We start from the raw sequence: 234,965 nt of genomic DNA on the forward strand, positions 1-234,965 counted from the left end.
CGAGTCTACAATCCAGCATACATGCTTCCATTCCACTTTCACAAGTGTATGAAGCATACCCTACTAGTAGAACAGGAATCTCCAGATCTGAACATAAATTCCTGCTACCTGGGCTTTTTTATCAGCCATTCTGATCTGGAGTTTTAATTAAGTTGAGATCAGAATGAGTGGAACAACTGCCAGCAAGTTTAAAAAAAGTGGGATTAGGAAACCACTGGTAATATTTATGAAAGAATGGGCTTGTTCCCAAAAGCTCTCCTAAGCAAACAGATCCTAAGTATTTACTCTGCTAGAAAAAGGAATGGGGCCTTCAGAAGCAAAAACTTGTCCTAAACACGGTGCATGGCAATCCATACAGCACAACCGGCATTCCACTCAACAGTTAGTGTTTAGAGTAAACGAAAGGAAACGTTCCTTTACTGACTATCACCACGTAAACATGGGGACTAAACCAATCAGAAAACTCAAGCTATTCTTTTTCTGTGCATAGCTGGGATTTTTAGCTATTGTAAAAACCATTAGTGAGAGGGGAAAACATCACCTGTCAAAAGTAGTTTCTTCTCTTCCAAATGATAGCATTGGTATTTTTGTCCAAAATATTATGTTGAAAGGTCAGCAGACAAAAACGATGCATCCCTTTCATTAAGTCAAGAGTGCTATGACTAGCAGTGTTTTACAAATAATAGGTTTAACAGGAATGAAAGATTTCAGCTGGTTACCGGCATCTCATGAATGCTGATCGTGTACCTTGATATTGATCATATATTGAATAATGACACTCAAGTCAGAGTAGTTTCAACTCCACACTCACCCCATCTCTTCCCCCCCCCCAACACCTTTCCCATCCTTCAACTAGCAGTAGAGTTGACGAACAGTTTTACATTTATAAAATCAGTTTCTTAAAAAAAAAAATTTTAAAAAAGTGTAAAGCAATGCAAATCATGTAACTTTCACACCAGAAGGCTTAGTGAATTATGTTATAAACCTACTGCTGAGAATCCCACCATTTCTTTGGCAGAAGTCTGCTTCAAAGTGGGGACTAAACATTGGTCTGAAATGATCAGATGTACACATTATCTTTACTGATTGCTCAATTTGCTTACAACATTAAGACAGCAAATAAGCAAGCTTGTTGCCAGCTGCAAAAGCTATGACAAACATCTTTCTCTCCATATATGTGTCTCACACACAAATAATTTCAGATATCTAAATACGCTTCCATTAGCATAGCAAGTAGATTCAAAACTATCCAAAATATGAATCAAACGATTCATTCAGCTAGCTTGAATTGAGGCAGTGATTCAAGAACTGAAATAGCTATAAATATGGCTCAATACAGCAATAATGCATGGGTGGTTTTTGGGGGGGGGGCAATCCTTACTAGATGGGCAATGACTTGTTAAAAAGCTCTATGGACTCAGGCCCTAACTGCTGTAAGTGTTCAGTAGTTACCTTAAAGCCACACATTATTGGCTGAAGTGGTCAATTTTCCCCTGACAAAAAGCTACATCGTTCCTATGAAGCTATAAAACACAACTGCCATAAAGGAACAATTACTTTAGAAATCATTACACCTAAACTTCACATTCCCACAAACTAGTTGATCTATGAGGTTACAGCTGAAGAGGTTTTTCTTTTTACCTTTTCTTGAGTCCTCTTTTCTTTCAGTGCTAATATAAGTTTCCCAATTGCATTGAGAGGAAGCTCTGAGAAATAGGAGAAGTGATATTTATGCAATAGATTATCCATAATTAAAGTGAGCTAGACAATTCCTCTCTTTAGGGCACTGTTAAATAAGCTCCCCAGGCTGGAATTTGAAATGTGAATGCATCTTTTCTATCTTCTTGTAAAGAATAGTAGTCCTTAGTCTTGTGCACACCCTTTTCTGCAGTGCAACTGTTAACCAGAAGATCAAATGCAGTGTCTACAACAAATGACCAGTGTTAAAATGCCACAAGGACAGCATGAGCAGGGCAGTCACGCAGAATGCAAGTCACTTCTCCGGCAGTGATCTGACCATTCTATTTCTAGTAAGACTATTCTGCTGCAGCTATTAGATAGCTGGTGACTTTCCCATCCCCCTCACTACAGAAGTTAAATCTTAATTCCTTTTAAAGCTTGTTTAGCTCCAGTAAATAGTTGGCTGTTTCTAACATATCCCCTCCTCCCCATCAACTGCAAGGTCTGATTTTACTTTTGTTCCACAGAGAATCTTGTTATTTATCGGTCTCAAATCCACACGTGTTACTTTAGTCTCCATTTTCTAATATGGAACTGCTGGATGTCACAAATGCTGGTTATAATGCATAACAATTTAAGCTCATATAAAGCTTAGGCTGCAACTAGCACCTTCACTTTGAGTAATACTTGCAATCATATTTTCTTTCAAGTTACTGTATTCGCCTTCCTCCCAAACCCTTCAAATATATAAATTTGATCAGATGAGTAGCAGCATTCTTCTGGCTTTTATGGGAATGTCAAAAAACAGTGAAAGACTTTTCAGTTGAATATCTTAAATAGAATTCTCTGCTTTTAGAATTACAGAAGATTTCTGCTAGAAGTGACAAAATCCTTGTGATGCTGAAGGGAGGGGTTAGGTGCTAATTAAATCCTGCAGTCTTTACTCAGAACACTCCACAGTCAATGGGAATTTACTGGGCAAAATCCTTTTAGTCCTTATTCAAGTAAACTTTGATAATTCCTTGGGCTTCAAGTAAAGACGAGGATTTGGGCAGTAGCAATACAGCAACCAAGGACTAATTAACCAGAAATATTAGGCCTTCTGCACACTGAAGGACGGTTACAGAATATAAGAACTGATTTCTTTATTGTGTGAATCTCAGTAGAAATTGATCCATTTGACAGAAATATTTTGCTATTTCTATGGCTATGTCTACACCACCCCGTAAATCCAGGTCTGGGGGACTCTGCCTGTGGACTCAGTGTTTCCAAGCCCACACATGAGCATCCACACTGCATTGTAAACCTGGGCTTACAAATGCTGGACCCAGGTCTCACAAATCATGCTAGTGCATCCATACTGCACTACGCAGACCTTCTGACTTAGATCTGTGGCTTGATCGGCTTCCACACTGCAAAATGACAGCATTTGGACCACAGTCTGAGTGGGACTTGGGCTCAGACACCCCTCTAGGTGGATCATAGTACCTAGGTCCTGAGTGCTTGCTGATCTGAGTGAGGCAGATGTGTATATGGACAGCAGGGCCGGCGCTTCCATTTAGGCGACCTAGGCGGTTGCCTAGGGCACCAGGATTTGGGGGGGGGGCGGCATTTTGCTGCCGTTGGCGGCAATTCGGCAGCGGGGGGTCCTTCCACGCTCCGGGTCTTCGGCAGCAATTCTGCGGTGGGTCCTTCACTCGCTCTGGGACCCACCGCCGAAGTGCCCCGAAGACTGGGAGCGCGGAAGGACCCCCCCACCGCAGAATTGCCGACGACGACCGGGAGCGTGGCAGGACCCTTGCCTAGGGCACCAAAAACCCTGGCGCCGCTCCTGATGGACAGTAGAGGGATTTGGGCTCAAATCTGAGTCTGGGTGTACAATTCAACGTAGACATACCCTAGGCAGGCCTTCCTGGAAGGCCTTCTCTTTATTAGGTTATATAGTTAGATTTTTCTATTATTAGCATTGCCATAGCACCTAGAATCACCAGTCATGGACCAGGATCAAACTGTGCTAGCTACAGAATATTGTAGTTTGTTTTCAAGGTTAATCCAGCTATAGGCACAGACTCCATGGGTGGAACACCTACAGAAGAGAAAACAGTGGGTGCTCTGCACCCGTCAGCAGCCCCCCCACAATCAGCTCCTCCCTCTGCCCCCAGCACCTCCTGCCTGCCAGCGGCCCTGCCGATCAGCTCCTCCCCCTCCCTCCCAGTGCTTCTCTCACACAGTGGATCAGCTGTTCAGCAGCATGCAGGAGGCACTGGGGGAAGGGGGAGGAGTGAGGGTAGGGTGCGCTTAGAGGGATGGGGCGGAACAGAGCAGGGGCAGGAAGAGGTGGGGCAGAGTGGCAGTCAAGTACCCCCCAGCAACTCAAAAACTGTGCCTGTGAATCCAGCTCATAAGTGATTAGCTGTGGCATCCTTCTGCTCTAGGTGTGGAAACTCTGCACAAGCAGCCATTTTGTTATTTCATGTTTGGAATCCTGCCCATGGTGAATGCATTTTATGTTCCTAAATGACCGCTTGGCTGCTTATGCTTCAGCCCCTCTGTTTGGATGGCAATGGGCCCACTCAAGGGGATATTCCAGTTTCTCTTGCACAAAGATGCCAGCCAGAGAGGGGCATCCTGCACAACAGACCAAAGTGGGGGCATGAGATGTGAAGTCCCTCCAAGTCAAAAATGCTACTTCTCTTTATCAAAGATGTAGTCATTTGTGTGACTAGCCTGCCCACCTGAACGGCAAAGAAAAGGAAAACTGGATTAGTAATTACTTGAGGTTGCCAAATACACATGTGTTGCTCCAAACCCAGAGAAAATGTATTAATACTGGTATGTCAGAGCATAAGAATCATTGTTGTAGGTATTCTGCAATGGTAAGCCCATGACTCATACTCAGAGTAAGAATAATAAAGCCATCAACACAAGTGGTGCTCTCAGTCTGAGAATTAGGCACCCCCCAAGCTTGCTTCAACATTGCTCTTCCACAATGGGTGAAAACAGACTTTGCAAACAATGGTTCCACACCACCTCTTTACTGTCACCTAGCTCCAGTAAGAGCCAAAGGAGCAGTAGTATTATTGAATGGACAGAAATACATAGACTAATATACCATGATCCAGAACCAACAACTGCCTGTTTTCAAAGCCCTGAAATCCCTTAACAAGCCAATATGCTTTCCTCCAAGAGTGATGGGTCTCCTGTGTGTGGACTTGTTTCAGGACATGCCTACATTAATCCTTTGTAAGCCAGGTGTGCCAGTTTCGGTGTATGATACAGATGGGTATTTATTGAGCACAAGGGGAGTCATCTGCAGTAACCCAGATGGCTGGAGCTCTGAAAGCATAGGAAGCAGTGTCATCTTATTGCTGGATAGCCAGGATCACAGTTCTACAATTTTTCTTAATAGCCGCTTAGATACTTAAGCAACGTATAAAAGATGAAATTATGCAGTGTTTCTTAGCTTTCTTGGCAAGTACAATTCACATGAATAAACTAGTGATGCATATTTTTTTACTTTTTTTTTTTTTAACAAAAGGGAAAGCAAAGACAAGTTTTTAACATATATCACTGTCACAATGCATTAATGCAAGAGTTTTTGGTGAAAGGCTCTCTGTTCTCCTTTAGTATTTTTCCGGCAAACTAGATTAGGTCATCTGAAAACCAGTTACTTGTAGCTGTTCAATAAGATCTTTTCTCATTGTTATCCAGTGGCCTCAAGCCCCACAATATATTTAAAAGAAATTATAATAAACTTCCATTCAGCTTGACTAGGGGAGGGAGGATCAGCAGAAATCAGTGAGTTTATACTGAAATATTGATCCATTATTTGGTTCAGACAACAGCAAATAATGCAGAATAAACCCATCAGTCCCAGAATGGGCTGACATCCACTATCATCAAGAGTAACATTCTTCCATTTTGTTCAGCTAGCACAGTACAAGTCAAGGTCCAGACTGTGGAACTAGTTTCTCAACATTTAAAGAGAGCTGCAAGTTGAAGTTTATTATTGTCATTAAAATGTTTATATTGCAATAGCAGCCAGAGGCCCCAATCAGGATCAAGACCCCATTGTGGGAGGACAGGCACTTCTTTTTAGGGCCTTTCTAGAAATGTAAATAAAATAAATTGTAACTACAAACCTAGAGACACTGTCTCTACCACAGGGATCTTACAAGGTAAGGAAATGAGTAACATACGAAGATTCACTTCTGCCACAGTACCTATAGAACAATACTAGCAATGGTAGTGGGCTGTTCCTTGCTTTATCTTCTTCTCCTGCCCACCCTGTTTGTCTCATCCACACAATTCAGGTTGTAACAACCTAGATCGTAACTTTGGGACTAGAACTTTTTTTTTTTTTTTTAATTAAACTAAGGCTGCAGAATGCCTAGTGCAACAGACCCTGATCTTTGATTGGTTCTGTTAGGCACAACTATAGTGCAAACAACAAATAGTACAGGACACAACAGTCCCCAGACCTAGAGTGTAACAAGTATGGTTTGCAGATAATTTCCTCCTCATATATTGCTTTGATTAAAATGGCATGTGTTCTAGTACAGAATGTTAGTGTAGGGTTTAACATATTTCCTGTTCCTATCAGCATGATTTGTTTGAATCTGGTTAAACCGCAGTCTATTTCCTGTTTACTTTTGAAAGGTAAAAACTTCATCCTAAACTTATGGATATACTTAAAAGTGTAAATTAAAATTTACTTTTACTGAAAGACCGACATTACAATCACTGAAAAGCAACATCTGAGTTTTCAGAATGCTTCTTTATAAACTTTAAGGTCAGAAGGGACCATTATGATCATGTAGTCTGACTTACTGCTCATTGCAGGCTATAGAACCTCACCCACCCACTTCTGAAATAGACCCCTAACTTCTGGCTGAGTTACTGAAGTCCTCAAATGATGGTTTAAAGCAGGGGTCTCAAACTCAAATGACCACAAGGGCTCCATGAGGACTAGTGCATTGGCCACATCACTGACACCTACCCCTTGCTGCCCCCCGGCTCCGCCCCACTCCACCCCTTCCATGAAGTCCCGCCCCAGCCCCGCCCCTTCCTGCCCCTTCCCTGCGCCCATTCCAACCTCTTCCCCGAAGTCCTCACCCCAACTCTGCCCCCTCCCTGCCCCCAGGGGGTGCAGGAGGGGTGCGGGGTGTGATGGGAGCTGAGGGCAGGGAATTGGGGTGCGGCAGGGGGCTCAGGGCAGAGAGTTGGGGTGTGGGGTGCAGGAGGGGTAAGGGGTGCAGGAGGGGTGAGGGGGCTCAGGGCAAGGAGTTGGGGTGTGGGGTGCAGGAGGGGTGAGGGGGCTCAGGGCAGGGAGTTGGGGTGCAGGAGGGTGTGGGATGTGGCAGGGGGCTCCAGACAGGGGGTTGGGGTGCAGGGTGTGGGCTCCGGCCCAACACCGCTTACCTAGAGCGGCTCCGGGGTGGCAGCACCGCGCACCATGGCCAGGGCAGGCTGCCTGCCTGCCTGCCCTGGCCCCGCTCTGCTCCAGGAAGCGGCCGGAGTCCCAGCGGGTGGGGGGAGGAGAGGAACAGCACCATGTGCTGCTCTTGCTCCTCCAGGTACCTCCCCCAAAGCTCCCATTGGCTGCGGTTCCCCATTCTCAGCCAATGGGAGCTGCGGGGGGCAGTGCCTGGAAGCGAGAGCACAGAGCCCTCTACTCCCACCCCGCCCGGGGCTGCAGAGACATAGTTCCAGCCGCTTCAGGGAGCGGTGTGAGGCTCGCGGCGCCACAGGGTGGGCAGGGGGGCGCGTGGGCGGGGGGAGCTTGGCGGGCCGCACGAAAGAACCCCACATGCCGCGTGTTTGAGACCCCTGGTTTAAAGACTCCAGGCTACAGAGAATCCACCATTTACACGAATTTAAGCCTGCAAGTGACCTGTGCCCTATGCTGCAGAGGAAGGTGAAAAAACCCACAGGATCTCTGCCAATCTGATCCAGGGGAAAATTCCTTCCCAACCCCAAATATGGCCATCAGTTAGACCCTGAGCCTGTGGGCAAGACCCAAGAGACAGATACCTGGGAAAGAGTTTTCTGTAGTAACTCAGAGCCCTCCCCATCTAATGTTCCATCACCAGCCATTAGAAATATTTGCTACTAGCAGTCACAGATCAGTTACATGCCATTGTAGGCAGTCTCATCATACCATCCCCTCCATTGGCTTCAAGATTGAACTTGATAAGCGTATTAGCTTTTTGCCCCCACTGCTCCCCTTAGAAGGCTGTTCCAGAACTTCACTCCTCTGATGGTTAGAAACGTTCATCTAATTTCAAGCCTAAACGCTACGTGCACATACATATGTATGTCAGGGCACTCACCCGTGCCCTTCCAGAAATAACATGCACAGTATATGTATCTAATTGCAAATGGCTAGCATGATACTATTTGGCAGCACCACTGTCCCCATGACTACTATAGATACAGCGCTGCTACGAGATACCCAACTTTTCCTCCAAAGACAATCAAATTCACTATCCCAGGGGAACACGTTGACCAAGAGGAGTAGTTCAAGTGTAAGGGAGACTGAACTTTCCCAGGACTTGTCTATGAACTCACTCCTACAAGAGACAAGAATAACCACCAATGGGCCTCACTATTTTCAGAGCTAAACTCAAGACTCATTTTCTTCACACCTTCCCTCTTCCCTTTCCCCACAAGCTGGGAAGGAAGAGCTTGTTACTCTGTTTTAAAAATATCTGAGTGGTGTTCAAATACAATGGTGGGGGAGATCATGCAAGTTCCCAGATAAGTGAAGCGCTTTGTTATATTATGCACCGATATTCTAAATATTACCACCAGAAACAAACCCTTCTTTGTAGTCACCAAATAAATAAAAGTTTGACAGTTATCATAGCTTCCTTTGTTTTGTCGCTCACTTGTACATATGTCTTTAAATATGGCAGGTGAGGAGAGATTAAAGTCATTTGTCACTCATCTTCAGATTTTACTTTATGTTCTAGTCCTTTCCTATAAAAGCGTTAAACTATCTACAGCCTTGCTATGGCACGTAGAAGTAGTATTATGGCCACCATTGTTGTACACAGTAAAGGGCTGTCACTTGTATGTAATCAAGACGACCATTTCCCTTTTTACTGTTTCATAGTAGCTGGGAGTTCTGTGTCCCATTCTTTATCCACTATCTCCGGTTCTTTACTGTAGTATTGCTCTATAATCTGCAGCCTACATTTTATACTTGTATTAAGAGTCATCCCCCAGTGTATTGTTTAACATTTATCTAAATTAAAATCTCACTCTATTTAGATGTGCGTCTTATGCGAAGATCTTCAGATCAATTATTCTGTAGCTTCAGCCAAGCCACTACAAATCTGATCAATGTATAATTTATTTTATCCTCCAGATTAGCATTCCCATTAAACAATTAATTTGTTAATTAGCACCCATACCAAACCCTGTGGATCTCAGCTGATATTACTCTCCCCATTTTGATGGTTTACTGTTAATAAGTTATGCCTAGATTATGATCCAACCACTTCTGTATTCACATGACAGTATTCCGAACCGGAGATGTGTTTTTGTAGCTTTCCATTTTTAATGGCATGAAAAACCACACTAGAGCTAGATAGAAAAGACCGTGGATTTGCTTTTTGTTTACCAAACCTATAAAATAGGCCAAAGTCTATTAGTTTTTTCTGAAGAGGAATGAAAACATCTAATTATTTCCCTGAGAACAGGGTATCTGTATCTTCACATCCTGATAGAGCTGGGTCCTCTCTCCGCACACATGTGAAATTGACAGCTATCTTAGCTTTTATGCATCTCTAGGACAATCCCTCTTCCCCACGCTTCCAAACTCGGTCCTGTGTTGTTACAATGCCCATTTCTACCCAACTCAAACTTCTCAGCAAGTCATTGTTCCACCCAAGTCCTCAAGCCAGTCTGCCCTACACATGAAGTCAGACATACTGACTCAAAGTGCTGTAAACAGCCCATGGAAGGATGTCAGGGAAGAACATTGTTTGGGTGAGACCAGAGTGGAGACTTTTATCCCCCTTTTGCCCAACTCCCCAGCTACCAATCCCCTTCAAATTCCTACCCACCGCCTGCACAGTACCCTCCCAAAACTGGTGTGGTTCTTCACTGAGAGAGTCTGGTCACCCTACCCACAATTTTACAGCAGTTCTGACTTCAGTAGGAGATATTTGCATACAGTAGACAAAAAACTGGACCATTTGCCTTTAGCAGAGGCTCTACTTACCAAAGCAGGGAACGGGACCTGCAGAAAGCTAGACTACAGGGAGAACAATAGGAAACACAAGAGGTCAGATTTTCAAGGAGTTCAGCTCTCATTTAGGAACCAAAATAATAGGCCAGATTGTCAAAAGAACTCTGCATCATGGGCACAAATGGACAGATTTGTTGAAGTGTTTCAAGGCCTAAAAGTGTAAATAAGCACATAGTGGGATTTTCAAAAGCACCGAGGTGCCTAATACCCATCGAAATCACTGGGAGTTAGGCATCTGGGGACTTCGGAAGATCCCACTAGATGCTTATCTGCCTCTTTAGGCACCTAAATGCCTTTAAAAATCTGGCCCTAAGCTAATTTGATAGTCTGGCCATCAGTGTTACAGTGGGAGATACCAAGTGTGGAATACTTTTGAAAATCTGGCTCTGGTTGTTTAGTGCCTTAACAGGAGCTGGGCTTGTTTTCAAACCTAGCCCCTGCTGTGGCTATTGAGCTCTTGACTATTTGCTCCATGGCACAATAGCAGGAATACAGTGCTCCAAGAGATATATTTGAATGAAATGAAAAGCCTACAAGGGTTTCTGATCTGTAATCTGCAAGATTTATGTTGTTTTCCTTTGCTTTCGCCCCTTTCTTCAAAAGGGCAGACTTTAAAATTCACAAGAATAGAAATGTGACCTTCTAGCAGCCCTCAAGCTACCTTGCTTGTTTGAAGAAGGTCCCTGGCAAGTTTTCTCATAGCCTAGAAAGTTTTTGCCACTGGCCATCATTTGCTTCAAAAATGAAGCAAAGAACAAAAAATCACTAACCTCTTCTCCCATCTTCTCTTGCTCATCAACCTTACTTCCTCTCTTCCTTCTCCGAAGGAGAAGCCCCTTCAGATTTTCCCCTGAAACCATAGCCTTTGACAAGACTGCTAACACAGCAGAAGAGATGTTGCAATGCTGCCTTTATAAAAGGTCAGATTGGGCTAGTCTGACTGCCACTTAAAGGGACATAGCAGGACCTGTAGGTTAGGGAAAAGATTGCTAGACATCATTATTTTTTCCTTTTCTTTTTGGAAACCTTTAGGTTTGAGACAGCTTGAGATAAACAAACCAAGAAAAGAAATAATGTAAATCCACCAAAGAGACTTTATCCTGTGTTAGCCAGAGTGTGTTCAATTAATGATGGGATACATGGGAGCTAATTGGAAGCAAATGTGTAATTGGAAAGAGTGCATCTCATTAAGAGCCAGCTACCAAGGACCAGGTATTAAGGGCCTGATTTTCAGAAGGGCTGAGCACGCAAAAGTCCAGCTGAACAATAGTACCTGAGGGGGCTCAGCACCTCTGCAAATCAGGTGCTACTTGGTACATGATTTAGCCTTTTACACACCTACCTCTCAAGCTAATTTCCCTTCAGATCAGAGAAGGGGGAAAATCAGTAAGAAAACTTCATAAAGCAGTGAGGGGAAGCAGCATGCTAGTCCAGAGAGATAAACAGAAGAAAGGCTTTGCTAACAGGCCCCTGAATTTCATAATATTAATTGGGGAAAGTTTGACTAGAAGAGTGATGTTTTAAAGTACAGTACAGCTCAGAAAACTTATTGTGAAAAATGTTTCTCGCTCTTTTTATAAATCAAAAAAGGATTTTTCCAACTACCCACTGTTTAGTATCTATCTGCATATTAAGCTGTTCTTTCTCTCTTTTAGAGCACCTACAAAAATTACTCTGGGATTGGACATTCTATCTTAAAAAAGAAATAGCAGAAATACAAGGAGTTGAGGGATGGATGATCAGAGACATAGAAAGACTTCCATATGAAGAAAGATTAAAGGACTGGGAATGTTTAGTTTAGAGAGGAGTTGAATAATAAGGGAAAAGGAAAATGGCATACAAAATAGACAAGGGAAAATGTAGGCTCTTAATAAGCCACTTTCATAAAACAATAACAAAGGACTGGACATTTACATAGCTATTAAGAACATCCATGTTTTACATTAGCTAGGACACAATGTTTTATGTCAGGGATAGAAATCTTCATGCTTTAGGGCACAGGCCAACAGCCAACTGAGAGGATTAGAAAGAAACTTCATTTATGGGCAGCTATTTCACAATTGCCCATTCTGGGGTTTCTTCTTACTTTCTTTATATGTACATACATACAGTGCCTTGAATTCAAAGTGCTGGGGAAGGAAAACAGGAGGATACAGTCATCAAAGATAACACTATCCAATTTACAAAAGAAATAGGTGAATCAACATTTGATCGTATTTAAGTGAACAAAATAATGGTTTTTAAAAAGGCAAGAAAAGGGACATCATTTCATTAGATGTATCATTAAAAGAGTGGTTTTGAGATGAGATGTAACATGATGGAAAATTATAAAATGTAGAGGCAGGGAATCAGAGTTCCAAATAGTTGACTCTAGTGAAGACACCACAGTTAGAAAGAAAGACAGGAAATTTAATTATGGCAGGAAGACTGTGAGTCAATGAATGAAGGGGTTTTATATTAAAACAAAAAGAATCAGAGTACCACATCAGGGAGCAGATTCTAATGATACATCGTTAAACATTCTAAATATAGGCTGAATAATTCTTATAGCAGAGGGGTTAGTAATGCAATACAGAGCCTTACAACTTTAGGTCACTGGCTCAAATCCAGCTCCAGTAGGTGGTAACTGAAAGTCATTACCATCTGAAGTGCTGGGTGAAATAAGCCAGTGGTTTCAGTGCACATAACTCCACATCATGCTCAATTGACAGTAACTGGGACCTTTGTTCACAATCTCCACAGAGCAGCCAAGGACCAAATGTTCATACAGTGGATTATTTTCTTATTAAGAGAAGGTCCTTCCCCCAAAGCATTGACACACATTGACAGAACAGTGTGATGCATCTTGAACTATCTGTTCTGTGGGTAAAGGGCATCATTTGTCAGGGCAGTTAATCTGATACCTTTCATTGAGACTAAAATTCTCTTAGAAGGAAGGAAGAAAAGAAAGATTAAACACGGATTTTGGCAGGTATTCCTTTGCCAGTCATGAGGCATGTTGAATGAGCAGATTCCAATGGCAAAGTACTCCAGATTCTTTAACTTTTTTCAAACTATGAACCATCCCATAGTTTGACAAAAATCTGGTGACTGCTGGAATGTATGGACTTTTCCATTCTGACCTCCATCCTGCAAGGAGCTTTGCACAGACATGCCCCACTGTAGGATTGGGGCCCATATTTGTCCATAGAGAAGTCAAGAAAAATTCCTAAATGGAGGTTTTTCAATGGATCCCTAGCAAGATTTATGACAGGCTCGATTATACCATTATTCCCAGAATGTATGGAGCAGGCATGTGCACAAATTCCCAGACTTTGGGATGCCCCAATCATGTCTACTTAGAATCACAACCTTCAATCTTACAGCCCCTCCAGTAATCCTCAGCGGCGTATCTTTGTGAAATCTTAACAGGATCATGCAGGACCTATGAAATATTTGATAGTGTGTAATCAAATATGATGGAATTGTTGATGTTTCTATTAATGTTGTCCCAAGCTTCTAGAAAAGAGCTGTATAGGAAACTGTTCTCCTTTATCCACAATTATTCATATGGGTTTTTTAGCATTGTCTTTCCCATTTAATAGTTCAACTAATCGGCATAGTAGGCCAAAGTTTGTCCTCATCCACACCCAGTGAATGGAGGTAGCATTGTCCAGCTTTAAAAGCAAGATGGTGGGAGTCAAGAGACTTAAGGTCTATTCCTGACTCTGCCACTGACTTACTGTGTCACCTTAAGCAAGTCATTTAATCTTTCTGTATCTAATTTTCTTCATCTATAAAATGGGGATAATAATTATTAGCCACTCTGTGAAGAGGTTGAGAGTCTCCAATAAAAAAATGCTACCACAGTGTAACTATGTTATTATTGGAGCCATAGGTGTAGCTGAGGCAGAATTTGATCCACCATCTCTAAGTACGGTCAGTTGCTTTGAATGATTTCACTTTATTGTCTTCTCATGGAAACACAAAGCTCCTGGCTTGAAGATTCTAACATAAAGGAAGTTTAAGGAGTGGTATGATGGAGTGGCTGCCCCCTCTGGGTTGGAGAATCAAATTGTTTTTCCTTTTTTTCTTTTTTTTTTCAGTCATGGTGTCATAATAAGCCTTGGTAGCCAAAATTTTGATTAAATAAAAAAGGGCAGTAAATTGCATAATATCAGTAGAAATTATGTTGGAAGGAAATATCTTCAGAGAATAAATGAGAAGATTAATCACACAGTCAGTGCTCCTTATCATTGAGAACATAATCACCATTGTAATCTCCTGTTTCACTGGAGAAGGCCTTCTCTTGGCTGCCTCCCATTTATGATTAATATGTTACAATAAACATGCACAAATGCCTCAGTTAGAAACCTTTCATTTCTATAAACAACAGTGTTTGCATGGGAGAATACATTATGGTGTATGTTAATCAGAAAGTATTGTAATATGGATATGTTTGAAAAAAGATCAGTTTACAAGCCAGCTATTTCTGTGTTAATCAAGATATAAATGTAGTAGTTCATAAAAAATTGAGTAACTCCCAAGTCCACAGGGAGAATTAAAAAAACAACTATTGTTGTAGTGTTGAGATAAACCAATATTTCAAGGGCAACAACAGCATGTCTTAGTTGCTACCATAATATAGGGATTTTCTTATTGTTGCATTTTGATTTCCCAATATATCTGCAATCAGGGCTGGCTCCAGGTGCTTGGGGCGGCCACACCAGAGAGGGGTGGCACGTCCGGCTCTTCGGTGGCAATTCGGCAGTGGGTCCCTCACTCCTGCTTGGAGCGAAGGACCTCCTGCCGAAGTGCTGCAGATCACGATCGCGGCTTTTTTGTTTGTTTGTTTTTTGTTTTGCGGGGGGGGGGGGTGGCTGCTTGGGGCGGCAAAAACCCTGGAGCCGGCCCTGTCTGCAATGGGAATGGACATACTGTGGATTAAAATGTAGTGTTGTTATGCACTGGTCACAACTGTTTTGTGAAACTTGCCATAAACTAAATATTTCTCATCCCTTTTAGATTATGCTTTCACAGAAGCTTTTTAAAGACCCCCCTCCTTTGACCTAATTCTTCAGGGAGCTATAAATGATGGATGGACAGACAAGTCTGTATACTGTAAGAACTAGCATGATCCCTAGAACCAAAACTTTCCCCCCTACCACCTATTTCACTTACCTCCAGCAACAGCTTTCCTCTTCAGGGGCAGAATTCTCACTCCCCTATGCTTGCAAAGGGCCTCTTCAGAGGGTTGCTAGATGCCCACTCCCCCTTCTGATGCAGGAGGCAGATGCTAGGAGCACACAGTAATTCCTCTTTCTTTACAGTAATGGTAGAGAACAAGACCTCATTCCAAACTCACGCTGTCATTTCATTTTTAGAAGAGTCACTTTAAGGATTTCTGTGCCACAGAACAGCTGACTTGTTAAATGATCATCAGCTGTTATGATGTTTATTATTTTTTTTGAGGGTGAAGAATTAAACCTATCCTCATTATAGCATGTGAAAATTTAGGGTGTGCCGCTTGTAATAGCTCCCCAGAATCCAGCAGCACAGGATGCAGGGTGGTGGCAGGTTGGCAGGTTGTGGGGCATGTGAAGGGCCAGTATGTTCTGCTTCTGCTTAAAGCCTTTGCCAGCACACTAGTCTATCACTGGGGACACTCACAATGCCTGTGTATAGAACACGACTTTCCTCCTTCCATTTAATTTTCCAGGGCATTTCACTGAATGACTTTTCGCTTCCATTACCTTATGATTTACTACTATTCTTTTGCTTTTCATATCAGCCATTTCCAGAGTGCAGTAAACTAACCTCTTGCTCTGTTTTCTCAATGCAATTTTTCCTTATCATCTTCAGGGAGCTAAATCCATATCTTCTTCCTAAGCCTTTGAGTCTGTTTTAAATAGTAATCTTCAAGCTGACTTTTAAAAACCCCACACTGTATTCCCTGCTATCAAGACATGTTAGATTTTGTACATAAATGTACTAGCACAATCTTAATAATGATTTATTAATAGTACAGGAAAATAACACTTTCTTAATCTGTGAATTATTCCCTGGGTAGTTGGAAGATTTGAAACATCTGTATTTATTTTTACTATATCCTGTATTAAAGGAGTGAAAAGTCTGAGGTATAGTTTCTCTTGATGTTCACACACAACTCCCAGTAACAGGAATTGTATGAGCACATTAATGGGAAAATAAATGTCAAGGAATCCTGTTTTTAAAGTCCCTGTTTTAATGGTAACTACAATATTTGTGTATGGTTTATGTGATGCTGGCAGACCAGGTGCCAGTTCTTGCCAAGGCTTTAGGCCTCAGCTGAGTGTTGACAAATTCATTGCTGGAAACCAGTGTGTTTCACCTGTATGTTACTATGGTTAAGATGGGTATTGGACTTATAACAATGTATTTAGTGTTTAGACTTTACGGAATGCTGGTAAATTGCTGCCTGCATTGATCTCACTGATACTTTCTTTATCACATGCTATGAGGTAATATTTATGCTTTTGCTTTGGCTATGTCTAAATTACACCTTATATTGGTGTACCTTATGTCACTCAGGGGTGTGTCTAAACCACCCCCCTGAGCGACATAAGTTACACCAACATAAGTGCGGTGTGGACAGTGCTATGTTGGCAGGAGAGCTTTTCCCACCGACATAGCTACTGCCTCTTGCAGAGGTGGTTTTATTATGCTGACAGGAGAGCTCTCTCCCATTGGCATCACACATCTTCACCAGACATGTTGCGCTGTATGTGTAGACAAGCCCTTTGTAACTGTAAAAAAGTTTGCTCTGAAACTGTGAATCCAGTGCCCATCTCCTGCCCATCAAGAAGGCCTATCAAAACTAAATGGTCCATTGTGGGACATCTCAATGCAAAGACTTTGTTAATTGCCCCCTTACACTCATGAACAAGCTTTGTGCAAAAGGGCACAGTCCATTAGCTTGAATTCTGGAAGAAGGAAATAAAAATAGCTGACAAGAAAATTGTTCATCTTTTTTACTGTTTGGACTCTCACAGGGCTGGAGCTACGAAACAGAAGCAGAGATCCCCACAGTCAACCTGGGTTAGAACTAAAAGGCATTCAGAGCTGACGGATTTCTACACCTCTGTCACCTTTTCAAACCATAACTGTAACTCATTTGTGTATATATGCTTGCCTGTTTTAATCTTGTAATAATGCATTTTTTTATTAGTTAATAAATACTTAGATAGTTTACTATCTACAAGCATTGTCTTTGGTGTGAGATCTAAGGTACAAATTGATCTGGGGTAAGTGACTGGTCCTTTGGGACTGGGAGTAACCTAAATATTTTCTGATCTTTGGTGTATAGCAACCATCTATCACTAAGTCCTGCTTGCCTGGGTGGCAAGCTAGATTGGAATGCTCAGGGGGCCTGTCTGGCACTCCATGGTAAGACTGTTATAGTGTGTTAGGAGTTCACAATTGTTACTGGGTTGGTGAAATCTAATTACAGAACACACAACCAGTTTGGGGTCTCTGCCCTGCTTCTTGGAAGTCTGCTCTGAGGTTGGCACTTTCGGTCTTGAGCCACTCCAGACAGCATGATAGTTCAAACATTTGTATGGTCGTGGGTTGCTTGTATGTATTTTGAAAACAAATTTGTAATGGTGAACGTGCCAGGGTCCCAGCCCCAATCGTGAAAGTCCCTTCTCCACAGAAGTGATACAATGTGAACAGCTGCAAGTGCAGATCTCCCCACATCACTGCTCCCAAACCCTGCTTCTAAAGTGAGAGGATTCTTTAGTCTTGAGGCCCATTCAGTCTTCGGCTGTCAGGTGATGCCACTTGTGATGATGCTTGCAATTATGTGAACACTGGACTACTAGGAACTGGATTATATCACTATCAACTCGTTTCATAGAGGTCATGGTATTGCCATCACAAACTGAGAACTTCTGGCCACTATAAACCTAAGCTAGTTTCAAATCTGTGATGCAGAGAAATGGTCTTTTACCTACTGAAAGAGTTGGGCAATGAGTAGTTTGAGCCACACATCCTTGGCATGGAGTACAGAGAATCCCTATTTGGATTCTCAATTCCCCATTGTCTTCCCATCTCCCTGACAGAACAGTGCCCTGCAACCTACCCGCAAAGGTCAGGAAACGGACCAGTCCAGCTGACATAGAAACCTTGCAGGATGTTCTGGGATTGGTAGAGTAAATAGATACGTGCCTGTGCTATATTAATGTAATGGATACAGTGTAGCACTAACACTAAGAAGAATGTGAAAAAAGGCTTCTGAACCTTGGGGAATGGATTGTGCTGATTGTTGATGGGTTAATGAGCTTGAAAAATGGAACCATATGTTATGCTTTTACATCAGTAATTTAGATTTCTTATATCAAACAAGATTTTTTGTCTACTGCAGACATTCTGGCACAATTCCACGTTAAGTCGGATGTAAACATCTTTAGCAATGAACCAATGTCTAGAGATGCGCTACACTCATGGATACCAAGACACCTTCTCACAAAAGTCATAACATAACACCATTTCCTAGGGTAGCTATATATTCAAAATCAAAGAGTGGTTCACTTTGTGACAACATTTTTAAGGTCATGAAATATTCATACAGAAGACAAAGTAGCACTTTAAAATAATGCATGTTGGTGTCACTACTTCCGGCTTCTGACTTAAACAACGATGTGCATATTTCTCAGTGTGGAGAATTTCTTTCAGTGCCTTAATGTTCTGAATAAATCTATCACGAAACGCGGAACAAGAACAGCTTTGATCGTGTTTATACTCATTTGACTTTTCTCTATACTCCAAACATCATGCATCGCACTGAGCATTCATTACAGTGGTCTGTTTGTGTCTGGAAAACAGAGCAAACTCTACTTTATATAGCAATAGCTGCTGAACAAATATTGTGTGTGTGTGTGTGTGTGTGTGTGTAAATGCACACTAAAAGCAGAATCAAAAGCAATCAAAATGACATGGGAAGATGCTAAGACTGCAGCAGGAGACTGGGAAAGATGGAAGGCAGTAGTGAATGCTTCATATTCTGCATGGAAAAGAGATACACTCTCTCTCTCTCTCTCTCATATAAATACAAATATATATAAGCCCAATGATTTTGATTGATGAAATGAAAACCAGATATTCCTAAGACACTGGAAAATCCCATAAAATACCAGGACTTTAGTGGCTAAAACAAGGAGATACAGTAATTTTCAGAGCTATGATTCTGAAATTACATTTCTTCATAAACAGGGTGAAATCCTGCCTTTATTGACATCCATGGAAAGACTCTCATTGACTTCCATGGAGTCAGGATTTCCTACTCAGTCTTTATTTCAGACATTGCAACATTATTCTAGAGATTACCACTTTTGATGTCCATTTCTGATGGGATGGCAACAGCATCAGAAGGCATCAGGTGAGGATCTGGCCCCAGGAGAGCAGACAGGCTATTATAAGGACTAGTGCTTGGGTATCAAAATGACTGCATTAAGGGGCTGATCTTGCTCCCATTGAAGCAAAATGTCCATTGATTTAAATGACGGCAAGATGAGGCACAAATATCAGAGCTCCAGTCCTCACCTGAGAAGCACCTGGATTCTTCTGAACCCATTTAAATGTTCTATTTCTAGTTTAAAAGGCAAAATATTAAACTCTTTCTAGACAACAGAAGTACAGAATAGACAAGATGGACAAATTGGGTTCAATATATGAATGGAAAGTTCCTCTGAGAGCTTTATTATCTATTTATTAGTGCTGGAAAAAGAGGCTGACAAAAACAACTCAAAGGTCACAAATATCATGAAATATTAACTAGGATGCAGTAATCATCCAGGCTGGTCTTGAAACAGATTAGATATTATTTTGTTAGCCAGGGGCTTTTATCAGAAACAAAAGAGGTAAATGAGAACTCGTAGAATACGCCCATGGCTCAGGGTCAGATTCTAATATCCTCACTCATGTTGAATAGTACCTTACTCCACTGAAATCAATGGGACTGCTGATGGAGTAAGGTGGTAGTCAATATTCAAAAAGGAGTCAGAATCCAGCCCATAGTGATTTATTCATCAATAAGTTTCATTAGGAAAGCGAAAGGAAGGCAATAACCTACAGAATATGTGCAGCCGTAATAAATATTTTTAAAAAAACCTTTCTGAAAAAGAACATCCGTTTACAGAGAGAATGATCAAGAACAGATGAGAAAAAACTAACTATAAAAGGTCAAAGCATTGAAAGTCAATAGAACTTAGGTTCCTAAGTCACTGATGCATTTTTGAAACTACTCAACTGAAATTATTCAAAATGACCAGAAAGGCTCAAGGAAACTTTGTAGTACCAGGAAACAGAATGAGATCAAATACATGCAAAGGGGGATGTGGTATGATTATACTGGCCTTTCACCTCTGAAAATATGATTGATGGTCTTATCCTACTCCCCATTTGTGCATGTCAGAGAAAATGACCATGGTGTTAGGCACAGCTGGCTGTGTCTGTTCAGAAAAAGCCCAGAATTGGAGTAGAATGGCTATTGTAGGTCAGGAATTTGGGGCACATGCTCCCACGACTGGCACATTAAAAACCATAGGAACATACTATAAAACCTGCCTCTGACCTCTGAGCACAAGCCCAAACTTCCTACTTGGTATCATGTCATACCAACTTACAGCAGTAAAATGCTCCAAAGCAAGTGTCTCCAAAAAGCACAAATAGGGGGTGGTCTGTGGAAACATAGGAGGAGTCAGGAAAAACCCAAATTTGCTGCACACTGGTATGATTCTTTGGAAAAACAATACAACTTAATACAGAAAAGTTAGCAAGAATGATTGCTTCTCCGGGCAGCAGTTATTTGCTAACAAGAGAAATCCACGTCTTTGTGTGGTAAGTGGCTTGCCTGCTGGTTATCTGAGAAACTCTCTCTCTCTCTCCTCCTGGCATTACAGTCAAGGTCAGCTGTAGGGCTCTTGGGCCTGGTCTACACTACGACTTTAATTCGGATTTAGCTGCCTTAATTCGAATTAACGCTTGACCCGTCCACACAACAAAGCCATTTAATTCGAATTAAAGAGCCCTTTAATTCGATTTCTGTACTCCTCCTCGACGAGAGGAGTAGCGTCAAAATCGGTATTGTTAATCCGAATTAAGGTTAGTGTGGCCGCAATTCGATGTTATTGGCAATTCAATGTTATTGGCTACCCACAATGCAATGCTCTGGAAATCGATGCTACTACGGTAGCTTGGACGCACACCACCGAATTAATGGTGCCTAGTGTGGCGAAATACATTCGAATTTATAAAATCGGTTTCCTAAATTCGAATTAGATAAATTCGGATTAATCCCGTAGTGTAGACATACCCTTGGATGCAGTCCCTAGATTTGAATGTCTAAGTGGCTGGAAAGGGGCGGTGTCAGTGATGGGGCCTCATCCTGGAATTTTCTTTTCTGGTCTAACAAAATCCAAATGTGTTGACTTTTAGGCAAAACTGAAATGGCCATATCTTTTCCTGGGTTTGGCCTGAGGCAGGTGATTGTGGTGAGGAGGTGGATGCATTGTTTCTAATCCATGGACTATGTTCTGAGCACATTTCATACATGAACATTAATTAACCTAGCTGTCCTCTGAAAATAACCTGCTGTCTGACATTCTGAGGATCTTGTGGTGAACTCCTGCATGCCCCTGGTCTGAGCTTAAAAATATCTTTATGCTACAGCCAAAATAGCTTTGCCATGGAACTTCTCTGGATTTCTAAGCTCCGAGGGGCTACCTAGAAATAATGACATCGATTACTTCATTTCAGATTGCGAGGGGCTTAGCAAAGCTTGCTGCACAGGGCTGGGCACCACTAGCTCCTGCTCTAGATGCTGTCCCATTTACAGCAGCGCACTGCTCCTCATCATTCCCAAACAAGTCTACCCAGTATTTAGCAATCTTTAATGGCCACTGTTGGTTACTAGATTTTTTCCTGATGACTGGATGTTCACTTGCTCCAGCATAGTTATATGCTAGATTGTTGAGAGTCTTTGCCTTCTCTGCCCTTTCTCACTACATAAGGAAATGCATCCTGTATTGTCTCTCTGTGGAAATATGCATAGCACCTTCCTGGGCCATGCCTGGCTCACACTGGTGGTATTAGGCTAGTTCGGTGGCTGGGAATTGAAGTTCTGGGTTCGATTTATCGCGTCTGGTCTGGACGCGATAAGTCGATCCCGGAAGCGCTCGCCGTCGACTGCGGTACTCCAGCTCGGCGAGAGGAGTACCGCGGAGTCGACGGGGAGCCTGCCTGCCGCGTGTGGACCGCATCTGAACCGCGGTAAGTTCGAACTAAGGTATGTCGACTTCAGCTACGTTATTCACGTAGCTGAAGTTGCGTACCTTAGTTCGAATTTGGGGGGTAGTGTAGACCAGGCCTTAGTCTCTCACCAATTTATTCATAAATTTAAAAACAAAATGAAAAGTCTGCCCCTGGAAGGAAAATTCCATTCTATAAGACAAGTAAAAGAAAACAAAATTCATCTAGAAGGTATTTTATGGTGCAGGTAGGCCAAAGATTCTAATACGGCTAGAGAAAATTTAAGCCTCGTTCTCATATAAACTTGCACCAAAATAACTCAGGCTATGTCTACACTACAGCCTATGTTGACATAACTTATGTCTCTCAGGGGTGTGAATAAACCAACCCCCCTGAGCGACATAAGTTACACCGATCTAAGCGCCAGTGTGGACAGCGCTACATTGGCGGGAGAGCTTCTCCTGCAGACATAGTTACCGCCTCTCACAGAGGTGGTTTTTTTATGCCAACAGGAGACCTCTCGCCCGTTGGCATAGAGCATCTTCACCACACACGCTGCAGTGGCACAGTATAGTCAGCTCTCTAGTGTAGAGCTCTTCCGTCGGCTTAACTACCCACCTGCCCCCATGATATAAGTTATACCAACATAAATGGTAGAGTAGACATAGCCTCAATCAGTTGTAATTGACACATTTTGTTGCTTTGGTGGAAGTCTGTGTATTTCAGAATTAAAGTGTCCTACTTCAATTTAGCTGAAGTCACTAAAACACCAATATAAGCTAAATCAATGCAGGCACTCTTATACCAAAATAAGAATGTCCACTCACAGGATGGCACCAAAATAACAAGAAGTCTCAGTTACAACTGATTTAGATATTTCAGTGAACGTTTTTGTGTAGACCAGCCTTTAGGAAACATTGCAATAGAATAAATAAAAAGAGTATGAAATGCTGAAGATAGACGATGGCAGAGCGGTCTCAAAAAGGTTTTTCTATATATTTACAATTCATATTGAAACTCTTCAAAATCATGTTGGGGAAGAAAATAAAACAAAACAAAAACCCACGATCACCCCCCCCCCCACAATACAACTAAAATTAAAACATTTTTCTCTGTCAGTATAAGTGATGACTTGTCATGTGAAGTTTCCAGTGTCTGGGTAGTTTTAGGTGATAAGACACAGTTCTCATCCCCTCTTCTTTTCCTTTGCATGCATAAGCAAGAAAACGTTCTGTCAACATGACTTTCTGGAAATAAAACGAGACACGATCAAATGATTAGCAGTTAAGGACAGTTAAGAGTCCTTTGAATTTTAATAAAGCTTCAGTTCTAGCCTTATGAGACTGAGTTAAAGAGATATGCATACAGTGTAACCTTGATTTTCTGAAATTCAATTAACTAAAACTTCCTCTTCTCCAAAATGCGTTCTTGGCTCCCAATGTCTATTAATTACACCTAAAAATTCCCTCAATTATCAAAACATCGGTTACATGAAATTGTTCATTGGCTGGCATTATATTCTGATAATCAAGGTGATAATGTGTACTGCACAGCATTGAAATCAACATGTGTTTCGTCCAGGGCTGCCCAGAGGATTCAGGGGGCCTGGGGTCTTTGGCAGCGGGGGGCCCCCGCTCCTGAATTGCCACCGAAGACCCGGCGCTTCGGCGGCAGGTCCCGGGGCAGAAGGACCCCCGCCGCGGGTCTTCAGGGCACTTCGGCGGCGGGTCCCGGGGCGGAAGGACCCCCCGCCGCCGAAGACCCAGAGCGGAAGAAGCTCCGGGGGCCCGGGCCCCAGGAGAGTTTTCCGGGGCCCCCGGAGCAAGTGAAGGACCCCGCTCCAGGGTCCCCGAAAAACTCTGGTGGGGGCCCCTGCGGGGCCCGGGTCCTGGGGCAAATTGCCCCACTTGCCCCCCCCTCACTCTGGGCGGCCCTGGTTTCGTCTGTATAATAACTGCAGGAACAAGCCCTAAATGTAATGCAATTGTCCGGGCTATGAATAAAGAGAAAAAGAGTTTTGTTTTCATGATCAAGCAGCTCCTAATGATTACTTTAAATCAGCGGTTCTCAAACTGTGGGTCGGGACCCCAAAGTGGGTTGCGACCCCATTTTAATGGAGTTGCCAGGGCTGACTTAGACTTGCTGAGGCCTGAGGTCAAAGCCCGAGCCCCATCGCTCAGGGCCAAAGCCCAAGTCCCACCACCCGGGGTAAAAGCCAAAGCCTGAGGGCTTCAGCCCTGGGTGGCAGGGTTCAGGTTACAGACCCCCGTCTAGGGCAGAAGCCCTTGGGTTTCAGTTTTGGCCCCACCAGGCTTTGGAATTGCCCCGCCCAGGGCAGCGGAGCTCGGGTGGGCTTAGGCTTCAGTCCTGGCTGCTGGGGTCATGTAGTAATTTTTGTTGTCAGAAGTGGGTCACGGTGCAATGAAGTTTGAGAACCCCTGCTTTAAATTATTCCTCTCTCCTCACGAGAAGGTGTGGCCTAAACAATGATTATGTCAGCTTTGATGCCTTGGGCTAATTAGAAATTAAGTATGACAACTCATAAGGCTCCTTGTCCAACCCTAATTCCTACAAGGGCGCTTTGGGGTAGGATTTGTATGGCAGACATTGTTCTTGAGCACAGTGCTCACTGGAAGCAGGAGAAAAAGCACATCACATGCGATTTCCATCCAGGAAGAAGGCCTCTCAGACAAAAACTTAGGATGCTTGCCAAGCCACAGGCTAAGACACCCACATCTATTTTAGGCAAAGGTCTGTAGTCAAAGCAATATGGGGCAAGCTAAACAGGTTTACTCACTCAGTTTTAAATGCTTAAAAGAAAAAAAACAACAGCACAATGTTCCCTCTTGCAAGAACTGTTAATGTGTGAAAACTTCCCCCTGAGAAGTCAATTCCATATTGTGCTCCCTTCACCATTATATAGCTGTTTGGGATACAGTAACTCCTCACTTAATGTTGTAGTTATGTTCCTGAAAAATGCAATTTTAAGTGAAACAATGTTAAATGAATCCAATTGTCCCATAAGATTTAATGTAAATGTGGGGGTTAGGTTCCAAGGAAATTTTTTGGGGGCAGACAAAAGGCATTATACTGTATACTGTACAGTACTGTACTGTGGTTGGGAGGTGCCCCTGGCTTACCCCATACAGGCACAGCCCACTGCAGGCAAGGACGCTAGGAAGCACCTTTGCAGCAGCAGCAGCAGCGGCGGCGGCAGCTTCCCTGGAGAACAGGCTCAGATTTTGCCGGGAATGCTCCAGGCCCGCCTCTTCCTGTCCCCGCTCCACTCCAGGCCCACCTCTTCCCACCCCCACTCCACCTCCTCTCGGGAGCACATCACACCTCCCCCCCAAAGTCCTAAGCGCTGTTTGGTGGTGGGGGAAGCGCTGGGAGGGAGGGGGAGGAGGCGGAGAAGCGGAACTTGTGCAATGGTCCCTTGTAAAGTCGATGCTTTTCCACAGAATCTTACAAGCAGGCAGCCAAACAATGTTATAAGGGAGCATTGCACAACTTTAAACAAGCATGTTCCCTAATTGAGCAGGGATGTAACATTGAAACAACGTTAAGCTTATGCTCCAATACATCTGTTAGTCTTAAAGATGCCACAGGACTCTCTGTAACATTAAGTGGGACAATGTTAAATGTGGAGTTACTGTATTGGGATGGTGTCAGGGAAAACTTTTCTTCACTTATCTAGAAATAAATATAAAATCACTGCTGCTAAAATTTGTGGATGACGTAAAGCTTGGTGGAATGAGAAATAATGACGACAGGGCAGTCATACAGAGTGTTCTGGATTGCTTGGTAAGCTGGTCCCATTCAAACAAAATACATTTTAATACAGCCAAATGCAAAGTCACATAGCTAGGAACAAGGAATACAGGCCATACCTACAGAAGGGGCGGCGGAGGGAGGGGGATGGGCTATATCATGGAAAAGAGCAATTCTGTAAATGATCTAGGGGTCAAAGTGGATAAGCAATTCTGCTACAATAATATAAATAAAATAATAGCAACAACATGAGCTCCCAGTGTGATCCTGTTACAAACAGGGCTAAAGCAATCCTTGGATGTATAAATACGGAAGTAGGACTAGGGAAATGATTTTACCCCTCTGTACAGAGCATTGGTGAGACCAGTACTGGAATACTGCGTACAGTTCTGCTATCCACATTTTTAAACAGATGTTGAAAAACTGGAGAGGGTGCAGACATGAAACACAAAAATTAGTCTAGAGCTGGAGAAATTGCCTCACCGTGAGAGACTTAGAGAGCTCAATCTGTTTAGTTTATCAAAAAGAAGACTGAGACGTGAATTGATTATAGTGTATAAGTAACTTCCCAGGGAGAAAATACCAGATATTAAAGGGCTCTTTAATCTCCTGGAAAAAGGTATTACCAGAACCAGTGACTGGAAGCTGAAGCCAGACAAATTCAAATTAGAAATAAGGCACAAATTTTACCAGTAAGTGAAATCTTGTAATGGTGCAGAATAAACAAATAGTTAGCAAAGAATAGAGCAGACAGACATAGGGCTGGATTCTTGGCCTCGTTATGGCTGCTTAAGTAACCAGCTGAGAAGCCTCCTTGTGCAAGGGTATCTTACGGTGGCATACAACCAACATAGACACTTGACTGGAAGTGGGAGCATCAGCTCTGGAAGGAAGTCCTCAGCACCTGGCACGACTGGGACCTTTGTGTATTTGCCATTGCATTTGAGCCTTGGAGGGTTCAGAGCGATACTTCTGACCAACTGACTTTTCAGTCTCACCAAGTTACCCAATTAGTATCTTGTTAATGAAGACACATCTCATAGTTCTTTCACCCTGAATATTAGCTTTTCACTCCAGAGATACATTGCTACCTAAAATAGCCTTCTAAACAAAATCATGCACAATTGCACATTTGGAAATACAGTTTTTAAAGATTCTTTGTTCTGTACCATAACTAGAGATAGGATTATCAAGTCTTCCCTGATTTTGCTGAAGGTCTCGCTGATGGACCAGAGAACTGGAATAAGAGCTCCCACAGCCTTTAAATAAAGGAAGAGAGGGTGGCGAATCTTTAACAAAGACATCTTTTCAGCAAACTGTTTATTAGGCTCTTGTATTAAACAGGTGTTCAGAAAAAAAACACAATAGAAAATAGTATAGCAGTTTGACTAAAAAATCCTTCCTCTCTCAGCTGCTCAGATTTCACCTTGACACTTTTGATATCATAACCATAAAAGTTCTCCAGTTGTCCATAGAGTCTTCTATGAAAAACTCAATAGGCAAGACCTAAATTTCTAAGGCAAAATACAAGCAGAAACAATCCCCACTCCTTTAAAAAAACATTTCTTTATACATAATATAAAAGGGACAAAAACTCATTTTTTATTTAAAGATCATATTTATGAATAATTTAATACCCAAATGGGTCATTTTATAGTATAGTTACACCAAGTATTAGACCTATATTAATGGACTTTTGCATAATAAGCACAGCAGGGTGTGGTAGTATCCCACAGCATTACTGCGTTCTGGTGTGTTTATTGTTTAACCTTCACATCTTTGTAATTAGGAACATATGTGATGAAAATTCAAGCAAGCAACTCAAAATATATGGAAGGAAAATGCTAACCAAGTGCAAATGTGAGACCTGGGACAAAGAATTACAGGCACTGTACGCCACTTAACTAGGACATTCTTAAGCAGGACATCTCCCACAGTGCTAGTTTAGCATAATTGTACTTAATGATAATGAAACTGCTTAATAGGGGTATATTCATCCAGAGACACAACAAGTTAAGTGATGTTTAACAAGAGATTAAATAAATCTGAAATGCCAAACTCCAGTTTTTTCATGAAGAAATTTCTAAATAAAAAACCATAAGAAATAAAGATCAAATAAAGATGAACTGCAACAAATATAATTTTTATTACTGCATTTTTACTCTGTTCAGTATTTACTGTCATAACTCATTCTCTATCAGAATAGCTGTTTAATTGAATGAATTGGCTGTCCACCTGCTAAGAGGAGTCGACTGAATTAACATTCAGTTTGCCTAGGTTTAGTTAATTAGATGGTCTTGGTGTGGCGTTTCTGCAGTTCTCTCCATCAGAAAAGAGACATTTACATGCTGAAGAGCATAAGCTAAAGCAAAAGGTTAGAGAACATTGCAGACTTTATGCCTTCCCTACTGTAATTGATCGTACACTTTGTCTTCTTTCAAATTTCAATCAAACTTACGAGATCACTGGAAAAAGAACTCTCTCTCTCTCTCTCTCTCTCTCTCTCTCCGTGGTTTGTCCAAATTCATTAACTTTTTAATAATTACATTAAGCAGGTTTACAAGAAGGCGGTAAATACACTTTCTAAGGTCAAACATGTACAGGAAAAGAAATTTAAAATCCCAGAACCTTTCAGTAAAGAAGCAAGGTGCCTAGAACCGGGGACTGATTCTTTTTGGTTATACAGTGCCACTCAAAATCAAAACATAAATAGGGCACAAACCCAAATTCCATTTACCTACACAGGGCACCTTGAAGTTGCAAAAACACTGGAAAAGATGCCTATGGAGAAAAAATTAAGAGAGCAATAAATTAACTGTAGGAAAATAGCTGCCATAAGCGTAAATATCAATGCATAAGGGCAGCTTCTGGCAGCTTCTATGCAAATTTCCAAGGAATGAGAAAGCACAGGAAGCTGCTTAACCTCCCTTAGGCACTTGTGCAAGGACAGCCAACATTCTAGCTCTTGCACGAATGAATGTTGGGGGAGAAGAAGGACTGTTTGTGTGACCAGAAAATTGCAATCCCAAATGGTTGTGTAGGGGAGGATGTATGTCCAAGTCCCAGCCCCTTGGGGCAGCCTGGGGCTGGGAATGCAGGAGTACATTCTCCAGCTCTAAAAAGGAGGCAGAGGAGTTGCTCCTGACCATAGCTCTCCCTGCCGGTGCCCGTGGAGGTATTTTGCCTGCCTTAGAAGTCCTCCGCATTCCCCAGTGTAACTCAAATTCTCAAGGGTTAAAAACCACTACCCTTGTAGTTCTTGTCACTCTTAAAGTAGCAGAACTGTGCTGCCATTTCCGTTCTGGATACATCTAACGAACCTGTAACGACAAAGTAACTGAGATGGAACCCATTTACCATTATTAATGATTTTTATGTGCATAGAAGTAGCCAGCTGAAACTACATTTATTAATGCAGCTTTTGATTTGTGGGGGGTAGATGTCAGGCTGTGACACTCATTGAGAATGAGAAAAGAGCCACATGGCCATGAGGAAAAGGAAAAAGAAATGTCACCCAGTAGATCATTTTGTGCCTGTTTAAGTTGACAGATCTTTGACCTTTCTTCTCTCACCAGAGACTGCATTTTTCAGTTCTTAGAGGCTAAGCCATTCTTATGATGATGTGCAATCACTTTCTTCTCACGGGGATACACAAAACTTTATTTTCCCACCTTGTGATGGGAAGTACAGGTCTTTGATGTGCCCTGGAGGGGCCTGCAGCCCCACTACACCTCACCTAGTGGTATTCCTAGCGGAGTCCTTATAAAACCAGAGAATGGCTTTTTATTGTCTGTTAAATCCCAGCAGGAATTTTTAGAAGCAGATCAAGGAGGTGCTTCTTTCAGGGGAGAGGATGAGGTTACTTTGTTCCAGAGCTCCAAAACAGCTGGGGTACAGCATAGGATCTAGTCCGTGGGCTTGTATGAGTAACCTCTATGCCTTACTCTTCGCTTGTCTTTCCTTGTTCTGTCCTGTCTTCATTAGGCCCCATGTGTAGTGGGACTACTGACATGCACAGGGCTGGCTCTAGGCACCAGCAAAACAAGCAGGTGCTTGGGGCGGCACATTTGCAGGGGACGGCATTCGGGCCATCCTTTTTTTTTTTTTTATACTCACTTCCTCCTCTCTCACAACCCTTCAGAAGCGGAGCCACGGAGCAGCTGGGGATCCAGCATGGGAGCTGAGAACCCACGGGACCCTGGGAGCTGTAGTTCTTTGCCTAGCTCCCTGCCTATAGAGCCAGCCCTGGAGCAGGGAAAGAACTACATTTCCCAGCAATCCCTTGGCAGCTATCAACAGGAAAGGGAGGGGTAGGGAGTGAGGTAGCTGAGCCATGCTGCAGCTTGCTGTGAGTCGAAAGGGGTGGCACTGTGAATGGGGAACAAGTGTGCCCAAAGAGTAGGCTTTGGCCCAGATATCCCCTTCAGAAGACTTCCCCAGACTGGATTAGGGATACTGGTGTGACCTCACCTTGCAGCCCCCAAAGAAGGAATTGGGTGGACTAAATGGACAGTGCCCCTCTCTATCTGAAGCCTAGCAAGGGAGGTACGTGGATCCCACTAGAATTTAAAATGAAAAGTAAGGGAGGGGAGGCTCTGGACCTGGGGAGCTTTAGATACAGTACCAGGCACTTAGGAGGATTTCCACTTCTGAGCCATGGAAGAAGAAATTGACTTTTCCTTTCCAGATATAGCTAATATTCAGAAAGGGAATCTAGCACCTGCCTTCCAGATTTGAACACCCTCAAAATTCAGGAGTGTTCAAGCTCAATTCGGGCAGCTCTTACTTCATTTCTCCCAAATCAAATATACTGATCCACTGTAACTTGCTGTAGAAAAAGTAGGTTAAAATTGAGCAAGAAATGCTTCCCAGTGGTTTTTAGGACTGGAATTGCTATTTTCAACAGCCATTGCTTTTTTTTTTTTTTTTTAGTTTTAGTTGTTTAAAAGGAAGACAGTGATATTGCATTGGCAAATTCCCCATAGAAAGAAAGAGAGGAACAAAAGAATAATAAAGGCACCTCAACTTTTCCTCATTTATGTAGGACAGTCTTATAATATGCATCCAGATATCCTCCAATCACACAAGCTGAAAATTGTTCCTCTTTACTGCAGTTCTGTAACCATGTGGGAACCAAACCTGTCTGTGTTCTGTGCACATCCAAAATTCCTGCTGAATGACCCGCCCTGGGAGCGAGTTACCAGTGACCCAGGGCTGGGACAGCAGGAGGGTGCAGGTTGGGGGGAGAGCCCAGGGCTGGGGCTGCAGGGGGATGGGGGGGAGGGCACTGGTGGGGGGGAAAGGGGGGAGCCCAGCACTTGGGTGGCAGGGGGTGTGGGTGGTGGTGGGGAGAACCCAGGGCTGGGGCAGGAGGGGAGTGCGGGGGGGGAGACCAGGGCTGGGGTGGGGGAGACCAGGGCTGGGGTGGGGGGCAGCCAAAATTTTTTTTTGCTTGGGGCAGCAAAAAACCTAGAGCCGGCCCTGGATATGCATAAACTTAATCATCCTTAGACTATAAGATCTTTGGGTCAGGGACTGAATCGTATTTATGTCTGTAGAGTACATAGTGCATATAAATATCTCCATTTTAACCATGCCCCAGACCTCGCCTGCAAGGCCCTCGTGTCAAGCCCAAATCCCATCTAATTGATACAAGACAGACAGAGCTTATCTTCTCTGCTCTACACATCTTCCTGGACAGGAGCACTAGAGATTGAATCATTGCAATGCCTCCCCATCAGGGCAGTCTGCATTGCCTTCCCATCACTGCATCTTTACCAAAAAAGGAAAACCAATCACTTCTCACTCGTTGAAGAAACAATGTTGTGCAGCTCCATCACTTCTAAATTGACTAGCAGATGTTATAAACTACTAAGAGATGATTATCCAACATATTGCCTCAGTGGTATGGGGAAACTGCAAAATGAAAAGTAAATTGAAATTACTGCCTAAGAATAGAACCAGGTCACATCCAACATGTATAAAGCATCCACCTGTAACAAAATAATCCCCATAACAACTGCATGTGGAACACAAAGGACTGATTTGTCCTAAATTATACACCAGAATAGCTATGTTTAAATGTCCCAAATGCCATACAGCAGAAACATCAGCTTGCCCTGTAATGTGAGAATTACCTGCAATACAAAAAAATATGGAAACATATTAGCAGAATACGAAGAGAAAAGTATAATGTATCAGTTATGGAATCCTTAAAAGAAACTGCTTAGAAACCCTTAAAATATTGGCTTAAGCTCAATGTATAAACATGCAGAGTTGTCATGCGGATAGTTAATACGATGACTCTTGATTATTGGATTGAACAAGAAACATGGTGTTTATGCCTAAATGGAAAAAATAATCTATTAACTCTGACAAGGCCAGGTACTTGGCGTCCCCTTTTCGATGTCATGGACACTTATCCATTCCCAAATGCCCAGATTGTTCTCCCACTCAGATTTATATGGGTAAGCTCTCATTTTAATTGACACCTGCATTTGCCGATAACATGTTGTTCATTTTATATTTGTACTGAAATTCCAATTTAAACACAATTTGGGAATGTGTGTGGGGAGAGCCCACTGCCAGCACTTACTAGCTTCCGAACATGGGACTGAATTTAATGCTTGTGAAAGATGTCCTCTAACTTCAAAGTGTGTTTATGATCAGAGAGCTGACGGTATAAATAGTACTTTAGAACTACACATACATGCTCCCTGTGGGTTAAGTTTTCAAAAGCGTGTAGGCGAGTTTTTTGCCCAGGTACTTGATGTAATGGAACTCAGCTACATGATGATCCACTGATACATTATTTCATTTCCTCTTGTTTTTAAAAAAAATCTGTTGATTATTTACATGCTTTCTGGAAGGAATGTAGAAGCAGCAGCATTTTCCCTTCATATCTGATAGGAATGCCCAGAGGTGGCTGACTTCTGTGCAAGTCTTCTACTTTATCTTTGAGATGGGTGTATAAGATTGCCCCTCTACATTCTGGAGTCCCTACCTATGAAATGCTCTGGACTAATTTCACACTTCCTGAGAGCAATGAAGTGATATTTGGCCAAACACTGGAAAAAGAAAGAGACTCCTAATGATACTGCTTGGTTTAAATGGATATTAGGGGAGGGGGAACCCTCACAAATCAGAAAATAGATAACACAGTTTAGCTCTTTTCTAGAATATGAAGAAAACAACCCTCACACACCACCATTTGTGTTTTGCTAGCAGGAAACTATTAACTAGTTCTGCTTAGAATAGCATTGGTAGGTTACTGCTGTTTGAAATAAGCCTCTTGTGGGAAAAAGTTATGAATGATCCAAATGTTGCCATTACATGCAAAGTCACAACTCCTCTGCCTTTGGTTATTAAAAACCCTATTGCAGAGATAGTTATTGCATCTGTAGCAAACCTTTGTTTCTCTGTGAAGTTCAAAAAACAAATTGTTATTTCCATGGGTAATTTTATTTCCACGGGACACTCTCTTCTGATCCTTCTAAAGCTCTTCCTTCTTTTAAGCCAAAGTCATAGAAGCATTTTAACAGATAAAACATGAAAGCTTTCAGTAATTACATATATTCACACATATAAAGGGTCGACTAAGCAATTTGAATTGCTTAGTCAACGCTTTCATCTGTCTAAATTTGCCTGGACAATGAAAGTTGCCAAACCATTTTCCATTGAAAATGATAAATGGTCAGCTATGTCATAGCTCCTCCCACTCTCCTCCCATTTTGTGGGCATGGTTTATAAATGATACTGTATGTACATTTAGTACTATATAGCAATATCTGCTTACATATACTGTATTGCACATGCTAATTCCCAATGATTGGGAAGTTATACAATTTATAACTAATATTTTCTACAGTGAATTCATTTCTTGTGAAAGTTCTAGCTCAGCAGCCTTAGTAAACTGCATGCCTCTATTTATTCATAGCACACACATGGCATGGACAACCACAGTACAAGTTTCTTCAGATTTGTGTGTATCATGTTCTGGAAGGGCCACCTCTAAGACTGAAAAGATAACTTAGTCTCCATCCCTTCCATGCTTGAGACTACTAGGAGTAGTCTCAAGTAATGAGTAGTAATGAGTAGTAGTCTCAGTAATGAGGCAATTTTTATATAAATGGTGTGATAAATGAATGGGGGTGGGAGTGTAGCTCCCTTTTATGAACACCCAGCCAGCCAGTTAGCTATAAAATCCCTCTTAGTAGTTGTTCTCTACTTGCTTTACCTGTAAAGGGTTAAAAAGTCTCCCTGCATAGGTAAAAGGAAAGGAGTGGGCACCTGACCAAAAGAGCCAATGGGAAGGCTAAAACTTTTTAAAATAAGGAAAAAACTTCCCCTTTGTCTGTCTGTGTTACTCTCCTGGAGAGAAGGGACAGAGCAGCTATACTGTAAGAAGCTTGGGCCAGGTATGAAAAGTCATCAGATCATACCTAGAAACTACTCACTTGAAACCCCCAGATATGTAAGTAGATCGGGAAATGTCTAGGAAGACGCAATTGCGTTTATCTTGTTTATTTCTTTATGGCTTGTGGATCCCTCTGTGCTAACCCCAAATGTTTTTGTTTTGCTTGTAACTTTTAAGCTGGGCCTCAAGAAAGCTATTCTTGATTCTTAATTTTTGTATTTGCTCTTTTTAAATCTAACAATGGCCTAAGTTTTCAAATGTATTTTCTTTCTTTTTGTTTTTAATAAAATTAACCTTTTAAAGAACAGGATTGGATTTTGTGTCCTAAGAGGTCTGTGCACATGTTGTTTAATTAGCTGGTTTTCTTTATCAGCTCTTCCCTGGAGGGGGGGGGGTGAAAGGGCTTGAGGCTACCCCACTGGAAGGAATTCCCAATTGCGCCTTCCTGGGTTCTCAAAGGGGTTTTTGCACTTGGGTGGTGGCAGCATCTACCCATCCAAGGTCAGAGAAAAGCTGTAACCTTGGGAGTTTAATCCAAGCCTGGAGTGGCCAGTATTAATTTTTAGGGTCCTTGCGCCCCCCCCTTCTGAACTCAAAGTGCCAGAGTTAGGAATCAGCCTTGACAAATGGGTTCACTGCGATGCTGGCTTAGGATGTTTTCCAGTAGCTGGAAACTGGGTGCCTCTGCCTGTCTGCAAAGAGGAATCCAGCTTTAAAAGTATACTGAACATAAAAACGGCCATACTGGGTCAGACCAAAGGTCCATCTAGCCCAGTATCCTGTCTTCTGACAGTGGCCAATGCCAGGTGCCCCAGAGGGAATGAACCGAACATGTAATCATCAGGTGATCCATTCCCTGTTGCTCATTCCCAGCTTCTGGCAAACAGAGGTTAGGGACACCATCACTGTCCATCCCAGCTAATAGCCATTGCTGGACCTATCCTCCATGAACTGTGTTTATATATATATATATATTTACAGCTAAAATTAAAAAGTCCTCCCGGACTCCCAATGCAACGGATGCTAGAGCAACATCTCTGGCATGTGTTGTCAAGGAGCAGCATGTGCTCTCCTCACGGAGCCCAGCTGGGATGAAGAGGGGAACTTGCCCCAACACTGCTCCTCCCTGCCTCCTTTGGCACTGCTTGGCAGAAGCTATCCTTGCACTCTAGGAGCACAAGGACTGTGTGAGTCTGTATGTGTGATTGTGTCTGTGGCACAACAGAGGAGGGATTTTTGCAATCTTTCCCCCATTTGCAAATAGCCAGGCTTGAAGAACCCAGCGACAGACTCACTTTCATCCTCCTTGCACCTGGCTGGGGCTGTAACTCTTCATTACAAAAGGTACCTTTGTTAATTGTTCAAATCTGAGATAACTTGCAAAGTGGTTATTTCTAGTGTATTTTCACCATCAAGAAAACAATAGGACTTGTGAATTGAATGAACTCTCTTGCAAGAGGAGGTAAGCGGACAGTTCTTTTTAAAGGTTTACTACAGGTTGGGAAAGCAATGCTTACTCACTGAATTTATTTTTTTACCAGTGGTGCTGGAACAATTTTCATAGTGGGGGCGCTGAAGGCAGAAACCATGTATTTAGGTTGTTATTGCTACTTCAAGCCAGTACCCCTAGTTCCAGCACCTATGCTTTTTACAGAAAGAGGTACTTTGACATGTGATATTTTTCTAAGTCACTGTATTGACTTTACTGTGGGAGGATGCTACGGTAATTCAGAATCCAGCTCATTTCTATTGTTCAGTGCTTAAATCCTTAGCTGCATTTGTTCTGCTGCCCTCCAGTGTTTGTAACAGCAACCCATCTAACACAACACAGAGCTGCATTGGACTAGCTAACCCTTCCCGAGCCTGGCTAAATTACTGTGGGGAACGTTTTTAACTTAATAATTTTATTGGCTAAAGAGCTGACAATTATTATTTCACATTCATTGCTATCTGAGCACCTGAAATATTGTGGAGAAGTTCTGGTTTCCCTCTCCCAGCATTCAGCAGAGATAAATGGAAGGGACTACAAAGAAGGGCACTAAAACTGATACATGAATTGGAGGTTATACATTTGAGGATGGAAGCAGAAGGCCAGATGTTGCCCCACAAGGAGGCCTCTTTGCACCACTCCCATGGTGCAAAGGCTCTGTAAAGCTACCCTAAACAGGCAGCTGGGATCTCCATTAGTTACAGAGCTTGCACTCAGGATGTGTCATGGGACAGAACCTGATATTGTTAGATCCCTGCTCTAAATTACGACAGGCACCACCTAAGTTTCTGGCTACCTGAGGGAATCAGCCACCTTTACCACCTCCCCTTCTTGGGTTTTGGGCTAAGCAAGGCTTAGGCATATCTTAAGATCAGGCCCAGAATGTATGTAGTCTGGCGGGAGGGCAGGGGCAAGTCTGGTGGCTGGAGTGGGAGAACAGAACAGAGTCGAACCATGTCCTGTAAAGACTTTAATGGAAGGGTATTAGGGCCTGATCCTGCACACTCTCTCAGACAACCAATCTTTATGGAAATAGGACCATTGAAGTCAACAGGACATCTGACATGGGTAGAGACAACCTTGTGACTAAGAGTTTGCAGTGTCATATCCTTTATTTGTTTAAAAAAATCATCATGTAATAATAGCTGAAGCTAGGGAATTGTAGGCTGGACATTAAGAAACAAGTGGATCGAGGGAGGCAGGAACAAAAAAAAAAAAACCAAACCAAAACTCAAAGAAACAAGGGAGGTTTAAGGCACCAGACCTGGAAATGAAGTATTCAGGAGTCCTATACAAGGCAAAAGGCTGGACTAGATGAACCAAGTCATTTCTGGCTTCCACTATTTGTAATTAAAGCAAAATATAACAAGAAAGAAAAAGCCACTATGAAATCTGCTAAGGAAAAACAAACGAACAACAAAAAGTATCCCATCCTCAACAAAGGCCAAACAGGGATTCAAAAACAGAATGCCAAAAAGAAACCCAAGTAACTCAGCCAGATATTTATTCTGATTTAACGCTATACTTAGCCCAGGGGTCGGCAGCCTTTCAGAAGTGGTGTGCTGAGTCTTCATTTATTCACTGTAATTTAAGGTTTCGCGTGCCAGTAATACATTTTAACGTTTTTAGAAGGTCTCTTTCTATAAGTCTATAATATATAACTAAACTATTGTTGTAAAGTAAATAAGGTTTTTAAAATGTTTAAGAAGCTTCATTTAAAATTAAATTAAAATGCAGAGCCCCTCGGACCAGTGGCCAGGACCTGGGCAGTGTGAATGCCACTGAAAATCAGCTCGCGTGCCGCCTTTGGCACCCATGCCATAGGTTGCCTACCCCTGGCTTAGCCTGAAACTCTAGATACTTAAAAGATATGAATAATAGCACAAGCACAAAGAAAGTGAAGCTGCAGTTCCAGAACTAATTTCATAGCAACTTGAAGAAAGGATAGTCCTCTCAGAGCAATCAGAAACAGTTCAAACTTCAGAGTCTCTTGAAGCTGCAAACTAAGTCCTGGTCTACACTATGAGTTTAGGTCGAATTTAGCAGCGTTAGATCGATTTAACCCTGCACCCGTCCACACGACGAAGCCATTTTTGTCAACGTAAAGGGCTCTTAAAATCGATTTCTGTACTCCTCCCCGACGAGGGGATTAGCGCTGAAATCGACCCTGCTGGGTCAAATTTGGGGTAGTGTGGATGCAATTTGATGGTGTTGGCCTCCGGGAGCTATCCCAGAGTGCTCCATTGTGACCGCTCTGGACAGCACTCTCTACTCAAATGCACTGGCCAGGTAGACAGGAAAAGCCCCGGGAACTTTTGAATTTCATTTCCTGTTTGGCCAGGATGGCAAACTGATCAGCACAGGTGACCATGCAGAGCTCATCAGCATAGGTGACCATGGAGTCCCAGAATCGCAAAAGAGCTCCAGCATGGACTGAACGGGAGGTACTGCATCTGATCGCTGTATGGGGAGACGAATCTGTGCTATCAGAACTCCGTTCCAAAAGACAAAATGCCGGAATATTTGAAAAAAATCTCCAAGGGCATGAAGGACAGAGGTTATAACAGGGACCCGCAGCAGTGCCGCGTGAAGCCTACCAAAGAACCAGAGAGGAAAACGGCCGCTCCAGGTCAGAGCCCCAGACATGCTGCTTCTATGATGAGCTACATGCCATTCTAGGGGGTGCCCCTACAACTACCCCACCCCTGTGCTTCCCTCCTCTCCCACCCCTCCTGGGCTACCTTGGCAGTTATCCCCCCATTTGTGTGACAAATTAATAAAGAATGCATGAATTTGAAACAACAATGACTTTATTGCCTCTGCAAGCGGAGATCAAAGGGGGGAGGAGAGGGCGGTTGGCTTACAGGGAAGTAGAGTGAACCAAGGGGGCGGGTTTTCATCAAGGAGAAACAAACAACGTTCACACTGTAGCCTGGCCAGTCATGAAACTGGTTTTCAAAGCTTCTCTGATGCACAGCGCGCCCTGCTGTGCTCTTCTAACCACCCTGGTGTCTGGCTGTGCGTAATCAGCGGCCAGGCGATTTGCCTCAACCTCCCACCCTGCCATAAACGTTTCCCCCTTACTCTCACAGATATTGTGGAGCACACAGCAAGCAGTAATAACAATGGGAATATTGGTTTCGCTGAGGTCTAACCGAGTCAGTAAACTGCGCCAGCGAGCTTTTAAACGTCCAAAGGCACATTCTACCACCATTCTGCACTTGCTCAGCCTATAGTTGAACTGCTCCTTACTGTCCAGGCTTCATGAGCCATGGGAGCAAAGGGTAGGCTGGGGTAGGTGCGACCGCACGGTGCTGCCGACTAAGAGAGCAGCCTGAGGCAGAAGCCTCCAGCTGGCATGATATTCCAGGCAGGACTGAATCTCCATTAGACAATACTTAAAGAAGAGAATGACCTGGAGTCATTCCCATTTTTGTCCAGGCGCCCCCGACCAACCTCACTGAGGCCGGCCAGGAGCACCCATGTCTGCCCAGGCGCTCCCGACCAACCTAACCGAGGTCGGCCAGGAGCACCCACAGGACGACGACAACGGCTAGCAGTTGTATTGTACCATCTGCCGTCCGCAAGGCAAGGCAAGGGGATGCTGCTGTGTAGCACTGCAGTACCGCGTCTGCCAGCAGCACCCAGGAGATATACGGTGACAGTGCGCGGAGCGGGCTCCATGCTTGCCGTGGTATGTCCTCTGCACTGGTAACCCAGGAAAAAAGACGAGAAACGATTTTTTGCCATTGCTTTCACGATGGGAGGGAGGGGGGCCTGATGACAGAACCACCTGCAACAATGTTTTTGCCCCATCAGGCATTGGGACCTCAACCCAGAATTCCAATGGGCGGCGGAGACTGCGGGAACTGTGGGATAGCTACCACAGTGCAACGCTCCGAAAGTCGATGCTAGCCTCGGTACTGTGGATGCACACCGCCAACTTAATGCACTTAGTGGGGACACACACAATCGACTGTATCAAATCGATTTCTAAAAAAATCTACTTCTATTAAATCAAGCTAATTTCGTAGTGTTGACATACCCTAAGGGTACATCTACGTTACAGCTGGCTGTATGAATGGCAGTTCATGTAGATGTAACTGTACTAGCTAGCTGTACAGCTAGTGAAGATGCTGCAGCATGGGCTTCGGTATTGGCTGCACAAGCCCACCAGACCCCTGGGGTACATACTCACTTGGGTATATCTACATGAGCTGCAAATCAGACCCAGGGATGCAGTGTGTAGACACACTCTTTTGTGTCTGCTTTTAGGGTAAGAAAAGAAAAACCCAATGCCAACAGCTTTCCCAGTGACAGTATCCAAGAAGTTTCATTACTGAGACACAGGAGGCTGGATTATTTGGCTGCAAGATTTCCATGGTGCCAGTAAGAGATGTACTGTAGAAATTATGGGTTTGCTGCAGGAATTACTGAGTGAAGTTCTATACAGGAGGCCAGACTAGATGATCACAGGTGATTCTGGCCTTAAAAGTCTTAGAAGGTATTATGTTGTCATGTCTCAATAGACTATACAAGAATTTCATTGATTTTTTTAGCAAGTGGAAGTGGCAGGAATGAAATGCTGGTGACACTTCCCTAGACTGGGGAAGCAATAATTAAAGAGAGGTGAAATCCTTAATGCTTACCTTGGACCTAGCCTGTCTGCCATTAAAGCCAACCAGCATATTTCCACTGAATTTAGAGAGCACGGGATCAGGCATTTTATGGAAGGCAGTGGGGGTAGGAAAGCAGCCGGAGGAGAATAATGCAAAAGCAAAGGAATGCAATTTACTCAGCATTTAAAACAATAACCCAATGTGTGACTGGGAGCTCTGCAGAACAATAAAAATGTATTTTTCAGATGCATAAAGAATTGCAAGAGATATACACCATAACAATTCTAAAAGTCAACCGTTTTCAAGACAAAAGGTCAACACTTTAGTAAGTCTATAGAATCTTTCCGATGACCTAGATGTTTGGCTGCTACAGCAAACACCATCACCACTATTGCACATCTGCCTTTCTAGAGGATATTTCCTTGGAATGCTGATGAGACTACTGTAAGTGAGAATGCCTGGAAATGGGTTGAAAAGGTTCTCTAAACACGTCATCTCTGACCTGTGTACTATTACACAGAAAACTACCTGCGGACGTTACTAGATTAATTATAACTAGATTTAATAATGAGGGTTCCACCCAGAGTTCTACCCTGCTTATTCTCTCACTCCTTTGCTGTTTTACCCATATTGCAATTATTTTTAAAGTACATACTTGTAAACCTGAAACCCACACAGAGGCATGGTATGTTTCTGCTCTAATTTATGGCTTCTCTGTAATAAATAAAATGTTGTTTAATCATCTGCTCTAGGCATGCCTTAAAATCTGAAGAGCTTTCCCCTGAGTTTATATAGCTACAGTAGCCATGGCAGCTGTTCTTTTATTAGTTACTGCACAAGATGAAGCAGGTGGGGTGACTGGACTGTGTGGGAGGTGAAATTGCATGTAAATTTCTGCTTAAAAAAACCCGTTTATTGGCAGAAAGTTATGGAGACTAGGATCAAAATATGGGCTTCTATTTCAATATAACAAGTCAAGAAGCAGCATCCCCAAGGCAAACAGGCATCCCAGGTGACTAGCTCTCTCTTGCACTGGGTCTCCCAGGGATCCAATGGCAGACCATCAGCAGTTATCCTAGAGATGGGCCTGAACCAGCCCCTGTCCTCCCAAACCTGAACATCCATAAACTTTGGTGGTGTTGGGTTTGGAATTCAGACTTAGGTTTGGAGCCAAATTTTGTGGCTGGCCTCTATGATAGGCTGAACCAAGACTCCAGATTTGGACACTGAAACTTTTTTTGGGGGGGAGGGGGCGGGAAAGAGGGTGGTGTTTGAAGTTTGTATTCAAATGTTGCTGTTCTAAGTTTGCTTTGATGCATAGGATTTGAGGCAGTAAATCAGTTAAACTTGGCTACCTTACTGCTATCTCGTAGCCCTTCTCCAACCTGTGCTTATCCCTAAACAGCTCATACACCGATCTTCTGTCCAAGGGATTACCATTACTTTGGCTCAAGCTTTACAGCCACCAGCCAACGCCCATCTACCAGCATTGAGTCATGTATTTAGCAACACCTGCTACCTCAGGTTAACTGGTAACTAATTCATCTCTTTCTCTCTCCCACAGAATTTCAATCCTGGGTAATTCATTGAATCAGCATGCGCTCATGCATTTGACAAGGGATTTTTCATCCTTTTCCCAATACGACTTTCATAGTTAGGCACTAGAACAGTTTATACCACCTACCAGTAGTACTGACAGTAGAAGTGATTCCTTACTGAGACAGCGACTCATTCCATCCTAGTGAGAAAAATTGAGCCAAAACCACAGGAACTGGTGAATTATTCATGTTTTGGAAGGTTATAGAGCTTGTGGAAAGCATTCTCTAACCAAATTTTGAGGAGATGCCAGTAATTGAATTCATCCTTTCCAAATGCTAATTAGGAATACAGGAATTGAATGTTTGGTTCTCTGTTCACAGCAATACATTTCATGCTACATCTCTTCAAACAAGCATGGAACTTAAATTTTTAGATTTTGGCCTTCTGGGGAGCTATGAGGCATGGATTATTTCCAAATATAGCTGTCTGGTAAGGCTGGTAACACTAGGGCTAGGTCTACACTGGGGGGGGGGGGGGGCAATCGATTTAAGATACGCAAATTCAGCTACGCGAATTTCGACCTATTCGACTTACCCCGCTGTGAGGACGGCGGCAAATCGACCGCCACGGCTCCCCCGTCGACAGCACTTACTCCTCCTGACGAGGTGGGAGTACGCGCGTCGATTCGGGGATCGATTTATCCGTCTAGATGAGACGCGATAAATCGATCCCCGAGAGATCGATTTCTACCCGCCGATCCGGGCGGGTAGTGTAGACTAGCCCTAGAGCATATCATGACAACACTTCTCAGGGAGGGAGAGACAATATGGATAAGCACTGCTGTTCCTGGTAATGATTAGTAATGGTAAAGAACCACTGCCACCTAGAGGCTATGAAGCGCCATTTTCTCCTGTAATGAATGGAGAAAGTTGACTGTATGAAAGGCAACCAGTCTGTTTAAGCCAAGTTTCAGGTGGCTCCTTCTCCCTAAGTGAAGCTTATCAGTCCTAGTTCATTTAGCACAGAAGTGCTGTTTTTAGATAAAAACCCAGCCAAAATGTTTCTGTGCTATCCTGCAATATTCACTCGCAGATCAAGTGATGCATCCCTGAAGAGAACTATTTTGTTTATGTGCCTAGAATTAAACTGGGAGTCTAAATAACAATACCGTATAAAACAAGTCAAACATAAAATGTTCAGATGATTCTGCATGATACGCAAGCCTGAAGTCAGCTCTCTGGAGTCTGTCAGCCAGTCACAGGCATAAAGATCACTTCTCATGATCTCTAGTGAAGATAGGATGGGAGGGATGAAATACAGCTTAATCTTGGAGGCTAAAGAGAGTCTTCAACTAAGAGGGTCAGGAATCACACCTCTGCACACACCAACCAACACAGCTATACTATCAAAAATGTATAGTGTAGACATGGCCTGAGTCTCCCATTCTGCTGGAATAGAAAAAAAGGTTCATCATGATCAATGATGAGACAATATAAAGCTCAGTGGGGACAGAACTTAGATCTACTGCTCAGAAATCCAGGATCTCGATCACTTGAGCTAAATGAGAAAAAGGAATAAGTCTAAATGAATTTCTAGCAAACTGGAAAAGCTTGAGAGACTGCAGTGAATGTACTTCTTCTGAACGCTGAAGCATCTTTAGAAGCAAAGAAAAGATGGGGGTATAGCAGTTCCCAGTGAGGAGGCATCCTGACTCAAGAGAGCTTTTTCTGCCTTGTCATGGTACTTCTAAAGAGCAAAGAACTGTGCCATTGGTATGCATCAAAGAAACATTTCCCAAAGAAAGAGTCCTAGAATTACTTGCTGGCCAAGGCTGCAACTCTCTGGGGTTTCCTAGTATTTATATCCTAGAGCGTGTAGTGTCCTTGTATGACTTTAGTTGTTATATTGATAATACTATGACTATTCTTCTCTCTATTGTGGCTGAAAACATGGTTGAGGTGTTTCAGACCTACAACACCCAGGAAGAAGAGATTAATAAATATCGAATAAAGCCAGAAAGAGAACTAGTATGAAAAATACGTCTTTCACTATTATGTTAAACAGTTAAAATAAGGGAAAAAGGGGCAAAATGACCCTCTGAAAATTTGCTGTAGCTGTGTTGGTCCCAGAATACTAAAGAAGTAATATTGGAAGTTGGTTCAATAAATGACATTACCTCACCCACCTTGTCTCTCTGAAAATTTATCAGACATTTCATGCCAGGGAAACTGCACCCTTCTCCACATTCTGAAGCTGTAGATCTTATTTTCATTCAGATGTCAGACAATACAGGTTGTACAAGAGCTGTTCAAGGATGAAAAGAACAGAAATCATAAGAACAGCTATATTGGGTCACGCCAATGGTCCATCTAGCCCAGTATCCTGTCTTCCAAAAGTGGCCAATGCAAGTTGCTTCAGAGGGACAGAACAGAACAGGCAATCATCAAGTGATCTATCCCCTGTCATCCACTCCCACTTTCTAGCAAACAGAGGCTAGGGACACCCAGAGCATGGGGTTGCATCCCCGACCATCTTGGCTAATAGCCATTGATGGACCTATCCTCCATGAACGTAGCTAGTTCTTTTTGAACCCATTTATAGTTTTGGGCTACACAACATTCCCTGTCATTCAGCATCTGCTGGGTCTCCTGAGGAGACAGGAACACTCTAGGATAGAAGGCGCAGACTTGAAACGGTGGCATAAAGATGGTGATTTCAAAGCAGGTTCCAGAATCCAACATTTTGCTCCCAATTGCTTACCAAGCTTCTTTATTAAATACTTTACCCCTTATCCGGCACTTTCCATCCAAAGACCTTAAAAGCAAGCTACTAACTTTATTGAATTAGTCCTCCCGAGGCACCAGGTAGGTGAGTATCATTAACTCTATTTCACAGTTGGGGAAACTGATGTTAAGAGGAGAAATGACTTGCCCAAGGCCAGACAAGAAGTCAGGATCAGACCAGGGAATAGAATTTGGGAATCCTGGATCCTAATCCTGTTCTTTAACTACAAAAGGATATTTCTTTCAGACTATCATAATTTAATTGGTTTGGGAAAAGAATGATCTAGGGATATTAAATACTAAAAGATGATTAAATAGTTACCATGGTGATTTCAGTGTTCTAAACAGCATTATTTTCTTCTGATAGCCTACATGTACAAATTTGCATTTTCAAATAGGCTTCATGCATCTGATTTAATTGATAAGTACCTTTGTTTTCAAATACCAATAACTTCTCTGTAGATGGGACAGCCTATCAATTAAATATGTTAGTTATATAGAAACAAGACAATGGAGATTTTCTAAACAAGTATTAAATGCTCTCTCTCTTTTTTTAAAGACTATACAATGGGACAAACAAAATTCTGGCAGCTACTCTTCAGCTAGTGACGTTAAAAATTAAGAAATGAAGGTCATGCAGGCTACAGAACAATATCCATGCCACTTAACATTATTTACCTATATCTACTGTATTTCTAGGCCATTTGACACTTTGCTTTGTTTTAAAACAAAGCAGATTATTAAACCACTGGATTTACCACCCTCTAACTTCACAACAAGTACAAGCATCATCATTCCAGTTATGTTAAAATGTTTTCAGGGGCAAGGAAGGAACAAAAACTGAAGATTTGCCAGACAGGCCTATGTCCATCATCATTCCCTACGTAGTACTATCCCAATTCAGCTGTTTCCATTTCAAATACAACACGTTAAGCCATATGAGTATGAATAGTGACCTAAACAAGAAAACAGATTCATGACATTAGAGCAGGGGTGGGCAAACTTTTTGGCCCAAGGGCCACATCTGGGAATAGAAATGGTGGGCCATGAATGCTCACAAAGTTGGGGTTGGGGTGCAGGAGGGGGCAAGGGCTCTGGTTGGGGGTGCGGGCTCTGGGGTGGGGCCAGAAATGAGGAATTCAGGGTGCAGGAGAGGGCTCCGGGCTGGGGCGGGGGATTGGAGTGGGGGGGTGGGGTGAGGGCTCCGGCTGGGGGTGCAGGCTCTGGGGTGGGGCTGGGGATGAGGAGTTTGGGGTGTAGGAGGGTGCTCTGGGCTGTGAACGAAGGGTTCGGAGGGCGGGAGGGGGATCAGTGCCGGAGGCAGGGGGTTGGGGTGCGGGAAGGGGTGCAGGCTGCAGCTGGGGGTGCAGGCTCTGGGGTGGGGCTGGGGATGAGGGGTTTGGGGTGCAGGAGGGTGCTCTGGGCTGGGATCGAGGGGTTCGGAGGGCAGGAAGGGGATCAGGGCTGGGGCAGGGAGTTGGGGCACAGAGAGAGGCTCAGGGGTGCAGGCTCCGGGCGGTGCTTACCTCAAATGGCTCCCAGAAGCAGCAGCATGTCCCTTCTCCGGCTCCTACATGGCGGTGCAGCCAGGCGGCTCTGCATGCTGTCCCGTCCGCAGGCACCGCCCCTGCAGTTCCCATTGGCTGTGATTCCCGGACAATGGGTGATGCGGGGGCGATGCTTGGGGTGGGGGCAGCATGCAGAGCTGCCTGGCCGGAGGGGGGCCATGCCACAGCTTCCGGGAGCCGCGTGGAGCGGCCCCTGACCCTGCTCCCCGGCTGGAGCTCCAGAGCGGGGCAAGCCCCAGACTCCGCTCCCCAGCAGGAGTTCGAGGGCCGGATTAAAACGGCTGGTGGGCCAGATCTGGCCCGCGGGCCGTCGTTTGCCCACCCCTGCATTAGAGGCAAGAGAGATCAGAGCAGGAAGTTTGTATCTATTGGATCACACTTGATCTCAAAGCTGAAAATAGAACCCAAGAGACCTGGCTCCACATTCCCTGCTCTACCTATCAGACCATACCAAAACCTGGACTATAAATGGTAGTCCAGAGGACTGAGCACTATACCATGAAACCAACAGGCAGCTGAAGGAAGAATCCAACAAAAACAGAAAACAGTTTCCCTAATCCTATCCCAGGCTTCTTGCTGTTCACATTCGTTTTCAAACTAAAATGGTAACCAAGATCCCTTTCTATTTCATTCTAGGTTTAAGAAAATTCATCAAGAAGAGCCATGCCATGAAAGAAGAAAAGTATCAAGGAAGGAATTAATCCCATTTCTCAGTATTAAAAATATAGAATAGAGATTTTTACATTCAAAACAGTTCTTAAAAAGAAACAAGTCTCAGGACAATTCCCCAAAACAACCAAAAGCCACCTGAAGAGACTCTTCCTTATATCTCAAACGTATGAAAATAAATTCTCCTCTAAGCCTCACAGAGGAGTAAGTAGGACAAACCTACTGGAAATCCACCAGGACTCAAGTAAAAGCACAGGCCTCTCTACTAGATCATTTCTTCTCTAACATCTAAAGCTGGACATGGGGAGAAGGAAATGGGCTAGCTAATTCCCCATTTGGTTGACCTAGAAGAGCACAGATGCACCCATGACAGGCATTAAGGGATGCTGAAGATGCCTATCACCTCATCCTGATCCCAGTAACTTCAGCATCAACTGCAGGAGAGGAGAATGTGCTGTATTGCACCTCACTGCTGCAGCCCTTCCTCTTAAGTTGAAAGTAGAGGAGTTAAAAGCAAAAAAAGCCCAACAAAAATTGTGAGTTTCCTACAGGAAACATACCACCACTGCCTGCTCCTATAAAGATTTTTTTAGGGGTGTGGGGGGGGACCAACAGCCCTGTAACCACTAACAGGTCAGTCTCATCATATAGCCTGGCCTTGTTGATTATTCTGGCTTCTTTGTGAGGGAGCCAACCAATCAGCTTGTCTTCTGGAAGGCATAGTTCAAATGACTTAATTACATGCTGTCCAAGTATTTATGACTATACCCATCCACTCAAGAAAACAAGATACCCACATGTGACTAAATGCACCAATCAAAAGTTACAGTGTGGCAAATTAAACAATACTGGGAAAAGTTTTGAAAGTGATTTTTTGATAAAACAAACATTTCAAAATATTGACATGCTTTCCCAAAATATTTCTATTTTGAGAAAGAAAAATAAAAAGCCCCCCCCCTTTTTTTTTTTTGCTGAAAAAGCTTTGCATTCAAAACATTTTGACTAGCCTTACTTATAAATGGTGCTGTGGAGACCAGTTGCTGCTGCTTTTTTGTTCCTCATTGCAAAGACTGGCAGAAGCAGAAGGGGCACTCTGAGAGGGGAAAAAAGGAGCAAGAGAGAATTACAGAATCCTCAATCCCCAGAGAGATGGGAAATTTTGCTGACTGTTAAAGTCTCTTCATCCTGTCTTGCTGGGGACTGGGGAGAGGTATTGTTAGCGTTACAGTCCCTCCCAAGGCTGGTGGAAGGACATTGTTAGGTGCATTGTAATCTCTCTGCTCCATTCTCTCCCCCTAGGAGAAAGAGGAACAAGGACGTTGAAGGGTGTGTTACAGTCTCTCTCTGCAACATTGCCAATCCCACGTGTTCAAAAATCACTAGTCATGCTCCCGGTCATACACTTCCACATGGCAGGTGATAGGGTTGCTACTAGCAGGCCCAGCTCCTGTATCAGGTATAGACTGACTATAGAGCTTCTGTCTCACAGAGAGCTAGACACCAGATGAGTTCACTGTTGTACTGCTCTGGCAGCTCTGGGCTGAGGCGAGCTGAAATCAGGTATGTGACGCCTAATGGCCGAACAGTATCATACACTTTAGCATGACCTTATATCCCACCACTTCACACTTACGTTAGGCTCCAAAATAATGAGATTTAAAACAAAACAACAAACATGCTATAAGTGAAACAAATAACTTGGTGTCTCACTTTTAAGCCTTCAAGGGTCACCTTCCCCAGCTTGTCTCAGCTGCCCCCAGGGCCAGACCCCTTTTTGCAATGAAAGCTGAGAGCCTTCCCTCATCACAGGACTCCAGGAGCAGGGGCTTTCAGAACCACCCCACAGGGGGCCAGGGCAGGCGAGCTGGCAACACCCCCCCCCGGCTTTCCCAGGGGTTCGGTTCGGGGAAGGGGCTAATCCCGCCTCTAGAGGGGGGGTGTGGGGGGGTGTATGTCACGGGGCCGCCTGCTCTAGCTCGCCAGTCCCGCCCTCTCCCCGCCCCCGCGGGCTGGGCGTCCCGCGCGCCACAGGCTGGCCGGGGGCGGGGCTTTGGCTGGGGGCTGCAGCCTGGCAGGGTCCTTGTAGCCGGAGACCCCCACGCAGGCCTGAGGGGCGGTGACGGAGCTCAGCCGGATGTGAGCTCACAGCGCCGCTCCGCGCCGTCCTCTGTGTCATGGTTGCCGGTTCCGCGTAGCAGAGAGGTTCCCCAGAGGCGTCCCGGCCCCGGCTCCCTCCACCCCGCAGCCGGGGGCTCCCGGGTCCCCTCAGGCCCGGCGGGGGGCGGCCCCCGGGTGAGTGATGGGGAGGGGTCGGTTGGTGTTTTCGCGGGTTCCTGTTCCACTTACCGCTGGGGGGGGGGATGTGTGTCGGGGGGGCTGCAGCAGCAGCAGTGAAGGCAATAGTGGGGGTGGGGATGTTGCCACGGAGGGTAGGGAGTGTTGGGGAGGGAGATCAGGTGAGAGCAGGGCGAGGAGCTGGGTGGGGTGGGGATGCTGCCACGGGGGGGGGGTGTTGTGGAGGGGGTCCGATGGGAGCTGGGTGATGCAGAGCTGGGTGGGGTGGGGATGCTGCCACGGGGGGGGGGGTGTTGGGGAGGGGGTCAGGTGGGAGCTGGGTGATGGGGAGTTGGGTGGGGTGGGGATGCTGCTACGGTGGGTGTTGTGGAGGGGGTCCGATGGGAGCTGGGTGATGCAGAGCTGGTGGGGTGGGGATGCTGCCACGGGGAGGGGGGGGTGTTGGGGAGGGGGTCAGGTGGGAGCTGGGTGGGGTGGGGATGCTGCCAGAGGGGGTGGCATTGAGGAGGGGGCCAGATGAGAGCAGGGCGATGGGGAGATGGGTGGGGATGCTGCCAGAGCTGGGTCTGGTAGGCGCTGGCTGAGATGGGAGGCAGGGGGGTTGCTGCCAGAGGAGAGTATTGGGGAGTGGATCAGGTGAGACTTAGGTGGGGTGTCGCATGGGAGAGGAGTGTAGGTCATGCCTGATATGAGCACTGGGTGAGGGGGAGGAGGTGACTCTGGAAATCAAATCTAATAGAGACACTAAACCTTGTTTAGTCTGGCACACATTCCAGCCCTGCTTCTTCAGGCAGGATTGACCATGAATGTTCCAATGGGCTCCCTTTGTTCTCTCAGTCTTTGTGCCTGGCTTGTTGCAAATGTCCCAAAGGATGAAGCTTCCTTTTGTAGATTAATCTCTAATTCACTGACTGAGGGAGTAACTGTAGGATGTGGGTAGGAATGTTGATCCCTTTAGACCCTAGGGCTTTCCAGACACATCAGTGCAGTTGCCAGTATTGTCCCTGGAGAGTCTGGGCCACATTTGCTCCCGGAATAAGTGGTTTTTGACTTCAGTGGGAGATACACTTGCTCATGCCAGGGCAGAACTTGGTCCAGCATAGCTGTCAACCAAACTCTGGTTTCATTGCACAAGGAAAGGCCAAATCCTGGGCTCATCAAAGGGAGCAATGAGGGTGGAACTGTATTAAGTGTTTCTCAAAAATAATGGGAAACACACACAGAAAACATTTTTTAAACAAGTACAGTACTACAGGAGTATGAACTATGAATAAAAAGGCAAGGAACAGCTTTCAGTCCTAGGAGCTATTAAATAGTTGCCACATTCCACTCCAGAGCAGAAATGGCTGCATTTGTGTGTCATTTGAAATGATTTCTACATGTCTCTACCTTTTGTAAATAATATTTGGATACTTTGAGGTGAAAGACACTATAGAAATATAAGATAGTATCTGAATTGTTTTCTAGGTGCAGTTGTGAAGTGCTGACTCCTACAATAGGAGGTGCCATCATGGGGAATCAGCTGGCTGGCATTGCCCCGTCTCAGATCCTGTCTGTGGACAGCTATTTCTCAGACATCCATGACTTTGAATATGACAAAAGCCTGGGGAGTACTCGGTTTTTTAAAGTTGCTCGGGCCAAGCACAGGGAAGGCCTGGTGGTTGTGAAGGTATTTGCAATTCAGGATCCAACTTTACCACTAACTAGCTACAAGCAAGAGCTAGAGGAGTTGAAGATAAGGCTACACTCTGCACAGAACTGTCTTCCCTTTCAGAAGGCCACTTTGTCTGAAAAAGCAGCTATGCTCTTCAGACAGTATGTGCGGGACAACCTTTATGATCGAATCAGTACTAGGCCATTCCTAAATAACATTGAAAAGAGGTGGATAGCCTTCCAGATCTTGACTGCTGTGGACCAAGCACACAAGTCTGGAGTCCGTCATGGGGACATCAAAACTGAAAACGTTATGGTGACTAGCTGGAACTGGGTGCTTCTAACTGACTTTGCCAGTTTTAAACCAACTTATCTTCCTGAGGACAATCCTGCTGACTTCAATTATTTCTTTGACACGTCACGTAGAAGGACTTGTTATATTGCCCCTGAGCGCTTTGTTGATGGCAGTATGTTTTCTACAGAGTTGGAGAATATGAAAGATCCTTCAATGCCACTGGTAGACTTGGCAAACAGCAATCAGCGAACCAGAGGAGAATTGAAACGTGCAATGGATATCTTTTCTGCAGGTATTGGGGTGATCATCCGAGAACTATACGATTTATAGTTTTGCATCAACTGGGTAGGGATTTTTTATAAGAAGCTTAAAGAATTTAGGGAGATTGGGGGGAGGCGGGGGGAACAAAACAACCCCCCCAACTTTTTAGTGTTGACCCCAGAGCCTTCTAGTCACAGGATAAGTACTGTACAAAATCTATATATTTTTGTGCAATATAAAACCTTACAAAGGCACTCTGATACCATGGTGATGTATCTGAGCAGTGGAACTGCAAACTGCCACGCTAATGTGCTTCAACTATGGTCTCGAGAGACCACCTGGAAAGGTTTAGTCTCTGTTCATTTTTCTTTTTTTGCGTAACTAGGGATCTGAATTTAAAAATCTATGGCCCTAATCCTGCAGTGTGATCCACATGGGCAGATATCTGTGGAGCCCTATTGACTCTAGTGGGATTCTGCCCAAGTGGATTAAATTGCAGGATTGGTATTCAAGTCTTTGAAAAGAATACTTTTGTAGTTCTGTGTACGCAACATGACCTAATAATTGTGTTTATTTGGCAATCTTGGGTGGTTTCTGCCCCAATCTTAATGTTACTGCTCAAAATATCCTAAAACAAGTAAGGTTGTACGTCTATGCTGCAATTAGAGACCAGTGGCTGGCCTGACTCGGGCTCGCAGGTTTCAGGCTGCGGGATTATTTAACTCTGATGTAGGCATTCCAGCTCTGGCTGCAGCTCGAGCTGGGAGACCCTCCTATCTCAGAGGATCTTAGAGCCTGGTCCCAGCCCAAGCCTGGACATCTACACCACAATTAAACAGCCCGAGCCTGGTGAGCCCAAGTCTGCTGGCACAGGCCAGCCACTGGTGTCTAATTGCAGTGTAGACATACCCATAGTTGACAAACACTATCACTGAGCATCACCACAGAAGCAGAGGTCCTTCAGTCACTTCCTGAGGAGGGCTGGTTACTCTGTGCTTTCTTGGTTGGTTAGTTACTCTGCCACATGACAGTGATGTGGTTTCCTTTTCTGGTCTTGCTTCAAGCACCTGCCAGCTAAAAAATGCAAGTGCCTTATGTTGCTTAATGCTACCACCCTATGGCTGTTGAAATATATGAAATATACTTCAAAGACGTTGTACTCCTGAAATATAGGGATCATGTTTTAAAGCAACTGTGGGGGTTTTCTTGATACAGAGATATTAAACTTAAAATAGCTCTTTGGACACACTCTTTTATCCCTTTAGATTTTTGTATTCAGTTGAATTGTGTAAAACTTATTTTTGTTTTTGCATTGACAGCAAAGGAGGAGTACCTGTTTTGTAATGCTCAGACACCATATTTGATATTTTGCAGGCTGTGTAATAGCAGAGCTCTTCACAGAAGGTGTACCACTGTTTGACTTATCTCAGCTTTTGGCCTATAGAAATGGTCTTTTCTCCCCTGACCAAGTCCTGAACAAAATTGAAGATCGCAGTATCAGAGAACTGGTAAATAACACTGCATTCTGTAGAGCCCTCTTATTTCTTCTGCTTTTGGTTTTGACTGCTTTGGGGATAACTTATCATTCATTTCTAAACCTTGTAATCTTTTTCTCCCACTCTCCCTCCACCCCCTGCCTCTCTGCAGGTCACTCAGATGATCCACTGTGAGCCAGATAAACGTTTAGGAGCAGACGATTACTTAAAACAACAACGTAACAATGCATTTCCTGAAATATTTTACACCTTTCTCCAGCCTTACATGGCACAGTTTGCCAAGGAAACATTTCTATCCGCAGATGAGCGTATACTTGTCATACGTAAAGATCTGGACAACATTATTCATAATCTCTGTGGACATGATCGAACAGAGAAAGCAGAGGGAGAGACAAAAGAGAATGGGCTAGTTGTTCTAGTGTCTGTGATAACTTCCTGTTTACAGACTCTCAAATACTGTGATTCAAAACTGGCTGCTTTGGAACTGATTCTGCATTTAGCACCAAGATTAAGTGTGGAGATTCTGCTGGATCGTATTATGCCTTATCTATTACATTTCAGCAATGACTCTGTGCCTAGGGTGAGGGCAGAAGCTGTGAGGACACTGACTAAAGTTCTTGCTCTTGTCAAGGAGGTGCCACGCAATGATATCAATATTTACCCAGAATACATTTTGCCAGGCATAGCACATTTAGCCCAAGATGAAGCCACTATTGTCAGACTGGCATATGCTGGTAAGAGGGAAACATACCTTCAGTTTTTCTTGATCCCCACTTATATATTCTCCATTGTCTTGAAAGCTTTAGGCCACGTGCTGTCATGTGAAATGCTCAGGGAGATTAGAGGCTATAAAAATAAAAAAAAAATAGAGGATTTCAACTATCCCATATTGACTGGGTACATGTCACCTCAGGATGGGATGCCGAGATAAAGTTTCTTGACACCTTAAAAGACTGCTTTTTGGAGCAGCTAGTCCTGGAACCCACAAGAGGAGAGGCAATTCTTGATTTAGTCCTAAGTGGAGCACATGATCTGGTCCAAGAGGTGAATATAGCTGGACTGCTTGGTAATAGTGACCATAATATAATTAACATCTCTGTGGCAGGGAAAACACCACAGCAGCCTAACACGGTAGCATTTAATTTCAGAAAGGGGAGCTACACAAAAATGAGGAAGTTAAACAAAACTTAAAAAGTACAGTGCCAAAAGTGAAATCCCTGTAAGCTGCATGGAAACTTTTTAAAGATACCATAATAGAGGCTCAACTTTAAATGTATACCCCAAATTCAAAAACATAGTAAGAGAATAAAAAACGTGCCACTGTTGCTAACCAACAAAGTAAAAGAAGCAGTGAGAGGCAAAAAGGCATCCTTTAAAAAGGAAGTTAAATCCTAGTGAGGAAAATAGAAAGGAATATAAACTCCGGCAAGTGAAGTGTAAAAATATAATTAGGAAGGCCAAAAAAGAATTGGAAGAACAACTAGCCAAAGACTCAAAAAATAATAGCAAAAAATTCTTTAAGTATATTAGAAGCAGGAAGCCTAAACAACCAGTGGGGCCACTGGATGATGGAGGTACTAAAGGAGCACCCAAGGACGATAAGGCCATTGTGGAGAAACTAAATGAATTTTTTTGCTTCGGTCTTCACGGCTGATGACGTGAGGGAGATTCCCAAACCTGAGCCATTCTTTTTAAGTGACAGATCTGAGGAACTGGCCCAGATGCATTAGAGAAGGTTTTGGAACAAATTGATAAACTAAAGAGTAATAAGTCACCAGGTATTCACCCAAGAGTTCTGCAATTTCACATTTGAGTTCCTTCAGAACTACTAACTGGTTTGTAACCTATCATTTAAATCAGCTTCTCTACCAAATGACTGGAGGATAGCTATTGTGACACCAATTTTTAAAAAGGGCTCCAGAGATGAGCCTGGTAATTACAGGCCAGTAAGCCTGACTTCAGTACCAGGCAAGCTGGTTGAAATTCTAGTAAAGAACAGAATTGTCAGACACATAGATGAACATAATTTGTTGGGGAAGAGTCAACATGGTTTTTGTAAAGGGAAATCATGCCTCACCAAACTACTAGAATTATTTGAGGGGATCAACAAACGGGGACAAGGGGGATCCAGTGGATACAGTATACTTAGATTTTCAGAAAGCCTTTGAGAAGGTCTCTCACCATAGGCTCTTAAGTAAGCTGTCACGGGATGAAAGGGAAGGTTCTCTCATGGATTGATAACTGGTTAAAAGATAGGAAACAAAGGGTAGGAATAAATGGTCAGTTTTCAGACTGGAGAGTGGTAAATAGTGGTGTCCCCCAGGGGTCTGTAATGGGACCAGTACTGTTCAGTATATTCATAAATGATCTGGAAAAAGGGGTAAACAGTGACATGGCAAAATTTGCAGATGATACAAAACTATTCAAGATAGTTAAGTTCAAAGCAGACTGTGAAGAGCTACAAAGGGATCTCACAAAACTGAGTGACTAGGCAACAAAATGGCAATTCAATGTTGATAAATGCAAAGTAATGCACATTGAAAAACAATCCCAACTATACATATAAAATGATGGGATCTAAATGAGCTGTTACTGCACAAGAGAGAGATCTTGGCATCATTGAGGGGATGTTTTCAGAGAAGTATCCATAATGTGCAGAGGCAGTCAAAAAAGCTAATAGAATGTTGGGCATTATTAAGAAAGGGATAGATAATAAGACAGAAAATATCATATTGCTGCTATATAAATCCATGGTACGCCCACATCTTGAATCCGGCGTGCAGATGTGGTTGCCCCATCTCAAAAAAGATTATATTGGAATTGGGAAAGGTTCAAAAAAGGGCAACAAAATGATTAGGGGTATAGAACTGCTTCCATACGAGGATTGATTAATAAGACTGGGACTTTTCAGCTTGTAAAAGAGACGACTAAGGGGGGATATGATAGAGGTCTATAAAATAATGACTGGTGTGGAGAAAGTAAATAAGGAAGTGTTATTTACTCTCGCATAACAAGAACTAGGAGTCACCAAATGAAATGAATAGGCAGTAGGTTTAAAACAAACAAAAAATGAATAGGCAGTAGGTTTAAAACAAACAAAAAATATTTCTTCACAGAACGTAAAGTCAACCTGTGGAACTGTGCCAGAGGATTTTGTGAAGACCAAGACTATAACAGGTTTCAAAAAAGAACTAGATAAATTCACGGAGGATAGGTCCATCAATGGCTATTATCCAGGATGGGCAGAGATGGTGTCCCTAACTTCTGTTTGCCAGAAGCTGGGAATGGGCGACGGGATAGATCACTTGATGATTACCTGTTCTGTTCATTCCCTCTGGGGCACCTGGCATTGGTCACTGCCAGAAGACAGGATCCTGGGCAAGATGGACCTTTGGTCTGATCCAGTATGGCCGTTCTTATGTTCATAAATGAAGTTGCTGTTGATTTTAGTGGGAGTTTCATGCTTTTAAGTGTAAAAGTTTGTCAGTAGCACTATCAGTGCTCACTACTTTAGGTGAAATAACTTTTTGGTAGAAACTACTCTTTTATTTCAGTTGTACATGCAAAACCATATAATGTTTTCTAATAAAGCAGCTTGTAGAATGTTGCATATTGGTAATGTCAGTATTCCTTTGCCAGAGCTGGATTGAGGCCCTAGGAACACTACAGCACAGGGCTCCTTGTGGCAGGAGAGGCAAGGCCCCCCCAACCTCAGAGTGGCAACAAGGACCTTTGGAAGCACTAGAGGCAGCAACAGGGAACTCCTCTTTCCCCAGAGAGGCAGGAATGGTAACAAGGGAAGTTCTCAGTACTTACCCCAACAGTCAGGCTGTATCTGGGTGGGTGAGCAGGGCCTGCTGCACTCTTCTGCCATACCCAGGCTTTGTGGTCTTGTTTTTAAAGGTGAGTTAACTGTCAATTAACTCGAGTTAACCAACCTGATAGTAAATGCTAGTCTAGACATTCTACAAAGGTTTGCGTTTTACCCACAAACATTCATGTCCCTGAACAAATTTGTTGTGATGCAAGCACTTACTATCCTGTTGGTTAATTAGAATTAAATGCCATTAAATTCAATCAGGTTATTAATCATTAGCCTGAGGTTAGGTGACCTGTTGGGCTAGTCTATTAGCTTTTTGCTTCTGTAAAAATAGTTCTGCTTATGTTATCAATGAACCTGGTTTCGTTTTAACTTCTTCATTTCTTCTCCAACTTCTCAGATCACTAAAGTACCACACAGTTTGATTCACCTGGCAGTTTTACTGGAGCTACAATTGCAGGAATGTACCAGGTCACATTGTGTTGACAGAACATGTAGTATAGCATTTGCCCACAGTGCCTGGTTCTTGTCAGTAATAATAATTCTTTTCATCTGCAAGCACCAGATTTACACAGTTTAAAATGAAAAAAAAATTATGGTTGTAAATGTTTATCATTACAGAAAACATAGCACTGTTAGCAGAAACGGCTCTGAGATTTCTGGAATTAGTACAGCTGAAAAATCTGAACATGGAAAATGAGCCGACCAGTGAAGAAATGGATGAAGTATCACATCCCAGTGAAAACTATGACACAGGTAATGTAACTTATGTATGGGTTGCTTACTTATGGGTCAAAGCCTGTAGTGCTGAGTTCTTACATTTTTTTGTTGATTTCAATTCTGGGTGCTCATTATTAAGGCTAAGATTTTGTTATAGATATTTTTAGTAAAAATCACAGACAGGTCACGGGCAAAAAAAGAAAAATTCATGGAAGCTGTGACCTGTCTGTGACTTTACTAAAAATATCAGTGACAAAATGAGGATCTCTGGGGTCCCCACACTGCCACAAGCGGGGCAGCTGCGCAGGGGCTAGGAGCTGCCTGCAGCAGCTGGGGGCTGCGGGGCATCCCTGCTGACTGCAGCCCCAGGGTTCCCCCGCTGCCTGTGGGGCCAAGAGCTGTGGGGTGCCCCCGCCTCCCATGTCAGCCAGGAGCTTCGGCGGCCAGGAGCTGCGGGCAGGGTGGCAAGCTATATGGGCCCATGCTCCAACAATATTCAGGGCGCGGGGGCCCGGCTCCACTAATGTTCGGGGCCAGGTCTCTCCCCCACCCCTGCGTGCCTCCACTGAGTGTCCTTGCCTGCGCCCTGGGAAGTGGGTGGCTGCCCCCTGCAGCTCCACACTGCACTCTGCTCTGCTGGCTCCTGGCATCAGTTGCTGCTGCAGGGTCCTAGCGCCCTCCCCCTCCCCCCCCCCCAACCACTAGTGCTAGGGCAGGCTGACCCTGACCCTAATCCTGCCCTTCCGCCTCGGATGGACCCTCCACTAGCACAGGAGCTCCCCCACCCACAGTCACCGCTCCTGCCCCACGCTGGGCAAGGGCAGCCCCATTCCCCACCCCCAGTGAGTCTATAGTGAGGGGCAGCAGTGGGAGGATTCGCACACTTGATGGCAGTCCTGCCCCCGCATCCACCACAGAGGGAGGCGAGGGGGCTTCCTGGACCTGAGAGGGGTCCTAGGAGCATGTGCAGTGACAATGGTGCGAAGTGAGTGTGCTGCCGGAGGGGAGAGGGTTGGGGGGGGTTGCGTGCACCCCAAACTCCTCATCCGTGGCCCTACCCCACCCCAGAGCCCGCACCCCCAGCCAGAGCCCTCATCCCCCCCCTGCACTCCAACCCTCTGCCCTAGCCCTGAGCCCCCTCCTGCACCATGAACCCCTCATCCTTCACCCTACCCTTCTGCCCAAGCCCCTCCCACACCCCAAACCCTCATCCTCAGCCCCATCCCAGAGCCCTCACAGTTTTACATTATTTTAAAAGATATATATCGGCTTACAAGACAGGTGTGTGGGGGGGAGTGGGACTTGGACTCGTTCTGGGAGCTGCGGGGTTCACCCGGGGTGGTGGGGGATCCTGCAGCTCCCGACCACACAGGCTGAAGTCACGTAGGTCCCTGGAAGTCATGGATTCTGTGACTTCCGTGACCAAATCATAGCCTTACTCATTATCTCTTGGGGCTTGGCCCTGTATTATCAAGTTCCATCTAATAGTTAGGAAATTCTTTGTAAAATTACACTTTTATTTAAACCGTGGACTAGAAATACCCAAGCACATGACTTGGCAATGAATGGTTATAGTGGTTTACCATTTTAGAGCACTCTTTGTAGCTTGGGGATAATTGCTCACTTATTTAATGAAACCGGAAATCTCTGATTTCTTTCAATGCTGCTTATTTATCTCTATATTCCTAAAAGATAATCTGTCTAGATTGTTAAAAATACACAACCTCAACTCTGCCATCAGTTTAGGAAAGGTGAAGCTACTGACAAGCAAGTGAATTTTCAATTACTCTGTTGCCACAAAGCATTTTGTGTTCGCTGTTGAACCATTGACTCTAAGGCCTGGTCTACACTGGAGTGGGGGGGCTACTTTGGTCTAAGTTACACAACTTCAGCTACGAAAATAGTGTAGCTGAAGTTGACGTACTTAGAGCTACTTACCACGGTTTCTTCGCTGTGGTAGGTCAACTGCTGATGCTCCCCCGTCGACTCCGCCTACGCTTCTTGCTCTGGTGGAGTACTGGAGTCGATGGGAGAGTGCTTGGCGGTCGATATATCACGTCTTCACTAGACACGATAAATCGACCCCCTGCTGGATCAATCGCTCCAGAGGTAAGTGTAGACCTGCCCTAAGGGTATGTCTACACAGCAAAAAAAAAACCACGGCTGGCCCATGCCAGCCGACTTGGGCTTGCAGGGCTGTTTCATTGCCGTGTAGACTTCTGGGCTCAGGCTGGAGCCCAAGCTCTGAGACTCTTCCACCCCTCATGGTCCTAGAGTCTGGGCTTCAGCCTGAGTCTGGAAAACCACACAGCAATGAAACAGCCCCGCAGCCTGAGCCCCATGAGCCGGAGTCGGCTGACACAGGCCAACCGCGGGTTTTTTTTGTCTGTGTAGACATACTCTAATTGACTCATTTTGATGCTTTCCCACATCCTTATTTCAGCCATAAGTGCGATAAGTGGATCACCTCAATGGAAGCACAGACTAGACTGTTTGGGGTATGTTTTTATCCATATCAGTGAAATACGCTTCTATGGCTTCCCCAGTTCTATCAATTCAGAGCCTGAGTATGAATCCATTTATAAGCATGGCTTCAGAATCCTAGTCATTCTGTTGCATTACAGTCTTACCGAGTCAGCTGTACTTCAGAATTGCATATTATTTTAATTAATTTTATGGTGGCTGACAAATACACGTTTTGTTTCATGTTGACTCAATTTTCTATTGTGTGTCTCTTGCAGAGCTTCAGGCTTTGCATGAAATGGTCCAGCAAAAAGTTGTTACTCTGCTGAGTGACCCAGAAAACATTGTGAAACAGACGCTAATGGAAAATGGAATAACACGTCTCTGTGTCTTCTTTGGACGTCAAAAAGCCAATGATGTCCTCCTATCTCATATGATCACCTTCCTGAATGATAAGAATGACTGGCATCTTCGGGGAGCTTTCTTTGACAGCATAGTTGGTAGGTACTCGGTTTCTTGGCTGAAACATGCTTAGATGTAATCAGCTAATTGAATACACTGCTGCAGGTTCATACAGATTTTTACAGTCACAGAAGAGGGCTTCTCCTGTAGAGATTTTAGTAACTCTGACATAGAGGCAAGCAATTTAATGCTCATGCATGTCTTTTTATTTCTTCTTGGTAGCAGGATGGAGTGATTTAAATCAAGACCTTTTAAATCCCTTGATTAAAAAAATTGATTTAGGTGAGGTCGAGGCTGTGTAAAACTAATATGAAAATTTGTGCAGTTGCAACTTTAGATTAAAATTTATAATGAACTTAACTGTAAATGCTGTTTTGTTTCTTTTTAAAAAGTATCGTATTTGAATTACAGAAAACTGTTAGCTCCCTCCCCCAAAAAATTGGGTTAAGCAGATACAGAGCTTTATTTGCATGAATAATCCCATTCACTTCAATAGGATTATTCATGTGCTTAAATTTATGCATGTGCATAAGTGTTTGCAGCACCAGCGGGCTAAAATCGTATTTTTATTAAACTTTTCTGAGTGGCATAAAATCTCTCATTTCAAAACAAAATTGGTTCCTTGTTAACAGTTAAAAGTTATTTAGTCTTTCCGTACATTAACAAAGTTATTGCCAACTTTGTTATACACACAGGCCCAAATGTTCAAAAATAGGGACTGAAAGTTAGGTGCCTAGGTATGTGTTTAAGAGCCTAAGTAATTTTAAGGGCACAAGTTTCTTTGGCTTCCAACTGCAAACACTGATGGAGGAGAGTAGCCTGAAGTATGAAGCATTTCAGCTTTCTTGATTTGTGGAGGTTCAGTATGGCCCTGATGTTGCACCATTGAAGTTATTGTGAGTTTTGCCTTTGCCTTTTGCAAATATAGCATGAGCTTATCAGTTTTGTGTTTGAATTTGTGGTGTTCTGCCCCCGCCCCCACACAAATGATCAAATCACTTCCAGGAAGATGTGGACTGCCTTTGTATATAGTGTTTGTTACCCAGCTGTCTTAGCTTTTTGGGGGTGTTACCTTGCCCATTACAATAACACTTTATGGCTTTTAGGTGTTGCTGCTTATGTTGGCTGGCAAAGCTCATCAATTTTAAAACCTCTACTCCAGCAAGGTCTCAGTGATGCTGAAGAATTTGTCATTTTCAAGGCCCTCAATGCTCTTACCTGTATGTGCCAGTTAGGGCTGTTGCAGAAACCACACATCTATGAATTTGCTTGTGATATAGGTAAGTTTAAAAAAATGCTCAAAATATCTTGGTTTTTCTACAGAAAATCTTAATTCTGTAGTTTCACTGTTAGCTTAGTTATCCATTATATGACCCTACCTCAAATTTCTTTAGGTTCTGGTGGGAATTATTTTCCTAACTTTTAATAAGCTGTTGCTAATGCAATAACATGTTGCTTAGAATTCTAAAATAACCATTTTGATTAAACAAATAATCTGAAGTGGATATTAGGGTGTAAAATATCAATTAAAATCCAGATTCACTTGAATTAGAACTTTGTTTTTAATCAATACTTCCAGTAGAAGTGCTGCCAAAATTAAGGTCAGGACTCACTTTCTGCTTAAATAAATTTACCAACCTGAAACTTTAACTGTCAGTTTCAGATGATTAAATAAGAAATAACATGTTGGTTACAGCAAAGAACATTTATGTGAAACATTTAGTAAAAACTGGATTATACAAGGGAATAAACTGCCAAAGAAGGTTCTAGAATAATTTGAAATTTATAATTGTTAGATTTGCACAATCATTAGAAATGTTTAAGGCTGTAACTGAAATATTTGGGGAAACTTTAGAGAGGACTGTCTGCCCTGCCATGATTTAGGGGACTAGGTTACATGACTCAGAGGCTCATACTTCCCAAACAATTGTGGTGATGTTCCCCCATCTTATTTTTTAAGAGTGCATGCAGAATTTCCCCCAATTTTTTTTCATTTATTTTCCCTCTATTATTCTGGAGCTGACTCCCTTCTCGAGTCTGTCACCAGTGCTCTTCCAGCATAGGATGTTGGTCCTTAGTGAGTGCCTTGATCCTCAAAGCTATTTAGGACACCTAAGTTGAAATCAGAGGGAGTTAGGTGCCTTTGAGGATTTGGGCCCGAGTGCCTGTTCTGAAGCTCATTGACTTCAGGCCCCATCTGTGAAATCTTTGGTACTTTGGAGGAGGAGGGACTGAACTTGGGGAGGGAAAATGAGGATCCCCATCTGGCAAATACAGGACAGTCCTGTCTCTTCAATTTGAACAACAGATTTGAAATGATACATTTTAACTTTTTTTTTTTTTTTTCCCCCCCCCCAGCGCCCTTCCTATGCCATCCAAACCTTTGGATACGTTATGGGGCAGTAGGATTTATCACTGTGGTAGCACAGCACTTAAATATTGCTGATGTCTACTGCAAGCTAATGCCTTATCTCCATCCTTTTATCACTCAGCCGATAATACAGGTAATTGATCACATAATGACATGAATATATACTGTATGTTCATAAATTTAGATCTGTCTTTGCAATAATGTCTGTTTTAAAAAAAAAAAAAAAAAGTTTCATGTTCACTACATTGCCAGTCTATCAACATCTGCTACAAGAGGTCAGAAAATTGAACTGCTCCTAACTGAGCATCTGATTAGTTTCCTAATCTGAAAACTGAATTGAAGCTTTTAAAATTTTTAAAGGACAATATCACTTCAAACTTCATCCAAATAATAGAAGTTTTTACAACATCTAAGATCGATAGAATCATTTTTGAACAAAGCATTTCCTTGCAGTGTTTGCAGCCAAGTTACTGTAGCATTGTGCTAGTGCATAGGAACCTGAAAGTGATTATAAACTGGCCATAAAAACTGCTATGGGTAATTTTTTTTAAGACCAATGATTCATGTGCAAAAGGGCAAGCAAGGTCTATTGTGTGCATATAGCTATGTGCACTTGGGTCTCAGTCCAGTAAGACGCTGAGCATTCTGGCCCTGATCCAGAAAAGCATTAAAGTACATGCTTAACTTTTAAGTACAGTAGTAGTCCTGTTGACTTCAGCTAGCTAGTCATCAATGCACTTGGGACTTCAGTGGGACTACTCACATGCTTAAGTGCTGTGCTAGATCAGGGCCAGCGTAGTCAGCACCTTGCAGGATGAAGCAGTTGCAGATCATCCTGTTTGCAATAATTGCCTGCCCAAATGGTGTGCAGTGGCACACCTTTTTGCACAATACTGTAGGTTTCTTTTTGAATGCTTGCCCCAATTGTCTGAGCAAAGAGAAATCTGTAAGGAAGTTACGACTGTAAGGAAACTTATTGCTAAAATATTATTTTAAGCAATGCCTTTTTAAAGAAGTTTTATATTGTTGTGTATATCTTAAAATGAGAAGTATTCTGATTTATAATCTTTCACTTCCTGTTACATTATAATACATAGAAATAATATTTTATGCTGTAAAAGACATCTATGGCTCATGAAAGGGTAACTACAACAAATAATGGTATTAAGTAAGATTTAAATATATAAAAACACTTAATTCTTTTTAAAAGTAGTTTTTCTTTTAACCAGACAGACATTATCGCAACTTGTTCCTCCTTTGATAGCCAAAAGCTATTGGACAAGTCTTGTATTTCTACAGATATATGATGCATTCCTTGTTGATTGTTCCCTTTTTCTGAATTGCAGATAGATAAAGAAATAGTCCTGTTGAGTGTCCTTAAAGAGCCAGTAAGTCGGTCCATATTCGATTATGCTTTAAGATCAAAGGACATCGCAAGCCTTTTCAGACATCTTCATATGCGTCAGAAGAAAAGGAATGGCACTCACCCTGATTGTCCTCCCCCTGAGGATCCAGCCATAGCACAGCTGCTAAAGAAGCTACTTTCCCAAGTAATTATTATTCTTTATTTGTACTGCAGTAGTACACGCCAGTGAGGCTCTGGTGTGATAGGTTTTGTACAGACACACAGGTAGATACAGTCCCTGTCCCAAGGAGCTCACAATCCAAGGTTCTGATCATACCAAAAACTGCTCAAAAAGTCCCATTGATTTCAGTGCTTGAGTTTGCAGAATGAAGGCCTTGAGAAGGTAATGAGGCATTTTAAAAAAGGTCTGCCATAGAGAGAGAGAACTAGGCTAGGGTAAGAGGGAGCTATGGTGTTTAGAGGCTTGCATGTAAAAAAGGAGAAGGGAAAGAGCTTTACAAAGAGGACATAACCACTCCAAGGCCCCAGAGGTGTGCTCCTCCACCTGACCAGAGAGACGGCATGGGGTGAAGTAGGCTGGCTCTGCAGTACTGAATGGACAAGGAGTATAAAGTCCGTTTTTAAATCCCTTTCCTCCCAGCTGCGGGATACGGGCCCTTGAGCCCATTTCCTTTATTGTACCTCCAGGCAGATAATTGGGGAGGAGACTGGCTAATGATGGAGCACTGTAATCCTCCTTATGGAAATGGCTGGCCTTGAGAACCTCCCATCTACAGAGATGGAAACTGTAGAGAAGACTCAGCCTATGTCAGTTCTTTCCTAGTGTGCACTGACTTCAAATCCCTGGTGATAGGCCAACAAGCCAGATATATCAGTTAGTAGTTCTGTCCTTTAGCAGTTTTGTAACCCTTCTCCCTATCCAAACTTGTGTGCGGGTGTGTGTGTGTGTGTGTGTGTGTGTGTGTGGAGGGGTGGGGGGCGTAAAATACTGTCCTTACAATGTTGCAACTTCCCCAAAATGTGTTTGAAATGATAGAAGTCTGTCTTGAGTTCTCTCCCTTCATTAAGAACCAATAATGTATCCCACTTCTGTATCTCCATATCTTGATGGAAGTTCTGTTTAAAATTGTCTCCATGTGTTTTGTTGTAGGGTATGACTGAGGAGGAAGAAGACAAACTGTTAGCATTAAAGGACTTTATGTTAAAATCCAATAAAGCCAAGGCCAATATAGTGGACCAGAGCCACCTGCATGACAGCACTCAAAAAGGGGTTATTGACTTGGCAACTCTGGGAATAACTGGAAGACAAGTTGATCTTGTTAAAACAAAGCAGGAGCCTGATGACAAACGTGGTTGGTATAGTCTCATGTTTTATCTCTTTGTTTTATTTTCAGGAGGGTTGGGCAGTTGACTCTTGAACATATTCAGTAAACATTCTGAGTATTTCAGCTTAAACAATTGTTTGCAATAACACTGGACTCATAATGATAATAATAATAAAGCCAGCAAAACTTCACTAAACAGGGGGTGTCACTTGAAATGTCAGAAACTGGGGGACTGGCTGGCTCCAATGGATTAGTAATAGCCTGTGGAGTCTTTCACTTCTAACTAACTGGATTTAACTCTATACAACTCTGGGGCAGTAATGAGCAAAGGTTGTGTGACGTGAGATGGACTATCAGTAGTGTTTGTATTAAAAATAAATGGTGAGGTTTTCAGTGTCACAGATGACCTTTTTTTCATCACTTTTCTTCTCCCTACTCCCTCTACTGTCCCTTAGTGGGATGACCAGTTGTTTTCATTTTGAATATGTTGGCCACTTGTCTGAGGTGTTTTTAAAGGGTTGAACTGTGGGGAAAAGAGTTGTTTCTAGGAGTGTTTTTTGGTATGTCTGATCAAATGCTCTCTGCATCAACACTGTTCATCTCCCCCATCCAAAAACCTACTCCAACACCTTGCTGCCTTCTATTGCTTCCATTTCTTTCCCATTCTTCCGACTGTATCATGCCCCCATGTGTGTGCAACTCCTCCCTGATGCTGCAGCCTTCCCGCCACTTCTCCTATTTGTGTCTGTTTTTTACCTGGAACTCTGCTTACTACAAATCCCCCAAAGCTCACTACTCCAACTTGCCCTACAGCAAACACTTCAGCTCCCCTCTCTCACACACATGCCTGCATTTTTATTACACCTTGGGAATCTCAAGATTTCTGACTTTGACATTTAAAAGCACAATGCCTGTCAACTCCCTGTGGTATATTATAAAAAATATATAATATATTCATAAATTTGGGTGGGGGGAAACATAAGCACAAATTTTGGGTCCTGTGGAGTCAGTCATAGAGAGGGTTTACAAGTTATTATGCAGAGTCAATGCTTTTAATAAATTCTCTCCCTTAAACTGATTAATATTAGGCATCTTGCCTTTAGTTGTTATGCATTGGCTTAGTCTGGGTTTAATTTGCCCCATGTTTCTACTTCTTTTTTAGTTTTAAGTGACCCAAAAAGGAATTTTCAAAATAAATTTCTTAATTACATTCTTGAGCCATCAGGAGGTGGCTGCTACCTTGCTGGAAAATGATAGTATTTGATGCCAGCAGTAATCTGCCTAGTGTCATATGATAAACTAGTCCAGTGGTTCTCTACCTTTCCAGACTACTGTACTTCATTCAGGAGTCTGATTTGTCTTGCGTACCCCCTCACTTAAAAATTACAGTACTTGCTTACAAAATCAGACATAAGATTACAAAAGTATCACAGCACGCTATTATTGAAAAATTGCTTATTTTCTCATTTTTACCATATAATTATAAATAATATAAATATTGTATTTACATTTCAGTTTATAGTATATAGAGCAGTATAAACAAGTCATTGTCTGTATGAAATTTTAGTTTGTACTGACTTTGCTGGTGCTTTTTATGTAACTTGTTGTAAAACTAGGCAAATATCTAGATGATGTACTCCGTGGAAGACTTCTGTGTACCCCCAGGGGTGCACGTACCCCAGGTTAAGAACCACTGAACTAGTCTTTCTCCTGTGCCAATACTGGATTAACTTTCGTAGGAAGAACATCATTATTTATGACTTGATCCTACTTCCCTTCTACATTAAAAAAATTCCCTCTGATTTGTATGAGTTATATGAATGGGTCAGCTTTAGGATTAAGAATATGCAAATAGAATATTATGTTATTTCAATAAAGCTCTTCTAATGCTAAGTAGGAATTTTCCAGTTGTTACGTGTCTAAATCTCTCTCTCTTCTAACATCCCTACCAGCTGACTTTAAATAACCCAATAATGCATTTTTTCTTTGATTAATGTAATTCCATAATAAATCTGCATGTATTTATTGGGTTACACTTAGTGCTAAAGTCATGACCAATTTGAATGATTGTTGTAATGAATTAAATCTTATGTTAATTCTTTCTTTTTTGGTCTGTTTCTTATAGCTAGAAAAAATGTAAAACAAGAAGCAAATGTAAATGAAGAATGGAAAAGTATGTTTGGGTCTTTGGAACCTTCTAACATCTCCCAGCCAATACCTAAAGGGCAAAGTGCTGATCAAGAAGCAGCTCAGACTGGAAAACCTCTTCGTTCCGAGTCCGCTGCTGGCATCTGTGCCAATTTGTCATCCTCTCCACAGGTATTTCTGAAGACCTCACTTTTTTGCATTTTTTTTTAATCTAATCTGAATATGTAAATAGCAGCAAGCACTTTAATATCTACTCACTGAACATAGTGTTGGGACCAGTGTAAAGAGGGATTTTTTTTTTTTTTTTTTAGCCATTTTATGTAGTGTTTCTTTGTCCTTTTGGCTCTTTTGTTCAACAGAATATTGGGGCTTAAAGTTTAAAAAAATGGGAAAAAATAAGTTCTATGAACAGCATGATCCCACAAGTGAATCTCTAAGGGATGTGTTGGGGGAGACTAGCCAATGCATTAAATAAATTATGCTGAAAGTAAAGCTCTTGGAAACTCTTTGAGAATTCAAGAATTTAGGCCCTGTAATCTCCTTTTGGGTGTACCCCTTTTGTCTGTGACTTCAGTGGAATGCAGCAGTTACCATACCAGATCGTAGCAGTGGTCTGTCTACGGTACAGAATACTGTACCCAGTAGTGGTTAGTACCAGATGCAGAGGAAGGTGCAAGAAACCCTGCCGTAAACATGGATGGAATAACCTGTTCATAGGGAAAATTTTTCCCATCCCTCATTACAGATTGATTTGCATTCTGGAGCATGTGTTTGTAGGATTTCCAAAATTGGTATGGGTGTTAGGGGCTGCCTGGATGGATCACCTTGCAGGATTAGGGCCTTACTAACTAGCTGTGACATCAGTATTAATTCTGGAACTCTGATGGGAGTTTGTCAACATTTTTTGGTTTTATGTAAACAAATAATTGTTAGCTAATTTTGTCACTTTGTTGGCAATAGTGACTACAGGTATATTTGCAGTAACTGCTCCTACAACAGTTGCTTGAGGAAATATTAGTAAATATTTTCTTCACAAAAATGTGTACAGCGAATAGACAATTGTGTGCTGTGTTTTGAACAGCAATTTGTATTTAAAGTTGTTATGCAATTAAGACATCGACTCCACTCTCTATGGTGGCTTTGGAACCCTTTCATTAAATGTGGTTGCAGTTTGGCTTGTGGCGAATTGTGTGTCTGCATTCAGTTACTCACTTGTACAAATATTCAGTTCTTAATTTTGAATTTGTATGTTTACTCATCACTAACAGATTAAAGGATAAATGATTCTTCCATGCTCTTGTCAGCGTGACATGCTAACCACATGACTGATTTAGCTGTGAACATTTGTTTAAATTGTTTATGGCATACAGGCAACTGATGGAACAGTTGTCCAGACCAGGAAACCAACCATACAGGTTTTAAGCAGTACAGCTTCACCTTCCACGTACCAGTTACGCATCACTACTTGCAAAACTGAACTTCAGCAGTTAGTCCAACAGAAGCGAGAACAGTGCAATGCAGAAAGAATGGCCAAACAGATGATGGAGAATGCTGAATGGGAGAGCAAACCACCTCCTACAGGTAAAGATCAGGACTAAGGTGTCATTAGACCACAGGTAAAACCTCTTGGATCAAATTACATTCACCATAAGGGAAAATTTGAAATGCCAGGAACACAGGAAATTACTGGGTTAGGAAATCCTGCGATTTTAAGAAGCTGATCTGGACTGGTTCCTTCTTAATATTCCCACTGTCAAAACAGAACCTTTTCCCTAAAGGTCACCTAAAAAGCCTTATTTTTAAAACTTTTAAAAAGAGAAACCATTTTTATATTTCATGTCACTGGATGTGTAGACATGCAAATTATAAATGCTCATTTAAAATCAGTTTCTTCAGCTACCTGCCAAGACCTAGTCATCAGTTGTTCTCTTGCAATCACAGATGACCTTGCTAATACTTCAAGCAGTGCAGAGAATGCAGTTGTCCATCAGTGTAGTTGATTTGTCAGTAACTGTTGCTGAGAAAGAGATTGAACTCTGATAAAGCAAGCTTTTCAGTTCACCTTTAACATTGAGAACAAGGTCAGTTTAACACAGGGGTCGGCAACCTTTGGCACGCGGCTCGCCAGGGTAAGCACCCTGGTGGGCCGGGCCGGTTTGTTTACCTGCCGCGTCCGCAGGTTAGGCCGATCGCGGCTCCCGCTGGCCGCGGTTCGCAGTCCCAGGCCAATGGGGGTGGCGGGAAGTGGCGGCCAGCACATCCCGTGCCGCTTCCCGCCGCCCCCATTGGCCTGGGACTGCGAACCGCGGCCAGCGGGAGCCGCGATCGGCCGAACCTGCGGATGCGGCAGGTAAACAAACCGGCCCGGCCCACCAGGGTGCTTACCCTGGCGAGCCGCGTGCCAAAGGTTGCCGACCCCTGGTTTAGCATTTTGAGTGAGGCTATCTGTACTGAGGAGGCAGTTAGTTTTATTGTGGCATCTGATTTTTATTTCTAAAGGGCATCCTGTTGCATAAGGACACTGACTGACTGACACTGATGCAGCAGATAAAACAGTCATTTTAATTTTTAAATCTACAGTTCAGCACCATCTTGGAACTACTAAAATTTTAGTTTTGTTTCAGGTTAGACCCTGTGCTGTGGTGAGGTTCACAGTACAAAATGTGATTTTTTTTTTTTCAAAGCATGTTTACAATGGTAATCTCTCTGCTGGAGAAACCATGGCCAATTGACTGAATTTGTAAAATAAGTGGCCTTCCTGACTCTGCTAGTCTCCCTAATGACTCTACTATTTTAACATCATTTGGATATGTCCATTGCCATATTAGCGATAACACTTTATTTATTTGTGTAGTGTTAGTGACCAAAGGCCCCAATCCAGATCAGGGCTCCATTGTTCTAGGCAGTATATAAATGTATAGAAAGATACAGTCCTTGCCCAAGTAGTTGATTAGGTAATTTAACAATTTCACTCTACTTTTAGAAAGCTTTTATGTGTAAAATCTTCAGAAACTTAAACAACGGAGCTAAAATTTTACAACAATTTAAATATTATACTCAAGTTTGGGTAGAGGTATTGAGTTTTTTCCTCTTGTGCATTGTAAGTAAAGGATTTAACGTCTGCCCACTGTTCTTATATTGCTGTGTAAAATGGTAGCTGCAATGGTATTTTACCAAGAAATGAGCCATCAAATGATATTTAAAACTTGGTGATCTTGATTGGTATACACCTCTACCCCAATATAACACAAATTCGGATATAACGCGGTAAAGCAGTGCTCCGGGGGGGCAGGGTTGCGCACTCTGGTGGATCAAAGCAAGTTCGATTATAACGCGGTTTCACCTATAACGCGGTAAGATTTTTTTGGATCCTGCGGACAGCATTATATCAGGGTAGAGGTGTATAAATTGATTTCTCCTTTGAGAGAAATATTGTCTGCGCAGCCATATGTTTTTCATTTGAAGAGAATTGTGCGATCTGTGAAATGCGTAATGCATCCCATGACACAGCTGAGCTGTTCCTCTCAGAGATCAAGAGCACCAAACAACGTTCACATGTCAAATTTGTTGTTTGTTTCAAGGAAAGATTCACAACAAACATGTGTAAGAGGTTGATCCAGATACTTTTGGTTAGCTCTTTTTGAGAAGAAGCTAATATTTATGTGATGAATTGCATTCATTTAGGAAAAGAGTGCTTGAATTGAAGCTCTGATAACTCCCTCCCCCCCTTTTTTGAAGGATTTTACTGGGTTTCAGATGGCTTTAGAAGAGTTGTCATGCGTTTTATCAAATATCTAAATAGTGCAGAAAACCTAGTGTTAATACAACATTAAAGCTGCAAGATCAACCACTCTTAAGTCAGTTAGTCCCAGGAGTTCAGGTTGCTCAGGCTAAATTAACTGGGCCATGTTGCATATCCTATCTCTCTTATGGCATTCTGAGGACAGTTGCCAATTGCAGTATTGTAATTTGAATACTCTATACTTATTGCAAATCAGATTCTCTGCTGCCAACTGGAGAACAGGGGATTCGTGTTACAGTTGTGGATCAATAACTTTACAATATTCCTATGCTTTGACTGGCTCTGTGTAATGTTATTTAATGAATAGGTCACATCTCTGAAAGAAAATACTCCCCTTCCAGTCCTCCAAACTCTGGTAAATTTGCTTTATTGTAGAATCTGGGTTGCTTTAATTATACCCTTCCCCTGTAATTTGGCATATTGCTAAAACCTATTAGTAATAACTCTGAATCTGTGTTTTGTTTTTAAAAAGTCCCAGTTTAGTTTTTAGATATACTTCTCAGTTTTATGGAACCTGCTCTCACTTCCTGATTGCCAGCCACATTTGGGAGGGGCTAATAATGCTACATTAGGCAGGAGGAGATAGCAATAAGGACTCACACAGAGATGCTGTTGCTGATAATAAGGATTTCAGTTACTATGCCAGGTGCCTGTTACAAAGGAAAAGTAAATCCCTCCTGCTAGGTTCTAGCAATAATGAGGGGGGGGAGGGAGGGAGGGGAAGAGGGTGTGATTCTCTCAGCCCTCCATCCTGCTGAGTCCAGGCAGCAGGAACCCAGCCCACACATGACTGGAAGCAAGAGGGCAGGGTACTGCTCTTTCTAAGATCAGAGGCAGGAAGGATGCATTAACCTCTGATAGAAATAGGGTTGGGTTAGTCTCTTTAATGTGCTTTAAGCTACTGCTGCTAACAGTCAGTTTTCCCTTCTTCAAGCTTCCTGCTGGCAGCAGCCCCACCATCAATTTTAGAGTTGCCTGTAAGCAGCTGTCTTTTGTCTCTTTGCTTCCTTGCGAAGCATCCCCTCCCCACCGGGCTTGGGAGTATTTCACTTTGCTTTATTGGAGCAGGCTCTCAGCAGAACAGCTTAAGAGCCTTGTTGTCAGAAGTTGCTGCCATTTCCTCTATTCCACTGTGCCAAGTAATGAAAATGTGAGAATAGCACTCCACATTGCTGCTGTTCTAAATGCCAGTGGAGTAGTGTCAGTTTAGATCTCAGAGGTCTGAAAGCCCACAATCATTCATCGGTTTTAAACATAGCACCCATGAATTAAATGGGGAGGGGGGCAGTGGTTTGAGAGAAGAGGTTGTTGACCCACAAAATATTTTAAATCCCATCTATGTGCTTCTATTGTATGGAATCCCACACTAGGATCTTTTGGGTCCAGCATCACAGATCAGTCCCAATGACTATCTATTTGAATGTGTGTAAGATAAATAAAATAATGCTGCTCTTGCTTTTGGGTCTCCTAAAAACATTCTCTTTGGCACCAGTAAAGAGTGCCTAAATCTGGTGTGTCGATGTGCAGTCTGCCTAGTATCTTTTTAGTGTTGTGCCTGCAACCTCTCACAATTTATCACTTGGATGGGGATGGAAATTTTCATATTTCCTTTGTGTTAGGTTTTGGGGGTTGATTTCCTATTGCTGTTTCCATAGGATGGCGTCCTAAAGGGCTGTTAGTTGCTCACCTTCATGAACACAAGTCTGCAGTGAACCGTATTCGAGTCTCGGATGAACATTCCATTTTTGCCACATGCTCTAATGATGGCACGGTGAAAATCTGGAACAGTCAAAAAATGGAAGGAAAAACCACTACGACCAGGTAACTTACAATTCCCTGGAATATGTAGGATTTTTTTTTTTTTACCAAAAATATTTAAATACACTCTCAGAGTTAAGCTTGAACCACTCCTACAGTATACTGAAGATCTTAAATATTCAAATGGAACATGTAAGTGTGCAACTATAACATTTTATGCTTCATTTTCTAGGAATCTTTGTTCCCTTCTATCTAATTGAAACTACAAGGGGAATATTACATAGGCAAAGTAATTGCAAATCCTTCTGATGTATGGGTGAAATATATGCTGGTACTGATACCTTAAGATCACCTACATTTACAGCTAAATGAGCTTCATAGTTAACTGCCTCATTCCCTGATATGCACTTCAGGAAGTTTGTACTGTTGGTTGAAGAGAAAATGCATGGTACATAATTTATTGAAATGCATACCTTACAGAGAAAAGAAGTCCTATTAATACAAAAAAAAAGAAATGAAGTCAGTAAAGATGCACAGGACCATTATGATAATGAAATTAGAGTATGTATGTTCATAGACAGATTAAGATATTGTAAAAAAGCTACGTATATGTATGTAAGATTGTAGGGGTTTTATTATTCTGTACCTGTAGCACAGAATGATCGTGAAATTGAAGAGTATCATAATGCATATCACAAAGGGGGAGAATTAAGGTTATGCGGGCAACTTAGACTTTGAGATTTCCTGATTTTTGGAGCACTTAACTGTGCAACCTTAATATTGTCTTAATGCAGAGTTGTTGTTTTAAGGTGGTGGGAGAGGTGAAATTATATTAAATTGTTTTTTTGAGCTTGCTAAGACACTGGGCCACTACTTGAAACTGTTTCCTATCTCTTCCCCTCCCCCCCACCCCCCACCCCCTTAGATCAATTTTGACATATTCTCGGATTGGAGGAAGTGTCAAGACACTTACTTTTTGCCAAGGCTCACACTACCTGGCTGTAGCTTCAGATAATGGTGGGATCCAGCTTCTTGGGATTGAAGCATCAAAGCTTCCGAAATCTCCTAAAATTCATCCAATACAAAGCAGGTACATGTCAACAGTGTCTGTTTCATACTGGAGAATTCATGTACTATAAGGTACTAGCATGCACTTAACAGTAATCCCCTCCCTCTTGAGTAAAGAGTGCTTGAAAGGATGCACAGGTCAATGGTTCTAGTACAGGAGAAAGTTGGGAGATATGGGTTATATACCCAGCACTGTCACTAACATGCTTTTGATCATGAGTTCTTCACCAAACTTCCTATTCCTGTTTCCCTCTGTGCAAAATGGTAATGACATTTACTTTTCTCATAAAGTTGTTTCAGGTCTTCATGGAAGGAATATTGGAAAATATTACGATTTATAAAGCTTTTAAAGTTTTACATTGTGTTTGCAAATATATGCCATGTGGTTTTGCTGCAGACCTATAAGTGATTCTTCCAGGCTTTTACTTGGGTGCAGGGATGAATAGGGTGTGTAAACTGTGGAAGGGTGGGAGGTGATTTTGGCCTTTGCTACATCTCTGCCATATGAGAGAGTTTGTCTTAAATATTTAGTATTGCTTCATATTATTTATGATTCTGTTACTTCTGATCCTTAGATGAGGGGTGACTACAAGTCCCACATTAGGTTGCGTCTCCTAAATTCTAGCAGTCCAGGTTAAAAATTCACTGTTTGAATGTAGTTTTTTGTCCGATACGTAAACTCAACGTTGTGTCTCAAATGTCAACCTCTGAATTGGGATTAATTTAATAAATAAAATAACCCAAATGTGATCAATGTTCCATCTTTTATAAATTAGAGATTAATTTTCATCCTTGTATATATTGCAACTCTGTATGAAATACATGCTTATTTGCATACGCGCTAGATGACTATCAGTTATGCTGTCAGCACTGTAATAATACTGTACAAGAAACAAAGATATGTACAGCTCCTGCCCTCACAATCTGGACAAATATCAGACATGCTGGGAGACCCATAAGTCAGTGCTGTAGTTGTGGTTTTTAAAGATGTGCTGACAGCATTTTATTGGGCTGATTAAGATATGTAGGCCTTGCAGGAGAAGTGAATTTAGAGGAGAAATAGGGAAGATGTTCATTGCAGAAAGGTCAGGACTCAGGAGGCAGTGTGAATGAAAACATGAGGATGGCAGTAAAGCATCTTCAGTCTGGGGGAGTGTTAAAGAAACATTTAGAGGGATAATATTTGTCTTGTTTCTGATTTGCTTTATTTATCCAGGTTGCTAGACCAGAAGGATGATGGGTGTGTGGTAGATATGCATCACTTCAATTCGGGAGCACAGTCAGTGCTGGCTTATGCCACTGTGAATGGTTCCCTAGTTGGATGGGACCTGCGATCCACTAGTAATGCTTGGACATTAAAACATGATTTGAGGCTAGGTCTCATAACCTCATTTGCTGTGGACATACACCAGTGCTGGCTATGTATTGGTAAGTTTAATTATTATTCATTCTCATTGTATTGGTTAGACTTAGTGAAGTTCCTTTAAAATAACTATGTAATTAAAGCTATCCCTTATAGAGTGCATGGCTCCAGATACTCTTGCTTCCAAAAGGGGAAAGAGAACTTTTAAAGAGCAGATTTCTTTGAAGTAAGTATTCTATTGTATACCTAATCAAGACTGCAGTCCCTTTGCCTTAGGAACAGAAAGAGAGGCTATAGATTAAAAAACTGGTGCAACAGTCCCTCTGACAACAAATAAATCTCTCTCACCAGGTACAAGCAATGGTACCATGGCATGCTGGGACATGAGGTTCCAGTTACCCATCTCCAGCCATTGCCATCCTTCCAGGGCTCGTATCAGACGCCTGCTGATGCATCCCCTCTCTCAGTCATGGGTAATTGCAGGTAAAACAGATATCTTACTTACCACCTTATTGCTGAAGATTGTGATTAAGGCTTGTTCTTCACTTTCTGTTGCACTGAATGCTTGATTCTGCAGACTTGCTTCTGCTCAGCAGGTGAGGGTCACAGTTGGATTCTGCCTCTGTGCCTTGTAATGACTTAAAAAAAAATACAGTGTTATCCGCTGATGAAAACTCTAATCTCTAGACTTTGTGTTCCTGGATAGCCCAACTCTCAAGAGGTTACGAGCCCAGCACACTGCTTGCCACATATTGTTGCTTAGGGGGAATTTGCTTAAAAGACAGGAGGTGAAATCCTGACCCCATTAAAGACAGTGGGAGTTTTGCTATTGGCTTCATTGGGGTCAGGAGTTCTCCTAGATTAGGGAAGATTTTCAGAGGTATGAAGGATAGTTCAGTGTCCAAATCCCGTTGAACTAAACTCATTTGTGCCTTTGCAAATCTCCCAAGACACTTACTGCAAACACTTGCAGTTGTTTTATTCTTACATACACAGAATTGTAGTACTCTGCAATAATACTGCAAATATTTTAATAAGTAATGGTGCAGCAGCCCATTCCTGTAATGAGATTTTTTTTATGCTTAAAATATTGTGCAGTAACAGAGCATACAGGGTTGCAGTATAGTGAGAATAAAATTTAAAGTTTCTTTCACCCAGTGCAAATTAAAATATTTTTAAATTTGGGGTTCAGAGTTTAAGTAAACTTACTCCTTAAATGTCACCTATTTTATGTTAATGGATGATATCTGGATTCTAAACATCTCTTTGAAAGCCTTTCACTTGTGGGAAACATGCACAAACAGTGCAAGTCCTCCCCCCTGAGGGGGTACAGAAATAGCTAAGTTTGTCTTGGTGGACTCTGATCCAGCAAAGGATTCACTCATGTGCTTGCCTTTAAGTATGGGAGTAGATCCCTTGAATTTAAACAGAGGTATTCACATGCTTAAAGTAAAGTACGTCGTGAGTGCTTTGCTGGATCAGGGCCATAATAGTCTACAAGAATTTCTATAGACTTAGAATTCATCTGACAAGTGGAAGGGAAGGATGTGCTCTGAGTTCCCTAGCCAGAGTGCTGAACTGCCTCTGATACCTGTGTAGGCAAACCACCATTTACAGTCCCAGGAAGTAAGTGATACGATTATATGTTTTCAAGAGGATATAGGAAATAACGGAGAGTTTAAAACAAAACTACCTTAAAGTGAGGTTTAGGGTCCTTTTTAACCATAGTGGAGCCGCCACTGTAGAGATGAAAACAACAAAATATGTTCAGAACTTACTAATAGAGTGAGGCTGACATGTTCCCCAAGGAGAACAAGCCAAATGTGTTGTACACTTAGCCTCTGTCAATAGAAAGCCAAGTCATCTGGTTTAGTTGTAACTGTGTTGGTAATGTCTTTCCTGTAGCTGTTCAAGGCAATAATGAAGTCTCCATGTGGGATATGGAAACCGGAGACAGGCGCTTCACTTTGTGGGCCAGCAGCGCACCTCCTCTTTCAGAATTACAGGTCTGGCTTCCTTTTTCCTTTCCCATTACTGTGCTTTATAGTTTTCCTTAGAATTTCCTCAGCCTCCAAACAGCACTTCAGTATTTTTGCCTGTGTGTTTGGTTCCTGCCTTTGTTTCTGTAGTTTCTCAGCATGTGCTCAGCTTGGGCAACTTAAATCGTGTTTTGCTGTCAAATGAAATCAACTTTCAAAAAAAGGCTAGGATCCTGCAGAAACGAAAGATACAATATAAGGCAACTGCAGGCTCCAGGGAATTAATTGATTTCAATTGTCTGGATTTTTAGTTAAGGGTTTAGCTATTTCTTCCTTATTAAACTTCTTAGATTCAGTAGCTGGGATTGGACCCCTTTGTGTAGCTGTAGTGCGTTTGCGAAGTGACCTTGGCACCAGGGAATTGGACCAGGTAGTTTGGAGTAGGGTATGTGGCCGATTCCCCTTGCAGCTTCCTCTATTGTAGAGGAGGAGTTAATGATACTTAACTCACCCCCTGGTATGCTTGGTCACCCTATTTTTTCACAAAACAAACTAAGCAGCCATCTGTGCTGTGATTTAACTGTAAAGATCTTTCCCAAATTAGCAAATTCATAGTATTGTGTTTGGGTCTGTTCATAACTTAATGACCTTTAAATGTTATTCCTGTGATCACAATACCTCTGTTCTATTGCACTTTCCCTTTACAGAGTAAACCCACCACTGTTTAGCAGTTAGTATTAAATAGGGAAAATATACCTTCATATGGAGGAATACACATATGCTTTTTTCACTGTTCCTCATAAGTCAGAGGCACATCCATATCTAGCAGTGAGTGCAAAAGAAACAAAATAAAACCCTTCAAGTAAAAAATATCACTAAGCCCCCCAATAAATGTTAAACATTCATATTGCAATATACGCTGTTCTTGGTTAAATGACCTATCTCCCCTGAATAAAAATCCTAGGTTACCTTTGCTGTTGGGATCTGAAATACCCCTGTGTAATGATGTTTGCAGTGTTGTTGTAGCCATGTTGATCCCAGGATAATTTGAGCGACAAGGTGGTCCAATAAAAGATATTACTTCATCCACCTTGTATCTCCTGTGTAATTATAGCTTTTCATAACTGAGACTTTTGTGATTCAGTTAACTGGCAGTCTGTTGTGCTGGTTCCTGTAACCTTGGAACTGCCAGGACATCAAGGCTTTATGTGTGTATCTGTGCTTTTCAACTTACCCATTTTACCCAATTCTGTAAGAGATAATTACTCTAATTTTACTCAGCTGAGAACGTCTCTTTGGAAATGTCAGAGAATTTTTTGTCATCTCTCATTTGAAGTGTAGGAAGAGTTAGATTCTCTTGCATTGCTTTGTGAACAGGAACAAAAAGAGAAATGACTTTTACCTCTATATATTTAAGATTTGACCATTTACCAAGACACCAAAACACCACACTTCATGTTTGTCATGAAACAAAAGCCAACTTTTTACAAATAAGGTGCCTGTTTGTAATTGAGTCACTATTGTACAGGATGCCCGTCTTGTTTTGTGAAGCATGGCAACATAAATTAGTAATTTAGTATAAGAATGTTTTTGGAGATAGTAACATGTTTGCATCTTCCCCCATTAGCCTTCGCCTCACAGTGTTCATGGAATATACTGTAGTCCTGCAGATGGAAATCCCATTTTACTGACTGCAGGTTCAGACATGAAAATAAGGTAAAAATAGCCTGAGGAATCTCTTTAAAGATGTGATGGGTTTTAAAAAATCTAATGAACCAATCTGCAAATAGTAAAACCCCTACTACTAAAGCACCCCCGCATAGTGCAAGGTTAGACGTTTGTGCAATTGAATGTTAGCTTTTTCCATGGAGTCAAGAGATCTGTGCTCTCTGTTCTATTCCTCATTGCTGCTGCCTGTTATATCAGGCCAGTGTTTTTAACTTCCCACATCTCACTTTTCCCATCTGAAAACTGAAATAATTACCCACCTTTTGTAAAGCGCTTGATATGCTGTGCTGGAAGCAGCAGTTAGCGATGCCTTGTGAGCAAATGTGATATTAACTTTGATTTTCCATATTTATAATCTATAACTCTTCCGTTCAATGTTTCTGTAAAGTCTGGGCTAACTGAATTTTACCTTAAGGGCAAGAAGGCTCTTACACAATTGCATTGAGGTTTAAGCAGTGTTAAGCATTTATCATCATGTTTGTTTGGGTTTTTTGGGTTGTGTGTGTTTTGGTTTTGTTTGTTTTTTCCTCTCTCTCTTAGGTTTTGGGAAATGGCTTACCCTGAGAGATCGTACATTGTTGCAGGAAGTGCTACTTGCCCATCTGTATCCTACAACAGGAAGATAATTGAAGGCACAGAAGTGGTTCAGGTATCCTGTTCTGTTTTGTTTTTGTTTCTATGGCTCCTCCAGGCCAGAGTTCAAATTACACCAGTATGATGGTAGGGAAGCTTTCATTGCTGGCATCTGTGCCTTACCTCTTCTCTGGATCAAGGATTTCAGTCTCTCAGCAAGTTACATTTTAGAGGCAGTAATAATGTTTAAAAACAAAAAGTGCTTGCTTTTGACAAACAATGCCACCTGATAGTATTCAGTAGGGGGACCCTGATACCTTGGGATGACTTTTGTGATCCTGAAACTCAGAGATTTAACAATTTTGGCTTGTTAAGGAGGCATTTCCACTGCAGGCTGTTACCCAGTTAATGTGGGATTTGTCCTGTAGTTAGAAGTTGAGTACTGTATCAGTTATTTATGCAATGCTGTAAGTACACTATTTATTCCTTATGGGATAATTAAAAACAGTTGGAGCACAACTTAAACCATATCAGAAAAGTACAGGAATGTTTTCATTTCAGAATTCTGCTGCGATTAATATGTCCCTCAAAATGACCTCTGGCACTTGCAGCTTTACAAAACCATATTTAAATATCAGTAATGTTTTTTTATTGATTATTTAACTGAATAAATGCTATTTCAGAAACTTCTACTAAGGAGGCATTTTTACATATTTCCTTAATATGTAAAATCAGTTGCCAAGGGTGGGTGTTTTTTTTGGTAGAGTTTTCCCTTATGAAAAAGCCCTATACAATTAGGACAAAACTGGTTGGATTCTCTAGAGATTACTATAAAAATCTGTAGAATTTGAATATATCCTTTCTATAAAGTTTAACATAAATGATATCCCTGCTACAGAACTATTAGTTTAAACATTCTAGATGAACTAATCTTTTCTATAGGATTTTTCCATGAGGACAACTACACATACATTTTCTCTTTAGCTTTTTCTTTACTGAAGTTGTAATATTGAATTTGGCACACCAGTGTTGTTTCCCTAATCACTAATACAGAATTATGACTCCAGTGCAGACTCAAGAAGCTAGTCTTTGAATGAAAAGGGCTCTTACCTCCACCCTCTTCAGTAATAGGAGGAGAACTTCTGGCAAAAGACAACTGATGTTGATTTTTTTAATGGTCTTTCTAGTTTGCCAGAGTATGAAACATCATCTTTTAAATTTATGTAATTTTGGAGACTTGTTTCATTTTAATACTTCCACTCTCAAACAGGAAATTCAAAATAAGCAGAAGATGGGCCCCACAGATGAGACCCCTCGTCGCGGACCAGAGTCTCTACCAGTCGGACACCATGATATCATCACAGATATTGCTACTTTCCAGACTACTCAAGGGTTTATAGTAACTGCATCAAGAGATGGAATTGTTAAAGTGTGGAAGTAAAAGTTGCACTAATATTTAGTATGTATATATTTGTAACAAAGAATAGTATTATACTGATTTTGAAGAATATGAAGATGACCATACATCAATCACTATGGTTATTAAAGCTTGTTTAAAGGCCCCTTGAGTTATTTTATTACAGCTGCTTGGTTTCTGTAGCACTTTCTGAAAGTAACAAGCAGAAGCAGTTTATGAAGAAATTGTATTTAGCATCATGGTAACCATACTATTCTTCGGGAACCTGTAAGAAAATAGTTTGAAATCTTATGTTGCGGATTATAAACATAATGAAAGCTGCTGACCCCTACATAGACAGTATTTATGAAGTCTGACTTTTTTTACATTGAATCTGGAAGAAGAGTGAAAGAATTTGTTGCACTAATGTCCATGTATACTCTGATAAATATACAGTTAATACTAGAGAATAAACTCCATTTGAGCTTACTTGTACAGTAGCTTTTGTCTGCACTATCTATTGTCCCTTTACGTCTATGGTGTGCTGAACCTTGAAACTTGCCAGGCTTCTGCTTTACTGTGTCACACTTGCAGGCCAGTGTCATATTTATTTGAGCATGTTATATAAGAGAGGATTGAAAGCCCAATGGTATTGTGCAGGGGAAAAAAATACTTCTAAGCACTTCTTGCTACTCACCCCCACTCTCTCCTGCTCTAATGAATGTGTAAAGCACAGAATGAGTGATGCGTAATGTTTTCTTATTCCATTATACACTTCTTTTTCTTGCACAAAACAGATATATGATTTTTATATCCAGGCAGCAGGGAATTTTTGGTACATCATGAACAGACAATTTTGTCTCTTGCATGTAAGTAATGACTTGTAAAGGAACAAGGATCTCCCGTCATGATCACTGCATCGTGTCTTGTTCTTAACACAGAAGGTTTGATGGGAATAACACTGAGTATTAGTTTTAGCTATTATGATCACATGAAACAAGACACCATCTGAAGTTTCAGGCAGATAGTTTAATTGGTACCATGACATGTTACATAACCTGCATTAAAAAGCTCAGTATGATGCCAGCATAGTGATAGAAGGTACATTTTACAACTGTCCCCATACATTTAAAAACTATCTGTAACCTCTAATTGGTGAGAGACATTTAAAAACAAAATGTGAGGCAAGCATGGCAACTTCAAAATTAGAAGGGTGAAACCACTAAGCAGATCTGAAACCTGTATACAATGCAATATGTGCATGTGGCTCTCAGAAATAATGCATGGTATTTTGTACTGTAGCCCTAAATTATGTGTTTCATACTTTTATGAGAAGTTTTGTTGACTTCAACAGTGCTAGTCGGCAGGACATGAGGATCTGAATCTTGGCTCATCTAACAGATTTGTGTTGCCAGACAACACTGACACTTTCAGCAAATCTCTTTTCAATTCCTAATCTCAAGGTACTGTTATTTGTGCACACACTCACTCACTTGTACCTTTTTCCTACAAAAATGTAATTGTCAGGTGTCTTCTTAAAAGTCAGAAAAATAAAATATTTTCTTATACTACTCTCTAGACCCAAAAACTGGTCTAAATTGTGAACATTTTTATTTGAAAGAATTTGGGGTCTGAAGCTTTGAACAATGACTATCAGGCATGCTTACTACTGTGAAGAGTCACCTAGGCTGGGTCATATGAGTTTGAAAAATGGGACTTTTGTTCCTTGGAGTGCACTGATATTCAAAGCCTGATCCCACTAAAGCCAGTGGTTTATACCCCCAGAGACTTGAGTAGTAATTTTGTTTAAATTTTCCTTTTTGGAATAAAGAAACATACACAGAAAAAAATACATATAACCAATATCTCTTCTTTTCCACAATTGGCACATCATAATTCTAGGTTCAAGAGTTTACTCCATGAGTAATTAACTCTACAGTAATATAGGAAGGATAGATTGATGGGCTCATTAACTGCTCAAAGTACTTAACATACCAGTTAAAATGCAATGAGCTACTGTCCATTTTTACACATCTGTGTACTAACACTGAACTGAAGCTTTGCAAATGTACAACAAACCTGGATGTTGCAACATTTTTGGTGACTATTTGACATCATCAGTCTGAAACTTGGTATATTGTGGCATAAGAAACAATTTCATTTAGCCACTTTTTAATATTGAGACTGTAAAATTGAATAGGGTCCATGTAGCTATGAAGACAAGTATAGTTGTACAAGTTCTGTCCCATGAAACCTGCAATTCTGAATTTTGTTGTTCCAAATCAGAACAAGCAGTTGGAAATTCAAAAAGTCTGTTGGAATGGACTTTTTGAAACACACTGGCCAGACCATCAGGAGCCAGTCTGCTTGGTTTCCATTAAAACTTATAATGGAATAGAGATATTCCTGTAGAATGCTTCAATTCCATGAAATTAACATTTTCTGATGGAAAAAAAAATTACATTGGAAAGTATTTTTTACAAGCCCTATGCTTATGACTTTGGTGTTTTGTTTTAAGGCAGACAAGATGCTCTATGTTAAAGAGACACTGTTCTTTTAGAGTTCTCCTTGGTCTAAAAGAAGTAATTCAGTCACCAATTGCATAGTTACTCTATCTGGAAAACCACAGCAGTGACTAATAAGCCTTCTTCCTATCTTTACACAATGCAACTTCCACCTGTAAAAGGAGTATGGAAAGTAAAGTTTCACTGAAAAGAATTTGCACTGCAGTTTACTTATTGAAAGAGAAGAGTGTTACACACATTCATGACTCAGTTCTTGCCAGTCAACTCCAACAAAGCACAACTGACCTGGAGACTAGACAGTTCCTTAAGGGCCTGACCCTGTGAATTTCCAAGTGCCCTCACCTCCCACTGAAGTGAATGGGAGTTGAGCACATTCAGTACTATACAGGAGCAGACCCTATGTACATAAGGATAGATATATTCAAGTTTTTTAAAATACAGTCTTGTCTATTTTTAGCAGAATAAAATAATTCTGTATCTGACAGATCATGTTCACATTTCTTCCATGATTTCCACCAATAAACCATTGTAGGAGGCAGTGATGGGAATTTTTACAGGTCAGAACCATGCAGCATAGTTAGTTTCTTCAGCCCAGTGCCATATTTAACCATTTCATTGTTTAAAACGCTTTGGTTCCAGCCATCTATAAAACAAAGACAAAAAGGGCCTTCTCTTTAGGATGAGACTGTCCATACAGAGGATTGAAAAGGCTTGTTTTCAATACCGTTGCTTTTCTCTTTTTCCTATAAGCATTGTATTAAGGTAGAGTATAACTTTTCAAAACAGTGAGTGATGGCCAAATCCTGGCTCTTGCCACAGCCTGAGCACGTGCTATGGCGCCTCTCAAAAAGGGCCAGGATGGGAACAAGTCTCTAGCCAGCTGATGAAGCCAGTCTTTCCTCAGCCGGGAGGAGCGGCAAGATGGCCAGATGCAGTGGCTCTATTAGTGCCCTCACTTCTCCCTCAGACTGAGCCCAATCCCCCCAGTCCCCAAACTACATACACTGCTTCTGCAGTTGGCAGAAATGTGGAATTATGGGTAGGCTTTCCACCTCTGAGAACAAAACCAATGGACTAAATCCATCATGGGGATGGGGAGGAGGAGATGTCTGAGGATGTGAACAAGCGCTACACAACAAAGGAGTTTATAAAACTAATAAGATCAGAGAAAGATGATGCATGTGTGCTACATAGTAGAGATGCAGTTGCAAATGAGCATCCATTCAATCCCCATCACAACAGTACCTGACACTGCACTCCAGGGAAATCTCTACAGCTATTTTCAAAGGATATGCAAGGGCCATAAAGGAAACAAAAATATTTCAGAAACACGTCAATCAGAGCAGTGGATGCGCAGTACCTCTGAAAATTAGGTCACTTATTTATATGCTTAACTTCAGGCAGCCAAGTTTGAAAGTGGGAGCCTTAACCTCTTTGGGCTTCTGTTTCCCTATCCATTAATAGGAGATCACAGTCTTTGCTCCTGTAGAGCATTTTAGGCCCGCAGCCGAAACGTGCTGTGTAAGTGCTAAGCATTGTAGTTAAGGGAGCTGGAAAGCAGCTTTTCAATTTGCTTTTCAATTTGCTAGATATTTTACAAGAATATTTTTATTTCCACTTCTTCTAACTGCCATAATATTTATCCATGAGCCTTTGTATGCAGCTCCCTTCACAGCATTCTGAGAACAGAATGTGCTGATGACCAGTAAACTGTAGTGGCTGCAGATCCAACCAAAATCCTAATTGTGTTTATAATACATGATCCTAGGCATTCTTGCTTAGTATTATTTGAACACAATTGTGTTCACATCCTTAATATTAATTAATTCTGAAGGGTCACAACAGTTCAGGTGGACCAGGTCTTAAGATTTTACTGAGGGTGCTTGTTTCAGTGAGAATATTTGGGTTTGGGGTAAGAGGAGGCCATGGTAGAACCACATAAGAGGCTGTCCCACCTCATGTTGGGAAACAGTCACAGGAGGGCGACTAAGAGGATCATGTGTAGCTGAAGGTAGCTTAGAATGGGCCTGGAGCCATGAAACAGCTCTGTGCTTGGAGGCTAACTGACGGAGAAGGTGAGTGGCAACAGGAAATTCTGCCTGCTTGTGTAGGAGCCCTCTTCCTGTCATGCTGGTGCTGAATCAGTGAGTCTACAGAGGGCAGAAAAGAGGTTAGGTTGATGACAGGAAGAGGAGGAGGAGGAGACAGAGAAGAGCTGGTATATTTGGCTCCTTTCCCTCAGCTGAATTTTCTTAGAAGGTGTGAAGTCATCCATAGGGTTCCAAAGGTTAAACTGTCCACCCTGCTCAGTGAGGTTTAAGCAGACATCCCCCTTCCTTTCCTTACATCAGGCATAACTCACGTTATCTTTCCTTCCGTGTGTTTTGGCAGCATTCTCCATTGTGTCGGTAGTTACCAAGGATTGATGTGTATTGCTGGCAAAACCGTTGGTGTTTAGAGGACCATCGCTTACGTCATCCTGGAACATTAGTGTTGCATGCCCAGAATCAGCTATGGCATCACCTCCTGACCAATCGTCATCTATGATAGCTCTGGGGATAAAAGAACAGGAAACATTTTGGCCTGGCAGGAGGACTCAAAAATAGCTGGTATTAGCTAACTTCCTCTGTTTCAATGTCTGCCCTTTTCCTTAGGTTGAGTTAAGACTTGAACATCTCCGGGACAGAGGTATTCAGATTTCAATAAGGGCTCGTCTTCACCATTTGTAGCAAGCTGGGGTATGAATCTACCCTGCCTTGCAGTAGGTATCGGTGTAGACCCTGCTGCTGTGCACTAACAGTTCACTAGTGCACTTAGAGAGTAGTTGAAAGCACGCTAAGGAACTGTTAGTGTGCATCAGCAAGGTCTACACAGACAGTGAGCAGTGGGCTAGTGAAGGTCAGATTTACACCACAGCCTGCTGCAAACTAAACGTTCATGTGGACAAGCCCTAAGATCTGGAACAATACGTACCCCCAAAACAATCAACCACTGGTGTTGGGGCAGGTGGTGCTTTGCACAAATGAGCTCTGCAGGACAAGCAGAAATCAGGCAGGAGGAGAATTTTGTATCTGGTTTTAATTATAAGTTTTTAAAACTTTGTTGCAATTCTATACAGTTTTCAATGTTTTTTAAATGACCGATAATTTTGATGGCAGAACATGAAATTACTGCCCAACACAACTACTCACATGCATAAAGTGAAGCACATCTGTGAGCGTTTGCAGGTTCAGGGCCTTTGATAGGAATCTCTACCCAGGAGAACTAGGCGCTCTCATCAATTTGCCCATATGTAAAAACAAGTCATAATAAAATAAGTGTCTGGACTCACACATGTTGGCCCCTTAGTGCATATTCTGGTTTCTGAGAGCGAGCTCTGGTACAAATTCTCCTGAGCTCTACTGGTGGATATTTGTTGCTTGCACCTGTCAAGAAAACAAGACATAGTAACAAAATGTACCAACTCAATGCAAGAACTCAATGTGGTCTCCTCATTAAAAAAAGATATACTGGCACTAGAAAAGGTTCAGAAAAGGGCAACTAAAATGATTAGGGGTTTGGACCGGGTCCCATATGAGGAGAGATTAAAGAGGCTAGGACTCTTCAGCTTGGAAAAGAGGAGACTAAGGGGGGATATGATAGAGGTATATAAAATCATGAGTGATGTGGAGAAAGTGGATAAGGAAAAGTTATGTACTTATTCCCATAATACAAGAACTAGGGGTCACCAAATGAAATTAATAGGCAGCAGGTTTAAAACAAATACAAGGAAGTTCTTCTTCACGCAACACACAGTCAACTTGTGGAACTCCTTACCTGAGGAGGTTGTGAAGGCTAGGACTATAACAGCGTTTAAAAGAGAACTGGATAAATTCATGGTGGTGAAGTCCATTAATGGCTATTAGCCAGGATGGGTAAGGAATGGTGTCCCTAGCCTCTGTTTGTCAGAGGATGGAGATGGATGGCAGGAGTGAGATCACTTGATCATTGCCTGTTGGTCCACTCCCTCTGGGGAGCCTGGCATTGGCCACTGTCAGTAGACAGAATACTGGGCTAGATGGACCTTTGGTCTGACCCGGTATGGCCGTTCTTATGTTCATAAGAACGGCCATACCGGGTCAGACCAAAGGTCCATCTAGCCCAGTATCCCGTCTTCCAACAGTGGTCAATGCCAGGCTCCCCAGAGGGAATGAACAGAGCAGACAATCACCAAGTGATCCATTCCCTGCTGCCCACTCCCAGCCTCTGGCAAACAGAGGCTAAGGACACCATCCCTGCTCATCCTGGCTAATAGCCATTGATGGACCTATCCTCCATGGATTTATCTAGGCTTCAATGGGCAGAATCCTATTGATTTTGGTGAAAATCGGAAGGGGGAAAAATCTGAAAGGGGGGGGGGGAAACGTGTGTAGCCCCTGGCATCTGATTGTAGACCTAGCAGCTTCAAGCACCTCTGTAATTGTGTACAAATCAAAGAACTACTTGATGGCTGCCATTAATGCTTTCTATTATAACAACGCCACCCCCCCATCTCAGCTCTGCCCATCTTCCCAATACAGTTTTAAAATCCTGACGAGAGAGAGAGAGAGAAGTAAAATCAGAACAGCGGCATGGGGGCACATGCAGCCCCTGAGATGACAGCTCCTGGTATGAAGGAGGGGGATTGCAGGGAGTTTCTGAAATAGGAAATGGGATGGTGGCACATAGGGATTCTGTGTGGAGGGTGGAGGAATGCAAGAAGCTCCTGGTGTGGGTAATGTGCTTGGCCTACAGAAGTAACAAGTGTGCAACGCTCTAGCATGCTTAAGCTTTAAATGTAATGTTGGTACATTAAATTACAACATTTCTTATAGTTCACTGGTTCAATAAGAGAAGAGAACAGGCCTATTGGCAAACTCAGTTTAAATACCTTCTGTTTCTTTATGCATAGGCACCATTTTTTAGACATATTCACACCATAAGGCTATTACAAGCTATGATTAGTTTATAGTACATCTGTTCTCTCACCCTTGCAATTCAGCCCTTCTCAAAGGCTTACTTTTGCCTAGGGATCTAAAAATAATTCAAATGTGTCTATGTTAAGGTGAGGACTTCAGGATGATAGTCCAATTATGCTCTGTAGTCTCCTCCAGTATCATTCCATCAATGAGTCTGCAAGGGCTGCTGCGATGTGTAAGCAGCATAGATTGTACTAAATACATCCCCCATCTGCAGGTTCTTCTGATGTGTAGTCAAGTGATCCAAGAACACAACAACCTTTCTGACATTTCACTGTGTTGATCTACTACTAGGTCAGCATTTTTTCTGTTTATTGAATAAATGGAAGGCCCAGGGAACTGATAATAGGGTATCAAGCCCTCAGCCTAGGTCACTGGTCCAATCTGTGGCAGAAGCTAGAAGTGACCTAAAGTGTCATCTTAGGTGGTCTATGTGAAATAAGGTTGGTGGCCTTAGTTCAATTCCTAATAGAGAGATTTCCCATCATAAAACCTATTGACATCACCAGTGTTGATAGTCTTATTAGACAGCCCTAGGAACGAACAAGCATGGAACTGAACCACTCTTTCACCCCTTAAGTATTTAAGTTGATCCACTGAGGTACTTTGGAATGGGAAACTTGCATTGAAGTCTCCATGCTAAACACATTTGTGAATCTATGGAAGACTAATGTCCAAGGTTATCAACCTAACCTCTTTCATGAGTTGCTGGACATTCACTGAAGAACCATAAAACAGCATTAATATAATAACTTACGCCTGAGGAGATGCACAAATGGTTTCATAAACCTCACTACATATTCAAGTTCAGGCTTGTGAACTCTGCCCAGCTGAATCAAATGATGTTCCAGGGGAATACTAGCCAGCTCTTCCAATTCCATGTCGTTATATACATGTCCTAATGAAATTACAATCAGAGCATATCCTTGGCACTTGGCTCTCAGAGATGCCTCCTTTAATATGTCTTTGTCCCACTGACTTGTTTCTCCAGCAGATATAACAATGATAGCCTTGTGTTGTCTGGAGTGGGGTGCAGTTAAGAAAACATTATCAATTGTCCACTGTATGGCATGGCCAAGAGCAGCTGCTCCATTCAGCTGTCGAACAGATTCTTGGATATGTCTTTTCATTAACTGTCTCTTCTTGTAGGTGACAAAGTCAAACTCTTTCTTTACAGGGCTCCTCTCTAAGTGGGGTTTGAAACCTGGTGGAGCATGGCTCACCACAGCCACCCTATCACCTGTGGAAGAAGTCTCTGGCTCAGAGGAAATGTCAAAGTTATCAAGTACTCTGCTCAAGAAGTTTTTCACGTTCTCAAATTCGGCACCACTCATTTTGTGTGAGCTATCCAAAATGAAAGCAGCATCCACATATGCCGGTAGTGATCGGGATCTGCGGTGTTCACAAAACTCATCTGGTTTACATTTGTCTGCAAATTAACAGAAAGTTAGTTTGTACTTCTCTTTTTAAGAAACTGAAAGTGTGACAAGCGAAACGGCGTCTGAGGTCTCAGTTCCGGAGAGGATTAAAGAGCCTAAACTTAAAGTATTAACAACAATCTTCTACATCTGTGAAAGTTATGTATAATTAAAATCAGAAAGCTAAGGGACTGATCCTGTGAAATAATCCGCTCCTCCCAAGATTAGCCCTTATTACTAGGGCTGTTGATTAATCACAGTTAACGCACGCTATTAATCAGTTTTAATTGCACTGTTAAACAATAGAATATCAATTGAAATGTATTAAATATTGTGGATGTTTTTCTACATTTTCATATATATTGTATTGTGTTATAATTGAAATCAGTGTATATTATTTTTATTACAAATATTTGCACTGTAAAAATGATAAATGAAATAAATAGTATTTTTCAGTTTACCTCATTCAAGTACTGTAGTGCAATCTCTTTGTTATGAAAGTGCAACTTACAAATGTAGATTTTTTTTTGTTACATAACTGCACTCAAAAACAATGTAAAACTTCAGAGCCTACAAGTCCACTCAGTCCTACTTCTTGTTCAGCCAGTCGCTAAGACAAACAAGTTTGTTTACTTTTACGGGAGATAATGCTGCCTGCTTTTTATTTACAATGTCACCTGAAAATGAGAACAGGTGTTCACATGGCATTGTTGTAGCTGGCATTGCAAGGTATTTACATGCCAGATATCCTCAACATTCGTATGCACCTTCATGCTTTGGCCACCATTCCAGAGGACATGCTTCCATTCCGATGATGCTCGTTAAAAAACAACAACAACAATCTGTTAATTAAATTTGTGACCAGGGCCGACTCCAGGCACCAGCTTGCCAAGCAGGTGCTTGGGGCGGCCACTCCAGAGAGGGGTGGCAGGTCCAATTATTCGGCGGCAATTCGGCGGACGGTCCCTTACTCCCGCTCGGAGCGAAGGACCTTCCGCCAAATTGCCGCTGCAGATCGCCATAGCGGATTTTTGGTTTTTTTGGGCTGCTTGGGGCGGCCAAAACCCTGGAGCCGGCCCTGTTTGTGACTGAACTTCTTGGGGGGTGAGGGGAGAACTGTTTGTCTCCTGCTCTATTTTACCCGCATTCTGCCATATATTTCATGTTATAGCAGTCTCGGATGATGACCCAGCACATGTTGTTCATTTTAAGAACAGTTTCACTGCAGATTTCACAAAACGCAAAGAAGGTACCAATGTGAGATTTCTAAAGATAGCTACAGCACTCGACCCAAGGTTTAAGAATTGAAGTGGCTTCCAAAATCTGAGAGGGACAAGGCATGGCGCATGCTTTCAGATGCAACACCCCGATGCGGAAACTACAGAACCCGAACCACCAAAAAAGAAAATCAACCTTCTGCTGGTGGCATCTGACTCAGATAATGAAAATGAACATGCGTTGGTCCGCACTGCTTTGGATAATTATCGAGCAGAACCCATCATCAGCATGGACGTATGTCCTCTGGAATGGTGTTTGAAGCATGAAGGGACATATGAATCGTTAGTGCATCTGGCACGTAAATATCTTGCAACACCAGCTACAACAGTGCCATGCGAACGCCTGTTCTCACTTTCAGGTGACATTGTAAACAAGAAGCGGGCAGCATTATCTCCTGCAAATGTAAACAAACTTGTTTGTCTGAGCGATTGGCTGAACAAGAAGTAGGTGTGAGGGTTTACGCCCCTGTTTGCAGGGCAGCACGGCCTAGTGGCCAGAGTCCACATAACCACCCCTGGTTGCAGGGCAGCATGGCCTAGTGGCCAGAGTCCATAGGATAAACCCTTGTCACAGGGCAGCACGGCCTAGTGGCCAGAGTCCATAGAATTGCCCCAGGTTGCAGGGCAGCCCGGCCTAGTGGCCAGAGTCCACGGAACAAGCCCTCGTTACAGGGCCGTAGGACCTTACTACTGGCTCAGCGGGGAGTCCTACCAAAACACATTGAGGCTTACCGGGGGCAAGGTACCAGTCCGTCACCTCCCCCGGGTCGCTTCCTACTGGCTTAGGAGTTGGGGTCTCCCATGGATCCCAGGGTTCTCCGCGGGTCTCCGGGTCCGTCGCCTCCCCTGGTTCCTCCCGCAGTAGGGGTTCGTGCCGGTCTGTAGAAGCCTCTGTTCCCGGCAGCTTCAAGAGCGTCGGCTGGTCCTCTGCAGGAGCTTCCCAGTTAGGTCCTTCCCCTGCGGCCACCAGCCTAGACTGAGCTGAATTCCCTCCCTTTATACTCCCTGAGCACTTGGAGCATGCCCAGTACGAACGGGGCGGGACTTCCTCCGTCAGAGCTACTGGCCTGATGTCGCTGGGGCTAGTGCGGGGCGGGGATGCCCCGTCACACACCTTCCCCCTTAAGAGGGATCCCTTGGATTGGTCCGCCCCCTCCTCCCCGTCTGGAAAAGAAGTCCGCGTTAGCGTGTGCTTTACCCGGGCGATGAAATACGCGGAAGTCGTAGGGTTGAAGTGAGAGGTACCAATGTAGTATCCGGGGGTTCGCGTCCTTCATACTATTTATCCATCATAAGGGGGCGTGGTCTGCGATCAGCCTGAAGTTATTCCCCAGCAGATAATAACGTAGGGCATCGATGGCCCATCTCACCGCCAGGGCCTCTTTCTCTATTGTGGAGTACCGTTGCTCCCGGGGGAACAGCTTACGGCTTAAATACAGTGTCGGGTGTTCTTCCCCGTCCAATTCCTGGGAGAGTACGGCCCCCAGGCCTACTTCCGAGGCATCTGTCTGAAGTATAAATTCTTTCGAAAAGTATGGGTGTCGCAGGACCGGCTCATGCGTGAGTCGTTCTTTCAGAGCTTCGAAGGCTTCGTTGCACTCTTCCAACCACTGCACTTGTCGAGGCTGCGAGTTCTTTGTCAGGTCCGACAGAGGGGCGGCTATAGATGCAAAGTCTGGCACGAAGCGGTGGTAATATCCAGCTAGGCCCAAAAACTGGCATACTTGCTTCTCCGTCTTGGGGACGGGTACGTCTCTAAGGGCTTGCACTTTGTTGATTAGGGGCGTCACTTCCCCCCTCCGTATATCCAAGGTAGGTTACCTCCTCTTTCCCGAGGTGGCACTTCGCCGGGTTGGCTGTAAGGCTGGCTGATCTAAGGGCCTGCAACACCCCAGCCAGATGGCATAGGTGGTCCTCCCAGTTGTCGCTATAGACTACGATGGCGTCTATATACACCGCCGCATACTGGTCGTGGGGTTGTAAGACCTTATTCATCAACCGCTGGAATGTAGCCGTGGCTCCGTGTAGCCCGAATGGCATCATTATAAATTGGAAGAGGCCGAACGGTGTTGAGAAGACAGTCTTCTCCCGGGAGTTTGGTGTGAGGGGGATCTGCCAGTATCCCTTGGTTAGGTCTAAGGTTGACAAGTACCTCGCTCCCCCGAGCCACTCCAACAATTCGTCCACCTGCGGCATCGGGTATGCGTCGAAGCGGGAGATGGCATTGACCTTTCGAAAGTCTATGCAAAAACAGGTAGTCCCGTCAGGCTTTGGGACTAAGACGATGGGGCTGCACCACTCGCTCTTTGATTCCTCCACGACCCCCATCTCCAGCATTGTCTCCAGCTCCTTTCGGACTGTGTCCCACATTTTCTGAGGTAATGGCCGGTGGTGGTCTCTTACCTTCTGACAAGGAGTGGTTGCGATATGATGACTTGTCAGGACAGTTCGTCCTGGGCGGGCGGATAAGACGTTGGGAAACTCCCCTATCAATTGCTGTATTTGCTCTCGCTGTACGGGGGCAAGGCCCGCCCCTAACGTCACCGGCCTCGGGTCCGGGGGGGTCCCCTACTAGGGGTCCGAGTTCAGATTCCAGGGTGGACGGGCCGACGAGCAGGGCTTCCAGCCCTTCAGAAGATTTACATGGTATATGCGCATCTCCCTTCGTCGCCCCGGTAGCCGGACCTCGTAGTCTATTGGTCCAATCCTCCAGATTACCTCGTAGGGTCCCTGCCATTTGGCTAGGAGTTTCGATTCGGCAGATGGCCACAAAAGCAACACCCGATCCCCGGGGCCGAAACTCCGTCCCCTAGTTCCTCGGTTATAGAGGCATTCTTGGTTCGCTTGTGCCTGTATCAAGTTTTCCCGGGCAAAAGCACCTAGCGTTTGTAGCCGTTCTCGCAGTTGCAACACGTATTGGGTAGTCCCGAGGACTCGGGTCTCCTGGGCTTCCCACTCCTCCTTCAGGAGGTCCAGGATCCCCCGGGGCTGCCTGCTGTACAGGAGTTCAAAGGGTGAAAACCCCGTCGATGCCTGGGGTACCTCCCTGATGGCGAACAGCAGGGCTGGCAACCGGGTGTCCCAATGTGTAGGGTCCTCCTCCACGAACTTCCTTAAAATGGATTTGAGTGTACCATTGAAAAGTTCCACCAGGCCGTCGGTCTGGGGATGATAGACTGATGTCCGGAGGGTTCGTATATGGAGGAGGCGGCACAATTCCGCTATCAGTTTAGAGGACACGTTCGTGCCCTGGTCCGTTAGGATTTCCGCCAGTATCCCGACTCTAGCAAAAATCTTCACTAGTTCGGTAGCGATTGCCGGCGCTGTGGCTGTCCGAGAGGGTACGGCTTCAGGGTAACGTGTCGCGTAGTCCACTACCACTAGGATGAAGCGGTTTCCTGTCTTACTTCTTTCAAGGGGTCCGACCAGGTCCATCCCAATCCTTTCAAAGGGTATGCCGACGACTGGCATAGAGATCAGGGGTACCCGGGACACACCTTTTGGTCCCGCCAGTTGGCATTCCGGGCCAGACGCGCAGTAGTCCTGGACCTCCCGGTGTATGCCAGGCCAGAAGAACTGACGAGCTATCCTCTGGAGGGTCTTCTCCCGCCCCAGGTGCCCAGCCCAGGAGTTAGTGTGGGCTAGTCGGAGGAGGCTTTGTCGCAGCCTCCGAGGGACCAATAGCTGACGGAATGTCTCCTGGGCCTGCGGTTCCTGCACTACCCGATACAGGCGATCTTGCCATATCTCAAAGCGTGGACCCTGTGGGGGCCCAGGGGTCGAGCCTTCGTCGGGACCCAGGCTGGTGGCCTGTTCCCAGGCCCTACGTAGGGTCAGGTCCTCTCTCTGTTCTTGTACAAAGTCTACATCCCGTTCCAGTTCCATCTGAGCATCCTCGACTGACCAGGGCCTTACAGGGGGGTTGTTCGCAGGGGTCTCTCCCGGTGCCGATGTCCCTTCTCCGGGGTCATCCCATGGCGTGCGTCCGAGCAGCCCCACTCGCGGGGGCCTCAACCCATCAGTTTGTGGGTGGGGCGGTTGGTACCTCCGGAGAATCTCCCCGAAGCCCAGCCAGTCTCGTCCCAATACTACCGGGTAGGCCAATCTGGGGGCTACGCCCACACGAAGGCCCCCCTCCCGGCGGCAGACCTCTATCTTCGCCCAGGCTGAAGGGTAAGGGTGGATGTCCCTATGTACACATTGTAGGTGGATCTGTGTGTCAGAGAGTTTGAGGTTTGGGATCAGCCCCCCCCGTATGAGGGTCTGGCTGCACCCTGAGTCCACGAGGGCATTTGTGAGGATCCCCTCGACCCGTCGGGGACCACGAGCTTTCCCAGTCCTCTCTTACAGGCCCTTCTTCCGGCGACCCAGGCTTGTCCATAATTGCAGTCCATAAACGGGCAATCCTGCCGAAAATGCCCCTCTTGTCCGCACTCCCAGCACCCCTCTTGGGCTGCGGCGGGTCCCGGGCCTCCACCCGGTGGGCTTCCTCTCTCTCGTGGGAGCGGGTCCCTGTGGGTCGGTACCCGGGCTGCCCTGTGTCTGGGCTCTGGACTGGGGAGCTTCGGGATCATGGGGCGAGCGCTGGACGGTGGCTCCCAAGCCCCCGATCCCTGGGGATTTCCTTTGCCCAACCCGCCCCTTTGTCCGGAGCTTCCTGTTGCCTGGGGTGTCGCCTCGGTCCCCTCGGCAGACAAGTAGTCTTCCATCAAGGTCACTGCCGCTGAGAGGGTTGCCGGTCGATGTCGGCGTACCCAGGCCCTTCCTCCCGGGGGCAGGATCTGGGTGAACTGCTCCAGCGCCACCATCTCCACTACCTGGGGTCCGGTTAAGCCTTCTGGGTTCAACCACCTCCAACAATGGTCCCGTATCCGTTGGGCCACAGCTTGGGGCCAGGCCCCAGGAGGGTACTGTTCTTTGCGGAGACGTTGGCGATAGGTCTCCGGGCTAATGCCGGTGTGGTCCAATATGGCCGCCTTCACCCGGGGGCATTCCAGGGCCTCCCGAGGCTACGGTAGGCGGCCTGGACCTGTCCCGTCAGATAGGGGGCTAGTAAGGTGGCCCAGTGCTCGGGGGGCCACCTGGCGGTGGTCGCCACCCATTCGAAGGTCACCAGAAACGCCTCCAGGTCGTCCTCTGGCCCCATCTTAGTGAGGCATACCGACAACTCCCCTACATTCTCCCTAGGTCTGGCCCCAGCAGGTACGGAGGCTATTACACTCCTGCCGGGTGTAATAGCGTGGCCATCTGCTGCACCAGGTGTTCTTGTTGCGCCTGCTGTTGGATCGCCAAGTCCCGGAGGAGCTGCTGCTGATGCTCTTGATGCGGAGATATCAGCAGCTGCTGCTGGCTGGCCATCTGCTGCATCATCTGCACCTGTTGCTGCTGCTGTTGGGCTGCCTGCTCTTGCTGCCGTTCCAGCATCCACTTTAGGAGCTTCTCCGTCTCCATCTTGGGGTTTAATGGGGTTCCCACGGTTAAACCCTGTTCCCACGGTCCTTTTAGCAGGCCCGGATCGTTGCCCACATTCTCCACCACGTGTGAGGGTTTACGCCCCTTGTTACAGGGTAGCACGGCCTAGCAGCCAGAGTCCATATAACCGCCCCTGGTTGCAGGGCAGCACGGCCTAGTGGCCAGAGTCCATATAACCGCCCCTGGTTGCAGGGCAGCCCGGCCTAGTGGCCAGAGTCCATGGAACAAGCTCTCGTTACAGGGCTGTAGGACCTTACTACTGGCTCAGCAGGGGGGTCCTACCGAAACACGCTGAGGCTTACTGGGGTCAAGGTACCAGTCCGTCACTTCCCCCGGGTCGCTTCCTACCGGCTTGGGAGTTGGGGTCTCCCACGGATCCCAGGGTTCTCCGCAGGTCTCCGGGTCCGTTGCCTCCCCTGGTTCCTCCTGCAGTAGGGGTTCGTGCCGGTCTGTAGAAGCTTCTGTTCCCGGCAGCTTCAAGAGCATCGGCTGGTTCTCTGCAGGAGCTTCCCAGTTAGGTCCTTCCCCTGTGGCCGCCAGCCCAGACTGAGCTGAATTCCCTCCCTTTATACTCCCTGAGCACTTGGAGCATGCCCAATACGAACGGGGCGGGACTTCCTCCGTCAGAGCTACTGGCCTGATGTCGCTGGGGCTAGTGCGGGGCGGGGCTGTCCTGTCACAGTAGGAGTGAGTGGACTTGCAGGCTCTAAAATTTTACATTGTTTTATTTTTGAATGCATTAATTTTTTTACATAATTCTACATTTGTAAGTTCAACTTTCATGATAAAAAGAGATTGCACTACAGTACTTGTGAATTGAAAAATACTATTTCTTTTGGGGGTTTTTACAGTGCAAATACTTGTAATCAAAAATAAATATAAAGTTAGCTTTCTATTCTGTGTTGTAATTGAAACCAATATATTTGAAAAATGTAGAAAACATCCAAAAATATGTAATTAAATGGTATTCTATTATTGTTCAACAGTGTGATTAGTCGCAAATAATTTTTTTAATCGCTTGACACCCCTAATTATTACATTAAAATTCCCCCCTATTCACTTGTTCTAGGACATTTGTGTCATTATTTACTTTGATGCAAATTTAGAGCCAGAAGCAACTTTGTAATACATATAAATATCCCTAAAACACAATACTCTAAAAATAACTTTTATCACAGCACTGAGAAATATGTAAGGAACTGTTCAGATGTTACAATGACCAAATATACATTGGAATTCTACTAGCAATTATCACTGAATTCTTTTTTGGGAAAACATGTACATTTAATGGCATTGAATGAGAAATAACTAAAAGGAGAAATGTCTTTCTTGAAAGAATACCACTCTGCGTGTTCCGATCAGCACTCTGGGTGCAAGGTTCTATTTAGAGTTCCACATTTCAATCATGCTGGATGCTGCACACCACCCCTAAAGGCTTAAAGGTGCTCAGTACCTTCCAGAATTATATACCAAATTCCAAACCACCAAGAAACCTGTCTTCTTTCCAATGGAATAATAAGTCATCCCACTGACAAGACATGCACATTGAAAACGGCTGTAACACACCTCCTACAATGTCTTTATTCATTATGGAAAAGTATTATAAAATACCACATTGTGTGTGAAGGCAGGTGTGTTGCTTGAGTCACACTGAGTTGTGAGTGTCTGCTCTGCTGATATTTCATGCATTTTACATTTCCCAAGGACTATTCTAGGACCAGATTGTCCTTAGCCCTAATGTCAATACATAGATTGTGGAAGGCACAGGGAACATCCTATGCAAGGGCCAGGGCCAATCATGATCGCTGCATTCAGGGAATGCTCTCTCCATGCTTCCCCAAAGTAGCAAATCAGCCCAAAAGTGGTGGAGAGGGGTAAGGAGGAGTCAGGGCCATGGCCCCACTTCCTATCCATGCCTGATTGGGCAGGCTGCCTGATTCCAAGGGATGGTACAATTTGCACACTTGCCCTTCTGCCTGGGGAGCTCTGTCTATCAAGGGCATTAGTGGCCTCCAGCAATGCAGTACTCTAGCTCCTGAGGTCAAAACCACCACTGAGCTCCCTCTGGGAGGATATGCATTGCCCCCTGTGAGGATCCAAGCACATGGCAACTTTATCAGAAGTTTAGCAAATGCTGCAACCTTCCTTAGTTGCTCACGCACTCATATTAAGGGTAAATTTTAAAAGTGCCGCTCAGTCTTTTAGTGTAGCTCACAGGTTTTTCAATTCAATGCAGGCCCCCTCCCTTGAAGTTCTCTGGAGACTACTTTGGAACCTCCTAGAGGAAGTTGCACTACACAGTATGGTGTCAAGTATCAGAGGGGTAGCCGTGTTAGTCTGGATCTGTAAAAAGCAACAGAGAGTCCTGTGGCACCTTTAAGACTAACAGATATATTGGAGCATAAGCTTTCGTGGGTGAATGTCCACTTCTTCAGGGGCTTCTTCATTCACCCACGAAAGCTTATACTCCAATACATCTGTTAGTCTTAAAGGTGCCACAGGACCCTCTGTTGCTTTTTACACAGTATGGAGCACTGGAAGAGCTGCCCAGCCTGGATGTGTCCTCTGGAAGCTGGAAACATTGCTTGTTTCAATTAAATTAACGGACCCGAGTTGACAGGAAAATTAATTGAACTAAATTTTATTTTTATTTACCAAACTAGACATTGACCCTGAATCCCAAATAGCAAAAGAGCCTCTTACATGGACAGAAATATTCACTAGGTTATTAAACCGCAAAATTACTTTCAGGTTAGCAATATAACAGATGAAGCATTTGATGGATTTAAACATTTTTATTAGGGCTGTCAAGTGATTAAAAAAGTTAATCATGTGATTAATCGCTCTGTTAATAATAGAATACAATTTATTTAAATATTTTTGGATGTTTTCTACATTTTCAAATATATTGATTTCAATTACAACACAGAATGCAAAGTGTACAGTGCTTACTTTATATTTATTTTTGATTAAAAATATTTGCAGTGTAAAAAAAAGTATTTTTCAATTCATCTAATACTAGTACTGTATTGCTTTATCATGAAAGTTGAACTTACAAATGTAGAACTGTGTACAAAAAATAACTGCACTCAAAAACAAAACAATGTAAAACTTTAGAGCCTACAAGTCCACTCAGTCCTACTCCTTCAGTCAATCAAGTTTGTTTACATTTGCAGGAGATAATCATAGAATCATAGAACTGGAAGGGACGTCAAGAGGTCGTCTAGTTCAGTCCCCTACACTCAAGGTAGGACCACGTATCTAGAACAGGCCTGCACAACATGCGGCCCACGTGGGCTCACTGTGCAGCCCGCGGGCAAGTGGTTGGGGGCGTCCGGGATTTTTCCTCCCTCCCGTCCCTTCCCCTTACGCAGAGTGCGGCGCAGCTGATTGGGCGCCTGGGCTTGATTTAGCTGCTCCCATTGGCCTCCAGCAGGCAGAGTCCCTCCCCCGCTCCCCCGTCTCAGCGTTGCGTCGCAGCACTCTGCGGGGGAGGGGCTGTGTGCTCCGCAGCTTGTTTGGTTTGACTCCACGTGGAGCGGCATGGTGGTAAGGGGAGTCCTGGGGGGCAGTCAGGGAGCAGGAGGAGGGTTGGATGGGTCAGGAGTTCTGGGGGGGCTGTCGGGGCGGGGGGAGGGTTGGATGGGGCGGGAGTTCTGGGGGGGCGTGTGTGGAGAGGGTTTGGAGCAGTCAGAGGACAGGGAGCAGGGGGAGGGTTGGGAGTTCTGGGCGGGGTCTGTCAGGGGGTGGGGAGTGGTTGGATGGGGCATGGGAGTCCCGGGGCTCTGTCTGGGGGCGGGGGTGTGGAAAAGGGTTGGGGCAGTCAGGGGACAGGTAGGGGGTAGGATCCTAGGGGGGCAGTTAGGGTGGGGGGGGTCTCAGGAGGGGGCAGTCAGGGGACAAGGAGCGGGGGGGGGGTTGAGGGTTCTGAGGGGGGTGGGATGTGGGAGGGAGCGGATGGGGGCGGGGCTCGGGTGGGGCTCTCCCCCCGTCCTCTTTTTTGATTGTTGAAATATGGTAACCCTAAAAAAAGCGGTGCCCTGGCTCGGCAGGGAGGAGCTGCCTTCCGGAGGCACCGGAGAGCCAGAGCGTCAGCTTGCAGGGGTGGTGAGCCCAGCCATGGAGGAGCCGGCGTGGCACAGGGGGTCAGCAGCCCTGCAAAGGCGGCGGCACCGCTATCGGGGAGCAGCCATGCTCCCCGCCCTTCCTGCCCAAGCTGTGGCCTGGCGCCCCCCCCCCGGGGGGTCCTGCAGGCTGCAGCAGATGCATGCGGTCGGCAGCCCCCGTGCGCCCCCCAGCTCCCCCCTCGCCATGCTCGGACTTTGTGGCTCCTGGGCATGTGAGCTGCCGGGGCGCGGGGCCCTGAGCCTGTTCCGGGAGGGGCAGCAGCAGTGGTGGCTCACACTCCCGGGAGCTGCAGAGCCCAAGCGCGGCGAGGGATAGCTCAGTGGTTTGGGCATTGGCCTACTAAACCCAGGGTTGTGAGTTCAATCCTTGAGGGGGGCATTTAGAGATTTGGGGATTTAGTTGGGGATGGGCCCTGCTTTGAGCAGGGGGTTGGACTAGATGACCTCCTGAGGTCCCTTCCAACCCTGATATTCTATGACTCTATGAGGGGGCAGCCGGGGGAGGCGCATGGGGGGCCGATGCCTGCATGCATCCGCTGCAGCTTGCAGGAACCCCCGGGGGAGGGTGCCGGGCTGCAGCCTGGGCAGGAGGGGTGGGGGGCGTGGTTGCTCCCTGCTAGCTGTGCCGCCGCCTTTGCAGGGCTGCTGCTCCCCTGCACCATGCCAGCTCCTCCATGGCTGGGGCTTGCTGCCGCTGCAAGCGAGACGCTCTGGCTCTCTGGTGCCTCCGGAAGGCAGCTCCTCCCTGCCGAGCTGCTGCAGCGGCCCAAGCCCGGCAAAGCCAGTGAGTGGACTTGGGGAGGGGGCCGCCGGAATGGGGTAGGGAGGGCTCGCGGGAGGGGGGCTGTGCACCCTCCAGGGGAGTTCAGGAGGCGGGGAGGGGAGAACCTGGTCTGGGGAGCAGCCCCTGGGCAGGCTGGCCCCTGGGGTCTGTAAAGACTCGTTGGGATTTGCCCCTCAATGAACCGATGTGCAGGGGGGAGGGGTGTTGTGTTTCAAGGGGATTGGGGGGGTGTTTCGGCGGCACTGGCGGGGGGGGGGGTTCGGCCCTCAGCTGTTTTCTTTGGAGCAATATGGCCATCGCCGCTTTATGAAGGCCTAGACCATCCCTGACAGGTGTTTGTCCAACCTGCTCTTAAAAATCCCCAATGATGGAGATTCCACAACCTCCCTAGGCAATTTATTCCAGTGCTTCATCATTCTGACAGGAAGTTTTTCCTAATGTCCAACCTAAACCGCTTGTTTACAATATCACCTGAAAGTGAGAATAGGCATTCTCATGGCACTGTTGTAGCCGGTGTCGCAAGATATTTACGTGCCAGATGTGGTAAAGATTCATACGTCCCTACATGCATCTCCCAGCATTCCAGAATACATGCTTCCATGCTAATGAACGGTTCTGCTCAATAACAATCCAAAGCAGTGCGGACTGACATGCATTCATTTTCATTATCTGAGTCAGATGCCAACAATAGAAGGTTGATTTTCTTTTTTGATGGTTCAGGTTCTGTAGTTTCCGCAGCAGAGTGTTGCTCTTTTAAGACACCTGAAAACATGCTCCACAACTTGTTCCTCTCAGATTCTGGAAGGTACTTCAGATTCTTAAACCTTGGGTCAAGTGCTGTAGCCATCTTTAGAAATCTCACATAGGTACCTTCTTTGCATTTTGTCAAATTTTCAGTAAAAGTGTTCTTAAATCGAACAACATGTGCTGGGTCATCATCCAAGACTGCTATAACATGAAATATATGGCAGAGTGCAGGTAAAACAGAAGAGGAGACATACAATTCTCCCCCAAGAAGTTCAGTCACAAATTTAATTAATGCATATTTTTTTTTAAAACGAGTGTCATCGGAATGGAAGCATGTCCTCTGGAATGGTGGCCAAAGCATGAAGGTGCATACGAATGTTGAGCATATCTGGCATGTAAATACCTTGCAATGCCAGCTACAACAGTGCCATGTGAACACCTGTTCTCATTTTCAGGTGACATTGTAAATAAAAAGCAGGCAGCATTATCTCCCGTAAAAGTAAACAAACTTGTTTGTCTTAGCGATTGGCTGAACAAGAAGTAGGACTGAGTGGACTTGTAGGCTCTAAAGTTTTACATTGTTTCGTTTTTGACTGCAGTTATGTAACAACAACAAAAAAAATCTATATTTGTAAGTTGCACTTTTGCGATAGAGATTGCACTATAGGACTTGTATGAGGTGAATTGAAAAATACAATTTCTTTTGTTTATCATTTTTACAGTGCAAATATTTGTAATAATAATATAAAGTGAGCACTATACACTGTCTTCTGTGTTGTAAATTGAAATCAAATATTTGAAAATGTAGAAAAACATCCAAAATATTTAATAAATTTCAATTGGTATTGTATTGTTTAACAGTGCGATTAAAACTGTGATTGTGATTAATTTTTTTGAGTTAATTGCGTGAGTTAACTGCGATTAATCGACAGCCCTAATTTTTATGCATTCGAGTACATTTCCTCCTAAGAAAAACTTGGCAGTACAGATAGTGGAGATAAGCAGTTGATTGTAAATAATGATCAACATGCTACTCATTGGAAAGTTCCCTCCTTTTAGGGATTAACTTGTGAAGAAGAAATAAAGCCAGAAAATTCAGCTGTGGTTATTTGAAACACCAATGTCTTTGTCTAAATGCTTTTGACAGTCTCTCTCACGCTTTTTGCCAGACAGCACTAAATAATAGTGTTTTTTCTCTAATACATATGGATCTTACCATAACAAAGAGTGCAGCGCCGAAATGTTTCCAAGAATGGCTCATAGTCATCCTCTTGATTAATATTTATTACCTGGAAAAATCCAGTATCGTCCATCTAGACAGAACAATAATAAAAGGATTTAGTGCAGAAGGCAAGAGTTGGAGTTTTACCTTAAAACAGTTTCTTTGAATACTGTACAATTGTGTTCACGTCAGGCATTCATAGAGAATTACATTCATTCCTAAGTGTCAGACATTCAACCCCTAAGCCACCCACAACCAACAGCAATTTTGTATATTCTCCAGCGTGACAAACTTCAGTGACCCTGAAAACCTCTAGAGAAACCTCCAGTTTCCCAACTACCCTTCAGTGATGAACTTGGGTTCCGGCTGTCTTTGCGCTGGGCTCTGACTTGGCACCTCCACACTGAAGTTTTGCCCTCTATTAGGGGCTGGGGTGTTCCAAATCTCAGAGTCAGCCAGCTTGTGTGATCTGGAGCATTTCATTTGACACACAGTTAATTCAGTAGACAACTGGTGTGACTTTAGATGTGTGTCCAAAAACAAGGCACTGCATACTCTAGTTTTTCAAGCAGAAGTACGGATTGAGAATAATTCTCAAAACAAAAATGCTACATTGCGTGTTTCCAAACACTAGCTACTCCTTACACAGTGACGGGCCCTGTCCTTCAGTGTCTCCTTGAACAGACTTCCCATTGACTTCAATGGAGGGGTTCAAGGACTGCATGCTGAAACTGGGCATCAGTGACACCAGGCATCTTATTCTATTCTGAAATGGTTCTCTTTCCACTGATGTAATGTAACACAAGCTAGGAGTTATTATGTAAAGGGAGAGGGGAAAAGGGGCAGAGCTGGGGAATCCTGTGGCGCTAAGGGAGAGCTCATGCAGAAGCCCCTATGAAGAAGGGGAAAAACCTGGCTGGTTGGGAGCAGCTGAGCCCAAAGCAAGAAGGGTTGATGCTGGAGGGTGGATCCCAGGGGTAGAGGTCACAGGCAGAGAGGCCTGTGTGAGGAGAACACTAGGGGAAGTCCCCTTGCAGCAAGCCTGAGTGGAGGGCTGCAGGAAGCAGAGCCCAAAACAAGGGGGTTGTCCTGGAGGGATGTTCCCTGAGCAAGGGTAGGACTCTCAGGGAGGAAAGCCTGGCTCAATGGAACACTGTTGAGAGTTCTGACCCAGGAGACCTGCCTTGGGGCTATGGAAGAAGAGTTGTGGGTCTTGGAACACTCAGGTAGATGCCTTGGAGAGTGGGGCCCTGGAACAGGGGCTAAAGGAACTGGGACAGAGTGGTTAGTGACTCTCGGCTGGGTGACTGGGGAATGGTGACCTTTGCACGGGATTGACGAGCTGCTGCGTTGTAACCTTGTTTAACTTTGGGGGTTTGAGAAGAACTGTTTTACTATGAGGGATCTGTGGACTGTGACCCTTTTATTAATATAAAGGGTTTGAATTTGCTGCTGAGAGAGACAATGTTCCTATACACAAATGGATTCCAAGGGGAAACTGAGGTAGGTGCAGCACCCTGCTGCAGAAGGGCTCCCTGAGTGGGGGCCGTCCTACTCCACATCCCTTTGTTAAACTGATTTCTCTTAATAGTGTCTTCAACTATATCTTTATTTAGCTTCTAGTCTTTCTCCTTGAAAGAGATTACAGGGTTTCCAAGAAAATCCATGACACGCTGTATTGTAAAGTAATTTTTACAATATTATCAAAAACACAAAATGTTGAAGCTGTAAAATTCCAACTGATTTTTCTCCTTTCCAGCAAAAAATGCTGCAAAAGAACAATCTCTTCGGAGAACGTACTGCAGCACAACTATGCACAGAACACACTTTTAGACACTGAGTAATGAGTGCTGTAAGGGCTCGAGTCCTGCTCATCTTGCTCATGTGATCAGCATTTGGCCCAAGACAGTGTTATCTAGGGTGACCAGACGTCCCGATTTTATCAGGACTGTGCCGAAATTTGCTTGTTTGTCCTGCGTTCCGACCAATGTTAGGTCGGGACACTAGACAAACAAGCAAGGCTCCCGCGCACAGGCGGAGCCCGGAAGGGCTCGCGCCCCCCCCCCCGCCCTGACTCCGCCCCGACTCCGCCCCCTCCCCCCCATTGGATCCCTCCCCAAATCCCCGCCCCCATCCCCGCCCTCTCACTGCCCCATTGGTTCCCTCCCCAAATCCCCGCCTCTTCCCAAGCACGCCATGCCCGGGAGAGACAGGGGAGCGCGGGGCCGGGGTGAGTGTGAGTCCGGCCTGGCCCCGAGCAGGCAGGACTCGGGCGCCATACCTCGAGGGAGAGTAGGGGGGCGGCCCGCGGGGCCAGGCGGTGGCTGTTCTCCCCACCTAGGCAGCGGGACTTGGGAGCAGCTGCTGCTGCAGCTCCCACTGCCGCAGTGGGAGGAAGCGGCCAAGCACATGGCGCTCGGCGGCTGCGGCTATGGCGCCCGGTCCCGAACCCCCCGAGCCCGGGCCTGCTGCGGGGACCCAGCAGCGCGCACGCTGCGTCCTGCCCCTGGCCAGTCGCGTCTGGGCTGCTGCCCAGCTGGTGCTATCCCACGGGCGGCCCCGGGGCGGAGGCATCGGCAGCCCAGTTCGTTCCCCTGTGGGTCCCTAGCGGGATGGGGGGGGCTGGGGCCTGCTGCCCCCACTCCGGGGCCGCCCGCGAGATTGCACCAGCTGGGCAGCAGCCCAGACGCGACTGGCCAGGGGCCGGGCTCGGGGGGTTCGCGGGCGCCAGAGCTGCAGCCACCAAGCACCACGTTATTGGCCAGCGGCCGCTTCCTCCCCCCGCTGCAGTGGAAGCTGCAGCAGCGGCTGATCCCGAGTCCCGCTGCCCAGGTAGGGAGAACAGCCGCCGCCTGGCCCCGCGGGCCACCCCCCTACTCTCCCTCCAGGTACGGCGCCCGAGTCCTGCCTGCTCGGGGCCAGGCCGGACTCACACTCACCCCAGCCCCACGCTCCCGGGCCTCCCTCCAGCGCTTGCGGAGGGAGGAGGAATGGGGGGGGGGTTGTTGTTGGTTTTTTTTTGCTCTGCCGCCGTTTCCCCCCCCCCCCTGCCCCCCCGCCCCCGCGTCCCGATATTTGACCTGGGTGATCTCGTCACCCTAGTGTTATCCTATAATCATACTGTGGTAACTGGAAATGTCATCACAGAACAAGTTAGCTGAACAGAAACTGTATGTAACATTAGATGCGCCAAACTGTGTTAGAGAAACATTAAAGTTGCACTGATTGTTAAAATAAGAAAAAAAAAAAAAAAAAATAGAAATCCAAACATATTGTTCCTACAGCTATGCAAACTTAGCCACATTGCACAGATCTGCTCTTTGATTTGTTGCTGTTGCTAAATCCAGAGCGGAAATTGCTCTGCTACCCTAAAACAATGACTGAAGTGTGGGTCTCCATATTCAGTGGGCCTCAGTGATTTCCATACCAAATCTGCACAGTTTGCAAGAAAATACTTTTTTTGTCTTGCTCCTCACCAACTCAGCTTAGCTATTGACAGTCAACTTGGGTTGTTCCCATTTCACACACCGTCAATGCTAATAACGGTTCTGTAGGCTGAATTATTCCCTCAGCTACAACTATGCAACCCTGTTATCTTTAGATTATGTAATCAGTGATACCTCTGCAAGCCACCAGATAATTAAGAATCATAGTGTTTTTTTCATAAGATGCCCTGCTCTCTCTACCACTGTTATTTAAAGGATTTCCTTGTCACAAATGCTAATAGTCCCACAAACACATTGCTTTGGTAGTGAACTCTACAGTTTTCAAGCACATTGATTCTCCACTGCCTTGCCCCTTGTGTAGTCATTTACCCCCCTGGCAGAGGGAGTGGAAAACACCACTGTTCTGGTTTGGTACTGTTTTACTGCTATTCTGCACTCACTTGCCACAGGGGTAAATGACAGACAGACAATCTAAGGTGTAAGGCAGTGGAGAATCAGGCTGGGTTTTCTTGAATTTCTTAAATACTCTGATTAAGCACCAAGTCCTACAGTTTTTACAGGATGCGTAGTCCTTATACAAGTAGTTCTATTGACTTGAATGGAATCACTAGCATTAATAAGGACTATTCATGTAAGTGTTGCAGGATTTGACCCCAGATATAATCACAAATAACCAATACAATGGTCCAGATCTGTCTTGGATGTAACTCCACTGAAGATAATGGAGTTACACCAAAGGATGAATGTGGCCCACTCTGTTTTGAAGGCTGTGAAATACAAAGTCTTGTTACTAAACATCAAAAAGAAAACATTAGTGGATTTCTTACCGCGAAAGCACGACTGAGGAGGGGAATATCATTAAAAGCGATAACTACTGGAACAATATCAAATGCAGCGTACTCCAGAACTGCCGTATTAATAGAAAATTCATCTGCAGACGGCCCATTGCTGAAAAACACTGCTACTTTTCTCACATTAGGACCTTGGCGAGTTCGCTTGAAAACATTCCTGGCAACGAATCCCATCGCTCTGGCAATATCCCGTTCGCTTGAGGATCTCTCATAAGCCAGATTATTAAGTTTGTTGAGGAGCTGATTCTTGTTGTAGAACTCGGAGAAGCGGATCAGATAATGAGTGTTGGAATTGTAGGACACAACAGCGACTCTAGCTCCCACTGGGCAGTTGCTGTCTCTAATTTTGGTGGCATTCACTACTGACATTACAATCTCTCTCATTCTTTCAAATAAATGGGATGTGACATCCTGGGATATGTCCAAAGCAAACACTAGTTCCGTTGGATATACTGGGCATTCCGGTTTTTCTAGACGATAAAAGCAGTTGTTATACAAATCACACAGGATAAAAAATGCAAGCTATTTTGAAGTGATTAATAACTACTTAATTTTGCTTTCCCGAGATAGCAGGCAGCATTATATCAGGCTATCTCGGGACTCACTATACAGAAAATGATACAAGGGTAGGTTGGACTGGGGTGCAGTTCAGGAATGCAATGAGACTTTTTCAGACACTGCACTGAGGAGTGCGTGTGCTGGACACAATTGCAGTCCCTGTACTCCTTCAAACAGGGGGGGAAGGGAAGAGCAGGGGGAAGCCAAAGTCCTAGTCTTGCCCCCTCCCATGCCACATACATGCTTGCAAAAGTGGCTAGGTAGAGAGGGGGATTATAGAGCACTTCCCTTCCTGTCTGGAAGATTCAAAAGGGATTGCGTTTCCTGAGGCACAATCACTCCTGGAGCGCTCTCTGTGGTAACGTGGTTCTGTACTGGCCCCAGCTCCATGCTCATCAGGCACAATGGGGCCTACCATGTCTATTGTTCTTTACTTAAATGCAACACTAAGCTGTGGAAAAGCATGGGGTACTTCTATGATTAAATACGTTTCAGTGTTTTTGGTGACTCCAAATGGTAGTAGAGGCACATGACGTTAGGAAAGACAGCTGAAAATAAATCTAATGAACGGAAAGGAAATGGTACTCTAAGCTCATGGTATGGGCCATAAAGAGGACCATGATGGTACCCAAAGGTTGTTATAACATAAGAGAAAACTCTGAGGAAAGAGAAACACCAAAATGACTTTAACAAACAAAGAGAACTGGTAGATAACATCCCGTGGGAAGAAAATCTAAGGACTGAAGGAGTTCACAGGAGAGCTGTGAAACAGAAGTTTCTCGAAGAGAGGGTATTGAAGGTGCAACAGCAAACTATCCTGATGCAAAGGAAAGATAGGAAGAATAATAAGAGGACAATATGGCTCCATGAGGAGCTCTTTAATAGCCTGACAATCAAAAAGGAATCCCACAAAGAGTGGACAAATTACTAAGGAGGAATACAAAAGAATAGCACAAGTATGTAGGGACAAAATCAGAAAGGCTAAGGCACAAAATGTACAAGGGACATAGAGGGCAATAACAAGAGGTTCTAACAATACATTAGGAGAAGAGAAAGATGAAGGAAAGTGTAGGTCCTTTACTTAGCTGTGGAAAAAAAAGGTAGGAACTGGATGGCATCAAGAAGGCTGAGGTGTTTAATGCCTGTTTTGCTTCAGTCTTCTCTAAAAAGGTAAACTGAGACCAGATGCTTAACACAATTAATATTAACAACAAGGGGGAAGGAACACAAGCCAAAATAGGGGAAGAACAAGTTAAAGAATATTTAGATAAGTAAGACGTATTCAAGTCAGCAGGGCCTGATGAAATTCACCCTCTGGTACTTAAGGAACTAGGCTGAAGGCATCTTGGAACCATTAGTGATTACCTTTAAGAAGTCATGGAAGTTGGGTGAGGTCCCAGAGGGCTGCAGAAGGGCAAACATTGCACTTATCTTTAAAAAGGGGAACAAAGAGGACTCAGGGAATTATAGACCTAATTTCAATATCAGGAAAGATACTGGAACAAATGATTAAACAATCAATTTGTAAGCACCTAGAGGATAACAGGATTATAAATCATAGCCAACATAGATTTGTCAAAAACAAATCATGGCTAACCTACCTAATTTTCTTCTTTGACAGGATTACTGGCCTAGTGGATAGGTGGGAAGCAATAGACAAGATATATCTTGATTTTAGTAGGGCTTTTGACACAGTCCCACATGACGTTCTCATAAGCAAGCTAAGGAAATATGGTTTAAATAAAATTATTATAAGGTGAGTACACAACTAGTTGAAAGACTCTATTCAAAGAATAGTTATCAATGGTCCACTGTCAAAGTGGGGAGACTTATCTAGTGGGGTCATGCAGAGGTCTGGCCTAGGTCCAGCACTATTCAACATTTTCATTAAATGACTTGGACAATGGAGTGAAGGTAATACTTATAAAATTTGCAGATGACACCAAGCTAGGAGGGGTTGCAAGCACTTTGGAAGACAGGATTAGAATTCAAAATGACCTTGATAAATTGGAGAATTGGTCTGAAATCAACAAGATGAAATACAATAAAGACAAGTGAAAAGTACTATACTTAGGATAAATAAAATGTACAGTTACAAAATGGGAAATAGCTGGCTAGGTGGTGGTACTACTGAAAAGGATCTGGGGTGGCAGTGGATCACAAATTGAATGAGTCAGCAATGTGATGCAGTTGCAAAAAAGGCTAATATTCTGGGATATATTAACAGGAGTGTCATATGTAAGACACCAAAGGTAATTGTCCTGCTCTACTTGGCTCTGGTGAAGCCTCAGCAGGAGTACTGCATCCAGTTCTAGGCACCATGGTTTAAGAAAGATGTAGACAAATTAGAGAGTGCCCAGAGAAGAGCAACAAAACTGATAAAAGGTTTAGAAAAGCTGACCTGTGAGGAAAGGTTAAAAAAACTGGACATGTTTAGTTTTGAGAAAAGAAGGCTGATGGGGGACCTGGTAACAGTCTTAAGATATATTGGGTAAATATAAGGGTTGTTATAAAGAGGATGGTGATCGCTTATTCTCCATGTCCACTGAAGATAGGACAATAAATAATGGGCTTAATCTGCAGTAAGGGAGATTTAGGTTAGATATTAGAAAAAAAACTTTCTAACTATAAGGATAGTTGAGGTTGTGGAATCCCCATCATTGAAGGATTTTCAGAACAGATTAGACAAACACCTGTCAGGGATGGTCTTGCCTAAGCAGGGCCGGCTCCAGGCACCAGCCTACCAAGCATGTGCTTGGTGTGGCACCTGGAGGGGGGCGGCGCTTAGGGTTGGTTTTTTTTTTTTTTTTTTTTTAAACATACTGGGGCTGTTGGGGCGCCCCCCGGCGCTCCGGCCGGCCAGAGCGGGGCCCCGGCCGGGCTCGCCGCCCTCCCCCCGGCGCTCCGGGCGGCCGGGGAGAGCGGAGCCGCGGCCGGGCTCGGCGCCCTCCCCTGCCGCGCTCCCCGCCGGGGGGTGGCGGGAGGCTTTTTTGCCTGGGGCGGCAAAAAAGCCAGAGCCGGCCCTGTGCCTAAGTGGAGGAGGCTGGACTAGATGACCTTTCAAGGTCCCTTCCAGTACAACATTTCTATGATTAATCTGTCACCAATGAGTAATGAGGTAACTTGGCTGGAACGGTGAGTCAATTAACTGTAGAAAGCAAGCTAGCTTTTTAATGGGGTGTGGATCAGGAATGGAGTGCATCAGAGACTTGGAGGTCAGGCCATAAAGTTATGGAACTGAAATAGATCTTGAGAGCAGGCAAAAGTAGAAAAGCAAATCAAGATCAGAACATTGAGGGAGAAACTATGGTTTGGTAAGATTGGGGATGTGTTTTTTGGGGAGTGGGATGTAAAGCGGCAAAGAGGAGTGGAAGGGGGTGAAGATAAGAACAAATATGGAAGGCTGGAGAAGGAGAATGTGACAGAATATAGCCCTTTGTCCACACCCTATACTGTATTGTAATAATCTTTGTATGAAGTATGCTTTGTGAGGTATCATTTGAAAAAACTCACAATTTGCTGGTCATTATTATCCCGATAAAATGTGTGCAGCAACATTGTATGTGAAGTTATAAGATTCCACTTTATGGCATTAACAACACATGTTCCAAACTGAGGATGGCATACAGGTCTGTCTCAAACAAAGGAATGTGTGCTCTGCTTAATTTGCATTTAAGCAGTAATCAGAGTCATTGAGCAGGAAGGGAAACATAGGGTGATCAGAAAGGTGAGGAAAATGTAGCAGGGAACATCCTTCCCCATAGGCTCTGTCTCCTGAATCTCAGCTGGAAATGTTTTTCAAGAATGGGACTAACAATATAAAAAAGAGGAACAAAGACCCCAAGACACATTCCCGGCACCAGAAGCAACAAAAGAAGCATTCGTGGGACTGGAGAAGGGGTCTTGACCTACTAAGTTTGGTCAATAAGACTGTTGAAAGCATATGATGAGAAACTTTGCTTGAATTTGATATAATTTGTTAAGTTAGGCAGTAGAAGCATTTGAACTTTATTTTCTTGTGACCATTTCTGATTTTTATGCCTCATTATTTGTATTCACTTAAAATCTCTCTCTTTGTAGTTAATAAACTTGTTTTATTGTTTTATTTAACAGACTATACATAAACTTCTATTGTGTAGGAGTCGGCTAGGCAGTACAGGATATACATTTCAAGGGGAAAAGTCTAAGACTGGGGGTGTTTGGGGATCACTCTGCAGTATAACTAAGGCTGGTAAGAGCCAAGGTGTGGCTGGCTGCAACACACACAGACATAGCTGGGAGTGGCTTCCATGCTGGAGGCTGTTTGTGAGCAATCCAGGCTGGCGCTAGAGCAGTAAAACATTGTAAAGGGCATCCCAGGTTAGAGGGCAGGGGTGACACAGCTACTCGTTAGTCTGGATTGTAGCCTGCATATGTCACAGAGTCAAAGAACAAAATTCATCATCAGTTTGAAGAAGTGAGGCAACACTGGAATGTGTAGGGAGTGGAGCCGGGTCTGTGTCCCTAAGAGAGACCAGAAAAATAAAAAAAGGAGAGAGAACAACACAGGATAAGCAACAAGACAAAGATATAAGAGAAAGAAAAGATCCAAAGCAGTATATAGTCTTCTTTTGTAATTGGTAATAGTAACATTCCAGGAGATTAGCTCTATGGGGGCTTTACCAATATCAAAGACAAATGATGCAAAGGATTGAGGATGCTAATACACCAAGAAGCAAAATCAGAAATATACAAGAAAAGGCCATGAGAATATAAGCTGAAAATATTCAGACAATAGGAATCAGTGATGGATTGGATCGTAAACTTAAAAGATTTGTGGCAATTAAACTAAAAGAAGAATATATCCTTCTTTTTGCTTCAGTGCATGATCCTAACAACTCCAATACACCTGAAACTGCAAATATATGCAGACTGTGAGGACAAAAAACTCATAAGTGTGAATAGTTGTCAAGGCTGACACACAATGTGAAGAAATTCTTGATTAAAGGAAGAATACTGGTTTCTCACTCCTGCTGTGGACACAGCAATCTCAGGGCGTTGGGGATATCAAAACACACAACAATCACTCTGACCAGTTAAAGAGAAACACTGATGGCCCCTTTCTGATCACATGTCCAATCCTCTTTATCCCACAGTGGAGGACTCAATGCAGGGCCTTGAAAATTGAGAGTATAAAAGTAGCACTCTGTTGGGGTCCACTAGGCATAGCTACCAGGTAACTCGGGAGAGTGGAAGACCAAAGTGTCGATGAAACTCTCTTGCTCTGGGCCTATCTGAACCCCCAAACTCCATCTTGTGAACTCTCACCTACTTCTGTGTTTACTGCTTTACATGCTCTGAAGTAGGCTGAAGCAGAAATGTATTGGTCAGCGTTTCTAGCAGATGGCTGCAGTTTCACTCACACTAGCAGAAATAATAGAGATAAGGAGCAGGGGTAGTTAGTTTGCAGATGTCTAATTCAAGGTCGCAGAGACTGGGAAAGTTTTCTCACAAGCTTATTGTAACAGTTGTCTGGAAGGGAGGGGTGGGGGAATAGCCAGACAAAGGCTTACACAGAAACAGTTTGGGGTATAAAAGGTAAAAGTTATTTGTATTTGTTGCACTGGATTTGAGACATGCTGGTCTCCTAGTGCCATTTCAGAGCTCTGAAATAAACTTTGCTTGCTTTCTCCCCTCGGTGTCTTTATTGGTGCTAAGCACACCGGGCCACGGACCTTTGATGTCCCCTCGAGCGGCCAACAACTCTGAGAAAGTCAATGAGAACTTCTGGGCGAGAGAGGAGAAGAAAACAATGGGGCGGGTTTTCCCAAGGGATTTTCCCTCAAAGTATATTTATTTGCAAAGTCACCTAAGATGCTAGGTACTTCATCAGATATTGAGGAGGACAAATGAAGTTTTAAGGCCAAATCATCCTGCAATTCCCACAAACATGAGTAAACCTCAAAGAGCCATAGAGGTAAAACCTTTATTTTATCTGTACACAAAAGTTACTCATGTGAGGGCTGCAGGGTAAGTGACATAATTCACAGTTTTAGTGGTTAAAAGGCAAGTAATCCAGAGAGATGCACCATAAGTATCTTTACGGTAATGGCCTAAACTTCAGAGGTGCTGATCATCTACATCTCCCACTGCATTGAATGGAAATGCAGATGTTCAGCACCTCTTAAAATCAGGTCACAAAGGAACTAGAATAACTCAGAAGGACACATAGCCAGAAGCTAAGTGTTATTTTATTGGTTTTTTCTAGCTGTAGCTGAAAAGCAAGATAGGGATCAACTGAACTCTAGTTTACGTTGTCTTATCTAGTCACTGAACTCTGCTGATACAATATTAGGTAATGGGGATTCACATAGCCAGCACTAGCTGACCTGAAGTTCTCAAAAAAAGACGTAAAGCAGGGTGAATATTTATTTTAAAATCTGCATCAGTATAGCATGCTCAGGGGCAAGCTATCAATGAGGAAATAAAGCAGAAAGGGTATGCCTATTGGAAGAGAAGTCTGACAAATTAAGAAGTAGTGATAAGATGGGCAGGGAATGAGGGGCATGCTCTCTTTACAGAATTGCAGAACTACAGTTGTTCCGCTTAGATAGCCAGAGACAAACAGTGGCTGATCTATCAGCAGGTGGGGAGCTTAAAGAAGTGAAACTCCAGATCACAAGTGAGGTCTTTACCTAAACCATCTTCCCAGACACATTGATACATTTTAAGATTTTAGTTACAACAATATAATAATAAACAGTACTCACCCTGCCAACAAGCTAAACAAAAAAAGGAAAAAAATATTATACAGCATGTTTTTAAAACAATCCTAAAATCTCTTTAAAAAAGAAAACTTGTAGTGTCATGGATTGCATACCTATAATTTTACAGCATTCCCTGTGCATGCAAAACACTAATTGGTTTCAGTGGAAGTTGTTAGGTGCACAGGGAGTTCAGCTTCTGTCCCTTAATTTGCATTGCATGTTCTTATTGTGGATATCTATGGTCCCTGGTTTCTAACAGAGTTTAGAGAAATAGATATAACTCAGCAAATTATCCAGACTCCTGAATTTGTTTTGGCAAATTCCATGGTTCGAGACACTGGACTGAAACATTCTAATGTTTTCCCAAATATTCTCTGCTTAGCCCAGCTCATCTGAACTTTCACTGAAGGTCAAGATTAGTCACATGAGTAAGGGTCCATAATCTGTATTTAAGATTGATTTACATAAAATAATGTAATTTACTTCCTGATCTTCCCTTAAGGACACTTGGGGCATCTTCATTATTCATATGGACACTAGCCCTTTCCAAGTGCCCCAAGCACCTAATTTCCATGAAGGCTATTTTATACATAACAAAGGGAACACGGATCCCTATAACAGCTATTGCCATTTAAAATAGTCTTATATTTCAAAAGAGGGTTTTTTTGTTTGTTTTGTAATTTGTGAACTTTCAAAGGAAATCAGAGAAGCATGTTAGAAATGATCATGCAGAGTTACCGACTGATTACTAGAATCGATAGACGTTCACCGATTCACTTAGTGCATGGTACAAACACAGCTAAAACAGCATCGTAAAAAGGATCTACTGTGAGCTAAAAATACTCTCTCTGAAATGAAGGCTGTTTACTTGTCAAGCAGTTACTCTCTCTTTTGCATGTAAATGGCCGTTAAGTCTCTAAATTGAAAAAGAAGTGGTCGCTAGAACTTGATTTTCTTTCCCTAAAAATATCACTTCAAGTGCTGACCCTTTGGGTGATGCAATTTTATAAAGCAAGATGTAGTACTTACCGCTGTGTCTGCGCACATAGTCAATGACTTCACATGGCTACAGAAGAGAAACAAAACAAGGAGAAAGAAAGGAATTCTTAGCTGATGAAGTGGTTTATTTCTAAATGTATACTGAATATAGAAACACGCCAGAGATACATACGGGAAAAGGGTGCAGTCCCATTGTTCCTTTAGCGCCCTATAAGAACAAGATTGTAGATTACTAGATAATTTAAAGCTTTCAACTGCCTGGATAATTATAAAAATTCAACTGAAAGAATTTCTTGTACAACAAGACAATCATAGCAGAACCTGACTGTACTATGTATTTTCTCTCTTTTCATTTAATATGTATTATGCTGTGGTGGCAATTGAAGTTCCAGAATGGTGGGATCATGATACCCAAACAGAAACAGAGAGTTATTTTATTTTAATGGGATTTGGGGGGAGAGAAAAGAATAATTAATATATATGGGAATTCAAGTGCTTAGCACCTTTGAAAATAAGGTGTAATGTTGCTGCCCCTAAGCATCAGTCCAATATATTTTTGTGTGACATTACTGTGGCAGTAATGATTACAAACAAAAATTAGATTTGAGTGGAGTCCAGATTAAATTTCCGAGAAGAGTGAAATCTCAGCTCACATTTATTGGGATCTTTTAATTTCAGTCTTTGATTACAAAATTCTCTGAAAACAGCCATAAGCTGCAAACTTCAGACCTGGATAGAAAAGATTCCAAAAACCAGATATACGTTCCTAATTTTTAAAAAAATGTTGCAACACATGTGTTGTTCTTTAATTGCCAGTTTTCACAAGAGGCCCAAGGTCCAAATGAAAAAAGATTGCAACTACATTTTAAGTACAATTAGGCATTTAAATAGTTGTCTGGATTTGCATGCAAAATTAGATTTGGGTATCTAAATAGTCATTTGCACATGCAAATACCTGATTTGTGCTCTCAGTTGCAGTAGAGTGAAAATTTGGACACACAGTTACATGCATAGACTTTGGGTCTCTTTTTCTGAAAATCTGACCCTTAGAATTTTAGTTCAAAGTATTGTAACATAATTTGATATACAAACACACAAACTTATTGTCATATTGCTAGCGAAAACACAGAATTAGCATTTTCAAAGTGACATAACCAAGCAGCTTACAATATACCTACCTCCGGCACCCCAAAATGTGAGTGTCTTAATGATTTAGACTATTGAATACATACTGTGGCCTGAGACAGGGAAAAAAAAAATCACCTCTCCTCACCTTCAAATTTAAAGGGAGTACCTTTTCATGAAAATAAAATTACATACACTTTACGTGGTCAATTCATACCCTGGGTCCTGGAAATCCCTTGTCTCCTGGAATTCCATTCAGACCAGGATAACCTGGAGGACCCTGGAAACATTGGCATAAATTAGACAGACAGACACTCTACAAATGGTATATACAGCAGTTATGATACTATTGCATACTTCTCTACTCTAGGGCCCAGTTCTCCATTTCATTAATGCCAGTTTTACACCAGTTTAACTCCATTCAGTTCGACGGATATACTCCTGATTTATAGCTGGGTGAGAAGAGAATCAGGCCCTATATATTTTCACATAACCATTTTTAAAAGAAGAAAAATAGGATGGCAGCAAACTACTGCTTTTCTTTGGGTGGTTCAGCTGAATGCTAGCAATGCTTACTGCACAGTCACTCAGGAGACAGGGATTCTACTCCCACCTCTACTATGGATTCTGTATAACCTTGGGAAAGTCACTTAACTTCTGTGACTCAGTTTCCTCATGGTAAAATGGGAACAACAACATTTGCCTGCCTGCTTCCCTACACCTCACAAAGACACAGGGTAAATTCATTCATATTTGTAAAATGCTTTGATATCCTTGGATAGGAAGTGCTACATAAGTGTCCCACCCCCTTGATCCCTAGCTAAGCACCCCTAAACAATTTCAGACATCCCTGAAACAACCTCTGCACCAGGGGGGTGAGTGCAGCGGAAGTAAAGCCAGCTCTGCTGGTCCAAGATTCTCCTCCCATGCTGGCACACCATTTTAATACCATTTTAAGGTCATATTGCACAGCTCCAGCAGCGGACCATGACCTTAGCATGACCAAGGACCTGACCCTTGGCAAGGGAACTGACTGTATTTCAGAAAAGCTTCTTCTGGCCCAGAAGTGAGAGTGCTACCAATTAAACTACCGTAGCACAACGTATACATTTATAACCCCAATGGCATGCTGCCTCTCCTGGTTTATTAACGTCTGTTGGCAAAATTGTCATAAGGCTCTAAGTTCTTTGGGGGTATAAAGTTTCACTCACTTTCAATGGGACTGAGGTTCCTAAATCACTCAGGTGCTTTTGAAAAATTTACCCTGTGTTAGAAATTAATGGATAATGGGCACCATGTCACGTGTAACATCTAACCAATAACATTTTACATGTATAAAAAAAAAAAAAAAAAAAAAAAGACGACGACGTCAAGGACCCAATCCAGCTCCCATTGAAGTTAAAGACAAAAGTCTCTGATTTCAGAGGGAGCAAGACCAGTCTGAAGTGAGGAAAAAAACCAAGTCATAGTGTGATAACTACAAAATCAAGAGTTGAAAAAGGTTAGCAATTTGCATGGCTAACTTATAATACAAAACTACTACTACGACATTGCCCTTCCTTTGTCAGAGGAGCTGAAAACACAGTTAAACAGGAAACAATTGCCCCAAAAGAAGTGTTTTGTTTACCTTGGCCTATTAAATGAAGAAGACTTAGCCTTCTATCAGACTCTTTCAAACTAGTAACTCTGAAGTAACTCATTTATAATTACAATTTAAAATGTAAAAAAATCATTTATATGAGATCTAGCAACCCTGAAACAATTAAACTTACTATTCATAAGGAGCATAATACAATAAGAAATGTTAATGTCTCAGCCAATAAAAACAGCAACAAAATATGCCCCCGCCCACTCCACCAACTTCCCCATAACATCAGCCCTCCACAGGATTTCTACAAAATAATTAGACGTTGTGTTTCCCTGATTTGGAGCCAGCTCTGTGCTACACCAGTCTTCCAGTGTAAATTATTCAGGTTGCCATTGGTCATAAGAACAAGAGAACGGCCACACTGGGTCAGGCCAATGGTCCATCTAGCCCAGTATTGGGTCTTCTGGCAGTGGCCAATGCCAGGTGCCCCAGAGGGAATGAATAGAACAGGTAATTATCAAGTGATTAATCCCATCCCCCATTCCCAGCTTCTGGCAAACAGAGGCTAGAGACATAATTCCTGCCAATCCTGGCTAATAGCCACTGACGGACCTATGCTCCATGAATTTATCTAGTTCTAGGTCCAAAGACAGAGAAGGTGGGCGAGGTAGTATCTTTTACTGGACCAACTTCTCTTGGTGAGAGAGACAAGCTTTCAAGCCACACAGAGCTCTTCTTCAGGTCTGGGAAAGCTACTCCCAGTGTCACAGAAATTGAATGGTGGAACAGATTGTTCAGCATAAGTAGTTAGCACATATTGTAAGGTAGTGGCCCATTACACTGGTACGAAGAGACAGACATGTCATCCAGCTATAGGCCACTGGAGGCCGCCTCTTGCACTAGGTTGATCTTCCATAGCTGGCTACACCAGTTTTAGACTTGCTAGTGGCGTACAAAGCAACTGCAACTGCAACAGAGTGCGGGATCGGGACTATTGTGCTTAAAACAGATGTAATACACATAAATTCAGCATGTTAAAAGATATCCATTTAAAACAGATTTCTATCACCTGGGCAGGAAAAATTACAACAAGCAGCCAATCTCAAGACAAATCAATATTCATAAAAAGGTGCTTGCCATTTGTCCTTTGATTCCTATTGGTCCAAGTTCTCCTGGAAATCCTGTTTCTCCAATTTCACCCTAATTAATTGGATACAGCAAAATTAAAATGTGAAAATGGATATTCATTAAAACAAAAGTGTGAATAACTCAAGAAATGGTTCTTGCTGTTTATTCTTCCATTCATACATCTCGCTTTTCAGAGCGCAAAGACTGATATGAAATAGGAACATACAAAAATATATACAAGTAGCACTGTGTGTGGTCTCTCACCCCCCCCCCCCCCCCGCCAAAATGATTCTTTCAGAAAATACAGTTTGCTGAGTCAATGGGGAATATTTAAATTCTTATTCTTTCCATATGGAAGTGTTTGTCTATTTAATACGCTAACACTCTACTGCTGATGGTTTTTGTTAACATATAATGGTCCTAAACGCAGACCCTCTGTGCCCTCCCCCCCCGGCCTACCTTCACCCCAAATACCAGCTCCATAACTTGGAAGGATTCGATTTATATCTGTAAATGTTGGTAAATGTTAATTTCTCTGTACATACACAAACTGACTAAAAAAAATATTTCCATCAATAACAGAAAATTACAGATAGGCAAAGTAAGAAAAGTGCTGCTTGAGAACTTATTAGGGACTTCTCAGTATTGGGATGCAGACCTCAGCATACACTCCTCATATCCTGTGTCAGCCCCTGTGCAGTGAAACCTTGTTGGTCTGGCTGTGGTCACAGCCTCTGTGCCTGCAGAAATGCAAGGGTGATTTGTCCCTAACCTAATTGCTTTGGAAATATATTGATTTTTAGAGATGGACCCAAACTAAAGTCTGGATCTAAAACATGTCTGAACTTTGAGGAGACAAGTTCACAATGCAAACCCAGATAAGGATCCAAATTTCACAGCTGGTCTCTATCTCTACTATGGGCTGAACCAAAACCTGAGATCCTGTTTTGAATTTTTCAGCTCAGGCCTTTCTATAATTTAATTGGATGTTGGCCCAATACCGTCTTTATTTTAGTTACGTTTTAATTAAATGAAGCAACTGATCCATATTGCATATTATTACTGTATAAGAGTCATAGAGGAGATGTAAGAACTTTTTATCTTTTTTAACATTATTTTTCATTGGTCCTTCCACTGAAAACTCTGTTTTGCACTGCTAAAATTAAAAAGAGATCAAAATGCTCTTTGTGCCAGGTTTATTTTGGCATCTACCTGTGAGAAAGTTTATAAAGTACAGCACACCACGCTGAATATTTTACTGTGTTAATTCCCAGTTGTGCAAGATTATTGGTGTGGATCAAATATCTCCTTACTATATTTAGACTCCCAGCACCAGACACTCAGCCCTCTCTGGCTACTTTGAGCAGCTCAAAAGAGAACCAACTAGCTGGAGAGCTATCCTAATAGGGCTGTTGGACAATAACCCTAGTGCAGCAGAGTCCCCTGGTGGTATAAAGTGGAAGTAACTGGCAATATATCAGCTACTTCCCTCAGGACAGGGTGTTTGTCAGGGGAGCGCAAGATGTACGGTGGATTATGGTCATGTTCTGGTGATCTCTGTCGGAGGAGATTATTCCTGTCAGTGCAGCAGAGGATAAAACAATCTGGCACCACTGAAGTCAACGGGAGAAGGACTGAGACCCTAGAGTAGCCCTTCCAGCTCCTAGTTACCTTCGGACACAACTGATCAGAAGAGTAGAAAGGTGGCATAAAGTCATCTTTCCTCACCCTGATTCAACTCTAGAGCAATTAAAATATCAACAGAAACACATTCTGCAGTGAAAACAAAAGAATGGAAGAAATAACTTGTCTTTTTACCTTAAAGTGACTAGTTAGGCCTACAGGTTCCCCATGTATTCTTTGAGGGAGAATATATAAAACCAGAAAGAAGCTACGTCAGCAGTACATGACTTTGGTGTTTGGTTTTACAATTGCAAAGAACTGCTAATAATTAAGGATGAGCATGTCAGACTTGCTTTTAGGGCTGACGTTTAAAAAAAAACTGGAGCCTTTTAATATGTCAAAATGGGTAATTTCTCCCCAAAATGTGTAATTTTGATAATTTAATCAGCCATGTACTACTATACATTATTTTTCAACCTGTAATTTGTGTGTAATTCAGGAGATGAGGCAATGAATTTAGTTGGTCTATACGTAGATATCAGCATATTTTCACCATCACTTACGCAATACATTGATGTCATATTTCATATGTAACGCACAGCACAAAAGTCTAGTTAATAGTGTATTTTTCATACACAGCTTCAATAGACTATGTATATCACACACAGATTCATATACAACACTACAAGACAAAATGCAAAAGTGCATCTAAGGCTGTGCAAGATATTATCTGGGGATTTTTTCTGGCACTTTGTTTGGATAACTGGGCTTTGTAACCGCTGAAACTATCTGCTACCTGCTCCACGTTACTGACAGGAAGAAGTGGGACACATACTCCTAAACCGGCAAGCACAATACATAGCTATTCCTATATTTAGAGAATCATGTTCCCAGAGACTATTTCAGCAGATTTCTAAATGTAAGATTTGACTCCACCAACAATCTCAGAAATGACACACTAATTAAAATTGATAAATTTAAAAACGGTTTAAAATTTCCAAGCAATAAGGTGACCAGACAAGAATTTTTTTTAACCCTTTAGTATTCATAAAGAATTTCAGATGTTGACAGATAAATCAGAACTTTCTTCCCATGAAACATCAAGAACGTTTCTTTTATTCTACCAAAAAAATCTACCATTGAAACTTATTTCCATCCCTAAAGTCTCCACTCTTTTATCTTGATTTTATGCCAATATAACTGTTAACTGCAGCAGAGTTCTGTTGGTGCAAAAGTGGTGTAATGGAGGGGAGACTCAAGTCTATTGATCAGAAAGCTACAACATTAATGTGAAGTACGATACCTTCTGTCCAATATCTCCGGTGAATCCTCCTTGTCCCTGTTATTTACAGTAAATAAGATAAAATTATCATCACATTGATATTTCTACTCAGTTTTTTCTACTATATTTGACTTTTCAGAATCAGACACATAACGCAATAAATAATAAGCAGTGAAACTGGCAATGTGCTGGAAAACAGTATTATTCTTGCTATCTATTATTTTTTGAGGTCCTAACGTGGATTGTACAAAATGCAGAAGACGACACAGCCCTGATGCAAGAAGCTTATAATTTAAGCGGAATGATACAATTGATGCATAAAGGGCCAGATCCAACTCCTGTTTGAGTCAATGAAAAGACTGCCGTTGATTTTAATGGGAGTTGGATTGCACCCAAAATACATCTGCAGACCAGGAAGTTTAGAGCCCAATCCTGCTATGTGCGGGTTCCCCTAAATTCCCAATGGGAGCACCTTTCTGGATTAAGTCCTTAGAACATATGAAGTATTTGGGGAGGGGGAATGGCAAGAGGCACAGTAGGGGTGTGACAGCATGTTACTCAAGTGGGATAAGCTTGCCAGAAGAAGGGAGTTTAAGGTGAGGTTTGCATTAATAGGGTTAAAAGACATGGATGGAGAAGTTCAGGGAGTCTGGCAGTAGTTACCCAGGACAAAAGCGTTCTGTTCTCCTTTATTTTATTCAGACGTATATCATTTAAAATATATATATAAAGAAGCACTGTACTTTACTGGGCTATTCATGTGCTCCTAATTGCATTGATAAATTAAAAGGAAGTGACTATGTAAAGATGAAATACTCCAGGATAGCTTTACTAGTTTTTCCTAAACACAGACAGGAACTGTACAGTGAACGGGCACTGGCTAGGCTGTCAGGCATCTGTGGCTATGACAGAAAGATTTGATATATCAAAATATTAGACCTCACAGTTCAGAGTAGAGGGGACTGGAAGCATTTTTTTGGAGTAAATAAGAACTATTCTCTGCTTAGTTTTAGTGCGGCAGAATTTTTTCTCTCATTTCAAAAGAGGTTTTGTAAATAATGATAAATGTAAATGTGAACTTATTTAACTGTAAGATGTATCTAAGCTATATAAATAGATCTACGGAATGACGTATAATCTGATTCTATCCCTCTCCTGCACCCTTCAGGTGTTGCTTGTCTTTTTAGACTGGAAGCCCTTCAGGGCAGGAACAATATCTTCCTGAGTGGACAGCATTAAAATGTTGTTACAATAACAACAACAATATTAAAATAATGCTCCAATAAATAATTAGGGTTATTATTACTATTATATTTTTACCTTTTACTCTAATTTTAAGAGTTTATAACTTATTTTCTAATGTTTATACATTGCCATAGACACACATGGCAATTGCTAGACAAATAAAAACAACAATCCCCCCTCTCAACCCAATGACTTTACAACCTATGGCCCTAATCTTACAATATGATCCGTACGGTGGATTTTTATGGAGCCCCTGCGAAGTCTGTCTGTGTGGATCAGATTGCAGGATTTACATTAGAGATGATAATGAAACAACTTTTTTTTCCCCTGCAGTTTTCACTCTCACTAAAATAATGTACAAACAAGTTAAGAGTTTCCATTTCTTTTTCCTTTTTCCATGTTTACCTTTGCTCCTTTCTTTCCTGGTCCACCATATCCAGCAGCACCATCTTCTCCCTGTGAATAGACAGTTATATTTAAATCATCTGTTTTTTCTGTCTGTGCTTTACTCCAGCTATTAATGTCTATATTAATTCTAAGTCTCTGTGTAGCAACCCAAATGTCAGGAGGACAGAGAGAAGCGACAGGATTGGCAATTTATAAATTAAGGACTAGATTTTGGCCACACACTGCCCATGGAGAGAATAAAACACAAACCTGCATTCCCCATTGACCTGGTGGCCCTCTCTGTCCCGTCTCTCCAGGATCACCATATTCTCCCTGTTAAATGCAATTAATATGATCTCAGACTTGTAAGTAATATCTTTTAAACCCACAGAGCCTGATTAACCTTCTATCCAACTGATTTTAAGAATACTGTAGAAGCTACAATCCTAAATATAAATATAATATAAATATAAACAGTAAATCTCATTTAATTACTTATGATTAAGGGTGCGTGTCTGTCATGAAGGTCATGGAAGTCACAGATACCATGACTTTCCGTGACCTCTGTGACTTCTGCAGTAGACAGTGTGGCTGGCTCAGGGCAGCCCTTGGGCCAGCAGCAGCAGCAGTTTGGGTGTGTGGGAAGGGGCTCAGGGCTGGGGCAGGGGGTTGGGGTGCGGGGCAGCACTTACCTAAGCGTGGGGGGGCTCCCCGGCTCCCACCGGCATGTCCCTGCAGGTTCTAGGCAGAAGGACCAGGGGGCTCCGTGCGCTGCCCGCAGGGGCGGCAGGTTTGTATAATTTTTGGTGGTGCCCAGTACAGGTCCAAGTTCCATATCCCCTCTCCCCCCCCCCCCACACCCCTGCCTTGTAAACCAATCTAACTCCTCACTTAAAGTCATCCCAGTTAACGTTGTTTTGTTGTTATGTTGCGGATCAATTAGAGCAGTGGCTCTCAAACTTTTTTTTTCCACAGACCACTTGAAAATTGCTGAGGGTCTTGGCGGACCACTTAATGATCTTTCCAAATGATGTATGTACCATTAGCTAACTATTGTAAAGCGCTTTTGTAAAGCTAACTATTGTAAAGATAATAGTGCTATATAAAAAAAAACCCAAATAATAATTAACTTTTTTTGTTCTACACATAAAAGCACACAACTCATATTTTAATATCAGTAGTCTTAATCTTTCTAATGTGATGGATGTGCCCTCTCCCCCCTGCCACAGCAGCCTGCAAGCTGGGACTGGGAAGAAGGGGGGGCCTCTCCCTTTCTCCCCCACCACAGCAGCCCCTGAGCTCAGGCTGGAAAGGACATGGGGTCTCTCCCCTGCCACAGCAGCCACAGAGCTGAAGCTGGGAAGGAAGGGGGTCTCTCCCCTGCAGCCCTGAGCCTCTTTCTCTGACCACCGTAGCCCTGTACGTCCCAAATTCCCCCCACCCCCTCTTCTCACACCACTGCCCCCTCCTACCTACTCCCTATTCCCCCCAAGACCACCACCTCACCTTACATGTGCGTCTTCTCCAGGGTCCAGGCACCTAATTAGAGGAGCCACACCTGCGTAGATCCACTAATTAGGTGGGTGGCCCTTCATTCTCTCATGTGCGGCCGCCCAGGAGTGCACCTTAGAGGGAACTATCTGCGGACTACCTGAATGGAGCTCGCGGACCACTGGTGTTCCGTGGACCACAGTTTGAGACCCTCTGATTTAGAGAACATGCTCATTTAAAGTTGCCCAATGCTCCCTTATAGTGTTGTTTGGCAGCCGCCTGCTTTGTCCACTGCTTGCAGAAAGAGCAACCCATTGAAGCTAGCTGGTGAGGGGTTGGAACCAGGGTGGGCCAACAGACCCCCTTATCAGCTCCCCTAAGTTCCCTGTGCGGCTGCCGCCCAGCAGGCTATCAATTGCTGGGCAGTTCAGGTGTCCCTCCCATCCACTGCCCTGTGCTGTTCCTGCCCTCTGCCTTGGAGCTGCTCCGGGAGCCTCCTGCTTGCTGTGCAGGTAGGGTGACCAGATGTCCCGATTTTATAGGGACAGTCTTGATTTTGGGGTCTTTTTCATATATAGGCTCCTATTACCCCTCACCCCCTGTCCTGATTTTTCACACTTGCTGTCTGGTCACCCTATGTGCGGGGGAGGGGGAGAAGAGGGGTGCTGTTGTCAGGGTGTCCCCCTCCCCCATTCCTGCCCCCCCCCATCTCCACAGAGCTTGCTGGCAGCAGCAGTCTCAAAATCTCTCTCTCTCACACACACACACACACACACACACACACACACACACACAGTGTCTCTCTCTCTGCCATGCTGTCTTCCTCCCTCCCCCTCCATTCCTGCTGCCTTATAGAGTGTGAGGCTGCATTAACAACGTGTCAACCCTTGAGGGCTCAGCCAAGTGCTAGTTCATCATTTAGCAGTAAGGCATACCTTGGAAAATAGCCCACCACCTGACTTCCACCTAAACCAAGCTTCCCAATCATCATTGCTGTGTACAGTATTAAATTGTTTGTTTAAAACTTATACTGTGTGTATATATACATAAAATATAGTCTTTTGTCTGGCAAAAAAAAAAAAAATTCCCTGGAACCTAACCCCCCATTTACATTAATTCTTATGGGGAAATTGGATTCGCTTAACATAGTTTCACTTAAAGTAGCATTTTTCAGGAACATAACTACAACTAGGGTGACCAGATAGCAAGTGTAAAAAAATCGGGACACTTTTTTTCGGGGCAGGGGGCGGTGATTAATATAGGGGAATAATTGCCTATATAAGACCTTCGGTCACCTTAAGCCCAGGGCTCCCTAACACAGCTCAGCTGACTCAAGTCCCACTAACCCTGCCCTTAAACTGCGGTGCAGACTCACCCAGAGTGGCCACTGACTCTCCCGCCTGGCATTATAACCACCCCCATCCCCGCTGCGGGAGATAGTTGGGGGGGCACATGGGAAACTGCCCCACATCAAGGCCCCTGCTCTCTGCTATGGACCCCTCGGTGCTCTCGCCGCCTCCGGCCGCTGCAAGCTGCAATCCCCGGCCAAATGCCCTCGTTGGGTCATGGCTGCTGTCGGGCAGCGGCCCGGGCATGGCGGCCGTGTGGGGGCAGCGTGGCGGGGGCCAGAGAGATATTTACTCCGCTGGCGTGCACGGAGCCCAGCACTAAACAGAGTCCGCACGGTGAGTGGGGAGCGGAGCTACGCGGTCTGCGGGGTAGGGCGGTGCCGGGGCCCTCTCCAGCCACCCGGAGCCAGGCGGCAGCAGCTCCCTCAGTGGCGCTGCGCCACCACTTCGGGGCAGGCTTCTCCCCCAGCTCGCAGCTGCGCCAGCTCGCTGCACTTCCCGGGATGGCAGGTGCCCGGGGTGGTGTTCTCCGGCGCTCTGCCCCGCGCATGGGGCCTTGACCCTAAGAGCCAGAGGGACCTGCTGGGGAGTCCTGGCGGTGCTTACCTGGGGTGGCTCCCGGGAAGCATCCAGCAGGTCCCTCTGGCTCCTAGGGTAGGGTTGGGTCAGGTCGGGTGGGTGGAGGGCTCTCTGCCCGCTGCCGGCGCCTGCAAGCCCCACCCCCACAGCTCTGATTGGGCAGGAAGGAGCTGGTGCAGCACTCGGAGACCCCCTCCGCCTCTGTGCCTAGGGGCTGCCCCAGGAAGAACCACCATGCCAGCCCCGGGACTTTGGCAGTGATGGTGAGCGGTCCCCGATATCGGGACAAAGGGCATCCTGACCGATGTGCGGTTGGGAGGCGGGACAAACGTGTTAAAATTGGGACTGTCCTGATAATATTGGGACGTCTGGTCACCCTAACTACAACATTAAGTGAGGAGTTACTGTATATTTTTTTTAAAAATGTAAAAATGTGAGGGCTCTGGGGTGGGGCTGGTGATGAGGGGTTTGGGGTGTGGGAGGGGCTCAGGCAGAGGGCTGGGGTGCAGGGGGTGAGGGCTCTTGGGTGGGACAGGGCTGGGGATGAGGAGTTTGGGGTGCAGACAGGTTGCCCCGGGGCAAGGGCCAGAGAGAGGAGGATTCTCCCCAGCCCTCTCCCCACAGGCAGAAGCGAGCTCCGGGTGAGACACCCCCCCCCCCCCCACACACACACACACTTCCCCCCTGCACCACACTCACCTTGCACCACTGTCACTGCATGTGCTCCTAGCGCCCCTCTCAGGTACAGGAAGCCCCCTTGTCTCCCCTGTGGTGGGTGCCGGGGAGGGGGAGGGCTGCTATCACGTGCGCCTCCTCCCCTGCTGCTGCCCCTCACTGTAGCCTCAGTGGGGGTGGGGGTTGGGTCTGCCCCATGTCCAGCGTGGGGCAGGAGCGGTGACTGTGGGCAGGGGGCCCCCCTGTGCTGTGGAGGGTCTCATTGGAAAATGAAAGGGTCTGAGGGGGAAGGGCAGGCTCAGGGTCAGCCTGCCATGGCTATATTGGTGGGGGGGCACACGGAGCCTGCCTGGACGTCCCTCCCCCTAGGAGCTGCAAGGGCCTGCCTGTCAGAGCCAGGTAGGGAGCCTGCAGCCTGGCCAACCCTCTCCCCCAGTGCCAGAGGGAATCACAGGCCATGCACCGCCTCCCCCCCCCCCCCCAACACCAGTGGAGGTCCCGGGCTGTGCGCCGCCGCCACCCACCTTCCCCACAACACCAGCGGGGGTCCTGGGCCGTGTGCCGCCACCACCGCCCGTGTCCCCCTCAGCACCAGCGGGGTAGCCTGGCCACCCCCCTCCCAGCACCTGTGGCCCCCTCACAGCCCGCCCCCCCCAGAGCGCCCGCAGCACCCCCGGACAAAGATTTAGTTAGGAGTATATAGTAAAAGTCATGGACAGGTCACGGGCTGAGAATTTTTGTTTACTGCCTGTGACCTGTCCATGACTTTTACTAAAAATACCCGTGACTGAAACGTAGCCTTACTTATGATTATGAACTGCCCTTGCACTGTGCATACAGCTGACACTGAGATCAAAGACCTGTAGTCATTCAAAAAAAAAAACAAAAAAAAAAACAAACAAAAAAAACTTCCATTGACTTTTGCCTGAATGATTGTTTCAGGAGCAGGCTCAAAGGCAAGATCTTCAGGTGGGAACAAACAAATTAACTTTTAAAACAACAACAAACAACAACAACAGTATTAAAGGAATGAAACCTACTTTATTTCCTCTCATTCCAGGACTACCAGGACTCCCTTTTGGACCCGCAGCTCCCAGTTCACCCTGAAATTAAATGAACATATGATACTTGGTGAGAATTTGGGGAAAAAAAACAAACAAATCACTTTGCTTCTTTTTGCAACTTGTAACAACCATATAATGATGTTCAATGGCCCAGATTCAATAAATACCACCACATTAGCACTTCATGTAGAATGACAAGAATCTAGTCTCAACTGTGCCACCTGTGCTTTTCCCATAGACATCCGGCAGGCAGTAAAAGCAGTCAACATAAATAACATTTAGATTCTTTGCTTCAAGTCTAGACCAAACATTTATTTTCCTACCAGCATGGCAGCAACATTGTACAAGATGAAGGCCATTCACTAGTTTGACTGGTCCAGAACATTTTTTCAGTATCCATCAAACATTGCTTTCTCAATTCCAGACAAATAGAGATGTGTCTATAAAGTGATTATACTGTAGACTTAAAACCTATTCTTCGTTCATAAAAAAAAAAAAAATCCAGACAAAGTTACTACTGGCTTCTCATCCACACAGTCTCCATATTAGTCATATATAAACCAGGTTTATATGGATCATATTGATTTCAATGGGAGTTTTCCACTCCCATCATAAACAGAAGCAGAATTTTGTCTCACTTTTTTATTTTGTCACAGTGGCCAAATCTTTCGAACACAAATATACCCAAACAACATATATGGCTTGAAGGAAGTTTACAAGAGAGAATCAGGAGAAGACCCATTGTTAGCTTCAGGGAACTCCCTAATACAGTTTCTTCTATTGTTGAAACTCGGTGTGTCTAGCTCTTTGAGTGCAACGGTTTTCCAGAGACTCCGGTCACAAGAAAGGTGGCAACTTGTCAGAAATAAAGACAATCCTGGAAGAAATTAGGAATCTAGCCTCTCTGTGTGGTAAATTGACCGTAAATACTTTGGAAACATGCAAAATATAGCTGCTCAGTTAAGATGCAAAGTGCCAAATACAAAAAAGCAAAGAGAGCAACAGAATCATCAGACATTTCTTTTAGACAGTACTGCCAAGAGAAAGGAAAGTATGGCAATGAAGCAAATATAAACGTTAGGTGAGATTTCAAAAGTACTCAGCACTGGCCTACCTCTCATCCCATTGATTTCAATGGGAAATTCCCCCCAACGTTTGAAAAACCCAGCCTAGAAAAATCAAACTGATAATTGCTCCGCCTGCCAAATGGAGAGCAGGAAGAAGATTTGAATAGCTCTCTTGTTAAATTATCTAGTAGATGGGTCCAGATTCAGTGGCTGTACCGTGGTTCAGACTCAGTGGTGCAGTTTCTGTGACTCTCAAGGTACCAGTTACAGCTTCCCGAGTCTCACAGTTGTATGTCATTTAATTAAACACTATCATAAAGCAAAGGTTCTGTTATTTTCTAACTCTTGAGTAGTTCATTTTACAATCTTAAAACCATTATTTTAATCTATGTTTTGCAATATTTATGCAAACACACACACATGCTCCTGTACTCTTAAATAAACTGGTGGGTCATGATAGAATATAAACGAATTTTTATATAGCTATTGCAGATTTTTTTTCCTTATAATGTAAAACAGTTTAGCATTGCTCTGAGATGTTTAAAATTCCTTTAGCCTCTTACGAATACATTTCTCTTCGACAGAATATCATGATACACTGCACAGGAATTTTGAAACAAAGAATGCAGTAAAAATGGAAGTCTCCCACTGGTTACACACACAGTGAGTAGAACGCTAAGTGAACTTCACACAGTATTTTTACCTGAAGACCTTTATTTCCTTCACTTCCTTTCTCTCCTTTCACACCTGCAATTCTTCTTTCTCCCTAGAAGGTATGTTAGATGACAGAAAATCCAGTTAATACACAAATGCATATATTAAATACCCTGTCTTATGAAATAACACCAATTAGCCCTTTATATAGGCTTTATGTCTTGAAAGTGCTCTTAAAACAACACCTGATTCATCCTTATATCATCACAGTGTGAGAGGTATTTCTCCCCATTTTACATACAGGGAAACAAAGATTCAGGGGCACAGCTACTCTCCAGCTGCATAGGTGGGGTGGGGGGAGGTGGAGCAGGGAGGACTAGGGAGATCTGTAGGGGGAAGGATGGGAGGAATCCTGTCCAGATGGCAAGATACCCTCAAGGGAGGCTGCTAAGAGGTCAGCAAAGGTCCCCGGTGGTACCAGGACCCCCCACCAATGCAAAACACAAAGCATTACAAATGTAAAGAAAAAGTAATCAGTGAGTTCTAGCACACACAGCTACAGACACTGGGTTCCCATAGCAGACAGTCAGTCAAGAACAGGAGTTCAGCTACCCCCAAGTCCCTTCCTGCTGAAGAGGTCCAGGTGCACGCAAGAACATAAGAAGGGCCATGCTGGGTCAGACCAATGGTCCGTCCAGCCCAGTATCCTGTCTTCCGACAGTGGCCAATACCAGATGTCCTGAAGGGAATAAACAGAACAGGGCAATTATCAAGCGATCCATGCCCTGACGTCCAGTCCCAGCATCTGGCAGTGAGAAGATGGGGCAATTTGGAGGGGATGAGATAGGTTTGCTGAGAAGGATGTGGATTCGCACCCATGGGATGGCCCTCTGGTGCAGCCGCCTCCCCAGGTGTTAGCTTCAAGGAAATCCCCAATACAGTTTCTTCAATTTGCAGCCCTTGTACCTGCAAGAGTGAATCTATATCCATATTTACCATGCAGGGATCTAACATACGTCTAAAAAATCACACGGGGCCAAATTGTGAATCCCTTACTCGCTCTGGTTCCACAAGCTATTTCACTGGATTACTCATCAACGCGAGGAAGAGGCTTCCAATCTGGGCCACAGAAAACTGTGGTCAGAAGTCCAGATCTAGATAGGAGGCATACTTGGGCAGTATTTGCTCAACAGAAGGGCAGGACTGGAACATCAGAGGTGTTGCAAGCCACGAAAAGCCAGAGCTGTGCGGGGAAGTTTGCACTGTGTCTGCCTTACTATGCTATGCCCGACTCAAACCAATGCTGCCAGTGCTTCACAGCCACCAACAATATATTCACTCACACGTTGGCTGTGCTTTATAGAATCATAGAACTGGTAGGGACCTCGAGAGGTTTAGTCCAGTTCCCTGCACTCAAGGCAGGACTAAGCTTTGTGTGAGTATGGACACTGGGCCATATGATTTTTGGACATAGACTATTGCATTTCTCCTTTGTATTTCAAGTCCTCCTTCTCAGCGGTTCTCAAACTGTGGGTCGGGACCTCAAAGTGGGTCATGACCCAGTTTTAATGGGGTTGCCAGGGCTGGCAATGGACTTGCTGGGGCCCGGGGCCAAAGCCAAAGCCCCATCGCCCAGGGCCAAAGCCCAAATCCCACCACCCGGGGTCAGAGCCAAAGCCCGAGGGCTTCAGGTTACAGGCCCCCCGCCTAGGGCAGAAGCCCAAGGGCTTCAGTTTTGGCCCCACCAGGCTTTGGCATTGGCCCCCACGCCTAGGGCAGTGGGGCTCATGTGGGCTCAGGCTTCAATCCCCCCTCCTAGGGTCATGTAGTAATTTTTGTTGTCAGAAGGGGGTCACAGTGCAATGAAGTTTGAGAACTCCTGACCTAGATGAATGTTAATATTCACCTGGGATCCTGGAAATCCTGGTTCTCCTGGAAAGCCCGTCAAACCAGGAGCTCCTTTCTCCCCCTGTATTAAGAGACAGAATCTTGTAACAATTTTCTCAAGTGATCATAACAGTGACTGATCTGCCAGGAGAACAATATGATATTTTCAATTTCTAATACCATTTATTTGGCATTTGAACACCTCTTTTCTTTTCATTAAGTGACGGTTCTCTAAAGAGTCAGCATTTAGATCAAATTACATTTCTTAGCATAGTGTCTTCACAGACTATCAGCATATCCTACCATATTTTTAATAAAGTTGGTCGTTGCAACGCATGGATTTAAAAAATTGTTTTTAAAATCCAGAAATTAAGTGAAGCTCATTTATTGCCACAAAGCAGGCTGAGCTTATAACCAAGGCAGCTGTTATAAGACAAAATGCCTGAAACATGGTTTTTGAGACATGGTTTTTCAGTTTAGCAGTTGGACAATACCCTGCCATACAATTGTGCATAACTGAGGGAGAGTGCAAGGAGCCTCCTGCCCCGTTTTACCCCTCTTTAGAGGCACATCACAATTACAACTCTGCACTCACCTCAGCCCAAGGACTCGGTGAGGCTACCACATCTATAGACTTCGAAGAGGCAAGCAGAATGTGCATGTCTTCTGGATTCTATCCCATACTGCTCCTAACATGGGGCAGTGCCTATACAATGCAATCCAGTACTAGGTACTGTGCAACATAATGTGTCTTGATCTTTGTTTAAAGAGCAAAAAGTATTTTCTAAAGGAATGTTACCAGATCAAAAATCTTCTCAAAACAAACACACTTCTAATATCGCAGATGATTAAAACTGAAAATATTTATTCTGGTTTATTTTCAGTTTTTCATTTCTCTGCCTTTGACAACAAAAATCTCAGTTTCACTTTTAGTGTCTCAGTGCTGATTGAACTGAAAACACGGCGGGGAAATGATTATTTTTGTTGCCATGGAAAGTTATGGAAACTTTTTTATTGCTCTCAGGTTTTGTAAAAAATTCTTGTCACAAGATCTCATTTAGACTCAAGTTTAACTTGACAGTGTCCTTCAAATAATATATTATACATCCAAATTATTTCACTATTAATGCTCTACAGTGCCATATTTTGTACAATTTGGATTTTTATGGTGCTTGTTATAGTATGAGGGCCCAATCCCGCTCACCTCATACTTGCAAGCCCAGATTCAATAGTCCAAGTCTATTCAGCAAAGTATCTCAGCACAGGCTTACTCAGTACAATGACATTCCACGACTGTCACTCTTGTGTGTCACTCTGAAGCCTAGAATGTCTGTACACTCAGTGTGAAGAGATGAAAACAAGTACAAGCATGGCTGAAAGCTCCTTTTGTTTATACTAGCACCAGGTTCAATCATCACTGGGATTGGCAGTCTGTTACCATTCAATCTTGAAGTTCTCAGCCATTTTTGGCCCCCCCTTTTTTTTTTAAATACACACACGACTTTATGGATTACACTGAGGCAACAGTATGGGCTTTCAGCATGGGTTCTCATGAATGGGACTAGTTCTTCAATGGGACTTGTGCAGCATACGCATTGCTGAACTAGGACCCATAAGTAGTATCACTGAACTCACTGATTAATTGCTTGAGTAAGGCAAGAAGGATTTATCCTTTATCCTATATGCTATAACAAAATTAAAATAAATATTGGACTCCCTCTGCAAATATTTTAGAAGGCAGGAAAGCTCCCACATTACTCCTACTGTAGATATGGGAAATTAAGGAAACATACCTGTGGGCCTGGTGTTCCTCTTCGACCTTTTGTTCCCTGACACAAGACAAGATAGTTGTTTGTTAGACATCTGTTAGACCCCAGTTATCTCTCTCAATTAAATGACAAACAGTAGAGAAGCTGTGGCAACTATGTCAATTTTTTTCCAGATAATTTGATGTTCACACAATGCTTTACTATGTGCTCAAGTTACTGTACATGCTAGAACAGTGATTGAGAGAAAAGCAAATGCGAAAGTTATTATGGATGTGTCAGGATATTACTTTGCTATCACTTTTGCTTACTGCTCACACACTTCAGTCCTGCTGTGCCAAGAGAAGGACTAAAATATTCATGCCCTGTCCGCCCTAGCAAAACAGATGTGTTTATAACATTGGTTTTGGCAGTAGAGCTTAAAGACATTTCCCACCAAGCAGAGAGAAAGGTTCCCACCTCTTTAGTCTGTTCTTATTGGTAACTGCCTATGACAGAGTGCTAGGCAAGAAAGGCCGAGTCAGCACTCTGTTCACAGCAGCTCCAATCAAGCAAGGCAGAATGGAGCTGATTAAGCAGAGCTGTGCCTAATTTGTGGGTGGGGAAGGGCAGAAAGGCTAATTAAGCCCTTAGGCAGAGCCCACAAATAGGTACCGAAAGGAAGTGGAAAGGGGGAAGCAAGCAGAGAGAGATTGCGTGCCCCTGCTTGTTACAAGAGCTGTATGTATTATGAAGGTGGTGGGAATCCATTTGTAAATAAACTGCACAAGGTGTTGGACCAGCACAAGGATCTCTGAGTAGTTTGTAGACTGGGACAGAGGCAGGAGCCTGGTGGCCCCGCTACACTGCCACACCAGAAGAAAGAGTATGTTAATGCAAATCCTTATCTTTGCAGAATTTCTCTTTCTTTGGAAGGAGAAAAAAGAAGCAGAGAAGTGAAGTCATCAGCAAGCGTTGGGGGGACAGAAACTGGGAAGTATTGCAGTAGGTTCCAAATTTGAAAGAAATGAGGAAGCTATTTTGTCTCTGATAGTCAGTCAGTTGTGTTGGATAGTCCTATTCAGGAGGAAAGTGTTTGCCTGGAATCAGAGGCTCTTGCTAGTGTTAATTTTTTCAGGGCAATCTATTAAAGATTTATTTATCTCATCTTCCTGCAGTGAATGGAGGCTGACGGAGCGATCGATCAAGGTTAAATTTATGGACTCAGATCATTCTTTCTACCTTGGATTAATTTCAAGCATTTCCTTTGCATATTTAGTCTCCTTGTCTATATGGGGTCTTACTGTGGTTCTGCGAGAGCCTGGTGACCCTGGTGGGCCCATTGCTCCTCCTTCACCCTGGAAAAGAGAAATTTAATTTCATGTTATCAATTGTCACTCAAATTCCAAACGTTTTATATTTTTCCAGATCGTGACTAGATGGCTTAATAAACAGTGGACATGCAAACCAATGGGGAAACATTCTTTTCATAACACTTGGGCACACAACCTCTGTAACTGCTTACCCCTGTCAGAGTTAAGAACAGAAACAGTTTTTAATTGCACGACTTCATCTATGCAACATTGTCAAATAACGTCAAAGAAATGCCATTGTGTTACGGTACATTTCATAAAGCAGTAACATCAAAATAATCACTGATGTTGCCCTCAAATTATATTCGTCTGGAAGGTGCTGCATGTTTGTCATTACAGTTACCATTCTGTTTTGTGTGTCAACATTGATCTCATGCATCCTGTGCAGATAATCCAAGTCTTGTGCTGGTGCTCCATAACTGCTCTACAGTGAGATCAATGGAAGTTCAGGGGGGCTTGGCACCTTCTGGGGGGTGCTGGGCACTGTGTAGTATTGGGCCCATAAATAGCTGTAAGTACTTTCCCCCACTCACACTTTTGAAGATTTTCTGTGGAAGTTCATTCATTTACTACAATAATTTTTTTAATAATAATAAATAATAATAGGTATGTCACAGATGACAGTAGGTATGATTATTCATCATATATCCACGCCTTGGTTATTTTTCATCTCTTTAAAAAAATGTAAGACCACTTCCAAAGCTGGACTGCTGAGTGCAAGTTCATGGATCTCAAATCACCCATAAGGCTAGAATCAGATAACCATAGAAATGTAGGACTGGAAGGGACTTCAGGAGATCATCAAATCCAGCCCCCTGTGCTGAGGCAGGACAAAGTAAACCTAGACCATCCATGACAAGTAACCTCCAGTGATGCGGATTCCACAACCTCCCTTGGAAGCCTATGCCAGAGTTTAACTGCCTTTACAGTTGGAAAGTTTTTCCTGAGATCCCACCTAAACCTCCCTTGCTACAGATTAAGCCCATTATTTCTTGTCCTACCTTCAGTGGACCTGAAGAACAACTGATGGTCATCTTGTTTACAACAGCCCTTAATATATTTGAAGATTTATCAGGTCCCGCCCTCAGTCTTCTTTTCTCAAGACTAAATATGCCCAGGTTGTTTAACCTTTCCTTGTAGGTCAGGTTTTCAGAACCTTTCATCATTTTTGTTGCTCTCATCTGGACTCTCTCCAACTCATCCACATCTTTCTTAAATTGTGGCACCTAGAACTCGACACAGTACTTGAGTTGAGGCCCCACTAACGCCGAATAGAAAGGAACAATTACCTCCGGTGTCTTGCATACAACTCTCCTGTAAATACTTCCCAGAATATTAGCCTTTTTTGCAGCTGCATCACATTGTTGATTCATATTCAGTTTGTGATCCGCTATAACCCCAGAACCTTTTCAGCAGTACTACTACCTAGCCAATTATTCCCTATTTTATAGTGGTGCATTTGACTTCTCCTTCCTAAGTGTGGTACTTTGCACTTGCCTTTATTGAAGGTCATCTTGTTGATTTCTGATATATTGTGTGGTATAAAATTAGGAACGACAGAATTATCATACTATTTTTAACAGCCTTGGTTATCAATTGATTAATGTTCATTTGCTCTATATAGCTATATTTTAAAGGATTGTAGGTTAGTATTTGAAACAATGTACAGTAAGCAAAGTCACATATTTCTAAATAGTTACCTGTCTTCCCTGTTCTCCTTTTGAACCTTTGGACCCTTCTATGTCATTGTCCAATCCAGGGTTACCCTAAACAAAGACACAAAGTTAAGTACATTTATTTCCCATGGGAGCTGATGGCACTTAATATCTCACAGTAGATGCTCAGCACCTTTCGGCATGGGGCCCTGAAAAAAGAATGGGAAAACGCGGCTGGAGTTAACCATTTGTTAGGCTATTAATCTTTGTTAGACATATCAGGCTTTACACAATATTGATAAAATATTTGTAGTTTTTGTTTTTATGAAATCAGAGTGTTGTGACACTTCACAGAATCTAGGATACGCTGGGTAGACAAAAGGGACATTAAGAGTCATTCTACTCTCAGGACTAGACAGAATTCCCACTTGAATCAGTGGAAGTCCTGTGTGGGCACTGCAGATTGAAGGGAGTATATGGCACTAAGTCTTGGCGGTGGGGCAAACTTTAACCACAAAGGCACCCTTAAAAAAACATGAAAAAACCCAAGTATTAGAAATGTCACAGGTGACACTGCACTCTTTGAACACACTGGAAGTACAGTGCAGCCCTGCCTTCTTCTCCTGGTGTTTTCTCCTCCTCACCAACTACAACATCTGTCCTTTTATAGTGATTTCCACAGCCATGTTGCTTGGTCAGGCCCTTGTCACACCAGACAGAATGCATCTTCATTCCCTACTGATTTGATGATGTCACACCCCTCACTGGCTCCCCATCCATTTTGGCATCCTAGAATTCTGTGTCTCCATATTTATTCAGGCTTATCAATGTGTCCTGCCCTCACCCCATCCCACTAATGTCCTCAACCTTGTTTGCTCATCTGTCAGCTTCTCACACAACCACCTCAGTGCCTTTTTCCAGGAAGCCCCTATGCAACCTCCATGAGACCAGTGGCAAGCCTTCTACTTTGTTCCTCTTTCCCCCTTAAAGTCCCACTTGTACCAAGCTGTTTACAGTGCATCTGACTGACTTGAATTTAAAGAAATCCCTATTTGTTGTTTCCTTGCCCATTCCCCTAATTTCTGCCTGCCAGTCTGCCTCTAGCCTTTGACTGTGAGCTCCTTGGAGCAGGGACCACCCCTATTAGAATGTCTGAGAAGTCCTTAGCAAATTGTGGGTGCTACTATAAACTAATAGGAATAATTATAACAACGACAAACAACTGATTGGAATTATATGAGAAATACATTATCTTCAGCTGAATCCACAGAATCCAGGGAGCTAATTTAAGATATGAACGAACAGGAAATACAAGGTATTTGTAATATTTTTCCTCCATTTCTCATATTCTATTTGTGATGGTTGCATTCCTAATTTACACCTAGCCCAGCAATGCTATACCTGACCAATAAGTACAACAATGATTAGCAGCTAGGGTTGCAGCATTTCATGACATATGACACACCTTTCAGTGAAGTCAGACTCTCACAAGCTGGCCTGTGGACTATGACAGGTCACGCCCTCAGGGTATGCCACTCAAGGAGTGGAGTGAGAACTCTTTCAATTCCCTGAGAGGCACGCTTCCATAAACATAAGAAAACACTGCAGTCCCTTTTCACACATTATGTAATTTCCATTCATCAATGTTCTCCTAAATATCATGTTCTGAAACAGAGGAATATTCTGGTTTATTTAAAAAACAAACCTCACCCTGAGCTGTACTTTTTTCTTCTGTTTTATAAGTAATCATTCAACAGTACAAGATCAACATCCAAAGGCTAAATCCTACAATGGTCCTGATTCAAAAAAATACCAGCACGCAGGAGGAATAGAGGTAAGTGCTCCCCACTCCCATTTACTTTCAATGGGAATTGACGGCACGTCATATCTCACAGTGGATGCTCAGCACCTTTCAGCACTGGGCCCTGAAAGAAGAATGGAAAAGACTGCAGGATTTAGCCCTATGTCATGTCTGACAAAGATTAATAGCCTACCAGCCTTTATACACTGATTATCATCAGGGTATCTTTGCTTAGGGCAATACTATTACATACTGGTGTAGGAATAAGGATAATTCATTCACTAGTGAATGGATACAAAATCCCCACAAAGACAGTATCATAAATCCACAGGATGTCCCATAGTACTGGATTTTTCTTGTAGGTCTCTCAGGCAACTGACAGATCTGCATAGCCACATGTAGACAAATTCATTGTCTTGAGATTAGGCATTTAAGGAGGGTCATGTGCATTTTTTGTTCCAGAAAGTATAGCATATGGGATATCTTGGGCTCATGAAATGTCCCAGATGTACTAGTCTCAGATAAGGAATGTGAAAATAATTATTGTGAAAGGCTAAGATCTGCTAGGTTAATGTGATCTATTATCCTCATCGTTGGGATTACAGTACAATAGTCACGCACATCTGTCCTAACATACCTTTGAAAGAATATCATATTCCCATGCAGATCTGAACAGATGCTTTTACTCCCTGCAAGTTTATTCACTTTCTTGTGCACCATAAGTGAGGTTCCGAGATTAGATTCACATCCTTAATGTTGTGATCCTAAGAGCAGCCCAATGCCAAGGGGCCCTGTGGTATAGGACTAGGAGTCAGTTGGCCTGGCCAGCTCTCTACACCTCACACACAATATTTGTCTAAAAAGTGTCTTGTAACATATCATTTGAAAACACCATGCTGGTGATTAATATCACTGTGAAATGTAAATAACGCTGTATGTGAAATTATGGATACTCTCTGATATTATATTTTAGAATCGGTCAACAGACGAACAAGGCAAAACAGGTTTTTTCCAGACAAAGAAGAATGACCAATTCCTCTTGGGCTCAGTTGCAAATCAAGACAGGTGTGACCAAGAACAACAGGCTAATCATTTGCATGAAGGACCACAGGAAGATCATTTGGGCTTCCTGACTTTGAAAACAAAGATAAACTTTGAGGATATAAGCAACTGCTAAAGACTTTGGGATATCCATCACCTAGGGGACAAGGGGGAGCAGCATGAAAAGTGGAACCTCTTGGCCCAAGAGGCAAGAGTAGCTGGAAACTGACTACAGGGGAGAAACCTGCTTAGACAATGATTGCAACTTGCTGAAATTAAGTTGTAGTCATTAGAAAGCAGGTTTTGTTTTGTTTGACTTGTCACTAAACTTGTCTTACTTATTATCACTTAAAGCTCTGTTCTTTGTTAATCAACTTATTCTTGTTTTATTACAAAACCATCTCAGTGCTCTGTATTAAACTGAAGGATAAAATCCCTCAGCCAAACTACCAGGCTGGTATGTGTTCTGCTCTTTGGAGGCAGCAAACCTGATAGTTGTGTGAGGATCCAGTGAGAAGATCTGGACACTGCAGGGGAGATGGTTTTGGGGAGACTCAGGACTGGAAGGGCTGTTGGCGTCACACTGCAAGGAGTAACCAGGCTGGTGGCAGCCAGGGTGAGGCCATTGTGCTGTGAGCAGGCTGCTGGTGCCAGAGCTTTGCGCCAAAGCTGCACAGCACAGAAGCACCCAGGGTGACACAACCCCTCCCTCCCTTACTGCTCTGGGTGAACCCCACAGAGTCATACATGTGTAATATAGAATAGATTTGCACCCAGGAAAACTTACATGATCTCCTCGTAAGCCCCTCTCACCAGGCTCACCAGGGAGTCCTCTTGGCCCTGGACTGCCCTGAAATCATAAAATGGCTGAGTGAGAATCTGATCAATCATTTTCCCGCTGATGTTAACAAAACAAGAGACAGGAACAAGTCCCAACATTTTAATACAGATTTTGAAACTCCCCAGGTTCAGGGTTGTTTGCATCCAGGATTTTGTTTAATCGATTATCAGGTCACCGGACTTCACAAAATACAGTTCCAGACTGTGGAGTTGATTCGGAACACCTCCAACTTTGGACGAGCTTGGCTCTTAATGTTGGTTCAGGCTCACACGTAAACAAAACAGCAACAAGTTCTCAGCTTATTTTCCTTTATGACAAAAGAAAATTCAAACTGCAATTTATTAAACTTAAAGCAATTACTACAGTTGTAATTAACCAGGGTCAGTAAATAAGTTCTAAAAATGGATGATCTTCAGCTGCCAGATGCCCCAGCATTAATGTGTGCATGAGAAAATATATTTCAATTTTATGTTTTGTTTTTCAAGTAACAGCTTGAAACCCTTATTCAAAATGAAAAAAAAAAAAGTTACCACATGCTAATGACGTTTATTTAAGAACATAAGAACTATCCTGTTGGGTCAGACCAATGGTCCATCTAGCCTTGTATCCCGTCTCTGACAGGGGCTAGTACCAGTGATTCAGGGGGAGTGTACAGAACAGGGTAGTTGGAGTGATCCACCCAGTCTCTCACTAGTCAGAGGTTTAGGGTTACCCTGAGCATGGGGTTGCACCCTGACTATATTGGCTAATAGCCATTGATTGACCTATCCTCCATGAACTGATCCAGTTCTTTTTTGAACCCAGTTATACTTTTGGCCATCACAACTTCCCACAGCAATGAGTTTCACAGGTTAATTGTGCATCGTGTGAAAAAGTATTGCCTCTTGTTTATATTAAGCCTACTGCCTATTAATTTCATCTTATGACTCCTGATTTTTGTATTGTATGAAAGAGTAAATAACACTTTTCACCACACAATTCATGCTTTTATAGACCTGTATTACATCCCTCTTAGTTGTTTCTTTTCTAAACTGAGCAGCACTAGTCTCTTCGGCCTGGTCTGCACTGGGGAGGCGGGGGGGAAATCAACCGAAGATACACAACTTCAGCTACGAGAATAGCCTAGCTGAAGTCGATGTATCTTAGTTCGGCTTTCCTGCACCGTGAGGATGCGAGGTTCGACTGCCACCGCTCCCCCGTCGACTCCGCTTCCGCCTCTTGCCACGGTGGAATTCCGGAGTCGACGGCAGAGCAATCGGGGATCGATTTATCGTGTCTACACTAGATGCGATAAAAATCGATCCCCAATAGATCGATCACTACCCGCCGATCTGGCGGGTAGTGAAGACGTACCCTTTGGTCTCTTCTCATATGAAGGCCATTCCATACCCTTAATCATCTTTGTTGCCCTTCTCTGAATCTTTTCCAGCTCCACTCTATCCTTTTTGAGAAGGGGTGACCAGAACTGGACATAGGATTCAAGGGAGAAGGATGTACCACAGGTTTATACAAAGGTCTGCTTTTTCAGACTTTTTTTTTTTTTTTTAAACCTTTCCTGATAGCCTTTTTGACCACTGCTGCACAATGAGCTGAAGTTTTCAGAGAACTACCCAGGGTGATTCCAAGATCTTTTTCTTGAGTGGTAACAGTTAATTTGGAACCCATCACTGTATATGTGTAGCTGCAATTATTTTTTTACAATGTGCATTACTTTGTGCCTATCAGTCTTGAAATTCATCTGCCATTTTGTTGCCCAAACACCCAGTATTGTGAGATCCCTTGGTAGTAACTCTAATAATTTAGCAAGTGCTTTCAGAGTAAGTAAGGCCTTACTCAATCTACATGTCATGGACCAGATACTGCCATCTTTATTCACCTTGAGATGTACCTTAATCCAATTAGTCCCATTGGATTCACTTGCAGAGTAAAGTAATTTAAGAGTAGCAGAATCTGTTCCTCAACAAGCACAGTACAGAATCTGGTTTTTTTTAAACCCAGTTTTGCTTTTATAATTATGTTCACTGAGTTACACAAGCCCCCTCTCCACCCCCACCCCCCAACATTTTATACCATTAAATGCTTTTGCTTTTCAGTTAATTAGTCTAAGTGAGAGACACACTCCAGCCAGTGGAAGATTTATCAAGCTTGTGTTTAGAACAATGTCACACACACTGAGGTGCTCAATCAATCAATAAATAAAACTGCATTTAGAAGGCTGTAAAAATCAGCACTTTGCAAGTGGTTACGATGAATAACTGTATGCTCTGCACATTATCGGTTTCCCTAAAAACAGTGAGTACCCTCTTCAGTTTATCATAGTGAACTCTCAGAACCAGCCTGAGGTGAAACTATATTGAACTGATCAAATCTTGACATTGCTTTCAGCAGACTAACATTCAATTCCAGAGGAACCCGCTTGTAGAGAACCCCATGTAAGAAGGGATTGAACTGGGGGCACAGCCATTGGTTTATAAGTTTACATAGCTCCATTAGCCCAGATCCTGCCTACTGAGAAATGGAAACCTGGCCACATCAATCAGTGCACGCTCTGTAGTAGCGGGTGCAGCTCAGCTGTGTAGGCACCTGAGCCAGTGGCAGCTGAGGGTTCTATTTCTCAGCCCTGTGACAGGCTTTGCCTGGTTTGAAAAGTATTTTTTATTTCCTTTTACAAAAGCCACGTTGTACAACAAATCATGTCCATCTAGGGATCTGAAAATTCTGTTCTTTACCATAGTTTCAACCAAGTTGCCTGGTACTAAAGTTAGGCTTGCTGGCCTGTAATTGCCAGCATCGCCTCTGGAGCCTTTCTTAAAGATAAATAAATAAATCGGCATTTCAGTAGCTACCCTCCAGTCATCTGGTCCTGGGTGTGGAGGTGTATTAGGAGTGGAGAAGAGGAAGAATAGGGGTTTCTGCAATGAGGGGTGGATGGTAGGGCAGGCAGGGGATGTTGGAGACTCAGGTGAGGAAGACATGGCATGCCCCAGCTATGCCAGAGCACCCCAACTCTCCTGGAGCCCCAGCTTTACCAGGGCACCCAACCCCTGTGTACTCCACAGCTCACCCAATGCACCCAACCCCTTGAGCCCCAGCTCTGCCACTGCACACCATCCCCCCACACTCCCCTGCCCAAAGTCTTTGGGAGAAAAATCAGACACGTGAAGGCTTCCTGGGCAGTGAGGAGGAAAGCAGGGGGCAGAACAGTGGGAGATTAGCGGGTGAGGAGTTTGGGGCTGCAGCAAGGAAGGGGTGTTATGGGGAGAAGGATAAACTGGAATGGGGGGGGGAGAGAGGCTGGGGTCTCAGCTGAGGGAGGCTTGGGGGAGTGAAGGGATCAGACACTAGGAAGGGGGATGTGAGGGTGCGTGGCAGGGATCTAGGGGACAAGAGGAGCAGCGGCACTTGTCAGCCCCACATTCTCCCCCTATCTGTATGCCCAGGGCTAGAGGGCTCTTACCCCACTAGGGGAGATCTAAGCCCCCCTCTTATGATCTGGGTTTTAGATGCCATGCCCCTCTGGATGCCTGAGCCCCTCTTGCTGCCCCCTTATGTGTGCCAGGATCTGAGGGCCCTGTACTAATCTATGAGGGTTGGATCTTCCCTCCCCCCAGCATCATGTAAGCCAGGTTTGGGGGGGGGGGGTTGCCCTTTTAGAAGTGAATGAGTCCTCTTTCCTGCACCCCACATGAACCAGTATCTGGGGAAGTCCTGCCCCTTTGACTGGGGAGCTGAGAACAAGTCTACTTCATGCATATCACAGGCTGGAAAGCACTCAGGAGGGGGATGGGAACACCCACTAAGGTGAATGGAGCCATTGACACACACAGCTGTTTCAGGTGGCACTCACCTCCATGGGGTGTTCTCGTTTAGCCGAGAGCTTCACACTGACAGGACTGGGCCACTTCACACCTTTCAGAGCCTCCTACGCTGCAGAGGGATGTGCAGGGGACCCCTTTCCCGCCATCATCCCACTACCCTTGTTTAAAGCTGAGGCTTCTAAGCGCTCTGAAGTCTGAATGTTCGCATGGATATTCTTGCAATTTGCTAGAACTTGTGGGAGTGACCCACATTTGGGGCCATTTGAGTCTGGGGTTCTGGAGGTATATGCCCTGAGGAAAACAGCCATTTTTCCAAAGTTTTTAGGTGGGTTGTTTTTATGCAGAGCTAGAGATCAAACTATTGCAGTGATGCAGGTCAAAATGGTCTCCATTGGTCATTTTTTACCCAAGGTAGGGCATGGCTCCCATTAAGTCTTTGGGGGACCCAAATTGTGAATGGTATTTAAGAACACATTCACTTCTTTGCTTCTGCAGACATGCCGTATGGCAGGATTATAGCCAATAACGAAAAAACTGTGAGAGGGTTTCTATGCAGCCATTTTATGGATGCCTGAGTAGTTTGAGGGAATGTGCCAATGCCATTGCCCTGGTGAACACCCCGTCACCAATATTTCTAGTCTGAACCTTTGTACAGCTGTGCAATAAAGAATTAAATAACTCATGTTGCTTGCTACAAGTTCTCTGTTATAATACATGACTTTATTTTATGGGAAGGCTTACTGTGAACACAACAGGATAATCAGCAGTCGGTCTAACCAAAATTTATGTTATGTTAGATGGGGAGAAGATGGAAACAGAGGACTGTGTGTAGGTGAGGTGGGAGGGAGAGAGGAAGAGGTGCATTTGCAGATGGGTTCGGTAATGAGGATGGGTGGTAGCCAAACCTTGGATTGTTGCTTGAGGGAGGGAAGAAAAAAAAAAAAAATCTGTATTTCACTTGCCAGTGGGGGTGCCAGTGGCCGCTTCCTGATCTTAGGGCAGAATACCATGGGGTTTTCAAAGACAGACAGTGCAGAGGTTTGAAACTCACAGCACAGGTACCTTGACCACTGAGGGAAAAGAAATATATGTGCACTGCCAGGCTTGCCAACATACCTGGATCACGAGGTTGCAGGAGTTTGTTGTAGAGCAAGGAGTACATCATGGCATGAGGATTGCCGACTGATTGCAGGACCTGGTATGTACAACTGCTCAAATGACTACTGACATTTTTCCTGATTAAAAAAAACTAGGAAATTAAATAGCAAAAAACTCCATTAATGCAGAGTTAAATGAGAGTGTATGGGTTGTAAAAGGAGGTGGACTATCAGGCTGGCAGAATGAAGCGGTGTTTGTTATGGGGCACAATGCTGAATAAGTTTGCCCATGCAACCTCAACTCTGCATTTCCCTCTTTTCAGATGTTTGAGTTTTGCTCAGCTCAACACTCTGCAAGGGACGACATACCACCAAATAACCTTAACTCTGCATTAATGGAGTTTTTACCACTAAATATAGATCAATTCTGGCCCTAAAGGGGAGCTTTTTGGTGTCAAGAAGTGATATTTTCAGATTCTACATTTGTTCTAACACCTCTGAAGTAGAAACACTTTGTATGGAACAACTTTACAATGGACATTTTCAAGCAAAACAATACCTTAGAGATTATGCAGAGATGGATCGCCCCATTTCTAATGCAACACGAATTATGACTAGTGTTCTGATGCCAGTTCTAATAAGCTGAAATACCACAAATTTACTGACGTATCAAACCATTTCCCCTCTCCAGGTATTTAGTTAAAGTTTTTTTCACTGGGACTGCCTCATGAGATACCTATCTGATTGCTCTCAAATTCAAACCCTGCCCAAATAAGATAATAAAAATCATTACCATGTAGCCTGGGTCACCCTTTTCTCCCATCTTTCCTGGATACCCAAGTGATCCCTTAATGAAAAGAAAAAGTAGTAATGTTTTCATGTTTTAAAAAACATTCATTGATGTCAACAGAAAATGAGAAGCAAAACTATTTACCTGCTCTCCATTAATTCCATCAATCCCGTTGTCCCCGTCGTCTCCCTGAGGTAACAAAAGTGATAGGGATTATATAAGACCCAGTGATCTAAATAACCAGGATGTGCTCTCAGTCCAGCAAAGATGGTGTCCATGTGAACTCCCGTAGCGGACCATGGAAGCCAAAGCCATCCACAGATTTTAAAATATACAAATTAATGCTTAATATCTCATTTCTTACATCTGCCCTAAGTACAACAGTAGAATAGACACTATGTCCAACCCTCAAAACAGGCTAAAAGGGATTAAAAGCCCAGTAGTACACTCACTGAAGTCCCTGGCTATCATGGACTTGAACAGGAGCAGAATGAGGACCTAAAATAGTGCATCTGCGCATTTATTTTCCTTTGATGCTCCAGGCTATTGGTCAACTTTAAGGGTCCAGCCTTCCAAAGTTAAAGTGACCACTAAAATGAATGAGGGGAAAGAGACCAAGTATGATAATCTTATTTATATGTTTGTATCACCTTTGTATTGTGAGTTATAGATATGAAGGCATATCTCTATTTCCAAAACTTGTGCTGTTTTTATGGGTGACACCCCAGACAGATTGGCATCAGCACTGCCTAGCCTGTTTGATGGCCCATCAACGTCTATTGACTGTACAATGAACCCATTGAAAGGAACCAGGGAAGACAGCTTATGACTCAGCAAGGCATATAGGGGCATGCCTATGGACAGAACTAAGGTTTTTCCATGGCCTGTGCTGGACAACTTGTGTTTGGAACAAAAGTGGTACAAGCCACGTGACAAAAGAAATTTAAAAGGCAGCTGGCTGCATCATCATCATCTCCATTTTGTCTTCAATCCTGCTTCTTGTCTTCAATCTTGCTTCTGGTCTCTGCAGTAACTTTTCTATAACTGAGACTCTGAACAAAGGACTGAATGACCCATCCAAGCTGTGGATGTATTCCAGAGAGACTTTCAAGGCAGCAAACTTACCAATACTGCTAAGAACCCAATATATGGACGTTGACGTCTCTGTATGTATTTGATTGCTTCACCATTTTACAACTCTCTTCTTGTTCTTTTTTCTTTATAATTAGGGTGACCAGACAGCAAATGTGAAAAATCGGGACAGGGGGTGGGGGGGTAATAGGAACCTATATAAGAAAAAGACCCAAAACTCAGGACTGTCCCTATAAAATCGGGACATCTGGTCACCCTATTTATAATAAACCTTTAGTTTGACACACTAAAAGACTGGCTGGCAGCATGGTATTTTGGGTAAGATCCAAACCTATATTGACCCAGTAACATGGCTGGCCCTTTGGGGTCAGAGGAACATTTTGTATATGTGAGCAGAGTTTTAAAATAACTCACTGGACTGGACCTAGGTGCTGACTGGGAGCCAGAGAACTGGAATGCAATAAAGGGGGCTGTGTGATTTCTTTTTTTTGCTTCTTGATAACCAGTGGAGGAGGATCAGAAGCACAGTTTGTGATGGGTTGGAGAATTTACTTTGGTGTTAACGACCAGTCTTTGGGAGAATCTGCTTTCCTTTTTGCAGCCTGCCCTGACCTTGGCATTTCCAGTGAGGGCTGCCTTAGGCACAAGGGGTCACAGTAAGTTTTTACACTCTTACTGCAGGAAGCAAGAGTGAATCCCTAAGCCCTGAATTAAACAAAAATAAATTTGCAGTGTGATGAATCCAAGAATCACTTAGCATCAGATTCTATTCTCTTGGGAGTCAACAAAACTACTCCTGGGTAAAGACCACAGGATCGAGCCTTTAAACAGCACCAGGCTCATACCAAAGATCTTCAAACTTAAGGATACTTACACGGGAAGATGAATTAAGACAATGTGTCTATATGAAGGTGAGGGTATATCTTTTCTTTTCTTCCTCCTCCTTTAATGCACTTTCATTTTTTATTTATGCTTTCAGCCATCTCACCTGATTTGTAGTCAAATCAACACAAAGTTTTTCAGAAAATAAGCATCAGTACTGTACCTTTTCACCAGGTATTCCTTGGTATCCCTGAAAAGAATTACAACAAATATTTGTTTGAATGAGATAAACAAAAAAGAAATGCAAAGACATTTTGCTGAGTTAAAATAAAGTCAGTAGAGTCTTACTTTAGGACCTGTACGACCATCACATCCCTTATTCCCTTGCTCTCCCATTGGTCCAGGCAGTCCTCTTGAACCCTGAAAGAGAGAGAATGAAAAACACATCTCAGTATATCCTGCCTAGTAAATGAAATATGAAGTTTGTAAGGAGAGTGATCACATGTTTGATCAGGGGACGACTAATTTCATGAGATGATGTAATACTAGAAAGGGAGCGTGTATGTTAATGAATATGGTAAATGTCTGAGAAAGCCCCACATAAGCTACATGTTTCAGAAGCCTGAGCAGACTCAGATTGAGCTAAGTGCTTGTGCAGTTAAAACCACTGTAGTTTCTCTCCAGAGTGCTTACAAAATATTACAAGCGTCTGATAGTTATATAAGAGTTTCATACCAAGTGTAATCACTTTGCATAATGCAAAAGAAAGTTCTGAATTGAAAAAGCAAATTGACAATTAATGTTGCTCACCTCCACTACAGATAGCAGTGGGGCACTTTCCTTCATCCTGCTCTTAATAGTACTCTACTTAGAGGGTTCCTGCTGGATGGGTGGGGGAGTGGGAAGAGAAGAGAGCCAGAGGAGGAAGAGGGTGTTGCTGCAATGAAGGCCTAGGCCCAGTGGGCAAGAAAAATAATCAATCCATGTTTTTTTCAGTGAGCACAGTCCAAAGGCCAAATTCTGCTCTCAGTTACACAGGAGTGTGGTGCAGTTCAGAAGCTATGCTGGCTCTACACCCTTGTGGGACTCTCCAAGGGGAGAGGAGGGGAGAGTCTACTCCCTTTGCCCCACCTGAGCAGTGCAAAGCAAGTGGGGCCGTGAATCTGCTCCATAGTATCGTGATCCCAAATTAGACATTAAATACAATCTAACTCGCCTCTTATCAAGTGCTAGAACAGTGTCTCCGGTGTATTTCTCATGTTGCTACTCATGCAGTTCTACTAGTGTTTTACTTGTCAGACCACATTCATGCGCTGTGCTGGTATTTTCTGTCTTAGTGCACCCAAGCACATTCCGCTATAAGCGATAATTCAGGAGCCACACCATTAACAGGTGTGGTTTAAGAGAGTGGAAAAAAGCACAAATATAATCCATCCTATCTGTTGTGTTTCTTAATCTGAAACAAATAGTCAGAATTGAAAATACTGTTTCCTTTTATTGGGCCTGAATCACCACTAGGTTACTCAGTTTTATGCCCATGTAACTCCATGGGTTACACACTGGAGTAATTGAATGTTGAATCAAGCCGTGTATATGGAAACACAGAAGGCATGAAACCCAATTATTTATAAATGGAGTGGTGCATATTAGTAGAAAACGTTTCCTAGTGTCTTTCTTGTGCCATGTGCTCTGTCTCAGCAGCTTGCAGACAGCAAAGATTCCATAACTGCATACTATGGGTCCAATAGTGAAGGTGCATGCAAATCCGTGCCTACTTTGCATACTATTGGGGATATTATTTACACACACTGCTAGATAAAATTCCGAACTAAATAGGCACCTGTATAGGAATGTGTGTGCACCAGTTTGTACACATACTTTACATGTACGTATTTAGTTCACATGCAAATACTTGCCTGCCTACTTGCTGAAAATCAGGTTTCTCTCTTTTCCCTTTGCTTATTGAATCTTAGAAATATAGGCCTGGAAGGTACCTGGAGAAGTCTAGAAGTCCAACTCCTGCACTGAGGCAGGAACCAAGGGAGAAATTATTTTAATTTCTTAATATTTGGAAAAAATATAAGCCTAGAATTCTCATGTAGACCAACAGGATTTTAATCAAGAATTTATGTAAAATTTCTCCAAGAGATCCCCAAGTTTTTTTTTATTATTATTTTTATTTCTAAAAGAGAAGGAACTCTAAATTACCTACAATTCTAGAGTATTAAACATTGACAAAGTGCTGAATCTTCATAGATTTAAAAAAAAAAAAAAAAAAAACCAACCATTTTATCAGAATGATTTATTTGGTATCAAGATTAGGAAATCCCCCCTTCCCCATCAGGTTATTACATTTTTTTAAATACTGACCCCCAAAAAGGTCTTTATGGGCACTAAGTTTTGAAGTATTTTTTTCTTAGTAAAATGTAGTCAAATGTTATAACTTACCGGCTCTCCCTCTTCTCCTAAGTGTCCTCGACTGCCTTTTATACCTTTAGATCCCTGAAATTCAGACAGAAAAAAGTAAAGATTAATACTAAAATTCTCTTCGCTTAAAAAGGTGAAACTATTAAGGATTGTCCTGACACAGTACTTTATTTAGGAACGGCTAAAATTTTGCAAAAGGCAGTTTTATTTTGTACATTGCAAATTTCATTCCTTTGTCGACTGTATTCAAAGCACTCTTAAAAAAAAAAAAATTGGAGAAATGGGTTCAGCAAAGAAGGATAAATGGATAACCTACAGGGAGGAATCATTTTAATTTCTTAATATCTCAACTTCTTTTAGGACAGAGATTCTCAAACTGTGGTCCGCAGAACACCAGTGGTCCACGAGCTCCATTCAGGTGGTCCATGGATAGTTCCCTCTAAGGTGTGTGCCTGGGCAGCCGCACACAAGAGAATGAAGGGCCACCCACCTAATTAGTGGAGGTGGTGGCCTTGGGGAGGGAATAGGGGGCAGGTGGGAGGAGGCAGTGGGGTGAGAAGAGGGGATGGGGGGGAATTTGGGACATGCAAGGCTGCAGTGGCCTGAGAAATAGGCAACTTTCCCCAACTTGGGGGCTGCCGCAGCAGGGGGGACCCCCCCTCCTGCCCAGCCCCAACTTGGGGGCTGCCACGGCGAAGGAGAGAGGAAACATCCATTGCATTAGAAAGGTAAGACTACTGATATTAAAATAGGAGTTGTGTGCTTTTATTTGTAGAACAAAAATCGATAATTAAGATTTTTTTAATATAGAGCTTTTATCCAAAGCGCTTTACAATAGTTAGCTAACGGTACAAACAACATTTGGAAAGATCATTAAGTGGTCTGCTGAGACCCTCAGCAATTTTCAAGTTGTCCACAAAAAGAAAAAAGTTTGAGAACCATTGTTTTAGGAATTATAAAAGAATCCTCTAAGGCTAGGTCTACACTACCCCCCTGAATCGGTGGGTAGAAATCGATCTCTCGGGGATTGAATTATCGCGTCTCATCGGGATGCGACAATCGATCCCCGAATCAACGCTCTTACTCTACTAGCGGAGGTGGGAGTAAGCGCCGTCGACGGGGAGCCGCGGACGTCGATTTTGCCGCCGTCCTCACAGCGGGGTAAGTTGGCTCCAATAGGTCGAATTCAGCTACGCTATTCGCTGAATTTGCGTATCTTAAATCGACCCCCGCCGTAGTGAAGACCTGCCCTAAGTCACCTAAAAGAGTCATTGAATCATATATCAGGGGGTAGCCATGTTAGTCTGTATCTACAAAAACAAGGAGTCGTCTGGTGGCACCTTAAAGACTAACAGATATATTTGGGCATAAGCTTTCTGGGGTAAAAACCTCACTTCTTCGGATGCACAGAGTGAAAGTTACAGATGCAGGCATTATATACTGACACATGGAGAGCAGGGAGTTACTTCGCAAGTGGCGAACCAGTGTTGACAGGGCCAATTCGATCAGGGTGGATGTAGTCCACTCCCAATAATAGATGAGGAGGTGTCAATTCCAGGAGAGGAAAAGCTGCTTCTGTAATGAGCCAGCCACTCCCAGTCCCTATTCAAGCCCAGATTAATGGTGTTAAATGTGCAAATGAATTTTAGTTCTGCTGTTTCTCTTTGAAGGCTGTTTCTGAAGTTTTTTTGTTCAATGATAGTGACTTTTAAATCTGTAATAGAATGACCAGGGAGATTGAAGTGTTCACTTACTGGCTTATCTGTTACCATTCCTGATGTCCGATTTGTGTCCATTTATTCTTTTGCGGAGGGACTGTCCGATTTGGCCAATGTACATGGCAGAGGGGCATTGCTGGCACATGATGGCATATATAACATTAGTGGATGTGCAGGTGAATGAGCCCTTGATGGTGTGGCTGATGTGGTTGGGTCCTCTGATGGTGTCGCCAGAGTAGATATGGGGACAGAGTAGGCAACGAGGTTTGCTACAGGGATTGGTTCCTGGGTTGGTGTTTCTGTGGTGTGGTGTGTAGTTGCTGGTGAGTATTTGCTTCAGGTTGGGGGGTTGTCTGTAAGCGAGGACTGGCCTGCCTCCCAAGGTCTGTGAGAGTGAGGGATCATTTTCCAGGATGGGTTGTAGATCGTGGATAATGCGCTGGAGAGGTTTTAGCTGGGGGCTGTATGTGATGGCCAGTGGTGTTCTGTTATTGTCCTTGTTGGGCCTGTCCTGTAGTAGGTGATTTCTGGGTACCCGTCTTGCTCTGTCAATCTGTTTCCTCACTTCCCCAGGTGGGTATTGTAGTTTTATGAATGCTTGATAAAAGATCTTGTAGGTGTTTGTCTCTGTCTGAGGGGTTGGAGCAAATTTGGTTGCATCTTAGGGCTTGGCTGTAGACAATGGATCGTGTGATGTGTCTTGGATGGAAGCTGGAGGCATGTAGGTACGTATAGCGGTCAGTAGGTTTCCGGTATAGGGTGGTGTTTATGTGACCATCACTTATTTGCACTGTAGTGTCCAGGAAGTGGATCTCGTGTGGACTGGTCCAGGCTGAGGTTGATGGTGGGGTGGAAATTGTTGAAGTCCAGGTGGAATACTTCAAGGGCCTCCTTTCCGTGGGTCCATATGATGAAGATATCATCAATGTAGCGCAAGTAGAGGAGGGGCAGTAGGGGACGAGAGCTGAAGAAGCGTTGTTCTAAGTCAGCCATAAAAATGTTGGCATACTGTGGGGCCATGCGGGTACCCATAGCAGTGCCGCTGACTTGAAGGTATAAGTTGTCCCCAAATCTGAAGTGGTTGTGGGTGAGGACAAAGTCACAAAGCTCAGCCACCAGGCGTGCTGTGGCCTCATCAGGGATACTGTTCCTGACAGCTTGTAGTCCATCCTCATGTGGAATATTGGTGTAAAGTGCTTCTACATCCATGGTGGCCAGGATGGTGTTTTCAGGAAGAACATCAATACATTGTAGTTTCCTCAGGAAGTCGGTGGTGTCTTGAAGATAGCTGGGAGTGCTGGTAGCGTAGGGTCTGAGGAGAGAGTCCAAATAGCCAGATAATCCTGCTGTAAGAGTGCCATTGCCTGAGATGATGGGGCGTCCAGGGTTTCCGGGTCTTGGGTAGCAGATAGAATACCCCTGGTCGGGGTTCTGGGGGTGTGTCCATGTAGCTTTGTTCCCGTACTGTAGCTGGGAATTTCTTGAGCAGATGGTGTAGTTTCTTTAGGTATTCCTCAGTGGGATCAGAGGATAGACCCCAAACCTCTCATCCCCAGAGCCCACACCCCCTCCTGTACCACAACCCCAATTTTGTGAGTATTCATGGCCCACCATATAATTTCTATTCCCCGATGTGGCCCTGGGATGTAGGAGGATGCCTTGGGCTGGGATCAAGGGGTTTGGAGAGTGGGAGGGGGATCACAGCTGGGGCAGGCGGTTGGGGTGTGGGGAGAGGCTCGGGGGTGCAGGCTCTAAGCAGTGCTTACCTCAAGTGGCTCCCGGAAGCAGTGGCATGTCCCTTCTCCAGCTCCAATGCAGAGGCGCGGCCAGGAAGCTCTGCAACAGCTCCCATTGGAGCACATAGGAACTGGAGTGGGGCCATGCTGCGGCTTCTGGGAGCCATATGGTGCGGCCCCCAACCCAGCAACCTGCTGGAGCAGGGCACAGCCACATGGTGCGGCGCGCAGGCCGGCTTAAAATGGCTCAGTCCACAGTTTACCCACCCCTGTACTAGTATATTTTTTCAGCATGGTTGTGTCAGTCAGTGGTATACACAGGGTCTATTTATGCTGTGAGTATTTTGTGTTTGTTCATCTCAGATTTTTTTTTTTTTAAATGGCTTAGGAGCCAATTCAACTTTGGAGTTTATTTGTATTTATTTATTTATTTTTAAATAGATCTCATGTTGTTTGGTCTACCTAGCTATTGCCTCTTGGGGAATGGATTACCTACACCGATGGCATAATCCCTCCTGTCAGAGTAGGCAGTATCTATACTGGAGCACCACAGCTGCAGGATTTTAGTGTAGACAAGCCCTGAGAATAGATACACCAAAGGCAATAAAAAAAGTCTTCCTATAAAGCTCCAACACTTCCATTTTCCTGGACTTGGCTGGCCCCCGTATAATTACAATGCAGATGAAGTATCACAAAAACATTCTTACTTCATTTCCTTGATTCCCTCGGTGTCCAATTCCACCTTCCTCCCCAATGCACTTGCAAAAAACAGCACAGCACGTCCTTTCAGCAACTTTAGTCTTGAAAAGAGGAACAAACAACCCGTGAAACTTCATTTTTCATTCACACTTCCCTGATCCTGAGCACATTTAAGACATTGAGAGTTTTGCATTTAATTCAGGAGGAGCAGGATTGTGCCTTGCATTCTACAGGCTAGATCCTCAGCTGTGGCCGAGCAGCACTCAGTGCAGCAGGCCTTTGCAGCACCCTGATCCTGGGGCTATCTGGCAACCAGAGCTGGTCCCAGGCTAAATTCGAGCAGCCTCACTCCTTCCTCCCGCCCCCGTCCCCAGCCACACTCCTTGCACCAACAGCTGCCAAGCTAAGCAGGCTGCTCCAGTACCATGAGAAGATTCTCACACAATGGGAAACTTCAGAGGACTGAGCAAGTTGACTCTAGGCCTGTTTTGTGCCACCAGTGGTGGCACAAAGCAGCCCGAACATACCAGAGAATCTTGCCCTCCGTGACTATTGTACTCTTCTCAGTTCAGTTGTGAGCCTTGTTCAGTTCTTTAAGAAAATGACTAGGGCCTTCATCAAAACTCTAACTAGACACACTAGAGCTTCTCTAAATGACTTACCACATACTTGGACAGTGCTTTGGCGATATTTCTCATGCCAATAGTTAATTGAGTCATGTATTCAAATCCTTTTCCAAACTCAATGTACTGAAGCTCATTAAATTTGGAGGCTCCTTCCAGAACAACAGTTATCAGTGCATCCAATCCTATTTAAAACATTGACCATAAATGAGCAAAACATAAAACATTTATCCAAATGAAAATCTGAGACAATTATTTAGTTGATGGGATCCTTGCTTGTAGGAATTCAGATTATTATATGGGTAAAAATAAAGATTAGAGAATGAAAATCATGATTTATCTTCACATTTTATTTTTAAGAGTCCATAATTAATAGAAAATAAATGGGCCAGTGGCAATCCGGAATCAGTAGCAACCGTGGAATGAATTCTCTGAGTGAAGCTTGAGCATCAAAGAACATGTGACCGCTGTGGCTGTCAGCACAATTATTTCCAGAATATTTTATCCTTTCACCTGAAAGCAAGTTTTTAATTTTCAAAGTAACACTGCCTTGTACTGAAATTGAGTTTAAAGCTGAAGAGAACATACACTCACTGGGCTAGATCATCCACTGAGGTAAATCCAAAAATGGAATACAATAGACTGAAAACAAATATCCCAACATTATGGCCAGAATTTTCAAGAGAGCTCAGCACCCACATTTAGGACTAGATATTTAAAAAATACTCAGCTCCCGTATATGCACCAAAATAAGTGGCCAGATTTTCACAAAAGCTCAGCACATTGGGTGCATGTGAACACTTCTGAGAATCAAACCATCAGCACCACAATCTGAGACACTGCATGCTCAGCCCTTTTGAAAATCTGTTCCCAGTGACAGCTGCTGAGCAAATTGGGTGCTTTTCCTATTACTATTTCATGACCTTGTACCACTTGGTGGTGATTGTGGGTTATCACACCACATCATCATGCATGGAAGCTTCATGACAAGGCAAACAAAAAGCAATGTTAGGACATAACACTCTGAATTAGTGGCTCTCTCTATCTCCATATCCTGGCTGCTAAAAGGGAAGGCATTAGTTTTTCTTCTGTCCCTTTTTCACCTGCCTTTCTTCAGCTAAAGAGCTTTGGGGTGAGTAATTTAATTCAAACCAAAGTAATTTAATTTAAATATTTGTCCGCTTTAAGATACCTTTTTTTCTAAGTTCTTCTGACTTTTGTTCTAGTTCTTCTACATCTTCATCCAAACCATCTGAAAATACAAGTAAAACCTAAAGAAAGATAGAAAGTTTGAAGTCACAGGAAGTCAAAAGCAGAATTAAAACAAAAGAACTTATTTTTGGTCCAAAGTCTCAGTGTAAGAGACTAGGTTACCTTCCTTCGATTTTGATCATCAGCTTTGCTAGGAAACGTTTTCCAGAGTGACTCCAGGAAATTGCCATTGAGACGAGATGGTTTGTCGATCAGGATCTCTCTCAGGCTGTTCCATATTTTCTCACTGTCAAATTGGAACTTTGAAGACATGGGTGTAACGGTGTTGTTCAGGTAAACTGCCACGCTGCTCTGTGTCTTTGTCCCCACATTGCAACTCAGACTGCTTAGGGATGTGAGGGCTTTTAGAATGTCAGGAAGATATGCTTCCAGCTGGTACTGTCCATGGAATAAACGGTCACCTCTCTTTTGTGAGGAGATATCAAATCCCATAACAATATCCACAAAACAAGCTACAGTCGGGAAGAATAAAAAACAAAATTTCACAAATTAATGCACAAACAAATTTAGGTGGAGGAACAGAGAGAGAGAGGGGGACAGAGTTTAAGCTAAAGAATCATGGTAATTGTAGAAATCAGTCAGATACAGACAGGAAAACAAGACAATAGCTGGTGGATAGAATATGTATAGCGAGGTCCTTAATGTCTTTAATCCATATCTGAGCCAAATTCACCCTGAATTAATCTTTTACACCAGCAGGGTTATTCCAGGGATGAACTTGCCTCAATAGATGTACTTCTGCTGAAAAGAAAAGGGAAACACTTTCAAACAGTAATTAACTGAAAAAGTATTTTGAAGTTACAATTATTTTTTCATTTGAACCATTTAACAAATTTTACTCTCATTGAGGTCAATGTGAGTTTTGCTGTTTACTTCAATGGGAGCAGAACTTGGCTCAGTTTCATATTATTTCCCATCCCCAACAATAGTTTACAAAAAAAAATTTTTTTTTTTTTTTTTTTTTTAAAATAGTGCACTGTGTTGGAAGATGCTTTAAGAGTTAATGATGCTGTACTAATAGCCTATTTAATACACCTAGAAATCATACTGACAATTCTGTTTCACATGTAGGTCAATACTAACAAATAGGGTGGAACACCTTAAACCAAGATGATTTAAAATGACAACTTTTAAAAAAAATAAATGATGTAAGTTAAGTTAAGCCTTTATAAAATTAATTTGAAATTTTGTGCTATTGCAACTTTAGAATAAAATTTATAATGCACTTGATTATAAATGCTGCTTTTTAAAATGCCAGTACTGTTGGGGTATTTTATTTAAGTTTTACAAAACTGCTATAGGCAAAATAAAAGTATTGAAAATTAAAGCCCTGATTGTGCAGGCATCTAAGCAGGTATCTAACTTTACTCATCTGAATAGACAATGAGGCTACTCTTTTAAATTTAAATATATGCATGAGCACTTGTATTTTTATGAAACACTTCGTGACAATCTTTATCACTTCAGAACAAAACAGCTTCTGTGTTAACACTGAGAAGTTATTTAGACTTTCAGTACATTAACACAGTTATTATGAACTTTTATTTATACAAATGGGCCATTTAAAAAAAATATCCTAAGGTTAATTACCTAAATATGAGCTTAAGGATCAAAGAGATTTTAAGACCACATAAAGAACACAAGTCCCAAGGGCTCCCAACTGCAACAGCTGATGGAGGATCACAGCCTGGTCAAAGCATTTCAGTTTCTTGACTTATGGAAGTTCAATATATCCAAGATTGTGTTGGTTGTAAATATAGCACATCTAGTTTGTGTTGTTCTCACAGTAAGGGTTAATGGGGAACTGGAATTACCATTTTCTGCATAAATGAGTATTTTAAGAGTGAAATCTCTCAATTGAAAAAAGTCTGTGTAAAACCTCAAATTCCAACAGTTAGGAAACAGTTATTTAAAACAGTATAAAATAAGTATAAAACATCCACTTTAGCAATTTAAAGCTATGAAGTAGAAAGAAAGTAAAGAATTTGCAATGTGTAAATAAAATATGATTCAATTTAAAAGGTTAAATTGAAATATTCAAATTTAGATTATTTTAAAAAAAAGAATAAATTATGGTAGGTCTTCACTTTGTGAACAAAGAAATTATTTCTTTTGCCACCAATTACATCTTCCTATGCTCTTGCTACTGGCAGTGCTACTACATGACAGTGTTAGAGCAGCTGCACCCCCACACCAGAGAAAGAGGACAAAGGCAGACAGGGAAAAGGAAGCAAGTGACACTCTTCCCCAAGCCGGAGAAGATTTGTTTTCATTAGTCTCAAGCTCTAGGACCAGGTTCTAGTGAAAGAAAGGAGAGGGCAGCTCAGTGCTCTGACAATGGCTGTGAGGGCAGAGAAAGTGCCAGCCCAAAGAGGAGGTGAAGAGTCAAATATCAGGCAAGGCAAAGGAAAGTCAACTCCTTTCTTCAATGGGAAAGTAAAAAGGAGGCTCCTCTGAGTCAATGACTTGCAGGCTAAAAATCAGAATAGCTGTAGCACGGGGATCCAGATACCCTAGAAGCAAAGGGAAAAAGCACAGGGGTGGGTGTGGGGGGAACCTTGACATAAAGGCATAGAAGCTGAAGGAAAGTGATTGTAAAGGATCAGAAGCTCGGTTTTCAAGGCAGTGGAGGTTAGTTGGCCAGTTTCTGCCTTCTGCCGAGATCTGCTCAGTACAAGAAAGGAGGAGTGGCCACCAGGGAGCTTCTTAAGGCTTCTCAGCATGGAGCTATCCCAGCATACTTTGACTAAGCCCAAAGGTGAATTTCTATTGGCTGGGCATAGCGTGGAGCCTACAGTCAACTTGATGGCATTCCTCGGTCTGTTTGGATGAAATACAATAACTTTTGAACTGGCATCTGCTAAGAAGGCAGCTTCAACCTAATTACTTCTCTCTCAGACTGAAAGAAAAAAAGAACAGCGAGGGGAGAAGAGGAAGCTGGGGGGGGGGGGGGGGGGGAGTTGCATGGGGGGGGGGGGGGGCGCGACAGCCCCTGCCATGAGGATCGGGTTGCAGTGAATCCCTGAAATAGAGGGGGATAGGAGAGGAGTACACAGACTTTGTGGGAAGGAACAGATGAATGCAAGGAGCCCCCGGTGCGTGCAATGAGCTTGACCTAAGGAAGCAACAAAGTGTGCAACCCCCTAGTTTATTTTGAAAGTAGGAGCAAAACAGGTGCAGCCATTTGTGTGTTACAGGAGTATGTAAACAAACCATTTTTCCTGCATGTTCCAATCAGTAATTTTGACCGGAGTGATTTATAAATGCTGTCACTTGAAAATTCAAACCTGGCTTTTATTAGTCCTCAGTGATGGTCAACAACAATACACATTTGAAAAAAGATACCTCTAGAGGTGGGACAGAGGCAAGAAATCAGGATTGAAATGTGAATTTCCCCCTTATCCATTTATACTTACTTGTAGGAACATCAGGTTTGCATAGGTCACCAACTAGTCTTTTTTTAATAATCTTCAGCTCATTGAAATCATTAACAGTGTACTTCCTTTCCGGGACGCCAGCTATTTGCGTGAGCTGCGAGTGATCAATTTTCCCAACTCCGATAGCATATATATTAACACCTTCCTTTCTCAGATCTTCTGCTGGTTCAGCAACATCATCATGCGACTCCCCATCAGTGACTACCAGCAAAACTGGTTGGACGTTTCTTGTTACTCTTCTGCTGCGTGCTGGTGCAAAGAATTCCTTCACCTGCTTAAGTGCAGCTCCAATTAAAATTTTAGTTCCTGTCATCTGCTTAATGTTCTGAATTTGAATGTTCAGTTCTGATTTGCTCTGAAAAGCACCCAGGCTGAATTCTTTTTTATATCTGCCACTGTACTGGGCAATGCCAATTTGAACATTGTGATCATAATCAATCTGATCTAGTATAACTTTCAAGAAATCCTTCATCCTGATGAAGTCATCTGGCTTTATACTATTGGAACCATCAATCAAGAAAACAAGGTCTGCTTGAATTTCACACTCTGAAATGGGAAGAAAAAAAAAGGAAAATTAGCTTATTATTTATATAGTGCTCATAATGTGCTGGGCTCTTCACAGACAAATAAAAGACGGGGTCCCTGCCCTCAAAGAGTTTTCAGTCTAAACAGAGGCAAGACAAAACAAGTGCAGACAAACACAGAGAAAGTGGGGAAGGTGAAAGCAGGACAAGGGTTACAAGTACAAGACTGTGTGATTGCTTTGGTGGTTCTGCACACATCCTATTGATTCACTTTATGTATATTTTTATTACATGGAAGTAATCCCAATTGGGGTTTTTTAAAATAACTTTGGGGAGAGAATGAGCATGAGGGAGTGTGGAGAGGGAAAAATGGGGAGGGGAAGAGGAAAGCTCAGAAGGAAAAAAAGAGAAGGAAAGAGGGATGGAGGCAGGCTGACATCCTACAGCAGGATGAGTGTGGTAGTTGAAGAGAGATGGAAGGAGATTAGGACAAAGAGCAAATCAGTTGGGCAATCAGCAAGTGTAAAGGCAGATCAGAGTTTGTATTTTAGAGGACAAAACTTCTGATAACATGAGGACACTGATTGTGGGTGAGTGAAGGCACTTCCCACCTGTTCCCTGCTCTGCTGCTGGAGGAAGGAGAAAAGCTCCAGCGACTTTAAGAACACTCCAAAGCGCCTCTTGCTGTTTTTCTAAATGGTCAGGGAGATGTGGCTATGAGCTCATGTTCCCAGGCATCTCCTGGTTGGATCTGGCATGGGATGGGGATTTCTGTTCCTCACTGTGGGAGCAGAGCTCCATGGGGTGAGGTTTTTGAGACTGGAGCAACAGTAGGCTATTACAGGCTCACACAGAACCTGTGGGGAAGAGCAGAGATTCAGGCAAAGGACATTGCCTGTACGCCTGTCCCTTTCCAATACTTAGGATGGCTTCTGCTTCTGGAACCACCTGCAAGCTCCCCTGTATTCAGCATACATAAAAACAGGGCATGTGGGGCAGCCTAATTCTCACAACAGGGAAAGCAGTCTGTGCAACAACTGGATGCTAGCATGGAAGCCCCCCCAATAAAGTTTGGTGGACAATAGCACTCCAGTAGCCCCAGGAGGGGAGGTTGATTACAGTCCACTCTGACCCAAGGCACTGGTCATTACAAACAGCAATTTGTAAGTATTCTTGTGAATAAATACATTCACATTGATGGCATCCATGGAATCATGTTATTCATTGTTTGCAAGTATTCCGACAGCTTCCAGACAAGTGAGAAAACTGAGGGAGTCACAGGAGTGCCACAAATTTTAATTTGAATGCTCGTCAGCAAATTTATACCAGAAATACATTGTTACTTGTTATTCTTTATTCACCTGTTAAAAAAAAAAGTTACACTCATCCAATTGGGGAGCAGAAACATCATGTGACTTACATTGGCCAGCTAACAGTGCAAATAATGAATAGAAAAGAAGTGACCAGTTAGCAAAAAGCCCATAGGGTCACTGTAGCACAGGGGCTTCTTACTGCCCCCCAGGCAACCCCTTGCAGCCAGAGATCATTCTGCAGCACCCTGGCTCTGTTATCCCCTTTTCAGGGCCCTTTAGAACTCATAGTTCAGAAGGGGTTCCAATAATAAACAGGATGTCTTGGGGGGACTGAGTCCTCTGACACATACTGGCCCTGTAGGCCCCAGGCAGTTCAAGGTCCCTCTCCAGATTAACACACAAAACACAAACTCACAGTCTTCATCCCAGCTGGCCTTTACAGTCTCTTTCCTTCTTGTTCAGGGTCTCTCCCAGATCTCACTGCCTATAGACTTTCCTCCAACTTCAGCTTTTTTCCCTATTAATTCAGGGCCTTTACGGGGGGGGCACAAAAAGGTCTTCTGTAAACCTATTTGCAACTTTTTCTCCCACCCCTCTGATACTTCCTGCTCTTTTTATTCTGCCAGCTCCTGATTCAACCCAGGTGTGGTTCATTCTGCAATCAGGGCTGGCTTAGCCCCAGGCTATCCAGCACATGGGGCCAACCACCCTGTTCCAATGACAGAGGCTATTCAGTGAACATTTAGGAGTATGTGCCAGAAATCTGGATTTATTTGAAAACGGTTTCAAACACTAAAAAGGACCAAATTTGACAATTTATTTGCAACAAATCATTCAACTAGCTGCACAGACCAGCAACCTAGAAAGTGCACCTAAAGTACTGATTTTTAACAAGGGACAGAGACGGGCATTAGGAAAAGTAGAAATTGTGGGGCCTGATTCTCCACATTACACGCTCCAGTACACAAGCATGAAGAGGGCATAAAACCCTACCAAACTGGATTTCCTCACTAGTAGGAGTAGCATTTTACAGTCTCTGCAAGTGACTACTCTGGGGTGCAAAGATCTCTGTGATTCCTCCTATGGCCTGTGGGCAAATAGACAGGAACATGGACAGGCAAATGAGGATGAATCTGACTAGTTGGTCATTCAAATATGTCTTTTTTATACAGCACAGGGGTTTGGAAGTGTAGACCTATGTGTAGCTGTATGGGACTAGAGCACTGGTGGGCAACCTGTGGCCTGTTAGGGTAATCCGCTGGTGGGCCGTGAGACAGTTTGTTTACATCGACCATCTGCAGCTCCCAGTGGCTGTGGTTTGCTGTTCCCGAACAATGGGAGCTGCAGAAAGCCACGGGCCACAGGGATGTGCTGGCCTCCGCTTCCTGCATCCGCCATTGGCCGGGAATGGTGAACTGCAACCACTGGGAGCTGCGGGCAGCTGTCCCTGTGGACGATCAACGTAAACACACTGTCTCGTGGCCTGCCAGCGGATTTCCCTGAGAGGCTGCAGGTTGCCCACCACTGGACTACAGGATGCCACTGTGCAGTTTGCATGGTGTAAGTTTCCTCATAATTGCCACTGCATTTTGATTGCCACTTGCAATAGTCTCCAGCTGCCTGTTCTCACCTATTTCCTCAGCAGAGCTCATCAACCAGGCCAAATCATGTGGTGCTTTTGTGATGTAGATAAATGCCTATCCCCACAGCAACTAGTCTAATCAAACTGAAACCTGAACTCAGGCCTCTTAAAGTGAAAGGTTAGTGCCCTAATTTTACCTTTATGAAAGTTTTGAACCTGCACAGACTAACAATAATATCAACCACTTAAGCAATGAAAACCCTCAGTTGTAGGATCAAGGATAAGCTTTAAGCACCTTCCCTTTTTGCCTATAGCTTAGCTTGCTAAAGAGAAAAAAAAAAAAAAAAACACAGGAAGCTAGATATACAAATGAAGCCACACACGTTGCTTTGAAATTTTAGAGATGTGTCTCCCCATCTTTGCCAATTTTTAAATAAAATGATGAGGAAACTTTAAACGGTATAGACTAGTAAAACAAACACTTACCTGGTTTTGAATCATCACATATTTTTTCTGATATTGCTACAGATGTGTTTTTGAGTCCTTCAAATGTATCCACATAGTAATATTTGTCTTCTGATCCAGCCATGGCCAAAAGCTCATCAGGTTTTGCTCCTTTTATCCCAACAGCATAGATAATAATTCCATTGTCTCTTAATCTCTTGGCTGTGTCATTGAGCTGTGCTGAATCATGGGACTCACCGTCTGTTATCACTATAAGAATCTGTGGAACTCCCTTGCTTTTGCGGCCGCCATGCTCCTGAGCAAACAGAGCTTCCGAATAGTCAATTGCCTTGGCTGTGAACGTTAAACCTCCTATAGTTCCATCATTCTGGATAGCCTCAACAATCTCAGATTTTGTTCTGTTCGTATTAAGGTAGAAAAACGTTTCCGGTTCATCAGAATATTTTACAGCTCCAAACCGAACTCTATCTGGCGCGACATCAGATTTTTTCACCAAGTCAATCATGAATTTTTTCATGGTCTGGTATTGTTCGGGACTTATGCTCCTAGATCCATCTATCACAAACACAACATCTAATCTTTCTATCCTTTTGCATTCTGTAAAAGAACAAATGACAAAACAAAAAAACCCAAACAGGTAAGTAAGTACAGACTCTTACTGAATCTTTCTTACTAGCCCCCTTGTATTCAAGCAAAGTTTGTGAATTCAGATCACTTTTTGGAGGCAGTAACACAACTGAACAGCCTATGTTAGGCATGTTTTGGGAAAATCCATCAGTGCACAACAGAAGAGCCTAACCACTAATCCTAAAATAACTGAGAGTTTCAACTTAATCTAAAATCCAGAGGGATGGTGGGGGCGGGGGGGGGGGGGGTGAAGAAATGAATAGTAACAACAGAATGGGATCAGGCTAGATGATCAGAATGGCCTCTTCAGGCCTTAAAATTCTATGAATCTGTATTCTATTAGAATACAAGCACCAATTAAAAGCTTGTATTTTCATTTTTGGAGTTATGTCAAATTTCTGTGACCTTTGTTCTACTACAGAGTCACCATACACACAGTTTTATTTACTGTTTACTAATGGAAATTAGTCAAATTCTGCTGCCATTTGCATCTATACAACCACACTGAAATGCATGGAGACCCACCAGGCATCAATGATAGCAGAATTTGTTTTGTGCTTTGGATCTATTGCATTTTTTTTCTGTGTGTAAGAAAAATGTTCCATTTGGAGACTGAAGCCCTGCCGTCCCTGCACAGCCCCCAAGGCCCTATGTTGCAGTAACCAAAAAGGGCTGAACAGGACTTTTGTGAAACCCATTAAAACTACTCCTAAACTAAAGATCAGCATTTATGACGAGGAGATGGGAAGTCAATACCGAATTAACAGTTTAGTAAGGAGGACATTGTAGCTCCTAAACAAGGAACAAAATATATACCTTTCAGGGCAGGTTTGGATCTGTTCTCACTTTGCAACAGCAAAAATGTGTTTTCTACAATTGGATTAGTGAGTGCAAGAGAGACCCAGAACTCAGTCCTGTAAACCCCTGAAATGGAATATGCAATGTGCAAAGAGGAGAGAGACTCCTTGTGCTCTCCCCAGCCACACTGCAGCCCTGGGCTATTCCATTTTTCAGGTTCTTATGCAACAGCAAGTGCAATGTTTGGATAGCAGCCTCTGCAGGGAAGTGTTTGCACAGATGGTTATCACTCTATTTTATTCTATATAGGTTCTTATACTGTAATCATCACCTTAATATACCTGTGTGCCTTCCAACCATGTACTGAGCAGTGAGTTTTTTTCTCTCATCCTCTCCCCAGGGGCAAAAGTGTGTTTAGTGAGTTGTTTTGAATGGCACCTTCACTCCCCATATATTTATGTTAGAGAAGGCAAGGTCAAAGGAAAACACCTTGCACTTGGAGTGGAAGGTGGAGAGGTTTGTGACAGACCTTAGTTCCTGTGAGAATTCATTTCACACAGTCCTGGACTGGGACCCCCCAAACATGAGTAGCATGTGGTCACTACCATTTTCATCTATCTGTACACAGTTTTATGCCTCTTTTGCACCTATTTAAATGCTTCTGTCAACACATTTTCTTAAAAGCCTTGGCTACATTGGGTTTGAACCACATCTGGAACCCAAACTGAAACTTGTAAATACGGTTCCAACAAAACTAGTTTCCGGTGCTGTATTGCTGGCAACACGGATGGGGGCCAGACTCTCTCTCTCTCTCTCTCTCTCTCTCGCTGTGTGTGTGTGTGTGTGTGTGTCTGTGTCTGTGTGTGTCTGTGCGCGTGCACCTATCTATCTTCTAGGCCATTCAGGGTTCCTGTGTAAATGAGTACTACTAAAGTCTATCAGGTAAATACAACCTATAGAGCCCATTTCTGCCCTTATTTACATGGTGTACAATTTCTATGACTTCAATAGAAGTTGCACCCTTGTAAATGAGGGCAGAACTAGGCCATTAGTGTGAACAAGAATCAGTCCCCAAGGATGTTTTACACTGCCAGAACACCACAAAGGAGCCTTAGTATAAGTAAGAATCAGATTCTTAGTCTTTTCTTACACCCATTTGAGAGAATATAGCATCTTTGAAAGCTAGTAGGACAGGCCTCCTGGTACCATGAGCCAAATTCTACCTTCATTTTCTCGCACACTTCTCATCCCTGTGGGCATCTCCAAAAGAAGATGACATTGCAAGTAGAAAGCATGCCTGTTTATTTACTTTATTACAATACTCAACTATCTGGACAGAGCAAAATTCCTACACAGACACAGATTGACATGAGTTATTGAAAACGGCAGTGCTTACCCTCATGAGGTGTGCATATTCCAAAGATGATCTCATCTTCTATGTGCTTCAGAGTATCAAATTTCTCAATGTAAAAAACCAGCTCACACTTCCCACTAATCTCTTCCAGCTGAGTTTTATTTGCATTAAACACCCCAACAGAGTAGATAATAACACCTTGATCACGTAGGGTTTTTGCTGGACCTTTTACTTCATCCTGCGCTTCCCCATCTGTAATCAGGATAAGAATCTTTTTGACAGCCGGACGTGCACCTTTGGGAGGCTTGAAATAATCAGCTACAAATGTCAAAGCGCCTCCTGTTAGTGTATTTTTCCCTATAAGAGACATTCTAGCAATAGCACTGAAAATGTCACTTTTTGAAGAGTATCGGTCAAGCTGGAACTCTTCCTTCTTTCTGTCACTGAACTGGACAACCCCAACCTGCACTCGGTCTGCGCTGATGTCAGATTTGTTCACCAGTTCTCTCATAAAGTTTTTCATTTTCAAAAAGTTCTCTTGTCCTATGCTTCCAGAGCTGTCCACTAGAAACATGATGTCAGCTGTCATTTCTTTGCAGGCTATAGAAGAAAACATTTATATTAATATAACCCAGGCTGTACATTAAAAATAAGTAAATAGACTTAACTGGGGCAGGATGATCTGGGATAGAAGGTGGGTGCTAAGATTTCCGGCTGTGCTGGGTAAATGGGGGAATAGTGAGGTAGGTGGATGGGTGCTGTCTGGAGAATAGCTGGGATGAGGAGCCTGGGGCCAATACTGGGCCCTCTCTCACATTCTGTTACTGCCTCCTCCTCCAGTTGCTGCTATGCATTAGAATAGGGTTACCATATTTCCACAAGCAAAAAAGAGGACACTGGGGGGAGGAGCCCCACCCCTGCCCCGCCCCCATCCACTCCCTCGCACTTCCCACCCCCTGATTGCCCCCCTCAGAACCCCCAACCCCCCCCGCTCCTTGTCCCCTCACTGCCCCCTCCTGGGACCCCTGACACTAACTGCCCCTTAGGATCCCACCCCCTATTTATGTACAGGCGTGACTACCTGCCCTTTCCTGGTTATTATACGCGGCCAGTCCGCATCCATATCCAGTAATTAAATAAACTAATAATTTAAATTGGAATTTCATCCATTAATAAGTATTTATTATATAATTAAAACCATTCTATTGAAGGACAGATATTAAATAACACTAAATAAATTAATGTTCAAAACAATATTAAAAATTTGAAAATTTAGAGCATGGAAACCAAAATAGCTAAAATTTAGTTTTGGCAAGATACACGGAATGGAAACTCCGGGATCTTTACCTGTCACTGAATATAGCCATCATACCAATAGTGGAATATAAAACAAGTCTACATATACTCTCCTTAAAATTTTTACTTCTGTCCATTCCCAATAATTGTAACAAATCATTATTACCTTCACTCCACTTGCCACGCGCCCCAAGCACAAAACCAAAGAAGTGAATATTTTTACCTCCCGTTAAGTTTTTAATTTCTTCCTCTAACTCAAGATAATAAGCCACCTTCTCACTGTGGGCTTGTTCCAAACTTCCGGCATTATCCTCCCATCGCACTGTAACATCAACCACCACTGCTGTATCTCCTTTTATAAATATAATATCCGGCTTTCTTAACTCACCCTTACTATTTCTCAAATGGGGCTCTATCATTGCCTTCCACCCTAATTTACCAACCTTATCTACAACTGCAGACACTACTCTATTATGCCTTTTTATCCTAGCATTCTTAGTCTTATAACATTGTCCTGAGATATGGGGAACAGTCTCCCGCACTTTACCGCACCATCTACAAAGAGCATTCACACCTCCTCTTCCTCTTGCTAATGTCTCCCTAGTAGGATAAATATTTGCCCTAAGCTGCAATGCTGCGATATACGCTGACGATTTAACTTTACTAGAATTTCTAAAAATCGAATTACTAATTAAATCATTTTTAAAATATTTTATCCCTATTCCCTGACATCTCAGTTCCGACCATCTTAAAAATTCCTCTTCCCTCCATTTCTTGGGATGAGATGTTACTGCACTAAATGACAATATTTTATCCACAAGATTTTCTCCTGCATATAGATAAGATAGGTCCATCCAATCATCTCTCGAGACAATATGTCTCCTCCATTTACGAATTAACATATTTGGGATTTGCACACTAAACTTAGTGAGAGCTAAACCACCATCCCTACCTCTAGAATAAAATATCCCATCTGTGGTACACTGAGGTAAATGTAAAATCTCTTTAACTATTTTTCTAACTAACACATCAAGATCGTCTAAAAGATTAAAAGGGGGTTCTATTAAAAGAAGATTATAAAATAGCTTCGGTAAAATATATGTCTGTAAAATTAATATTTTTTGGGTCGGTTTTAATGGGGCCTTAATTAAATTCTCACTCCAATCTTTCAATTTTTCTTTAAGTACCGGTCCCCCTACACCTATCCAGGGATCTATTCTAGCTCCTAAATATTTTTCAAAATCCCCTGGTTGAACATATTCAATCTCCTCTGACCCTATCTGCCAATTATCCTTAGGATTAACTACATAGGTTTTATGTTTAGTTAAAATATGAAAGCCTTTCGTTTTCTTCACATTAACAGAGAGATTAGTATTTTTACAAAACTCCTCTAAGATACCCAAATTTTTAATCATTCCTTTATCTGAGCTACTTAAAATTGCCACATCATCGGCAAAAGCCAATGACGTGACACCATTACCCTTAACATAAAAACCACTTCCTTCTACTTCTAATCTAGTTAAAAGGGGATCCATAGCAATATTAAACAAAATTGGAGACAGCGGGTCACCCTGCTTGACCCCCCTCCTAATTAAAATAGACTCAGTAACTTCATCACCCACCCATACCCTAGTTGTGCAATTATCATAAAGGTCCCTAATAATATCTATAAAATGTTCATCTATACCAAATCTTCTCAACCCGGCTATTATATGTCCGTGTCCCACAGAATCAAAAGCTTTAGCCAGATCTACGAACACTATTGCAATTTCATTCCCATTTCGTTTAGCCCCTTTAATCAAATTATCTAATATAGCAATATTTTCCTCACACCCAGGGGCGGATATAAACCCTTTTTGTCTACTACATATCTTAACTGTTTCCACCAGTCTTTTTGCTAATATTTTGGTATAGATTCTAATCCAAACTGACCCAATTGTCAATGGTCTCCAAGATGTTAACTTCTTCATTTCCTCCTCATCTTGTGTCTTTGGTATTAAAATCGTTCTATTTTTCTTAAATTCATCTGGTACCTGTCTATTTAGAAACCATATATTAAAAATTTTTGTAAGTATTAAGGAGTCTAAATTAAAAATATCCCACAAATTGCTCACTTTTACTTTATCTGGGCCAGGAGCACTATCTTTTCTTATTTCTCTTAAAGCTATTCTAATCTCATCCACAGAGATCGGACTCATTAATATATCATTATCCGCATTCTCTGTGGATGATGGCCACCCTATCATATTACCAAGTCCAATTGTTCCCAAAATATTCACATAGTATTCCTCAATTTCTTTCATAGGGATAGCACACTTAGCCTTATCTGGCTCTCCCATTATAATGCGAGTCAATCTTCTTCTATCCTTATCAAATAATTGTTGATAGAATTTATACTTAGCTTTCTTTGTAGCATATCTCCTAATTGCATTAAATTGCTTCCTTCTCCCCTCCTTTCTCATCTTCCCTTTTCCTTTATTCCTCAACTCTATTTGACTTTCATTTCTAGGGTCCTTTCCCTCTACTAATGAATAACATAATTTTTCCAACATTGCCCATCCGAGAGCTTTTGTTAAATCCTCCTTTAATAATCCTTCAATTTCCCCTAAACTATTTATTATTTCTCTTCCCTCCCTACTTTGTTTTCCCCGTTTACATATTTTCTCCACTAAATCCACTTCTGGATGTCCTTTTAGTGGGAAAATCCTCTCTCTTGGGGGCGGAATTTCTAATATATTTACTCTAATGTCCTCTACCTCAGTCACTTCCTCCCTATCTCCTGTTACCACTAACTTCTTCTTTGCTAATTCTCGTCTTTTATCTGATATTTGTTTATTCGTTTTGGTCCTCATCTCGCTCTCAATACATTTATTTATATTCCTTTTCCCAATATATTTCCTTTCCAACTGTATAAGCTGCGCAACCTCATCTTTGGTCCATATACGAGATCTAGTCGATCCCTCTTTGATCTTACTTTTAGCAGCCATATCTTCTTTTCTTTGCTCATTCCTCACAGCAGGGTGTCTATGTCTACAGTGTTGGCTCAATCCAGATCTAGTATGAAAACCAAGCCCACAGACCGAGCACGTATGGCTCTTCATTGGGGTATCCTCCTTCTTGGGTATGCACTTGGGGTAGTGGCAAGCTATATTATGATATTGAGAAGATTTTCCACATTTACTACATACAACTCGTATGGCTTTACTTTTATGAACCACATTAATGTGTTTGGCCCATTTACCAAATGTTGGTAATATCTGGGGACATATTGGACAATTAAAACTATCAACGGGATACTCTAAATAAAAAACCCCATCCTTCCACGAACTACTTTCTAATATATTTATATTACTACCAGTACTGTTAAGATCCTTATTACGATCCCTATTAAAATCAGTACTTGGTCTAAAACTATTTAATAAACTAGACCCATTAACTAAATGAGCATTAAGATATCCCGATTCACTAACATATGGATCATCAAATGTACTTAAATACTTAAAATCTGGATTAAAACTTTCCATAGTTAAATCATTAAAAGTGTCCCTTGTAAAAACCATCGGTAAAATAGATAAAATCTCCTCACCATGATCATCACAAACAGTCTCCTCTACCTCCTCTCCATGCTCCACTGGGAGGACTTGATTCTCACTCTCATGCTCATGAGACTTCATTATAGTCCACACCATTTTATCCATTGGTCCAGCGACCCTAATCACACCCCTAATATATTTAACACTGTCAGCCGGGGCATCAAAGCCAACAGCGGGGGCGTTATTAACCCGGTCCAGCGCCAATCCGGTATAAAAATATAAATTACTTTTTTCCATAGCTAAAAGATTTACCCTTCTCAGGGGGAAACTAACCCGTACCTGGGGGAAACTTACCCTTTCCAGGGGGAAACTAACCCGTGCCTGGGGGAGACTACCCTTACCAGGGGGAATCTAACCCTTACCAGGGGGAGTCAACCCGTACCTGGGGGAGGCTACCCTTACCAGGGGGGCATCCATGTGGCACCATATGGGGCTGCCCAACCCCGTCCCACACCCCACTGAATGTGGGATGTGGGTTCGTCCTCCGCAATCCGCCTGGCTATCCAAGCCAGTTACCGACTCTCACCACGAGGAGGTAGCGGTTGGACTTGCAATCCAGAGGCTTTCCTCGAAGAGGGGTCCCAAACAGCATAATGTCGAGCTCTAACGGGCGTGTGAGAAAAGGCTCAGATCTTGGTAGGGGTTGCCCCTATTGACCGGGCTCACGCCCACCCCCACCTCACCGATAACCCATTCTCTCACTACCCTCAGGCAATGTTTCCGTCCAAGCCCGACAGCTGAGAGGGTCCAGAGACGCATGGAGAGCCATTAAGAGAGCCCTACTTCTTGTCCCCTGACTGCCCCCTCCTGAGAACCCCCCACCCTCACTGCCCCCCTACGACCCTACCTCTCCCCTGACTGCCCCAACCCTTATCCACACTCCCACCCCATATTCACACCCCCGCCCCCAGACAGACCCCCCCAGGACTCCCATGCCCTATCCAACTGCTCCCCGCCCCCTGACAGGACCCCCAGAACTCCCGACCCATCCAACCGCCTCTGCTCCCTGCCTGCCTCCACCCCTCTCCACACCTCTGCCCCCCTGACAACCCCTCAAGAACCCCAGACCCATCTAACCCCCCCTGCTCCCTGTCCCTGACTGTCCCAACCCCTCTCTCTACACCCCTGCCCCCCTGACAGCCCCCCCAGAACCCCAGACCCATCTAACCCCCCCTGCTCCCTGTCCCTGACTGTCCCAATCCCTCTCCACACCCCTGCCCCCCTGACAGCCCCCCCCCCGAACTCCGGACCCATCCAACCCTCCTTCCCTGTCCCCTGACCAGGGCCGACTTTAAAGAGCCCAGGAATCGGGCTGCGCTCTGGCCGGAGCTCCGCCCGGGGTTGCGGGGCTTGGAGCCGAGCCGGCGCGCTCAGCTGGAACCGGGCTGGAGCCGCCGGAGCCAGGGCCGGCGCTGCTGGGGCCCGAGCCGGGCCGGAGCTGCTGGGGCCGCCGGGCGCCGCTCGGCCAAGGCCGCGCATCCCCGGAGCTCTCCTCCTCGCGCCCCCCCCGCCCCAGCTTACCTGCAGCTGCCTCCCACCTGCCCCTGCTTCTTTTCAGACTTCCCGCCAATCAATACAGGCACAAAAGATTCAGGGGTTTACAGCTGTGTATAAGCATATGACACTAGCATTCTAATAATGTACCTGTTAATCACAAACACCAACTTGACATAGCTCACTGCCAGAGAATTTAGCTTGCATTTGTTTTCCTCTTACTCTTTGTGTGTGTGTGTGGGGGGGGGGGTGGCGAGGGGGGGGGGGGTTTGAAGGCTACTGAGCATCACAGTCTTACAAAGACAATGATCTTAAATTTCACCTTGCCTGACTGCAGCCTGACGGTAGGGTTAGTGCTCTGTGGGCATCTGAACAATTCATGATACAGGCATTTACATTGGGACAATAGCAACACAACATGACAAGTTGGAAAGCACACTACTTGATGTAGGACTACCCTCTTCAGTTGAAAAGCCATCTTGTTTGTTACAGAGCTGAGAAAAATAAAAGAGGAAGGAAAAGCAGTGCTTTGATACTCTGACTGAAACCAAATAAAAATACCCTTGCTTTTTTAAAGCAAATGTTGAACATACACAGAATAGATTTAAAAAAGAAAGAAAGAAAACTGCATTATTTATAATTGGCTTGCAGACAGCCATCTCAGTTCAAAATGTGCCCAAAGTATATTTATACATTTCAGTTATTCAGGCTGGAGTAATATGCTTATCATGTTTTAAACTTAAAATTATTTGTTATACAAGAGGAGGCTCCGCATTCAATTAGCGCTCTGAGTTCAAAGGGCAAAAATCAAAATTTTCCCGTACCTTCTCCAGAACAGATCCCTTGAACAATTTCATTTTTTATGTTTTTCAAAGAGTCAAACTCTTGCACAAAGAAAGTCCTGCTCTTTGACCCTGCAATCTCATGGAGCTGTGCTTCATTTGCACCTTTTACACCAATGGCATAAATATTAACCTTCTCATTCCTCAGTCTCTCAGCAGGCTCCTTTACACTGTCATGTGACTCCCCATCTGTTAGGACAATGAGGTGACAAGGCACCCTGCCAGCTCTCTGCTCCCTTGCCCTTTTAAACAGTGGCTGCATGAAAGTCAAAGCTTCTCCAATATGGGTATCCCCATATATTTGCCTAATGTTGTCGATGGCCCTTTCTAAATCATTTGTGTTGCTGTATTCATCAAGTTCAAACTCCAGTCTTTTGTCATGTGAGAACTGCACAGCTCCAAAGCGAACTTTATTTGGCCCTATGTTAAACATCTTAATCACTTCCTTCAAAAATGTTTTGATGTCTCCGAAGGCAACAGGATAAATGCTTGTTGAGCCATCAATGAGCACATAAATATCAGCTTCCTCTGTGTCCACACATCCTACATGGAAAAATAAATTGTATACAGCATTAGTGTGAGAAGAAAATGTAAAGCGAGAAACACTGAGAGAAGCACCAAAGCATATAGACTTGTAATTAGGGCCCAGAGTCAACCAGTATTTATACAATGACACAAACCTAGGTGGAGTTCCACAGCGGCAGAAAATCTGCCAGAGAGTGAGGTTATTATGGTGCAAAGTGGCTGTAACCTCAATGTAAAGTAACAATGTCTGAGAAATGCTGGTTATTTATCTTTTGATAACTGGAGTTCAGGTTATGATCCCTATCTGTATGCCACCTGAGATGTGCATGCACTTCATGTGCCTAAGACCAGAAGATTTTTCAACAGCAGTGTTTCTTGGTCTGTATCTGTGCCCATCACTTCCTTGTGCTGCAATTCAAGGCATAAGGGACCACATGGATTGACCACCTCTCCAGTTCCTTTTCTACCATGAATAACCCAAGGAAGGGATCAGAAGCAGATAGGAAGGAGGGTGGGAAGTGGAATACAGATCGGGACCACACATCTTGAAGAACACCAGTTACTGTAAGGTAAGTAACCAGAATTTCTTCAAATGACGGTCCCTAGGGGTATTCCATTCAAGGTGGCTCACAAGCAGTACTCAATGAGGAGGGCGCAAGGAACCCTGATGTGTTTGGCAGCATGATCCTGCAATCTGAAAGGATACATCTGCTGAAGAAACTCATTCTAGGGCATAATGCCTAGTAAAAATGTGCATACAGCTCCATGTTGCCACTCTACAGATCTACAGAAGGGGAACTCCATGAAGCAAAGCCACTGATGTATCCTGTACACCTTGTGTGGGAGGGGTCACCATCAGCTCACAGCTTGATGCAACTTCAGATCCATTTAGAAAATCTCAAATGTGTGAAAGAGGAAGCAAAGGAGACAACTAGATTAGGAGTTTCCCTGAAGGGTTCTGTCATCTGCAGGTAGAATGCTCAGGCTCAATAAACATCCAGAGAATGGTGGCCCTGTCTTTTCTGGTGGCATAATATGTTGGGTGGAAGATAGCTAGGTATATGACCTGATTTAAATGGTATTCAGAGGGAACATTTGGAATGAATATAGGGTGTAACCTCAAAGAAACCTTATCCTTATGGAAGACTGTGTAGGAGGGTCCACCTTAAGGGCCCCAAGCTCACCTACTCTTCTGGCCAACAACTGCAGAGACCGACTGCTTCTGTGCAAAGAAGGGTGGACCTCCCTATTCCTGTTTTTTGATATAGTGTACTGTAGTCATGTTAGATGTGACTTGACAATGCAGGGTATGGATGAGTGGCAGGAATCTTTTTCAGGCCTCATGCACTGCCCACAGTGTCAGGGGTTGATGTTTAGCTTGGATTCTTCCTGGGTACAAGAGCCTGGAGCCGCATGTTTATCCAAGTGAGCTCTCTAACCCCATTCAGAGGCATCTGTAGTTTTCTTCATGGGTGGGGAGGGGATGAAGGGATCCCCCCAGGTACACAGCCTCTATTTTTCAACCAGTATAATGACAAAACTCTGTGGTGTTGGAGTTGTAAAAACTTGCTTGTCCAAGCTGTGTTTGCTTGGACTAAGAAAGAAAGAGAAAAAAAAAAGCCTGCCTTGCTAACCCAATGAAAATAATTTAGGCACCAATCCTATACTGGGCTTTGTTATCATGGACCCTCCCTTACACCTATGCAGAGTCCCAATGACACCAAGAGGACTCCATAAAGACATAAATTGCTCCACTAGGAGACCGTGATGCAGGATCTTTGCACTAATTCAATAAAATAACATGAACCAGTCAATATGTTAAAAAGATGGGTCCGAGCTATAGTTTGGATCCAGATTCAGCTTCGGAACTGCACTTCCTCAAAGGCTAAAGTTTGGAACTAGATCAAAAGTTCAGGGGGATTTGGATCCAGGTTTTGGTTCAAGACCATCTCTACTTAAAAATCTTCCAGCTAGAGAAAAGATAGAAATAGGATTACTGGGAAAGGTTTACCTGCTTTAAGTAGTTCTCTTCTTTCAGACTGGACATACAGTTTGTCCTGAATTTGATTCAAGAGTTTCTTTTGTAAAGTTCTGGCTTCTTTTGGCAGGTCAGAAAATGCCGTCAGCTTAGTAACATATTGCTGTTGAGGATATGATGCTATCTGGGTTAACTGGGTGTAATCAGCATTTTCAATGCCTATGGTGAATACAGTCACACCAGCTCTCCGAAGATCATGAGCTGCCTCACTTATGTTGTCTTCAGAGGGTCTGTGGGTGATCAGAATGGCTATTTGCTCTATCCCTTGGGCCTTTCTGCTTTCAGAGAAGACTCTTTGCCTTGTAGCCTTAATGGCAGCACCGGTGTTGGCCTTCCCTTCCCTTGGAGAAAAGCTCTGTATTTTCTGCAGAATAGCAGTTTTGTTTGTTTCTTCGCTCAATAACGATAACACGTGTGACTCACTGCTGTATGTCACTAGGCCAATCTTTGTACGATTCTTTTTCACATCAAGAAAGGAGACTGTATTTTGCAGGAAATTTTTAATATCTTCAGCTTTTGGTTTTGAAACACCCTCATCTACTATGAACACAACATCAGCAACAGAATCACTCTTACAAACTGCAGGGGAAGAGAGGAGAAAAGAATACAATATTAATTGTCTATTTCTTGGCCAATCCATGGAAAACTCTTCTAAAATAGTTTCCCTCATTCAGATTTATCTAGAAACACAGAAATTGCCATACTGAATCAAATTAGCAGCCCACCTAACTCCAGCATCCTGTCTCCAGCAGTGGTCAATACCAGCCATGTCAGAGGAAGCCCAAAGGAAAATGCCCATTAATTAGTTGTTTCAGGGCATAAACCAACAACAAGAGCTATTTTCTCTTGAAAATTACCAAATCTGCAAGAATAGTTACAGCTTCACTCCACCCACTCTCCATTCACTTTTGTGGAGTCCGGAGTTAGTCATGCATAAAGTCATGAACAGATAGGCACTGGTTTTCAAAATGTCAGGATTACATGCCTCTCTGTATACACAGGTACCTGGTCATGGACATGTCTGTTCTCTTCCTTATTTTAAAATATGCATGTCATTTAATATTTTGAAAATTTAGCCCACAATGTTCAAGGTGTCTTTCTTTCCAACATTGAATTACTTCTTCCAACCAATATGATCACAGCCTTGCATTCCTTACCTTCTCTCTCAGGAGCACTTGCAATTATATCTGTTGGTATTATGCCATTAATATCTGTTTGAATAACGTCCTCAATGATCTTGGTCATGTTTTGAGAAGACATACTGAGATCCCTCACTGTGCGAAACTTATAAGAAAATTGAGGTGTAGCCATTGACTGCAGTTCTTGAGGAGAAACATCCTGAATCCCCATGGCTATGATTTTTACCCCGTCACTTTTCAAGATCTTGGCAGGCTCTACTACAGCATCCTCTGATGCCCCTGAAGTCAAGACAACCAGAATTCGTTCTTTGTCTCTTCCACTAGCTGGTCCTTTGAAATAGGTCCCGTGAACTTTTCGAAGGGCATTGCCAGTTTTTACTGAACCACCCTTGAATACAACGTTTTTTTTTACATAATTCAGCATTGGGTTCTTTGCTTTATAGGCGTCCAGCAGAAATTCAACGTGCAAATCATCACTGTACTGGGCAAGTGCGATACGGTATTGGTTAGGAGTCGCTGTTAGATGATTGATCATTTTGCTAATAAAAGACTTCATAGAGGGGAACGTCTTGTTTCCCAGGCTATTAGAGCTGTCAACCAAAAGGACAATATCTGCAGATGTAGGGGCTGCAAAAATCAGAAAGTTAAATGTTATTACATATTTCTTACCCTTTATCTCTACAATACTCTGATGATACAAGCAATGCTTCACCGAAGAATTTATCCAGAGATATCCAGAAATAAAATGTCCAAAAGCTGAAAAATATCTTTCTAAGCCCAAGAATTCTCTCTTATATTTTAAGCTTATTTTATTATCATGAAAGATTACAAAGATAGGAAATTACAGATGCTCAGCATCTGTTTGGTCCCTAGGACTTCCCAGGAGATGTAGCTATTCAGTGCTTCTCAGGATTGGATGCCTGCTTCCTTTTTGAGGTTTAAATATATATTTTTTTTAATTTCTACTGAATAGGACACACATTATCTAGCAACAGAGGGTCCTGTGGCACCTTTAAGACTAACAGAAGTATTGGGAAAAAGTGAGGTTCTTACCCACGAAAGCTTATGCTCCCAATACTTCTGTTAGCCTTAAAGGTGCCACAGGACCCTCTGTTGCTTTTTACAGATTCAGACTAACATGGCTACCCCTCTGATACTTGACACATTATCTAGTGTTTCCAGTTAGAGAAATATCTCTAAGTGCTAACTTCTTTCACATGTTTGTGACTATGGGGTGGTGACTACAGGCACAATGCACAATGCACTCTGGATTATTTTTGCTAACATTCAGTTCAGCACATGGCACAGTATAGTTCACCCTTAGTGTGGAGGACCCATGCAAAGTCCCCTGAACCACTTAGACTCAGGAATTACAAGGAATTGTGCATTGCAAAAAGAATCTCCATACTAACTCTACTGCAGAGGGCTGGGATGGAGGTGGAGTCCGAAATCCACATTTAGGCAGATCCTTATCCTTTGTCCCCAACTCCCAGTGCTACTAGCTAAGAAGAGCTGAGACAACTACTTATGACTACCTCTTATGGAGGAGTCAAGGTATTGGGGTGAGAGAAGAGGAGCTGCAGTTTTACATGCTTACTCCAGTTTGGATGGGGGGAAATGTCACCTTCTCCTCTCATCCCTGTACTCTTCACTGGCACAGTCATATTTTACCTTAACACAGTAGATCTCAAGGGTATGTCAGTGATCCAGACAGCCTTAAGTGACTAACAGAAGGGTTGAAATAAAGCACCCTTCCTCCTACTTTAATTTACACCTACACCACAGTAGATGACATCTGTCACGTTCCTGAGAATGAATATTCTCTCCCATATGGAATCCTATGGCAACTGTGGACTAAGTGTGCAACCCTCTTCAGAGTCTCATTATGTTGTATGCCACAAAGTGGCAAAAGTTGCTTTTTCTTTCTGCCTTGATTCCTCTGTGCTTAGTTACCTGCCTGTCACAAGTGCTGGTTGCCTCCAGCAAGTTGCTAATCATCCTTAACCTCCACTGAAGTCAATAGGAGTTGAAAGCCCTCAGTTTTTCTCAGAGGAACTTGCAGCTTTGGGCCTCACTTTCCTCCTGAGCAACTTTCCTATTGACAACTTCTCTAAATTGTGCAACACGCCTACCCTATCAGTCACATTGATCTGGCCCCCTCCACGGCCAAATGCTGCCCTAACTTACACCACAGTTTAGCTCTCACTGTGCCTGGGATTTATACTAAGGACCCAGTTCTGCAGAACTTACATGTAGAATCCCAACGACCCCCACAGAACTCATGTGAGTAGGGAGCAGGACTGGATCCTCCTTTTGCACATGCTGAGTAATTAAATCCCAGGTACCCACTTGAAAATAACTAAATTCCATGAGTGAGCTTCATTTATACGCTATCTGCATTTTTACCTCTGAATTTGGCCCTAATCTATATAAGTCTGTCAAGGTTTACGATAGCACTGATCAACCTAATATGTAAATCTAATGTCCATCTCCATTATTCAAACACAGTTTCAGTCTATTATACAAAGTCTCATAAGGTTAGAGATCCTGACTCAAGAGTCTCAGGCTTCACCTCAAATTTTTTGGGGGGAAATTGGGGACTAAATATTGTATTTAAAAAAAATCAAATCACATAATACAACAGAGTACAAAGGATACTGAAATACCAGGCATCTGAGTTACTGAAGTTTGACTCCCAATAAGGAAGAGGAACAAAGTCAGCAGCATCTTCATATTATGAATGAACGTTCCAAGCTTTAATTCTGGAAAAATAAAATAAAAATCCCATATATCAAATATCACAAGGACCTCGGAACATGACTGCATAATGCACTAGTATAAGGAAACTTATAGGGGTAGGAAATATGTAGTCCAATCCCAATATGCTGTTATAAGAACCTAAAGCGCTATAGATAAAGAAACAGGAAAACGGTGAAGTATACATGGTCTTCTTTATCCATGTGTCACATGGCATGTACTCACCGCCGTGGCGCCTCCTGCTGGTTACCTCGGGAATTAGCTCATCCCAGCGTCGCAGCACCTCCTGCTGTCGCTTTTTGTCTTATCATTATCAATCTCCACCACTGTAATTCAGGCGCTGCGTCCCTCCCAGCCCGTAGTGCCCCTTCTCCTGGGTACTGCCCCTCAGCAGTGCCCACACACTCGGGGTCCTCCACTCCCCAGGGAACCCCAATCCTCTAAGCCCATCTCACCTCAATGAGCCACTGCCAGTCTTCATCTAGCCCCTTCCCTCAGGGGCAAACTGCAGTCTGAAGTGGCCACTCATCATCGGCCAGGGGGCCTTCTGCCTCTACCTTCCTTGGCTGCCTCCTCAAAGCCCTAATACCTCCTCTGGCCCTGACAGCATGGCCTCTGCCTGGGGGTTTGCCAGGCTGGAGCTCCCCCAGCCCTTCCCCAGCACTGCACTGTCCAAGGTACCCTTTTTGCTATCCAGCCACCAGGTCCATCTCTGTCCAAGGCTGGAGAGAGATTGACTGGCCTCTGGCCCTGCAGCCCTTTTATAGGGCCCAGACTAGCCCTTATAAGCTACCTCTCAGCCTTTTCCTGATTGGCCCCCAGCCCTCTCAAAGGGCTGGCTTTTAACCCTTTCTGAACCAGAGTGGGGTGACCGCCCCGCTACACCATAAAATCATACATTAATTATTGTAATCTCACCTGTGTGGCACTGATGCCTACAACCTTCCTGCTTCATAGCTATTTAAAATGTTTCCAAGGTGATTTTGATGACATCATTTCCCCTTTGTACCCCTCCACTGGCTTCCCCTTCTCCACTGAATCAGCGGCACCTTACCTTTCAAATCTAGTTTTTTATTATGGCCCTGACCCTCACCTTTGCTCTGTCAATGACACCCTTGAGCATCCATTTATCTGCTTGTCACAGAAGCACCTTTCTGCTTTTTCCCATGCCACCACATGTGCTGGGGAAGAACCTTCTGACAACATTCACAAGCCATCACCTTATTCTCACTGAGATTCCTCCTTAAAAGATACAAGCCTACAAACCATTGCCATCTGGGACTGATTAGGCTGGCAGCCAGCTGTTACTGAGACCACGCTGAGTTATGCAAATGTGCTTGGCTTAGGGTTGCCAGGCATCTGGTGTTCGACTGGAACACGTGGTCGAAAGGGGACCCTGGCAGCTCTGGTCGGCGTAATAGTCCGGATGGCGGCGCAGCAGGACTAAGGCAGGCTCCCTGACTGCCCTGGCTCCGTGCAGCTCCTGGAAGTGGCCAGCATGTCCACGTGGCCGCTCGGCTGCCCCCGCCTCAAGCGCTGACTCCGCAGCTCCCAGTCTCCCTGGCTCTACTGTTAGTTTTTCCTCCTCTCACTGCTCCTCCCATTTGCCAGTTTATTCACCTCTCCCGTACTTTCTAACTGCTAGATTGCAACCTCTCTGGGGTAGGGACAGTGCCTAGTACAATGGGGCCCTAACCCTTGATGAGGGTCATTAGGAAATACTGCTGTGTTCTTCAATCGGTGGCCTGCCTGCGGCCCAGATCTGGCCTATGAGGGCCTTCCCACTGGCCCACTGGGCATCAGCTGTTCCATCCTGCTCCCTGCTGGGAGCTCTACTGTAAGGACGCCCCCACTACCTGGCTCCAGCTCTGCCCTGGGCAGCGGGCTCCCAGCAGCTCCAGCCGCTGCCCAGTCCAGCTGCAGCGTCCCTATGCTGATCTGCCTCCAAGTGCCCTGCCTGGGCCCAGCACCTGCTGGTTTGGAGGACACTCTGCAGCCTGGGAGGGAAAGGGGCCGCCTGGCCGGGGAATGCAAGGGCCAGAGCTGCTGGAAGCCTGGGGCACTCTTGAGCCAGTGTGTGGAGCTTCCTTTGCAGAACCACCAGTAGGGAGCAGGAAGGAACAGCTGGTGCCTGGTGGGCCAAACAAAAGACCCTCATTCATGGCTTTGGTCCCTTTCCCTCCCCTGCTCCAGAGCATCCTCTGAGCCAGCAAGTGCCAGGCCCTGGAGAACCTGTTGGCCTGCCAAGATTTGGACATTGCCTTATAATGTAATGGAATACTACTGCAATACTAAAGATCACTACAAATAATAATGACTATTATTGCACATCAGGCTCTCTGCAATGATGAAAGGCAGCTTAAAATGTTACCACTGTCCCTTCCAACTACATATTTCTCTGCATTTCAGGTTTAATATAAAGAAACTCCTAAGAGTTCGTGTTTTACGAGTGTTTTTATGTGCCCCTTGTGTATAGCTATTAAAACGTAATATTTAAACAAATAAAAAACAGCTAAACGAGAATAAGGATTTAGAGTGGTAGCTGTACAATGAAATGGCTCTCTGCATGCCATTGTGACGTAAGACTAGAAGTACTTTGCTGAGGGATGTTAGACCCGAGAGCCCTGAGAGCCTCTTATGCTTTTTACAGATGCTCAATAAACCCTTCTGTTTTACGCTGACTGAGTCTCACTGCAGTCTAGAGATCAGGGTTGCATTATTCCCTGTGGATGTGGAGGCCCCGGGGATCCAGAGCGAGTGGACTCCCTGAGCATGCCCATGACGAGAGACAGGTGTGCCGAAGGCTCAGAGAGGTGCGGTCCCAGGAGGCGGTAGAGCCTACAGCTTAACCCCCGAGAGAGAGTGGGATCCTGAAAAGGACTGTCACACTGAAGGGGGTTCCTCCCAGGGACCGTTCGGAGCCGAGAGAGGGTATGAGTCCTGTGTGTCCGTAACAAGTTGTTGCTGAGCGACTTGTCTACGGAAGTACTAACTTCTGTGTCATGATATTTACTTGTAGGTATGTTATTTGGCCACTAGATGTCTCTGTGCTATACTGAAAGTTCCAGCAAGGGTGCGGTCTCTGGTCCCACAACAGATGGAAGCCAACTTGTTTTGTTTGTAGCTTATTCCTGTATTAATCAATGTCTGCTTTGTAAGGGCTGTGGCTACACTTACTATGACAATCTGCACATCTGTCCAAATCCTGGACCCACTGCATAGTTGGGAGTAAATGGACTACCCTCTAGAGGAAGCGAAATCCTCTGCCCAGATCATAGATTGGTTGTGAACCACTTTGCAGCAACTACCGCAGACTAAAAGCTACATCACCTGTACACCAGTTGCAGCCACTCTCACAGGGAATATTACCCAGTGAATCTGCTTTGTTTTGGAACCACCATCCCTAGCAGAAAAGCTCTCTGCCTTGTGATGCACGGAGTTCCTGGGGTGCTGGGAAATGCAGTTGGTGCAGATTCCTTGCCTGGACGATCTGCATCCCCCACCTCCTTTCCACAAGCACTGGAATCGAATGTCAGTCTGTACCCTTCAAATTCCTCCACTCCACTGGAGGATAGTGGAGGGAATGGGACAAGCCGCATAAGGCTGGCCCTACTATCAGTGATGTGTGACCTGCATCTTTAAAATCAGAACTGAGTCCATAGACTAAACTGATCTGTAAAGGGAAGTTGCATTATGGATGTATGCACACTCAAAAAACTCCACTGTGATCTATACCTACAACTGCTGCACACTTAACAGCCCTAACACAAATCCTCGTCCTTCCTGCCCATTGGAGAATGGGGCCCAGCAGGCAGCCTCAAGATGAGGAGCAGGGCAGTACAAGCAGAAGGAGCCCTGCCAAATGGCCAACAGGCTGAGGCAATGACAGAATGAACAGTTGCTCCTGTGGCCACACCTCTAAGCAAAACATCTGTTACGACCATCAAAGAATATGCTGTGTTCACGGAGCCTCTCTGACAGTTGGAGAGTTGGTTCAGCAAGCTCTGCATGCCCCCATCCCTGGTACATAAATCCCCAGCATAGGGAGTGTACCAGGGCATTTTGGGGTTGGGTGGACGTGTGGCAGAGACAGTCTTATTGACAGCTATTTCCTAGCTGCCAGAAGACCCATACAGACCATGGTCAGCTGGGTACAAGTTAAGCCAATGCTAAGGGCTTCCCTAAGCTGTATTGGGGGGGTCTAACGGGCTCTTTGAAGCCCCAGGGAAGAGGAATCACATTGCCTCCCTTCTTAGTCCCATTGCAGGGCTCTGCATCACTATTGTAGAGATGAATTCAGGCTTGGAATCTTTGGAATCTGTGTGACAAAGCCAATTTCTATGAAGGTCAATCAAAACGACACTATCCAGCATAGTTTAGAGTCCACGCTTTGTTTTCTGACTTTATTATCTTTCTTTAAATAATTAGAACAGTCGCAAGTAACACCTGAAAAAATGTAGTCCAATTACACACTGTCAGTGGCTTGAAAACTATGTTTGGCTGTAGAAAAATATAGCAAATGGAATACTAATCTTTTGGAAAGCAGACAGAATCTATTGCTTGACAGACAATATAAATTTTCACAGCACATGCAAATACTGTCCGATTGCATTTATAAGAAGAAAAGGCTTTAGGATAGAAGGCAAGCTAGATATAACTTTTTTCAATCTTGCGATTTGTGAGACATTTTACAAATCCAGCGTCAGTTTCATTGTATTAAATTTAGGGCTGTCGATTAATCGCAGTTAACTCACAAAGTAATCGTGATTAAAAAGATTAATCGCAGTTTTAATTGCGCTGTTAAGCAATAGAATACCAATTGAAATTTATTAAATATTTTGGATATTTTTCTAAATTTTCATATATATTGTATTCTGTGTTGTAATTGAAATCAAAGTGTATATTATTTTTATTATAAATATTTGCACTGTAAAAATGATAAACAAAAGAAACAGTATTTTTCAATTCATCTCATACAAATACTGTAATGCAATCTCTTTGTCCTGAAAGTGCAACTTACAAATGTAGATTTTTTTTGTAACGTAACTGCACTCAAAAAGAAAACAATATAAAACTTCAGAGCCTACAAATTCACTCAGTCCTACTTCTTGTTCAACCAGTCGCTAAGACAAACAAGTTTGTTTACATTTACAGGAGATAATGCTGCCCTTTTCTTATTTACGTCGTCATCAGAAAGTGCGAACAGGTATTTGCATGGCACTTTTCTAGACAGCACTGCAGGTGTTTACGTGCCAGATATGCCAAACATTCATATAGCCCTTCATGCTTTGGCCACCGTTCCAGAGGACATGCTTCGATACTGATGACGCTCGTTTAAAAAAAAATGTGTTAATTAAAATTTGTGACTGAACTCCTTGGGGTATAATTTTATGTCCCCTGCTCTGTTTTGCCTCCATTCTGCCATATGTTTCATGTTATAGCAGTCTCGGATAATGACCCAGGATGTTGTTCGTTTTAAGAATGCTTTCGCTGCAGATTTGACAAAACACGAAGAAAGTATCAATGTGAGTTTTCTAAAGATAGCTACAGCACTCGACCCAAGGTTTAAGAAGCTGAGGTGCCTTCCAAAATCTGATCGGGATGGGGTGTGGGGATTGCTTTCAGAAGTCTTAAAAGAGCAACACTCCGATGCAGAAACTACAGAACCCGAACCACCAAAAAAGAAAATCAACCTTCTGCTGGTGGCATCTGACTCAGATAATGAAAATGAACATGCATTAGCCCACAGTACTTTGGATCATTATCGAGCAGAACCCATCATCAGCATGGATGCATGTCCCCTGGAATGTTGGTTGAAACATGAAGGGACATACGAATCATTAGCGCATCTGGCATGTAAATATCTTGCGATATTACAACAATACCATGAGAACACCTGTTTGAAATTTCTGGTGACACTGTAAAGAAGAATCAGGAGAGCATTATCTCCTGCAAATGTAAACAAACTTGTTTGTCTGAGCGATTGGCTGAACAAGAAGTAGGACTGAATAGACTTGCAGGCTCTAAAATTTTACGTTTTATTTTTGAATGCAGTTTTTTTTACATAATTCAACATTTATAAGTTCAACTTTCATGATAAAGAGATTGCACTACAGTACTTGTATTAGTTGAATTGAAAAAAAAAAATTTGGTTTTTTTACAGTGCAAATATGTGTAATAAAAAAATAAATATAAAGTGAGCGCTGTACACTTTGTATTCTGTGTTGTAATTGAAATCAATATATTTGAAAATGTAGAAAACATCCAAAAATATTTAAATAAATGGTATTCTATTATTGTTTAACAATGCAATTAATTACATGATTAATCACGATTAATTTTTTTAAGCGCTTGACAGCCCTAATTAAATTCTATTTTCCTGAACTTGCTGCTGACCGTGATTAAAACTGCAGGTTGCCCACCACTGTTCTAGTGCAGTAATTTCTCAAATATAAATTACTACTATGCCTCAATATCTTCAAGTGAGAGCATAAATAGAAAAAATATGTGATTATAAATAAGACAAACCTAGGGAATTCTTCATAAGCTGTATGTTAAGTTGATTTGTAGAAGTAAAATATTAAAAAATAATAAATGCTGGAGGTTTGTGTAATATCCAGGTCAGAATAAGAATGAAATTATCTTGGGGATATTAGATTTGCAAAGGATGGAATACCTTCATTTGCAAACCAGCATCTTTTAATATACAAAAAGTACAGTGTGGGGGGGGTTGTCTGTAAGCGAGGACTGGCCTGCCTCCCAAGGTCTGTGAGAGTGAGGGATCATTTACCAGGATAGGTTGTAGATCGTGGATAATGCGCTGGATGATCCCTCACTCTCACAGACCTTGGGAGGCAGGCCAGTCCTCGCTTACAGACAACCCCCCAACCTGAAGCAAATATTCACTAGCAACTACACACCACACCACAGAAACACCAACCCAGGAACCAATCCCTGTAGCAAACCTCATTGCCTACTCTGTCCCCATATCTACTCTGGCGACACCATCACAGGACCCAACCACATCAGCCACACCATCAAGGGCTCATTCACCTGCACATCCACTAATGTTATATATGCCATCATGTGCCAGCAATGCCCCTCTGCCATGTACATTGGCCAAACCGGACAGTCCCTCCGCAAAAGAATAAATGGACACAAATCGGACATCAGGAATGGTAACATACATAAGCCAGTAAGTGAACACTTCAATCTCCCTGGTCATTCTATTACAGATTTAAAAGTCACTATCATTGAACAAAAAAACTTCAGAAACAGACTTCAAAGAGAAACAGCAGAACTAAAATTCATTTGCAAATTTAACACCATTAATCTGGGCTTGAACAGGGACTGGGAATGGCTGGCTCATTACAGAAGCAGCTTTTCCTCTCCTGGAATTGACACCTCCTCATCTATTATTGGGAGTGGACTACATCTACCCTGATTGAATTGGCCTTGTCAACACTGGTTCTCCACTTGCGAAGTAACTCCCTGGTCTCCATGTGTCAGTATATAATGCCTGCATCTGTAACTTTCATTATGCATCTGAAGAAGTGAGGTTTTTACCCACGAAAGCTTATGCCCAAATAAATCTGTTAGTCTTTAAGGTGCCACCAGACTCCTTGTTGTTTTTTTCCAAAATTTTAAGAACATTGAAATAAGATATGAAGGGAAAAGCCTCTGGCATTCATTGTTTTCTCATACCCTTCTACATCATCAGTAACTCTTTCACTTCCAGCTGTAGCAAATACTGAAAAGCCATTTGTACCCCAATTTTAGCAAACTTGTGCTCTGCCACAAAATCTTAGTTTCAACCTCATACACTTTTATATCAAGAAACTGGCACATCTGACTTTCATACAGTCCGTATACATGTAACATCATTCCACCTTACCATCGCACAGGTTGATTTTTGTGTTAAGAGTGTGAGTATGACTAAGGGGGTACATATGACTTATTGGTATTTGATTGAGAAAGAAGTGGATACCTTATGGAGTGTTAATAATAATGACTATTTCTTATAGAGCACTTATCTGTAAAGCTCAAAGCATGTCACCGTCTTGAATGTATTTATCTCCACAACACCCCTATGAGGAAGTGTTATCACCCCAGTTTTACAGATGGGAATGTGAGACACAGAGGGGCTAAGTGACTTGCCCAAGGTCACACAGGAGGTGCACGGCAGAGAAGGAAATTGAAGCAGGGTCTCCTACATCTTACGCTAGTGCCCTAGCCACTGGACCATCCTTCCCCTTTAGTATAGTTGTGGACAAAAAAAAAAGTAAAACATTTATCTGGCATTAGGGTTGTGCAAATGTATCAGTAATTTAAGAGTCTAAAACATTACAAGAACGTTGTAATTATCTTAAAAACAAGCATTGAATACTCAGGAAATTCAGAATTAAAAAGTTAAACTTAAATATCTATACACGCATTGGCTATATATAATGATATAAATAAGGGGGCAGAGAGAAAAAGATTATACTGAGAGAGATATATATAGAAGAGATTTTAGAGAAAAATCTATATATTACCAAAACTTCAGAGTGAAAATTTCAGACTAACAGTATATTTAAATGCAAAACCTGCCACAGAGTGAAATGTAATTTTGTAGCTTTCCTTGGTAATGCAGAAAACAGCTTGTGATACTTACCACATAAAGGGAAGATGTTTATCAGCTCAAAACTTTAGACCCTCCAAAGTGGCTCAGGAAAGACTGAACCCCTTTTAAAAGCAACTCTATCAGTAGTTTGCCAAAAAAGCCCTCCCATGATGACAATTAAAATATGTATCTTTAAAAGGCTTCCAAACCACCAGAAATAATCCCCTCCCCTCTCCTCACACAGTGAAGAAGGTTGGTCTTCAGTGCTGAGTTCACTGCCAGCAGCAGCAGCAGCTGTGAGGGTGAAGTTCAGGGCTTCGTCACTCTCCTGGGTTTCTTACTAAACTGATTTTCACTTTGAGCATCAGTCATTCCTGTAAATTCTGCAGCTGAGGGCTGGGTAGCAGCCTTGGACAAGGTTTATTTTCTCAGCAGCTTTTAGAAAGGATGCTGATGTTTTCTTAATTTATCTATATTAATCGCTTCCCATGCTTCTTATCACAAGTTCTTTTTACTGGCAGGATAATGTGGTGACCCTCATCCCTCTTTAGGGAGTAATGCTGCAAAGATGCAGAAACACAGGCTTACACATCTACCAATGTGATATATGTCATCATGTGCCAGCAATGCCCCTCTGCCATGTACATTGGCCAAACCGGACAGTCTGTACGCAAAAGAATAAATGGACACAGATCTGACATCAGGAATCATAACATTCAAAAACCAGTAGGAGAACACTTCAATCTCTCTGGTCACTCAGTAACAGACCTAAAAGTGGCAATTCTTCAACAAAAAAACTTCAAAAATAGACTCCAACATGGAGCTGCAGCACTGGAATTAATTTGCAAACTGGATACCATCAGATTAGACCTGAATAAAGACTGTGAGTGGTTGGGTCACTACAAAACCTAAACTTAATTTCCCCATTAGTAATTTCTTCCTACTGTTATTCACACCTTCTTGTCAACTGTCTGTAATGGGCCACTCTCTTACCACTTGAAAAGTTATTTTTCCTCCCTTGGTATCCTGTTAATTGATTTATCTCATTAGACTGACCTCACACTTGGTAAAGCAACCCCCATCCTTTCATGTATTTATACCTCCTCCTGTATTTTTCACTTCATGAATCTGATGAAATGGGTTCTAGCCCACGAAAGCTTATAACCAAATGAATTTGTTAGTCTCTAAGGTGCCACAAGGACTCCACACGGCTACCACTCTGAAACAGGCTTAACGATGTACCAAGTGAATTTTCTGCCCCAGCTGACTCACTCATTTTTTGGACTGCTCACAAAGGGATAATTAGCTGGAAAGCACTTTCCTGCTTTCTTCCAACTTTTATTTGTAACTTATATAAACAACAGTCCATCCTGCTGAACCACAGAAATTCCTTGGAAACTGATAGCCATGATCTATTGTATATTCTAGTAATAATAATTTTAAAAAGAAAGTTTGCCACATATAGAGTGAGGAAATGGCCATTTAAAAAGTGGGTAGCTAGATAGATAATGCAGTATACTTTACAGTTGCATCCCATACATGGCATTTTAAAATTGAGTGCTATTGAAAGGTATGGAATTGGCAGCCCTGGGAGACTGAAATCATTTATTCACAAAACAGGTTCACTAAGGGCAGCAGCAGTGAAAGCTACACTGCCCTGCTACAACATACAACATAGGCCCCAAACCTAAGCTGGAATTTAGGACGAGGCGGAGTATGACGCACTAGTTGACAACAGTGGATAACAAAAGCCAAAACTAGACGTTTATTTAAAAGTGAATGTGCCCTAAGTTGATAAATAGGCTTGGAAAGAGGAGATTTTTTAATCAGTAACTTGTTCAACATTGAATTTATCGCACACACACACACACACACACAAACCCACAAAAAATATTTCCACTGATGATAATCAAAATGCACAGATAGGCAAAGTAAGAAAAATGCTGCTTGAGAACTTCTTAGAGTTTGACTTAAGGTTATTTACTTGTACATTTTGACATATGGTGTTGAAAAAAGCTTTAATTTTTTCAAGATGTACTGTCATTAAATAATTGTCTGACCCCTCCCACTGTCTTACCCTCCCCCCTAATTTTCTGCAACTGTGAAAATTTAAATCAATACACATTGAAAAAAAATGCTTAAAAGCCATATACAGTAAAAGCTCTGTTAACTGGCACTTTATCAACCAGAAAGCTCTATTAACTGGCATTTCTGATATTTCCCAATACAAATCTTCCATCTAGTAACTAGTATACTGCCCAGGAGGTTATGCAATTGCCCATTCTGCACTCTGCTTTTATGCAAAAGAGGCAGAAGACAAGTAGGCAAGCTGACATCAGGGATTTATTCAAAAAAGCAGCTTCCAGGGTGTGTCATAGGGTCATTACAGATTCAATCCAACCTCCTACACCTTCTACATCTACAATGATAATTGATGTTGTTGATGATGATCCTGAGGCACTGCAAGATCCTGAAGTGCCTTCTGAATCACCAAAGAAAGATTAAATTATGTTCAGTAGAGTTTTAGTGTTGTGTATTTTTAGTGATCTAGGTGTATGCCATGCGCTGCCCATAGTGATATGTAGTGTCATACGATAACCTACTGTATAGAAAACTTTACCTGTATACACCTAAGTGCTTCAAGAAACCAACCACTCTGCAGTGCAGTACTACTACTGGATTGGTGAGTACCTGTATACTATTTTATACTTTATTCATTTTATTGTATTCTAATTCTTTGAAAATTGGTATTCCATTGGTAAGTATAACTCTTAGTTAACTGGAATTTTTGACTAACCGGCACCCTCTATTCCCCCAACATGCTGGATAACAAAGCTTTTACTGTATTTGTGCAACTGTGAACATTTAAATAAACAAACATAAAAACATACTTAAAAATAAACACTATCAGTCAAAATTATAAAAAAAATGAAAATCAAATTCTGCCAAGCCTACTGCTAAGGCAGTCTGTCATGGGATTGTAGGACTTTCTGGATATTTCCTTTTATATGTTAAACAAGAAATCATGCTGCCATAACTCAAAATTGTCACTTTGCAGGGGCATGATGCTGGTGAAGAGGTAACCAGCACTTGGATGGAAGGGGACTGAGCTAGAACTGGTAGAAACCCCTGTTCTTCCTGTGGAAAAAAAATTCAAACAAACTTTTTATTTTAAATCTTTTGTGAGAAATTTTCAAAATGGTTCAGATCAAAATTTTTGTTTTTTTTAGATTCTAATTGATTTTTTTGTTTTGATTCACTTCAGAAATTTTGTTTTGATTTAGTTTTTTATATGGAAATTTAAAATGTTTATTCCCCTCATACTTTTCCAGCCCTTCTTCTTTTTTGCCACTGAATGCAATCAAATGAATGAATGTTGTCTACAGGTTTGTTTTGTTTTATTAATTTTTTCCCTCTCTTTTTTTCCTCTTTCCTTTTTCCACTAAAACTTAAGGACATTTGGAGATGTTACAGAGGGGAAGATTTACAGTGTTTTATTTTTCCTTTTGCCACTCTTAACTTTTTCAAAGCTGGGAGAAATTTTGAAAAATTACACACAGAGGTTCTCAAACTAGGGGTCGTGAGGTTATTATATGGGGGGTCGCGAGCCGTCAGCCTCCACCCCAAACCCTGCTTTGCCTCCAGCATTTATAATGGTGTTAAATATATAAAAAAGTGTTTTTAATTTATAAGGGGGGTCACACTCAGAGGCTTGCTATGTGAAAGAGGTCACCAGTACAAAAGTTTGAGAATCACTGAATTAAAGAGAGGGGTGGAAAAAGTGGTGAATACACATGCTGGAAATTATTCATTCTATTGCATTCAGTGGCAAAAATGAAAAGGGGGCAAAGAGGGAAAACACAAATAATAACCAACACATGTTTGAATACAACAAAAATTTCAATTCAAAATTACATGGAAAGTGTCCTTTTGTTTAGAAACTTCCCATACAGTCATTTAAATTAAATTTTCCCCACAAAAAATGTTTTTTTGATGAAACTATTTTGTGTCAGGAAATTCTTTTGGTCCTTCAGAACTGGCTGCTCTCTCACTGTTCACTGAGGTTGGTGTGGGAAGGGTTCTCTCCCAACAGTATTGTTTGCTGCTTTGAGGTAAATCCAGTGCATCTCTCTCAAGGGCTGCTTGGAGGCCTCAGGGAGAAGTGCAGCCTGGAGCAGCCCTGTGTCAACCACTCTTGGGAGCTGCCTCAGAGCGCAGGTTGTTCCCTGCTATCACCTCTGAGCTCCTCCTGGAGTTTTTCCCTGTCATGCAAAAAAGGGAGGGCCAGGGCTGCAAGCAAACCTCTCAACCCGCCAATATGTGGCACAAGCCATCAAAATACATGACAAATGACCAACGTGTGGAACACCTGGGCTTTTTTGCCCGCTGTGCAGCAAGTGACGGATTATAATGGCTTTTAGCCATAAAACCTGATTTTAGGGATCTTTTCTCATTAGCTGAATTAAATTGCAAAACTGGCTTATTTGGACTCAAACAGTGAAAAAACATCCCCCAAAACAGGTTTTATACTTAAGAACCATTGTAATCCATCATTTATAGCACAATTCACAACCAAAGAGCCCCTTTGCTCTATCCATGTCCTTCTCACAAACAGTATCCTTTGCCCCCACCTCCTCTCCCCAGTCCTATTTTCCCCTTTGTTCCCCTTGCTGCCTGTTGTTGCCTCCTGTTCTCCCCCACACTCCCTTACTTTTGCTCTCCATCCCCGACCCCTAAAAGAGCCAGGAAACTACCTGGAAATGCTCCAGGGAGCAGCAGCAACAGTAAAGGCAGCAGTCGCTCAGTTCCTCTTCAGGTTTCCTTGCTCCTCCTCTCAGCCTGTGGGCTTGCCTCAGGCAGTGACAGTGGTTGTGGAGGGCAGCTTCATCAGACTCCTAACACTCACCCATGGCCACCACCACCACAATCTCATTTCCAGCTCCTTCATGTTCTCTTGTCCCCTGCCTGGTCCCCACATGGTGATTAAGGAATCACCGTGACTTCCCTGAGGGAAACCTGGATTCAGTCCCCTGGGAAACAATCAGAGATGGTGGCCATCTTTAATGGGGGCAGCATCGCTTTGATGTGTAAAGGCTGTAGGAAAACAGCAGCTACCATGCTGAGGACAGTCAATCCCACTGATAGCAATTGGAGTTGGTGGCCATTTTGGATTAGGACAAAACGTCACTGGTCTGAAGGCAGAAATCCACTGTTGCTAATTTGAGTGATGTTATCAGTATTGCCAACCCCAAAAGTTCAAAAAGTTAGGAGTTAGACTCCAAAATAGCATTAGCTGGGCCTGTAGGAATATAGACCCATGTTAGGCCTGAGTGAACGATGGTTTTAAATTGAGTTTGGATATTAGCATGAGCAATAGGCCCAAAGCATGTGAGCAAAAAGAAAAAAGAAATCATGAGAAAGGAGGGTTATTTGTGTTAAACGTATAGTGACTCTTTGGAAAAGCAGCATTATCTTATTGAAGGTTTGAGCTGAAGTAATACAAATAAAGAAAACATGGTTACTTGGGCACCAGGTGCAGTAAATAATTGGTTATATGTTTGTTTGTTTAATTTATTATAGAGAAATGCTTAGCCTAGTAGTTAGGGGAAAATATGGCAAAGTGAGATAAGGAAAAAAACAAACCTTGAAGAGAGCAGAGTGCAGCCCTAACGTGATTCAGCTGGCTTTAAATAAGGTCCAATAACCAGCAGTGACATCACTTGTTTGTTATAGTGTGTAAAATGGAAGGTATCCTAGCCATTCTTTGTCAGGCCTTTTCTTACCTGCTCTAGAGTTATGCCATGATGGGAAGGTACCTCCTGATCCTGTTGTAAATATGTTGGCCAATGCTTATAACTGTATTGTTGCTATGGATATAGAATATAAGGGTGTAAATACTTAAGCTGATATTTTGGATGTAACCAACACCATGTGGCCTTTGACTAACAAAGGAATGCTTGTGTGGAATCTGAGTCATGGTAAACTTTAATACAATTATTAGGAAAATTATTTCCAACAAGACTAGGGTTGCCAATTTTGGCTGGCTGTATTCCTGGAGGTTTCATCACATGATTAATCTTTAATTCTGGGAGACTCCAGGACAGTCCTGGAGGGTTGGCAACTCTGAACAAGGCCCAAAATCATGACTTCTTTTAAAGATTAGGTTGTGTTGTTTGGTCTGTCTTTTGACTTGCAAATCACTGTGTGTGACAGTTAGTGATCCCAGCTCTCCCAAACATAGCACATAAGGTGATATTGGCCTTTGATGCGAAGCTTTAGCTGCTGCCTGATGGTGCGGAGCTTCTAGTTTCTTCCCCCCCAAACCAACGTTCTCACTGATTTTTCTTCTCTGTTTCCTGCCCCACATCTGTCCATCCCTCAACTAATTATACTCCCCGCAACCCCTACATCAACTTTAGGTCCCCAATGCCACATCTGCCTCTTGCCCCTCCCAATGTATCTCTGGTCCCTCTGGTGGTTCATCGTGTCCCTCTCCAAGGCAGGGTGGTGGTGCAGCTGCTGCAGGGTCCCCTTCTCTGCTTCCCAATCCTGGGGGGAGGGTGGGCACCTCCAGCAGTTCCCTCCTCCTCCCAGGCCATCCCAATGAGAATATCATCTGCTGCTCCCTCTTCTGCTTCCCTCCCCAAAAATCTCCTGTCTACTCTCCAGGATAGGGAAGACAGCTCTGCCAGCTTCCTGTGCTAGCCCTGATTGGGGGAGGGCACCCAATCAAAGGGGATTTTGCCCCTGAGCCAGCTGGAAACCCCATGAGAGCTGCTCCTTCTCCTGTCATATTGAGACTGGCTCCAGCAACAGCCAAAAATCATATTACTCATGGTGAAATCACAAGAATTGGCAATGCTGTATTAATGTGTGTCTCACAATATTTATTGTTTGACTTAAAGTCCCAGCTGCTTTAATCACGTAATCAAATGATTGCATGAGAATCTCACTTAAAAAAATAAAGCTGAGTTTCTAGCCCTCATGGCTGTGGAGAAAAGTTCACTCCCACTGCTCCAATATTGGAAAGACAACACACACAATTAAAAAAGAACCTCACAATTTTTGGAGCTTGATTCATGACTTTTGACCCACGAAGGCTGGCAATTCTGTAAATCAGAAATTCATCAGAACCATTAGCCAAACCAAATATTGAGAGACTCTCAAAACATAGCTAGAATTGGGAATACTGGAGGTGGGCGGGCTGTACAAGGATCTCAGAACTGCTATAGGAGCCTAATCCACAGCCTGCTGAAGTCAATGGGACTCTTTCCATTGATCCAAAGCCCACGGAAACCAGACCCTGTATGAGGAGCATTGTGCATTCTGAGGCAGCTCCAGCACCTTCTCCCCATCTCCTTCCTGTATCCCCACCAGCCAGCAACTCTCCCACAACCGCCAGCACTTCCCCTGCCTCCCCTTTTCTCCTCGCCAGGCAGCAGTGACATGAAGAGTATGGATGACTAACTGCAGCCTTGCAAAATCCTCACTAAAGTTTTCTGGATCAAACAGGCTGAGCTAGTCATTTTTATTTGGGGTTGGCAAACTTTGGTGACAATTTAACAAAGCTGATATGATCTCTCTTTATGTTTGGGAGGTAAATGGTAGAGGGCACTGGCGCCACTTCAGACTGCAGGTGGTTCCTCTTGCATAGCAACTCTGAGACCCTCTCACAGCCCTACCTTCCCTTTTTTTGTGTGTGTGTGTACTTTACTTTTTTTTTATGTACTTTCACATGTTTTCTTAGTTTTTATGCAAATTAAGCTAAACACCAAATTTGAAACCAATGCGAACCACACAGATAAAACAGAGGACAAAATTTAACTTTCATTCTGCAAAACTACCTCTTCTCACACTTTAGATAACTAAAGTGGATTGTGGGTAAAGCTCATCTGTGCAGGAGACCGAACTTTCTCAGTGGCTGGTCTGAGACAGTGGAATGAACTCTCACAGGAACTAAGGACCTCACAGATCTCACCACTTCTGCTCCAAGCGCAAGACCCTTATCTTTGCCCTTGCCTTCTCTAACAAACACATAGCAACATGTGTGTTAAAACAAACAAACCAAACCCTACCAAAACAAGACACTCCCTGCACACACTTCTACCGCTGAGGAGAGAATGAGAAAACAAACAACATGGCACAGATGTTAGTCAAGTTGTGCTATACACTACTGGAAGGCACTTAGATACTATAGCGATGAGCACAATAGAAGAACTGATATAAAATAGCCTTTGAAGCCTCAAGAGCTATGGACTTACAGTGACAAGTGACCCATTGCACCAGTATTTCTGCTTTTTGTGACCTGATATTGAGCTTTCTTTTCCTGATATGAAAGTGCCCTCTGACACATTGCTCATTTATATGCAGCAGCTTTTGCTAGGGCAGCCAATGAAGTATCCATTTCAGGAATAGGAACTGGGGGGATGACGGGGAGAGCAGAACTTCCCATAAGCTATGATGTTGAAGGAAACAGTGTTCCGTGACTCCCCTGCACAGGCAGAAGTTCTCAATTTAACGTTTAGAGTACAATCACTTCCAGGCTTTTAAGTTTCTGACCACAGCAACTGTTCTATCTCCACAGCAAAATATCTGTTAGTGAGTTTATTTTGTAGAAAGACCCTGCCTACTTTGTTGTTCAAATGTGAACAGCATGGCTATCTGAGACTGTGAAAACATCTCCTTTTGGCTAACAGCATTAAGACCTCTAAAAGTTCATTGGCACTGGGAGCAACCATTTAATCTCTATATTAGTAGTGAGTTCTTTGTTGTTATCTCTATTGAAATATTTCCTGCAGGCCCCAAATGACCCCATTATACTAGGCACAGTACACACACACACGAGTTTGAGACAAGATGTAACTGCAAGTATGACAACCAAAAGCAAGAGAGGAAGGACAAGAGTAACTATCACAGGTATTTAAGCGAGCTGTTGCACAACAAGTATTTTGTTAGTTTTTTATTCTTAATTTATTTTAACTAAATAAAACCCTATATTCCCAACTGGCGCACAAACCATCGTCACTGGCTGATTTTTTGTAGGCATCATAGCAGGGATAGGTTGTGAGAAGAATTCGAAGGAGGGGAGAGTAGTGGCAGTAGGAATTAATTCAGGAAGGGGTTCTCTTTGCTAGTGGTGCCGTGGAAGAAGGTACAGGGATGGCTGTGGAAAAACTGACAAACAGAAAGATGAGGTTTGCATTGTTGGCAGAGTGAGAGAGGCAGGAGATGACAAGATAAGAGAGAAAAAGAGCAGGATAGGTAGGGCGAGGTAGAGCTGTGAGACACCTTAAGAGTGAGGGCAAGAAGCATGAACTTCATGTAGTAAAACAGAAAGAAAGTGGGGAGTGATGTGGGGAGACAGATGAGTTAAGAAGCTGATTCTAAGAGCTAAGTGAACTTGCATAGCTGTCTTTTTTTCTTATAAGAGAAATCTACATGTATTAGATTTGTATTAAATATACAATATATTGGCCAGTGTATTAAAGCTGGCCAATATATCTGGCAAACTGAATAGCCAGAAGAGATGCAGAAAGGAAATGATACTCAGTAGTCTAACATTTTGATGAATAGAGTTCCTTTACCTTTAGAGATTTTATGTAAATTTGGGTTACAGAGCCAAATACTATAGTCAGAGTCAGAAAAAACACATGGGTCAAGCTGCCTGACCTCCTGTCTCTTGTAGCATTATTCCTTCCAGTACATTCTGGCTCCAGTGCAGTCAATGAGAGACTTGATTTCAAAGGTTGACTTCAATGAACCCAGGATTCAGTCTAGTACTACTTTATTTATTTTTAAATAACTCACTCTTTTTTATTTAGGAAGTTTTAACCAGTTTGCAAATCATTACCATGTAAATATCTGAGATAAAACAATAATCATTACAATAGTGAACTTTTTTGTTTTGCCTTTTGGAAACTTTACGCTGTAATATAATCAACTCTGTTTTACAGGTGTTATATTACAAAGTGAGCCTCTGTACATTGTGTTGGATATGTTGTTTCTAGTGAATTTATTGAATTGAGTGAAAGTACCGATTATATGAGCCTATGCTATATTTTCTACAGAATCCTTGCAGCATTCACTGCACAGGATGGACAGTGAATAAGGCAGGTCTGCATGTCAAATGAAACTGTTGGACCCCTGCATTACTCAGTGCAGAAATTGTAAGGTATGTGTGCAAGTGAGTGAGAGGGCTACAAGAAAAAGAACAGTAGTGTTAAGGCACTGAACTGGGACTCAGGCAAACCTCTCTCTGGCTCTGCTACAGACTTCATGTGCGATGTTGGGCAAGTCACTTAAACTAAAATTTCCCAGTGTAAGACAATGGATGCTTAGCACCTCTGAAAAATCAGGCTTTACATGTCTCTAGCTGAGTGCTCAGAAAGCGAGGAACACACCATATCCAACACACCTTGGATAGAATCCAGTTTTTCCCTAATTCTAACTGATGTGCAAAGAATTTAGAGGAAAAGTCTTTGCGGGGTTATGTGAGGTAACTTCTCACTTTCTAGTATACTCACCTTTTCCCTGCTCATAGCATGATAAATGTGCCCCTCCAAAATCAGTCAAATTTCAATTTTTGCACACGCCCCTACACACATTCTCACACACACAATGTGGGCCCAAATCCTACCTACCTTACTCATGTAAAAAGTCTCTGACTTCAAAGGGGCTACTCACAAGGGTAAGGTGTGCAGGAATGGTAGCCCTATTCTTAAAGTGTACTGAAGATCAAAGCCTGATCCCACTGAAGCCAATGGTTTAAACTCCCGCTAACTTCAGTGGTAATTCTGGTAAAATTTAATTTTCCTTTTGGAGCAAACATACAGATAAAAAATAAACATTTTTACAAGCCCTTTTTGCATGCTACATTGGGAACAACATAATTCCAGGTTCAAGAGTTTAATCCAGGGAGTTTTCGGCAATGTGAACAACTGTACAGTAGAATGGTATTTTGATGGGCTCACCACTCCCTCAAGTTCTTTAGCTCTGTGGTTAAAATGACATAATGGCACATGCCCACTTCTTGTTACATATTTTCTCTATGCACCAGCCCTCTTCTGAAGTGTTGTAAATGTATAATAAACCTGGATGTGTGTAGTATTTTTTCTTTTTCATGAACATTTTCAATTGCATTAGTAAGAAATTTAATATAGTGTGGTATATAAAATCTCATTCAGTTATTTTTCATAACAGAGTTGCATTAAAATCCAATTATTGGATTAGTGGGATTGATGTAGCTCTGAAACTTAAGATTTTGTTTTTTGTAATGTACCTTTACATTTTTAGGAGTATGCCCGTCTGCAAGGACATCTGCCATTTCATGAGGAAGAATTGACAATGCATGTTAAAGAGGAGACACACACTGTGCTCTTTGATAAAGACATTAGTTTGTTTTATACTTATTATTTTAGGTTAAGGGAAACTACCTTCAGAAACGCATTATATGGTTTCTGTGTGTATGGAAAAGCATGACAGGGAGCAAAAACCCCTTCTTACTATCTTTACACAGCATAGTTTATATCTGCAAAAGCAGTATGGAAAGTAAAGTCTCATTGAAACACACACAATTCTTGCAGCACAGTTTAGTAATTGAAATAAAAGTGTTACACAAAGAGCTTGTTCCACACTTCTTACTGACCAGCAAGAAGCCCAACTGAACTGAAGAATGAGACAGACCGTGGTTCCTCAAGAACCTGATCCTAAGGCGGCCCATCATGCAGCCTTATTAACAATAGAAAGTAGCCTTAGTGAACAGTTCATGAACAACCCCCACACAGAAATTTGTTCATGTAAGCTATTCAGCAAATATTTATCAATAATGAATATATTGGCAGAAATCAGGATTGATATGCAAACAGTTCACAAACAGCAAAAGGGATAAACTTATCAGATAATTTATTTGCAACAAATAATTCAAACACCTGTACAGACTACCCAGACAGAAAGTGCACTTAAAACTACAGATTTCCTGTGTGAAGCAGGCATGTGCTTTAAGGAATGTAAACAATATGAATCTGATTCTCCACTATCTTGCGCTTTACATAGTCATTTACACCTATGTAGTGAGGGCCAAGTGGGTGTAATAGAATATTATTACACACTTACACAAGTGGTAGCATTTTACAATCACTTTGCACAGGTACCAATGACTACCCAAGGTGCAAGAAAATGGAGACACTGGTCTAAAAACTTTCCAGTGGCCTGTGGCACATGAGACAGACAGGACCATGGACAAGGAACTTCAGCTGCTGCTGCCTAACTAGTTAATCAACCATGTCAAGAGAAAATGTGTGTGTTTATGCAAGCACAGGACTGGAAGTATGGGCCCCTATGCAGATTATGTTGCTGCTCTACATTTCCTCCGAACTCTGCTACGGCACCTCAGGCACCACTTGCAACACCCCTGACATGTCTGTGCTTAGCTAGTTCCTGAGCAGAGATCATCCATTAGGCCAAATCATGTGGTGCTTGTTTGTGTGACTGAATTGGACGACCCCAACGTGCACTTTTTCTGTGTCCGTATCGGATTTGTTCACCAGTTCTCTCATGACATTTTTCATTTTCATAAAGTTATTTGGTCCTATGCTCCAGAACTGTTCACTAGAAACATGAAGTCAGCTTTCATTTCTCTGCAGGCTACAGAAGGAAAAAAATTGGTATAAAACAACCCGGGGAGGGGAGGGGAGGGGAGGCGTCAGGAATGAGAGGAGGGGTTGGATGGAGCAGCGGGGGTCCGGGGGTGGTCAGGAGAGAGAGAGAGGAGAGGGCAGAGAGAGACAGACACACACTGTGTGTGTGAGAGAGAGATGTGCATTGCCCCTTTAAGCACGCTGACGCCACTGTAAGTAGACTTCCTTTTTAAGTAGATCAGCAAGTTGAGACAGCAGCTTCTGCCAGCAAGCACCCTCTGTCCTGTGCCCTATGGAGATGGGGTAAAGGAGTGGGGGGGGGGCAGGATTGGGGGGACGGGGAGACTCTGACATTAGCACTCCTCTTTTCCCCCCACCCTGCCTTGTAAAGGAAGCTCCCGGGAGCAGCTCCAAGGCAGAGGGCAGAAGCAGCACACGGCAGTGGGGGGAGGGACAGCTGAACTGCCAGCAATTGATAGCCTGCTGGGCGGCTGCCACACAGGGAACTTAGGGGAGCTGATAGGGGGGCTGCAGGTCCACCCTGGTTCCAAGCCCCCCTCTCCCCCAGCTAGCTCCAACAGGCTGCTCTTTCTGCAAGCAGTGGACAAAGCAGGCAGCTGCCAAACAATGTTATAAGGGAGCATTGTGCAACTTTAAACAAGCATGTTCTCTAATTGATCAGCAACATAACAACGTTAACCAGAATGACATTAAGTGAGGAGTTACTGTACACACTTTAAAAGCATGCACAGTGTATGAGAAAATACTTGTACATGAAAAAGCACAATGGGTTTGAAAAGTATGAACAAAGACTAGCTTCCTCATACAGCTGTTATTTATGACAATGTCGGCACATTTGTTTCAGCTATATTGGCGTACCTAATAATTTCAAATTATTATTTATAAGCAAGGTCTGAATGAGCTCTCTCCTGACAGCTAGTGATGAGCCAGTGGTGGGTGGAAAGGCTTCAGGACCAGACTGCATTTACATGAACACACCTACTCTGCTTAGGTATCCAGCAGAGAGAGCTGTGGTGATCAATTTTGGCTGGTGTTGGTTACAAATCACTTAAGTATTAAATGTGGGGGTCATGAAATGTTGTTATCCTTATTGTATGAGTAAAGGGCAGCAGAACTGTGCTTAGCCTGACTGAATGAGGGGGGTCTCCCTCAGTGCTGAATTTGTGCTAGGGCTTGCCAGGACTGAGCCCCGGCACCTCTAGGCTTGGCAGTTCATAGCCCTGGGACCCCTGGGCTTGTCCCATCAGTTATGAAAGTAACAAACTTGCTTGAGCCCCGGCACCTCTTTCATTACAAATTAAGCACTGGTTACCTGCAACTGAACTGCACTCACTAAGCAGGAGGTTTGGATGCCATATCCTAGTGAAAAGGGAGAAAGAGAGGGTGGGACACAAGTATTTTGCTTGGTGGTGTGGGCTCTGCCTATGAGTCACAGGCACTATTTGACCTGCTGCTCTCTCCTGTTTAGAGATAGAGCTGATTAGACTCCATAGAGAGTCTTTTGGTTTTTTTAAGTGACCACTAGAGCTGAAATCACTGATAATCAGGTCTAAGTGCTTAGACCTGCTGTGGGACAGTGTTTCTTTGGAAGAGATAGTCCAGTCTGCACTAGCAGCGAGGTTCCCCACTGAGAGCTGAAATCACTGAGCTGGGCGGAACCTCAAGAGACCGACTCGCAGAGGTCACAGTTGCAAGTGGCAGCAGAAGGTGACAGTGCAGGGCCTTTGGGGACGGAGCGGTAGAGTGAATGGTGGCACGACAAACAACAGCAGCCAGAGCATCGAACTATGTTTTAGGGACTTTGCTATAGAATACAAGATTTGTGACTGGGAAACTTATATAAATATGTTTCCTAGGAGGCCAAGATTTTTAAAATGCATTATTTGCCAAGGTCATTATCTCCTATCATTGCTATGTCGAGGTCATTATCTTGGGGAGTTTCTGTACTAAACTTTTTTTATTATAATTTTATGTAAGATTGGCCATATTGGGTCAGACCAATGATCCATCTATCCCAGTTACCTGTCTTCCGACAGTGACTATTCCAGGTGCTCCAGCGGGAATGAACAGAAGAGGGAATCACTGATTGATCCATCCCCTGTCATTCACTCCCAGCTTCTGGTGAACAGAGGCTAGGGACACTCAGAGCATGGTGTTTCATCCCTGCCCATCCTGGATAATAGCCATTGATGGATCTAACCTCCATGAACTTATCTAGTTCCTTGTTGAACCCTGTTATAATTTTGGCTTTCACAACATCCCTGGCACAAAGGTCCACGGGTGACTGTGTGTTGTGTGAAGAAATATTTCCTTTTGTTTGTTTTAAACTTGCTGCCTATTAATTCCATTGGGTGACCCCTGGTTCTTGTGTTATGTGAAGAGGTAAATAACACTTTGTTATGCTTTTTCTCCACACCAATCAAGATTTTATAAGCCTCTATCATATCCCTTCTTTGTCATCTCTTTTCCAAGCTGAAAAGTCCCAGTCTTTTTAATCTCTCCTCCTTTGGAATCTGTTTCATACCCCTAATCATTTTTGTTGCCCTTCTCTGTACCTTTTCCAATATATCTTTTTTGAGATAGGGTGACCAGAACTGCATGCAGTATTCAAGATGTGGGAGTACCATGGATTTATATAGTAAAAGTGGAGGAGCTTGGCACTAAGTATTAAGTCATTACGTATGTTATCATGATGTCTGTGGTAGGCCAATAGATTCAGTCTAGATGTTCAGGTTACAGAAGACACATCAACTGCGTCTGTGACATCTTAGAGTTAAATGTTTGTAAATTAAACCCCAAACGGATGGCTGCTTGTGCATTTGATGGAGCTACAAACTTCTCTGGAAAAAACAGTGGAGTACAAGCTTTGCTCAGAGAGAAGTGTAACCCTAATCTCTCTTATACACACTGCAGAGGCCATTTACTCCAGGTAGCACTAGTACAAGCTGCAGAATCTTCAGAAGACATTAAAAAGCCATACATTTAATGGCTTTTTTATACTTTTTTTCCAGCAAGAGTCCAAAAGGACTGAACGTCTTGGAAACCAATAGAAGATACATGGGGATTGAAGTTCAAATTAGTCCAACCTGGGAAAACCTGCTCGCTTTCTTATGAGTGATTCGTGGCTGCTGTCTTAAAATTGTAGCCATTATTACTGGCTTTGGAAAGTATCCACCAAAATAGGACAGATGTAAGTAGTGAGGCTGGTGGACTACTTTTGTTACTAAGGTCAGAGAAGACTATCACCATTCTCTCTCTTGTAAGTCTACTGTTGAAACCACTTGGGTCATTAAACAATGTCATGCAGGCATCTGCTACAACAGTAATAGATCTTTGTCCAGCAATAGAAGCTACCCTTGGATCAATCAGAGATATCCATTGAAAATGTACTGGAAGAAGCAAAGGCTTCAGTCCAGAAGTTGACTAATGAAGGTACTTGTATTGACTCCTTAAGTGAAGAGGACAAGAAGGGTTTGTTAAGCCAGCTAAAAACAAAATACACAGACTTGATTTTTGCAAATCTACAATAGTGATTTCTGGATTCTGCTCAACCTCCACGTAGCTTTCACAGATGCCTGTCTTATAAAACACCTATAGTTGCGTGGAGTGAGGCACTACCAGCAATAGGGCTGCTATGTGATCAGGACAGAACAGAGACTTTTGAACACAGAGTGGAATATCAGACGACGAACGAATGAGGATTTAACTTCAACTTCTTTATCATCACTAATGGCTCGACCCAATATTTGTGCTATGTTTCCTGGGATGGAAGAAGTAGGAATTCATCTCTTCCTACTCCCAGTCACAACAGCTACAGTTGAGCATTCTTTTTCCTCATTGAATAGAATGTTGTGATCTGAAAGAAGTTGCCTTCTGCCTGATCATGAGCATATCATGAAGGACTGGAAGTAACGGACCCACAAGAAGACACCAAAGAGTGCAAAATTACAAGAAACCAAGAAGGATGTAGATGTAGTGCTTCATAGTAGGCTTGAGTAGCCAACTTAAATTTTTGTGATGATTTTAAAACACGAGTTAAATCTAATAAAATTGTCGTGAAACATTTTTCAGCTTTTACTATGGTGCCATACAGCCCACCTTTGCCCTCATGGTCTCAATCCTCGTCGGCCCTCACCCTCCCCTGAATATTCCAACACTTCCTCCCCCCCACTTCACCCCCCAATTTCAATTCCTGGGGAAAACACTGATCCCACTTCTAATAGTGGAATTATATTGGTCTAACCAAGGGCATAATTTGCCCTGGGAAGGATAAACTTTAAGGAACAGGCAGAACCTGTTGAAAAGTGAGGTTTGAGACTTTGTTGTGCTAAATAGGGCAAACAGCATGAAGTTTATAGTCATTCTGAAAAAACAACTCCACCCAAGTGCTCAATGTGCTTTGGGAGTCTAAACAGTTTGTTCTTTTCTGGATGACACTTCATTCAACTACCTTGTTCAAGCACATTTCATATAGCTTTATATCTTTCATCTTGGACTCTTATATGAATGCAGCCATATTTAAAGGGCTTAGATAGTAGGCCTTCTATTGGCCTCCTGTACAGGAGATAAAGGATCACATTTTAAAATTAATGCAAATTGGACAGGAAGAATTTATCCTGTAAATCTGATGTTCCTTCTGTCTCTCAAACTTTGAATTATAGAGTATAAATTAATTTTGACTACCTCTAAGTTCCTAGCGACTTGATACACAAACAAGGCAAAATATTAGAGAAAAGGTTCTGAAGGGAACGAACTCTCTGCACCCTGACAAGTTATAAAAACAAAAATTAAACAGCATCTTACCCCAACGGAACTGAATCTCCTTCAAAACCCAAACCAAGATATTCCCCTCCCCCATACAGATTGAACCCACTTAAATAGATACACCTGACCTTGCAGCAAGCCCGGAAGGCCAACAGCTCAGGGCTATTTGAGGCCAAGTGGTGAAACTTGTTTCAGAGCACAAGGCTCTGAAAGGAGATTGCTCTATCACCAGCCGTCTCTCCTTTAAAGTGCTTGGGATACAGCTGAAGTGTCGTCTCTGTGTGCAACTGTGACTGTGTGGCATAATGAGAGGCTGTCTTCCAGGTCTCAAGCCATTGAGTGGTTTATAGGCCACCATTAACACCTTAAATTCAATCCTGAAAACAGGCAACGAGTGCCAGTCTTGAAGTCCAGTTTTGGTTCATTTCTTGATATGAGGCTCTCCTCTGATTTATTGATTAAGTGTAACACCCTTTAAGGCTATCAAAGTGGCAGCAGGAAAATAATCAACAGGGGACAGAGAAGGGATGTGTGACGGGGCAATAATCACGAGCCATCAGGTTGAAGGAAAATGTGTTTCCTGAATGTCAGCCACAGGCTCTCTGTTCATTAACCTAAGGCTATGTCTACATTGCCCTGCAGTTTGAAGAGGACTAAGTTAACATGAACTAGGAACCCTTTAGTTCATGCCCTCAGTGTCCACACGGGAGAGTTCCAGTGCAGCACTCTGGTGTGCATTGCTACTCACACCTCCATATTCCAAACTGCAGACAGTATAGACAAGCCATGACCGCTGCCAGTCCACTTATTTCTGACCACAGCATCTGTTTGATCTCCATAGCAAAATATTTAGTAATGATATTTTTTTCTAGTAAGACCTAACCTCCCCTATTCAAATGTGAACTCTCCTTGGCTATTTTTCATCTTCAGCCAGCTCAATATATCGGCAATTCACTCCAGTGCAGAGGAAGCTCATGAGATCTACGCTCCATTCAAAATAGGGCTTAAATGATGCCTAGGCCTTATGCATGGGTTGAATTTCACCCTCGGAGTAACATTTTGATGAGTAGGGTTCCTTTGTCATTAAAACTTTTGTCAAACTTGGGTTATGGAGCCAGATACTGAAACAAAGGCCAGAAAACACACATGGGTCAGTCAGCCTGACATGTTCTTACCCCTTTCCACCCCCCAGCCGTGCAGTGCTATTCCCTCCATTCTGGCCTCATTAAAATTAATGGGATATGTATAATTTACTTTAATGACCCCGTTATTTAGTGATGTGCCTCTTAATCCAGGAATATGTCACTTGTTTGTTTCCACATTTCCTTTTAATCCAGAACATTTAACTTGTTCTCTTTCGGTCAGTGGAGCCTGGTTACAGTGCTTTGGTTCTAGTTGTAATTGTTCACTTACTTCCAGAGAAAGGTGCTTCACAAGTTCACTGGTCCTAATCATAGTTAGATGAATATCGAAATTTGGGCTCACATGACCACATTGGCATAGGCCTGGTCTACACACTAAACTGAAGGTAAACGTTTGTGGGTTTAAACCTCAGAGTATTTACACAGGGGTTGGATTAGTTTACCTAAAGTGGCTTTTAAATAGTTTTTTTTTTTTTTTTAAACTGGTGTAACTTCTGCATTTAGACACTCCCAAATATATGTCCCCAAACATAACTTACCAAAGTTTTGTATTTCAAATATGCTTCTTATTCCAGCATGAATTTTTAAGTTTATTTTATAAATCTTCCTCAGATGAGGCTTAATATGCTTTTGCCACAATGCCACTAGGGTCCTTTCAGAGGGAGCATTGCCTCCTTCATAAATATTTTTCAGATGCCTAACATGCCAACTAGTAGAGGATTTTAACATCTTGCCTACAGCAATTTTAAAGCCACAAGGCCCTGGCATTTCTCATAGCATGAGATGAACAGGGTACAAGTGATGTGTGTACACCATCAGCTTGAGATATATCTTTAGAGCAATGGTTCTTAACCTGTCTAAGATTTCCAAAAGGGTCTGTACCTCCGGTTCAAATTTTAAAGGTCCACAAATGAAAAAAGGTTGAGAACCACTACTTTAGAGTGTTAGGAATGCCTGTTTAAGCCACAACCATCCAAAAGCGTGTTAAGGATTTCTGGACCTAAAAGGATTTTTTTTTTCCTCCCAAGCAGAGCAGTATGGTTCTTATATATATATATATATATATATATATATATATATATATATATATATATATATATATATATATATATATACATACATACACACACACACATACACATAATGGTACTAATTACAGAACCTGTCTTTCAGAGATAATGGTAGTTAGAAAAGTCAGTCATAGGAATGTCTAATATGGCCCTTCTGATTAATTGACACCTGATAATACTCAGATGGGGAGACCAGGGTACCTGCATAGAGAATGAGGGTAAGGCTGATTGTAGAACCCCAAACAACCATCCAGGTGAAAATCTAGCATAGCTGAGGTTGCCCCAACTCTGCATGACATCCGACGAAGTGGGCATTCACCCACGAAAGCTTATGCTCCAATACATCTGTTAGTCTTAAAGGTGCCACAAGACCCTCTGTTGCAGTTTTGTCCTTGTGTACATATAAAAATCATACACCAGTTGAGCTGTGACCATCCCATTATGGATCAAAGCCATGTTCTAATATCATGTAGAGCACTTAAACTGCACTCACTTACAGCATTATTTTCTGGTACTACCAGAATCATCTGTTTCACCACTTTCACAAACAGCTCATGTTTTGTTTGGCTGTGCAAACTGTGACATATTTCTGAACTGACTTCAACATACGCCTCAGGTGCATGGTTCCAATTTCAGTCATGATTGACTGATTATTCAGCTTCATCTGTTACAAGTCAATTTTCAATGATCTTTCAGTAAACTGACCTCACACTTGTTACATTTGGAGTTATGAAAGTTTTGAATAATTGTATAACCGCTCTGGTCAAATCTTGGTTGAATACTGACACTTTAAAAATCAATTACTTCCAAGAAGATGTACTTTAAAAAAATTACCTTGCTAAATTTTGGTAGCTAGGTACACGTCACTATTTGCATTTTCTTGGGAACCTCTCTTGCTTGGAAGCTAAGGCATTCAGACCATCTTCAGTCTGAAACTTAGTTCAGTGTGCAAATCTAACAAGAAAATTGTAGCTTTTATCTGACCAGATGGGCTGAAGTGAAGTCAACCAAAACTAGGTGTTCACTAATTTGTGTCAAGTTTGCGGAATAGCTTTGACTGAACTGAAAAAATCAAAATGTTTCAAAAATGTTGAAATGAAGCCTACAACTACCTGAAGGGGGGTTCCAAAGAGGATGGAACTCGGCTGTTCTCAATGGTGGCAGATGACAGAACAAGGAGCAATGGTCTCAAGTTGCAGTGGGGGAGGTCTAGGTTGGATATTAGGAAACACTATTTCACTAGGAGGGTGGTGAAGCACTGGAATGCGTTACCTAGGGAGGTGGTGGAGTCTCCTTCCTTGGAGGTTTTTAAGGCCCGGCTTGACAAAGCCCTGTCTGGGATGATTTAGTTGGGAATTGGTCCTGCTTTGAGCAGGGGGTTGGACTAGATGACCTCCTGAGGTCCCTTCCAACCCTGATATTCTATGATTCTATGATTCTAACCAGTGCAGCTGCTCTGCTTATAAAGCTTCTGGCCCGATGGCTAGGCACTCAACTGGGATGTGGGAAACCCAGATTCATTTCCTCCTGATGTGGAGAGAGGATTTCAACTTGAGGTTCCCACATTGCAAATGAGTACACTGGGCTTTGCTGATCTGGGACTCTCCTGTTGAAGTTTTTCTACTATTTTCTATACATAAGTCATTGGAGTAGAGACTTGAACTTGGGTCTCCCACATCCTAGGTGACATATAATCCATATTTTCATAAGGCCTTTGGACTGGTTTTATGAACAAATTCCCCATAGTCCTCTGCAGTCATGCTAAGGCAAAGAGAGAATAAGAAGAATTTTAAGAAGATGGTAATCTTTGACATAGGAATTGCTTTGCAAAAAAGCTAAAACTATCTATTGTCAAATGTGTTGGTAAGCACTGTATTAACTACAGACTTAACAGAAATATACCAATATAACCTGCTAATGGTAAAGAATGAGTTGGCAACAGATGTTTCATTGCATTCTCAAACTTATTAAATGTGCAATTTAACGTGCTAAGGAAATAACAGGATAACAAAAGAACCTGAGTATAATAGTAAGTCATGTTGTAAGTCAAATTTTAAAACCGGACAGAACCAAGGTCAACTGCTACCAGCTGCAAGGGTTGATTCTCACAGACTAAGGTAACGTATATCCCTTTCTGTTATGCACTGATTAACAGATGTTAATTAATAATTGTTTAATAAATCCAGTCAAGCTGACTTATTTGAGGTCTCTGTTTAATACATTTGAACTAATCAAACATCACTAATTTTATAATACAGACATATAAATATCAGTCATTAAATCCATTGTGTGCAGTGTAGCTGTAGCCATGTCAGTCCCAAGATATTAGAGAGACAAAGTGGGTGAGATAATATCTTTTATTGGACCAACTTCTGTTTGGTGAGAGAGACTTGTCAAAAGCCTGTCTCTTTCACCAACAAAAGTTGGTCCAATAAAAGATATTCTCTCCTGCATCTTGTCTCTGTCATTAAATTATTGATTACTGATGTTAGGTTATTGACTGTTACTGCAGACCCTGGTGAACAGTGCCTTAATCACCAGGATATAGTCCCTCTCTTCCCTCTGCCCCCCCCATTCATGGTGACAATTCATAATGACAGTGAACAGTTGTTAGGACCCAGAAAATGCCTTATGATTTCAGTCTACCTGCTGAAACAGCCCAAGCTGACTGGATGATTGCTGTGGTGTTCCTGAACCAGACATAACCCATAAGTCAATATTATCAGAGATACATATAGCCAGACCTGAAAGAATGACACTTTAACAAAACCTGCTTGGAGGTCCCAAATGTGTAGTTAGAATCTCAAGCCTGTGTGGATCACACTGAAGGATCGGGACCCAAATGATATCAGCACTAAAACTGAACAGGGAAAATGACACCTGCACCCCCCTTTTGCTCAAAAATGTTTGTTTTGATTACTAACAAACCTTAGAATGTCTTTATTTTTAAAATAGATTTGTAGAGGAATATGTCCAACTTGCATAATTGCCCCTAATGTCAACTAAGATGAGATAAAATATAAGGGGGGGAAAAAAGTAAGGACCCTCTTCCCCCTCCAAGCACATTCTCTCTTTCTCATACTCTCTACCAGGAATATATTTAGGTTCTTTTTTTACTGTATGTATTTAGAAAATGAGCATATTTTAGTGAGAAATCTGGCTCAAATTCCAATCCATTGTACAAATCTCAAGCTACTTACTTAATCCTAAGAGAAAAATTCTTATGGAAATATCCTGTAGAATTTTGGGGATAGAAAAGGGTGCAAAGTAATTTTATTCCAAACATTACTAAAACTTGTAGTCTAGAGAAATTAGTAGGCCAATTCTTAATAATTGTTGTTCTTAATGCCAATGTAGAGATGAGATGGCCATAACTTTGCTTGTCTTAATTTAACAAAGACAATTAAAAACAAAACAATGAATGACAGCTACTTCTGTTGCATTTTTTTTCTGCATGCCTCACCATATAGATCTTTTAACAGAGATTAGACTCACTTTTAAGTATATCTTGGTGGGGCCACCATTTTTTTTTCCCTTTTAGGTATATTAAAGCCAAGTTACATAATTTCTGAAACTAGTCGTGAATCTCTTTTAGTGTATCACCACTAAAACAGTTTATAGATGGGTAAGGCATCTTGTACAAGGGTAGGTGAATCCTGTTTGGTACATCATGGATAACCTAAACAGTTTATAAACAGGCAAAAGTGGGTGATTTTTAACTAAGTTTTATGAAATCAAGGAGTATTAAAGTTCAGTTACTTAAAAGGCGGCATTCAAGGAGCTGTCTGAGACAGGTGAACTAATGAATATTCAGAATCTTAAATTCAAATTTAATGGGTTTTTTTTTGTTTCCCAATATTAGATTATTTTCTTTACAGGAATAACTTAAACAATCTGGTGTTTAACAAGAGATGCTATTACTATCTTAAATTACAATAGCAGTTCAATATCCCATTAAAATCATTACAGGAATAATTTAAATCAAATTCTTTGGCAGATTTCCTCTCACCATGGGGCTGAACAAACAGTTCTGAACTGGAAAGTTGCTTCTTGATGCTGTTTCATGGCTTCTTTCTTCTTAGCTGTGCTGTTTTTAGATGCTTGCAGGTGTCTTAAAAGGCTGAGCTGAGAGTGCTGCATGGATTAAACTACTGATGAGTGTTGCCTGCCAAAGCGGAGATGTGAGCAGAGAGTTTGCTTATTGCTCTCTTAATTCAGAGAGTTTTATACCCCTTCCTTCCTACAGCTCGGGGTGGCCAAACTTACTGACCCTCTGAGCCACATAGGACAATCTTAAAAGTTCAAGAGTGGGGGTGCACCTGCTGGGGTTTGGGGCTTCAGCCTTGAGCTCCAGCAGGTACACCTCCTGGGGCTGAAGCCCTGAGACCCCCCTCCCCACTGCCAGAGGCAATACCTGGGGGAGGCACATAGGGTCACATGTCCCCCCCAGATTTTTGCCAGGGTTTGCTGGCCCCACTCAGTCACATGGTGCTGTTTGGCCCGGCAAGCTGGGAGCTGTGGCGAGGCAGCAGCAAACAGCTTGGAGCTGCAGGGAGAGCTGTTCCTTTAGCTGCTGCCTCTCCAAGAGGAGCTAACAGCTGGGAGCTGCAGGGAGGGGCCACTGAAGGCAAGGTGGGGCTGAACCTTTAAATTGTGCCCCCCCCCCCAGGAGGCACCAGTTGTCTCTGGCAGAAGCCCCTCACCCCACCCCCCCATGCCTGCGGGGCAGAAGTCCCAGGCTCCCCGCTCCCAAGTCTGGCAGGCAGAGAATGGGGAGATGTAGGTGGCTCTGTAAGCCACAGTTTAACTGTAAAAGAGCTGCAGTTTGGCCAGCCCTGCTATGGAGCTTTTGAAGGCGGAAGGCACACCTATTTCAGGACCTGGTTAGATTAAAAATTGACTGCTGTCATTGTTTTATTGGCTCAGTGCCTTCAAAGGTTGACCCAAGGGCATGTCTACATAGGAAATAGTCTGAAATAGCTAATTTTTTTTGTGGTTTACCTTAATCCACTTCCCCGCTTTATAAAAAAAAAAATCAAAAAAAAAATCACAATTTCTTCCCCATTTAGACAAGACCTTAACACCTTCGTTCATGAATATGTAATTTGCTACTTGACAGGCAGTAATGTTCTAATTCCTTGTTCACGTGGTTTGAATTTCTCAGAGCATCTATAAAGTTAGTTTTAACATTTTTTCTGAAATACCTTTTGGTTCCATTAGGGTTTAAGAGGAGCTGAAATTCTGTTTTTAAACACACTTACCTTCTATACAGGTCTCTTAGCTTTAAAATGGTATTAAGAAAAACGTCCATGATTTAAAGAGATTCTTTAATTTAATTAGTCCTCAGTAAGGAGACAATACCTTCAACAACTCTTGGAGAACTGGTTCTGGTCTGTTTTGACTTTAGCAACAAAATAGCATGAGCACTGCCAGATCCCTAGTTAGTTCCCCAGTTCGTATCAACATTCTGTATTCATAATGGCTTTTTATACTAGTAACCAGTGTGACAAAATGGCCGATGTTGGTATGGTGCATCCCACGCTTTTTTTGGTGAGGGGCTAAGACACCATCCCTTGCCCATGCTCTTGGGGCCCCGAGGGCCCCACTAGTGGCCTGGGAAGGTGGTGGAGGAGGGAAGCAGGGGAGGGGTCTGGCTTTGTTCCTCACTCTGAGCTCCAGCCCCTCTCAACCCCTACGGGTTTCTTACCCTCTTCCCCCTTGGGTAAGGTTACCCTCAGTCCTTGACCCTGGGAGCCTCCCTGCCCTGCTGGGGCAGGATCTCCCTTTCTTTGGTTCTCTGGTCTCTCAAGTCTCAGCAACATACCTCCAAACTCCAGTCCTCTCTCCTTCCTCATACACCCTAACTGCCTGAAGCAGGGGGTTTTATTAGGTTCCTGACAGGGCCTTCGTTGACTACAAGTGCTCCAATTAACCTGTAGCAACCCTCTCTAGTCTACAGTGAACTATGCCTTAATTAGCCTAGGGCTTATATATCTCTCTGCCCCCCCTGCCTGTATCACACCAGTTACAATAGCAAATGATCTTGCCATAGTTGAACATGATGTTATTGTGGCTAGTAAAATGTGTATCAGGAAGTTTATATGAAGACTTGTATTTAGATATAAAACATTTGCACAAACATTTCAAAAGAAGTTTTAAGCCATTTTAATCATCTAAGGGATAAAAGGTTTTCTGCAAAACTCTTCCCAATTATACATGTTTTCCTTAAAGTTAAATCAAGGCTTTAGAATGTTTATAGAAGAAACAAACTTCATTAGGGATCATTCTGGAATTTCTTATGTGGTTTTAAATGGATGTTTTACATTCTTGTGATGGATGGAGGGGGTGATAAGAGGCGCCTGGCCTAGCTTTTGTTGCCCTGATTAATCAAGTGCTACACATTGCTTCTTTTTTGTAATCCTAGAAAAATATTTTTGTATTTCTTATCAAGGGACAAGTGTCTTGTTAAATTAAAATTAAAATTTTAAATAAATTAATGGAGATATCCTATCTCCTAGAGCTGGAAGGGACCTTGAAAGGTCATTGAGTCCAGCCCCCTGCCTTCACTAGTAGGACCAAGTACTGATTTTGCCCCAAATCCCTAAGTGGCCCCCTCAAGGATTGAACTCACAACCCTGGGTTTAGCAGGCCAATGCTCAAACCACTGAGCTATCCCTTGCCCCCCCCCCCCTTTTGTTCTTTGGGAAGACACTCCTGTTGGGTGTTTGCCTTTTAACCAGTTCCCAAGATTACAACCTACAGTAGCTTCACCCAAAATTCACAATTAAACACTTCAATCAAATACTCAATACAAAAAAAATCACAGTAACTACTATTCAATAACTCTTAACATCACATAAAATAACCTATACAGAATATAACAAAATAGAAATTATAAAAGTCTATTCCAGAGTCTGCAATTGGAGCTGGACGTAATTGGTACAGATTTATGGACAAGGTGGAGATAGAAGTCTCTTTGAAGCATTATGCAAGTTACTTATTAGGAGATTTCTGCTTTCTCCCAGAAGTTTTTTATTGGCTTGAATATTTCATTTAATAAAATAAGTAACGAAAAAATTAGCATAGGAGCTATTATTCTCCAAGTCTCACATGTATGACAGTAATTCTTATAAAATTCAGTAAAAGCAAAGAATTTTCTAATTTAAAATTACCACAATGTATCATTTATTAATCCTTTTTGCATCAATATTGTGACAGCCCCCCACCCCCCCACACACACTTAATAGAGAATAGTAATCTTTCTATAGCAGATACTTCTCAATTAAATTCCATGGGATAGTGTGAGGTCCCTAGAATACATGTTTTAGAAGTAGCTTCATATTGTTTCTATTTAGTAGTAATTTTGAAGAGTGGTTTGTTTTGTTATATATTTGTTAATGGTGATATAAATTATGTAATAGAAATGGACCTGCCCCTTTAAGAATAAGGTGGGGGCACACTGAGTGAGGTACTGCGGGGCTAGAGCAGTGGTTCCCAACCTTTTCTCTGCCACAGCACACCTTGATACCTTTAATTATTTCGAGGCATGCCACAATATTGTCTCCAAATGTACTCATGAATATTCATGAGCCAATCCAGAATGAGGCTAGTAGGGTTAAAATCAAAACAACCGTGGAGGCTAACATTAGATTGTGATCTGTCTTTTGTGCCAGAATTAACATTTTCGACAGTGGAAACTAACATTAACGCTAAATATAAGAATTCTGGACAAAAGCATGCTCAGTGGAGAAAGTGACGCACCTGACAATAATAATAATAGATCATTTCTTTTCATTGACAAAATAGTCTTCCCAAATGCGTGTAACTTTTTTTTAAATGCAATATAATTGTCCCACTCAGAGTCTTGCCAACCTCAAAAGATCAACAAATGAGTCCGACCTAACAGATCAGGAGCTTAGGTCCCAAAATATGTGGTTATTTACAAAGATGTTTTTTTCAATCTGTCTGATTGGTGAAGTGCCTCTGTCCAGAGAGAGAGAGAGAGAGTGTTAGTGATGCCCATGCTCCCAAATGTACTGGGTATGAAGATTTTGACCCTCTGCTGCAGGAGTTCTCACCCTCACATCTGCCCATCCCCTGCATAGCAATGAATTCTGCCCCCAAGCTCCAAATCAATTCTGTGCCCCTAGACTCCAAATCAGTTCTGCTCCCAGTCCCCATCAGTTCTGTTCTCACCATCCACCAGTCCAGTCTCACACCAATTCTGCCCCCCCCCAGCCCATCCACCCCCATTTCTCTGTGGGTTTTCCCCTCTCCCAACTCTGGGAGTACTGCAGCAGGGTCCCTGCTCCCTTCCAGGCTGGGGAGGAGGGCACCTCCAAGTGCTCTTCCCCCTGCCTCTGGCCAGCGGCTGCGGGACACGGCCCGCGGGACACGGGCAGCGGAGCCACCTTGTTGCTCACAATGGGAGGGCAGAGAAGGAGATTGAGCTCTGATTGGTTGCTCTGCCCTGGAGGAGGTGGAGCAGTGAGCCAGATGACCAATCAGAAGGCAGCTTCCTCCTCCCCTGTCCCCATTCTGCAGGACTCAAATTTGCTCTCTGAACCTCGCTTTAGGGAATGGAATGTGACACATGTATAATATTTGAAAGGGGCCTCGTCCAGGAGAGCAAAAGTACCGACTGCAATCCGGCTCTGATACTAATTAAAAACAAAGGAAGGGTTTTTGTGCTCACATGGAGTTTTTCCAAAAAATTCCGCAGCAACCTGTTCGGGCCTGACACACCCGTGTGCTGTGGCACACTGGTTGGGAAACACTGGGCTAGAGCGTCCTCAGAACCCCTGCCACTGCCGCAAGAGAAGGCTGGCCTGTAGCTGGATGGTGAGGAAAGTGATTGCTCTCACATTTTTGTTTAAAATTCAACAGTTCTCTCACAGATACCACTGTGGGAGTAGGAACAGGAAATAAGTTTGGTATCTCATACATTACTGTGTGGTAACTGTGGATTTTTAAATGAAAATCCTCTTTTCGTTTTTCTTGTCATCTGTAGTGCTTTAGCATTCTCCTTCTCCCTTATAACCGATCAAATGCTGCTGTGTTTCATTGGGGTAAATTCATTCACACTGCTAGCTTCAACAATAGGATTTGGACAACAGAGGTTGTATCAACAGCCCATGCAAATACTTTCCCATTGGATTTAAAAGAAGAGAAAAGCTTTAGGAGACAAAGCAAGTCATAGAAGGTTTTTTTTCAGTCTTATTATTTGTGAACTGTTTTTTAATTTCAGAATAATTTTCCACTGAACTAAATTATATTTTCCTGAATCTGCTGCTAAGTGCTCGCTTCATAGCGTATCATTTTCTTGTTTTAGAAATCATTCAGTAACAGCTGGATCACACAGACCCAGTTTTCTACAACATCTTGATTTCTTATATAGCTGGTCTTGATTCCAGATGTCACTAATATAATCCGTATAACACAGTGACAGATGGAGAGGATTATTGAATTTAAGTTCGCTTGCCAAGCAGCTGATTTATTTGACAATGAAAGTAAATTTACTAAAGCCAATTTCCAGAAAACAAATTTTGAGTAACTTTTCTTTTAAATTCCCCCCCTAAAAAGAGTCATGCTGTCTGCTCCTGGAAATGCACTGTATACTAGTGTACATCCTCTCATCCTGTCAACAAGTTAACAAGGCTGAAGTTTTCCCACCAGATGTGAAATGTGGGCTTCTGCAGATATTCTATGCCCAACAGAACTGTCAAAGGACCATGTTTACTGCTCAAGAAGGGAATATTTTTAATTCCTTGGATCCCCACTTACAGTTCCTGACATTTCAAATTTCTTTTTAAATTAAGGCCAGGTTGAAGGGATATTCTACCCCTTCAGGTGAGTAACTGATGTACAACAGTAACCTTATAGACAGACCACCAAACTCTGCTCATTGGGGCAAATCCTCTCCACAGCATAACTCAGCTAGGTGCTGGGGACTCCACAGTGAACGAGGGAGGAAATGAGATCCACAGGCAATATGGAGACCCTGTGATTTTGCCACAAGAACAGTACTTTGCTTGTACATGTAATATCAGAATAGCCACATTCAGAAGGTCAAGCTGTACCCTTCCCCCAAAATACCCCTGCAGTCCATCACAGACAGCATGGAGTCTAAGGGGGCTGGTTTATGAAAAACTTAAATGGGTAGCTAGTTATTTGCTTTAAAATTCTCTGCTGAGTCCAAAGAGGTGGCAAAGTAGAAACCAACAGCAGGGTGTGTACTTGCAAGAAAGGTTTCTGCTTTCCTCTTCTCAGCTATCTTTCTTTTGAAACCACAAATATTTAAATATTTTTACCTTGGGGAAATAAGTTGGTGGAGTGTTCTTAGAGCTGGGACAGGCTGTTGGCTACAAAACTCCATTTTGAGTCACTGGAGAGGGCTGATTGGCCACTAACTATTAAGGGGTAGGGATAAGGAACTATAAAGCCTATGGGTAGGGGGACCCTCTTCTTTTGCTGGGGGGGGGAGATTTTAGTGAGGAATCACTCTAACACAGAGATCTCTCACAGCACCTTTAGTGCCATGTGCAGAACACCAGCATCATGGCAAAGTATAGTCAATGGGAGTTTGACATAAATTCCAGATGCCTACAAGAAACTCTACCCCCAAAAAAGAACAGGAGTACTTGTGGCACCTTAGAGACTAACAAATTTATTAGAGCATAAGCTTTCGTGGGCTACAGCATCCGAAGAAGTGGGCTGTAGCCCACGAAAGCTTATGCTCTAATAAATTTGTTAGTCTCTAAGGTGCCACAAGTACTCCTGTTCTTTTTGCAGATACAGACTAACATGGCTGCTACTCTGAAATCTACCCCCAAACAGTGTTTTGGGCAGTGGCTGATTGAGGTTGCGTGTTCTGGCTACTCCCTGGGTCTAACCCACAGACCCATTTGGGCTGGCTGTGCTCTTGCATCCCATGCAGTCCCTTCTCAAATGGAAGGAAAGTAGGCAGCAGGATCAGGTTTTCCTCCTCTGGCCAACCAAATCTCAGGGGGAAGGGGGGAGAGACCAGCTTCTCCTGCCTGCCCATCCCCAGCCAATCAGGGCTCTGGGCGCAGGGCCAGCCTTCACTGCTGCTGATTTGTGGAGTGAGGCCTTCACAGCTGACTCATTCTAGGCAGAGGTCTGGCTCAGCTTAGGGGGGTTTCATTCATTTTGGGAGCTCAGGCTTGCTTCAGCCCTGATTAATTTATTCCATGTCGGGAGTTTAATATAGCTCAGGAGGCCAATGTAACCTGGGAGCATGGTGTAGCTCAGAGGCCCACTCCAGCCTGGAAGCCTTGTTCTAGGAAAAGCGCTTACTCCGGTCTTGAGTGGGTAAATAATCAGGATAGCAGTCAGAAGCCTTCCTGCCCTTAATGAGGGGACTTATAATGGGGGGACGTATAATTCCGCAGTTTAAACTACCATGCTTCCTATGGGACCTTAAAGTTTTTCTATCTATGAATGGATTTCTTACTTTCTGCTCTTTCCTTCACTGGACTTATGAGTCTGTGATCCACAGCTACTCTTGAATTCTGACAAACAGGATAGAGGAGCAGTAAACTTTACACACTTCTCCTCTGGGGTTTATGTTCAAATTGTCCCCTACTACTTCCTCCTGGGGGGGGGGGATTAGACAGGCTCTGGTGGAGGCAGGGGTGCAACCTATCTATTTACAGATCCTGGTGACTGAGTCAGGCAGCAATTGGCCAGGCACCATGCCTATAAAATGATCAGGGAACATAAATAGATGCAATACAGCACTACGTTAGTCACAGCTATGAGCCAATGTTATTTAATATTTTTATCAGTGATCTAGATCAGAGGTGGGCAAACTACAGCCCGTGGGTCACACTCAGCCCGTGGGGCCATCCTGTCCGGCCCCCGAGCTCCTGGCCCGGGAGGCTTGCCCCTGGCCCCTCCCCTGCTGTCCTCCTTCCCCCGCAGCCTCAGCTCGCTCGCTCCACCGCTGGCGCAATGCTCTGGGCAGCGGGGCTGTGAGCTCCTGGGGCAGCGCAGCTGCAGAGCCTGGCCTGACCCGGTGCTCTGTGCTGCGTGGTGGCGGCGTGGCCTGGCGGCGGCATGGCCCTGCTCCAGCGCCGCCAGCCACCGGTGCTCCAGGCAGCACGTTAAGGGGGCACAGAGTAGGGGGGGATTGGATAGAGGGCAGGGGTGTTCGGGGTGGTGGTCAGGTGGCGGGGTGTGGATAGGGGTCGGGGTGGGGAACAGGGGGTTGAATGGGGGCAGGGGTCGGGGGGGCAGTCAGGAAGGAGTGGGGGTTGGATGGGGCGGCAGGGGGCAGTCAGGGGCAGGGGTTCCGGGGGCAGTCAGGGGACAGGGGGGGTTGGATGGGGCAGGAGTCCCGGGGGGGACAGATAGGAGGTGGGGACTGGGCCACGACCCCCTCCCCTAACCGGCCCTCCATACAATTTACGAAACCCGATGCGGCCCTCAGGCCAAAAAGTTTGCCCGCCCCGATCTAGATGATAATATACGTTCTTTGCTGGCACAGTTTGCAGATGACACAAAGATTAGTGGGGCAGTAAGTACAAAGGAGGACAGGATACTGTTATAGAATTATTTGAATCACCTGTTTAGATGGTCACAATGCAATAAAATACAATTTAATACAGCCACATGCAAGGTAGTACATGTGGGCACAATGCAGGCTAGACTCTACAGGATGGGAGCCTCTGTCTTGGAAAATAATGACTCAGGAAAGGACTTAGGAGTCGTCATGGAGAACCACCTCAACATGAGCTCTCAGTGCAATGCAGTGGCAAGCAGGGCTAATGCGCTCCTTGGATATATAAAAGGGGACTATCAACCAAATGTAAGGAAATGATCTTACCTTTGGTAAGATTGCTACTAGAATACTGTGTCCAGCTCTGTGCACACCTACCGAATCGGGCCCTACAGGCAAGAGAGGCAGGTGAACACCTATCTTCAAGTGGTTCATGGATCACAAGCACAGATAGGTGCCTAGCTATGCAGAAAGGAACGAGACTTATGACACAGCCCTTTTATCAGTATCTTCCATTGACTACCTTATGCAGGGAGTCGCCTAGCATGCTGGCTTTTGTGGATTGTATTCTAAGATGCCTACCTCTTACCCATTCACTAAGTGCCTAACTCAGGCAGGGTGGATCGCAGTGTTGCTCCTGTGATTTTCTAGGCACCTGACAAATAGGCAAATATAAGCAATGTGACGCTCAGCATTGCAGCACGTAAGTCCCTTTGTGGCTCCAGGCCTAAGTAGCTTCTAAGGAGTAAGCAGTGAAAATCTCCCAAAGGGGAGAGGGAGGAGGAGGAGCCTGGGAGGATCAATTAAGGAAATGGCACCTTTCTAAGCAATTTTTGCACTCTCTCTAAAAATATGTAAGTTCATGGCTCTTCCGCCTCCTGATTCTGATCCCAAGGAAGTGCCTTCTGCAGTGTAGTGCAATTGAGCTATTCTGCATCCCTAAGGAGAAGGGGCCTGAACATTATTTTCTAATAAGACTTTACACTAAACACTGATGGCCTTTTGGAAACACTATGTTGACAAATCCCACTGAAATCAATGGGAGCTGCAGCTGCCCAGGACCTTTGGAAGTCAGGCATTTTTATAAAGGTGCTGAAATATGTTTTTCAAAGCCTAATGTTAGGCACGCAGGTTTGCAAATGTTGGTCTGTAATGCAATATCAAACCTTTGCTGCTACTTACAAATATTTCTACAGTAGAATTGAGGATTTTGTGTTTTATGGAACTTGCTCTTCTCATCGTTTACATCCACTTCAGTTTGCTAACAGGTGACACCATAGCACAAACAATCACTTTGGTCTCGAAATAAAGAACTTAGAACATATACAGGGCAAAAGTCTATTGAAACTTCAACAATCTCATCGTTACACTAGCGTAACAGAGAACACAGTCTGGCCCAGACCTTCTTGCTGTGGAAATATTCTAGGTACATATTGTCCGAGCAATGAAGGCTGAGGTAATGTCTGGAAGAGTTAAGTGTAAATTGCATTTGTTCTCCTTCCTGATACTATCATTTCATCTATATTTAAGCATAATTTGCCACTTAAAATCAATGGGGACATCTGCTTAAAAGAAATGGGCCTGGTATAGTCCTAGTTCACCAATTGCTTTGCATATTAAAGGTCCTGAACCAAATTGTGCTGTCTGATGCAGCAGAGTAAATCCAGGGTAACTTCACTGAAGTCAAGGGAGTGACTTCAGGTTTACACCAGTGTGAGATGATAATCAGGGTGCTGGAAAACTGATATTCCTCACAAGTGTATTTGTTTAAGATTCTGATATCCCAAAGTTCTGTTTATAGTTATGAGGGGTTTAAAAAAATACTTCCCTTGTTCTTATACCATACAGGGCATTTATGGAAAAATAGGAAGATAAGAGTTGATCTGTTCCTGCTACTTATTCTTCCCCAGATGACACAGTCCTCTAATTGTGACATCACAACTGCTTTTCAGGATGGGCTCCCCATCGAGTATGGATTGTGGTTTGATGATACTCTGTATGGGTCTCAGTGTAGGGCGGTAGGTAACAGCTCCACAACAACAACTAGGGGTGTGTGGTCAGAAGGGGTTTTATTTCTGTATTGAAGCAGGTTCTCTCGGGATATTAGTTGTCACCCACCACTCCATAGTGGAACCCATAGGGGGTATCATCAAACATCTACAACCCATACTCGATGGGAGCTCCATCCTGAAAGAAATATTTCCTGAACTCCTCCTTCTGGCCTTCAAACAGCCCCCCAACCTCTCCGAGCTCATCATGAGAAGCAGTTCCCCATAGATCAGGACCCACCATCAAAGTGGCACCAGACCCTGCCAGAACAACAGATGCGAACCCTGCAGATGCATCTCCACTGCTACAATGAGCAGCATCAGAACATACTTTTCAAGATCTATGGGTCCTATACATGTGTGTGTACCTCCTCCAGTGCACTAAATGCCCCAATAGCAACTATGTGGGTGAAACCAAACAATCACTATGCTCTTGAATGAACTCACACAGGAAAATTATAAAAGACCAAAATCATCTGTGGGTGAACACTTTTCACAAAGCAATCACTCTATGTCTTACCTATCTGTCCTCATCTTCAAAGGAAACATGCACAATACTTTCAAAAGATGAGCCTGGAAGCTTAAATTCATAACTTTGCTAGACACTAAAAATAATGGACTGACTAGAGACACTGGATTTATGGCTTAATACAACAATCTATATCCCACTAACTACCCCGCCGCCAACTATCCTTTCCTCCCTATGACTGGAGGGGTGTTAACAGGCCACTTCAGCTTGAATGGTCCCTTGAAATATATGTGCTAACTACTTATGTTAAACAATCTATTCCACCTTATATTTAGCTGTGACACTCTTGGTACCTTTCCCAGACCTGAAGCAGAGCTCTGTGTAGCTCAAAAGCGTGTCTCTCTTACCAACAGAAGTTGGTCCAATAAAAGATCTCACCCAACTTGTCACAGTAAACACGTCCTTTTGCCTGCATCTTACAGTAAATATATTCCACTGCATGTGGTTGTTCTAAATTAATTGCTTTCCAGCAACATTTTTTATTTTTAGGCTCACAATATGCATTAATTAGGGCTACTCCAAGCATCTTTAAAACTGAAGCACTTGTCACTGCCTATCAGGTCCTACTGCAGTTGAGAAGCCAAGTAATCCCTGTTTTTCACAGTCACACAGCTAAAACATATCTGTTTATCACAAGAGGTTGAAATAACCTTCCATTACATTTGTTTTACATATTTCTATTTTTTAGTGAAATAGTTGCCCAGATTTTCATTCCACCAGGTCTCAAGTAGTAAGCATAAATATTAAAAAGCATAGAATATAAAAAATAAAACAATCTTTATGGATATTTTTCATCTCCTATGTTAAGTCAATTAGTTAAAAAAATAAATTCTAAATGCTGCAGCTTGTGAAATATCAGGCAGATCAAGTCTTTGTATATGTGTCTATATATTATAGCACAAAGGACATAACACCTTCATTTGCAAACCATCATCTTTTGATATTCTGAATGAATAGTATATATGTCTGTGTATACATGTATTTGTGTGTGGGTGTTCTCAATTACACTTGTGTACATGTATGCATTGCATAATACAGAGAGAAAGATAAAAGCCAAACCAGTCCAATAGACTTTAGAGAAAAATGAGTATCACACAAACTCTGCAGCTTATAGCCAGGTAGCAACCCCTGGCAAGGTTTTGCTCTCAGTGGCTTTTAGGAAGGGTGCTGATGTTTTTCTCTCTTGTCTGTATTAATTCCTTCACATGCTTCTAATCATCAGTTTTTTCAGTGCTGTTCTGAGTGACAGATCGATTAGGTGGCCCAGTGGCAAGGACCCTGTGAAGGTGATTTGGGGATGTAAATGGGCTGCTTGTTTGATGGTGCAGAGATGCAGGGGCTCAGATTGCATTATTAACTACGTGATTTTTTTTTCTAGTCCAGCTGCCCATCGTTCTTGGACTGCTCTTTCATTCCTTTCCCTTATGCAAATCTAATTTCTTGCAAACCAACGGCCAAACTTACAGTGTATGTTACCAATAGTCAGAGAAAAGAAACGAGTTTCCCACCAAAGCACTCAGGAAATGGCCATTTGAAAGAGGGTTCTATTGTGGGGAATACATTACAGTACCACCTACGTACTGGAACGCTTTCTAAATGTTGGGCCTGATTTATCCCTATGTAACTCCAGTATTGCAACTTACTTATCTCCTATGGAAAAATGCTCCAGCTCCAACATGTAAAATATACCTCTGCTCCCCAGCACTTCCACCTTAATCTTATGCCAGAGATAAATGAGTTGTTTCATTCTCCTCTCAACAATTTGCAACATGATTAATTAGCTACTAAAACGTTCATTTATAAACAGTGTAATGGGATCACATCAGAAAATACTGTAGGTTGATACTGTGCTGTACATAATTAATGTTTTAAATTGGAATGAGGAAAGCCATGAAATCACCTGGAATTATTTTTAGGGACCACACCACAGACTGCAGTGAATGTCCTTCAGGCCTGATCATTGGGAATTACATATACGGGGGTAAGTAGATTTTATTTTTTAAAAGTAAATTATTTGATTTTTCTGTACAAAAAAATAGTAGTGATGTATCATCCTGTCAGACTGCACTGCTACCTCTGGAAAGGCTAAAACGCGGATACATCAACACTGTGGTATGATGAGATAAGAGGCCCACACTAGCCTTGCAAGAGGGGAATTGGGCCAGGTGGGCCCACTCAGCTAATTAGGCTGCAAACAGAGGAGCTTTTGGCTGGAGGCAGCTATTTACAGAGAGGCTCATCTGCAAGCTGGCTACAGACTGGGGCTACTAAGAAAGGCTGCAGAAAGGCAGACAGCAGTCACTCTCTGGGAAGAGGGAGGAGTGTTTGGGTGCTGCAGGAAGATAGTCTCCCTGGGAGGAGGGAGTTGGTTAGGAGCTGGTACAACCAGAGAGAGAAAGGGAGAACCAGAGATTAGGAAGCAGTCCAGGGAAGGTAGAGAGGAAACCCAGAACTGCTGAGATCCAGGGTCCCTGGACTGGAACCTGGAGTAGAGGGCAGGCCTGGGTCCCCCTGCTGGCCACTGGGTGAGTTGCACTGGGGTAGCAAATGGGAAAACTGCGTAGGGCTGCTGATGGACTGAACCCCAGAAGGGGGAACACTGAGTGACTTAGCCTGTGTGCTAAGTTATGAAGAGAATGCTGTGGGTCCTGGAGCAAGAGGATCTGCAGACCAGAGAGAGTGACCAGGAAGAGGTGCCAGTGCAGTGGTAAGTGGAACACCCCTGGACATGTGGGATCAGTAATATTTTATTCTGTTTCCTGTGTGGTCTGAAGTTTGTTGTTTTAAGAGTTTAAAAATGTTTTATTTGGTACTGTGTTTGCACAGATGCAGATTGTTTAGTTTTAAAAGTTGCCTATTTGTCATGGGTTGGTAATTTTGTTGTAGTAAACCTATGAGAAAGTGTAGGAAATAATTACAACAAATGCTCCCCTCATAGACTGATTTTTCTTTTTTCTTTTTACATTTTATTCTTCAAAAAATACAAAAGCTGGATTCCCACTGAAAGTTGCCCCCCACTTCCATTGTAATCTGTTACAGCACCCCTGCTTAGTGGAGATCTCTGGCATTGTAACAGTATAAAGTCCTCATTTCCAGCCATGATGAGTTGTGAAATATTTGACTTTAAACTTGTCAGTGATACAATATTGAGTCCTTTATGATCAGCCCTTTGGGTTGGTATACTTGTAGAAAGAAATTCCACATTTATAGGGAGAGAAGAAAGATTTGTTATTTTAAAGGCAGATGTTTGAAAATTGTTAACATGTCTGAAATGTTGTTATAAGCAGTCCTGGATTCATGAGCAGAATGGAAGATAGATTTGTGATGGGTTGGGTCACAGAAACCCCCTTGGGACTGCCATCTGATGTGCTGGGACTACCTCTGAGCCCGTTTTCCCTGGCAGCTTGGGACTTCAGTACCCTGTCTTGTTGAGCCAGACACGCTATCCTGCTACAAATACAAGCCCAGGTCTGAACCATGTCCCCCCAAAACTGCAGGCTTAACTGAAAACAGCTTAAGAAGTGCTCCTGTCTCCAACACCCAGATACCCAGTTCCCAATGGGATCCAAACCCCAAATAAATCTGTTATACTCTGTATAAAGCTTATACAGGGTAAACTCCTAAATTGTTCACCCTCTGTACCACTGACAGAGAGAGATGCACAGTTGTTTGCTCCCCCAGGAATTAATTACTTGATGTGGGTTAATTAATATGTAAAAAGTGATTTTATTAAATATAAAAAGTAGGATTTAAGTGGTTCTCCAAGTAATAACAGACAAAATGAAGTAAGTTACCAAGCAAAATAAAATAAAACACGCAAAGTCTAAGCCTAATACAGTAAGAAATTAAATGCAGGTAAACCTCACCATCCGAGATGTTCCAATAAGCTTCTTTTACAGACTAGACTTCCCCCTAGTCTGGGTCCAGCAATCACTCACACTCCTGTAGTTGCTGTTCTTTGTTCCAGCTTCTTTTTGGCATCTCTTTGGGGTGGAGATATTATCTTTTGAGCCAGCTGAACACAAAATGGAGAGGTTTCAGGGCCTTATAAAGTTCTTCTCTTGTGCAACATCACAGCCACAAGATGGGGTCTCTAGTCACTTGGGCAAGTCACATGTCTATGAATAATTCAGCTTTTTGCAGGCCGATACCATTGTTTACATGTTAGTTTGAACATTCCCAGGAAAGCTCGGATGTGGATTGGCATCTCTCAATGTCCGTTGTTAGTTAAGTACTCCCAATTACTCGAATAACCCCTTCACACTATGTTGACCAAATCTGCCTTATGTGCTTCCTACAGCAAACGCTTTAAATACAAGCATAGAGCCAATGCTCATAACGTCAAATATAAAAATGATACATAATACAAATAGGATGAATATATTCAGTAGATAATAACCTTTGCAAAGATATGTTACATGGCATATCTAGCATAACTTATTCCAGTTATGTCATATTTACACTCATAAGCATATTTCTATAAAGCATTATGGGGTGCAATGTCACAGGATTCATGAGCAGAATGGAAGTGAGGAAGTCAAATGTGCATGTTAATTGCAATTTATCTCATGTGTATCATCACCATACATGTGAGATGGGTAATTTATTTCTCTTCTCTCTTTCTTTAGTAATGATAGCCAGAAAATCAAATACGAATATCTTTCACACACAATTTTTTGTTTTTCAAGCAAGAGTATGAACAAAGCTGCATTACTTTTTGTGTAAAGCACAAATATAAGTAGGATGTTTCTGTAAGTCAGTGAAGCCAAGATTTCTGGTAATATTTTTGCACGGAGTCTGAAAATAGAATTTCTCCAGATTATTAGAAACAAGGCCATGGATTTAAAACATTGCAGCTTCTACAGAGACTCAGCAAGAATCAATTAACTCCCTGTAGGGTGCAACACCACTTAATAGGACAATTTACCAGAAGAACCTTGGGCCTTGGTGCAGTTGGCCTTCAAGTAGAAGCTTATTACACAAGTGACTGCTTGTTGTGCTGTGCTTTTGGTGAATATGTAAATTAATGCATGTCTGCCCAATATCCCCCACTGCCGGTCAGATTGGAGGATTAGGCAACACACGACCCAATTCTCCCACCTCTGGCAGATTGGGATGGGACTATAAAAATGGCAAAGCCAACTCACTTTTTTCACTAATTTTTGTTTTTTGTTTTTAAAACTTGCAAGAAGTCCATCCCACCTATGTCTTTAACTTGGCATTTTTGGGACTAAAACAAAGCAGCACTACCTATGGAACTCCACTACCTACCAGCAATAGCATTAACCTCCTTCTTCAAGCACTGGATAACTCGAAGGGTCAGACTCTTGCATCCTCTTTCTTGAACGGCAGTAAGCTCTGCTGTTGCAGCTCAACTTGGTTCACATATCCCAGAATGTACGTGTGCATCCAGTTTGATGGGCATGTTTTACAGTTTTATAAACAAATGCATAGATTAAAGGTGTTTGAGATGCTAGAAACAAATATTGATTAGCATTCACTGTGCAGGTGAATTGCTTAGCTTTTGTAATGACAATCACTGTAGTCTGTTTAGATACCCATTTTGGCTTATCCTTGACATTTTTCACTTTCTGCATTTTTCACTGGAAAGAATAATGTATGAATAATGTAATGTATGTATGTATAATGTACATTGCCAAGTAGACTTCGTGTAGCATATTTTACTCCAAAAATCACACAATTTCAAATGATTGTGTATGAAACCACTTTCCTGATTTAGATAGAGAACACTCTTTCATTCCACGTGATTGTGGGCGTTCTCATTGTTGGGATAGTTGTGCCCTCTATTAGACTGTCTTCTCTCAGTTTAGTACACCACCACTCCCGCCCCTGCCCATCGCTAGAGTATCGGAGCATCTTCCACATTGCTATTTCAGATCTAGTTAAAGTCCTCAGTGGTCTTCATGGAGTCTACAGCTCTCTTCCCTTTCTGGGTTACATAAATCACTGTTTGGAGCAGGCTGGTTTTTATCAAGGGCTGGGAGGCTTGGGGAGAAGGGGAGGGTGCAGTTAATGTTGTGAGTGACATTCTGTTTTCAGTGGGCAAGCTTTAACAGGAAGCTTTTGCAGCATTTCTGAATAGTGGTCAGACTGTAGATGCTTCTAATCCACAGATGGATTCCCTCATGCAATCCCACTCAGGGATTTCCCTAGACCTCAAGGGTTAACACATTGTTGTTAATGTAGCCTCACACTCTACAAGGCAGCACAAATGGAGGGAGGGGAGACAGCATGGCAGAGAGAGACAGACACACACCGTGTGTGTGAGCAAGAGACACGCATTGCCCCTTTAAGTATACTGATCCCACTCTAAGTACATTGCCTTTTTAAGTAGATCAGCAAGTTGAGACAGCAGCTGCTGGCAGCAAGCTCCCTCCGTCCCGAGCCCTGTGGAGATGGGGTAAAGGAATGGGGGGCAGGGCCAGCCCACAACATTTTGGCACCTGAGGCGGGAAGCTCAAATGATGCCCCCATGCCCCCTCGCTTGGGCCAAAACTTTGAAAGGTCTCAATTCGACCTTCTTCCTGGTCTACTCCTCTGCCACCTACCCCAATAAAGGAGAACTAAACTTAAAATGCCTTGTTCAAAAATTTTAAGTAACACTTAACTTTCAAACGCCTCAACAGCAAATGTAACTTTTCTTGTCTGCATAGTAAACACTGGCATTTTTATCTGTTTGAATAATCAAAGTGGTGCTCTCTGTGCCTTCTTGGTTGCAAAGATTTGAACTGCTTCCTGAAGGGCCACAGTCTGGGCCAGCTCATGCTCTATTGAGATGGTTGCAAGGCCGACCAGCCTCTCCTCTGTCATTGTGGAGCGTAAATATGTTATTAACTTCAGCTTGGAAAAGCTGTGTTCTCCACTGGCAACTGTTACAGGAAGTGTTAGAAGTATGCACAGAGCAACAAAAGCATTTGGAAAGAGGGTGGTCGTCATGTTTGTGCACATACATTCCAGAAAACCCTTTGGAGTTGATCCTGCTGAAATGTATCTTGAAAGGGCTTTCAATTAATCACCTAAATCGCTTGCATCAATATCACGCATGTCATCATGTGTCAACGCGGTCTCTAGTGCCCTGCATTGCTGGTGTAGGTCTTCTTCAGGTATAGTGAGGAGTTTTGGAATATCATACAACATCCCAAATATACTGCTGTGTTCCTTGAACTGCATGAAACGTTCTTCAACTGACTGTATTGCACAGTCTAGCACCTGGTTAAAGAATTCAACTTTGAATTGTTGTTTGGGGTCTCTTATGGGATTATCCCGTGCCTCCTAATCAAGATGTCGTCTTCTTCAGTGACTTTTGTATTCTTGAATGGGTGGGAAAATAGCTTTAGTGTGAGGTTCCTCTGCCAACTTCTGTGCACTCTTCAGAACATTTTGAAATCCCTCATCTGACCGGTAAGACTGTAGGTATGACTTTGCTTTGTCCAGTTGTTCCATTGCTCCAGATATATCAAGGTCAATACCTTGGAGTCTCTTGCTTACAACATTTATTTCAAACAGTATGCCATGCCACAACACTAAGCCACACAGAAATTTGAAATTATGTATGTTTCTGGTGATTCCATTTCCCTCTGCTATTGTTCTCCCACGAACAGTTCCTGTCATGGCATTATCCTCCATAATGGCAACTATGGCATCATCTATCTTCCCAATTTGGTGTTTGATAGGCTTTATCGCCTCCACTCGACTTTCCCATCGTGTGGCACTCAGTGGTTTCAGTGTCAGAGGATGTTGCTTCAAAATTTGCCATTGATGAGTTGATGCAGAGAAAAATACATAGATGCTTTGAATTACATTAAAAAAATCAACAGCCTGAATAGAATAATAGAATATCAGGGTTGGAAGGGACCTTAGGAGGCCATCGAGTCCAACCCCCTGCTCAAAGCAGGACCAATCCCCAAGTAAATCATCCCAGCCAGGGCTTTGTCAAGCCTGACCTTAAAAACCTCCTAAGGAAGGAAATTCCACCACCACCCCTAGGTAACCTATTCCAGTGCTTTACCACCCTCCTAGTGAAAAAGTTTTTCCTAATATCCAACCTAAACCTCCCTCACTGCAACTTGAGACCATTACTCCTGGTTCTGTCATCTGCTACCACTGAGAACAGTCTAGATTCATCCTCATTGGATCCCCCTTTCAGGTAATTGAAAGCAGCTATCAAATCCCCCCTCATTCTTCTCGTCTGCAGACTAAACAATCCCAGTTCCCTCAGCCTCTCTTCATAAGTCATGTACTCCAGCCCCCTAATCATTTTTGTTGCCCTCCGCTGGACTCTTTCCAATTTTTCCACATCCTCCTTGTAGTGTGGGGCCCAAAACTGGAAACACTACTCCAGATGAGGTCTCACCAATGTCGAATAGAGGGGAATGATCACGTCCCTCGATCTGCTGGCAATGCCCCTATTTATACAGCCCAAAATGCCATTGTGCCCTTGTTGCCAAGAAGGCTACTGTCAACTCGTATCTAGCTTCTCGTCCACTGTAACCCCTAGGTCCTCTTCTGCAGAACTGCAGCCTAGCCATTCGGTCCCTAGTCTGTAGCAGTGCATGGGATTCTTCCGTCCTAAGTGCAGGACTCTGCACTTGTCCTTGTTGAACCTCATCAGATTTCTTTTGGCCCAATCCTCTAATTTGTCTAGGTCCCTTTGTATCCTATCCCTACCCTCCAGCGTATCTACCACTCCTACCAGTTTAGTGTCATCTGCAAACTTGCTGAGGGTGCAGTCCATGCCATCCTCTACATCATTAATGAAGAATCAGAGGGGTAGCCGTGTTAGTCTGGATCTGTGAAAAGTGACAGAGTCCTGAGGCACCTTATAGACTAACAGATGTTTTGGAGCATAAGCATCTAACGAAGTGAGTATTCACCCACGAAAGCTTATGCTCCAAAATATCTGTTAGTCTATAACAGGGGTCGGCAACGTTTGGCACGCGGCTCGCCAGGGTAAGCACCCTAGCGGGCCGGGCCAGTTTATTTACCTTCTGACGCGGCAGGTTCGGCCGATCGCGGCCCCCACTCGCCGCGGTTCGCCGTCCCGGGCCAATGGGGGCGGCGGGAAGCGGTGCGGGCGACGGATGTGCTGGCCGCGGCTTCCCGCCGCCCCCATTGGCCCGGGACGGCGAACCGCGGCCAGTGGGGGCCGCGATCGGCCAAACCTGCCACGTCAGCAGGTAAATAAACTGGCCCGGCCCACTAGGGTGCTTACCCTGGCGAGCCGTGTGCCAAACGTTGCCAACCGCTGGTCTATAAGGTGCCACAGTACTTTTTGTCGCTTTTCATCATTAATGAAGATATTGAACAAAACCGGCCCCAGGACCGGCACTTGAGGCACTCCGCTTGATACCGGCTGCCAACTAGACATGGAGCCATTGATCACTACCCGTTGAGCCCGACGATCTAGCCAGCTTTCTATCCACTTTATAGTCCATTCATCCAGCCCATACTTCTTTAACTTGCTGGCAAGAATACTGTGGGAGACTGTATTAAAAGCTTTGCTAAAGTCAAGGAATAACACTGCTTTCCCCTCATCCACAGAGCCAGTTATCTCGTCACAAAAGGCA

General features: G+C 43.2%; 2 protein-coding genes across 2 annotated transcripts; one reads left to right on the top strand and one right to left on the bottom strand.

The window, feature by feature from the left end:
• Nucleotides 1–50,863: 50,863 nt before the first annotated feature.
• Nucleotides 50,864–81,897, top strand: PIK3R4 (phosphoinositide-3-kinase regulatory subunit 4). The gene is made up of 19 exons (XM_065399180.1): nucleotides 50,864–51,593; nucleotides 52,937–53,070; nucleotides 53,210–53,792; nucleotides 57,500–57,634; nucleotides 60,340–60,561; nucleotides 61,630–61,803; nucleotides 62,882–63,027; nucleotides 64,241–64,444; nucleotides 65,411–65,612; nucleotides 67,711–67,904; nucleotides 69,104–69,314; nucleotides 73,191–73,356; nucleotides 74,219–74,383; nucleotides 75,578–75,789; nucleotides 76,076–76,207; nucleotides 77,630–77,730; nucleotides 79,331–79,419; nucleotides 79,972–80,080; nucleotides 81,275–81,897. The coding sequence occupies exons 1-19, from the start codon at nucleotides 50,864–50,866 to the stop codon at nucleotides 81,443–81,445; spliced, it is 4,080 nt and encodes a 1,359-aa protein (XP_065255252.1). The 3' UTR covers nucleotides 81,446–81,897.
• A 2,138-nt stretch (nucleotides 81,898–84,035) lies between these two features.
• On the bottom strand, nucleotides 84,036–195,627 carry LOC135873797 (collagen alpha-6(VI) chain-like). Its single transcript, XM_065398414.1, has 34 exons — nucleotides 195,556–195,627; nucleotides 193,447–193,504; nucleotides 193,051–193,131; nucleotides 181,957–182,052; nucleotides 179,327–179,917; nucleotides 178,125–178,730; nucleotides 175,571–176,131; nucleotides 168,406–168,963; nucleotides 165,606–166,181; nucleotides 161,680–162,246; nucleotides 158,366–158,715; nucleotides 158,184–158,262; nucleotides 157,031–157,176; nucleotides 156,377–156,469; nucleotides 152,237–152,290; nucleotides 150,137–150,208; nucleotides 150,012–150,038; nucleotides 148,019–148,063; nucleotides 147,878–147,931; nucleotides 142,116–142,178; nucleotides 138,532–138,597; nucleotides 136,763–136,816; nucleotides 135,507–135,542; nucleotides 133,733–133,795; nucleotides 131,876–131,938; nucleotides 124,966–125,016; nucleotides 117,912–117,974; nucleotides 116,600–116,636; nucleotides 108,243–108,736; nucleotides 103,964–104,060; nucleotides 89,680–90,351; nucleotides 87,257–87,350; nucleotides 86,288–86,477; nucleotides 84,036–84,077 (listed from the first exon to the last, which is right to left on the bottom strand). Exons 1-34 carry the CDS (start codon nucleotides 195,625–195,627, stop codon nucleotides 84,036–84,038), a joined length of 6,771 nt encoding a protein of 2,256 aa, XP_065254486.1.
• Nucleotides 195,628–234,965: the final 39,338 nt, after the last annotated feature.

This window comes from Emys orbicularis, chromosome 2 (genome assembly GCF_028017835.1).
Source record: "Emys orbicularis isolate rEmyOrb1 chromosome 2, rEmyOrb1.hap1, whole genome shotgun sequence".
NCBI lineage: Eukaryota > Metazoa > Chordata > Testudines > Emydidae > Emys > Emys orbicularis.

Coding starts and splice junctions, on each gene's coding strand:
- PIK3R4 (XM_065399180.1), top strand. CDS start 50,864: ATGGGGAATCAGCTGGCTGGCATTGCCCCGTCTCAGATCCTGTCTGTG. Junction 51,594..52,936: donor AATGGATATCTTTTCTGCAG/GTATTGGGGTGA, acceptor GATATTTTGCAG/GCTGTGTAATAGCAGAGCTC. Junction 74,384..75,577: donor ATTCATCCAATACAAAGCAG/GTACATGTCAAC, acceptor TTATTTATCCAG/GTTGCTAGACCAGAAGGATG.
- LOC135873797 (XM_065398414.1), bottom strand. CDS start 195,627: ATGTGGGGACCAGGCAGGGGACAAGAGAACATGAAGGAGCTGGAAATG. Junction 178,731..179,326: donor ACCAACAGATATAATTGCAA/GTGCTCCTGAGA, acceptor CTTCCCCTGCAG/TTTGTAAGAGTGATTCTGTT. Junction 133,796..135,506: donor GAGGAACACCAGGCCCACAG/GTATGTTTCCTT, acceptor CTCTTAATACAG/GGGGAGAAAGGAGCTCCTGG.